The sequence below is a fragment of the Dunckerocampus dactyliophorus genome, chromosome 2 (genome assembly GCF_027744805.1).
Source record: "Dunckerocampus dactyliophorus isolate RoL2022-P2 chromosome 2, RoL_Ddac_1.1, whole genome shotgun sequence".
In the NCBI taxonomy this organism is placed as follows: Eukaryota; Metazoa; Chordata; class Actinopteri; order Syngnathiformes; family Syngnathidae; genus Dunckerocampus; species Dunckerocampus dactyliophorus.
Window position 1 is genome coordinate 41106261 of NC_072820.1, and position 262571 is coordinate 41368831.

Sequence of the window (262571 nt, forward strand, 5' to 3'; positions counted from 1 at the left end):
CAGTGGTCTAGTGGTTAGCACGTTGGCCAATACAGGAACAGCCTGGAGATCGGGAAGACATGGGTTCGATTCTCCCCTGAGCATTTCTGTGTGGAGTTTGCATGTTCTCCCCGTGTGCGTGTGGGTTTTCTCCGGGCACTCCGACTTCCTCCCACATTCCCAAAAACATGCAGGTGAGGTTAATTGGCGACTCTAAATTGCCCATAGGTATGAATGTGAGAGTGAATGGTTGTTTGTCTATATGTGCCCTGCGATTGGCTGGCGACCAGTCCAGGGTGTACCCCGCCTGCCGCCCAAAGTCAGCTGGGATAGGCTCAAGCATGCCCCCGCGACCCTAATGAGGATGAAGCAGTATAGAAAATGGATGGATGGATTAGCCTAATACAATCAAGTATTTTTCAGTCTTAGCTGTGAAAGAGCTCAGGTTTGAACTGTAAACCGGTTGATGCAATTCCATGCAGCACATGACTATGGCATCTTCTCTTCCAGTATAGCGGTGATGTCGACAAATAATTTACCATTCAATGCATGCCGCATATACAGGTATCTGTATATATATATATATATATATATATATATATATATATATATATATATATTTACAGTCAAACCTGTCTTAGCGGCCACCTGTATAGAACAGCCACCTGCCTATAGCAGCCACTGAAAAATCCCCCGCAGAAAATTTGCTTGTTATAGACCCTGTGTATAGCGGTCACCTGTCTAACGCGGCCAGCGGCCACCCATTTTTTATCCCTTGGTCAATATCTGACCGCATATGGCGGCCAAAATGCCGACTCAAGCAGAGGCTTCATGCATGAAAAAGTTTTGTTTTTTAAGCAACAAAGCCGTCGTGTGTAGACTTTAATTACTGAGTCCTAGCTCGACATAAAAAAGCCGTCTTCTTACTTTGCAATGCCGCCTTGAAAAGATTCAATGACAGCCAATACGGTAATCTTCCCACTTTGCAATGCCATGAATAGATTCTAAAATAGCCAAAACACCTGAATAAAACATCTAAAATATCACTTAATTGCCGACTAATTAGAGATTAGAAGCCCATTCAGTAAGAAAGGAGCGATGGTATTGTTAGTTTACGACGATCTTCGCACCTCCTCCGCACTCAGTTGTTCACGCACACACCCATTCATGACTGCTTCACGCGTATTCTGTACATATTATATCCTCGGGCTCGTTCACTAAAATTTTTATTTCTTGCTTTTAAAATTGTGTTTTAAAAAAAATCAAAGATGGAAATTTGTGACGTTCTGCAGGACAGGAGCGAGCGTCCCCTGTCCTGCACTCTTATTTGGCGGGCTGTGCCTTCTCCGGGGAGGAAGAGGCAGCCGCTTCATGCCTGGTGGCCGCGCAGCCGCGGTCAATTAACATTTGTGGCGGATAAAAGGCCAGCGCCGTCGAATGTGCGGCGCTGGTTCATTGTTGTTATTGATATTACAAGTTTCCTCACCGGAGCTGTTACCTAGATTTACTTACCTGCGTTTTCCCCTATGTCTCTTGGTTTTGCTCCAGTCTTTTTGTGAATACATGTTAATATGTGTGCGCACAAATTCAAAATGGCCACCAACCTGGCTATAGCGGGCACCTGTCTATAGCGGCCACTTTTGCCGTTTCCCTTCAGTGGCCACTATAGACAGGTTTGATTGTATATATATATATATATATATATATATATATATATATATATGTATATATATATTATATAAGCTAAATCTAATTCTAATGGCACTGCCTTGTTATGTTGCACAGTAATCCCTCGTTTATCGCGGTTAATTGTTTTCAGACCCGCCCGAGATAAGTGAATATCAGCGAGGCAGGATTCCTCATTTATTAATCTAATATTTTTGTAGTTATGCAATAGAAAACCTTTTTACTACCTTCTAAATATGGGTTTGCGTAAATTAGCATACTTTACTAGCTAGCATACTGTACTTTACTAGCATACTACTTAGCATACTTTTTTTGAATATATTTTTCAAAAACCGTGATAGAGTGCAGCCGCAAAATTCAAACCGCTATGTGGCGAGGAACGATTGTATATACTGTATATAACATTTATACCTCAGAAATATACAAAACAAGTACCAATACAAGTTTAAAATAAAAAACAGCAATTATTTCAACTTCTCCCCATAATGCATTATTCCCAGCAGAGCAGTTCATTGGCCAATGGCTGCCAAGTCGCCCGGCAGCCATGACTCTGGTGGTCCCTGAGCCACCAAGGATCTCATGACCTCCCTCAGCATTCTTGGCTGTCAGGCATTTTTGCCAAATTGGCGACTTTGTCGCTAAATCTGGCAACATTTCAAACCTTCTTGGCAACATATTTTCTCAAAAGCAACTAGCGACAAATCTAGCTACTTTTTCTGGCGTCGTTGGAGAGATTTCTGGTTTTGGGGACTTGAATATTGATCTGCAGATTGTGTTCTTACTGATCAGCAGCAAGTGCTCCTGAGACATCCGCCCAGCCCCCAAAGCAGTCGCAAGCCGTCATTGTCAGCTCAGTGAAGCTGTACGCATCCATGAAGCAATCGGCTCCAAAATGTGCTGCTTGTGGACTGTCATGGCGAGCGGACCCACTGCAGCCAACACACGGGGTTCAAACTTATTAAACTTTTAAACTTTGAATAGAAACAAGTCCACAAATGTTGGTCCGACTGAAGTTACAGATGTCCGCCATCTCCTGGTGTAAAATAGTAACTACATGAGGCATCATATTTGTTTTTATGGCTTGCTAAACTCAGCAATTTCTTCGACTTTGGCGCTTAAAGGGTTAAAATTATTTTATTTTGATGAAGTGGTCTAGTTTATTTGTAGTGCAAAAGATAATTAAGATGTTTTTACTCACTTTTTTGTCTCTCCTGAGAGAGCCATTGTCCACAAATGGCCAAAACATGTGACTGTGGTGAACCTTCCCGAGAGTGGGCGGCCAACCAAAATTGCCCCTACAGCGCAGTGACGACTCAACCAAGAGGTCACAAAAGACCCCACAACAACATCCCAATAACTGCAGGCCTCACTTACCTCAGTTAAGGTCAGTGTTCATGAATCCATCATAAGAAAGACACTGGGCAAAAACGGCCTACATAGCAGAGTTCCAAAACAAAAATCACTGCTGAACAAAAAGAGCATTAAGACTCGTATCAATTTTGCCATAAAACATCTTGATGATTCCCAAGACCTTTGGGAAAATACTCGGTTGTCTGATGAGACAAAAGTTGAACATTTTGGAAGGTGTGTGTCCCATTACATCTGGTGTAAAAGTCATGCCGCATTTCAGAAAAAAAACATCATACCAACAGTAAAATATGGTGGTGGTAGTGTGATGATCTGGGGCTGTTTTGCTGCTTCGGGACCTGGAAGACTTGCTGTGATAAATGGAACCATGAATTCTGCCGTCTACCAGAAAATCCTGAAGGAGAATGTCCGGCCATCTGTTTGTGACCTCAAGCTGAAACCAACTTGGGTTCAACAGCAGAACAATGATCCAAAACACACCAGCAAGTCCACCTCTGAATGGCTGAAGAAAAACAAAATGAAGACTTTGGAGTGGTCTAGTCAAAGTCCTGACCTGAATCTTATTGAGATGCTGTAGCATGAGCTTAAAAATGCGGTTTATGCTGGAAAACCCTCCAATGCGGCTGAATGACAACAATTCTGCAAAGATGAGTGGGCCAAAATTCCTCCACAGCGCTGTAAGAGACTCATTGCAAATTATCGCAAATGCTCTTTGCATTTGTAGCTGGGTGACCAAACCAGTTATTAGTTTTAAGGGGCAATCACTTTTTCACACGGGGCCATGTGGGTTTGATTTTTTTCTCACTTAATAAAATGTTTCATTTAAAAGCTGCATATTGTGTTCAGTTGTGTTGTCATTGACTAATATTTACATTTCTTTAATCATCTCAAACATTTAAGAAATCAGGAAGGGGGCAAACACTTTTTCACACCACTGTATTATATTAGATCCAACTTCATTGGTCCCTTGGGAAAATAATGTTCCCTCACTCCCTCATTTATCATTATTTAATAAGTTATTGCTTTGTCTATATTCCGTATTGATTCCTACATTATTCAATGTCAGTTTTTTGCTCTGTGCTTATTACTTTGAATAGAGTATTATTTTAATTGATTTTTAATCCCTTAATTTATTTTAAATATTTTATTTATTTTATTTTCAGCTTTCTTTTTTCTTTTTCTCTCATCACTGAATAAGCTACCATCTTTTATGACACTTTGTTTATTATTTTCTTTCCCTGTAGAAAATGGTAACGTGACCATGTTAAACACAGCGAGTGCCTCCGTAATTGTTGAGACATGGAGAAGGGGTAGGATTAAATAAGATCTTCTTCTTCCTGCTCCTTTTCTGACATGTTCAATTGTACAAGTGTAAACATGGCAAGTACATCACACCTGCCAGTGAGGCAACGCCTGGTGCCACACTGGCTTTTACCGTGAAATCCGATTCTTTCCTATAACTTTCTCCTCCTCGCTCCTTCATCATGTGACCTTATCACTGTGATTTGCCTTGTTACTCAGCAACAGGTGGCCGACTGTTGACTGACCAGAGATGATGAAGGCCATGTTATTTGGATCAGGACGCATCGCTGAGTCGAGTATTTGTCATTGTTCCTCTCCCAGTAATGCTAAAGCTTGAACAGCTTTGACAACAACTGAACTGTGGACACTAAGCACATTTGTTCCGTGGTGTATACGTCGTCTTCCATCCCGCGTGACAGAGGAAATATTTCACTGCAGATGAGCTGGTATGCTTTCATTTTTGCACTGTATAGGAAGGCCATCTTGCTGCATTGAACTGGAAATCCTCTTCTTATGATGCTTGATTAACTTAAATGTCATTGTGTGTGCTGTCACACAGGTGCCCTACTTCCTCAATGTGTGTGTGCTGCTGCAACCCTGAGAATGAAGAGCCATCTGACAGCTCTCTGCTGAAATGCATGATGGGAGAAGAGGAAAGTTTGAGTGACCTATTTGACAGCCATTGCACCATGGTGTGAACGTGACACGTGGGTTTACATAATCAGGTGTGTATGTTGTGCTCCTTATATGTGCCACACTTGTGTGGCAGTGTGTGTGTGTGGTCCTGTAGTAATTAGGTAACAGTTTGGCCCTCGGTGATCTGTTTCCTGTTAGAGAGGACAAAGAGAGACCTGCTGATGAGCCATCTGGTGTCCAGGTGGATCTTAGCCTGTCTATATGACTATGTGTCTGTCTGCATGTCTCTGTGTTTATTTATTGTTTCAGGCTTGATGTAGAAGTCCTCACAATGCACGCCTGATGGCAGCTCACATTGTCTCTTTCAAAGAAATCAGCAGGAAGGATTGAAGCTCTGTGTAGTCCAGTGACATGCTGTGAGGTTCATGGCTGGTGAGGCACTGACTCCTTTGGAAAAAGAATCATTTAAAAAAGACAGAACTGAAAAACCTTTGTGTTCTTACCTTGTATGTGTATATGAAGTACTGTACATGCACCCTATCCTTCTCAAGGAAAAGTTCTGATACTTTGGTGTAAAAGTCTGATCACCTCCTGGTGGGCTTGGGTATGTAATCCTCCATCTTGGCAGTCATATTCATTCATTGATTCATTCATTCATTCAGCAGAGCATAAAAATATCTTGCATTTGACTCCAGGTAGCTTTTCCTCTCTTTGGAAGGACAGCAATGACAAACACTTTACAGCTCACGCACGCCTCCATACTACAGAATGAAACTAGTACTGCAAGCGCCTCCCGTATGACATTTTTGTGTATTTTATTGACCGATTAGCAAGAATAATGATGTCACACTTATATTAAAGACATTACACAGCCTGTAGAATTTCATGGTGTATAATAAATGTTTCTGCAACATTATATTAGTGGCCACATGCTGACAAACACAAACTCAGTGCACTCACTGAGTGCACTCAGACGTTAGGCGGGGCTCGTGCACTAAGCCGAGGAGAGACGCTTCCGGCAGCCTCATCGTAGTCTTCTGCCCTGTATTTGATCAGGAAATGTGCAAATTCAGTAATGTTTACTTGAAAAATGTTCAGAATGGAATCATACAGGAAATACATTTATAATCCAGTTCAATGGACAAATATTAGTAATTATTTTTGTTCATTTTTGTTCAGTTTTTTGCCTCCCCTGACTGCAAGCCACTGATCAAATTTATATACGTCATTAAATATGTCGGATGCTCACAGCTCATGACCCATCACTAAAGTGCCAATTAGGCTAACGACTTCCATGTATTCTGCAGTGGATCTAAATGCAACATCAGGGTCAAATATTGTGTTGTGTAAATGTAAGGTAATTTGCATGACAATTGACTGATGACTTGACCACTTGTGCCTAGTAGGTGAGTCTTATCACATTAAGACTAAAAACAACTCCGGCTTCTATCATTATTTTCACTGTAGCCATACAGGAGGTCCTCAATTTACAACGGTTTGTGGGTATGATGCACTCCCATAATTACTGAAAAGGTTCTGCCGTGTGTGTGGCAGAAGAATACATAGTCACACAGTTCCAGTGTGCAAGTCAGCCACAGGTAAGAAATTGTTCTCTTTTTTAGTTAATTCTTGTATGTAATTTTTCATCATTTTATTGTATGCCCTTCACATATTCTGTGTACAATGTGAGTGATCTAGGAGTTAATTTAGGTATAAGTTTGGATATACAGTTGTCCTTCACCACTCAAATTTTGCGGTTTTTGTGGTTGAATATGGAGTATTATTAGTCAAAACTATGCATATTGAAGCAAATTGTATGCATTTTTGGGCTAAATTAAGCATTTTCAACCATAAAAATGGTTAAATGAACTCAAATACAATTATAAGACATTCAGAATACAGATTCAAAGACGCTGTGAATGATATGTAGTATTTTACACTGGTCGCTAGGTGTCAGTAAAGTTAATGTAATGTTCAATGACACACACAACAACCAGACTTGATCACAAGTTTTTAAGATAGGTTTTAATTTATCTCACAGTCACAATAATCCCTAATATATATCCCTAATAAAAACACAAGTAACTGTTGCAGCCATAACGCCTACCAAGCTAAAACTCAACTCTGAACCCCCAACATCACTTCCTATCCGCCCACCTCTCAGCTCCCCTGGGGAACACACTAATAGCAACACACATGAGCACGAGTATTTATGTCTTAAATGGCTTATTCACTCTTATGCCTATAATATTGGGTAATATGTATATAAAGGTTACTGTAGGTGTCACGTCTTGGCATTGTGGTGTTATGTCACGACCCCAGAATGCGGAGAGTTGTAAAATGAGTTGTAAAATTGTAAAATGCTATGTTTATTTTAATAATAATAACTGCCGTGCAGTGGAAGGGATCCAACAATGAGTATATTGACTACACAAGGGAGCACGCACCTGAACTAAATGGGATAACTAAAATTAGCAACAGGTGCGAGAGATAAATGACGAGTAAAGAAGGCAGAACACAGGACAAAGCAAAATGTAAGTGCTACAAAATAAAGGCGTGAAACAGGAACTATGCTCCAGCGGAACCAGCAGGACCCCTCTGGGGGACGGCCGGGACGGCATGCAAGTAAGAGCCAGCGGGACCCCTCCGGAGGATGGCCGGGACAGCATGCCCAGCGGAGACGGCACATGAGCTGAGCTGTGGCAGGAACTTCAGGTGGAGTATGCTGGCGTGAGCACAAGGCGTCTCGTCCACCGGACGTGACAGAGAAGAAACAGAAGAAGTGGGCTGTGCTTTCTGGCTTGCTGCAGTGTGCCCTGCGCCCTGACGAAAAGGTGAAGGACAAAGCTGTGTCATAGCCAGCAGGAGGACGAGCGGACTGTGCCTCCTGTCTGACAGAAGGAAGAGTGGGCTGTGCGTCTTGGCTAGCAGGAGAAAGAGTGAACTGTGCTTCCTTGCTTGTAGAAGGAGCCGGCTGTGCTTCTTGGCCAGCCGCAGCGACTTAAAGGCAGAGGACCCAGTTGTGCGTCTTGGCTGGCTGCAGCTAGCCCTGCATCTCGACTAGAAGGTCTAGGATGAAGCTGTGCGTTGTGGCTTGCTGGTGGAGTGAACTGTGCGTCACCAGTTGCACAGCTGCTTGTACTAGCCCCCCGTCTGAAGGCGTATTCCAGACGATGTTCACCTCCACCACCGGAACCAGGGAAGGGTGGAGTGTCACAGGTTCTTCCTGCTCTGACCCCCCGGCCCGAAGAACTGGTGGTTTGAGACGCAGTGTCGGAACGGGCTTGGAGTGTCACGGGGCGGGCACCGGAAGAGAGTGAAGGTCGAGTGGTGTGGTGTACAATCCGGTGGGGTCTGAAGTTTCTGGCAGTTTCTGGAGCAGATGAGGAGGACAGCAGGAGCTTGGAGCGTCAAGGCATGGGAATCGGAGTATAACTGACCCCCTCTTGGTGTTGCACTGGGGGAAACTCAGGAAGAGACGAGGAGGACAACAGGAGTTCGGCGTGCTGACATGAAGCAGGGACTTTAGTGGGCTGAACCTACGACCGGCGCTCAGCAACAGCATGGGGAGATTTTTGCACTTTGGCTTGACGTGGCGAGGAGGATAGGAGTAGCTTTACCTCTTGACGCTGTGAAGCCCTCGACGGCCGAGACGTCACGGTCGGGCTGGTGTGTCATTGGCGGGTCCCAGGTACACCCACGCCATGGGAACAAGCGTGCCGTCTGGCCCCCCACACCATGTCGAGAGTATCAGGCTCTCCTCCTCCATCACCAAAAGACCAGCAAGGTCCAGAAGTCCATCTCCTTGAGGTTGTCTTTATCCGGTCAGAGCTTTCTGTCACGTCTTGGCATTGTGGTGTTGTGGCAGGACCCCCAGGATGCCAAGAGAAGGACCCAAGTGCAGGTAAAATGTTTATTTTAATAATAACTGCCGTACAGTGGTAGCGGTCCAACAATGAGCAGTACATTTCCAATGTTCCGACAACCCAAGGGAGCATGCACCTGAAGTAAACAGGATAAATCAATGTAGCAACAGATGCGAGAGATAAGCAAGGAGTAAAGAAGACAGAACACTGGACAGAGCAAAACAGAAGTGGTACAAAATAAAGGCGTGAAACAGAAACTACAGCATAAAAATGAAAAATCACGCCGACACCACACAGAGAATGACAATAGGGGTGTTATTTCACCGCTAGAAGACTCTAATAATGTTTTTAAAAAGTATCTAGAAGGTTGTAAAAAGGTTTCTATGCTCTAACTTTGCTTTATAGGTAAGGAATCCTACTTTGCAGAAATTCACTAACAATGGTCAGGTGTGGAACCAATTAACCGCAATAAACGAGTGATTGCTGCACACTAAAGATCAACTTACAACACATAGTACAAATAGAACACATATGTAAACTGAAGACCTACTGTACTGTACTGAGAAACCAAGACAGGGAATGTATACCGCTTTCCCACGTTGTCAGACTCTGGCATAACAGTCTATGCCGCAAGTGTGGCACACAAATTCGGACGTCTGTGCAGAGGCCTGGCTTGGCTGTTCCTGTTTCTTTTGTTCACTCTTGCTTTCCAGCTGAAGGTTCCTCTTCTCCTCACCTCTCCTGACTCCCTCGTGCGCAGTGCGGCACCAGCAGCTGATCAGCAGCCACTAGTTCCCAACTGTTTGGGTCAATGTCTGCCAGCTTGTAACAGATTCTGGTCATTACAATATTTCATTATATGGCAGTGCCTTAGTGGTTAGCACGTTGGCCAATACAGGAACAGCCTGGAGATCGGGAAGACCTGGGTTCGATTCTCCCCTGGCATTTGTGGAGTTTGCATGTTCTCCCCGTGTGCGCGTGGGTTTTCTCCGGGCACTCCGGCTTCCTCCCACATTCCAAAAACGTTAGGTTAGGTTAGGTTAATTGGCGACTCTAAATTGTCCATAGGTATGAATGGTTGTTTGTCTATATGTGCCCTGCGATTGGCTGGCGACCAGTCCAGGGTGTACCCCGCCTGTTGCCCGAAGTCAGCTGGGATAGGCTCCAGCATGCCCCCGCAACCCTAATGAGGATGAAGCGGTACAAAATTAGATTGGGAAAAAGTTATAATATTACAATAATAAAGTCAAAATATTATGAAAATAAAGTCAAAATATTACGACAAAAAATGTACAAGGAGAAAGTTGAAATATTTGTTAAAATGCAAAAAAATATTTGCAATAATATGAAATGTAAGGACAAAAAAAGTTCATATTAATAATACGCTTTGTCACCTATAACAGAAGCGGAGATGCAGGCTTTTTTTTTTAACTTTAAATGTAAAAAAAACGTCTCAGCATAGCTACACGGGTTAGTTAGAAGTGGACACCCCTGCTATCAAGAAAAGAAATACTCAGTTGACTTGATTAAGTATATATTTGCCATTGGATGATAGTTACACACAAACTATAAAGAACATGTCACCGTAGTCCATCTTGCATGTCTTTTTGCAAGCTTAGCAATTATTAACATCATTTTGGTGTGCTGTTTTTTGTTGCAGTCTCACCACTCTGAAGTCCTACGTGATCGTCATTTTCTGTCCCACTGCACTGATAAAAATTGGGCACGAACTGAAACATCTGGACTTCAAAGAGCTGACTTCCAAATCACTACCTGAGAGGATGCGCGTGCTCATTGACAAAACCGCACATCAAATGCACCCCGCTCTTCTTCAGTCAAACACCTTGAAGGTTTAAAATGAGTGTCAAAGGACGAGCCACACAGTTATTTATTCAGGAGGAACAGTATAACCCTCTAAAGATGGCGCCTGGTGTAGTATTCCATCAGTAAGAGTGAGTCCATGGTTTGAATACTGACAAGAGAGCTGGCGAGCAAGCGAGGAATAAAAAGAGGACAAAGTCAGCATGAGTATCACCTGCTCAATCCTTTTGACAAGTCGACTCTCTGAACTTTGTGTCGGGGGGTTAAAACTCTCCCCTGCTGCTTTACATTTGATTAGTATGACTTTGGCATCTTAAATCCATGACAGCATACACCACTTGCAGTAAAAGGCAAAAAGCTGCAGAGCTGCTCATGTTCATGTGTGGTGTCTGATGGAGAAATGCCTAAAAGGGACATAAGAACTGAGGGGAAAAGGTAAAGAAGGATTATTTTTGACAAAGACATGATGCAGAACTGAAGCCATTAAATGTGATTTGGTTTAAAGGGTGCTGTAGAGTGCGAATCAGATAACCCTGCCATCAAGATTGTACAGGCATTCTATTTTCTTTCACGTCTGCCAGGGATTTTAGGTTTTTATCGCCCCATTTTTTAATTATTTTTGTTTATGGGACAAGTCGCCGCTCGCGACAATTAATTGTGATTAATTATGAGTTAACTATGAGCAAAAATGCGATTAATTGAGTGGAAGTGTCCTTCTTGGGAGGACTCAAGACATGTTTGTGAATTGGAGATACATACATGGTGCTGGAATTGCACTGCTGCAGTTCAGGTCAGAATAATACTTCAACACCCACTGTTGGATGAGTAGCCATGTTCTTGGGAACACTTGATTTAAAATAACATCAAAAGACAGTCAAACCTCGTTTTTTGTACACCCCAGATTCGGTTTTCATGGAAAATTTTGGTCCAAATTTTGCCTTGGCTTTCATACACTCGCTCAGTTTTCATACAGTTTTGCACGTTACCAACAGTGGTTACTGTCACGCCCTGTCTCTTTACCTGCGTGACTGTTTTCATATTTTCCATTTTAGTCCTCAGTTCCAGTTGTTAGGCTCTTATTTTGGTAGTTCTTCCTGTTTTGCCCTGTTCTGTGTTTACGTGCTTTACTTTTATTTTAGCACTCACACCTGTTGCAAATTTTAGTTCCTTCTACTGTATTTAATTCAGGTGCGTGCTCCTTTTGTTTGTTGGAGTGTTGTTTTTGTCATTGCTCTTACTAGTTAGATCCTTCTCCTGCACTAAGAATCATTTAAAAAAAATAATTTCACCTGCACTTGGGTCCTGCTCTCTGCATTCAACACCACCATGCGCAAATGTGACAGAATGCTCCAAACAACAGAAGACGACCTTGCGGAGAGCGATTTCTGGACCTGGCAGGTCCTAAAGGAGGAGTGCAAGCTGTTCACTCCAGAGGAGCTTTAGGACATGGTGTGGGGGCCAGATGGCAGGCTTATTCCCATGGTGTGGGTGTAGCCAGGATCCGCCGCTGACACACCAGACCGACGTGACGCACGTCTCGGCTGGCTTCGGCAAGGGCCTCACGGCGTGTTAAGGTTAAGTCATTCTCTCCCTCCTCGCCATGCCAAGCCGAGGTGCAAAAATATCCTCCTGCTGTTTCTGAGTGCCGGCCCATTGTGCGGCCCAGCACACTGAGCCCCAACTGTCCTCCTCTGTATCAACGTTGCCTCTAGTGCAACGCCAACAGGAGGTCAGTTCTCCTCCAATCCCCACACATGGACACTCCAAGCTCTAGCTGTCCTCCTCGCCCCTTTCCTCATCTCCTCCCGTGCCACGCCAAGAGGAGGTCAGCTCACCCCTGACTCCAGCACCTTGACGCTCCGAGCTGCTGCTGTCCTCCTCATCCCTGTCCACGTTTCCCCCAGTAAAACGCCAAGAGGAGGTCAGTTCTCCTTCGATCCCCGCACCTCGCCGCTCCTGCTGCCCTCCTCTTCTGTGTCCACTTTGCCCCCAATGCAACGTCAAGTGGAGGTCAGTTTTGCCCCGATTCACGCTTCGGCTCTCCAAGCTCCAGCTCCTCCTCCGTACCTCTCCTGCACCTAGGCTTCACACCCTCCCGGTGCCCGCCCCACTGCGTTTCAATACCACGACTGAGGCCCCTGCAGTTTCGGTCGGGTGGGTCAGAGCTGGTGGAACTCCTGACCCTTCTGCAGGCCTCCCTCTTCCCTTCGCTGGTTCCGGCTGTGGCGGTGAACGGCGTCTGGGATCCACCTTCGGAAGGGTGGCCTAGTACTACCAGCTACTGCAGTCCATCCCGCCAGATGGAGTGCCATCTGCTGTGCGACTGGGGAAGCACAGCCTGCTCCTTCTGCAAGCGAGGAAGCACAGTCTACTCCTCCTGAGGTAGCCGTGCGTCTTCACCTTCACGTCAAGAGGACGAGACGTTCGAGACGAGACGTTCCCTTCTCCACCCTCGCCACTTCACAGTTTGAATGTTGTGTCGCTTCATTCTATCACGGTTTTTCAAAAATATATAAATTAATGCTGTTTGGTGGTTGAATACGGCCTATTGTTATTATGCATTTTTAAACATATGCATATTTAAGCTAACGTTACATATTTTTTGCCTGAATTAAGTATTTTCAAGCATGGCTAAATGAACTAAAATACAAATATAAGGCATTCAAAAGACACATTCAGAAATGTTGACATAGTAAGTAATGTTTGCGATAAACGAGGGATTACTGTATTTGAAAACCAGGCTCTTTCCTCTGTACTGTATCGTTCAGGGAAATGGATTGCCCATACAAAGTACCCTACGCATTGCTGACTCACTGTACATTCGTTTTTTTTAATTGACTGCGACTGCTAAATATTCCGCCATGGGGCCAAAGAAGGCCACGAGTGCCAGCAATTTGGTAAAGAACGTGAGAAACACTGTTGCTTTCAAACTTGCCAGGATGTACGGGGAGTCCACATCAACAATAAGTTCCATCCATTCCAGACATTTATAATTATTTTGCATTGTTTTATGCATGTAAAACTATAATTAGTCTCTATAAAGTGCATTTTTGTTCATATTTTTGGGTATCTGGAATGGATACATTGGATTTACATCTTGAGACAAGTTGCCTCGTTTGTTTTTTTGTGGAACCTTTTGGGAAGAACTACTTACAAAAACCGAGGTACCGCTGTATGTGGTGGCGCGTGTGGTGTGTCAGATCACTCCCTGTGGACTCTTCACGTTCTTCATGTGCTTGTATGGGTTTTTCCGGGTTCTCCGATTTGGAGACTCGGAATTGTCCACAGGTGTGAATGGGAGTGTGACTGGTTGTTTGTTTATACAGTATGGGCCCTATGATTGACTGGGGGCAAGTCTAGCCCACATTCAGCTGTGATTAGCTGAACGAGGTAAGTGGTACAATGAACGGAAATAAATGCACAGGTTCAACGTCAGTATGTTCCCTCCCATCTTTTCTCAATTTAGATCTTTAATGTAGTCTAAAATACAATCAATAAAACTTGCAAATAAAAAGGAGTTACTCAGCGGAATATGTCAAGGGCGATCCAAAGCGAATGAGGAATGATACAGTACATTGCGACTGATAGGGCTGTTAGGAAGCAGAGCTCCTTTGGATGTGCAGTTCAAACAAACAGTGGTAGGAGACGACAAAGTGAGTCCCAGCGTCACTGTCAGGGTTTCCCTCTAGGCTGTACATCACTTTCTCTTCACAGATAAGAGCCTGGCTCCTCCTAGTCTGGAGCTCCGAAGGAAATGGTTCATTTTCACAAACGCTGATTTGGCGGCCCTGGGCCATGAAAATATCATGTGGTTTCTGAAAAGCCGGGTGCCATGTTCACTTTATAATTCATGTGCCGCGCTGTAAAATGTAATTCCTCAGCAATTCTGGAAATATTTATATATTTGACAAATATTGAATAATATGATTAAGTCAGAGGGAAGAGTATGACATTGATATTCACTCTTTGGCCGCTAGTGGCGTGTCCAAACCTTTTCAACCAAGGGCCACATAGTGAAAAATGAAAGGATGCAAGGGCCACTTTGATATTTTGTGGATATGCTAAGAAGTGATATATATTTAATTTTTATAAATTTATAAATTTTATAAAAAAATGCATCTCAGCTTTGTGATATAGGTGAAATGCTACTAAAATTTAATTCTTTTTCCCCATAGCGAGTTTATTCTTGTAAAATTGCTTTTTCCTCAAATGATTACGAATTTTATTCTCACAATATTTTGACTTTATTCTCGTAATATTATAACTTTTTTATTAACCCTATTTTGTTTTGTTTTTATTTACATTATTTTTTTTAAAAGAACATCTTTTTTCTTTAATATTTCAACTCTATGCTAATAAAACAGCTTTATTTTTCATCATAATATCACAATTTTATTCTCGTAAAACTTTTTTCTTATTAGAATTCTATTAAGAAAATGTTTCTCTTAATATTTTGACTTTATTCTCATAAAATTTCAGTTTTTTTTCCATTACTACAGTTGCTTTTTTTAAAAAAAAAATGTTCCAAATGTAAATTTTCTTGTTAAAGCCACCTGCTGCTGCTCCCTGTTCTCTCTCTCTTCCACAGCCGGGCGTGCAGCAGGAGCTTGGACAACTGGTCACACCTGCAGCTAATCTCCCTCCCCCCTACTTAACACCGAGTAGGGGCAGCTGTGAGATGCCGGTTCCTTCCCTGACTTCCATGACAGCGCACTTGCGCCTCAAATTGCTCAAGCCTTTCAAGATTCGGCATCTCCACAGCTGGGTGTTCCACTTGTCCCGTGACCTGTCCTTTTGCAAGTGTTTTGTGTTTAGAACCTTTTTCCCCTGGGGCTCCGCAAGCTGCGGACCCCAGCGCTTTCCGTTTACTCCTGTGATTATCTCCATGCTGAAAACCAATTAAAGAACAGTCACCTTGCCTCCGCATTCTGTGGTCCTTCGCACACGCAAGCGTAACATTTCTTCTCGTAATATTATGACTCGTGTAATATTAAACTTTCCCACAACCTAATTTAAAAAAAATTACAACTTCATTGTTAATATTATAACATAATATTCCGACTTTTTTCGTTCATATTTCAAATTTATGCTACTTTGTACGGTATGCTACGAAAATGAAATTTTTCCTCATAATATTATGACTTTTAAAAAACATCTTTAATATTTCATGTTTATGCTACTACAATTATTTTATTCTTCATAATATTACTTAATTCTCATGAAATTACAACTTTTGTCTCTTAATATTTTGACTTTATTCTTGTAAAATTACTGCAGATTTTTTCCAACTTGCTGTTTGTTTTTTTTTAAGTTTTCTTCTTTAATGATATTTTTATCATGTGCCGCGAGCCAATAAAAAAACAGCCGTGGGACGCAAATGGCCCCCAGGCCGTACTTTGGACACCCACTGGTCTAATGCCTTAATAAAGGTAGCTCAATTAGACGCACTGGTGAACAAACAGAGGTAATAATGTTCAGTGTCATTTCAACAGTGTTTTATTATTGTATATAAATGCACTGCATTACACTGAACGGGAAAACAACATTTTAAAAACATGTGCACTCAAGTTAACAGATGATCTTTAATAAGGGATGTTTGTTTGTTTGTCCTTCAACGCACCTTCTAACTTTGTCCCACGCTGCACAGTACTACTGCAGTACTACTACTACTATACTGTATTTTTACCCATTTTCTTTCACCTCACATTTGGTTCCAGACGCTGATACTGTTCGGGAATGTATAAAGGTAAGATTTTATTACCTTATTAAGCGCTAATGTGCATATTTGTTCGGTACACAAACTCTCTGAAAAGCAAAGTCCAGGCTCGTACTGCTGGATGTTGGGTTCAAAAGTAATATACAGTTTGAAATCCCCAGAGGCGATTTGTCCCATTCTGTTTGACCGTCCTTGAACGCACCTTCTCGTGTTCTCAAGCTGCACAAATAGATACTTATTCATCTCCAAGAGAAATTCAAACAGATGTACTACTATAGTGTATTTTCACCCGCTTTCTTCCACTTTATTTGCTCCCGAATGCTGATACTATGTGGGAATGCATAAAGGTAAGATTTGATGACCTTATTGAGTGCTAATGTTTGTGATACACAACCTCTTTGGAACATAAGTCCAGGCTGTATCTGGTTTCATTTCGTGCTTTTAATTTGATGTTTTTCATGTCATAGTTTTACACAATACACAGCAAAATATGGTCAGATAAATTAGATTGCTATAATGTACGTACGTTTTACTGATGTGTTGATGACTAGCTAGTGCACTGCTAATTGTAGCTAATGCTAGCGCTGCTAGGGCTGAATTGACAGAATCCCCAACATAGCTGTCCTCGGCATTGTCCCCCTGCTCTAGAGCAGTGCTTCTCAACTGGTTTGGCTGCGGGACCCACCATCACCGCTCAATGACAAAAGGCGACCCAAGTTGAGGATTTTTTTCAACTCAGAGGCATTTGCAGCTTGCTCAGAAGAAATGCTCTTTGTTTGAAAGTGATGAGCCACTTCACAACACTTTCTGTGAACGCTACACAAACAGACATGAGGTCGGTCATCAACAGAGACCGTTATCTTGTTCGCGGTGCGAACAAAATCAACACAAAAAGTCAACACAAATGGAACACACAACACAACTGCACCAGAGCGACTATGCGGGTTTGAAAATAACGCTTAGACATTAAAACGCATACAAAACTATCATCTACAACCCAAAAGGCAGGCTGGGTACACACCCTACATATGCAATTTGGGGCACATGTCATTAAGGGGTGATGGTGGGTATAGGAGCAAAAGCATTTTCCACAAACTCCCGAACAAAAGGCACCCTTTTTCTTTTCTAGGCTGTTAGTCACTGGGAGAAATAATTGTGCGTACACGAGGTACAAGCAATGGCTATTTTTGGTTATGTTGACAACCGCTTGTGTCGACGTGAGTCAGCCAGTTATGGCTTTTATTATTAAAGTATGTCTTTTTTTTCTACTTCAGAAAAACAAATTATGAGAAGAATATGAATTTTGTACTTTATTCTCATAGTATTACGTAGGTCTATATAGTCTTTTTAACATTGCATGGTCCTAATACTCCTTTGCACTGATAGTGTGTTGGAAAACTAAGAAGAGGCAGTGGCACTGCGTCTGCTGTAGGTGATAATTCCCAAAGTGGGGTACGCGTAACCACAAGGGTACGCAAATTGTCATGGGGGTACGTGAGTAAAAAAATTAAAAACAATTGGCGCCTAACACACAATGGGAACGGAGCAGCAAGGAGACAGTGTGACGTTGTCCTTTCCTCTGTGTGCATCATCTGAATAAATAAGTAAGTTTGATGATAATTTAGTGCGTTAATAGTGTTTAATCTTGAATATTTCATTTATATTGGTGTTCCAATCCCGTCACGGTGCAGCAGTGAAAACCAAGTCACTGTGATTGGGGATTTATCGTTGGTTGTGTGTATTTTTGTACTTCGGATACTGCTTTATCGTGATGGTTAAACTTTCCCCTTCAATTTGGTATTAAATTAAAATGCAGATTTAAACCACAGCCATTGTGAGTGGACAAAAAAAGTGAAGCTCAAATTCACATACTCGTTTTTGACCCGGAATTACTATAACATGAATTAAATCATTCATTATGTTCAATATTTCAAGTTAATTCAAATAAAAAGGTTTATGTTTTTTAAGTGTGCAGGAGTGGGGTGGGGGGTGGGGGGTACATGGCTTCAGGTCAAATATCTGAAGGGGTACGCCACTGTAAAAAGTTTGGGGGGGCCTCTGATGTAGGTGAAGTGTTCCACATAAAGAATCTGCATCCTGCTCAGCAAGGCAGGATAAAGCGTAAAGGGTAAAAAAAAAAACAGGTTTGCCTTATTGTGTCTGCAATTCCCTGCACTGTTTCCTTGCTGCCAAAAGTACTTTCAGAGTGTGTAATTAGGATAGACACACATTGTGCAAATGCATGCGGCCCTGAAGGCATCATTGGACAGTTAAAGGATTGCTCCTGGTGTTTTTTTTGTTTTTTTTTTAACCTTGCATGGTGCACTTCAAGGTAAATGAGTAAAACAATTTTACAACCAAAACAGTTGGTGTGATGGAGTCTAGCAGGGATGCGCTCAGTGCAGTTCAAATATAGTTCAGCTCCCTAGCTTTAGCTTTACTTGCCTGGCGCAAAGGAGCATGGGAAAGACGAGAAGACCTGCATGTTTCTTTCAAGATGTGAGATAAATAAAGATAAACATCATATATTGTACCATTTCCCCAGTGGCATGAAACATTTGGCTCGTTTTGTGCTGTAATATTGTTCTCAATGCCTTCTGTCAGGTGCTTAATCTGAATACAATACAGGAAGATTTGCAAATACAGCAGTATTTTGAGGAGAAAGAAAAAAATCAGGTCAGGAATTGACATTTGAGAGCAGGATTTAGAACTGTTGTAAATTGACTTTAGCTTGAAACATCTCTCTGTAGAGGTTTTCTGCTGGTACTCTCGCTTCCTGCCAGATCCCAAAAACGTGTGTTAACTGAACACTGAATTGGTGTGAATGCGAGTGTGAACGCTTGTTTGTTGGAGGACCAGTCCAGGATGTACCCTTAGGCTCCATCTAACCCGTGACCCTAATGAGAAAAAGCTGAAAATGGCTGGCTGGATGTCTGGTGAACATCAGCTCCTTGTTTTGAAGAAGACAGCCACTGGAATGCAAAAAGATACCCTAACTGGACACAACATTAGGTACACCTGCATAATCTCATAAGAACCAATACGAGAGTTGCATCGACAATCTTACTGAGAAAAAATCCTGTGTTGATAAAAAGAAAAAATAGAGTTACTATCATTTTTTAAAAAAAATGGCTAACTCTTGTATTGGATCTGTGAATAAGGAAGAGACAAAGTAGAAAGGCAGCAACTAACTGGAATAAAAAGAAGGAAAAGACAGCTGATTTTTACAGAAGTCTTCATTTTATTGCCACGTAAGAAAGTTGTATATAGAACAATAGTGATATATTGTCAGATGGCATATCATCAACCAAAAGATTACCCAAATAGCCCCCTCATAAAAGGAAAAAAAAATACTTCATAGCAACACTATGGTAATACACACGCTCTTGATCAAAATTTGAAGACCAGTTGAATTCAATACAATAAATAATACAATAAAGAATTTTGCACTGTTGGATCATAAGGAGATTCTAAGTAAAAGCTGCAAAATGTAAAAAGTAAAAATGGGAGTGAGACAAAATGTTTAAGACCACAGCCTTTAAAAGCCAAAATCTTGTCAAAAAATGTGGATTCAATGTGATTTTCGGTCAGGTATCCACACTGTCATGATCTCTCTGTCGTGAATGGCAAAAAAAGCTTTCTCTCTTTCAATGTGGATTGTTGAGCTGCATTATCAAGGCCTCTCTCAGCGCGCCATTGCTGCTGAGGTTGGACGCAGTAAGACAGGCATTTGAAACTTCTTCGAAGATCCTGAGTGTCATGGAACAAAATAGTCAAGTGGTATAGCCAAAATGAGCCGGTTGATCCGATTGTCTGTCTGTCAAGAAGGTTGTTACTGGCATCGAGTGCAGTCCAATAACTGTCAGCAAAAGAAGGCTTTTAAGAACAAAAAACATCTTCAAAGGCCTCGTCTCCTTCAACACCACAAAACTGACGGTTTTTAATGTGCATGAGAGCACCAAACATGGAACACAGAAAGGTGGAAGAAAGTTTTATCCTCAGATGAGAAAAAATGTCCTGATGGCTTCCAATCTTACTGGCATGACAAGGAGATCCCACCTGAGATGTTTTTCCACACGGCACAGTGGAGGGGCGCCATTATGAGCTGGGGTTCTTTTTCCTTCAATGAAACAATGGAGCTTCGGGTTGTGCAGGGGCGTCAAACGTCAGCTGGCTATGTGGAGATGTTGCAGGGGTCATCCCTCGTGACTGAAGGCCCTTGTCTGTGTGGTAATGACTGGTTTTTTTCAACAGGACAATGCCCGCCTGACAAAGGACTTCTTCCAGGGGTATGACCTCACTCTTTCAGACCATCCTGTGTGTCCCCCTGATCTAAATCCAATTGAGAACATTTGGGGATGAATGGCAAAGGAAGTTTACAAAAATGGACATCAGTTTCAGAAAGTGTATGTCCTCCGTGAAGCCATCTCCACCACCTGGAGCATTGTTACCACTAGCCTCCTGGAAACACTGGCATCAAGCATGCCCAAACCAATTTTTGAGGTGATTAAGAATAATGGTGCAGCTACTCATGACTGAGTCCTTTTTTGAACATTTTATTTTTTTATTTTAGGGAGCTTCAATATTTCTTTAGCCATCCATGTTCTTAAAGTTTTGATCATCTGATGAGCACCCTATTTCTCTTGAATGCTTGTCTGCAATAAATTGCTTACCTAAATGTTTTTTTCTTGTCACATTCCCATTTCATCTTTTTGCATTTGCTCTACTTACAACCTCCTTAAGATCCAACAGTGCAACATGTACATTTTTGCAATTTTCCAACTGGTCTTAACATTTTGATCAGGAGTGTATATTTTCGGACAAAACGTCAGCTCTATCTCTTTTTCTACCAATATTTGAAGAGTACCAAAATACATTTTTCTCATAGCTTAATTTCACAGAAAAAAAAAGTCAGTAAATGGTAAAAGGACAACGGGGCATCACGGTGCATATTATAAGCTACTGTGCAAACAATACTAGTAGTGGGAGATGGTCTTCTACCATGGAAAATATACTTTTACTAGCCACACATAAATGCAGTGTCATGGGCCATATGTATTCATATACACATACTGTATGCATAAATATCACAAACTGGTCTGGACATCAAAAATATAAATTGATTCTCCTATAGCTGTGTATGTAAGGTTAACACATGAAATGAGCCAATCAGTTAGTTGGAATATAAAAAGATTAGCTTGCTTGTGGATAGTAATCATCCCACAAATAGCTTATTGATTCTGCTGCAGTTATGGGAATTCCCTTGGCTCTGGACATTGCAGGGTTCAATAACGGGGGCTATTTTTCCACCAGTTGTCGTCCTGTTTATGCTCACAGAAATGATCTCCTAGCTTTTGATGACAATGCACGTGAAGAACATCATAGGAGTAAACACATATTACTCGACAAAAAATATTAAATAACATATTTCCTCCGTTTTTTTTTTTTAAATGCCGAAGTACAAAACTCCGGATTGGTGAAAACATTGCGCATACTGTACAGACGGATGCTATACAATCGTGTAAACATTGCTGACAAAGCCCACATTGGATGCCATGGTGGGGTAGGGATTTTTTTTTTTTTTTTTGGATCATACAGGCGGGAAAACGTCTGCAAAAAAAACAAAAACAATGGTGCTCTGCTTAACATAACTTATAGTTGTTTGAGCCCTTTGGAATTACCCCTTGTATCGTGTACTTTCTTTTTTACTTTTGCATCATGAAACCTCTGCTGCATTTTTCTACATAATACTCTTCTCCACTGTTTTCTTTTCCAAAATGTTTTCCTGTTTTAAAAAGGAAAAAAAAACCATCATTGTATGATAAGAAAGTCATAAATTACGCAAGTAAAGTCATAACTGTGCACAATAGAATATTCTAAATTATGCAAATGAAGTACCCACAAGGTTTTCAATTTATCAGAATGAATTTATAACATTACAAAGAAAGAAAGAAAGAAAAAAATAAATTTCCAAGAAAAAAACATCATAATTAAGATTTTTTATTTTTTATTTTAGAGGAATGAAGTATTTTATAAAATCTTGTATTAAATAAAAGTATACCTCTGTTAAGCAGAGGGAAGACTGTTGAGTGTTGTGGCAAGTCACCACCAAGTCCCCCAAAGACCACTTAAAGAAAAACCAAAAGATGCATTTTGATATTCTTCAACTTTTGTCCATTAAACACGCTAAAACACGCTAAAACCAACCCAGTGTACATCAAATATGCAAAGCAACATATTTAAAGATGAAAAAACAGGCTACATCTCAGCTTTTGTGTTATAAATGGCAAAACAAACAAATTATTAGTATTATTGTCATGTCTTATAATATTCAACATGACAACGTTTTCTTTTAATGTAATGATTTTAAGACTTGTGCCAATAAAAAACGAGCTAAAACCCGCAAGTGGCCAACATGCCGCACTTTGAACACCCTTTAGTATGTTTCGCCAACAATGAAATAGTCTTATGTTTTGGCACATCAACACCATCATTAGTGCAAAAAACTATACAAGCTTAAATCACTTCTTTGAGTGGCTTCGTGTATTTGTCTAATAATGTTTTAAACAAGGATTTAAGGGGATTATGTTGTGTATATACAGGGCAGTATGGCAACATTTCTTAACTGTTGTTTGCATTGACTTGTTACATTTACAATTTTATTCTTGTAAGATGATTACAGTGGAACCTGCTTATCTTGACTCAGACTCGGACTCAGACTGGCTGACTGACGTCCACATAGGCTGTTGTTGACATTGATACTAAAATCGAAGCTAACCAATGCTTGCACATTTACTGGCAACACGGGCCAGAGACATAAGGAGAATGGGCGATAATAAAGGATTTTTTAACCTATGGCAGGTTCAGTACAGCTGTACAGCTGTTTTCTTGTAAAATTCCTTTTCGGTGCATGGCCCAAATACTCCTTCTTAACTTAATTGTATGGACAATTTAAACTGCTGCATCAATACACCCTTGTGTGTGTGTGTGTGTGAGAACAGTCATGTCAGATTGCCAACTTCCCCTATTGAGCTTAGTGTCTTTGCACCACTAGCAGTACAGTATCAATTATTCAAAACTTCCTTGCAAGTCAGGTGTTGACATTGGGTCCCTTTTCAGTCTGGTGCTGCCATTGTGGAGACCCTTTTGCAGCAGGACAGCCTCCATTCAGTATTTCCTAAGGTTTTGGTAATTAAAGATCACAATGAGAGCTCCTAATCCCCCCCAGCCTCTAGTCCTCCAATATATTGAATATGCCTTGTGGATGTTCCGCAGTGTGGTTTTGTCCAGTTCTGCACAACAAAGCAAATGGGAATGCTCCTCTGTGGGCTAATAGAGATCTCCAAGAGAGAAGAAACCGGCCCACAAGAGCAGTTTTGTATTCTGCTAGAATCCATGCTAAAGGCCTACCTCTCCTGCTTGTCGATTTGTGCCACATTGTTGGTATTTGTCAGTGTGTGTGCTTCGGAAGCAAACAAAAGGTGGGCGGGTTTGCAAGGTGTTTGCCTCCTAGCTTCTCCCCAATCTTTAGCACTCATCCGCCACTCGCGCTGTTTACTTTTCCTCGTATCCTGTTATTGATTTGACACAGCGAAGAACTCGTCCCTGCTCATCATCAGTTTAGTCCAAACAACACAGACTGAATCGCCTAAATGTGTTATTATAATAATTGCTGCACTCAAAAACTGCTATCGCCAATGGTGATGGATCAATACGTTAATTTGTTGTTAATCATTCTGCAGTGACACTCCGGTTGTCAGTTGCGACTACCAGCAAAGATAATGGCATGAACTTTATTTTGGAGCCAAGTGTCAGTGCAAGTCAGTGCTTCATTTTGTTTGAGTTGAGGTGGTCAGAGAGAAGCATTCTTAATAAACTGGCACACAGCATTGCCAATCGGGGCTTGCAAAGTAGTATTTTTTAGCTGTCAACATGATGGACAGAATGATTTTTGAACGGGGAAAAAATCCCCCAAAAAAGCATTGAAACCGCTGATCATATCATAAACCATAATCATATTTTTTAAAAAGAATCATGTCTTTTAAGTAATACAGTATTGACCCGAATATAGGACAACCGTGAATGTAAGACGACCCCTCTTTTTGAAGACCCGATTTTGGAAAAATATTTTTTAAGACAAAATCATCAATGTATTTGTCATGCTTTTCAATCAGTTACATTCTATTTCATTCACACAATTTCATTAATTTGATTAGCTGCTCAACGGTTTCGTTGCTGACCATTATTCTACAAGTACCTTAACTTTTCTGTTGTCTGGTAAGGCTGCGTTCACACTTGCTGGTCTGGACCAAACATTTTTAAAAAGTTTTTCATCGGACCAAAGGCTTCACAGTAAAAATGTACGCATACATTAAGGAGATGACGGGGCAGCTTTTGCGCCTTATTATGCCTTTTCATAGCCCACCTTGTATAACTGTCTTAATTATAAGACAACCCGACTGTTTTGTTGTGAAAAAATACCGTCTTACATTCAGTTCCATCCTGTAGTAAAGAAGATGGAAGAGCTGCAGAGACCCTTGAAAATGTGCGTGAATTTTGCCATTTGTAAAAAAAAAAAAAAAAAGCATCATAAACTTCAGTCTACATGCTTATTTGAGTGCCCTGAATCCTCCTCCTGTCTGGGGTGCTGATCAAGCTTGACTATGAACCGTTACACTCGCTAATCTGGATCAGATTCACCAAATTGGGTCAATGGCTCTTCAATTAACTTCCGTTGAATCAAAGAAAAAACAGCGAACTGTATAATTATTCATTTATATCTCAATCGGTCGTCGGAAGGTGCATGTTGGAAATGCACTGCCTGAACAAAAAAAAAGGTCACACACTCATTACACATTTTGTTGGACCGCCTTTAGCTTTGATTATGGCACACATTCTTTTCCCCAAGCTTCTGCAGTGTCACAATTATTTCTGTCCAGAGTTGCATTCATTTCTTGCCAAGATCTTGTATTGATGATGGGAGATTCAGACCAGTGCTCAGTCCGTCCACTTTTTAATAACACCTTGGACCACTTTTAGTAGTTTCAGCAATCTCTTTAAATGTTTTAATTTGACATTTCTGACACAGATGACAGGTTGCTTAACAAACGAGAAGCTAGTCACTGCTTCAGCTAGAGTGAAATAACTGAATCCATCTGAAACATAATCACCCATGCAGTAATCGAGGCTCTTACTTACGTGCTGAGTTGAATCCCGGCAGTGACCTTTTTTTAGCCAGGCAAGTTTTATGATGGTGACAGTTTGAGACTGACCTGACTGGGAAAATTGTTTGAAAACCAGAAGGTTGAACAGCATCCCAGAGCTGTTTTTGCTCTACCTTTAGAAATTCCACTACATATGAACACAAAAACAAGAGATAGCCAGTGTTCTCTAGTCATGTTAACAGTAAACAACCATCTTGTATTTTCATAGCTTGCAAGTAACGGTCATACACAAACACCAGATTGCTAAGTTCCAAATGGCACTAAGCATTTTTTCTGCAAAGCCATGCGTACAAACCTGTGTTCTTTTGTGTTTTCTGTGACCTTTTTTGTCTGACTGACTGTCTGATGGCAACGTGACTGCCTCCTGAGCCAATTCATCCGTGGCCGTGACCCTATCAACCATAACTCGTCAACCAATTCCAGTTGTGCTTCTTGTTTATTTTGGGTATGGCGAGGGATGACAATTTTTTTTATTTCTTTTAAGCAATCGCTTCCACTGCTTTGCCCGCTTTACAATTATTCCAGTGGCTGCTTTTTCTTTCAGGCTGAAGCAATCACAGTTGGCAAGGGGATTTACATTTCAACTTTTCCGGCTTTCTGGATGAAGACAATTGGGCCAGACAACATCCAAAGCAAACGATGACCTTCATTTCTGTCATTTGGTCTGAAAAAGTCTGGAGTAGCAATTACCTAAAGGAGATGAAAAAAATTTGAAAATGTTTTCATACAGTTCAGTTTTCCACGAAAAGTATTGTCAAAAATATGCCTCGGTCTTGGGCAAACGGTTGGTTCTTTTAGATTTGGTATCCTATAGACAGATTCCGCTCAGGGAATCCTTTAATCACCTTTATTATGTGTGTCTGTGAGGTTAATTTTCTCATGGAATACGCACAGAACAATACCTAACTCCATATCTGTGTCCTTTCTATCTGTCTGATAAGCGCCAAGCGGTGATGAGGCATTCAAGCACACTGCGTATTTGTAATGGGCTCCACACACGGGAGGCGACAAATGGCGGTGATTGGCGAAACTCATCGTCAACGCGTACAAAACCTTGCACGCAGGAGGCAACAAGTGGCTGTGACTAGCGACACCGAGGAGCGACATGCTCACATCCAGAGTGAAGTACAAGTCTCCCACGATTTTGATTGGCTGTCAGATTTGGAGGTAATTTTGGGGTATCAAAGTAGTTTAGAGGAGAATAAGTGGCCCGTGTTGATCGAGTACTCTTGCTAGTATAAGATAAACTTACATAAATGTAAACTAATGTAAATGTACCTGATATGTCTTCTCTGGCGCCAACAAGTTCCCATGCAGCTGCTTTTTTTGTTTATATCTCTCTATTCTTATTAGGATTGTCAAATAAATCGAGGAAATCGGACACGGCAAGTATTCTTCCTCCATGTTTACTTGCAAGAGAGTACTGAATAGCATCCAGTCTGCTCATCGGTCGGTCAATGAAACTGCTGCTGACTGATCCTTGTCTGGGTGACAACAATGAAAACTCTCTGAGAATGCACGAGCACAAAATTTAACATGCACGAATTTCACGTGTCGCTAGGTAGGACGGAGACTCGATAATATCCCTGTTGCAAAGGTTCCATTGTAAATGAATGGAGCCCATAAGTGTTCTGTGTGCTTTTTCTTTTATGACGGCTGCACAAGAACCCACCATAACGCCAAATGAACGGAACCGGTTTGTAATGTAAATGTTCCTTCACTCATCGCTATGCTCACCAATAAGTCTTAAATGAAGGTAAAAGTGATGTTAAATGTTCATGTAGCCATTTCATTCGTGCATATGTATTTTGCTGTGTTTTCTGCATGTAAAACTATGATTACTCTCGATAAAATGTGTTTTGTGTTAATATTTTGGTGTGTCTCCAAGGTCCCACTGTTTTATGTATCTCGGTCTCGTAAGTCTTGTCTTCAGATTTTCTGTTTGTCTCATACTTGAAAATTGGCAGTGTGTATGTGTGACAAACATCCACTCTCCACTCACGGCACATCCTGACTGACTCTCTCTATAACAGTCTACTTCAACTATATTTTAAGTGCACATTGCATGCATGGATATTTAATTTGACTGAACACTCCAAAATGATTGAAAAAGTGATGTTTTTGAGTCAGCGTGTGATCTAATCGAGCCTAGTTTCTCTATCATTGCTGTGTATAGTGTCTGGTGAGTCATAAAACATATTTAATAAAATGATTGATCCAGTACCAGTTATTTAAAATCCCCGTTATGACAGCAGCAACAAACCCCTTTTTATTTGTTTATGTATGATTTGAATTGAGTCTAAAGAGAGTAGCTTAAACCTCAATGCATACCAGTCAACTTCTTAAAAAACTCGTATTTACATTTTCCATTGGAGATTTAATTGAATATATAACACATGTGCACAAATCACATAAGCAAACAAACCAAACAAAGCATAAAAGTATCAAGTTGGGATGACTGACATTTCTACAGTGTACGTTTCTCTGTGTTTTTTCCAATTTGGTTCCTGCATGTATATCAATATGTGCACTATGGAAGAATCATGCTGCTGCAGCAGCAGCAGCAACTGGATGCTGCGTCTCTGCCCTACCTGTCACCGTGCAGACAAGAGCTGCTTTTCAGTCACCCATCAACTGTCCTGGAGCTGAGATGGGCAACCTTGAGTTGCAAAGCTTATGAGGAGGCATCTACAAAACCCCTTATGCGTGCAGTCCAAAGCCCGAGCCCTTGTCTTTTGTCAGTTTCAACACATCAAAACATTTTGGGGGTAAGACATACTGGAATGTTAGTACTTCAACCATTTGAATCTTGCTTAGCAGACACTGGGGCTATCAATTTGACTTTGCAAGCAATGTCTGGGTGCTGGATCCCCTATATTGCTTCATGGGTTTGGTTCCCATCCATTTTCTTTGCATTTCAATGCTCATGTAGCTCTGAGACACATCTTCAACAACTTGACATTGTTAGGCTATTATGATGTTACCAATCTGACCACTGACATCAGACATCCGTGAGATGTTCAGTGGTTGATGTGATTTGATGGAATCTCTTTGTGTAAAAAAAAAAGGGATCAATCAGACATGGTGTCGCTATCGCATCACAAAGTTGTGAACATCATTTACCAGTACCGATGAGCTTCAGCTTCAAACAAACAGACCTGTGCCTATGGCCAACTCTGGTGTTGGTGTATACACTTATTTCGCCATGCATTCTTTGCCCTTCTTCTGCTTGTCTCACACAGTCACCTCTGTCTTGCTGTTGGTCACAAAGTAGGGCTGTGTGGGGAGGAAGTGTTGGCTGTGGCTATGACCTCTGGTGCCATGGAGCTGGTTAGGCTCCAGCACCGTACACTGAGGCCTCTTGTGGCCATAGGTCTTCCTCCGGCCAACTGTCTCTGTCCCATCCCATCCCCTTAGCCCCATACCTACCCCGTGCCCAGCCGCGATGGTGTTAGAACTGTACGCCAGTGGGCGCCCCATTGTTGCAAAGCTGGAGCCAATTGGGGTCTCGGCAACCCTGGAGATGCCCAAGGATGTGCCGCCTGGCATTGTACCCCCCATGTGTGCCAGGGATGTAGTTCCCAGTCCTGGCGGCTTGCTACTGTGGCTGTGAAGGTGAGTGTGGGCACTGTGAGAGCTGTAGGCAACATGGCCGTGGTTGCTTTTAGGTTTCTGACCGTTGGGCTTCAACGATCCGACTCCAGCTCCACGCCGTTCTGTCGGGAGAGTCGAGACGGAGGAGACTCTGGGCATCTCAGTAATATAAGTTGCCACCGGCTCTGGGGCCAGTGGGCCCAATGAGGTCATAGGAGTTATAGAGGCCATTGGGGTAAGGGATGTCATGGGAGTCATAGAAGTCATGGGTGTCATAGATGTCAAAGGTGTCATGGAGGGCATCTGGTTCATTGTGGGGTTCATGGAGTGTGAAGCCATGGGGTTAGAAGCAATAGGAAGGTTGGCGGTCATTGACGACATGTTAGCCATGGAGGGTCTGGAGTTGCCTATAGGCTGGAGCGGAAGACCACCTTTTGTTGGCAGCTCCACCATCAGCCTGCGCTTGTTGTAGAGTTCTCCGTTGAATTTGGCAGCTGTCAGAGGGGGGAGACAGAAAAACATGGTAATGGACATAATGGCTTGAAAATAACAGACAACACAACTCGTAAAATATCTGAAAGCTTAATTTTCAAGAGTCCTGTGTAATGAATGTACATCTTTTGTATGTACAGTTGTCCCTCGCTACATCGCAATTCCAATATTGCACCCTCGCTCTCTAAAAAATTGAAAGACAAGTCATATGTAGTATTCTGGTCACTAGACTTTAGTAATGTTGCATTGATGACACATGGATTACATTACCTTCACACTGCATGTAGTCGGCCATGGCATGTCCGACATGATCGAGTGGGGAAAAAAAAGTTCTCCTCCCATTCCACATGGAAGTGGTAAGTTTTTTGCTTCTCACTTCTTCCCCACTCCGTTTGAAACACTTTAAGTTTAGAACAAATAAATTGGAGGCTAATTGGTTAGCTAGGTAACTTACTATATGCTGTGCTCTTATGTCCTTGCAGTGACCCCGTAGTCTGCGCAATGTGGTGTAAACAAAGAATAATAGGAGTGTCAAGGTGACTATAGGGGTGTTATTGCATTTCTACAGGGCTCTAATAATGGTAAAAACATATTTAGAAAGTCAAAAACAGGTGTTCTATGCTCTAACTACAGAAATATCCAGTTTATTAATATTGAGTCCTACTTTGCGGGAATTCACTTATTGCACCAATTAACCGCGATAAACGAGGGATGACTATATTTTGTATTGTATGCTTTTATTGCACTGGTTCGGGTGTACCTCGCCTCTTACCAGAAGTCCGGTGGTTTGAACATGTTGGTTATTTTTATAATCTGCTACTTTTACCAGCTCAGACTGCACAAAAAATATACTTTTTTTTTTTTAATCGGTGTCAATAGGGTACATAATAAGCATAGCAATAATAACAATTGTATGGCTCCACATCCAGGACTACACAAAATACATTTTTCCCTTCATTTTTGAGTGAATAATGCATGAGTCTTAATGAGAAAAATCTTGGAAATGCAGGAGATGGACATGTAGAAGGCATACAGTTTGGCGCTGATTCAAATTTGGATGATGTCAGCCTTGGTGTTACCACCTGGTTTATTGCCCCACATTTCGTGCGCTCTGTCATTCACCAAGCTAGTGTGTCTTATCAGTATGAAAATCAGTATGCAATTTTCAGTCAGATCCATGTTCACCAAGCAGTCATTACTCTTGAGCCCTTGTTGCCGCTGTACCCTTGGAGATAAACGTAACACACTCAGCGAGTTTGCTCTGCTATTGTATCTATAAATCTATTTTATCGCTGTGAGAGCAGGAGAGAGACAAGCGAACGGTCCTGTGATGCAATGGAGAGGTTAGTGGGTGAGAATGAGGAAGTGGGGAGAGGGGTAAGAGTGGTGGGGAGTGGGGGGCAGCATCCCACCCATTGAGGCGCTGCTAGAATGGCTGCCTATGGGGGGATCAAACTTGCTCAGGCGACAGGTGAATCAATCCGGTGGCAGTCAGCGCAACGGTGCACACATCCAGGGGTGTACGTGACAGGAAACAGAAAATGTCGCTGTTATGCTCAGTGGGTCCGGCATGCCCCTGTCCATGAATGGCCAGCATCACTCTGAGACTCACATAATATGTAATAGGGATTACTGACAGTAATTCAAAAAATATTCCCTCTGCAAAGCGTGAGTTTTTGTTTTTGTTGCTTCATTTGTTGGTTATTTAATAATAAGTCAGCAGGATTACACAAAAATCTGATTTCCACGCAACTTTTTTAGCGGTGTGATGCTTCGGTCATTTTGTTTGGTCATCTGTTTAAAGGTGCCAATTTCAGGTAAGTAGTGGGACAGTGACCCACCACAGCCAATAGATGGCGCTATTATGAAAAACATTGTCTTTGTGTTATGCATTACTAGATGTATAGCAATACGTGTATCTGTATCGAACCGTTAAATACACATGCGTACCGAACCGTGACTGACCCGTGTATCGAACAATACGCAGTTTCATATTTATTTTATCAACTTCTAATGGAGCTGTGTGCTGAAATCTGCAGTCAACTACACGGCTTAGATTGCATTGTCAAGCACAGAGCCACTGAGCTCCGCCTCCCCGCATTCATACTATGCTGAAAATATTGAAAAATGAGAAACATTTGAAAATTGTTGGCAATTTCATTAAAATTGAAATTAAAAAATGTATTTATTTTTTGTATCGAAATATATCGAACCGTAACACAAACATATCGAACAGAACCGAACAGAATCGTGCATTTTGTGTATCATTGCAACCCTATGCATTACTACCCCCCCATAGCAGGGGTCCCCAACCACCGGGCCACGGACCGTTACCGGGCCACAGGAAACTTTCAGGTGCAATGATAAAAAAAAAACACTTAAAAAATGCATTTCAATGCATTTAGATGCATTGAAATTATATGTATATGCATTATATGTATATGCATATCAAATTTGGAAATATGGGCCATTATTTTATTCAAATAATAATATACAGTTTAAAAATCCCACAGTTTTTGTATGTTTATGTTTTGTTTCATTCTATTTTGGCAAGCAACGACCCGTCCCACTTTGTCTGACAGTCCTTGAAGGCACCATAGTTTTGTGCGTGTGCTAACTTTCTTACTAACTCTGCTACACAATAGACTACTATACTGTCTTTTTTTCATTTTTCTTTCACCTTATATTTGGTCCCAAATGCGGATACTAGGTGGGAATGTATCCAGGTAAGATTTGATAACGTCATTGAGTGCTAATGTACATATTTGTTCAGCGCGCAACCTGAAGTTAATTCATGCTAGCACACTGCCTATTGCCACACACACATCAAACAGCGAAATTATAATCTTCTTTCTGAAAAACAAACTCCAGGCTCGTACTGGTGGATGGTGGGCCTGTATTCATTTTGTGCTTTTAATTTGATGTTGTTCCTGCCTTAGTTTTACAAAATATATAATAAATACCGTAAAGCACCGTGTATAAACCGCACCCGTGTATTAACTGCACCCCCATTTTCAGGCTCACAGCGGGGGAAAAAAAAAATTTTGTTCATAAATGCTTGCCAAGACTTTCATTTCAAATCAACATGCGTAAAGGTACTAAGCAATTTCAAAAAGAAGAAAGGAGAAATCTGCCGTCCATCAATTCATCTGCAATGGAATTCATGTAAGAAAAGTTTGTCGTCAACTTGCCGATGATGTTCGCTCTAAAAACGCCGGATGACTGACTCGTCCACACCGTGCTGCCGTCCTGCTGCCCGGTTCCCAAACTCTTCTGCATACCGGCAGACGGAGAGTTTGAACGCTGCGATGAAAGATCGTCGTGGCATTTTGAGAGGGTACAGGCCCGGTCACACCGCCCAAACTTTGCTGTAGCGTCTCTTGAACGGTAGGAAGAGGGGGCCGAATTTCGACAACGCTCGTCACAAAATGGGAAAAAAAAACAGAAAACACGGGTGTTGTCCTAGCGGTGCACTGCTGAAGCCAGCGTTGCTTTAGCCTTGATTTAACGGTAGCGAATGTTGGTTTAGCTGTGATAGAGCGGCGTTCTGCGCATGCGAATCAGTTATCCATGTACTGTACATAACACAGCATTGCTTCAGTGTGAATTTGAATAAACGTTGTATTGTATTTTACATTTGCAATGTTTTAATGGAAGCTTAGGTTAGCTTCAGTGTATATAGAGATGGTTTCACTGTGTGAAAATACAGACAGCCGTCAGATAAGTTAGTTGCATACACTAGCATTTTCAGCAACTGTACAGCAGAGGGCGCTGAAGTCAAAGCAACTGTCTGACCCACAGACGGCTATTCTAAAATGGACTTGTAGTCAATTTCTGCGTCTGGTCACAGACCTGTCATCGTGTATAAACCGCACCCCGACTTTTTGCTTCTTACCAGTGGAAAAAAAGTGCAGTTTATACACGGTGCTTTACGGTATGGTAAATTAGTAATTAATATTACCAATCGTGATTTAACAGAACATAAAGTAATCCCTTGTTTATCGCGGGTAATTGGTCCCAGACCCGACCGTGATAAGTGAATTTCTGCAAAGTAAGATTCCTTACTCCTTCCTGAACCACCACCTTATTGTGGTGGAGGAGTTTGTGTGTCCCAATGATCCTAGGACCTCAGTTGTCGGGGGCTTTCGTGCCCCTGGTAGGGTCACCCATGACAAACAGTTTGTAGGGGAGGGACCAGACAAAGAGTGGCTCATCAGACTCTAATGAAGAAAAATAACATTGGACCTAGATTCCCTTCACCTGGTCGCGGGTCACCAGGGCCCCCCTCTGGAGCCAGGCTTGGAGGTGGAGCACGATGGCAAGCGTCTGGTGGCTGGGCCTGGGGCCCTGTCGTGCATAGCCTGAAGAGGTAACATGGGTGGTTCCTCCTCCCATGAGCTCACCACTCGTGGGAGGGGCCAAAGGCGTGCAGAGCGAGCTGGGTGGCGGCCGAAGGCGGAAACCTTGGTAGTCCGATTCTCGGCTGCAGAAGCTAGCTCTTGGCACTTGGAATGTGACCTCTCTTGCAGGAAGGAACCTCAGTTGGTGCGCTACGTGGAGAGGTTCTGGCTAGATATAGTCGGACTCACCTTGTTGCACAGCAAGGGTTCTGGAACCAGTCCTCTCGAGAGAGGATGAACTTTATTCCATTCTGGCGTTGCCAGCAGTGAGAGGTGAGGCACAGGCGTGACAGTTCTTGTTGCCCCCTGGCTCAAGGCCTGTATGTTGGAGTTTAACCCAGTGAACAGTAGGGTAATTTCCCTTCGGCCGGTTCCTGACTGTTGTTTGCGCTTAGCAAAACAGCATTTCAGAATACCCGCCCTTTTTGGAGTCCTTAGTGGGAGTACCGGAGAGCTCTGTTTCGGGGGATTCCTTTGTTCTGCTGGGGAACTTCAATGCTCATATTGGCAGCGACAGTGAGACCTCGAAAGCCATGATTGGGAGGAACGGCCCTCCTGTAATTGGTCTTCTGTGCTTGTTACAGATTGTCCATAACGAACACCATTTTCAAGCATAAGGGTGCACTTGGCACCAGGACAACCTGGGCCGCAGTTTGATGATTGACTTTGTAGTCATGTCATCGCACTTGCAGCCACATGTTTAGGAAACTCAGGTGAAGGGCGGAGCGGTCAACTGATCACCACCTGGTGATGAGTTGGCTCCGATAGTGGGGGAGGATGCTGGTCAGACCTGGCAGGCCCAAACGCTTTATGAGGGTTCACTGGGAATGTCTGGCAGAGTCCCCTGTCAGGAGTTTTACCTCCCACCACCGGGAGAGCCTTGACCATCCGTTCTGAGGGAGGCGGTGGACATTGAGTCCGAGCGGGCCATGTTCCGTGCCTCCATTGTCGAGGTGGCTGCTCGAAGCTGTGGCCGTAAGGTGGTTGGTGCCTGTCGTGGCGGTAATCCCAGAACCCGTTGGTGGACACCAGTGGTGAGGGATGCCATCAACCTGAAGAAGGAGTCCTATCAGGTCTTTTTGGCCCATGGGACTCCGGAAGCAGCTGACAGGTAACAGAAGCCGTCTGTGGCTGTGGCGGTCACTGAGGCAAAAACTTGGACATGGGAGGAGTTCGGAGAAGCCATGGAGAAAGACTTCCGGATGGCTTCGAAGGGATTCTGGACCACCATCTGCCCTCTGAAGAGGGGGAAGCAGTGCACAATCAACACCGTGTATAATGGTGATGGTGTGCTGCTGACCTTGACTCAAGATGTTGTGGACCAAAGGAGGGGATACTTCGAAGACTTCCTCAATCCCACCCACATGCCTTCCAATGAGGAAGCAGTGCCTCGGGACTATCTCTGGGGCAGAAGTTGCCGAGGTGATCAAAAAACTCCTTGGTGGCAGGGCCCGGTGGTGGATGAGATCCATCCGGAGTTCCTTAAGGCCTTGGGTGCTGTGGGCATGTCTTGGTTGACACGACTCCGCAGCATCGCATGGACATCGGGGGCAGTGCCTCTGGATTGGCAGATCGGGATGGCGGCCCCCCCTTTTTAAGAAGGGGGACTAATTTCCTTCTAAATAATCATGTTTTTTTAACATTATTACAGTCCTCTAGACATGAAATAACACCCATGTAGTCACCTTCATACTCGTATTACCCAATACAGTAGATATAATAAAAGTATATGTCATTTAAGACATACTGTAAATAAGACTCATGCTCGTGTGTGTTGCTATAAGTGTGTTCCCAAAGGGAGATGAGTGATGGGCTGACAGGAAGTGACGTTGGGAATTCAGAGTTGAGTTTCATCTTAGCGTGGGTTACTGCAGCAGTGTGTGTTTATTGGGGATTATTATGCCTGTGGTGAGATAATTCAAACCTCCAATAAAAGCCTGTTGTTCCTGTGATCAAGTCAGCATTTGTGTGTCTCATCAAATGTTACAGTAACATTATTGGCTCTTAGTGACCGGTGTAGAATACGACATATACTGTAATTCACAGCATCTTTAAATGCGTCTTCTGAATGCCGTGAAAGTATTTTAGTTTTATGCTTTGCTTGAAAATGGTTAATGTTTGCAAAAAATACATAAAATTTGCTTCAACATGCATATTTTTTTTACTTAAAATAGGCCATGTTCAACCATGAAACAGTATGATTTATAAATTAATACATTTTTTGAACACCATAATAGAGTGAAGGCACAAAAGTGGCGAGGGATGACTGTATCGTACAAAAAATGTATATTTTTCACAATAAAAAAAATAATACAAAAAGTCATACATTTTTGTTCTGCACAATAAAATAACTGCCGTTCACGGCTGCCACACACGGTTGCTGGTATTCACGTACATGTCCGTGGCGTTTACGCACACACAAAAGCAATCACAGGGAGGCAACCAAAAATTTACATTCATGTACTGTAAAGAAATGGATGAAAAAGGGATATGAAAACTGCATGTATAAATATGAATAAAACAAATATACAAACCTCACAAATTAAAAAAGACATTTGATGTGCATTACGTCGGCGAGCTCTCAGTCAATGGCGACTGAAGCGGTAAAGACACCCACTTTCATTCTGAAATTCACTTTTTTCTTTTCACTATGCCACTGAGCTGTAATTGTATTTCTCATCCATATGCTTGTTAACTGACATCATAAGTACTGTATAATAAGTTGTCTGATCTCTGCTGTCGGAATTGGATTTGACTGCCTCTACTGTAATTGTCCTCTTCATTATCTGTAATTGTCATTCTATAAGAACCCTAAGGTACTGCTGTTTGTACCCATGACAACCGACTTTGTACGCCATACCTCTGGTATCAGCAGTTACCTTGTAGACCTTTGCTCAATCACACCTTCACAGGGAGAAATTACATTTTGTTTTGAAGAGATTTTCCTTAGCTAAAAAAACCTCAATGTGTGTTGTAAGTAGATTTATAAAATAAATAAACGTCTTTTAATTACAGCATATTTTAAAAACAAAACTATCTGAGTTTGTGCTACAAGTTAGACTACTTGTGTCTCTTTAAGGTTTGAGGAAGCTGTTATATCAGGCATGTGAGATTTCAACATAATTGGTCATTTGTACTTACAGGGAGACAACATACTCCTCCGGTCTGAGCTGCAAGTCTGCATCCAGGGACCTTTTATTAGTTCGTTTTTGCCTCTCCGGATGCTGTTAAGGATTCAATGAAGTGACCTTATTTAGATGCACAGGGGATGGCTATTGATTGACACAAGTGTGGCTTATCAGCTGCACAATTGGGGAAGTGGCAGAGGCAATTAAAGAAAAAGAGCTGGTTTGTAGTGTTGAGGGAAAAGTGTTGATCTTAGACTTTGATTTATTTCTCACGGAGGGAACATGCAGTAACAACACTAATGTCTATTCATTTTGCTCAAGATTAGCCCAACAGCTGACATTTGGTTTGTGTTTGTTCTATTTATCCCCCTTTTCTCCCTTCGTGTTCCTCCTAGGCCAGGGGTGTCCAAGGTGCGGCTCGAGGCACATTCTAAAAATATAATTGAACAAAAAAACTAAAAACCAAACAACAGTAAAAACTGAAAAATCAGTTGTACTATTATTTAGTAACACAAGCTTGATATATTAAAGAAAAAGGTCCTTATTTTTTTAAGTTGTAATATTCTGAGAAACAAAACAACAAATTGTTTTAAATAAAAAAAAAATTAAAATTATGTTGCGGAAAATGTTATAATGTTGCAAGAATAAAGTGAAAACATTATGGGAATAAAGTCATATTTACAAGAAGAACATTTCTGAAGATTATTTAAGAAAAAAGTTTAAATATTTGAAAATAATAATACATAAAAAAAAAACAGCAAGTATGGGAAAGAAGACCGAAGTTTATATTAATACTAGAAAATATCAAGTGGCCCTTACATCCTTTAATTTTTCACCATATGGCCCACGGTGGAAAAAATTTGGACACCCCATTCCTAGGCTATATATCAGAGGCCTGTCATGAGAATCAATAAATCAATTAATCACACGATAAATAAAAATGAAGTTGTTCATTTTGCTGGCCTTGATATACTGACGTGTGTTTGTTTTCCTCTTTTCTTTCGACCTAACAGGATGGATGATAAGAGGTTTCACTCTGCATCTGTCTCAACAACTGGGCCCGTTTGTTCTACAGTGGAATGAAAGAGTGACTGAACCCTCCTGTCAGTCATTCAGTCTGTTTGTGTCAGTGGGGAGAGGCGAGGCGCTGGTAAGTGCTCACTGGCTAGCTGTGCGTGTCGCCTGCTACACGATCGAATACTTGTGAACACGATCTGATGTCAATTTCAGCCCGTTTGCACGCTGTCATTTTGTGACATTAAATGTTTGTGACAATGAAGTAAATAATACAAAACGGTGAAACACATTTCACGTATAACACCTCATTTTGTACCAAGGCACTTTGCTGCATCCAAAACATGTACTATGACCAAACGGCAAAACATTACACCCCATTCAACATCAACAGCGTATTCCACATACAATGTTGCTAAAAGTCAATCAAGGAAGTGTATATTCTAGGGGTGTAACGGTTCACATGGATGTATTGAACCTTTTCAGTTCGGCCTGTTCGGTTCAGTCCACTTGCGTACTGTTTCGGTTCTATTTTATGCTATTTTTTTTATTACTAGAGTGATCTAAAAGCTTCACGCGGAACTAATTTCTTGGCTAGTTTCTGCACGGATGCCTTTGAGTGTCGGACACGACTGACTGAGGGAGAGGGATTGAGGGGGAGTAGCTCGCAGGCGTGACAAATGGCATCAGGGCAAATGCAAGCAAGAAGCCTGAGCTGGAAGACCCTCCAATCTCACTAGAGTCTCCTGTTTGGGAACACCTTGGCTTCCCTGTTAAAATTACGGATGGATAAAGGCGAGTGGATAAATCCAAAGTTGTGTGTCGACATTGTTCCATGGATATCGGGTATGCTGCAGGAAACACATCTAACATGTTAGCGCACTTAAAGCGGCATCATCCTGCAATGAATGTTACATCTACAAGAAAGAAAAGCAGCTTAGTGCGAACACCAATAACTTCAGCATATAAACAACCTCTAGCAAGCAACTCTGACCGGGCCAAAGCAGTAACACAGGGGATTGGAGTTTTTAGAGCCACAAGCTTACGTCCATATTCAGCTGTTGAGCGCGCTGGTTTATATCACCTCTTAAATTCAACTCTTATGAGCTATATTTATTATCATTATTATATTTGTCCAAACAAATGTACCTTTAGTTGTATCAGGCATTAAAATGGATCAATAAACTGAAGAAACAAGGGTGGTCTAATCATTTTTTCCACGACTGTATCTGATTAAAGTTCTTAAACCTTGCTATGAAATACCATCACGCCCTCGCTTTAGCCAGGATGTTATACCAGCACTTTATGAAAAAGCTAAAAGTGATGTCGCAAACGAGCTATCACGTGTCCGCTATTTCATTTACGACAGATGGTTGGACTTCACGCGCAACAGAGAGCTATTTAAGCTATTTAACTAACTGTCCACGACATTTCACCACAATGTTTAAACAATCGTTAAATACAACATTTTATTTTATTATTATTTTTCTATTAAAAAAAACCCTCAAAATCTAATTTATTTGAAATATCACCCAAATGGGTCGCTTTTATTTATTTAAAAAAAGTTCTGTTTGCATTTATTTTTTATAAAAGCATGTAAAGTCATTTTTTGTGCCTTTTTTGAAGAAACTGAACTGAACCGAAATAACATTTTTGTGTACTGTTACACCTCTGGTATATGCAAATGAGCTGACATCTCCATTGACACACAATGTGAGCTTCAGAGTATTTCCGGGTTATTTCCTGATTCAAAATCAGAAATATTGTGATTGATTGCGATGGTTATCTAAGTGCAATTTTTGCTAAAAGAGTCCATTTTATTTTCAGTGGGGTTTTACTGTCTTTTATTTGTTTGTTTAATTTATTATGTTGTTTGTTTATTTAATTTATTTTATTTAAAAGCTCTTGATATTGTAGTTATTCTAGACTAGACAATTATTCTAGACAATTATTGTCCAGCAAAATTTGTTATCGTGACAGGCCTAATCAGGGGTGTCCAAAGTGTGGCCCGGGGGCCATGTTCGATTTCAACAAGAAAACTGTAAAAAAAAAAAAAAAAAAAAACTGTAAAAAAAAGAGAGCAGTAACTAAAAGACTAAAGATGGAATTTTAAGAGATTAAAGTTTTTTTAATTTATATATATTATATATAGATTTTTTTTTCTTATATACTGCATGAAGTTGAAAAATTAAAGAAAATACTGTCATAACACGAGAAACAAACAAAACACAGAATTATGTTGCAATTTTTGAAAAATTAGGTTGGGGAAAAGTTCTAATATTAATATAATAAAGTCAAAATACTATGAGAATAAAGTCAAAATATTACATGAAAAAAATGTACCAGAAGAAAGTTTAAATATTTGTAAAAAAAAAAAAAAAAAGTGCAATGTAAGGCAAAAATGTTGTCGATGCAAGCTGTTTTTTTTTCCTTTAAATATAAAAAAAAACACCTCAGCATATCTACATTGATTGGTTTCAAAAAATGTAAAAGTGGCCCCCCTATCCTTTGATTTGTCAGTATGTGGCCCTCAGTGGAAAAAGTTTGGACATCCCAGGCCTAGGTTGTGTATATATATGACACTTTTCCTTGTGGAATCCCTGTCACCTCTTTGAATTCCACTTGTAGCATGGAAATCTGTCATTGTAACCCAGGTGCATGGGAAGGTTCCCCACTATGATTGCAGGAGTAGATAAGAGTCCACTATAAGCGGGGAAGGATGGCGATGGGCCGCCAGATGATTCTTCAAGGAGTCACAGGGATTGTGATGGATGGAGGGGGGATCAGCGTGGACTGGCGATGAAGATGTAGGTGGCAGAGATGAAAAGCACAGTGAGAGAAGAGCTAGGTGGAGACGGTGTCATGCAGATGATGAAGGCAATATGAAAGGGAAGAAGAAATGGGGGGAGGGAAATGAAAGTGTGGTGCCAAGTACGGTGGGGGGAGGGGCTAGATTTTGGCAAGGTTTAACATGCAGCAGGTGTGGTACAGTGCAAAACATGCTAACACAGTTGTGTGTGGTTCAACACAAACATTTATGCACATTTATGTGTAAAAATGTCTGCATGCCTGGGTCGCACCACAACATCACCAAGCCAAGAAGTGACCGTTTATTAATTTAAGTTTTGCATTTCGTTATGTCTCCCAAGCGTAAGGCAGGCTCTTCTGGTGGTAATGCGCTCAGGAAAACAAAAAAACATCACCGTGGAAGCACTTTTGCTATTAAGCGTTTGACTATCACAGTCATCATTAAGGATAAATACTGTATCCTTCAGCGTGTTAAAGAATCTGCTCCTATGAAAGCGACAGTCATAATTGATTTATTTGTTCTCCCGCCTCTTCTTCTTCCTCCCCCCAAGGAGTTGCTCTCCTTTTTTATTACTGTGAATTTACCATAATTTCCAGTGTATAAGCCAGTTTTATCTCACACTTTGAACCCTGCGGCTTATACGGTGTTGTAGCTGATTGTGGTCACGTTCTGGTCACGCGATATCTGGTGTGCTTCGGGGCATTTTGCTTCTTGCGCACGCCCTCATCATTAAAGATGTACAATAGGCAGGTTTGGTTTCCCATTCAATACTGAATAAAATTCAGGCTGGTATTGGCATTACCGATACGATAACATAGCTCATAAATAAAAGAATATAAGACATCAAAGGTTTCAATCTTTTAGTTACTTTTAAATGTGTTCCTGTTAATGATATACTGTACATTACCTCAAGTTATTGAATTATCAAGTATTGATATTTTCATTTGAGGATCGGTTTTAGAGCCTAAAGATCTGGTATCGATGGTATTGATATTTCAGTACCGCCACATCACAGCTCATTATGGAGAACGCGTGGAGAGGTGCATGTGATGTGAGGCTTTCAGGTTGAAGGTGATCGATCTGGTGGCTTTTGCTCGGGTCTGCCGGTGGATCCTGGTAGCGTGGAGCCGTGTTGAGGGTCCACTGTCGCCTGCGTGTTTCGGGGGGCTGGACTGCTGTGTGATGGCGTGGACAGCACCAGCTCGGGAGCTGATTTGCCTCAGGGTGGGGATGGCGCTGGGAGCGACAACGAAAGACGGACAGAGACTGGCGGCGTGTGTGGCGAGGGAATTGTGGGGCTGTTCGGTTCCAACACTGGAAGAGTACGACTTTAGTGGTTTTAGTTCCCAGGAGGAGGATGAGGACCGCGATGAATGACTTTCTGGTAGGCTACTGTTTAACTAGCCGTATCACACCACCCCATTTTTTTTTTTTTTACAATCTCTTATCATCAAAACCAATCACTATTCAACAACGTCAACAACTAAGCGAGTATTAAATCTGAGGCCAGGTGGTTATTTGAATCCAGTCGTAGCTAAATCCAACCAATTCTACAGTAGCAATGTCACATGGCGAGCCATGGTGGCAAACTCATTTGGGGCAGCTGTATATGACCATTTTAAAATATGACAGTCCAGAATTACAAAAGAACACCGTAATCCCTTGTTTATCGCAGTTAATTGTTCCCAGACCCGACTGTGATAAGTGAATATCCACAAAGTAGATTCCTTATTTGTAAATGGAATATTTTTGTAGTTATGGCATATCAAACCTGTTTACGATCTTCTAAATATGTTTTTTTTAACTTTATTAGAGCCCTCTAGACATGAGATAACACCCTTATGGTCACCCTGACATTTGTATTAAGCAATATAGTATATATAATCAGATAATATAAGACATTTAAGACATAAATAAGGATCTTGCTATAGTGTGTGTTGCAGTAAATGCGTTCTAGTGCTTGCAGGGGAGCAGAATGGGTGGTGGACAGGAAGTGACGTCGGGGGTTCGGAGTTGAGTTTTAGCTTGTCTTGGGTTATAAATGCAACAGTAGCCTGTGTTATTATTATTATTATGTTATTATTATTGTGCCTGTTGTGAGATAATGTAAACCTGCAATAAAAGCCTGTTGTTCGGCCGGTCAAGTCTGGTGTTTTAACAATTACGAACAATTACTGACACCTAGTGACCGATGCAGAATACTGCATTCACAATTTGAATTGTACTCTTAATAGCTTATATTTGTTTTATAGTTCGTTTTGCCATTTTCATGCTTGAAAATGCTTAATTTAGACATAAAATTTGTCCAATTTGCTTAAATATGCTTTTTTTTTTTTACAAATAAGTGGTATTCAACCATGAAACAGCATGATTTAGGAATTAATATATATAAATATAGATTTAAAAATATATAAAACATATAAATATATATATAAAAGCATGTATAAACCATGATAAAGTCAAGCCATGAAATTTGAACCACAATGCACAGTTGAAAAAAAAAAATCAACATCTAATTGTGAATTAGTCTGGAGTTTAGGAAACGTAGGAAATAATTCATAGACACACATCAGTCATACTATATTATTGTCAGCACGTAATCTACCTATTACCCCACCATTTGTTTTTGCATAGAAAGCCCTGAGAAACGGTGTTTTCAGCGAGTCTTCACTTTGATATGTTGTCTATACTGGAATCTGCCTCAATGATAGCTTGCCGCTCTTTGATATTGACTTTTAGAAAAGACTCATTTTGAGAGCCTGACACTGTATCATTGATAGCTTAGAGAGCTTTGCAATTTTCTCTAATCAAACACTGTTGAAGCCATGCCAATACATGCGCACATGGCCCGATGGTCGACTATTAAACTGCAAATATACTCAACCATTTCGAGTATGGCCTGGGGTGATGTTGTAAATGAAGCCTATTGGTGGCCTAAAAACAAAATAATCCAATCAATACTCAATTATTGCTTAGAGATTTTTTCACTCTCGTTGAGGGCACACATCATAGTCAGCTGGGTTGCAACCATGTGACCAACAGGCAGTCTGCATCGCTTACAGTGTTCGGATGGGGGAACAAACATTTCAATATGGCCACATGCAAATTCATTATGTTTGCACAATGTCTGGCAGATTAAAGCGAATAACGGTGCATGCCGTTGAAATTATTTGCTCCAATTGTAGTCGTCATGTGTGCATGGTGTGTTGCATAAAGACATGAAACAAGGCGATCAAACAGCAGTGAAAGCTTATCTTCCGCATCAGACGTAATGAATTTAGCAGACGAAAATAGCGCTTCTAACATGTCTATCAGCCTTCTTACACCAAGTCAGTCAGCATGAATACATTCCTGTATGTGTCCGTCATTGTTGAGCTGCGTTGTTATTCCATGGGGGTGTAGCATATAAACCTGCAGTAGCCTGCAGTTGACATGGGGCGGGTTTGAATACAGCTGGTGCAGACTTGTTACCCTCTTTTGTGTTACTTTACTTTTAAATGTTTATTTTATTTTCTTGCAACATTGCAAGAAAATAAAATAACTTTGGTGGTATTAATGGTGTTATTGAATGATTGGGCACTTATACAGTTGGAGCATTTAGATCAGGGGTGTCCAAACCTTTCCCATTGAGGGCCGCATACGGTAGAATCAAAAGATACGGGGGCCACTTTGGTATTTGACATTTTGAAAACAGCCCAGGGTTTCCGCTACATGTAATGGGTCGTGGCGGGGCATCAGGGCTCATTAAAAGCCGCCACACCTTGGAAATTATTATTTTTATTTACGTGAAAACAATGTTAAGTAATACAGTGTATGAATGGACATACAGTCATGGAAAAAATTATTAGGTCACCCTTGTTTCTTCTATTTCGTGTTCATTTTAATGCCCGATACAACTAAAGGTACCTTTGTTTGGACAAATATAACAATGACAACAAAAATAGCTCATAAGAGTTACATTTTTTGGCAGTGCAATGCTATAGCTATTCATGTAAGAACTTCAGTGATTGTGGTTATTATCAAGAAAACCATGGAAGTTGCTAGATATCAGCTCTTCAGTTCAACTCTTATGAGCTATATTTGTTATCATCATTATATTTGTCCAAACAAATGTACCTTTCGTTGTACCAGGCATTAAAATGATGTGGCATTTTCGCTCTGACTTCACTTGACGTCTAGCTTCGAGTATGCTTGTTTGATGTCAAACAATGTGACGTCATGTGCAACCCAGCCATAATCCATCTCTTTTCTTCCGCTTATCTGGCTCCTTGTTATGGCGGTAGCAGTCTCAGTAAAGACGCCAAGATGTCCGCGTCTCACACTGTGATATAAAATATCTGATCTATTTAAGATGAATAAAGTGGGGCCAGTGTGGCAAGCATTGTCCAATAGAAGAGCTATCAAACACCAATATATGAGGTTGGGATGTAGCGGAGCCTCAGCCAATAGCATACGGGCTCGGCAAACGGCATTCAGATCAGCTACATTGGTATGCGAGCACTGAAGTTGGTGGCATGTGTGAGGCCGTTACACAGCTTGATAAACAGCCACTTTCTGTTTTACAGCGTGTCAGTTTTGGTGCCACGATCAATAACATCTGTCAAATCTGTGTACAAATCTGCTACATCTTGTGCACGTTGTTCCCGCGCACACTCCCCTGACCGGCAAGAGGCATATTTGAATCTAGATTGGAACAGTAATATAAGACAAGCAATTTGTGGTTAAAACACAACATCTGTTCTCTGTTTCAGAAAGAATAACTGACAACTACGAATGCATGTGGCAGCGCTGCCCTGCCACACAACAGCTGGCATAACACTACACCAAGGATGCTGTCCAATCTCAAAACCAACCGTGGAAAACATCCATGTTTCCTTATTTAAACATGGAGTTGTAAGGATGATTGACACTCACCCACAGCCTTCAGGGAGGCGTACTTGTTGAGATCCTTGTTTTGATGCTGCTGCTGCTGCTGTTGTTGCTGCTGCTGCTGCTGCTGCTGCTGCTGCTGCTGCTGCTGCTGCTGCTGTTGTTGTTGTTGTTGTTGTTGATGTTCATACACATGAGCCAGCTGACCGAGAGCAGGATAAGGGTGCTGTTGGACCATGTTTGATGCCTGTCCCACGTTGTTGTTGATCTGACCGCCCTCTGTGGACACGATAATAAACATTAGGTGGGAGGACCTTTTCAGCAAGCAAGAGGCAAAAGCAGAACATAAAATGTGAGTGTTTGTGTATTCAGTAAAAACACATGCTTGCGTTGGACGCTTCATTAGGTACACCTGCACACATTCTAATGACATCCACCACAAGAAGGGGAAGCTTAATGCCCCTGAGGTTATGCAATTCATAGTCTGAATATTCTGACCAATATTCTGGGGGAAAATCTATTAAAATTTCCAAAATTTGGATGCCCCTCCATCTCTTCAAGATGTGTACATGTGGGTTTATTTTTAAGACATCATAATACGTGTCACTTGCTGACAAAGTTGTTTTTGTTTTTATGTTTTACACTAGTTAACTTCTTCAGGTTTGTCATTCACTCTTTTTTCCCGCCTTCGCCATTTTAACAGCTTTAAAAAAAAAAAAAAAAATCAGGTTCTGTGTGAAAGTTGCTCAAGTGCCAAGAACGTCTCGAACATTCACCAGCTCTGCTGTGCTAAAAGTACGGATGGGTGGATCAATCAAAAAATCTATATTATCGATATCAGGGTAGTGTTGGCATCGGATTGATACTTGCCAATATGGTTATTTTCACAAATATCGGTGTGTTTTTTGTTGTGCTGTTCCATTATATTGTATATATTGTTATATTGTACGCTTGAGGGCATCTGAATAATTTTTGCTTTTATTTACTGATTTTGCGTGATTCAGTTCAATCAAGGAGATACCTTCATTTGCATGATTCTATTCCCGATCAACAAATTACAGGCAAAAATCACAAAATTACTCAATGGTATAAAAGTATCAGTATCCGCGACTCTGGTCCTATATTTGTTTGGTATCTGATTGATACCAAAATGTGTAGTATTGCCCGCCTCTAGTAAAAAGTAAAGTAAATGTCAACCGTAAAGGATTTTAAATCCTATTTTAAGGATAACCTCAAACAGAAACCTGACCATCTGACTTTCAAGGAACCTACACTGCAAAGTATCTGCTATTGAATTCCCACAGCCCAGACTATTTACTGCAATGTGGTAGTCTAGCACTAGAAATTAGGTTTGAATCCTGAAAACTACTTTGTGGCAAAATATGTCTTCAATTCTGGGTCATAGCATGCATTCCCAGATAGCATGTGAATAACTAAATTGACTTCCAATCATAAATGGCGATTGTATTTATTACCATTTATGCATTTTTTTTTCACCTTAACATCCCATTAGTGTGATTACTGGACTTCAGACTTCAGGTTATTAGTTAGATAGACTTTATTGCATCCTATACAAACCTTAATTAAGTGCTATGGCTTTTAAATGCTGCTTAACTGCAATAACTGAGTAAACCACACAGTTTGCAGTAAGAAGGTTTCATGTTGTGATTGTAGTGAGTGCTCTGTACTCCAGCACATTGTTATAAGTAGCTGTTCCCTAACCATGCTCATAATTGATCCGCCTTCCTCCACACTTGAGTTATGCAATAGTGCTAAAAAGCCGAGCGTCTTCTCGATGATGCAAAAACCAGTTGGTAAAGATAACACATTGAGCAAAGTTACAGATATTCACAAGTGCACTCTTTGAGAGAGGCAGGGACGGGAAATCCTGCAAAGCACAGCCAAATGTCACTTTAAATGTGGGAATATTTCACTTCGGCTGTGTTCCGCTGCCTGAAAGCCTGACAGATAATTGTAAAGTCCTGTTACTGCTGCTGCAAGTATCCTTGCTGAGGACATTGTGTTAAAAGCAGTCTGACAGTGCCACTTGATGATAATAAAGAAGCAAGGTAAAGATGCTTGTCAGTAAAAATGGAGAATGAAAAAGTAAAGTCATAAAAGATGAAGATGAAATCGTAGAGGTAATCTTTTCAAATACAGACTGCTGTTGTGTGGCTGCAACCCATCAATATCGATCATCTCCTCTTCTGTTTGGTCAAGAAAAGGCATTGTTCAGACATGACAGGAGGCCTTAAACCTGGGGGTGTTTTGCTTTTTTTTAATGCACACCCATTGAGCCAAAAGATATTTATGAGGTTAATTATGTGACTGAAAATTCCAAATTGGATTGTGTTGATGTTATCAAACATTCCGCCACAGGCTCATCTTAAGAACATGTGCTAATGAAGGCGACAAATGAGGAAAAGGACGCTCTTTCTCCAGGCATTTCATTGAATCTTTTCATATGTCAACATTCACTGCAGTCTTGATGGGATCAAGCAACAGCTTTACTTTATTATATGTAAGGCCAAAATGGACAATGGCGGGGACAACCAATTTTCTTAGCACATAATGGATTTTATCTGGTTGAAGAGCACCATACTAAAATTCAATATCCTATCAAAGCACAAGTGCACCTCCTTGCACGTCCTTATTTTCAGGCACTCTGCCATCAACTGATTTGAATCCGTGAACATAAATGGGAACGGTGGCACAGAATTGCAAAGCCTTTCTAAACTCAATTATAAAGAAATGGGACTGATACTAAATTGTCCATGAATATGGAAATGTGGTGTGATTAAGTTTGAATAGTCACAGCCTAATAAATTGAACTGGTGTTTTTGCTGGAAGGGTGCATGTGACAACTGTTAAATTATAAAAAAAATAAAATATATTACCTCAATGAGTCTAATATAAACATGTGGTTACAACTTGGTGTGTTTTAGGATTGGACATTCCTGTCACTGCATTACACTTTAATGATTCAATTTGGAACCTGTGCACCTTTTTGGACCAACAGTATCACACAAAATTAAAAAGCCCCATCACGTCTCCGTTTAGAGTGGTCAGCTTACAGCTTGTATGGCGGTATAGACTTACTATTCAACACACAGCCATTATTCTCTAAACCAGGCGTCACCAACCCGTCAATAGCGAGCCACCTGTCGATCTTTGAGACTTTGGTGGTCGCTCGTGAGAATATTAGAAAAAAAATGTTTTATTATATCAGTGCCCTCCCGTACGCCTTGCCTGCTCACACATAAGTAATGATTGCATGTTCCTGTGGCTCAAAACCTGCCTTTGCTACCTCAAAATGAAAGCAGAAATATAACTCCATAGATGTGCACCTCCAAAAAACGCGGCTTGTTTACTGTTGTAACGCAGCTCGTCTCCCCTCAACCACCATCATCCCCTCCCTTGTGCAACAGGTTTTTCATGATAACAAGCTAAAAAGCGTCTATCGACTGTCGATCCATATATCCGAGGTCAGGTCACGGGGGCAGCAGCCTAAGACGAGAGTCTCAGACTTTCCTCTCCCCATCTAATTCGTCCAGCTCATCCCGGCGGATCCCGAGTTGCGAGACATAGTCTCCCCAGCGTGTCCTGGGTCTTCGCCGAGGCCTCCTACTGGTCGGCTGTGCCCTGAACACCTCCCCAGGGAGGCATCCATCCTGACCAGATACCCGAGCCACCTCATCTGGCTCCTCTTGATATGGATGACAGTGCGTCTCACCTTATCGCTACGGGAGAGCCCAGTCACCCTACGGAGAAAACTAATTTCGCTGCTTGTACCCACGATCTTGTTCTTTCGGTCACTGCCCAAAGTTCATGACCATAGATGAGTGTAGGAACGTAGATTAATCTGTAAATTGAGAGCTTTGCCTTTCGGCTCAGCTTCCTCTTCACTGCACTGAGTCCACATCACTGCAGACGTGACACCAATCCGCCTGTCGATCTTGTGTTCCATCCAACATTATTATGAAATATATTGATGATACATTAGAATAAGGAATAAGGCTGAATGCAGAAGGACATGATGACAGGCTTCTGTTGAACCTTGCTCGCTTTTGGGGTTCAAATCCCACTCAGACCTAGCACCGTTTTTGTGTTATATAAATGTCCAAAATTAAAAAAAAAATATCATCAGATGGCTACCATCATCTTGTAATGCATGCTAGTTTTGAACTGTGCCTTGTGGCGGTGGACTCATTTGCATAGCGTCCAGAGCAAGCCACCATTAAGCAGGTCACACAGTTCATTGTGGTCTAGATAGCCTTATATCCACCATGAATAATGTGCTCAGAATCATCACACAAAGCAGCCTAATAATCCAGCGTTATATTTGGAACCATGTTATTACACAATGTCTTGTTGGATATCTCATTTGAGTCTTTTGACCTTTTGCCTTTACGATACCAGTGAATTTAAATTATGGGTGAACACTCACAAAAGGTCTTCCAACACTCCAATTTTGGTAGTAAGAAATCCTAGTGGATTAAAAAAAAAAAAGTCACGTTCGTCGTGTTCACTTTTTATTTGTGATAATTTTTTTTTCTTTTTGGTGAGGCCCATGAGGCTAATGATGTCTGTTAAGGCAGCACAGGAAAAAAAACAAAGACAATGAAGCCATCTGCAAGAGTCCTGTGCCTATTAAATCGTATAATTTAACACGGGTCCAAATTTGGATTATTTTGCCTTGCAGGAGGTCGACACTGAGTGCAAGTCTAGCTTGTGTCACAGCTTTTTACCCAGTGTGTCATAAAACAGCTTTTGGGCTAAATGCAGTTGAGGTGGCATACGTCTACTTAATACAGGGATAGTATCCAACGACATTCCACACATACCATGCTGAATAAGTGTTTAATTACTAGTATCCCAGTTATGTTTAATGTCGCCAATTAGCATCACGGTTATCCTGTTTATATCTGTTTATAGATGGGTCATTCTGTTGAAAGGGGTACTTGACATAGCAAGCAAAAATTAAAGTTATTTTCTACTCAGTTTGCATATTAAAATAAAGTATCACTTGTTCTGCTTCAGTTTATGAAGAAAAACTTGCAAGAAATCATCACATTTTGGTATATTTTATGACAGCAGGGCACCAACGTTTTTTCTTGCGAGAGCTACTTTTAGAAAATGAAAATTTTTGTAGAAATGATTTTCATACCTTATTTCAACCCAAACAAATCAAATATGCTTGTTTTACCAAAACATTCACAAATGCTGGTATCCACAATTCACATTTTATGTTTCAGAATACTTTTCTTTGTAGTGTTCTCACATTATTAACTGAAAACCTGAATGAAAAGCAGGCCTGCGGGCGCCTCCTGTGGTCGTGGGGGGCTACCTGGTGCCCGCGGGCACTGTGTTGGTGACCCCTGGTTTACGGGAATGTCATTTTTTTTCTCTATTTTTTTGATGGATGCTCAATCTGCCCTTTCTACGAGTAAATAAATTTTTTTTAAGTTAAATGTTTTGAAAAAAACAACAATTTTGACTAGGGATGTTCGATAATATCGACCCACCGATATTATCGGCCCGATATTGCCATAACAATGTAAATACAGTTGATATCGGTATTGGGTTTTTCCCTATAATGAGAACTGAAAAGAAAATGCTGTATATAGGCCTATGGCCTCTTGTACTTGCCGTCATCGATGCATCCAGTGGCGCCAATATGTGGAAATACTTCACGTCCTGTGTTTTTCCTCGCAATCACAACTGGGCTTGATATGTTGAAACCACGGGCGTCTGTGTGCTGCAGATAGCGTCGACATTAGCTAACTCGTTAGCTTGTAGCGGTGCCGGTTCGGTCTCATTGTCTATGTTGTCAGTCGACAGTTTTACTCACGTTGAGGGTCACCAGATGTGGAGATGTGATTTACAACGAGACAGGAGTCGAGGTCGGTGGCACCAGTCAGTTTACTTTCCACTCAACAACAAGCAACAACTCTTTAGTAATGGCTAAGTGACTACAACAACTTCCTGACCCAGAAACAGACGTATACTTGGTAGATAGATAGATAGATACTTTATTAATCTCCAAGAGAAATGTCTAAAACGATATTTGGGTTACCACAATGTGTTAATTCCATGGCATATGTGATGTTACACATATCGGTATCGGTTGATATCGGAATCAGAAATTGAGAGTTGAGCATCGGTTATCTGCAAAAAAGCTAATATCGGACATCCCTAATTTTGACATTTATGTTTATACTAGTATCTATTGTATGTGATGTAATCAAATTCAAATCTCAGTATCTGCTTGACAGCAAAAAATAAATATATTTTATGACGTAATTGTAAATACATTTAGGCGGTAAGGGGTTACACTTGGTACACAGGTACCAAGGGCAGGGCTTCAGGAGGGCTGGGAGGGCGGCACACCCTCTGCCTCTTTCCGTCACCGTTGCAACCTCTGAGTGCTCATTCTCCAAGTTAAAACTTATTGAAAGCTGCTTGAGGAGCACAGTGGGACAGGAGAGACTGAGTGGACTTGCCATGTTGTCCATAGAGAATGAGAGAGCAAAGAAAATGGAGCATCATGGACAAATTCTTGGCACGCAAGGCTTGTCGTATGCCCTTGAAATAGTGGTGAGTAGGCCTATATGGCTTCATACTGAAATTGTGTTTGTGAACATGTGGGCCGCTGTGCCAGTTTTACTAAACTTTGTAGCTACTGGTACAGGCTCTGAGTTGAAATAGTTCCAGTGGGTGTCAAAATGATGTGGTCGCTATCCTTGGTGCTGAACTGCTTTGAATGTGTTGTTTTATTATTAGTGGCCATGTAGCCTTATGGTTTTGTAGTTCTCTTGGTTTGTTATACTTCATGTCCTGTTTGATTGACTTCAGAATGACATAGTCGCTCTCCGTGGCACAGAACCTTGGAAGCCTCGCTGTTGCAGGCATGTGTATGGCGTGTTGTAAAATCATGTTATCATGAGTTTATGCATGGTTTTGTACCGTACTCCGTATCTTTCTTTCTTTTTGCCATCTTCTTCATCAACAGGGTTTGCTCTGCAGAACTAGCTAGCTGACTATTTGATCAACGGAGGGAAGTTTACTTCTTGACCTCTCAATGACCCGTGTAGGCTACTGTATTTTCCAAAAATAATCGAGCTTTGGTGTCTGACCCAGAAAATATGGGAAGGACAGCTGGCATTCGCTCTGGCCACGTGTATTGCGGTAGAAAATGGATGGATAGATTAAAATTCACACACAATCCTAATTTTTACAGTTGTATGACAGTCAGGGATGTTAAATGGTTACAAATGGTTTCATGATGCAAACCAATTTCCATTATTTTATATGTTGAAATTGTTTGCAAGGCAGAACAATTTGGAGGTGGACCAGCTTCCCTATACCACTGTGTTCTGTTGAGGACATGGGATAGACAACACAACAACACATTTTTGTTGTGTCTGTAGTTAAAATAAATAAAGGAGAGAGAAAAACATTGGTGCAGAGACATCAAGGGCTAGCATGAACACATATACAGTATATGTAGGAGGGCTTGGCTTGGTTCCATTGCTACAGGCTGTACAGTGTAATTCCTCCTCTTTTTTGGATTCTGCACTGAAAATTGCAAGCAGCTGACTCATCTATTATTCCCTCTTTTTCCCTCACTCTGCAAACGCGTAAACCCTCTTCTTTTCTTCATCTGCAAAACTGCTTCTCTGTCATTACTCCAGCCTCTTCATCTCTTGGCTCCTCTCTTTTGTCATGGCAACAATATTTTTTCTCGTGTAGTAGTTCGCATTGTCGTGCAGTCACCCACGCCCACATATCAACAGGCAGTACAGGCCAGCCTGCCTGCGCTGAGAAAGTCATTGTTACGCAACCTATGCTTGTTGGGTTGCATGGTGCTCTGTCAGTTTGTCTGTTCATCTCCCCTCGAGCTCGACTTTCCATATCCACATTCTACCGCTGAGCCTCTTCTCTGTCCAATTTTGACAGTTTTGTCCAGAAAAACAAGGTTTATTGATCACCTGCTCTTGTTTGTGGAGACAATACACCTTATAAGTCATCTTGACATAACACCTGTGTAAATAGCACCTTGAAATGAAATATGCTTTTGTCAGTTGTCCTAATATGCTGCTTGTGTTGAAACGCAGCATAAAAGGTCATCTTGTCTACCCTAATTGTTTTGCCTTCCTGGCATAAAGGCTTCAACTCGTCCACCTCATGTCACAGGGTGCACAGTGTACGTCCTGGTGTACGTGTGGTCCCTTCACAAGCATCTTTAGTCACACTGAAATGGTAAGCAGGTTATGTGTAAGCCTGCAAGAGACAGGGAAGTCAAGAGCTGCCTATTTATTTGGCCTGCTGTGTGTTTATCTTTTCACCACATAAGTAGTGTTGCATCTTTCTGTCTACTGCTCTGCTGCTCGACATCCTTTTGGTCCATATCTCCTCTCTGCAGCATGAGGACATTTATGATCACAGAGGGAAAGAGAGGCATAATTGCGAGACCCTCACATGAGGCTTTCCATGAGTGGATAGTGGATCCATGCACTGGTAAGGTGAGGGAGTTCTTAACTCCTGTGTGACTTAGTCCCGGGGAGCAGAAATGACTCTGATTCGCTCTGATAAAGAAATAATATAGATGCTGAAATGGTGTGTATCTGGCTCACAGCTTCATAAACAGGCGCTCGCATCCTGTGGGGATTCAGTGCGGGAGCTTGCGGGGACCGCGGCCAGGAATGGCACGATGCGGACAATCATTTGCGGTGGTGCCATGTGCCAAAGTCACCAGGCAAAGAGAAGAGAGCGACTTTTCAGCTGTTATTTACACAAAACCATACGGGGGGGATTGTGTAAACACCAATGTCAGCTACAGTGTCGGCTGCCAAAATGCAATTTTCGGCAGAAGTAGACGCTGCAGTAGAGGATCATGGGTAATGAAGTATCAACAAGACAGGATCAAGGGCGACTCTCCTGGTTGCAGCCAAGTACTGCACTCCATTTTCCCTCAGTTACTTAAGCACATGATCAATTCCACATAATCCACCAGATCTGTAGTTTAACTCATTCAATCCCAGCCATTTTTCAAAAGACAACCCCTTCAGTACTGGCCATTTTAGATGATTTATGGCTTCAGGAACTATAGTACCCATGATGCTTAGAGGGCAGCTTCTGGAAGTAGTAGTGAATTGGACGAGTGAAGTGGACGTAATATCTCGTTTTGAAGTCTTAGGTAGCGATCGTGTTTTGCTATGACAAATCTGAAGTAAGTTTGATCAAGTGTAGAATAACTACAGCTTCTGCTTGGATCGCGGAAAAAAAGATGAAAAAGGCGTAATTGGAGCTGACGAGTGTTACTGGGAATATTGAGTGGTAGAATTGCAAGGTTTATCGTGTGTCAAAAAAATCCATTATCGAAAAGTTGGACTACTGCATGATGAAGAGGACGGCTCAAGCTAAACAGCTAACTTGCTTCGAGACAAAAGTGACACTGAGAGCGACAACGAAAGGGAGAGAGAGATACTGGCAAAGTGTGTGACAAAGGAATCATGAAGCTGTTCAATTCTGATGCTGAAGAAGACGACTTTAGTGGTTGTAGTTTCCAGGAGGAGGATGAAGATGGCGATTAATTACTTTTCTGGTAGGTTATATTATGTTTAACTAGCCATGTTACACACTGGAAAAAAACATTTATTTATTCAAAAGTAAAAAAATCTTTGTGGAACATCTTTCTGTGTCCTAAATATTCCCATATTACGACGTGGACACCTGCGGCATATAGTCCGGTGCGGCCGAAATATGTACAAAGCTTCTCTTTAAACATAGTGCGGGCGGCTTATACACTGGTGCACTCTATAGTCTGGAAATTACACTACATATTATCCGATACCAGTGCCAAGTCTACACTTTTGAAACTGGGCCGAACCGGCACTTTTTAAACAATGGAAAAAATACAAATACTGTCTAAAAACAATGCCTTATTATTTGTGCAGAATAGTGTGACTTGCAAGTTGAATAGAATACTCATTTAAATTCTTAAATCATATAAAGAAAATGATAACTAAGTAATAAATTCACCAATGCAAACTAAAAAGTCATCATAATTATCACAGCGAAACCAGCATTAATACAGAACACAGGGAATATGCAAAAAATGTGCAATATTTTACAGTATTTTAAGTGCATATATTCAAGCAGAAACGGATAATTGTGGCAATGTTAGACTACCGTTAAGGCATGAACGGTAGTCCTACATGCAAGAGTTGTGTATCAATTGAGCTAAATGAAGTGCAGTAATGTTGATGTTCAGAACTGTGGGGTTTGTGAATGCACCTCACCGTGACCGTGATTGGTGGATAATGAGGAAGTGTTGCGTGTTAGTGTGGAGAGCGACGGAGACGTTACCTGCACAACTGCATCACCTTCGGTCTGCATTAATTTAGTACGGAAATAAGACACTGATAGCTTCAGTCGTCCCTCGTTTATTGCGGTTAATTGGTTCCAAACCCGGCCGTGATAAGTGAATTCACGCGAAGTAGGATTCAATATTAATAAACGGAATATTTTTGTTGTTAGAGCATAGAAAACCTTTATGTGACTTTCTAAATATGTTTTTTTTTACCATTAGAACCCTGTAGATATGAAATAACACCCCTATAGTCACCTTTACACGCCTATTATTCTTTGTTTACACCACTTTGCGTAACACTAATGCGCATGCTACAGGATCACTGCAGGGACATAAGAGACAGCCGCCACTCATAGCATATACCAAGCTACCGAGCGAAACGGGAGAACTTTTTTTCACTCCTGTGTCCTGTCGGACATGCCATGGCTGACTCCATGCACTGTTAAGGTAATGTAATTTAAGGTAATGTCTCATCAATCTAACATTACTGACACCTAGTGACCAGCATACTACATATCACCTGCCATTCAATATTTTTGTTACTAATAATAGGTCATAGTCAACCAGGAAACAGTGATCATTTATTAATTAATACATTTTTGAAGAACCGAGATAGAGCGAGAGCGCGTTGTTGGAACCGCCATATAGCAAGGAACGACTATTTAATTTTTCAGTGCGGTTACTACCGTTCACATCGACACCGGTCGCACCATTACGATAGCAAGTTTTGATACCCCTCACTGCGCATAACTGCACCTGGATTCACATTTCAGACTCTGGTGCTTACTATGAGCTAATTTCCTCGATGAAATCCCCTACTGAGACAACAGAGATTCTAGTAAAACATTGCCTTTAGAAATCTAAAACCAAAGTTAACATTCAAAATGATCTTCTTATAGCTGTGTCATTGGCACCCGCTTTCATTTGCCCAGAAACAGCGCCTTGAGATGAGCTACAGGGCCCTGAATAATACATGTCATACAGCTTAGCGGCCTACAGGCTGCTCTTCTTAAATTCATTGGACAACACTGTCTGTTCCACAGAAACATGCCAGATTCTGCACGTTATATACCGACTTGTTTTTCAAACATCTCATTATCATCACCATATGTTACTTGCATTGGCTTCACTCATTAGCGTGCTGCTCTACTCCCATTTAGGGAATGCATAAGTGAAACATTCAATCGCACTATCATGTCTCTGACGGATCCTCCGGAGTCTCCCATTAAAACATAGGAGTGAGATGCATAGAAATAGTAGTGCTGGAAAGACCGTCATGGGAAATGGATGTGGGCGAGAAAACAGTTCTGAACTAATTGTTCCTTCTTGAGCATTTCAAAGCACAATGACCTCGGGTGCATCCTTTTGCAATTGAAGCCTGAAGTCATACCAGTCTCATTTCTAAATGCTATTGATTTCTATTGTCACCAACCCTATTGTCTCTATTTTCTTCCCGCAAACGAATGCATTGGCTTCAGTCTCACAGGACATTGTTAAACCGAGCAGCAGAATCAACATTAAGAAAACTCCATGACCTGAAAGCCGTGTGAAGAAAAAAACCATCACTAATAGACATGAAAAACGTTGGTATAAGAACTTTTAGTGTCCTGTGAGACACTTAAGCGTAAATTCTTGAGTTTTCCTTGCATGCTGCCTCTATCATCCAGCACAATGTGTTGCCCTTGTATTTTTTAATCTGTATTCACCACGCAAGCCTCGACAGATGTGGGCGACCACTTGTAACGGCGTTATGATGTGTCATTTCGACTCATTTCGCAGTCATGTTAAATGCAAAAATGAATCTAAATCTTGACATGTATCGTGTTATCGCTTCAGTGGTTAGGAATAACTTATATGCAAACGCCGCGTAGCAATTGGAACAGGCTACTGAAAAGACACGGCGCAGCCGTGATTTTGTCTCCAAATGACATCAACTTTGTCAAATTGTACAGAATTAATCACTAATTAAATGAGCTTGAACTAATAAATAGGCAGTGTGATGGGTAAGCAACTACAAATGCAAATCTAGACATTTTTTCGACTTTGAATACGTCATTTATGACGTATATAAGACTCGTTCAAGGGCTGGGGACGCTATTATAATTACAGGTCTAAAATTTGTTAATTTGAAATATCTTTATTAAGAAGAATAGAAAATAAACTCTCTATTAATAGAACATGATGAAAGTGGAACATATGTATTTAAAATGAATGACAAAAAATAGCTGCAGTAAAATGCAGTTGTTAATGAAGTCTATGATGGCTAATCCTTCCATTCATGTCACGAGACCATAAATATTTTCTTACTAAAAAAAAAAAATACAAAGAAAAATGCAAATAAATGCAATCACTGGCTTAATCGGTGGCTTAAAAAAGGTCACAACATAAATCATTTTTAAAAACTCGTAATGTTGTGTTGTGATTTCATATTGTGGTGAATGTCACAACTTGTCCACCATTTTTTTTTGGAATTGTTGGATTGTGTATTTGTGTAGTTTTTATTAATTTGCTTGCGTCACCAAGTTTCACGTCCATTTCCGGGTCATGTAATTGTTGTTAGCAACTGTTGCTAAGCGGTTGTTGCTTGTTGTTCAGTGGAATGTGAAGGGTTTCTACCACTTATCCTCGGCTCCTGTCTCGTTCTGAATGACATCTCCACATTTGATGACCCTTGTCGCCCGACAGCGGTGACAACCAGTGTTGCCAACTTGGTGACTTTGTTGCTACATCTGGCGACATTCCAAACCCTCTTGGTGACATATTTTCTCAATAGCAACTAGCGACAAAGCTAGCGATTTTTTTTTATGGCGTTGTTGAAAAGTTTTGTGGTATTTGGGGACTTAAAAGTGAAAGCACGTATTGATCTGCAGTTTCTGTTCTCACTGGGCAGCAGCGGGTGGTACTGACAGGTCCGCCCCGCCCCAAGCAGTCACAAGCGGCCAGTGCAGTCAGCTGCCGCCGCACACTGAGGGCATAGTGGAGATGTACGCATCCATGAATCATACATGCAGGAGGCACGATGCCGCTGGGGAGGATCTCGCTGTTTTACAGAGCGGGATCTAAAACGTAAATGTTTCTTCATTAAATTACTACTCATTCCAGTCAAGCCTCCTGCACTCGGTCACTTTTCTGTCAGTGTGTCGGAACGTGGAAGACTGTTGTGTGATAAGTAGTCCTAAAAGGTGCAGGCTGGAGGCGACTCCGGATGTAATTATTACGCTGGCTAGACTTTGAGAGGCACTGGCCAAGATAAAATATTAAAATTATTTTATTTTGATGAAGTGATGGCCAATTTTAAATTAACAACCAAATAATCAAGTTTATTTGTAGTTCTACATGTAATTAATGTGTTTTTGTCACTTTTTTGTCTCTCCTATGAGGTTATGCTTTTTTCCCTTCAGCAGTTGTTACAACATCAAATGCAAAAGTATTCCAAATTAGCCGGTGATGTCATCTAGCGACTTCTGGCGACAGCCAATAGCTACTTTTCTTACTGAGCTGTTGGCAACAGTGGCGACAGCAGCGTGGCAGTACCGGTGGAATGCCGACACGTGTGCATGCATCGAGTCTGCCAGCTGGCACTACTGCACATGCGTTTTACAAGGAAATGTAGTACATGGAGTAATGGAGTAAATCTTCTAAATGTGCATCCATTTTGCAGGAATCTTTCATGTGAGTGCAATGATTTCAATAAATAGTGCAATATTACTACTGTATATGGTTTAAGCTGCAGCGTATCGTGGAAATACGTGTTTGTTTACACTACAAGCGATGACACAATGAAAGTTATGACATTCGCGTTAATTATTCACATTAAAACATGTCAAAAATGACCTTAAATAGTGTTATGTGCTTACTACATGTTAGTTGGATAGCTGCAAAGCCATGTGAAATACACACACACTAAATCCACACGCTAAGGGATGCAAAACTCGACGAGGTCACACGTCTTGTCACACCGGCGCCGCTTGACGCTAAGGCAGCTAATGTGACTGCTAGCTATGCAGCGGTGGTTAAGTTGCCGACTTTTGACAACGCATTTCATGCCTGTGGTTTCAATACATCGAAGCCCGGTTCCAACTGCAAGGAACAGCACAAGACATGACAAAGTATATCCACATAGACCTCCGCCTTCTCTCGTACCGTAGGACGGGATGACGGACTCTTTCACGGTCAGGGTTAGATTGCGGTTCGATCAGTTCCAGTCCCGATATCTGTCTCTCTTCAGTCGTAACGAAAAAAGCTTCTAAGCTTAATAGTCCACCACTGTCAAAGTTGATCACTGAGAAAACACCGGCACTCACATATTCGACTCAAATGTTTGGGATGTTTTTTTAAAAATGTATTTCATAGTTTCAACGTCATTTAAATTGTTGGCCTAAAATTTGTTGACCTAATTATTGGTATTTGATCATGCTGTGGAACAACCTTAACGATATATACTGTATGGATCAGGGGTGTCCAAAGTGCACATCAGTGACGGTAAAAGTAACCTTAAATGTTCATTTATCTCCGTCATTCGTCATTTACATGCATTTAGAATTGTTTTATGCATGTAAAACTATAATTGTAAAACTACAGAAGCATGTTTTGTGTGAACATTTTTGAGAGTCAACCGCTGATGACATAAACGGGCAATGCAGCCGGCTTCCGGTTTCTGTTTCCATGCAGTAGCAAGCTGGTAGGATGCTAACAAGGACGTCTTGTGATAGAAAATACATCACGAATACATCTGGACTCATGCAGTGTATCAAGAACACAACAAGACATGTGTCATATTGTACGCTAACCGGGAAATCCATGTAATGCGAGGCGAAATTGCGGCCTGAATTTTTGACGATAACTGAAAAACACGCGGACGCTAACCTCGGATCCAGCAACAAAACATTCCGCAACAATTTCAAATGAAAATTTGCAAGACTAAAATAAAAAGCAGCATCCATTTTTGCTAGTCTTTTTTCACTCTGGCATTCAGAAACACAAAGTGCCTCAGCTTTTGTTTCCTGCTGCTCATTTTCCTCACCTGTCCAGCTTGCTTGTGTGTGTCACCTCTCCCTCCACCTTCTGCTTGCTGTTGACACATACCGCACCAAACATTTTGACCAAATACAGGCTTTAACAGAAAGAAAGATGAGAGAAAAAAATATATATGGTTCCTCCACTTCAAAGAATCGGCTCTAAGGCTCTACCCACATGGGAACGTTCTTGGGATTTTTTTTTTTTAGTGGTTTGAAAAAAAGTCGCGTACAGACTGTACCGGATTAGTATATACTTGCATCCAGATGGGATCACGTCGTTTTCCACATTGGAGCTGGTTCTCAGAGCTTTGCTTTTCCATTGTCATGGTTCCACAATTGGTTCGACCTGAAGCTGTTTTTTTTTTTATTCAACTCTGGCTTCAAAAGCTTACTGAGCCGAGTGAGCGAACTGTTTGCATAATGAGGTAGCCGCAGTTACCTAAAAAAAACAAAGTCTGGAAATTACCTTCATCTTTATTACATTGCATTGCAACTCTAACAATGGAAAACACTCCGAAAACATGGACACCAGAGGAAACCCGCTGTCTCTTGTCCATTTGGACATCCGAAGAACTGCAGAAGAAATTTGAAACGGCGACAAGAACCCAGCCAATACTGGACCAAGGACAATGGAAAATGAAACTGGTGTCGGTGTCGGAGTCACTTTGTAGGTAACACGGTTCCACCCCGGCCTCGAACTTAATCCAGCTCCAACGCTGAAGTTCGCTACAGTGGAAAAGGGGTATGAGTGAAAACGATGTAATGCACAAGGCACACCTACGTGTGGCGCTGTGAACAGGCACGCAGAAGGAACAACGTCACACTCCAAATCATAGAGGAAGAAAGAACAAATGCGCATACGTAAGTCTGTCATCTTCCGCTTACGAGAAGTGGAATTACTTCTGCGAGTCATCACGGAGTATAAGACAATAACATATCAGGAGAATGTCGACTGAAGTGAGTCATGTCCGTCAAATTATTCAGATATTATGTTGGCTTGTCGTCAAACCTCACTTCTGGTCACATGACGACGACGAGGCGGCGGTGCGGCGGTGACGTCATCGTTCTCGTATTGCCTGTCTACATGAAAACGACAAGCTGGCGTTTTCAGATTTTCCCACTCTGGAAGCCGTTTTCAAAAACTACCGTTGCAGGTCACCCAGGACGCCGTTCCCGTGTGGACGAGAGGCTGAAACGATAAAACACCTAAGCCCCTAAAACGTTGCTAGAATGATGATCCCTGCGCGATACAGTGTGGTCATGTACGCTCGGGCAGTTCTTAAAAGTGTGGATCTTGCTATGGCCACTCACATGAACTAATTTAGTGCTCTATAATATTGGTGGAGCAGCACACATACAGGAGATAGTTTATAATATGATGACGTTTAAATATGATGGATACAATTCATTTCAAACCAAAATAGTAGCTGCAATAGAGCCTTTCAAGGGGCTGCTAAAATGCCAAATGTTGCAGTTATTATTATAAGGAGATAGTGTGGAAAAAACACTCCACATTCTAATCTCATCATTAAAGTTTGTCACAGAGAGGGACGCACAAACAGAATCTAACATAGAAATGCATACCTGCTCCAGTAACGCACATGACTGACAGTAAGGCTCCCTTATTCATCATGATGATGGAGCACTGCTCAATGAAAGTGAGCAGTCGCAGTAACATCATCTAGGCCTATCGGGTGTCTCAATGATCTTCTGTCACAGAAGACATAATTATCTTTGAAATATTGCATGCTATTCATAAAGTTAAAAGAAACTCTTTTCTAGGCTTTTCTATTTGTTACTGCTAGTACATATGAGTTTTTCCACAAGGTCCCTGAATGACAGGATGCTAACGCCGCAGCATCCAGCAGTCAGTGGTACCTTCACACAACGGGCCGTTTGGACTCTCCCAACCCCCTGCGTACCCGATCCAGTGTTATGAGTCAGCAGTGAGAGTGGTACTGCTGCTCCGTTAACTGAGGGTGACTTCCTGCTCGAGACAAAGCGACACAGACAAAGAGTGGCAGGTAGGAAGGAAGGCAGTGGAAGATGGCCATGATAAGGATGTGTGTCTCCACAGGCGGCTGACACCTCTGACAAGGCGTCAGCAGTTCTGACCCACTTACCACCGTAGGACAGGGCTTCCTGGTGAAGTCTTGTGACAGGCACTTATGTTATTAATAGTATGAGAAATACAGCAAAATATGTGATGGAACCTACTTTGCTGAAATAGTTTTGTGCTAATATGAGAGAAGGAAAACATCTACAGCACAAAATACTAACTAAACTAAAACAAGCCGAAGAAATCCAGAAAACTGATGACCTTATTTGGGGCAGCTGTATATGATTATGTTAAATATGACAGCGGGGCACAGTACAGTATATTACAAGACAATAATTTGCCCAGAATTACAAAAGAATTCAGTAATCACGGTTAATTGGTTCCAGACCTGACTGTGATAAGTGAATTATTTATATCCAAAGTAGGATTCCTTATTTATAAATGGAATCGTTGCATAGTAACAGAATAGAAAACCTGTTTACGACCTTCTAAATGCAGTTTTAACATTACAGCCCTGTCGACATGAAATAACACCCCTATAGTCACCTTTACACTCATATTATGCAATATAGTAAACATAATAAGAGTAAGTAAGCAAGTAAGTAAAAGTGATCGGATTCGTCGGACTGCCTAGGGGTCCGGCTGGAGCGCGATCAAGCTGATCTCGCATCCTAATTCTTCTTAAAGAAGGCGCCTGATCCTCTAAGTTTCACCAGTGATTTTGAAAAAAAATATGTTTTTGTTTAAATCTTGTGGTTCCCCTTTCATATCACATAGCCCAGGGGTCACAAACGTGGTGCCCGTGGGCACGAAGGGAGACCCCCACAACCACATGAGGCGCCTGCAAGCCTGCTTTTCATTCAGGTTTTCAGTTAATAATGTGAGAACACTAGAAAGAAATGCATTCTGAAATACAAAATGTGAGTTGTGGATACCAGCATTTTGTTCATGTTCCGCTAAAGCATTGTTTGGGTTGAAGTAAGCTATGAAAATAAATGTTGCAAAATTGGCCATTTTAATTTTGTAAAACTAGCTCTCACAAGAAAAAATGTTGGTGATCCCTGATATACGGTAGACAATCGGAAGTTTAAAAAATTACACTTAAGCTATGTGATCGGTATCGGTATTGGCCGATTTCACTCATGGATGATCGGCAGCATAAAACCCTGACCGGAGCATCCCTAGTTGATATATATACAGGCTGTATGTGTTTCCTAGCGGAGCTGAGTGTCTGACAGACAGGAAGTGACGTCGGGGCTTCAATGTTGAGTTTTATCTTGGTGTGGGTTACTGCAGCAACAGTATCCCATGGTATTTTTCGAGATTATTGTGCCTGTTGTGAGATAATTCAAACCTGCAATAAAAGCCTGTTGTTCCAGTGATCAAGTCTGATGTTTGTGTCTCACCGAATGTGACAGTAACATTACTGACACCTAGTGACTAGTGTAGAAAACTACATATCATTCAGAGTCTTTGAATGTGTCTTCTGAATGCTGTATAAATGTATTTAAGTCTATTTAGCCACTTTTATGCTTGAAAATGCTGAATTTAGGCAAAAAAAAAACCCTTCAACTACACTTTTTCCTAATAATAGGCCATATTTGACCACAAAACTGCATTAATTATTATTTAATATATTTTTCAAAAAACGTGATAGAGTGAAGCTGCAAAATCCTAACCGCAAAGTGGCGAGGGACAATTGTATTAGGGATAAACTCAAAAGAAAAAAGCTAAAAAGACAAGGAAAAAAGTCAAAGTAATGGGAATAAAGCTGTAGGAAAACTATTGTCCAATTATGAAAATAAAGTTGTAATATTATGAGAAGTCTGCAATACAGTATATGTCTAAACGGAAAGCCTCTTATCCTCAGTAGGGTTTCTGGAGCCTATCCCAGCTGACTCCGGGCGACCCCGGACTGGTCGCCACCCAATCGCATAAAAAAAGTTGAATATTATGAGAAATGATCTTATTTCCATTGGTTGGAAGTCACACTATCACGTCTCGTTTGAAGGCGTGACCCAGTATGCAGAGAAGAGGCGATGGTGAAGTTTATAATGCTTTGTTTGACCGACAAATGTCCATGATGTTAAAAGAGATCAGCTCAGAGGGCTGCAGAGGTGCTGAGCGAAGCCACGAGACCAAGAGGGAAAACACAAAGCGAGCATAAACAAAATGCTAACTACATACAAAAACATACAAATACTCCAAAATGGGTTTGTAGGATAAAGACAGGAGAAAGTTGGAAAGGTGAGTAACAAACTGACAACTGCAAACTGAGTCTAAGCGCTGTGGTGGTTAAGTAAGTGACTGCAGGTGTGTCCTGTGGCTCCGCCCAGGACCGTGCATTTAAGGAACTGAAACAAAGAAGAACAACAGAAGTCAGCAAAAACAACAAAACAGACATAAGGAGCATGGAATGTGACACATGCGTTGTTTTAATAAAGTCGTAAGCTCAAGAGAACAAAGGACAGTCGTCTACTATGGTATGATGTTATGTCTCGTCAATGTTTTGTGTCATTACTGACACCAAGTGACCAGAATACTACATACTGTATGCCTTGTCTTTCAATATTTTTTGACTAATAATAGTCCGTAGTCAACCACGAAACAGCGATCATGTATAAATGAATTCATTTTTGAAAAAACACAATAGAGTGAGGAAGCGATGTTCAAACCACGAAGTAGTGAGGGACGAGTGCATGAGCTATTATTGGTCGACATTCCACATTACATTGGTCACTAGGTGTCAGTAAGTGTTTGGTGAGACAAGCACCAGACTTGATCTCCACAACAACAGGCTTTCATTGCAGGTTCCAATTAACTCACAATAATAATGATAATAACATGGGCTACTGTTGCGGCCTTAGCCCACAACAAGCTAAAACTCAACTCTGAAGCTCCAGCGTCACTTCCTGTACCAACCATTCTGCTCTCCTACAAGGTAAACAGTCTTAAATGACTTATTTTCTCTGATTATATATACTTTATTGGGTAATACCAAAGGAAAGGTGGTAATATGGGTGTTATTTCATGCCATAACTACTTTTATCATGGTCGGGTCTGGAGCCAATTAACCGTGATAAACAAGGGAGTACTGTCATTTTAATACCAGAAGTAAATACCAAAATCAACACAAACCTAAGAGCTACATCTGAGACCAGCTGCCACTGTCTTTCCAAACTATTCTTCTCGTAGCTTCTCGTAAGATGTTTATCTGGCCCCAGTCTTCCTTCATATGGAATAGCCAGCATTGCTATACACCAATAATGAAATTCATACATATTTAATATTATTCATATATCAAAAAAGCCAAACTAATGAGGAAAATGCATAGATTTATTTCACTCTAGTGTATTAGTAACATTATCATACTTGTTGTGTATTTTGGTAAACTCTGTTAAGAAGAAGAAGTTTACATAGAGTTAGACGTTACAGAGTCAAACCACTCATTACTGGTGATAGCGGTCACTTTGCCCTGCAGTTGAGTTGTGTCAGCTTAGTAAACTGTGACTGTACTGGCTTCTACTGACAGGCATTCCTATTTTTTTGGTCATATCATTGTTATGGCTCCCATCTGTCTTTGTTTGGTGATTGTGTGTTGCAGATCTTTGAATGGATGGCACACAGACAGCAGCCCGGTGTTCCAAGCCTTTTGCATTGTTCCATTTAGCAAGGACCATATACTGTACGCGTGCCACATTTGTTTGAGCATTCCCACTTTGTGTTTTGGTTCCCACATATAGTACTAGGACTAGTATTAGGCGCAACATACAATTGACGCGCAAACAAGTAAAAATTTAAATGAAACCTTGTGGTGAACACATGAACATCTGGTGTGGATTTGTTTTGTTCACTGTGTCATAACAGTAACAGTATTGTGGAACAGGATCAAAATTTAGCTATTGGAACTTGGCTTCCCCCCTTTAATAGTTTACACATATTTGTCCACCTCTGTCTTAGGATCTGACCAGACTTTGGACAGGGGTGTCCAAACATTTTCCACTTAGGGCGGCATACTGAAAAATCAAAGGATACAGGGGTCACTTTGATATTTTTATATAGTTTAAAATTTAGTAAAAAGGCTAAAAAATGTATCAAGACAAAGCTGTTGTTATCAGTATCAATATTTCAGCTTTTATATCAGTGGTGTGTAGTCAGGGCCAGCAGAGCCTTTTCAGCTGGCCTCACCACTACCAGAAGCACTGACCTACATTTCAAACTTAAATTCTAGTATTTGTTCCATTAAATTAAATTAATTTATTCCCAACAGTCTATTATCTTCAGTGTATCCTCAATTTGTTTGTCCAATCGGCTTTCAGCTTCTGTGTGTTGCCATATCAATGTACAGTCGTCCCTCGCTATATTGCGGTTCAGATATTGAAATATCACAATATTGCAGTTTTCAAAAAATAATTAATAAATGATCACTGACTATGGCCTATTATTAGCCAACATATTGAACGACAAGTCTAGTATTGTGGTCACTAGGCATCAGTAATGTTGTGAGACATGACGTTAGATTACATTACCTTTCACACTGCATGGAGACTGGCGACAGCAGAGCCGAGCCGACATGTCATGGCTGAGATCGAGTGAAAAAAGGTTCTCCTCCCATTCTGTGTGGAAGTGGTAGGTTTTTGTTTTCTTACTTTATCCTTCTTCCCCACTCCATTTGAAACATTTTCTTAAGTTTAGAACATATAAATTGGAGGCTAACTACTTATTTCGGCAGCTTACTATATACTATGGGCGATGGCTGTCTCTTATATCCCTGCAGTGATCTCATAGCCTGTGCAATGTGGTGTTAACAAAGAATAATAGGAGTGTAAAGGTGACTAGAGGGGTGTTATATCATGTCTACAGGGCTCTAATAATGGTAAAACCAGTATCTAGAAAGTTCTAAACAGGTTTTCTATGCTTTAACTATGAAAACAAATTTTGAAAGACAAGTTATATGTATTATTCTGGTCACTAGGCATCAGTAATGTTGTGAGACATGACGTTAGATTGCATTACCTTTCACACTGCATGGAGACTGGCGACTGAGCCAGCAGAGCCGAGCCGACATGTCATGGCTGAGATTGAGTGAAAAAAAGTTCTTCTCCCATTTCGTGTGGAAGTGGTAAGTTTTTGCCTTCTTAAGTAATCCTTCTTCCCCACTCCGTTTGAAACAGCTAGAGCGGTGTTATTTCATGTCTATATAGAGCACCAAAACAATAACAACCATTGAAAACTATTGTCAAGCATCACAAGCATTGATGCCATTCTAATTTGAAAGTTATTATATTTATTATATTACATTTCCTCATTATGAAACATACTGTACTTTTACTGTAAGTTACCAAATACAGTTCCATAAAGGCCTTGCCTTATTCGCACACATAAATGAATCATTTAGTTAGCACAGTTACTCAATTAAAATTCATGACTTACATTCCGAGAGAAACTGCCGCCATATCTAGGAGCGGTTTATTTTTTATATGAGCTGAACTGATATATTTGTCCGTTCTTCATATTTAATCCTGCTCCCTGTGCAGTAACAAAACAGACAGACTGAAGGCAGAATGCTGATAGTATTTAATTACATGCAGGCATCCCACTGCAGTATTTTATAATCTGCTCCTCTGGCTCTGCTGAAGTTGCGCTGGCGATGTCTGAAAGCTTGTGTCCGCTGCACCTGGTCTTCATGCTGAATGCCTGGCAGGTGTGTGTGTGTTTTGGAACACAGCTGTGAGGAGCTTTTCCCAGCTTTTTCGAAGACAAACACGGGGCAAGAGCCCGATTTCGCCGTGTCAACCCCCGACAACAGCATGCCTGGCCAAAACAGCAGCAGTGGCAGGTGGATCCAGGATCCACTGTAGTCATTGCTGAATTTAGGCGAAGCTAGGATGCAAACAATTGTGTGCCATTCACACAAAAGATTCAGTCAATCAAGTTAATCCCTAACAGCGCCATGCGGCAGAAGATGGCAATGAAAACCAAAACAATTTGTGGTTTTTGGTTTGTCTGTTGGTTAGCATGCTAATTTGGACCATTCCACTATGACTCGAACAAGGACAGAGGGAAATAAATTCCTCTACATCAGTGTGAGCCCCTCAAAGAATATAATAAGTTTACCTTGTTTACTCTTTCCTCATAGGAAATAAAATCATTTTGCCTTTGACATGACTGAAGTTAGCTTAGCAGGTTTGAAAAATGTGTCTTTACTTTTGTCCCCTGAAATCCTCTGGTGCTTTCCAATTAAACAATTCAAAATGTTGGAATGTGTGGAATCTCTGTCCCGTTCCAACATACATTTTATACCCCTTAGGTTCTCTGTATGGGGTTAGGTGTCAGACTTTGGGCCATTACTGTATATGGACTTCCAGTTTGTAAGGCTCTACAGAAAATTGTGCCCAGGTCAAATTTCACTGATTTCATCAGGTCCTGCCGATTAGAGGTGAGAGTGACGTGTCAATAGACAGACACGACGGCAAGCGAGCGGAAGCTGTTCCTTGTATCCTACCTGGGAAACCTGCCTGGTGCATAGATTACATTCATAGTCATCTGTCCATGTTGTGGAGTTTACTGTTTGATTTTAGCTTAAAACAAACACATTTGAAATTCATAAATAATCATAGAATACCCTGAAATTTAGATTGTGGTCATTTACTGTACAACCATTAACTTTGAAGTTATAAATGGAGTCAAATGGGACGAATGGACCCTACATCCTATCCTTAATTGGATTATTACAATGTGAAAACACTTGCGGTTGATGGCCTCTGTGATGATTATTGTACACTAAGGGTGTCACAGGATCTCATGTCACAAGAGCTCGCAAAATTAAAACTTGACAAGATTTTTTCTTCAGAAAAAAATAAAAGTCTTGTGGGCACTAGGCCTGGGACGACTATAAATAATAAAATTAATCATATATTCAATAAAAATGAACTTGATCATTTTGCTGGTCTCTATATATTGCCATTTGCATGTGTGTCTGTTTTCCTCGCCTCTCGTCTCCAAACAGGCAGGGAGAAGATTCGCTCTGTGCATTGGTTTCAGCACCTTGGCGTGTTTGTTCCATAGAACAACGGCATCAACAGAGTGAGCTCTTTTGTCAGTCATACAGTCTCTTTGTCTCAGTGGGTGAAGGCGGGGCTGGTAGCATACACACAGACTGCAGAAGAGTGTAAAGTAGTAGAAATTAAGTTAGTAGACAGTTCCAAATTAGTATTTTGTCATACATTATTTTAATTGTAATTTTCTTAAAAGTAATGTTAAAATCTTGTCTCGTCTCTTTCACGTAGACGCAGTGTCATGTATCGTCTCGTCTCGTGAACTGCGTGTCACATGACACCCCTATAATTTATTAAAATATCTGTGCAGCCCGGTCAGAATTTATGGAGCACAACCAGCTAGCGTGCTGTTCGCTCGTCGTGGTGTGTGACAGCGGAGAAAACTTAACAAAAGCCCACAGCAAAGCCAAACTACAATCCATCCATCCATCCATCCATTTTCTATACCGCTTCTTCCTCATTAGGGTCGCGGGGGCATGCTGGAGCCTATCCAAACTACAATAGAGATAGATATTACATATTCACAGTAGAGAGGTTTCTGGTGCTTTTAGTTATGTAAAAATGTGAAAGGGCTGTGAATAAGTCGATATACTTCGCAAGTAATTTCGAGCGTCTGATTTTCCTTCACGTCTTGTACGTTTTTGCCAGTATGGATGTGAATTGGATCATAAATTATGTTCATTAAAGTCTTAAATTTGACTTGTTGAAACTTGCACAGACCCTGAGTGAATACCACCTTGAATGAGAGTTGCGTAATATCTTGACCTAAACAGGACAGTTTTACATAACCTCCTGACCGCTAGTCTAGTTATTTAATATTCCATGACAGTATCTTGTCTACATAACAGCACATGGCATCATATTGAGACCTTAAATGTATGATTTTTACGTCCATCAGGCACCACGGTGGAAAGGTATTGTTTTGATTCTTAGCAGGATTGGACACAAACTACACAACAGATTGCAGAGTATGGTATATGGCGTCAAATTAGTGGCAAAATTCACGCCCGTAAAAAACATAATCAGCGCACATGAAGACCACTCTCCTCGCGAGTTTTGAATAACCGCTTGCTGCTGCTCCTGTTTTGGCGCTCTCGGGGCCGGCAATGGTTGGGTTTATTTCAAATAAGCATAAAGGCCCGGTCACACCGCCTGAACTTTGCTGTAGCGTTCCTGGAGCGCTGAAAAAAATTAATCACCGCTCGTAACCGCGCACATAATAGGAAAAAAATCGAAAACACTGTCGTTGTCCTAGTGGTGCACCGCTGCAGCCAGCGTTGGTTTAACGGTAGCGAACGTTGGTTTAGCGGTGACGTGAGCGTTGATAGAGCGGCGTTCTGCGCTCGCGGGCTGGTGGCATCCTCATGAAGTGCTGGAAGGCTCGTGGATCCTCATTCCTCAGCTCCACCATCAGCTTGTCATACAGTCCATGTTCAGGCTAGTGCACCAATCATAGCAAGTCCCTCAGCATCCATGGTAGTACAGTTTTACTATAACTTTGAATTCGATATAACTGAGGTCTGCACTCAACGGCTATTCCAAATGGGCTCCCGGTCCATTTCTCCCCGTATTTATAGCCAAATTCTGGTCCCCCTCCGATACCTCTATACCAACGCCAAACCAAAGTCCATCACCGCAATGGATCGCTGCTTCAACGCCTGACACCGTTCCAGCAATCCCGTGTCCGCTCGTAAAACGCTTACAACCGCTCCACCAAAGTTTGTGCAACGTTTAATCACCGCCTGGGCAAAGCTGGCGAAGCAGCAGTGGTCCAGCGTTCAAGATTTCTGTGTTGCCGTAGCGGACCCAAGCGGCCACGAACTTTGACTGGACGTTGTTGGAGCGGTGATGAACTTTGCCGTGGCGGAAAATTGCCCGCTCCTCATCGCTCGCAATATTTTGTGCAGCTCAAAACGGAGCGGTAGTAGGGACCATCAGCAGTGGCCGAGCGTATACGGCGTTGCCTTAATGGTGGCCAACTTCTGTTAAACGGTGGTGAACGGTTACGAGCGGTGATGAATTTTTTTCACCGCTCCAGGAATGCTACAGCAAAGTTCGGGCCGTGTGACCGGGCCTTAACAAGGCAACTTTTACAGTTACACGATTTAACACGCATTTGGTGCAAAAATGTATTACCTTCTAATGTTGCTGTTTGATTTAAAATAGAAAACTTATGATATTGGGTCCCAGTGGTGCACTATAGGATTACAACAGTACAACATTTTAAACATACACATTATGTCTGAGAAGTTGTAAATGTAGGATACGGCCCCCGTTAATGAGTTAGGTTTGTTATTTATGTTGACTTATGTTGCGATGAGATTACAATGTTTTATGCTGCATCAGGAGTTAACTGACTGTTAGGAGGACTGAGCTCCAGAGGCCATTTGAAGGTGATTGGCTGAAGCCTGGTATTTGGCATGATCACCAGTTATGCATTCCTGCCATATGCTTTCCTAACATCAGCACCTGCCCTTATTTACAGTATATGCTTATTGGTTTGTGCACCGCTTTATCTTTGCCCTTTCCTCTCCACTACCCCGGTGCTCAACTCCTTTAGTAAATCGCCATCCGTTAGAATTTATCCGCCTGTATGGCTGCATTCTTGTCTAGCTCTTAAAGGAAGGTCAGCGCACTTTCACTGCTTATCGGATACCTTTCCTCTGCTTCTCTCAGCTCATGAATGATGTAGAATTTGGAGAAACTGAATATTATTTCAACAACCTCAGAGAGGCCCCAAGGGACTCCTCCTCACTAAGATACAGATTAGCCCTGTAGTGAATGCCATACCTCACTGCGCACCTGTCTGTTTATCTGTAAACACAACTCTGTGACTCTCTATTATTAGCCATGTAAACTAAACATGGCATGTATTGATGTACCCAGCAAGTCATCTATACTCCCTCAGAGAGAGGAGGATACAATAGAGATGGGAGAAGGAAAAACAAGGTTACTGAAGTAAGGAAGACTTCCTCGCTCCATTTGTGGGCAGGAGAACACAAACACTGAAAGCGTACAGTGTGTGAATGTGTCTTTGTGGAAAAGACCGTGACTGAAGTATCAACAATACAAGCAGTAGCACCTTTTGTTTCGTGTCTACTTTGCTGCAGTCATGAATGTTTTTTGTGTGGGTTAGTATATTTGTGCAACAGCCCAGTGTGGCTTTGTGTGTGAATACCCCTGCTTTTCCAATACGCCTTGACTGAATGCTATGTTGCATCAAATCTTGCAAGGCAATGGTCGTGTGAAACCACATTTTTACCAAATGTTACAGTTGACTGCGGTTTAGAATGAGCATACCAGATTTGGCTCAGGGTTTCCACCATGAAGATAGCCATATCATTTACATACTGTACTGTATAACACACTAGAAGTAAAACGTAAAGCAGTACAGTGAAAGGGCAACAACTTGCCTTGATGTGTGATTGAGTGCTCGCACACAAGACAACGTCAAGCTATGGCATTAAAAAAAAATGTTCTCATTCCATTGCCATTACACAGAAGTAACACTTCTCTCTACCCTTTAGGTGCCATGACAACAGGGTGGTCAAAATTGGTATACAGTAATCCCTCGTTTATTGCTTTCAAATGGTTCCAGTCCAGCAAAGTGTGATTCATTATTTATAAATGGAATATTTTCGTCGTTAGAGTATAGAAAAACTGTTTCCGACCTCCTAAATATGTTTTTTAACATTATTAGAGCCCTCAAGACACAAAGAAACTTTCGCTTATAGTCATCTTTACACTCTTATTACCCAATACAGTCGTCCCTCGCTACATCGCGGTTCGAACATTCAAGATTCAAGAGATTCAAAAGAGTTTTATTATCATATGCATGGTAAAACAGGCAGTTATAATATGCAATGAAAATCTTATTCTGTTCATTCTCCCAAGAAAAGAAAGAAAAAACAAGAAAGAATAAGAACATAAGAAACATACACATGTGTACCAATAAATTAAGCAACAACAACAGAAGAGACATTAATACAAATAAATAATACAAATAAATAAATAAATAATAAAGTGCTATGAGTGTGTGCGTGTGTTGCGTGCGGCGTGTGTGAGTGCTTCGTTGAGAAGCCTGATGGCCTGTGGGTAAAAGCTGTTTGCCAGTCTTGTGGTCCTGGACTTCAAACTCCTGTAGCGTCTGCCTGACGGTAGGAGTGTGAATAATGAGTGTTGTGGATGTGTGCTGTCCTTGATGAGGTTGTGTGTTCTTCGTAGGACTCTAGTTTTATAAATGTCTTGCAGTGAGGGGAGGGCTGCCCCAACAATGTTCTGTGAGGTCTTGATCACGCGCTGGAGTGCCTTCCTATCACGTGTTGTACAGTTACCGTACCAAACAGTGATGGAGGCGGTAAGGACACTTTCCATAGTGCATCTGTAGAAGCAACTCAGGATTGTGGTGGACATGCCAAATTTCCTCAGTCTCCTCAGGAAGTACAGTCTCCTTTGGGACTTCTTCATAATTTGTTGGGTGTTGTGAGACCAGGTGAGGTCCTCGCTGATGTGTGTGCCAAGGAACTTGAAGGTTTTCACCCTCTCCACCTCAGTCTCATCAATAAACAGGGGTCTATGCGGCTCCTTTTCCCTTGTTCTTGGGTCGATGATCATCTCTTTAGTCTTATCTGTATAGAGAAGGAGATTTTTATCATGACACCAAGCTATGAGGTCTGCCACCTCTCTTCTGTATGATGTTTCAACACCACCAGTGATCAGTCCGATGACTGTAGTGTCATCAGCAAATTTAATGATGCTGGTGTTGTTCTGGGAGGCCACGCAATCGTAGGTGAAGAGCGTGTAGAGGAGCGGACTCAGCACGCACCCCTGTGGGGTCCCAGTGCTCACAATTCTTGAGCTGGATGTGCGATTGTGGACTCTGACTGACTGGGGCCTGCCTGTTAGAAAGTTAAACACCCAGTTACAGAGGGAGGGTGACAGGCCAAGTGTGAGGAGCTTATTTGTGAGTTTGTGGGGGCTGACTGTATTAAAAGCAGAGCTATAGTCTATAAATAGCATTCTGACGTATGTGTCCTGGCCCTGTAGGTGAGAAAGGACTGTCTGGATGGCAGTGTTGACTGCATCATCTGTGGACCGGTTCTGGCGATATGCAAACTGTAGAGGGTCCACAGTTGCCGGGATGCTCTTTTTGATGTGGGTCATGACTATTCTTTCAAAGCACTTCATTACAATAGGAGTGAGTGCTATAGGGCGATAGTCATCACTCCCTCATGCTATCATGTTTTTTCAAAAACTAATTAATAAAATAATAAATAAATAAAATGAATAATAAATGATCGCTGTTTTGTTTGAAACACTTTCTTAAGTTTAGAATACGTAAATTGGAGAGCCTAGCTAGCGACAGGCGTCTCTTATGTCCCTGCAGTGATCTCGTAGTCTCCACAATGCGGTGTAAACATAGAATAACAGGAGTGTAAAGGTGACTATAGGGCTCTTATTTGATGTCTCCGGGGCTCTAATAATGGTCAAAAAAAAATTATATTTAGAAAGGTTTTCTATGCTCTAACTACAAAAATATAAAATTTATTAATATTGAATCCTACTTCGGAATGGCTGTATAGTAGACAGAATAAATAAGCCATGTAAGACATAAATAAGACTCCTGCTCATGTGTTTTGCTGTACATGTCTTCCCTAGGCAAGACGAGTGAGTGGCGGACAGGAAGTGACGTCGGGGGTTCAGAGTTGAGTTTCATCTTGCCGTGGGTTACAGCCGTAGCCTGTGATTTTATTAGGGATTATTGTGCTTGTTGTGAGATAATTCAAACCTGCGATAATAGCTTGTTATTCCAGTTATCATGTATGGTAATTGTGTGTCTCACCGAACGTCACAGTAACATTACTGACACCTAGTGACTAGTGTAGAATACTACAACGTCTTTGAATGCATCTTTTGAATGCCTTATAATTTACTTCATTTAGTTTTATGCTTGAAAATGCTTAACCCGTTAACGCCTACCGTCACAGGCAAAAAACACGTAACATTAGCTTAAATATGTATATGCATGACTACTAGTAGGCCGCCTGCAACCACAAAACAGCATGATTTATTAATATATTTCTGAAAAACCATGATAGAGAGAAGCAGCGGAATTTGAACCGCGACGTGGCGAAGGACGACTGTATAACACGTTGGTCCCCTTTGCATCTTTTGACATTTGAAATTTGATAGTGTACCACTACAGTTTGGACTGGTAAGTCATATGGAAAAAAAAATGATTCTTTTTGTATACTTTACAAAAGTTGGTATCTTGACGCACATGGGTACGACTGCAGTTGGCACCCTAATGATACGGTTCCAAAAAGATGTGGTATGGATTTCTTATTTTGGTACCCTTCACATCATTTGACATGTGAAACAAAAAACGTATACCAACCACTGCAGTCAAAAAGTGAGGGGTCCCCTTCACAACTTTGAAACATCTCCAAAGAATGTGTGCCATTCCACTGCAGTAGTAGGCATAAGGGATACAGAGGGGAGTTGATGTTTGAATGTGGTACAGTTGATGTTTGAACCACACCCCCAAAAATGTGTCATAGAAAAGAAAGTCACTGCTTTTGACAATTGGAAACACTTTGAAATACTTTACAGCCCTGCTGTTGCAATCCAAAATAAGGGATGACAGTTATTTTAGTGTCTTTCAGAACTTTACCTTAGAGAAGGATGCCAAAATATAAACAGATATGTTTTTATATATGATACAGTGGAACCTCAGTTTTTGTACGACCCGGTTTTTGGAGGATTCTGTTTTCGCCAGAAGTGATTGCCACAAATATGTCTCGGTTATTGTACGGCCAAACAGTGCGCCTTACAAACTAGATGAGTGCCCAAACAAAGCATCCACGCGTTGCTTACTCAGTCTCTGTGAAAAATGGATAGTGTTTATTTCAGAGGTGGGACACTACAGACAGATTCCAGCCAGCGACTCATTTAATTGTCTTTATTATGTGTGTCTGTGTGTGGTTTATTTGCTCATAGAACACACACAGCATGATAAACAACTCTGTATTTGTCTTCTTCCTTCCTCCTTTCAAGCACTGCACCATGAGCTGAGGAGGTGTTCAAGCGCACTGCGTATTTCTGAGTGTTAGCGGAATCTGTGTTTTTTTAGGACAAAAACGCTGCAAGTGCCAGAAGTTTGATAAGAAAGCGAGAAACGGTATTGAATTCATGACAGAACTCATAGCAAAGTATGAAAGTAATAATATGTATTATCTACATCTACTGTAGTCCAATAGGACTGTGATGTAAAGGTTCCTTAGTGAACACATGTTGCAGCAGGAACGGTTTAACGGAGACACGGAACAGATAGTGAATATTTTTGGGTGTCTGAAACGGATTATTTAGATTTACATTTTTTCTTAAGGGAAAAATTACTTGGTTTTCGTCTAACAATTAGGAACGGATTAATGAGGAAAACCGAGTTTCCACTGTATTTAGTGCAAACCCATATAAATTGCATGCCCTAACAAAAAACACTGTACTGTTTGCAGCAAACTGCACCAGTCTGTGTCTTGGCAACAAGGAGAGTGAGTAGACAAAGATGCCCCCCTCTGCTTGATGAATGCTGCAGTGCAGAGAAGCAGACAGGCAGGAGATGGCTCCTCTGCAATAACATGGGGGTAAGAAGTGGGTCACTAGGAAATCCCATATGGGTATCCCCAAACCCACCATTCCATCTCTTCATTGCCACAGGGCCTGAATTCATTGCCAAAAGCCATCTAAAACTAACCCAGAGCCGTGAGCGAGAGAAGCCGAGGGAATCTTTAGACACAGTTATAAAGAACCACAAATGGTGTTGTCAAGAAAGTTCTGTGTCACAGAATCACGTGTTTGAACTGGCCAAATGTACTACATCTTTGCTTCTGAACGTGCCACACTTGCTGGTGGTCGCCCTGCTAGCTGTAGCCACAACACAGGGAAACAAACATCTTGTTAAATATTTGCTTTGAGTATGCGTTGATGTTGGTCTGCAACAAAACCTCACTCCTCCTCAATTTACCGGTCGAACTATGTTCCCACCCTCACCTATGGTCATGAGCTTTGGGTCGTGACCGAAACAACGAGATTGTGCATCGAAGCGACTGAAATGTGTTTCCTCCATAGGGTGGCTGGACTCACCCTAAGAGATAGGGTGAGGAGTTCGGTCATCCGGGAGAAGCTCAGAGTAGAGCCGCTGCTCCTTCACATCGAGAGGAGCCAGTTGAGGTGGCTCGTCCGGATGCCTCCCGAACGCCTCCCTAGTGAGGTGTTCTGGGCATGGCCAGCCGGGAGAAGGCAGCGGGACAGACCCAGGACACACTGGAGGGATTACGCAAGTCTGGACTTCCCTACTGAGACTGCTGCCCCCATAACCCAGACCCAGATAAGTGGAAGAAAATGGATGGATGGATGGATGGATGCTGTGAGCACATGCACACATACTGTATAATATGCTCACTGTGCACCCACATATGTCTTCTCCAAAACGAATTACATCTAAAGTGGTTAATTATGGGAATCATTTGTGTTAACACCTTTTGGGTAATAAATGCGAACAGCTGCCTTCCGGGAAGAAAATTATGCCTAAAAAGTTTGTCTTGTTTGGCTCCTTTCTCTCTCTCCACCACACCAGTTGTACGTCTTCTAAATACTGCAGGTTGTAATATTATACTAACAATAGAAGTGCCTTTTGAGTTGAAAAGTTGAAAGGTTACTAGGACTGCTGTTAAACACATAAAGTGTGATGCGACTTGAATACTTCCTTGGACTGACCTTACTAAGACAAATAATGGCATGTTTCATGCACCTTTGCTAATGACAGTGTTGCAAAAGATATTTTTTTTTAATCTAACATCAATGCAATAGCCAATATGTCACTATAAGATGTGCAAGAGACTACTCTTTGCAACTGTAGAAGTAAAAAAAAATCTTATTTTCAGTGAGAAGGGAATGGGAATGTCTGCAAATCGTTTTTCTTAATGATAAATTGAATTCATATAACACATCTGATCAGTTACATAGGTTCGCCATATACGTTAATCATTATCAGTCTGACTATATTTCTGTCTACAACATGATTACCAAACATGACACGTATTCAAAATATTTTCTCCATTTTCTGATATAAAGTGGTACATACCCTAATTGTTTGTAAGACATTCGTTCAAAAGCTGCTACGTTCATGGAGAAACCAAAAAAAAGTTCTGAAAACCGTAAGGCATGAGAAACATTTCCTTCTCCTTGATTACAGCACCCACAATTAGGTGATTCTTTTAGGCCCAGACGAAACAGTCTCACAGGGGTCCAGTAATAACGATGCAACATTTTAAGTTGGATGAGGCTTACCCTGGCATCTGGTGAGAAATTGTGGTTATCAAAGTGGAGGACACTTATTGCGGTAGTACATTTCTTAAAGGGGCACTACCCTGATTATTGGAGCCCACAGGGGCACTAGTAAGTTTCTGTTAATAAAATACCGGGCAAATCTGCATTCTTCTCCTCTTGGCCGACATGCTCTGATTATGCCGCCTCCTCCCTGACCACACGCACTCTCTTGCGATTGGTCAGAAGTCGAGAGTCGGGCCCTTCCTCCCACCTCCACCATTCACTACCACTCAGAGCCGCATGAAGACATGCCCCCCTCAACTTGTTACGCACTATCCGCAAACAGTAAAGAAGAATTGGATGATATAATTGGATGAATATGAAGCAGTGGAGCAGTGACTACGAGGTAGGGCTTTAGCTCCCCAGAAAAAGAAACAAATATTCCCATTGCTGATGATTACCGATGGAGACAAAGCAATACATGGACTTCCTAAAGTTGTGAGTGAGGGAAGAAGGGACACAGACGCTGTTTCATTCTTGTCTGTTACAAACTTAACTTAAAAGAGTGGACAGTTAGAGCTGTGTACTTGCTCACTTGAACTTTATCGTAAACCTCGGCAGCAGCAGGTACAATCATCAGTACACACACTGGCTCACTGTCTGTTATGTGTCTCCATTAAACCATTCCCCCTGCAACCCGTGTTAACTAAGGAGCCCCGCCGTGACATCCCTATCGTAACAGCTACGACTTATTTCTTGAATTCAACAGTGTTCTGGGACTTGCAACTTCTTTTGCAGCAACCCTAAATAAACAAAGCTGCGTTCTGTAACAGCAGTGCGTTTGAACGCCTCATCAGCTTATGGCGCAGTGCTTGAAAGGAGGAAATAAGGCATTCTGTGTGCTATGAGCTGATAAACCACCCGCACACACATAATAAAGATGATTAAAGGAATCCTAGGCAGGAATCTGTCTCTAGGGTCCCAACTCTCAAAGAACCACATTCTTCACAGAGAATGAGTCACTAATTCGAGGATGCTTCGTTCGGGCACTCAAGTAGGCGCACTGTTTGGCCGTACAAAAGCCGAGACAGTGTACGAAAATCAAGACATATTTGTGGCAATCATTTTTGTCGAAAAGTAAATCCTACAAAAACCAGGGTGTACAGAAACTGCGGTGTAGGATCGGGTCCCTTTAATAATGTTATTGTTTGTTTTGATGGTTATCAAGAAATGTCTACGATGCAAATTTATGTCAATTATGTTAACATCCAGGACTAGCTTATTCTCTGCAAAAATATGAACTAGCATGTATGTTGGTTGTTGGGGGTCTGTTTGAAAGCAATGTGATCAGGATTTTTTTTTTGCTAATTGAGCACACACGCATGCACACATGCACGCACACAACCACCATGTTCAGGGCCATGTGCTTTCATTTTTTTGTTTTTAAATCACACTGTTTTTTATTATTATTATTATTATTATCATTATTATTAGTCCTCGCTGTCTTGTTCTGCTTTAAAGAAACTTCCAATGGTCTTTCCGCCCTTCTTCACGGGAAGTCCGTTGACAGTTGAAGAAATAAATAGAAAAATTGAAAAACAAAATAATCCATCTAGTCAACAAAAATGGAATTTGCGCTCACTCTACAATATATTCACGCACGTAATAAAGACAAGTCCAAAGAAAATTAATGTGATCATGAATGATGAATGATGATGAGCGGACGGACCCAACTCGTCCTGGCCGGTGAGGCTCACTGCGGGGTGAGAAGAGCGAGAAGGAAGCGTTGACGTCATGCTAGCAACAGTGCAGCATTGTGTAAAATGGCAGAGTTTGTACGTGAAGTGGCTCGTTAAGTCATTTTTTTTGGACATAGGAGATTGCATTTTAGTGCGAATCCAGCTTTTTTTTTGGTGCGGCCCTAGTTTGAAATTAGTTGAAATGACACTTTCCATTTTTTTCCTCTCATGAGAATGAGGGAACAGGCTTGTTTTCACAATCGGAACAGAACCTGGAGTGGCATGAGATGCATTTAAATTTAGGCACCAGGAGATAGATATTGTGGGTCAGAGGAGGCAGTCATACATAAATCAAATCTGTTGCGCTGTTGGCAGTGCAGCGTGGAATGAATTATGTATCATTTATAGCTTTTAACTGTTGATCTTAGGACAGAGCGGAGCTGCTGGAACTATTTACATGGATGGGATGACAAAGACAAGAGAAAATATTTGAATTGCACAGAAGAAATCGCTGATTGCTTGGATGTATTGGAGATTAAAATCGATACAAACATGCAGCCAGACTAAATGACTCGGGTGCAGCCAAATAAAATCCAATTTGTTGCTGTTATAACATGCGAGGCAGACAAGGGAAGGCGTTCATCTTTGGGTGTACTGTTTGCTCTCATATGTACAGCACTCACATTCACCTCTTAACTGAATTTTATGTACATTCTCTCTAATTTGCAAGTCATATTAACACTGATATGTTACACTGATAATGGTTTCCACCGTATCACATTGTCACATACATGCAGCAACCCAAAGCAGTACAGGGTTGCGTATTGATTTAGAGATTATTATGAAAAAGCTATGAGCATATTGGGACAAGATAATGCTGTGCAGACTGAGAGGGTAATTTTCAAACAAAAGCCCGGTTCTCAAGAGGTTAAAAACCATTTTCCCCATAGGGAATACAGTCTTCTCTCACCACGTTGCCGTTCAAATTTCCCTGCTTCACTCTAACACGACTTTTCAAGAATATATATTATATATTATTATATATATATATATTATATTCATGTGGTTTTGTGGTTGAATACGGGATGTTGGCCCAATAATAATACAATTCCCTCACTAACCTTGCGCCCTCACTCCATTGCGGTTATTCAAAAATGTATTAATTAACAAATGATAGCTGTTATTGCTTGAATATGGTCTATTATTAGGAAAAAATGCACATTTAAGCAAATTGTACATAGTTGTGGCCTAAATTAAGCATTTTCAAGCATAAAAATGGCTAAATGAACAACAATACAAACATAAGGTATTCAAAAGACATGATATGAAGTGTAATACACTATCTGTGACTTGTGTGTGTGCCTTTAAGAAGCGAGGCCCGGGAATGACGTGTGATGTCGGCTGGCTAGAGTTGACTGTTAGCTGAGTGCTAGCAGCATGTTAGCAGTGTTGAGAGTGCCTGACAGCAGCTCCTGTGTGAATGTTCGCTGCATGTGTTCTCTGCTTGTTATTAAAGTGATTGAAGTGTATTGTGAGTCTCTCCTTAACCATAAACAGCGGCGGTAGAGCAGTATTCTACACTGGTCTCGAGGTGTCAATAACGTTACATTGATGAGACAATAACCACCTGCAAGTACGCTGTTAATGCTAACTTGTCTTATTTCATTTATGTCTAAGATGGCTTATTTTGTTTTATCATGTCTACTCTATTGGGTAATGAGTGTAAAGGTGACTATAGGGGTGTTACTTAATGTCTACAGGGCTTTTATCCATTTTCTTATCTGGGTCCGGGTCGCGGGGGCAGCAGTCTCAGAAGGGAAGTCCAGACTTCCCGGTCTCCAGCCACCTCTTCCAGGTCCACCAGGAGGACACCAAGCTGTTCCCAGGCAAGCTGTGAGACACAATCCGTCCAGTGTGTCCGAGATCTGCCCCGGTGCCTTCTCCCAGCTGGGCATGCCCGGAACACCTCACCAGGGAGGCATCCGGACTAGATGCCCGAGCCACATCGACCACATCGTCTGCAAATATCCCCCAAACTGGACTCCCTTGACGCTTTGGCTGCGCCGACAAATTCTGTCCATGAAAATTATGAACAGAATCTTTGACAAAGAGCAGCCTTGGCGGCCGCCAACGTTCATCAGAAACAGGCTCAACTTACTGCTGGCAATGCGAACCAGGTCGCTGCGCCGGGCTCTAATAATGGTAAAAACTTTAACTTTAACTATTTATTAACACTACTACTTTGTGGAAATTCATTTATCTGGAGGCAAATAACTGCCATCAACGAGGGGCGACTTTATTAACGAGGTTATTCTGTCCTTTACTATTGTTGACTTCGCCTTGTTGTATTGCAAAATGCACTTTGATGTACACAGGTTCCTTGATGGTGGTTTGACTTCTGGATCTTTTTGTACTTATAAATCCATGGTGGTTGAATTCCAAATTGTTTGACCTCAGGAGCATTTGTCTTCGGAGGTTCCACACTACGTACTCAGTAATAGGCATGATAATATTGGTCACCCGATATTATTTCCCCATCTCTTTGGTTTGGAAATGTTGCTTTTGAAATGTAACTGGTGCACCCGCTCGCTATCATGCTTTACAGTACAACAATAGTGAGTAAGTAGACTGGTAGAAGCGGTGGTGGGGAGGTGGGGGGGTGTCAGATAATCACTCCATTCATTTCCCAAGATTCCTGGGGGACTGTGATTCAATCGCACGCCGCTGCTGGAGTTGACAGTGACATCTAAGGGTGCCTCTCCCTAGTGATGCCTCCAGAATTGTGCCGTTGAACGGATGTTTATTGTGTTTTATTCAACTCATGTGATCTTAGCTGATCCCTTCAGACTGTAGGCATCTGCATGTGGGAGTATTACTCATGATAATAGTGAGAATGCAGAGACCGCTGCAAAATGCCCTGTGTGCTATTTACTCACCTGACCCTATTCGACGCACCTTTACATTCTGATTAAATCAGTGCAGGAGTTACATCTTTATTTTCCTTTGGTCAGTTTTGATTGACATGATCAGATTATATCAACGTTTTTGGTATTGTGGTTATAGTTGATGGCGGTATAAATAATGCAGTTGAGTTCTAAACCAATAACCAACATAATGCTAAATTCCTGCCTCTCATACAGTGTCAATTATGTAAATCAAATGTTTAGCGCTTGAATAGGATTTCATTTCATTGGACTGTGCAGGTGTACTTAATGCCGTGGCCGATGAGTGTATGCTGTATTTCTGTGCTGCAACACTACACAGACCTTAGTTCAAAGTTGTTCAATATATCGACAAAAGTATTGGAACACTTGGCTGTTACACCTACGGGAACTAAAAATGGAACCCTTGTACACTTGCCACAGTAAATGCTACTTTTGCTATACATGTAAATTTGTTTACTTAGTATTGGGTAGTAAATGTTGTATATTGTTTTTGTTATTCACATTTGAATAATGATACTTCAATAACATTTACTTAAGTAGGATCAGTCTGTTCAAATGGTGACACAGGCACTCAAGAGCGAGCGCCCTCTGGTGGCCCGCCAGGCATGGCTGCTGGGCACTCATGGCTGCCGTTGGCCAATTAAATGCTTTGCTGGGAGTGATTCATGCTGGGTAAAAGGTAAAATAGCTGTTATTTTAAACTCATATTTGGTACTTGTCTTGTAGACTATATTATTATTATTATGCATTAATATTATTTGAGTGTTAATCTGCTATGTGATGATTTTAGTGTTCTTTGTAAGGTAAGATGACACCGTGAGTCAGACTGTTATATTGAGTAATGACCTGCCATTTAAGATGGCTTGACAGGCTCCTTGAAAGCTCCCTTATAACTTGTGATTGGCTTCTGCTAAATAATGAGCTACTGACTTGCAAGCAGGACAGTATTTAAACAATTACTAGTAGTTTTGAAGTATTGGAGATGTCACGACATTAGATATGGTCATAAATTAGCTACACCGCTAGGTCGAAAGTTAAAAAAAAAATATGCTGGATATTATGGTTTATGTTGATGAAGAAATTATTTGAAAGAATATAAATAACCATAGTCTAAGTACAAATAACTATGCATTTTTAAGTGAAGTTTTATTATGTTAAGCAGTATTCTAGTAAATTATACTTCAGATGTTTTTTTTATTCTTCTTAAACTACCTAGACTGTCTATGTGGAAAAGTTACTGAGCCTTTTTTAAGTAAATGTTACTCCAGATTTTTTTCAGTGTAGGTGCTACAATGTTCATACTGTTACTCCATTAGTTCAATCAGCCCCAATGTTGAGTTATTGCAATTAAATTGAAACTAAGTCCAGATTGCCAAAAGTCAGCTGGGATAGGCTCCAGCTCACCCATGACCCTAATGAGGAGAAGTGGCATAGAAAATGGATGGATGGATTAAGGTGGTCAAGTGGTTAGCATGTTGGCCACACAGTCAGGAGATCGGGAAGACCTGTGTTCGAATCTCCTTTGGAGATTCTGTGTGGAGTTTGCATGTTCTCCCCGTGAGTGTGTGGGTTTTCTCCGGGTACTCCGGTTGGCGACTCTAAATTGCCCATAGGTATGAATGTGAGTGTGAATGGTTGTTTGTCTATATGTGCCCTTTGATTGGCTGGCGACCAGTCCAGGGTGTACCCCGCCTCTCGCCCAAAGTCAGCTGGGATAGGCTCCAGCATACCTCCGCGACCCTAATTAGGATAAGCGGCATAGAAAATTGATGGATGGATTAAGTGCACAAAAGTACTGGCTTTCATACCTTCAAAAAGTACAGAAAGTATGGAGTATATCCTCCCTTTGCAGTTTACTGAGAAGACTTTCTGTAATATTTTGGTGTGAATTCATCTAGAAGAACATTTGGGAAGGCAGAGGCCACAGATGACTTACCTTTCTGGCTCACAATATCTGTTCTGGATCAGCTCAAAGGTGTTTGGTGGGTTTCTTCCGCACCAAGCCCATCCTAGATTGCCTATATGGGCCTTGCTTTGTGCGTGAAGGTAAAGTCATGCTAAAAAAGAAAAGTGCCTTCCCCAAAGTCGAGGTTTCAGGCTAAGAGGCCTAGTCAAGTTATTAGTCAATTGTTTAAGAGGCCTGTCACAGCTGTCTATGAAAATCTGCATGGGAGACAGGAGATGGAGGGTTTGAATCGCCTGTGCGTGTGCGGGTTTTCTATGGCACTCCAGTTTCCTCCCACATCCCCAAAAAATGGAAGTTAGGTTAGTTGGAGATTCTAAATTGTCCATAGGTGTGAAAGTGAATGTTAATGGTTGTTTGTCGATGTGTGCACTATGACTGGCTGACGACCAGACCAGAGTGTACCCTGCCTCTCGCCTGAAGTGAGCTGGGATTGGCTCCACCTGAGCAGTGTCCAAAGAGGACAGATGGATGGATGATGAGTTATCTGTACCTTGGTCTACATTCCTTTCTTTTTCTTATTTTAGAACTTATCATAGCCATTCGTGTTTTGATTTACCCTTCCATATAAATGGTGACATTTGCTTTGCTTTCTGTGGATTGTTCCTCTGTGGTGTAGACTGGAACTCTGACTACGTATTCAGTCTGCGTGGTTTTCCCTGGCCTGTCGTTCATGATATAGAGGTGGTTCTGGCTGTGTGATGATAACAGGTGGACAAAACAAAGTGCAACATGTGACCTTTAGTGAAAGCAAGGCTCCTGAAACAGACTATTGAATCTCCTGGTGTAAATCCTCCTAAAACAAATTGATTTTCGTATCAGCTTTTTGTTGTATTCACAGCTTTGACTACATACAAACCTGAACAGTTTATCAAAGTATTCTAAGCTTGTTACAAAGGTACTCATTATGTGCATCTCTCAGTGGATTTGGAGACATTCCATCAAGAAACAATAACCACAGATAAGAAGCCCAACAAATTATCTTGGGAGCAGTACATTTGTAGAAAAAAACAACAAAAGACAGTGGTTAAAAGCCAAAGGGGAGCTGCAATCAGAGCAGTGAAAAACAAAACTCTGCTGCTTTTGTGAGGCGTTCCAGGCTGGTAATCTGCAGACAGGCACAAGATCTGTCAAAGCAAAAAAGCCCAGCATTGTGATGCATTTTGACCAGCCACATGTCCCCTAGGCACGGGCCAGCACCCGGCAGGGTTGGGGGTGGCGACTCCGGTGTCAGTGCGTGTCCATATGTAAGCATGAGGACAGGAGGGTGAGCGGCAGGAAGGGAGCCAGTGGAGCCCTTCCTTGTTAGGGCAGGGCAATGTACCCAGGCCATACTGACGCCTGTGGGCAAGAGGGAGGCGCATGGAGTCAACCCTCCAAAAACTGGGATATGACATGCGGATTCGGGGAACGGTTCACAAATGCGCCCGCAGCGTGAGCTTTCCCAGCCGGTGAGTTTTACATTGCTGGTGGCATCAAACAGCTAGCCAAGCAAATCTGCTGCCTGGCCACAGGCTGCAGGCCGGAACGGAATAAGTGTGTGTATTGATCCACATGCATGTGTGCGTATTAGAGATAGAAAGTAAAAAAGAGCTTTTGGAACTGTTGTTCATCCAAAAGTGGTTGTTGCAAAGCCAAGACTTACAATTGAGAGCAGTCGTCCCTCGCTAGATCACGGTTCGAACATCGCTCACTCACTCTATTGCAATTTTTCAAAAACTGATTAATTAATAAATGATTGCTTTTTCGTGGTTGATTATGGCCCATTATTAGTAAAAATATGTTTTATTGAAAGATAAGTTATATGTAGTCTTCTAGTATTCAGAAATGACACAAAACATTGATGAAGCATGACATTGTATTACATTACCTTAACACTGCATGTCACCAGCTGTGGCATGTCCGGCATGATAGAGTGAAAAATAGTTCTCCCATTCCGTGTGGAAGTGGTAAGTTTTTGCCTTCTTACTTTGTCCTTCTTCCTTCTAGCTCGCTTGTAGCTCTTGTAGCCTGTGCATTAGCAATGTGGTGTAAACAAAGAATAATAGGTGTGTAAAGGTGACTATAGGGGTGTTATTTCATGTCTACAGGGCTCTAATAATCGTAAAAATAATGTATTTTAAAAGTCATAAACATGTTTTCTATGCTCTAACTGTGAAAATATTTCATTTAATAATATTGAATGCTTCACGGAAATTCACTTATTGCAGTCGGGTCTGGAACCAATTAACCACGATAAACGAGAGACGACTATAATGCTTTTCAAAACTACCCCAATTACATTATGTTTATGTTTTATTTATTTTATTTTTTAATTATATTACCGTAATTATCACATTTTGCTGTAACACAGTAATGCAAGGTGTTACTGTTAAAATGTTGGTAATATTTTATGCAAACAGTCCACTTTTTGGGACCCTGCGCTGGAATTATAAACTCATGCAACATTCCTCAATTGGAATTATTCCGATGCTGTGTGTGACTTCACTGGCTCGGGTTTCTGTTTGGCTATGGTAGTAATATTGATGATTTGAGGTATTATAATAACTGTGCAATAACAGAGCCAGATTACACAGGATTTCGCACGCATAAAACAAGCATGTTAGAGTGCCTACGTGGACTAACACTGCCAGTGAAATTGGCATGTATGTTTAGCAGTCAGCAGTATTATTCACAGGAACTGGAGCTGCAGCTTGAAGAATAAAGATGCATGCATTCAACCGCGTAAACACACCCAAGCATTACAAGTACACTAAAAGCCTTGAAACGAAACCCTGCTTTCAACCACTGTTGTGTCTTGCTTAATAATTAGTTTTGTGCGTGACTTCCTGTGACAGAAAATTGTCTAAATATTTGCAAAAAGGCTCAACTTGCTTATTATAGCGGACGACTAAAAAGAGTCAGTGTAGCAGTTAATTAGAAACCACTGGTGATACCCACCTGTTTAAATATACAGCTGGGAGCTCTTTCAGCTGATTCTGTGACAGGGGCTGGCAGCGGCTGCACACATTATAGGCCTATATGTAAATGAGCGCGGAATAGATAAGGATAGATGGATGCAATTTAGCCTGGTGCACTCAAGATTTGACTGAAGTGCACCACAGGTCACGTGGCTGATATTTGCATACACATAAGGAGTGCTAAACACATACTTGGACACATACACACATGGGCTGACTGCCATACATAATTGCCTGTCAAATGCAATGCAAAATGTGACTTCCTCAGAGTATATTAAGTGATTAATATTCGTAGTGTGGGCAAAAAGGAGGGGAGTGGTTGTCAAGACATAGATTCCACCATGACCTTAAAAATAATAACCTGTTATGTCAACACCCCTCGGACTGGATGACTAACGTCGACATAAGTGGTTGTCGTCATAACCGAAAGCGAAACCGAAACTAGCCGTTGCTTGCACATCTGCTTGTGACTTTCACCAGACACATAAGGAGAACTGGAGTTAATAAATGATTTTTGAACCTACAGCGGTTTGTTGACATCGTTTTCCTCCATCTGTGCTTATTTTTATTTTGATTCTTCTGTTTTTAGGATATTTTATACTTTTATCTTACAGGGTTGCTGCAGTAATTCCATTGCATATCTTGACTGCAATCACAGTAAAGTTTTCATGAACAAAGAGTGGTACCAAAACAATCTCCAAAAACAACTTCTCCAGAAACAGTTTAGTGACGAACAAAGAGTGACAACTAAGTGGCTTGGGAACAACATAGTAACAGAGTAACATCTGACAAAAACATCTAAAAACACTGAAGCAGCCACCTTTGTGAAAACCCACACTTGTGTCATTCTCAAAGCTTTTGGCCATGACTGTACAAATACTATTCACAAAATGTGGGTAATATTCAGCTTTAGGGTGGAACTTCACTATAACCTGTACAGGTGAACTTAATTTGACCTTCTGTACTCTTTTGACTGCACATTTGTTCAACGATTCAATACTTTTTGATCAACTTGCTCTTCTCTATCAAGGAGCTGAATGGCAAAATTCACAACAGGTACACAAAGACTGGAAGAGTCATAGAAAGGCATAAAGTATGCTTTAACCAGAAACAATTGTTTCTGGTCATCACACACACAAGCAGCACACTAGACTGGTTCTTAGGCTGACCTGAGGCCTTTCTGAGTGAATAAAGAAAAAACCTTCTTTTATCTTTTCTTTATAGTCCTGACTAAAGCTATACTTCTAATCTCACAGTGTCCCCGTTATAGTCTTTTGTGTTGACAGCATCCTGTCCACGCTCCTTCCGTGTCTAAATTGAGTGGAATTCTGTCATGGAGTTGATGCTGGCTGTGTGGCGCCTAGGTCCTCATAAACAAACGTCTAATGGGATCTCTGGGTTGCTGAGGGGCCTCACATTAAGATAATTAGGCAGGGAGAGGGTTCAGTAATGAGACCCTGGAGAGAGGAAGAGGCACTGTGAAGCCTGTGACTTACTGCCCTGTTGTCTTGGTGCTTGCCCTTTATTTTTTGTCTTTCTTTCCAAGTGTAATGCAACTAATAACAAAGGATACAGCATAATCTCATGCCCATGCAGCTCCAACCATCCTTCCCATAAACATTAGGATGCCATTCCAACAATAAATACCCGTAGCTGTCTTTCTGATTGCAGCATGGCAACATCTGCATTAATAACAGTAATAAGTAGGTGTGCAACATATATGTACACTAATCTCTGGTTTAGTAATTTGCTCCAGACCCGACCGTGATAACTGCGTTTCCGCGAAGTAGGATTCCTTATTTATAATATTTTTATTGTTAGAGCTTATAAAACCTGTTTATGACCTTCTAAATATGGTTTGCAACATTATTAGAGACCTCTAGACATGACCTAACACCCCTATAGTCACCTTAACACTCGTATTACCCAATACAGTAGACACGATAAGAGAATTTAAGCCGTTTAAGACATAATGGCCCTGTCACACCTTGACAATTTAGCCAGCGCATGCCAGACGTGATCATTTTGATGGCATACGTTGAACTGTCAACGTTTTTTTCAATTTTGGGCGTATACGTGGCATATTTATAACGAGTTGGACGTATACATGACGTATTAGTAACTTATATAGAATGTTTCTATAACTTATAGACAACTTATATCAACGAATGCGCAGCGTGTTGCCGGCGTTCACAACTTATGCCCAACGCCAGTCTAACTTATGCAAATCGCACGGCAACGTATGGCGACGACCACATGCTGTAGCCTATAAAAAGGCTGCCACTTGATGACTCAAATCATAACATCACTAGACATCGCAGTGTCAACATCACCATCATGCCAAAGAAAATTTTGATGACCTCTGCCAAGAAGTATCATGGCAGTGACGGAGGGATCCATCACCACCCACAGCCTCCGCCTCCCACTCTCACTCTGATGGAGATGACGCAGGTTCTAACGCCTCTCAGGCATCATCAATGGTATCGGAAGCTGCTTCCCCAGTGGCCTCCATCTCCTCTCAGCCAATCCTTGCCAAGAAGACACAGTTTTGTCTCAATGTCCAAGGGGAGCAGCTTATGTGTGATTTCCTTTGTGAGAACACCATCCGCTGGGACATCAAGAAGACTGACTACCGGAGAGTGGACAAGAAGGCAAAGGCACGCTTGATATTATCTTGACGTATTACGACTTGTGCGTAACTTACAAATAACGTGTGTGAACGGCCGTCAACGATCGCATAACTTATTAACCGCGTATGCGGGACGTATGAATCATACGTTGACATACGTCGAAAAGTTTTGTGCATGCACCTAGACGTACTACAACGTATGCCGGCGTGCTTCAGCGTGCTCTTAACTTATACAAAACTTACCCATAACTTATTCGACGTACGCCAGCGTACTGGCCAAATTTTTCATACGTTGGCGTAAGCTGGCTAAATCGTCAAGGTGTGACAGGGCCATAAGACTCAGGCTCATAGCAGAGTGAGGTGCGGACAGGAAGTGACGTCAGTGGTTCAGAGTTGAGTTTCAGCTTGTTATGGGTGATAACCTCAACTGTAACCTGTGTTTTTATTTAGGATTATTGTGCCTGTTGTGAGATAATTCAAACCTGCAATAAAAGCCGGTTGTTCTGTGTGGCTGGCAGCAGACGGCGTCTCAAGCTTCATGTAAAGCTACATTTTTCATCTTTATTATTCAAATTTCGGATAAATAACTCAGCAGTAAGGTGCATATAGATATAATAAAAGTCCTCATTGCATTTGTAGCAGCGAGTCCCATGCAAAACCTTAATAAAAGTAAATTGCGCCGTGCGTGCCATAAACTCCATTGCCGAAATGTGTTTGTCTACACTTAGTGGATATTCATGCTTTTATTTTGTGATGGAGTAAAACAGGTTTTTATGTGTTGCCTAGACATCCTCTGTATTGTCATGTCGATAATTATTGTGTCATTGCTGCCAAATGCTTAGTTTGAATTAAAACCACATTAAACTATGTTTCATTCTACTGCTTCTGCTTTGGGATACACTTAGAAACGTGTATTTACATTAAATTGAAATTTGAGCGATGTAAGCAGGTTAAATAGGATGTTAAATAGGATTTCCCTTGTTATAGTTATATTACTATAATGCTGCTAAAAACACAATCTGGATCAGATCTGGAGTAAACTTAGTCTGACAGTGCAGTTTCTGATTAAATGCATGTGCCACAATGCCACATTCAAAATGCTTATTGTTCAAATTACATCAGATTTGAGATGTTATTTTATAATTTGTCCATTCTAAACAACTGAATAGTGACCATTCTCCAAAAAATGTATGGTGATACATCAAAATATGTAGGCAGGAAGTTGCACATGAACCTGAAGACATGTAAGAGTTAACTCGTTTGATTTGTTGAGCAGAATTGATCGTTCGTGTTAATATGGAATTAAAGATTTGCCAGGTTTTCTCGCAAAGAGGTAGTGCTTCAAGCTGACACAGTACAGTGCAGACACGTCACAGATAGTTTGGTTTTCTCACAGCCTCTCTTGCCGATGTTTGCTCAGCCTGCGCTGTGAGTTGGCTCTCTAACTGAGGCTCTCGCTTCCGCTCTGACAATCTGCAATCAGATGTGAAACAGTGAAGGCTCCAGTGACAGCAGGGACAGAAGGGTCACAACACCATAGGAGGATACCCACACTGCTTTTTTTGACAGGTCTGCACTGTGCATTAATACAAACGTAGGACACACACACACACACACACAAACACACACACAGAAATATTCAATGCACAGCTGGACTATTTTGCAGACAAGGCCTTTTCTCTATGCCTGTGCAATCTCACAAGCAATTACCTATTAAAATTTTATCTTTCCCATCTCTGAATGTTTAGGAAAAGATTATAACTGCTGGGGGAAGATAATTAAGCTTGCAAATGGGGAATTGTATTGTGAATACAGAGCACTCTGTGTACATGCAGCTATGTCTTATTAAAGCTAACAGTGCACCTGAAGCTCTAATGGGAGACCCCAGATGACAGCTACATCACTGTCAATATTGATTAAAGTACGAGCCATCACAGCAATAATTCATGCTGTAACTACTATTTTACAATTAACCTAGTAATTCAATCCCACTAGGAATCCGAACCACCGCCATGCATGACGTCAGACACAAAAGAGCAAGAACCTCAGTGTGTCTCACAAGGCCTCGGTTCTGCACATTATTCTTTTCAAAGACGAAGAGAATAAACACCAGAAGTGGCATGAAGTAAGCAGATTTGGATTTAAAGCAATTAGACTCCAACCGACTTAACCAGTGTCCTGAATTAATTGTGCTTGACTTTAGGGGTTCCACCCAGTCTTAGAGGAGGTCCTCGGTTCACGACGTTTTATGAAGTGCTCCCATGAATTGGTTATAAACTTAGTTTGAACTCAAGTGGATTGGTTCGTAAATATGACACTCGCTGGAGAATTAGTTACATACGTACGGCAGAAAAATATATAGTCGCATACGTAACTGGGGGAGGACAATGTCGCCCCCACTCTCGTTCTCGCCCTTCATCATGTCTCCCGAGCTCAAGGCACACTCCCCCAATGGCAGTGTGCTGAAAAAATGAAATCCACTACCATGGAAGTGAAACTAGACATCGTAAAAATGCTCACAGAGAAACAGTAATCAGCATTGGCCGCTAGACCACCGCAATGACAGTAAAGATAATAAACAGTGCATCCCTAAACATGTGAAAGAATCTGCTCCTATGATTTCGACAGTGATAACTTGCTTTTTTTTTTTACTGTTTTAATTAATTCTTGGAATTAATCTTTTTATTACTGTATTGTTATATGTCCATCTGTTCTGTGTCTAGTGTGAGTGACTTACAGTACTGTAGTTGGAGCAGAGAAACCTGTTTACAACTGTCTAACTACGAGTTTTAACAATATTAGACCCCAGTAGACATGAAATAACAGCCATATAGTCACCTTTACACTCACATTACCCAATATAGTAGACGTAATCAAAGGAAATAAGCCATTTAAGATATAAATAAAACTGTGTGTTGCAATAAATGTGTTCCGGATGTGTGGACAGGAAGTGACGTTGGGGGTTCAGAGTGGAGTTTCAGCTGGATTACAGCCGCAACAATATCCCGTGTTATTGTTACAATTCATATTAGAATGATTATAGTGTTATAATTATTGTGCTTGTTGTGAGATAATTCAAAACTGCAATAAAAAGATGGTGTTCCGGTGATCAAGTCTGTATGTTTCACCTACTGACACCTAGTGATCAGTGTAGAATACTGCATATTGAATGCATCTTCTTAATGTCATATATTGTATTTAGATTTTAATTCATCCATCCATCCATTTTCTATCCCGCTTCATCCTCATTAGGGTCGCGGGGGCATGCTGGAGTCTATCCCAGCTGACTTCGGGCGACAGGTGGGGTACACCCTGGACTGGTCGCCAGCCAAATATAGACAAACAACCATTCACACCTATGGACAATTTAGAGTCGCCAATTAACTGCATGTTTTTTGGGAATGTGGGAGGAAGCCGGAGTGCCCGGAGAAAACCCATGCGCACACGGGGAGAACATGCAAACTCCACACAGAAATGCCCAGGGATCGAACCCAGGTCTTCCCGATCTCCAGGCTGTTCCTCTATTGGCCAACGTGCTAACCACTAGACCACTGTGCGGCCCAGATTTTAATTCAATTAGCAATATTTATGCTTGAAAATGCTTACTTGGGCAAAAATATATAAGATTTGCTTAAATATGTATACTTGTTTTTACTAGTAGGCCATATTCAACCATGAATCAGCATGATTTATCAATTAATATTTATGAAAAACACGTGGCTGACAAGTGTGTTTTGTTTTCCAGGTGTGTCCTATTACATTCAGTCAATAAACGGTATCGAATGTCTATGCTCAGTTTCAGAATGGGTAGGATAGGTTTTGCCTGTGTATGCTGCATTTAGAAGTGAAAATAACATGAAAACCAGAGAGCCATCTATGAGTGAAAAACAAGCAATTGTGAATCTGAGATAAGATGGAAGAAAAATCAGTCAGAACCATTGCACAACCATTGGTCATAGCCAGATGAAAGAAACCGCTGCTGTACTAAGTGACAGAAGTGGAATAGGAAAAAACATCAGTAGGGGATGACAGAAACAATGTGAGGGCTGTAAAGAAAAACCCTCAAACATCTGTTAGTGACATCAGCAACAACCTCCTAAGGGCAGGAGTGAAGGTATCACTATCTACAGTTCACAAAAAACTTCATGAACAAATTACAACGTCTATACCGGAAGATGCAAAACACTCATTGACGAGAAGAATAGGAAGGTCAAGGTGGAATTTGCCAAAAAGTACAGAGGTGAGCCTCAAAAATTCATCAGTCCATAAAACTTTTGTCTGAGAATTGATCTCACTGTTCCAATACATCTGGAGGGCACTGTAGGTGTAAAGTTCAACATAATTACATTAAAACTGACTTACATAGCATTGTTCGTAAACCGAGGACCTTTCAACCGACATGTAACATTACAGTTGGAAAGTTACCCTGAATTAAATTGCTCAAGGGTTTTTCATTGCAATCCACACAATGTAGTCCTCAGTGGCAAAAAGAAGGCTTTCAGAGCTTCAGAGATGGCTGCTGCCATCAGTGTGGGTGTTGCCACTAAGATCTTTTTTAACTCCACACATTATGCTGTTCCCTCTCCTTCCCCATTCTCACGTCCCCTCTTTTTCTCTGAGCCTCCCTTTTTTTGTCTCTTCAGCTCTTTGACGCTGAAAGTGAAGCGCTGCAAGATTTTCAGCCTTTGAGGTTTCAAACCAACACTATTGGGCATTGAGACAATGTGAAAGTCAGCCAGCCGGGCCATCTTTGGGGGATATAGTGGAATGGCTGGCTGTGGATCATAAAGCAACCAAAGTGTCATATTTTTATTTTGACTGTGGAGCACCGGCCTCCTTTCCTGACAAATGCACAAGAGTCCCCAACATTCCAAACAAATACCTCAGGCCATTGTATTATTAATGAATATTGTGTGTCTCCCTCTTGTTGTGAGCATATGATAGCAGTTAAAAACAATCACAGACACAGCAAAGTCTGATTGCCTGCAGTTGCAACTACTTGAGTGATTTTTCTTCAAATGGGACCACATAATAAGACAAAATAGCAGCCATCATCCGTGATTTATTTACAGAGAAATTGCTTCCTTTGATTGACAGTCCCAAAAGACCCAAAGGAATTCTCGCCCGCTATAAGGGCCATGAAGACATGCCAGGCCAGGTTCATTAATGCCAGAAATGAGGTAATCACGCTATAAGTTGTAATCAATATGCAGTTTGCACTAAGAATAGATTTTACAGCACAAACCTGTGCCATGTACGCAAATTACCTTTGTGCACCACAAATGTGTGGCCCATTTAGCTCGAGCGCTTGTCTTTACGTTGCAATTACCACCCTTCAATTGTCCTGTTGCCTTCTCTTCGCAGTCACACTGAGACTCCTTGTGCTGTTTCTATGTGTCATCTGTTAATCATTTAGCATGTCTATATTCTGTGAATCCATCGCTAAGAAAAGATAATTGCCAACTGGACCTGTGATAAATCGTCTCCCATGCCAGCGTAAGTAGCCCACAACCAATCAGGCGGCTATCTTGGATGCTCCTTTTTCCTGATCTCAGAGGTTAATAACATTCCACATCACTACCCACAAGCTCACGGATTAGATGGTTCAGGGAGAGTGGATTGCACATTGCAAAATAATAATCACCATTTCACAGCAGCGTCCACTCAGGTGATAGGGCACCACACTATCTCTCCTCTCCCACTGTGGAGCAAGAAAAATAAGATACCCACTCATAAAGACCGGAGGTGTTATTTTTCTCTTTTCATTGTAGCACTTTTTGACACTCTGCTGGGTCCCAACCAGTTTTCAAAAATTGCAACCTATGTTTTTTTGGTGCTTCACATGCAACACACCGTTATCAAGAGGTTATTGGTGTTTGGCACCATTGCATACTGGGATTCTCATAATGCAAGGATGCAAAAGCACAAAATGTGACTGCCATCTTTCCTGAGAATCTGCAACATTAAACGCACCAAAGAAAAGGAAAGTATACTATATTAGACACGCCGATTCCATATTTATTAATTGGAATGTCCGATAATATCAGTCAACCGATGTCATTGGCGGATATCGGCATACAAATTAGATATCGGTGAACTTTCAGGCAGGGAGGACTTCCAATATTAGGGCAGACCTGCCAACATGTACAAATGTATCGTACTCAGCATGCAATTTGACTCTTGAATACGCTTGTATGATTCACTGCTCTCCATTTTGTTACATTTCGCTGGTTTCAGTTTCGAGTTCAGTCTGAACAGTACAGATAAACACAGATGTTTCTCAATAATATTTCAAATCGGGGGGCCGTGAAAACATTACTCTCCCCCAGTGGAGTCGTGACAGAAAATAACTGAGAACCACTGGTTGAGCTGCTGCCGATATCGGTATCGGCAACAAAGTGCTGGACAGTATCAGTACATAGGATTATCGGTAAAGTCATCAACCAAACGTGCAAAAAATGTGTTTGTTGTTGCTTTGAAGTGGTTGGAATGCAGCCTACTAATAGTGAGTGTTCATGGTTGTGTGTGGGGGTGTGTGTGCATGTGTGTGTGTGTGCGTGTGTGTGTGTGTGTGCTTTTGTTGTTTGATCTTAGATGTTAAAACACAATGAGGCTTGATAGTATTGCAACCCACGGGACGCATCAGAAATAGATGACACTCATATGCTCTCTATATTCTACCCCATACACCACCCTTGAAACTCCCAGCTGGCACACACCCCTCCCACACACATACGCACGCACACACGTGTTTGTCTTGTGTGGAACAGCCAAAATGTCGCTACAAGACAAATTTCAGTCAAGGTGGGATATCAAGAGTTTTGCCATGTAAAGACAGAAAGACTTCAGCACACATTCCTTCCTCTGACACACACAAGCAACAATGTAAGTTAAAGGTGCTGAAATGGATAAGTCAAAAAGCTAAATGGATCGCAGCCGATGGAATATGGCGTAGTTGAAGACATTTGGGTTTGGAAAAGATGCTCAGCCTTACATCACTCCAAATAAAGGACTATAAATTCACTCTGCATTATAAACTAACACCTTTTTCCCCGTGACACAAAGACACATTGCCAGTGCAGAACACAACAACCAGTTAAAAAAAAAAAAAAAACTTACGGAGGTTCGTCGCCCTGGAAACATAGTGCTTAGAATGCATGCCTAGGGCCTCCTCTCCCCGGTACTGCTCACTTGGACACCCGCCCTGCAGCACGCTGGCCACGGCCCTGTTGTCACACATTGGGGGAAGACAGGAAAAGGTTGATGAATGAAGGGATGTCATTTTACTAGGGTTACTTTTTATTATCTTGTGCAGTTGGATTCATGCTCATGTGTTGACTGTCTTACTTGCAGTGTGTGTGTGTGAGTGAGTGTGTGTGTGTGTGTGTTTCCACAATTAAGTAGCACGTGCATAATGTGCGCAATTTGATTATTCAGTTGAACTGCACTACTACGCGGCATTCTTTTTTCCACACTATTGGTTGCAGTTGACTGGGATAACATGTAAGAGTCACACAAGGAAAAAAAAAAACGACTTAGTTCAATTTGCAGTGTTTCTGATCATTGTACAGCTACAGTTGAGGCTCCAATGAGAGCATTTGCACAAATGGAGAGCAAGGCCGCCTTTACTCTGGTGGAAAAAAAACGCCCCCGCCTGTTGAGGAGAGCCTGGCTCACATAATGTTATGCCATACCACAGTGGATACTAGGTGTGGGCCACACTGCATGTGCTGGTATCAATCTGATACCAAGTAAATACAGGGCCAGTATTGCAGATACCAGTACTTTTTACTTGACATTTTTGAAGATCATTAAATTATTTAGTCATTTTGCCTTTATATTGTGGATTTGAATCAGATAAAACACAAGACAATTTTTTTTTTTTTGCTTGGTCTTTTCACAACTGGGCTGTCACCACAGCACGTCAATCACATGAGTGACTTCGCTGAGTTTATTTATTTATTTATTTATTTATTTATTAATTAACAGTGATGCAACCCTCCCATTTGCACAAGCTGAAGACCAGCACTGGACATTTCAGTTCAATAGTTGGGTATGGGCCCCTGCCTGGGAAATTCATCTGCATTATCAGCATGAAAGTTGTTTTTTTTAGTTGGCCCTCAGCATATATTGTATAATAAGACATAGCAGTGGTGTCCAAAGTGTAGCCCGGGGGTCATTTGCGGCCGGAGACTTATTTATTATTGGCCCGCAGCATATTGTAGAAATCAAATTAAAGACTAAAAAGCAAAAAGGCACAATGTAAACTAATAATTAATAAGACAAAGCTTTGGCTTTAAATATATGTAGTTTTGTTTTTTGTTTTTAATAAAATTATCTCTCTATTTATATGTATATATATATAACGCAAAGTTTTGGCATTAAAAAAATGTGTGTGTGTGTGTGGGGGGGGGGTTCAAAAAAGTTTGGATGCCCCTGCCATATTCACTTTTATTATGTTTTGTATTTGTATTTGTTTCAGCTAAATAAAGTAAAAATACCTAAACTAATGCAAAAACCACTGACTATCATTCAAATCATTTTGGCTTATTTTCCCCCAAAGGACATATTCCCTGAGTTTGTAAACAATATAATATCAAATATCGATTCCATCACGCTAGTATCGAGTCGATATTGACATCGACACTCGATATTTGGATCCCACACGTAGTGGGAACATAGCGTGTTCGTTAGGAGTTTAGGTTCACATTTATGCAAACAAGAGTGTTTTTGTATAGGCTGTTGGTACGTTTATGTACAAGAGGAGCTTTTACAAAAATAAACAAGCACTATGAGAAGCATTCAACATGCGGTAATTACCTGGACATGTTCTCTCTCTGAGGACGGTGCGCCTTTTCCAGTCCCAATTTAGTGAAAATCCCCACAAGGGCCATAATGGCCACAACTCCACATATAATGTAAACAATTAAGTTGGTCTTGTCTTTGGTGCTGTCGTGCATCTTGTTTCTGTTTTTCTTGTAAGGCGTCTGTCCGGTCTTCATCCACAATGGGGTGTCATAATTTTTACAGGTGCTCTGATCCAGGCGAGAGTGCTTGTAAGAGCAGCAGAAGCGGAAGCCACAGGTGCCGCAGCAATACAAATAATTACCCGTTTTGCACACGAACGAAGGGTCCCATTGGCCCATCACGTCGTAGTAACCCCAACATTTGTCTTCGATGTGCGGGGTCTCCTCAGACACGCTCTCCTCCTCTCTGGAGCCGTTGGAGGTGGCGATCATCACGAAGCCCCCGAGCAAGCCCGGCTCCCCGTCAGCCGTGCACAGCAGAGCGGTAACTTTGAGCAGCAGGAAGCCGAGGAGAAAGGATGTCCCCCTCATTGTGCTTCCTCCTCCGTTGAACTTCACGCAAAAACGCTCGGAGAGGAGCGGCGGTCATGCCATGCTGGAAAGTCCAGAAACATGCACCCAAACAGCAACGCGCCTTCATCAGAGCTGATGAACATCTTTACTAACATCATCTAAAGCACTAGCTGCTCTGTATGCTTTCTCTTAGGTGGTTTGGGTGTTTTGGGTTGTTGTTGTTTTTGCAAGCGTGCTGCACTTTACGCATCTATCGCGCGCTCTTACGCACAAGAGTACGCAGAGACGCATGCAGCACGGAGGAGGAGAGCGCAGTGAGAGATGTGATGGGAGAGGCAGAGGAAGAAAACATGCGCAGGGAGAGAGAGAGAGAGAGAAAAAGAGAGAGAGAGAGCGAGAGGGAGAGAGAGAGGAAGGTTCCGAACTGACATCCTGGATTATGAAATTTTCTGATGAGAAAACAGACATGGACTATATGCAATATACTATCATATTGTAACTGTCAAGAAAATGGAAAATGAGGGGCTGTTTGACCCTTTTTGGATCTGCTATTGCTGTTATGTTTGCATCTATCATTTTGGCAAAGTCTGGAACACTGAGATAGAGCTAGACCAGTGGTTCTCAACTGGTTGGTCGGGACCCAAAAATGTGTGGCAGAGCTGTTTTCAGTCTTTGCATGGGAAAATAATAATAATAATGTAATGACCTAATATCTGTGGATGTACCTCACGTTCTTGTCTACGCTAATCGCTTGCTACGCCACCAAGAGGTGCATGCCATGTTTCTGGCTGACTGTCAAGCTTCAGTGGGAGAGGAAGGACAGAGTGGAGATTTAACATGCTGTCTGCCCAACACACAGTTGCAGATACAGTGGTGTGGAAAAGTATTTGCCCCCTTCCCGACTTTTTTGCATGTTTGTCACACTGAAATGTTTTTCAGATCATCAAATCTGATTAGTCAATGACAACACAACTGAAACCAAAATGAAGTGTTTAAATGAAACTTTTTATTGTGATAAAGTGTGTGATAAAGTGATTGCCCTCTAAACCTAATAACTGGTTGGGCCACCCTTAGCAGCAACAACTGCGATCAAGCGTTTGTGATAACTTGCAATGAGTCTCTTACAGCGCTGTGGAGGAATTTTGGCCCACTCATCTTTGCAGAATTGTTGTAATTCAGTCACAATGGAGGGTTTTCCAGCATGAATCACCTTTTTAAGGTCAGGCCACAGCATCTCAATAGGATTCAGGTCAGGACTTTGACTAGGCCACTCCAAAGTCTTCGTTTTGTTTTTCTTCAGCCATTCAGAGGTGGACTTGCTGGTGTGTTTTGGATCATTGTCCTGCTACAAAACCCAAGTTTGTTTCAGCTTGAGGTCATTCTACTTCAATATTTTTTGGTAGACAGCAGAATTCATGGTTCCATTTTTCATAGCCTTCCAGATTTTTCACAAGTCTTCCAGATCCTGAAGCAGCAAAACAGCCCCAGACAATCACACTACCACCACTATATGTTACTGTTGGTATGATGTTCTTTTTCTGAAATGTGGCATTACTTTTACACCAGATGTAATGGGACACACACCTTCCAAAAAGTTCAACTTTTGTCTCGTCAGACCACAGAGTTTTTTTTTATTTTTTTATACTGTTTTGATACTTGCTGCCTGTTAAATAAAATCCTTAGTGACTTGGTTTAATGCAGCTGAACCTAATTTAAAAACTGAAGGCAGACATGCACTGACAGCTGAACCTGCCAAACAACTGCTGTAGGCTGACTTCACTCACCAATAGGGACTGAGGGGGTGATGTCCCTTTTCCAAGTATTACACATTGGTTCTTCCCAGCTACGTCCACAGTCCAAAAGCAGTATGTTACTCACTTGAATATGGTAATTGTTCCTATAGGCTTTTGTCAGCCCCAAAATTGACAGGTGATCAGGCCCCATGTCAGCTTGGACCCCTAGACAAGATAAGCAATAAACACAATGAATAGCTGGGTTGGCCCTCTCCATGGTCCTAAAAAACACCAACCTCTGTCCAAGGTTCTACTTGCTTCATCATGCTTAACCTGTGACTTGATTTGAACGATATGGTATCTACAGTGTGTGCTTTACAAACCTAAACATTCAATGTACAATCAGTTCACAGAAAGTTAAAGAAATCCCAGATAACTTCTCACAAGGTCTAATCTAAGTGACCTAATTAATGACCCTTGGTTAGGGTCATTAATTCGTTCCAGAAGGTCTGACTTGAACCGAAACAGACGTTAACCAAATCAATTTTTCCCCTAAGAAATAATGTAAATCCAATTAATCTGTTCCATGCTTTTAAACATGTTTTATAATTTAGCAATTATAGTTTTACATGCGTAAAATTATTCAAAATTAATGTACAGGAAATACATATAAGTGATGAATGAATAATGAATGAAATAAATTAACATTTAAGGTTACTTTTACCTTCAATGAAGGCGTGATACTTGACTGTTCTCAAAGACATGATGTGGTAGTGACATGTGGTATCAACATGAACACCACCTTCCTGTTTTGCCATGAGTTATTTCTTCACTTCAGTACTGTAACCCAAAATGGTGCCGAAGAAAGCATTTGATATATGTGTGTGTGTGTATAGATATACAGTATATATGTATATACTGTATACAATTTACAATATATACAATAATTACAATAATTACAATATATACAATTTACAATATATATATATACAATCAATACAATTAGTTTTGTTAAAGGAAACATTCATTAACACGTAACGGCGCTAATTTTTTTGACAGGCGATTAACGTGCGCACTTTGCTGATCAGCTACGCCCCCATCCAGCTACTCCCCCTATCCAGCCTATAGTGACTGTCTTCCCGCTCACTTTTCCTTCACAAAGCCAAAATAATCATGTCTGCCATGTGGGACTTCCTGTCGTTGTGGGAGTGATATAAGTTTTGCATCCTGCAAAACCTGCCACGAAGAAATATCTGGCACCTTAAAAAGCTTTAGTTTGGTGTGGCATTTGGGGGGTGTGCACTTGACAGGGTGTGGTGAGTTTTCGCGGCTCACGATGTGATCATCAGTCAGGCGACGGCTATTTAGCCAAAACGCAGGACACTCGCCCGTGTGTGCATGGCAGTCGGGGGTCTAAGCCGGATAACCTGAAAAGTGGTTGGATTGTCGGACTGGATGGCCGGCCGTCGGAGGCGGTGGAGGACACCGGGTTTGCCGACTGCCTGGGGTCCTCCTGGAGCGCCATCAAGCTGCTCTCACATATTAAAGAAGGCGCCTGATCCTCTAAGTTTTACCAGTGATTTTGAAAAAGTAAGTCAAATATGTTTCCGTCAAAATTGTATGCTTCACCTTTCATAACATATAGCCCAGGGGTCACCAGCGTGGTGCCCGCGGGCACCAGGGAGAACCCCACTGCCACAGGAGGCGCCTGCAAGCCTGATTTTCATTCAGGGTTTCTGTTAATAATGTGAGAACACTAGAAAGAAATGCATTCTGAAACACAAAAGGTGAGTTGTGGATACCAGCATTTTGTTCATGTCTTGGTAAAACAAGCATATACGCTTTCTTGGGGTTGAAATAAGCTATGAGAATAAATGTTACAAAAATGAGAAGCCCTTGGCCATTCTCATTTAGTAAAAGTAGCTCTCACAAGAAACAACGTTGGTGACCCCTGATATAGACAATTGTAAGATCAAAAATTTACACTGAAGCTATGCGATCGGTATCGGACAATTTCTTTCATGGTATATATACCGGTATATATACATTCCTGATCAAAATCTTAAGACCAGTTGAAAAATTGCGAGAATTTGTATTTTGGACATTTGCATCTCAATGAGGTTTTAAGTAGAGATACAATATGCAAAAACAAGAAGGGGGAGTGAGACAAAAAGCACTTAAATCCATCCATTTTCTATGCCGCTTCTCATCAGGGTCGCGGGTGTATGCTGGAGCCTATCCCAGCTGACCTCGGGCGACAGGAGGGGCACACCCTGGACTGGTCGCCAGCCAATCACAAAAAGCACTTTTAAAAAAGTAATTTATTGAAAACAACAATTAAACTGTTTATCAGCTGATCAAAAGTTTAAGACCATCGCTCAAAAAATAACAAAAAACTCTCCAAACCAGAACAAAACATTTTCTCAGTAGGACTCAGTAATGAGTAGCTCCACCGTTCTTGTTAATCACTTCAAAAATTGGTTTGGGCATGCTTGATGTGAGTGTTTCCAGGAGGCTAGTGGGAACATTGCTCCAAGTGGTGAAGATGGCTTCACCAAGGGCATCAACTGTCTGGAATTGATGGCCATTTTTATAAACTTCCCTTGCCATCCATCCATCTTGCCACCTTTCAATGTCCCATGTTTGATGCTGCCTGACAAAGTCTAAACAGGCAGTTTTGTGGTGTTGAAGGACACAAGGTCTTTGAATTAGTTTTTTAGTTTTTATTTTTTTCAACCCTTTTCCCGCAGATGCTGTCTGATGGTTATTGCGATGCAGTCGGCACCAGCAAGGGCCTTCATTTGGGTGGAAGACTGCCCTGTGTCTTGATGGACAGCCAATCGGATCCTCCGGCTTAGCACAGGTGGGATTTTTTTGGGTCTACTACTTGACGTTTTTGTTCCATAATGCTCAGGATCTTTCAAAACATGTAGAATGACTCTCTTACTGCAGCCAACCTCAGCAGCTTATGCAGCTCCACAATCCGACCACATTCAAAAAGAGAAAGCTTCTTAGCTTTAGCCATCAGGAGGGCATGACAATGTGAATGCCTGACAGAAAATGACAAGTTTGAGCAGATTTTGGCTTTTATAGCCTGTGGCGTCTTCCTATGAGGAAGCAGAGCCTGGGGACTCCACGGTGGGCTCTCCTATCTCTGGGGCTGAGGTTGCTGAGGTTGTCAAAAAGCTCCTCGGTAGCAGGGCCCCGGGGGTGGATGAGATCCGCCCGGAGTTCCTTAAGGCCATGGACGCTGTAGGCATGTCTTGGTTGACACGACTCTGCAGCATCGCGCCAGCATCGGGGGCAGTGCCTCTGGATTGGTAGACCGGGGTGGTGGTTTCCCTTTTTAAGAAGGGGGATCGGAGGGTGTGTTCCAACTATCGTGGAATCACACTCCTCAGCCTCCCTGGTAAGGTCTATTCAGGGGTTCTGCAGAGGAGGATCCGCCGGATAGTTGAATCTCGGATTCAGGAGGAGCAGTGTGGTTTTCGTCCTGGTCATGGAACTGTGGACCAGCTCTACACTCTCAGCAGGGTCCTTGAGGGTGCATGGGAGTTTGCCCAACCAGTCTACATGTGTTTTGTGGACTTGGAGAAGGCATTCGACCGTGTTCCTCGAGGAATTTTGTGGGGAGTACTCCGGGAGTATGGGGTATCGGACCAGCTAATTCAAGCTGTTCGTTCCCTGTATGACCGGTGTCAGAGTTTGGTTCGCATTGCTGGCAATAAGTCGGACCTGTTTCCAGTGAAGGTGGGACTCCGCCAGGGCTGCCCTTTGTCACCAATTCTGTTCATTATTTTTATGGACAGAATTTCTAGGCGCAGCCAGGGCGTTGAGGGGTTCCGGTTTGGTGGCTGCAGGATTGAGTCTCTGCTTTTTGCAGATGTGGTCCTGCTGGCTTCATCAAGCCGTGAACTTCAACTTTCATTGGATCGGTTCGCAGCCGAGTGCGAAGCGGCCGGGATGAGAATCAGCACCTCCAAGTCCGAGTCCATGGTTCTCGCCCGCAAAAGGGTGGAATGCCATCTCCAGGTCGGGGATGAGATCCTGCCCCAAGTGGAGGAGTTTAGGTGCCTTGGGGTCTTATTCACGAGTGAGGGAAGGATGGAACGCGAGATCGATAAGCGAATTGGTGCGGCGTCTGCAGTGATGCAGACTCTACATCGGTCTGTTGTGGTGAAGAGAGAGCTAAGCCAAAAGGCAAAGCTCTCAATTTACTGGTCGATCTACGTTCCTACCCTCACCTATGGTCATGAGCTTTGGGTAATGACCGAAAGGACGGGATCGCGGGTACAAGCGGCCGAAATGAGTTTTCTCCGTAGGGTGGCTGGGCTCTCCCTTAGAGATAGGGTGAGAAGCACTGTCATCTGGGAGAGACTCGGAGTAGAACCGCTGCTCCTCCGCATTGAGAGGAGCCAGATGAGGTGGCTTGGGCATCTGGTCAGGATGCCTCCTGGACGCCTCCCTGGGGAGGTGTTCAGGGCAAGTCCGACCGGTAAAATGCCTCGGGGAAGACCCAGGACACGTTGAGGAGACTGTGTTTCCCAACTGGCCTGGGAACGCCTCGGGATCCGCCGGGAGGAGCTGGACGAAGTGGCCGGGGAGAGGAAAATCTGGGCCTCCCTGCTTAGGCTGTTGCCCCCGCGACCCGATCTCGGATAAGCGGTAGAAGATGGATGGATGGATGGATAGCCTGTGGTCTTAAACTTTTGATCAGGTAATAAACAACCTATTTCAGTTTAATTGTCGTTTTCAATAAATTACTTTTTTAAAGTGCTTTTTGTGTCACTCCACCTTCTTGCTTTTTCATATTGTAGCTCCACTTAAAACCTCATTAAGATCCAAATGTGCAAATTGCAAATTCTAGCAATTTTTCAAGAGGTCTTAAGATTTTGATCAGGTCTATGTGTGTGTATTCATTATTCACCATTATTATTCACTGTATATTATTCGCTATTCTTAAAGCGCAAGGATACAACATAGCAACTAACTGCTTACTGCAGGCGTCTCCAAAGTGCGGTCCACGGTTTCTTAATCCACATTGTGTAACAGAGCCCAGCTGGTGTGGCTGTGCGAAAGGTATAACTGGTATAACTTCCACTCCCTGGCTCCTTAAAGAGACATGCTGGACGGCGAGTTGACAGCTCGAGCTTTTAGCTCATCGGTTAGTGCTGCTTAACTCTACTTTAGTGGGGATTGGTGAACCTGCGTCGGCCGGATTGTGCGGTTGACCAATGTTAGAATTGTAGAAATAAAAGCCAAAATAGGAAAAAATAGAGCAAAAGGCCCAATGTAAAGAGAAAATGCTGAAATGTTGACACTAATAACTAATAATAACACAAAGCTTTGTCTTTAAATATGTATAACTTTTTTAGCCTTTTTACAAAATTAAAACAATATGTAAAAATATTAAAGAGGCTCTCTGCTTTGATTTTTCAGTATGCGGCCCTTGGTGAAAGGTTTGAACACCCCTGGCTTACTGCTATTACAACATTGTTTTTTGTGCTGTGTTTAATACAATATTTATTATTTTTGAAGAAGATTTTTGTGATGTAGAAAAAAAAAGATTTACACTGTGTTGAAATTACTACTACACTTTCAGTGACCCTTGAACTTCCATTGAGCACACTGTAGTTAACAAATCACTGCCAGACTGAAGCAATGTATAATTTATTCTTTAAGCTAATATTAGATCAATGTATATGTGTCTATAAATCACAGCTGATCGGGGAAAAAATGTAAAGTGGAAATAAAAAGAGGAAAAAATGTCCCCGCAAAGCTGCAAGGGTGCTTTCTAGGTGCGCTGCAGAGCAACCCACTCACTGTCAAACACACAGGCATTGGAATCGATCACCGATTCCATCGGCACTGGGTTAGCTTTAGTAGCTTGCCAAGAGCTCAAGACACCCGTGACAGCAGGCTGTCTCTCGGCCGAGTGGCTAACACCAGAGAAGTGGAACTATTCTCGAACCTGTGAATCATGGCTCAGGCAGAGGATATCTTTCTCAGGGCTAAACATCGAACGTTTCGTGGACTTACTGAAGGTAGTCGCGTTCTGTTAGCTGTTTTTGCACCGGTTATGAAACTTGGAGGCTAACATTAGCGCTACAGCCAAAACAAGTTGAAGTCTCTCTGTCTTAAACTACAGCACTGACTAGTCCTTTAGTTTGATTAGTATTGTTTGTTACCGCTCCAGTCATGGGAGTTAGTTTGCTGGCTTTACTTGAATGCTTACCAGAGTTAGTTCTGTTCAGTACTGGTCCAGTATTAACGGTCAGTAATGATATCATGTATTTTTTGTGTTGCTTCTGTGTCGTTGTCGCATATAGTTTTGAACTGAAACTTGCAACGTGCTGATTTGTTTTTCTTTTTTTGCAAAAGTTCAACTTATAGTATGTTGTGCAGTGAACGTGGCCGACCTGGCAACGTCCAAGCGCTTTCAACGCGTTAGATACATACGAAACAGGAAAATGCTTCAAATTAAAAAGGCTGCAATCACACAAACGCTAAGGGATCAAACAGAAATGCAAACGATGCACACAACACCCACCCCAACCCAACCCCCTCAAGAAAAAACAAAAACAAATCCTAAATTGGCCAGGGTACCAGGGGCGCCAGACCAGGCAGAGGGATATGCATCTTTAAAGACTCATGACGTAATATGCTGCTCGCAAAAATAAAGGGAACACTAAATTAACATCATAGATCTGAATGAATGAAATATTCTTATTAAATACTTTCTTCTTTACGTAGTTGAATGTGCTGACATAAAAATATCAATGGAAATCAAATATATTATTATAATTATGGGGGTGTCTTGCTGTCAGCCTGTTCCTATTCCATTTGCACAACCGCAAGTGAAATTGTCAATCTGTGTTGCTTCCTAAGTGGACAATTTGATTTCACAGAAGTTCAATTGACATTGTGATTCATTATGAAGTTTTTTTTTTTATCTCAACAACTTTCTTCTTAGTAGTTATGGTTAAACTTTTTATTTCTCTAGTGGAAATTAAATACAGTGGAACCTCGGTAAGGGTCATTAATTCGTTCCAGAAGGGCCGACTCCAACTGAAATAGACGCTAACCGAATCAATTCCCCCCCCCCAAAAATCATGTAAATCCAAATAATCTGTCCCAGAAAGCCAAAAATGTTAACACAAAACACTTTTTTTATAGTTTTACATGTATATTTGGACATGCAGAAAGCAATTCGAAATGCTTTATAAATACATATAAATGATGAATGAAAGCGCAAAATGAACATGTAAGGTGACGTTCATTTACCTTGACCTTCATTGAAGATGTGATTCTTGACGTGAGTTAGTTCTGTTGTTAAATCCAATAGTGTTTCTCACCGCAATACTGTAACCCAAAATGAAGCCAAAGAAAGTTGCAAGTGCCAGAATTTTGATAAAGGTGATAAACATTATTGAATTCAAGACATAAATCATGACAAAACAGGAAGATGGTGTCCGTGTTGTGTCTCGCTGCCACATCGTATCTTTGGGAACAGTCATGTTTGCAGTGAAGGTAGAAATAACCTAAAATGTTGATTTATCTCTTTCATTTGTCAATTGTATACATTTGGAATTATTTAATGCATGTAAAACTATAATTGTGAAACAATAAAAATGTGTTTCTTGTAAACATTTTTGAGTCAACTGCTGATGACATCATACACAGGCAACATAGCACACTTTCAAAACAGGTGTGTGATCCAAGAATGGATCAATACATTTCCTGTTTCAAATAGAAGTGAGCCCTCCTCATCATGCTGTTTACCTTCATGACATCATGAGACCAAGGCGACACCGAACAATGCAGGCATACTGGATGTGTGGAAATGTGTTGATTGATTCATGAACTACACACTTGTTGTGAATTTTGCCGTTCAGCCCCTTGTTAAAGAACAGCAAATGTGTAAAAAGTACTGAAACATAACTGAGACTGCTGGTAGAGGGAAATGCAAAAGAATCAACATTTGCAGTATTTTTTTTTCCAACTGCAAAAAAAGCAAAACTTTAGTTCTTTCATCTTCAAATGAAGATTGTCTGGAGTTCAACATCTGCCACCCGGGACATTCTACAATTTGTGTTTGAAGATATGTTCAGCCTGTCAGGGGAGCTTTCCTGGCGCTTCCAAGTCCTTGTGTTGTGCTTTTTATCTTCTTCTTGGTCTGTAAAATAGTTCATATGTCCGACTACAGAGAGACAAAGACATTGTTTTGTAAATTACAAAACACAATGACTAATATCATTACTATAAATTCCGGTGTGTAAGATGCTACTTTTTTCTTAAACGTTGAACCCTGCGGCTTATACTTCTAACTTCTAATCTTGTGACATCTCCGTTACTTCAGAACTACTAATTGTTTAAATACTGTACCGCTCACGAGTCAGTGAGGAAATGGTAGTACTTTCTTTGGTAGGATCCAAGCTTATCAACCCATTGGAAATTGCAGGAGGTCATTATATATAACAGTATAACAATATAACAGTCTGACTCACGGTGTCATCTTACAAAGAACACGCAAACAAATCACACAGCAACTTAACACTCAAAAGAGATACCTGACAAATATAAAAACATACCAATACACGTTTAAAAAAACTCAACTCTGAACTTCCTGTCTGCCCCACACTCAGCTCCCCTACAGATAACGTTTAGAGCGACACACAAGCATCAGTCTTATTTACGTCTAAAATTACTATTTTACGCTTATTATGTTTACTATACTGTATTGGTTAATATGAGTGTAAAGGTGACAATACAGTAGGAGTGTTATTTCATGTCTAGAGTGCTCTAATAATGTTACAAACTGATTTTTTTAAATTTATTAACCTTTATTTAACCTGATAAAAAACCCGCTGAGATCAGGATCTCTTTCACAAGGGTGACCTGGCCAAGAGGTCAGCAGCACACACCACATGTGATAATTGTACAAATCTAAGTGTTGACAATATACAATGGATATGAATACACATACTTTGTAAAGTGCAGGTGTTTTGTGCTAAATACATAAAAGCTATTTAAAAACAAAGGCAATGTTCTGTGGTCTCACGCTCTTTGTCCAACAGCAAGGACAACAGCCTGTAAAAAATTCCACTCTGTGGGGGCTGCAAAGCTGAACGCTCTCTTCCCCATTTCAGTTCTGACATGAGGAACAGAGAGATGGAGGATGTCACAAGACCGCAAGGCATAGTGACTTTCAGTTCTCTGAAGTAAAGTACTTAAATATGTTGGAACTAAGCCAAGCAGAGCCTTATAAATCAGGATCAGCCAATGCGTATACCTGTGCGCACTGAAAGAGGGTGGTCCTGATTTCACAGATATAGAAAATTTTGAAGGTTATAGACAGTTTTTTTTTTTAATGCTCTAACTATGAAAATATTGCATTTATAAATAAGGAATCCTACATCACGGAAGTTCACTGTCATGATCTGGCCTGGAACCATCCATCCATTTTCTATGCCACTTCTCCTCATTAGGGTCGCGGGGTAGCCTATCCCAGCTGACTTCGAGCGACAGGCAGGGTACACCCTGGACTGGTCGCTAATTGCGGGGCACATATAAACAAACAACCATTCACACTCACATTCATACCTATGGACAATTTAGAGTCTCCAATTAACCTAACATGCATGTTTTTGGAATGTGGGAGGAAACCGGAGTACCCGGAGAAAACCCACACACCTGAAGAACATGCAAACTCCACACAGAAATGCCCAACGGAGATTCGAATCCAGGTCTTCCCAATCTCCTGACTGTGACTGTGTGGCCAACATGCTAACCACTAGAACACCGTGCTGGAACCAGTTAACCACCATAAAAGAGGGATTACTATATTCTGTCTTTTTAACACCCATTGTTGAGGCTGGTCCTTCTTTTGGTCGCAGAAGTGTTGCAAAAACAAGATACTAAAAGAAAAAAAAAAACGCATATAGTCCTTTGATGCTCGCTGTATGTAACATAATGTGACCTACAAACTTAGTGATTTTTTATTTTTTTTTACTTAGAAAGGCTGTCAAATTTTGAGGTTCCACTGTAATATGTGTTATACATTGAAAACATTTCACCTCTTCCTTATTAAAAATGTCAGTTTAAAAAAAAAAAAAGCCAATCAGACTTTTGTGGCTTTTTCTTGTTCTATCAAGTTTCGCTTGAGGACACAATTATCACAGTCTCGTTTGGGAGAGAGGTACTGTACATGGAGAGCATGTTAAACACAGAGGATGCTAAGCAGTTTAGGGTCCCTGGTGAGGTAGGGGATCTGTGTAGCATGCAGATGCTCCACAGACATAGCAGCCTGTAACTACATTACTGCTTCTTATTCCTCAGGAAACTAAATGAGTGGAGAAGAAAGCAGTTGTCTCTCAGGAGCTTCCCATTTGCATTAAACAAGGAGGACTGTATTTGCCTTCATTATTTTAGGCCATTCTGTGTCCATCATGACATCATAAGCTGTAATTACCACGGGTAACTTGAGTGCTCTTCCGGTCTTTTTACAGAAAGACATCACAATTTGCTCATTTAATTAATATTGAGAGTGATTACATTGTAGGGTACTCCTGTTATGTGATGTTTGGATTATGAAAACTACTCATCTTTACCATTCAGTCTCCAACATGGAGATGTTTGGTAATTATTTGGCTGTGGTTACTGGGTGCGAATGTGAAGCGAACCATCAAAAGGCTGTACGTCACAGTCCCCATAGATGTTTAATCCCCACTTCTAAATCCTGATCAAGCAGTCCAAGAAGGAGTACTTCCACATGAAGCTTTCACAGCAGGCCTTATATTGCAACATGAATAATGCTGTGGTGATACCTAATCCCGAAAGCTTTTGTGTGTCTGCATGCTGGGATGTACAATTCTGTGTAAGCGGCCGTTGACCTAAGTGTATTCGTTAATGTCTAATGGGAGAATCTTTTACATGTCGAAGTTTAAATTACAAATCACCGCAGGTCTACCATTCATATGTTTGTGTCTTTTTTTTTTCCCCCTACCGCAGATATCGAGCATGAGTGGACGGGTTCCTTCTTCTTCATTCAGGCTGCAGACCCCCAGCTTGGCCTGATGAAGGCCTGGAGGGAGGGTGACTGCCATGGCGGGGGAGATGAATGGCGAGAGGAAGTTGAGCTCACCAAACAAGCGGTGGAGGCCATGAACCAGCTCCGACCTCCCCCGAGGTTTATGGTGCTGTGTGGTGACCTGGTGCATGCCATGCCAGGTAAGAAGAGCATCTGTCAGATAGCATGTAAACTGAGAGATGTTTACCCCCTTACAATGACATGGATAGTTACATTTTTTGGTCAATTCAGTTAAACAGAGAGAGACAGAATGTTAAAACAAAAGCATTTTACAGGGTACAGGTTAGAAGTGAATTTGTATTTGAGTGAATTGTTTGTTTGATCATCGAGCTAAAGGCACAGTGCATAAAGGTCAGATATTTCCTGTGGTTGTGCTCATCTCAGGAGGGATTTTGGTCCACTCCTCCTTACAGATATTCTCTCCATACTGAAGGTTTCCAGGCTGTCACTTGGTAACTCGGATGTTTCATCTCTTACCACAGGCTTTCTATGGGATTAAGGTTGGAAGGGTGGCTCGGCCACGCCACAATATTGAAGGAAAAGTACACTTTTTTGCGAATTTTCCCCATCATCCACAATCCTTATGTGCTACATGAACACATGTTCACTCTTTTCTGTGCGTCCTAAATAGCCAAAACTGCTGCACGAGGCAGCTAACAATGCACGTAATGGGATTCACCTAGTCCGCCTATACAGTAGAGCCCACTATTAAAAGTTTCATCATTTGATATACATCTGTGACCATGTAGTAACAGGCACACTCATGATAGCATGTAATACTTACAGTATTTTACCATATTTTGGGCATTTTAAGCATTGCCGGAACTTCCTTCCTGGGCGCATTGATTTCACAGAGCCCATAGCAACGAACGCTACTTCCGTCAACAACAGCAACATAGATGTAGCATTTACTATCACTAATCATGGCAGACTTCATGAGAGCCGAGTATGACGACTACATTTCACTTTTACTCCCTCCAGGCAGAGAATAATGTTGCTGGGTGCTAGGCAGATCCAGCTATAGTGAAATACTAAGCCATTCTCATAGCGTTAGTATGTAGCAGTATGCTAAAAGTTTAATTGACAAAATAAAACCATAATGAAACAGTCACTTACAATGTTTTGTGTCACTGGGATGCCGACTGATGGGATGGCTGTATCTTTCAGCACAAGACTTGTGCTCCCCATTCAGCTGGTAAATTTAATCCAAACTCACAGGTGATGCAGCAACTCAATTAGCTTACCTTACACCCTCGGTAGTGAAGCAAGGTGTTGTGAGTGAGGCGCTGTGAGCGAGGCGCTGTGTCACTATGCCAGTAAAGTAGTTCTTCGGTGTTAGCTCCTATAATAAAAATGTCGCTGTAGCTTGGTTAATATGCAGGTCACGTTATGGAAATGGAACATTTTGGTGTTTTTGGAGGTTTTTTTATAGGGCTCTACAGTCGAAATAGGTGTTACGTGCATTGTTAGCTGCCTCATGTTAGCTGTTTCTCTCGAGAACGCACAGAAAAGGGAAGGACATGTGTGTTCATGTTTCATATAAGGATTGTGGATGATGGGCAGATGATAGCCAGTCATTGTCATTGCCTCAGAGTGGTGAAGTCTTCCCCCTGTACTCTTAGCAGAAATGCAGCCCTAAAGCAGAATGTTTCCACCTCCACATTTGACAGTGGAGATGGGGTTCTTGGGGTCTTATTCAGCATTATTCTGTCTCTAAACACTGCAAGTTGAGTTAATGCCAAAGAGCTTAGTTTTGGTTTCATCTGACCACATCACATCTTCCAAGCCTTGTCTGAATTATTCAGTGTTACAATGACAAACTTTAAACGGGCCTGTACATGTGCTTTCTTGACAGTGACGTGCGGTCAGGGGAGGCAGGTAAGGCAGAGCCGAAAAAACTGAACGATAATGACATAAAATAAATATTAATATTTGTCCATCGAACTGTAATGTAAATGTATTTTCTGCATGATTCCCATCGGGTTTTAACATTTTCTTAAGTAAAAATTGCTGAATTTGCAGACTTCATGATAAAATACAGGCAAGAAACTTAAGGTAGGGCCACCGAGAGTGTGGATTCTCGGCTTAGTGCGCAAGCCCAGCCTACCGTCTGAGTGCACACTGACTTGGATCATGGCACCTGCCAGTTTCTGTTTGTCAGCATGTGGCCATTAATATAATGTTGCAGAAACATTTATTATACACCATGACTTTCTACAGCCTGTGTCATGTCTTTAATGTAAAGTGTGACGTCATTACTCTTGCTGATCGGACAATAAAATACACAGAAAGGTCATGCATGAGCAAGAAGGTGCTTGTCACTGACATCCTTGGCTTCCACTGAGGAAAAGAGGGGAAGACAGAAGTTATCATCCTTAATAATAATGACCCCCACTTGGACTTGGGTCCCATGAAAAACCATGTCAGTCCCACAGCCACCAGCCTTGGCGTCATCATTGATAGTGATTTTAAACTTAACAAACAAATCAATGCCGTTGTAAAATCTTGTTTTTATCATCTTCGGCTTTTATCAAAAGTCAAATCATTTTTATCATTACAACATTTCGAACAAGCCATGCACGCTTTTATCTCGTCACGTCTGGACTACTGTAATGCCCTTTACTCTGGAATAAGCCATAAATTACTTTCTCGCTTACAGTTAGTCCAGAACTCTGCAGCACGACTTTTAACAGCAACCAAAAAGAGGGAGCATATTACCCCAATTTTAGCTTCCCTGCACTGGTTGCCTGTGCGTTTTAGAATTGATTTTAAGATTTTATTGTTTGTTTTTAAGGCTTTGAATGGGCTGGCCCCTCAGTACATCTCGGACCTCATCCAAATTTACACTCCAGCGCGCACTTTGAGGTCCGAAGGCCAGCTCCAACTGGTGGTGCCGAAGACCAGACTTAAGACCAGGGGAGACCGGGCCTTTTCTGTTGTCGGCCCAAAGCTGTGGAACACTCTCCCCCCTCATGTAAAAACGGCCCCCACAATTGAAAGCTTTAAGTCTCGTCTTAAAACCCACTTTTATTCTCTGGCTTTTAACTCGGCGTGAGTCGTGTGGTCCTCTGTGTCTTTTATTATTTTTTAAAAGTTTTTATTGGTTCTATTTATTTTAGTTTTTTAAATTAAATTTACTTATTATTTTTTACCTACTTCTTGGACTTTTGGCTTTTATTGTTTCGATTTCTTGTTTTAAATATTTTATTGTAGTACGTTTCTTTGTTTCTACTTGATCTTTTAGTTTTTATTGTTGTAATTTTTACTTATTATTTACACTCACATTCCTTTCTTTCTTATTATTTATGGTTTTGCTAGTCTGTGCAGCACTTTGGAAGCAGTGTTTATAAAATGTGCTATATAAATAAAGTGGATTGGATTGGATTGGAAAAGCTACCGTATTTGTTTTTGTCTTCGCTAGCAGAAAATCAGCTGCATTCACTATATTTTATGCTCTACTGAGTAAATGAATGATTTTGACTGTCAAGATGGAGGATTATACACCCAAACTCACCAGAAAGTGATCAGACTTTTACAACAAAGTGTCAGAACTTTTCCAGGGAAAGGAAAGGCTGCATGTACTTCATATCCAAATATAAATAAAAATAATAGGTAAGAACACAAATGTTTTTCAGTTAATAAATGGGTCTAAGAAATATATGAAAACATTTTTACCCAAAGTTAACTATTAACAGCCAAGTGCGTTACTAATGGTTTTCATGCCGACTGTGGTCCCAACCCCCCTGAGATCATTAACCAGTCCCTGGCGTGAAATTCTGGGCTGGTCCTTCGCCTTGCTCAGAATCGTCCTTGCCTCACAAGGTGAAATTTTGCATGGCGCTCCAGAGCAGGTGATTGACTTATCTCGTATTTCTTCCATTTTTGAATTATTGCATGTCTTTCTCACCAACTTTTTTTGCTGAAGGGGCAGGACTAATTTGTGTGACTCATGGACACACATAACCAGTCTGGGGGGGGTCAGAGTTCTTGCTGGCTGGTGGGAGATCAAATGTAATACATCGATCAAATACAAATTTATTTGCAAGCTGGATTGAATGTTTTTTTTTGTCAAGGGATGAAATAAAAGTTTCTCCCGGTGTATAACTTAGTTCAAAAGAAATATTGTGATTGGCATAGATTTCTTTGTGTGCACTTCTTATCTACTGTTTTTGATATATCAACCTGGATTACTTTGTATGGTGGGTATGATGGGTTCTGCCAAGGATGCTATCAGATGTGGGTGACAATCCATACAGAGATTACATTATAAAAAGCTAGGAGGTTATTATAAAGGCAAAGACTTCTGCCAAGGTGGAAAGATTGTTGTCTGCGTAGCAACACAAAGGATTCCTGGCAGAGAACAGTTTTTGACGGTTGGTTCATGATTCCATTGAGAGAAAAAGGCAATGAGATAAAACTAATTTCTCTATCCAAACTGTTGTATCGATGTGCGCCAAAATTTAATTGGTTCCATCTGTGCCACCTATCCACAAAGTTTAATGGTTAAGTTAGTTGTGTAGTTTTTCAAGCTCAATCCAGCGAGTGTCAAAGTGTGAACTATGAGTGCGTGGTTTGCATATTCTTTGGCATGATGTAACATTTTTGTGACACATATTCAAAAAGGTTGAGGGAAATGAATAAAAAATATACCCCGTAACCTACATGAGGTAATCGGACTCGCATATTCAAAGGCATACGTTTTGTTTTTCTGTCAGTCATTCAACGGTCATTCAGTTAATTTTACACTTGAGCGTCGATTAAGAATGTTACAAAGTGAGCTGCACCTCACCCATCCGCAGCACAAAATTACTTTCTATTGCGTCTTTCACTTGTACAGTTAAATATGTTAAGTGTTTTATTAGGGGTGTTTTTCACTTCTGATACAATACCAATATTGCAACCTTGAATATCGTCCGATACTGATATTGATCTGATATCAACACGAATCATTCATACTTTTGCTATTTATTTTGTAGTGTGGAATGTTACAAAAGGCATAATCAAGTAATATTACTCAAACAGAGAACAATAGTCCACAACAGTAAGTTTGAGGAAAAAGTCGCCCATCTACTTCTTTATGCATTTGGGATATACAGTACAGGCCAAACGTTTGGACACACACACAACACAACCCCATGGTGCCAACCCTTATTAGTAAGGCAAGAAATTCCACTCAGTAACCTTGAAGTGAAACCCTTTTAAGGTGACTACCTCTTGAAGCTCATTGAAAGAACACCATGGTATTTGCTGCGCTATCAAGAAAGCTACTTTAAGGAATCTAAAACATAAGACATATTTAGAGTTATTTCACACTATTTTGTTAAGTACATTTCACGTGTTCATTCATAGTTTTGAGAATCTACAATGTAATGAAAATAAAAAACAACACATTGAATGTGAAGGTGTGTCCAAAATTTTGGGCTGTACTGTAGTTTTATCCACAATGTAATGATGGCTAGGCATAATATAGCGAGGTTCGAGGTGCTCAGTGAAGTGTTTAAACCCAACATTACTCACCACCGAAAGAGGCTCAGCCTTTTCTGTTATACTGTAGCTAATGACTTTTTGCTGTCCCATGGGGGTTCCCGTGTGATGCCGCTTCATATACGTGATGAGGTGCGCCGTATTAAACTTCTCCAGTTCTGTGCCACCACGGGAAACTTGTGCATGACAAGTTTTGTGCTCAGCTGCAATGTCTTTTTACTGCCACACGGCTGACATCTGTCCTGTTCCTTGCTGCTTTGTTAGCACGCTAGCAAGCACTGTTGTGGTGATTACATGGGCTTTATGTGGTTGCTGCTGGACAGACGTGCTGAGGCGCAGTCTGGAATCAACTGCTTGTATCGGCGTGCAAGTTTTGGAGATTTGATATGCATGCCGATATAATCTGATATTGGGTTTTTTGCTGATATCAGCCCGATATCCATATCTGATTGGGACGTCCCTATGTTTTATTAATTTTACATCTTCAATGTGACAGTGGTGAACTTCTTTTCACACTTGTTTGACAGTTAGGAATCTTGAAATGTTAATTATAATATAGTTAATACATTTTTTTAATAACTGAAACTATTGTTATAATTACTATAGTTTACTATAGTATTTCCAATGAGCAAAATTATTGACCTGCAGCCTGGAATGAGACTGGAGTTGTTTGACATCTCCACACTAGTGGACTGTGTCACACCTTATGATACTAACAAATTTTGCTCAGTGTATCAGTGTAGAGTACAGGTATAATCTGGATCTGATTGTAATTGTTTAGGTCCTTTTAGCTATTGGATGCTAGCAGTCTGTTCTTTTGAGCGCTCTTGTTTTATGACCTTGAATCAGGACATGCTTTATAATTATGGAGCACAGTGGTTCTCAATTATTTTCTGTCATGCCCACCATAGGGGCATATATAATATAACGCGATTAAAGTGGAACATGTGTATTTTGAAGAAATTAAAAAAACACAACTGAATTATTTCTAAATAAATAATAAATAAAATGCAATCTAATGAATGCAGTGTACTGTGGCTAGTCGTACAACTCAAGTCACAAAACAATGGGAAAAAAAAACAAAGCAAAATGCAAATAAATCATGTGGCCCAAGGAGGTTACAACATATATATACTGCTCAAAAAAATTAAAGGAACACTTCGAAAACACATCAGATCTAAACTGGGGGAAAAAGGATCTTGAATATCTTTCCTGATAATAAGTGGGTGATGTATTAGTAACAAAATGATGCCACATAATTTGATAGAAATGAAAATGATCACCCTATAGAGGGGGGAAATCAAAGACACCCCAAAAATGAACGTGAAAAAATGATGCAGCAGACTGGTCCATTTGGCTAAAATGTCATTGTAGCAACTCAAAATGATTCTCAGTAGTTTGTGTGGCCTCCACGTGCTTGTACGTATGCCTGACAACGTCGGGGCATGCTCCTAATTCCAGGAGACAGGTAGTTACTCCAGGAGAGCTGGACAAGGCCGTAGAAGGTCCTTCAACCCTCAGCAGGATTGATACCTGCTCTTTTGTGCAAGGAGGAACGGGATGAGCACTGCAAGAGCCCTACAAAATGACCTCCAGTAGGCCACTGGTGTGAATGTTTCTGACCAAACAATCAGAAACAGGCTCCATGAGGGTGGCCTGAGGGCCCGACGTCCTGTAGTGGGCCCTGTGCTCACTGCCCAGCACCGTAGAGCTCGATTGGCATTTGCCATAGACCACCAGAATTGGCAACTACACCACTGGTGCTCTGTGCTCTTCGCTGATGAGAGCAAGTTCAACCCTGAGCACATGCGACAGACGTGAAAGGGTGTGGAGATGCCGTAGAGAACATTATGCTGCCTGCAACATCATTCAGCATGACCGGTTTGGTGGTGGGTCAGTGATGGTGTGGGGAGGCATATCCCTGGAAGGATGCACAGACCTCTACAGGTTAGATAATGGCACCCTGACTGCTATTAGGTATCGGGATGAAATCCTTGGACCCATTGTCAGAACCTACGCTGGTGCAGTGGGACCTGGGTTCCTCCTGGTTCACGACAATGCCCGACCTCATGTGGTAGTGTATGCAGGTAGTTCCTGGAAGATGAAGGAATTGATTCCATTGACTGGCCCCCACGTTCCCCTGACCTAAACCCAATAGAACACCCCTGGGACATTATGTTTAGGTCCATCCGGCGCCGCCAGGTTGCTCCTCAGACTGTCCAGGAGGTCAGTGATGCCCTGGTCCAGATCTGGGAGGAGATCCCCCAGGACACCATCTGTAGTCTCATTAAGAGCATGCCCCAACGTTGTCAGGCATGCGTACAAGCAGGTGGGGGCCACACAAACTACTGAGAATCATTTTGAGTTGCTACAATGACATTTTAGCCAAATGGACCAGTGTGCTGCATCATTTTTTCACTTTCATTTTTGGGGTGTCTTTGATTTCCCCCCTCTATAGGGTGATCATTTTCATTTCTATCAAATTATGTGGCATCATTTTGTTACTAATACATGACCCACTTATTATCAGGAAAGATATTCAAGATCATTTTCCCCCAGTTTAGATCTGATGTGTTTTCGAAGTGTTCCTTTAATTTTTTTGAGCAGTATATATATGTATATATTTTTTTTTCCTTTTTAAACTTGTAATGTTACATAATTATTTCATAGTGGCAGGTGACACTTTTCCACAAACGTCCGTTTCCGGTTCATGTGATCACAAGATGGCGCCCTCCGTGGCAGATGTCTCTGTTTCACTCTCCGTTTTTTTTCTATTTATTGTTATTTTATTGTTAATATTGGACATTCAATGCACTCATGCTGTAAATTACAGCAGAGAGACACTTTTGAACATTGGCAGTGTTCACCATGAACTTTCATTCAGCCTCTCTCAGACTTTGGCTTTCTTCTACGTCGGGAGGTCGCAGCAGCCAGCAGGTCTGGTGCCCTGAATACCCGGCAAGCAAAGCAGCCGAGGCGGAAAGGAGGCAAGAGTGGCGGCCTGCATGCTAGGCTAAAAGCTAGAGCTACTAGGCCACCGCTACCAAGCCTGCTGCGAGCCAACGTCCGCTCTCTTGAAAACAAGATGGACGAACTAAGAGCAAGGATTACAACTCAACGTAAGATCAGAGATTGCTATGTGCTCACCTTCACAGAAACCTGGCTGATGGAGGATAGACCGGACTCGGCGATCCACTTGGAAACATTTGCTGCTTACCAGGGAGATCAGACATCGGCATTTGGGTAAACACAGAGGTGGTGCACAGATGTACAGACGATCGAAAAACACTGCTCACCGGACATTGAGCTGCTGATGGTGAAATGCAGACCTTTTTATTTGCCTCGTGAGTTCAGCGTTGTGTTTTTAACAGCTGTCTACATTCCACCACGAGCTAACAGTGCTAGCGCACTGGGCCACCTGTATGACATCATTGATAAACACGAGACCAAACACCCGGACGCTGTATTCATCATATCTGGCGATTTCAACCACTGCAACCTCAGGACTGTTCTCCCCAAATATTACCAGCATGTCAGCTTTCCCACGGGGGAAAATAGCATCCTGGATCAAGTCTACAGCAACATGAAAGGTGCTTTGAAGGCTGTTCCAAGACCCCACTTTGGAAAGGCTGACCACATCTTCATATTCCTTTATCCAACATACAGACAACTTCTCAAGCAAGCTCCCCCTGTAAGTACAGCAGTTATAGTGTAGAATGAAGAAACTGATGAAGTACTTCAGGACTGCTTTGGCTGCACAAACTGGGATGTGTTTAAAACTGCAGCGGGGAGGGAAGATTGTACTGTTGATTTGGATGAATATGCTTCTGCTGTTACTGGCTACATTAGCACATGCATAGAGACTGTTACCACCACCAAGTATTACAGAAAATACCCTAATCAAAAATCTTGGATGAACTGTGATGTAAGGGCTAAGCTACGTGCTCGTTCGACTGCATTTGTCATGGGCACCGTTGAGGACTACAAAAAGGCCAGATATGACCTGAGGAGAGCCATAAGAGAGGCCAAAAGACAGTACAGACAGAAGCTGGAGGGCTACTATTCCACCTCAGACCCTTGGCGCATGTGGGCGGGGCTCCAGCACATCACAGTGGAGTAGCGTAGCCACATCCAGCCAAACCACACTTCCAGACGAGCTGAACGAGTTCTACGCCCGCTTTGAAACCCAAACTCCTGATCAGCAGAGAGGGTGGCTTGGCTTGAGCACACAGGACTCGCCTCTCATGTTGACATCAGCAGATGTGCGCAGGGTTCTGAACAAAACAAACCCACGAAAATCAGCAGGCTCAGACAACATCTCAGGCCGTGCACTTCGGCTTTGCTCATCAGAGCTGGTTGACATATTTAACCTGTCGCTCGCACAAGCATCTGTACCGACCTGCTTTAAGTCCACCACCATAGTGCCTGTACCCAAGAAGAACAACGTGACCTGCTTAAATGACTATCGCCTTATAGCACTCACTCCTATTGTAATGAAGTGCTTTGAAAGGATAGTCATGACCCACATCAAAAAGAGCATCCCGGACACTGTGGACCCTCTACAGTTTGCATACCACCGGAACCAGTCCACTGATGATGCAGTCAACACTGCCATCCACACAGCCCTTTCTCACCTACAGGGCCAGGACACATATGTCAGAATGCTATTTATAGACTATAGCTCTGCATTTAATACAGTCAGCCCCCACAAACTCACAGATAAGCTCCTCACACTTGCCTGTCACCCTCCCTCTGAAACTGGGTGTTTAACTTTCTAACAGGCAGGCCCCAATCAGTCAGAGTCCACAATCACACATGCAGCTCAAGAATTATGAGCACTGGGACCCCACAAGGTTGTGTGCTGAGTCCGCTCCTCTGCACGTCTTCACCTATGATTGCGTGGCCTCCCAGAACAACACCAACATCATTAAATTTGCGGTTGACACTACTGTCATTGGCCTAATCACTGGTGGGTTAAGAACAAAGAGACGATCATTGACCCAAGAACAAGGGAAAAGGAGCCGCATAAACCCCTGTTTATTGATGAGACTGAGGTGGAGAGGGTGAAAACCTTCAAGTTCCTTGGCACATATCTCAGCGAGGACCTCACCTGGTCTCAAAATACCCAACAAATAATCAAGAAGTCCTAAAAGAGACTGTACTTCCTGAGAAGACTGAGGAAATTTGGCACGTCAACCAAAATCCTCAGTTGCTTCTATAGATGCAGATTGAAAGTGTCCTTACCGCCTCTATCATTGTTTGGTACGGTAACTGCGCAACACGAGATAGGAAGGCACTCCAGCAGGTGATCAAGAACTCACAGCACAATGTTGGGGCAGTCCTCCCCTCACTGTAAGACATTTATAAAACTAGAGTCCTACGAAGAACAAACAACCTCATCAAGGACGCTAGGAGTTTGAAGTCCAGGACCACAAGGCTGGCAAACAGCTTTTACCTACAGGCCATCACCGTACCGGTGCCGGTCAATGCCTGTGCTATCTTTGCCAAACGTATGACAACACAGCACACGCCTGCAGTTTTAACCCAACCTGTCCCAGCCCAGTTTCAACTACAAGGAATAACACAGAACATGACAAACTATTTCCACGTATGTGGCCACGCTTGACCTCCACTTTCTCTCATATCATAGAAACGGTATGACGAAAAATGTATGTGGTTTTGAAACCGTGACTTTTTCATACCATGGTCTACATTGAAACGGGTAACCGGCCCATGCCTAGTAGTCGTATATAGTATAGTGCCCTCTGCCTCTCGCGACCCTTCGACACCTCACCCCCCACTATTTGAGAAGCACTGATGTAGCATGTTGTGAAGATGCTTAAGAAAGGCTAACAGCTCAGACTCTCGACTAATAAGCCACATAGGCAAAAAAAGCTTCCCAGTGGAAATGCAGGGCATGGACGGTAAAAACAATATAGTTGCCAATTATCGTCCTCATGTTGGAGGACTTTATGTCAACTCACAGACGCCAGCTGCACGAGTTTAAGCTCGGTGTAGACCTTATGTCTGACCAAATGACAGAAATGCCCCCTCGAGCATCGTAAGGCGCATCAGGCAGTCTCGTAAAATGCTGCACCTATTTCATCGTGACTGAAATGACTCTCCCAAATTGCAGATAACTGTTAACTATTTAGAAACACAAGCTGTACTTTCACTACTCCATTTTGACAATCAACTTGTTGTATGGTTTTTTGTCTCATCTGCATGGTGGCATGTTGACTGTGTTTTCCACCTGCTTCAATTCCAATAAGCTTATGAACAAAAATAATGAAAAGGTAGTCAGAAAATTCAGGGAAAAGGTCAGCCTGTTAATTTTGGTTATGCACAGGCTTATGAGTGCATGTACTGCATCTGTTTTTCATAGTCATAGTTATCAGCATGTTTCTAGGAGAGATGGGTGTGTGTGATGTCTGTTGACAGTGTAAGCAATGCTGTCTGATTAAAAAATATTCATAAATAACATGTGTGCACTGTGTATGGAAAGGGATTCTTTTATTGCGAGCTTCCCTCACTCACATTGTTCTGATCAAATTAAGCGATTTGTGTTTAGATGATGGGAAGTAATGCAGCTATATACTGTAGATATTCCGTGCAGAGGAAGGTTCGAGGCTGAGCCTGCTCTGTTTCCCGGCCAGTCTGTAAACAACATCCTCCCTTATGACAGCAGCTGATATTTATCTATGAAAAAGCACAGCCCTCCTGGCTATTCTCTGGAAGCTTTAGCTTCTGTTCTGAAGATTTCGTCTTTTGATCAGGCCAGCTTAGCTGTGCTTTTTGTTTTGGTTACTGCTGGGAAGCAAAAAGAGAAATGTTAGTTCCCTGCCCTGCTTGTTTTTTCATTTCATAGTCTCAGACGGTAGTGTGAAATGCATGGATGTGGACAATTACAATGTATGCCACCGGGCATTGAATGAACCAATGGATGCTCACACTACCACAGCAACTGTAACTTGCAACATCTAGCCACAATATTCGGCACACCTCATCAGTGTAGCTATTTCGAATATTGCTTCATGCAGCTGAATGAAAAACTCAAAATATTAGAAAGAGCTATTAATGAGAATAGTGTAGTTTCACACTACTAACAGAACTAGGGGGCAAAAATGTCGTAACTTAATGAAATTGAAGAATTAGACTCCACTTTGTTGTTGTTTGGTAGAGAGAGGAGAGGAAAACAAACACACATGCACATGTCAATATACTGTATCGAGTCCTGCAAAAATATCGACTTCATTTTTATTTATCGTGCAATTAATTGATTTATTGATTATCGTGACAGGCCTAGCCCTATCTAACACATGGAGTCAATCAACTGTGAACCCTGGTGCTATCTTTTATGCCCTTTATGTCTGTTAAAGTGACTTGCTCGTTCAGCCATCAAGTAAATATTGGAAAAGTCATGGGTATTTACGGGTGAAAATATTTATGAACTCTGTGTTCAACAAAAAAAGAGCCCAAAGCTTTAAACCACTGCAAACTACCTTTGCATGATAATGAGGGAGCTCGGATGAGGTGCCTGTCTGGCCTTGAGGAATGGGCACAGAGGAAGTGAAGAGTCTAAAGGCAAGGCTGTCTGTCTCTCACTCTTTGCATGTGCTTCTCATTACTTAGTATCATTAAAGTATACCCACGTTTGATCATAATCTGGAAAATTAGGTGCAATATTAACATTTTTAATGCACGTATGTCAAATGTCAAATACAAGTGTCATTGTATTATAGCTACATATTATAGCAGGAGATTCTCTCTGCTGTTGCCTGCCTGACATTTCCCTTGAAACTGTTTACATTACAGAATGAATGGGTGGTGGCCAGGGGAAGCTAGCTGTCAACTGCCATTGTCAACACTACTGCCTGTTGGCGACAGGAAATTGGCAACTGTATTTCTGTTCACACAGATTTCCCTTTATATGTTCCCTCTGCCTCTGCCACTCCTTACTTCTTTCCTCAATCTTTAGTAAACAGCTGCTGTTTGGTATCTCACACCTTATTTTGACACCTGCCATTTGACACAAACACACTCTTGCAATCCTGCTTAGAATCTAAAAGCATCCAGAGGAATGAAATTGATTGAATGATACAGCATAGCATGTTAAAGGAAAATAAAAGGGACAATTATAAGTATTTATTTTCATCCTATTGCTGCCTATCTCATCCCACCCAGGTAAAACTAGATTCCTGCTCAGTAGAGAACAAACCTCAGAACTGTTCAGGTGTATTGAATTTGCCACATCTTGGCAAGTGGCAATTTTGCAATAAGGAGTTGTGCGCTCCTGATGAACAAGGTGCTACATGCAGGGTTTTGCCTTAGGATTTTTGAAGCTGTGGTGGTGGGCTGCATGGGAGGGCGGACTCCCGCCCGTGTCGTGCTACTGCTGTGTCATGCCACTGCTGCATCTGCGATTGTTTTTGTAGGACATACAGCAATTTTTAATTACTTATTTATTTCTTAACTTATGTATTTAACTTTTTTCAACAACTAGCAGAACATGAACCGAGAACATTGCAAAACTGTTAATTTAATGGCAAAGTTGCTGAGAGCACTGCCAACATTTAAACTGCACTTTATTGACAAAGCACATCTGCACTCAATGTGCTCATTTGTCATTAAATGGAGGTGTCATGTTTGAATAGAACACTAAAAAATACTAAGAGGTGAAGCAAATATTCTTTGGTGAACACACAGAGTGCAGAAGAGTGTAAATTAGTAGATTGTAATATATTGTCACATTTTAAAAAAATATTTTTTCCAATTTAGTTTTCTCAAAAGTAATGTTAAAATCTCGTTGTGTCTCATTCTCGTAGACCCAATCTCATGACACCCCTAATTTACACCGTTGCTCCTTTTGTTTTGGCTGGCTTTTTGACACTTTTGCAGAAGGGGAAAAAACGGAAATGATATGCAGTCGTCCCTCGCTATATTGCGGTTGGAATATTACTCCATCACTATATCGGGTTTTTTAAAAAAATAATTAATAAATGACCACTGTTTCGTGGTTGACTATGGCCTATTATTAGTCAAAAAATATTGAAATACAAGTTATATGTAGTATTCTGGTTTCTAGGCATCAGTAATGTTGCAAGGCATGACGTTAGATTACATTACTTTTCACACTGCATTGAGACTGGCTACTGAGGAGAGTCTAACTAGTAAGCTTAGTAACGTGCTGCGCTACTGGCAGCCGTCACCCATGTGCAGGGTTTGCTGCGCATCGGCGATGAGTTTTTGCCAATTGTAGTTGTTTGTCGCTTCTCGTGCGTGGTGCCCATTACACACATCACCATAAACTGTCCGGACAACGCTTCCACCTTCTGTCTTTTTGTTCCGTTTTGTTTGTTCCGTCAGCATCGACATTTATTGACTTGTGTGGTCTGGAACCAATTAACCGCGATAAACAAGGGATTACTGTGATATATAAAAAAAGCCGACCAATCACAGCTCTGCTGTGCGTGTCATTGTTGTTAGTTTGATTTTTTTTTTTTTTTTGGAGGAGCACGTCAAGCTTTGTCGCAGAGTTTTAAGGGGGAGGAGCTGCTGCGGCATAATTAAGGCCTAACACAGGAAAAAAGGCAGAAAAAGGCCATTTTTTGAAAGTATGTGTGCAAGGGGCTTATGTCGCACCTTGCAAATACTGGCCTGTATTGGCTTCCACAGCAGCGTGTCATCCAGTCAAAATTTCCTGAGTTTTTTTTAATCCTCTACAATCTTTATCCTCGAAGCCTCTTCTATGCAGAGATCAACATGGGCTTGTTTACACACACACACACACATCAGTGCTGGCAAAATGAGTTCATATACAGTAGCTGTCACCAAGTTCCCTAACAAAGGTCTTTTAAATGAGCTTTTGTTACGGCCGTCCCACAATGATGTTTTTTCTATGCCTACCATCTCTGTGAGGTTGACACAGAGCAACACAACCTGTTCCTGGTTTTTTATGTAAAAGAGTCATAAAGACCTTATGACCTCTACTTTTTGCCTCTGACTCACCCGTTTGCACCTTCCGGAGTCTCTGTTTCACTTATTTTCAAAGCTGACAAATGAAGAGGATAAAGAGTAGGGGATGGGAGGGAGTCGGAGGTGGTGGGGGTTAGAGATGGTGAGCTGATTGAATTAGAGAAACATGCTGGACTTAACAGCCTCCTAATGAGCACTACAAAGGATTCAAGTGATGTCCCTGGGGATGCACAAGGCATCTTCCTCATGGTACAGTGAGAAAAACATCAATGCCTGTGTTCCGCGCATGTGTGTAAAGCTCATGAAGATGAAGTACAGATTACCTTGGGGCATTAGTCGTCTCCCTAAAACAGAGGAATTGTTGAGCATAATTGCAGATAAAACAAACAGCACATAAAGGTATCAAGACACAAACCACTGTTATATCCCATCGGAATAGAATGGATTTTTAACCCGATGTTTTTTGCATAACACAAGTCGCAGTGTTTATCACAAACCTCAATATGAGCCAAAGGTGTATTTCAGATGGTTACAGCAGCTATACTTTGATCATACTTGGACCAATGTGTTTATTTAAAAATATTTAGTAAATTACGGTGTACAAGCCGCTACTTCTTTGTTAAACTTTGAACCCTTCGGCTTATACAGCGATGCTGGTAATTTATGGCTAAATTCTAATCTTGTGACATCTCCTTTACTGCAGAACTTCTACTAATTGCTTAAATACTGTGCCGCTCACGAGTCAGTGAAGAAATGATAGCTCTTTCTTTGACAGGAGCCAATCACAACCGATCAGTGCACTCACGCGAGCTTGTCAACCCATTGGAATATGCGGGAGGTCATTATGTATACCAGTGTAGCAACATAACAGTCTGACTCACAGTGTCATCTTTCAAAGGACACTTTACTTCATCACACAGCAATTTAACACTCAAGGCGTACATGACAAATATACAAACATGTCCCAATACCAGTTTAAAATGAAAAAAAAAACACAACATTTTTAAGTTTTCCCATAAGGCATTGAATCTGAGCAATCCATTTATTGTGGCACTCGTCAACATCCCTCTGGGCTTTGGGCTCCAGGTTCTCTGGCTTCTTCTGGTGGACAAAGGCAGCATTGCATATACAGTGGTACCTCTACTTACGAATGTCTCTACACATGAATGTTTCAGGTTACGAAGTACCTGAACGGGAAAATATTGCCTCTAGTTACGAAGGCGTTTCAGGATACGAAGTCAAAAATACAGTACAGTACGCGCTGCTATTCGCCGCTTCCAGAGTTTCCCGAACGTAAACAAACTTGTAGCTGCTCTGCTATTGGCTATCGCCTAAAATCTGCCTGGCAACCTGGTGCATATGCGTGTATCCCAGCATGCTCTTCGTGTCCCCATCCCGCTCTGTAAACAGTCTATGGTACCACTACAAAGAGCTGTCATTCACAATGGACCCCAAGAAAGACATGCAGAAAAGTGGACAAGGAGAAAAGAAGAGGAAGAGACTTTTTCTGGCCATAGAAACAAAGCAAGAGATAATAGAAAGGTATGAAAAGGGGATGCGTTTGAGTGATCTCGCAAAAGAATATGGCTGTAATATATCTACGATCGGCACTATAATAAAACAAAAGGAAGCCCTACAAGCTACGGCTCCTTCCAAAGGCTTTTCTGTCATTTCCAAGAGGAGGTCGGCAGTGAACGATGAGATGGAGAGGTTGTTACTCGTGTGGATAAAGGAGAAAGAGATTGCTGGTGACACAGTGACAGAGGCCATAATTTGCACAAAGGCAATCGCCATTTTCACTGTGAAGGAGGATACAGGCGAGGGAAATTCGGCGCAAGGACCACACCAGGAAGGAGTATTAGGCATCGCGTGGGTGGTTTGAGAAGTTTAAAAGGAGGACTGGACTTCACTCTGTTATTCGCCATGGCGAGGCATGGAGCGCCGACCACGAAGCGGCCAGGGAATTTGTACAAAAATTCAAACAATTGATGATCGATGAAGGCTACGTTGCACAGCAAGTTTTTAATTGTGATGAGATAGGCCTTTTTTGGAAAAAGATGCCGCGCCGCACCTTCATTACAATAGAGGAGAAGAAAATGCCAGGCCACAAGCCCATGTAGGACCGCCTTACAATTGCCCTTTGCGCCAATGCCAGCGGGGACTGCAAAATCAAGCCCCTGCTGGTGTACCACTCCGAAAATACCAGAGCATTCAAGACTCACAAAATATTAAAAGAAAAACTTAAGGTGCTATGGAGGGCAAATGCCAAGGCCTGGCTCACCCGACAATTTTTTGTTGAGTGGGTTAATTTGGTTTTTGGCCCTGCTGTTAAGGGGTACCTGGAGGAGAACAATCTCCCCTACAAGTGCCTCCTCATTCTCGATAATGCCCCTGCCCACCCTCCCAGCCTCGAAGATGATATCCTGGAGGAGTTTTTGTTTATTAAGGTGCTGTACCTCCCACCTAACATCACCTCTATCCTCCAGCCCATGGACCAACAACTCATTGCAAACTTTAAAAAAGTCTACACAAAACACCTGTTCAGGAGATGTTTTGACATCACTGAAAACACCCAGCTTACCCTTCGTGAGCTTTGGAAGGAGCACTTCAACGTTGTTGTTTGCCTCAAGATGATCGACATGGCCTGGCAGGAGGTGACCAGATGTAGCCTTAATGCAGCTTGGAAAAAGCTGTGGCCTGATGCTGTTGCCCCACGAGAAACTGAGGAGTTCGAGGTGGAGAGTGAAGTTGACAAAATTATTTCACTGCGAAAGGGCATGGGTCTTGAGGTGGATGACGAGGACATTAATGAGCTGATTCAGGAGCACAACGAGGAGCTTTTTCGACGAAGGAACTGCAGGAATTGGAGGCGATGCAACACACCGCCGTGCAGGAGGAGTTCAGAGACGAGGAGGAGGAGGACGCAGCCATCATTTCATCAGCCCAAATTAAAGACATTTTAGCAAAATTCCATGAAGTCTCGGAATTTGTGGAAAGGAATCACCCGGAAAAAGTGTTGACAAGTCGGGCTATCGCTCATTATGATGATGTCTGCCTCGCGCATTTCCGACGGATTGTAAAAAGCCGGCAAAAGTAGACGTCATTGGATCAGTTTTTCAAGAAAAAAACACTGCTGAGCACCAGTAAACAAAGAGGCCAAAAAGTGACAGTTAAAAGGTAAATGAATATTTTTATTCTTTCCTTTATTCTTTGTTTTTTTACATTATGTGCCGCTCGTTTTATGTTTATTGTGCGGTAATCTAATTTTAACATGTATTTGTTTCATGTTCTGTTGCTCTTTTATGATTTATTTAAAAAAAATCATACTTTTGCGGGGCTTGGAACGGATTAGCGCATTTACATTCAAAAGGCGTCTCTACTTAGGAAGGTTTTAGGTTAGAAGCTACTCCCAGAACGAATTAAATTCGTAAGTAGAGGTACCACTGTATCCATAACAGAAGTTATCTGTTCACTTGTAGCGGCTAGTTATGTTGAAAAAAAAAAGTGTATCGTTTAATGGCTTTGCTTCGTGTCATGAACTCCATTACAGATATCAGTATTTTCTACACGTCCGCTTCTTAAATTATTATTTCATGATGAAATGGAAAATGTGCCCATTGCTGAAACCTTTTTAATATGTTGCCGTGACTTTCGCTACATTGTCTTTTGCATAATCATTTTCAATTTTTGTATATCGGTCATGTTTGATAGCAAATGCTAACTGGAGGTAGTACATGAAGTGTGTCTGCTAATGAACGTTACGTAGATATTTTGACGGACATGTTACCAGTACTCAGGTTATGTACACAACTATTGAGGAATTATGTGTAATCATCTTTACTGCCATATCCAATATAATTATGACATCAGCTACTTTAATTACCTGTAAACTTTGAAAATGTGAATGGGAAATACTTATCATTAATATTTACAATAGTATTTTAAAGTTTACCAGTTAGATTTTATATACATGTTTTATAGAAAGAGGTACATCATTTTAACATGTATCTTGCATGCGGAAAAAGTGTGTGCACCCCTGATTTACCTGTATAAAGTACATAAATACATACAATTTTTAATTACATATAGTAAATACAGTATATATGTATATTTTCTATATTTATAGTAGGAGGTAGATCTTTGGGACTTGCTCACAGGCTGAAAAAGTGTGAGCACCCCTGCTTTTTACGCTCCTCCAATAAAATAGTTTTCTCAAACAAAGTGCATTATGGGAAAACTTTTTTTCATATTAAACTCGTATTGGCACGTTTTTATATTTTTGAGGTATCACATTTGAGTGTTAAGTTGTTATGTGATGACTGTTACATTGAGTAATGACCTCCTGCAATTTCCAGTGGGTTGATATGCTCGTCGAGACTTTTTTCAAAGCTCATGATTGGCTTCTGTCAGATAATGAGCACCACAATATGCCATTTTATGACATGGACATGTACGACTTATACACCGGCACAGCTTATATATGTACAAATCTGTTTTTTCCTGAAATTTAGTGGGTGCGGCTTATACACCGATGCGACTTATACACGGGAATTTATGTTACTTAAGATGGTATTGGTTGGTAATGGTAATTACCAATTTAATTTTATGTGAGCATGTACGCATGTACAAGTTACAATGAAATACATCACACAGTACAATTTGCAGTTCCACGTGTCCACAAGGAGTAGGAAGAAGCAAAGCATATTTAATCCTACCTCCCATCCGTTTTTCAGCGATTGCTGCATAAGACTTAAAAACATGATATTAGCTTCCACTTCACTCGCCCACATCACTGCTTCCTGAAGCTGCACTCTCAGCATCACGGGAAATGTAGTTTTTAGCCACAATTTTTTAGCCACAATTAGCCACATCACTGTACAAACCGCAGTCTTCAAAGTATGGGAAAAAGGTAGCAGCTTATACAGTGGAAATTACTGCAGTTTGTTTATCCAAAAATTTCGGACACTTCCAAACAGCCCCTTGTATCCGTCCTTTTTAGTTTATCTTGCTCGAAACACCCCAACTAAACCTTTTGTCTTCGACCAAACTGTGAAGGAAACTCACTCTGACTGCTTGTACTGTATCTGTGACTTGACTTATTTTCAGTCTTCAAAGCATGCTGGGTGAAGATGGGAATGTTGATCGACTACTAGATCAAAAGCTTCACCTACAGGCTTAGATCTGTCTTCATCCCAATAGCCCAGTACAGCCTTTGCATTACTGCTGATATCACAGAAGGTTGATCCAGCTCTCTCGACTCTATTTCACTGATCAATTCTACACCACTTGTAAAAACACACAAAAGGAAACATCTCTTTTGCAGTCACAGCGTATACAGTACTTAATTGTAGGAGATAAAATTCATATACAGTCGGCCCTCGTTTATCGTGGTTAATTGGTTCCAGACCCGGCCATGTTAAGATAATCTTCTTGAAGTAGAATTCCTTATTTATAAATGGCATATTTTGGTAGTTAGTGCATAGAAAACCTGTTTACGACCTTATAAATAAAATGTTTAACATTAGTGGAGCCATCTAGACATGAAATAACAACGCCATAGTCTCATTTACACTTGTAATATCCAATATAGTAGACCGAACAAGAGTAAATAAGCCATTTAAAGCATACATAGACCTACAGTAAATAGCCCGTGTTGTTATTAGGGATTATTGTGCCTGTTGTGAAATAATTCAAACTTGCAATTAAAGCTAAAGCTTTTCCAGTGATCAAGTCTGGTGATTGTGAGTCTCATCAAACATTACAGTAACATAACTGACACCCGCTGACCAGTGTCGAATACAACATAGCATTCACAGCTTCTTTTTGAATGCCTCATATATGTGTTTTAGTTTAGCCATTTTTGTGCTTATTTCAGGAATACGCACCATTTGCTTAAATATGCATATTTTCTAACAGTAGCCCGTATAAAACCACAAAACAGCATGGTACACCCTGGACAGGTCGCCAGCCAATCACAGGGCAAACTCGTTCGTTAATTAATACAGTATATTTTTGAAAAACTGTAATAGAGTGAAGCTGTGGCAAGGCACAACTGTACAGGTATCACACATGACTGGTGTTAATTAGAAAGATGAAGAACTACGATTGGCTGGCGACCAGTCCAGGGTGTACCCCGCCTCGCGCCAGAAGTCAGCTGGATATAGGCTCCACCATACCCCTGTGACCCTAGTGAGGATAAGCGGCATAGAAAATGGATTGATGAAGACTAATATAATTTTCTATGTCGTTATGCTTTACTATTAATAGTGGCTCATGTAGCCGTTTACACTGACATGACCCTTAAGAAAACAGGTGTGAAAGTCAAGGGCAAGGGGCCAGATCTGGCCTGCCACATCATTTTATGTGGGCCATGAAAGGCAGGGAAAAAATGCATGAATAAGTAATCGTTCTTCCATGATGTATTTGTTCTTTCAGTTCTTTCAGTTTTTACATAATAATTATAATATAAGTTATACATTTATATTCATATACAGTATATTCACTGTTACAAGCAGCCCTCTGAGTTTAGTCATAACTGTGGTGTGGCCCTTAACGAAAATGAGTTTGACACCTCTGCTTATGAATGTAATAATGTTTGGGAAAATTATTTTTTGTGAACTAGATATGACCAAAGTTACATGTAGAGGTTTTACTGTATTAAATTTATTTTATTTGCTGGTCAATTTTATCATCTCACGTAGCATATCATTGGCATTAAGTTACTGTAGTGTTAATGTTATTATACATTTTACCCATTTTATTGTTTATTTATAGTGATATGTTAAAGCATGCTGAAGTTCTGAGCCACTGCTCCGATCGCCAAAGCTATGGCTCTTCCTCTTGCTCTGTCTACTGAGAAGTCAGCAGTTAAAGAAACATTTTGAAGTGTGGTCAAAATACAAGACCGAACTAGCCCTTCAACTCATAATCATAAACCTGTTTCCTTAAAAAATTCCCACTTTTGTTAACCTCAGAGTGTCTTTTTGTCTTTGCTCATTTTTACTGCCAGGTGAATCAAGTACAGTCAGACTTGTCTATAGCGGGCACTAGAGGGAGACTGCAAAAGTGGACGCTATAGACAGGTGGCCTCTATAGACAGGTTGGCGGCCATTTTGATTGTTGACCAGTAGAGGGAAAAAAAAGAAAAAAAGGGGGGGGAAATGAATGTTGACCAGTAGAGGGCACTGTGGGACTGCGGATAAAAGTTGTACAGCACTACTAGGCTTGTTATTATCCACCACCCACAGAACAAAGCTGTGCTAGTAATGTCTTACGCTTGTTTTTAATATTTTACTTTTTATATGGCAAAGTGTCATTACAGCTTTAGTTCATCAGGAAGTGACGGGAAGTGACGGTGGGCGTCCCGAGCAGGAGAGCTAGGCTCAGTGCTAGCTGTGAGTTTCGAAAGAGTTGGGAAGTGTGTGGATGTTGGCGTGAATGTAAAGTCCTGCAGTGTTCTCCGCTGTTAATAAAGCGATTAAAGTGCATCGGCGACGTGAGTCTCTCCTTCCCCACAACAAGCGGCATTACTGTATTGTGCACGTTGTCTCACACCAGGAAATAAACTGTGTCACTTGTTACAGGCATTGCCTGGACAGCTATGTAGTGGGGCTTGTTTAACCTTTGCCTTGTGGGCAAGCAGGAAGGAGAGACGAGACTGGATGTGTGTGTGTTCTGAGCTGCTGTCTGGTGGCCGCATTCATTAAATAAAGTTGGCAGAAGCAACAGGAGAAGTTTCCTTCTTTGCTGGAGTCAGGTCACCCTTACTACGGTTCGGAGCTGAATAACACTGACAAGTTAACATATTGTAGTAGCGAGCGCCAAAGAAGACGGCTTTTTTTGTGTTGAATACAGAAGATGAGGACTTTGATGGATTTGTGGATGAGGATTGATCAAAAATAACGTGAGTACATTCTAAAATACTTCAATTATGTACAACCGAACTCAGTTCAACATACGATAGCATGCATGCTAGCGTATGTTTTTTTTATTGTAGCGTGTTTAGCGTGCATGGAGTATTGTATTGTATTGTAGCGTCGCTGGGAGCACGTCCTGTTCCCAGCCTACTTTGCGGCAATGTTTTGGTGCAAATGCTCTTAAAGTTACATATTTGACCAGGAAATAGCAAGCTCAAAAGAAGACGGCTTTTTTATGTGGAACAACTGACAGTTTGTGTGGATCTTGTGAATGATTGTGACTGAGCTAGGACTCAGTAATTAAAGTCTACACACGACGGCTTCATTGATTGAAAAACAAAATTTTTCGTGCATGAAGCTTCTACTTGAGTCGGTAATTTGGCCGCTATATGCGGTCAGATATTGACCAAGGGAGACAAAATGGGTGGCCGCTGGCCGCGTTGGACAGGTGACTGCTATACACAGATCTATAACATGTAAATTTGCGGCGGTGGATTTTTCAGTGGCCGCTAAGACAGGTTTGACTGTATATGTTAATGTTAATATTAAAATGGATGAAACCAGAGTTATCAGAATACCTTTTTGCATGCTATACTTTCTGATCTGGCAGTGATTACCGCTGTTGCATGCTTATCAAAAGAAAGCGCAGTGAAACATTTTATTGATATTTTTAAATAGTTTCCAAACTAATTGTGGTCAATATGTCTGTACATAATAAGCTATATATATACTGTATCTATAAAGCATACATATCTATATACACTCAACAAAAATATAAACGCAACACTTTTGTTTTTGCTCCCATTTTTTATGAGATGAACTCAAAAATCTAAAACTTTTTCCACATACACAGTATCACCCTTTCTCTTAAATATTATTATAACACCTCACAGGTGTGTCATATCAAAATGCTGATTAGACACCATGATCTGGAGGAGGGGCACGATGGCGAGCGTCTGGTGGCCGGGCCTACGCCCATGGGGCCCGGCCGGGCACAGCCCGAAGAGACAACATGGGTCCCCCCTCCAATGAGCTCACCACTCATGGGAGGGGCCAAAGGGGTCGGGTGCAGAGTGAGCTGGGTGACAGCCGAAGGCGGGGACCTTGGCGGTCCAATCCTCAGCTACAGAAACTAGCTCTAGGGACATGGAATGTCACCTCTCTGGTAGGGAAAGAGCCTGAGCTGGTGAATGAGGTTGAGAAGTTCTGGCTAGATATAGTCGGACTCACCTCAACGCACAGCAAGGGCTCTGGAACCAGTCCTCTTGAGAGGGGTTGGACCTTGTTCCACTCTGGCGTTGCCAGCAGTGAGAGGCGACGGGCAGGGGTGGCAATTCTTGTTGCGCCCCGGCTTGTGGCCGGCATGTTGGAGTTTAACCCGGTGAACGAGAGGGTAGTTTCCCTCCGCCTTCAAGTTGGGGGACGGGTCCTGACTGTTGTTTGTGCTTATGCGCCAAACAGCAGTTCAGAATACCCACCTTTTTTGGAGTCTCTAGAGGAAGTACTGGAGAGTGCTCCCTCGGGCGATTCCCTTGTTCTGCTGGGGGACTTCAATGCTCACGTTGGCAGCGACAGTGAGACCTGGAGAGGCGTGTTTGGGAGGAACGGCCCCCCTGATCTGAACCCAAGCGGTGCTTTGTTATTGGACTTCTGTGCTCGTCACAGATTGTCGATAACAAACACAATGTTCAAGCATAAGGGTGTCCACATGTGCACTTGGCACCAGGACACCCTAGGCCGCACTTCCATGATTGACTTTGTGGTTGTATCATCGGCCATATGTTTTGGACACTGGGGTGAAGAGAGGGGCGGAGCTGTCAACTGATCACCACCTGGTGGTAAGTTAGCTCCGATGGTGGGGGAGGATGCCGGTCAGACCTGGCAGGCCCAAACGTATTGTGAGGGTCTGCTGGGAACGACTGGCAGAGTCCCCTGTCAGAAGGGGTTTCAACTCCCACCTCCGGGAGAGCTTCGACCATGTTCCGAGGAAGGTGGCGGACATTGAGTCTGAATGGGCCATGTTCCGTGCCTCTATTGTCGAGGCAGCTGATCGGAGCTGTGGCCGTAAGGTGGTTGGTGCCTGTCGTGGCGGTAATCCCAGAACCGGTTGGTGGACACCAATGGTGAGGGATGCCGTCAAGATGAAGAAGGAGTCCTATCGGGCCTTTTTGGCTCATGGGACTCCGGAAGCAGCTGACAGGTATCGGCAGGCCAAGCGGTCTGCGGCTCTGGCAGTCGCTGAGGCAAAAACTCGGACATGGGAGGAGTTCGGAGAAGCCATGGAGAACGACTTCCGGACGGCTTCAAAGAGATTCTGGACCACCATCCGGCGTCTCAGGAGGGGGAAGCAGTGCACAGTCAACACCGTGTATGGTGGGGATGGTGTGCTGCTGACCTCAACTCGGGATGTTGTGGATCGGTGGAAAGAATACTTTGAAGACCTCCTCAATCCCACCGACACGTCTTCCTATAAGGAAGCAGAGCCTGGGGACTCCACGGTGGGCTCTCCTATCTCTGGGGCTGAGGTTGCTGAGGTTGTCAAAAAGCTCCTCGGTGGCAGGGCCCCGGGGGTGGATGAGATCTGCCCGGAGTTCCTTAAGGCCATGGATGCTGTAGGCATGTCTTGGTTGACACGACTCTGCAGCATCGCGTGGACATCGGGGGCAGTGCCTCTGGATTGGCAGACCGGGGTGGTGGTTCCCCTTTTTAAGAAGGGGGACCGGAGGGTGTGTTCCAACTATCGTGGAATCACACTCCTCAGCCTCCCTGGTAAGGTCTATTCAGGGGTTCTGCAGAGGAGGATCCGCCGGATAGTTGAATCTCGGATTCAGGAGGAGCAGTGTGGTTTTCGTCCTGGTCGTGGAACTGTGAACCAGCTCTACACTCTCAGCAGGGTCCTTGAGGGTGCATGGGAGTTTGCCCAACCAATCTACATGTGTTTTGTGGACTTGGAGAAGGCATTCGACCGTTTTCCTCGAGGAATTTTGTGGGGAGTACTCCGGGAGTATGGGGTATCGGACCAGCTAATTCAAGCTGTTCGTTCCCTGTATGACCAGTGTCAGAGTTTGGTTCGCATTGCCGGCAGTAAGTCGGACTTGTTTCCAGTGAAGGTTGGACTCCGCCAGGGCTGCCCTTTGTCACCAATTCTGTTCATTATTTTTATGGACAGAATTTCTAGGCGCAGCCAGGGCGTTGAGGGGTTCCGGTTTGGTGGCTGCAGGATTGAGTCTCTGCTTTTTGCAGATGATGTGGTCCTGCTGGCTTCATCAAGCCGTGAACTTCAACTTTCATTGGATCGGTTCGCAGCCGAGTGCGAAGTGGCCGGGATGAGAATCAGCACCTCCGAGTCCGAGTCCATGGTTCTCGCCCGGAAAAGGGTGGAATGCCATCTCCAGGTCGGGGATGAGATCCTGCCCCAAGTGGAGGAGTTTAGGTACCTTGGGGTCTTATTCACGAGTGAGGGAAGGATAGAACGCGAGATCGATAAGCGAATTGGTGCGGCGTCTGCAGTGATGCAGACTCTACATCGGTCTGTTGTGGTGAAGAGAGAGCTAAGCCAAAAGGCAAAGCTCTCAATTTACTGGTCGATCTACGTTCCTACCCTCACCTATGGTCATGAGCTTTGGGTAATGACCGAAAGGACAAGATCGCGGATACAAGCGGCCGAAATGAGTTTTCTCCGTAGGGTGGCTGGGCTCTCCCTTAGAGATAGGGTGAGAAGCACTGTCATCCGGGAGAGACTCGGAGTAGAACCGCTGCTCCTCCGCATTGAGAGGAGCCAGATGAGGTGGCTTGGGCATCTGGTCAGGATGCCTCCCGGACGCCTCCCTGGGTAGGTGTTCAGGGCAAGTTCGACCGGTAAAAGGCCTCGGGGAAGACCCAGGACACGTTGGAGAGACTATGTTTCCCAACTGGCCTGGGAAAGCCTCGGGATCCGCCGGGAGGAGCTGGACGAAGTGGCCGGGGAGAGGAAAATCTGGGCCTCCCTGCTTAGGCTGTTGCCCCCGCGACCCGATCTCGGATAAGCGGTAGAAGATGGATGGACACCATGATTACTGCACAGGTGTGCCTTAGACTGCCTCCAATAAAAGGCCACTCTGAAATGTGTAGTTTTATCACACAGCACAATGCCACAGATGTCATGATGTCTAATCAGCATCTTGATATGGCACATGGTGAGATGGATTATCTCAGCAAAGGAGAAGTGCTCACTATCACAGATTTGTGAACAATATTTGACAGAAATGGTGATTTTGCGTATCTGGAAAAAGTTTTAGATCTTTGAGTTTATCTCATAAAAAAATGGGAGCAAAAACAAAAGTGTTGGGTTTATATTTTTGTTGGAAAAATATTTTCCCCCTCTGCTTCAGCATGTTACACTGATGCTCAGTGAATATGCTCAGTCGCTCTATTTAAAATCTGAATATGTGTAACAGCCGGGTTATTACAGCCTTCCCAGTTGCAACACTTGCCTCAGCATTCCAAGTGACACCTGCGCATGCTACCTTATCTTCCATTCCAGCTTCATTAGTTTGACAGCTTGTGTTGCACGGATTCAATTGGCCCAATAGTGAGATTGTGGAATATTGAATCCACATATACAGTATATGGCTGATATTGGTTTACAGTTATCCAACAAACAGCCAAGAAGATATGTTACCACGAGCGCCTATCTTGGCGTCCATGTGAAATAGGTTTGTGACAAAATCTTGATATGCTGTATGTCACGGGGAGAAGAAAAAACAAACAACTCAGCGCCAAGACAGACTCGGGATAAATGGATGTTACCAGCATAGTTGAAATCAAAAGTCACTTTGGCTTTTATTGCGTGGATAGTTAGCTGGTTAAGAACTTTGCAGTATGTAAGACGTGTCTCACGAAAATATGAAACGACAGACATGCACAGCCACCTCGTTCGTCACCGCACTTGCGGAGCAAATTGTGCCTAGTAAGAGAAATGTTGACTTTTCTGTTCACATGCTACATGTTGTGTTGTTCAATGAAGATACATGTGTTTAGTTTACTTCTTTTATTGTCAACATTGTCCTCATGCTGCTCAACCTTATCTGGTTCATTCTCTGTCTCTACTACTATACTACACTAAACATTTATTTTTGTGATGCTTCGACTTAATAGATTTGATCTACTTGAGAGACATGAGATGCTGTGTTTTCTGAATGAGTTTAAAATAGTGTCACTGTTTGTCAGACACCAATATCCTGTTTGCATTTATACAGTGTTCCCTCGTTTATCGGGGGGATATGTTCCCACAATAGCTCCCAATAAGTGAAATCCGCAAAGTGGCCAACCAAATTTGTTTACAATTGTTATATATGTTTTAAGGCTGTAAAACCCCTCACAACACACTTTATACACTTTTCTCTGACAGGCATTAACATTTTCGTACATTTTTCTCTTGTTCAAACACTCTTAAGTTCAAATTTCATTCGAATTTTAATGATCAATCTACTAAGTTGGCCACAAGAAATGAAGTAACTCATGCACATTCACTCCTCTGACCATGCCTTGTCCTGGCGCCGTTCGGCTGTAGCGTTTTTGTATCCTTGTTAAAACATATACGCCATGCCGTTGTCGTCCTCCTCGTCCTACTCCTTGAACCGAAGATTCATATAGCCAGTTAGCTTCTTCTTCTTCTTCTTCTATTGTTCATTGGCTGTTAGCAAGCAGCTCACACAGTTAGCGAGTTTTGTTAGCGACTATTGACCACAACAGGAAATGGCATGAAGGAGATTAATTGACGATGTTCTACAGACAATCAGGACAAAGAACACAATGGGCGGGTTCTCCCGTAGCCAATAAGGACTGTTGTGGCTCTGTATTTAGCCAGCTATTGTCTGCTGTGGGTTCCTAGTATGCTCGTACAGGCAGGCGAACACATACTGAGAGTAGGTGGAGCCGCACACGTCTTCAACTGTCACATGAGTATACAACACCCTTTACTGGTAGCAGTAGTAGATATAATAACAGACACATACAACAGAGCACCGATGTAATGTACCATAAGGACGCAGAACACAATGCACGTTCACACACTGTTAAAAAACAAAAAGAAAAATTGCACTGTAAAAATCCGCCAGACAGCGAATCTGTGAAAGGTGAACCGTGATGTAGCGAGGCAACACTGTATTGCACTTAAACTAAAACGCACAAAAAAATGTAGGTGCTTCTGATTGTGGTTTGTCCAGAAGGGAAGGCTTTGCTGACCCTGACTGCACACCATTGCTCATTAAACAGTTACAGTTGCAAAAGTAGTTGAAATTTCCTGGTCCACATCCAACCAGTTTACTATCATCATCTGTAATCTGTCCATTTAGGTCTCAGTGGACAAATGATCGTCTGCAAAAAGCAAATCTCTCCTCAGCTCCCTTATTGAAAATCCTACAGTGCTTCATTTTGTAGACTTAATATAAATTACCCTCTCCACTTCGGTTCCCTCCCACATTCCAAAAATATGTTAGGTTAATTGGCAACTTTAAATTGTCCATAGGTATGAATGTGAGTGTGAATGGTTGTTTGTCTGTATGTGCCCTGCGATTGGCTGGCGACCAGTCCAGGGTGTACCCCGCGTCTTGCCTGAAGTCAGCTGGGATAGGCACCAGCATACCTTCGTGAGAATAAGTAGCATAGGAAATGGATGGATGGATGGATACATTACCTACAGGTACATGGAGCACTGTGGCTCTGTCTTGAGTGTGTCTTTAACATACATTTACAGGCATTTTAATTACAGTTTTGAATAGAGCTTTGCAAGCATGTTTACACCAATTACCTACTTGTCACATATTATGCTGTGATTAAAAAACATATTACTAAATATTAAGTACTTCAGCCATCCCTTAAAACTGGATACAAATACAACAGACAAAAGGGAGGGACTTTCATTACTTTCTTAAAGCCTTCTCTCTTCTATTTTGTAGGATACTTTGTCTTGGTACACACAGGTTTTAACAAAGTGTCTGAATAAAATGGCAGCACTTAGTTTAAGGGGCTGTCACGCTACAGCAGACAACCATAGGATTCTTTAACAGTTTAACACAGAACTCTGTCTCCACTCATTTTGGGAAACTAGTATGGACCTCAGCCCTACAACTGACTTTCCATTTGAATGAATGTGAATATGAATATTGAAGTTAATGCAGAGATTCAATCTAATAGGGTTAGGCAGGCTCACAGAGACTTAGACTTGGGCACATTAAGTTGGGGTGTGGGTGTCATACATGCAAAGAGTTACCAACACATTTCAGCGCAATAGGGGTGTAACTACATTTACTCAGTAATTAGATAGAAGCAGTCACAAAAGGCGAAGTATTCATCACAAGAGTGGAAATCCATGCATGCACGGCACCTTGACAAGCCTGGGGAGTGTGCATTACCACCGCTGTGAATGGCGAGGTGTGGAAGCGTGCAAACAACTCCACAAGTGCACAGCCTAGCCTTTGAATCTTTGAATAGCGGGAGTCATGACAAGTGACAAGTGCGAAGAAGACAAAGCCTGGGGAGACTCCTTCGAAAACACATGGAATATGTAAACCAGACCAGACTTTTGGTGACCGTGGCTTGTTATTTATTGTAAGGCCCGTGGAACATTGTTACACCCCTAAACACAACCAAGACTTCTTCCACTAGAATGCTATACATCAGTGGTCACCAACCATTTTGGGCCTATGGACCGGTTTGTGTTCCCACAAGCCACAAGGGAGGGGGGAACCATTAGAGTGACGTAATGCAATTTATTTATTATATGCTGTATTGTGTATAAAACAAATGTAACCTACCTGGTCCATCCCTGTACACGGCCAGGGATTGAAACAGGGTCCACCACATGAGAGCCGAGAGCGCGAGCCATCAAGCTAAAAGCTCGAGATGTCAACTTGATGTCTACCAGGACAGGCCCTTTTTGCCCAGTGTCTTTCTTATGGTGGAGTCATGAACACTGACCTTAACTGAGGCAAGTGAGGCCTGCAGTTCTTTGGATTTTGTTGTGGGGTTTTTTGTGACCCCTTGGTGAGTCGTCACTGCGCACTGGAAATTTTCCTGGGAAGGTTCACCAATGTTTTCGGCCATTTGTGGATAATAGCCGAATAGCTCTCGCTATGGTTCGATGGAGTCCCAAAGCTTTAGAAATGGCTTCATAAGCTTTTCCAGACTGATAGATCTCAATTAATCTCTGTTGTTGTTGTTGTTGTTGTTGTTGTTGTTTTTCGTGTAAGTTTGAATTTTTTTTTCTTCCTTATTAATAATACGTTTAATTTAAAAACTGCATTTTGTTTTCAGTTGTGTTGTCATTGACTAATATTTAAATTTCTTTGATGATCTGAATCATTAGGTGTGACAAATAAATCGGGTAGTGGGCAAACACGTTTTCACACCACTGTAGCTCCCTTCCCTCTTTCTTCACAACTCTTGTATCCTTCACGTTCTACTGTGTCATTTTAAACATTTCTTTGAATTCATGTTACTCTCTCCAATTTATTGTATACTGTCTAAGTTGGGCAAATCAAGAATGAACTTCCATTATTTTATGCTCTATACCACACGGACATACAGTGTTTGTGTCCTTGATATGAATTTAATAAAAATTGTAATTTTTTTCTGTGCAGGCACCCCTTTTAGAAATGAACAGGAGCGAGACCTAAAGAATGCATTGAGGGGAGCAGACCCTTCCATTCCACTAGTGTTTGTCAGTGGCAATCATGACCTTGGAAACACCCCTACCCCAAGAACAGTGGAGCAGTACTGCACTGAATGGGGAGATGACTATTTCAGCTTTTGGGTAAGCAAACACCTCATGTGTTATCATCAGTTGGTGAGGTTCCTTAGACACTTTTCAGTTTGGTTCTATTGTAGTATGACCCGTGAAGTCTTAAGTATTGTTTCATTCACTGTCCAGAACAAAAACTAATGCACTTAGTGTAGTTTAGCAGATTTATGTGACATCATGGACACGGTCTGTTGGAGATGATTGATCAAGGAACTAAACAGCATTGATCTTTGCTTGTGGGAAGGCTACATTGCTTGTGGCATCCAAGCAACTGTCACTTTCTAGTTTGATTATCATTTGTGATAGCTTTGAAACTTTTGGGGTTAATTTAGCCTTAGACGTACTGGCGCATATTGGGGATTATTAATTGCCCTTGCACTGTCACGTAGTGAGTTGTTTTCACTTTTAACTCCTCTCCACTACCTGTGCCGTCTACCAAAATGCAGATTTGCTGATGTCATCAGCCTGACTTTTAAATGCAAATCCCTCGCTACATTGCAGTTCAAACATTGCTCCCACACTCTATTGCGTTTTTTAAAAAATTGATTAATAAATGATCGCTGTTTCATGTTTGACTATGGACTCCTTTTAGTTAAAATACATGTTATATGTAGTACATGTTCTATGTAGTATTCTGGTCACTAGACATCAGTAATGTCACATTGATTAGGCATTACAGTACCTTAGGTACAACAGTGCATGGAGTCAGCCACGGCATGTCCGACATGATAGGAAAAAAACGTTTTCCCATTTTGTGTGGAAGTGGTAATTTTTTTGCCTTCTTACTTTGCCCTTTTTTCCCCACGCCATTTGAATAAATAAATTGGATGCTAACTAATTAACTTGTTAGCATGCTATGTTTAAATCGGTGGCCGTATCTTATCCTTATTCCTGCAGTGATCCTGTAGCCTACGCATTACAGCTGAGCAATGTGTTGTAAACAAATAATAGGAATGTAAAGGTGACTGTAGGGTTGTTATTACATGTCTACTGGGCTCTAATAATGGTAACAATCATATTTAGAAAGTCATAAACAGGTTTTCTATGCTCAATCTACTAGGCGTGGGAATCTCTGGCCACCTCACGATTTGATGTGATTACGACTCAGAGGCCTGTGATGCAACAATAAAACGATTATCGATGCATCTTTTTTAGTGATCAATAGTTTGTCAATTTTTTTATGCATATTTCTTTCTATATATAACTTATTTTTACTCGCTGTGTGCTACTAAAACAAAGCACATTTGTCTTGATCCACAATTAAAATAAAAATGCAACCGATGAATTTACTTACTTTATCTTTTAATTATTGGAAGGTTACATATTTCACATTGCACAGAACCAGCAGGAAAAGTAAAGTGCGCCAGTAGCAGCCTGCATAAAACTTCAAACTGCATATTCTGAATAACCAACATAAAAAATCTGCCATTATTCACAAATAAATAATAGAATATCTGACAAAAATAATATTTTTGCTATATAGCAAAGTCAATAACAGCTTTTATACAAAATATAGATTTCTGTACCAACAGCTCTCATACAAGAATATTGCTTGCAGACGTCAGTATATTATAAATAAAAAAAAAGGCTGCCCTTATTCAGAAATAATAAAAAAATACAAATGAATAGGCCACAAGAAATCAACATGCCTCTACAACATTATTGAACAGCTCAGCCATATTCTCACCAGTGAGGCTCTCATTCATTCATTGTAGCACAAGACGCTAGCTTCCAGTCATCAGTAATGAAGTGCGCTGTTACGGTGACATAAGCCCTGGTTCTCAAACAACCAAATACGACCGCAAATCCTTTGCAATAAAAGTTGCGATTGACTTTGTGATTTGTTTTACCTTTTCCGAGTTGGGTCGAAAATTAGTGATCACCTGTTTGATCGTTCTCTGGTTGGCAGCAACCTCAGCTGGCTATTTTTCCTCCTGGTTCGAATGGAAACCTGCTATGTGGTTTCTCATATATGTCGTGTTGTCTGGCTCTTACCCATCTCATTCTTACATTCAACAATGTGAAAGCCAAAGTCTTTCCAGACGCTCGCTATAAATCCAGCGGGTGCGGGTCGGAGTTTACGCTCAGCCATTCTGGTAGCATCTTACGCTTAGGTGCGCCACCATAAACTGCCCGGGCGGCACTTCCACGTTCCGACTTTTTGTTCCATCAGCATCGATTATTGACATTTATGAATTGATTAATAATCGTCAATGCATGTAAGAATTGATTATTTCCCCCAACACTAGTATCTATAAAAAATATTCAATTTATTGATATTGAATCTTACTTGGTGGAAATTCACTTATCGCGGTCGGGTCTGGAACCACTTAACTGCGATAAACGAGGGGCAACTGAACATCCATGTAGACCTTTCCATTCTATTCAAAACTGGCGTGGATACAAGAGTTCTCTCATCCCATTAAAAGCAGATTTAGAAAAATCCTGTTGTTTAAAGACATGCATGAATGGGGGTTTGCCATAAACATCAGCTAAACACTTTTGCTGTGTCTATCATCTCAGGTGGGTGGAGTCCTCTTCCTGGTTCTAAACTCTCAATTGTTCTATGATGCTTCGGCCTGCCCTCAGTTGAAGGAGGCCCAGGAAACGTGGCTCGAAGAGCAGCTGAGCAAAGTCTCATATTCCTCTTGTACGGTACGTAGTCTGCATTGCTTTATCAAAATGTTCCAGCAAGATAACATGATTTTTAGTGTGATAACTGATTACTTTACTATGGAATCCTCATTAGTATAACTTTATCCAGGCACCGAAACACATCATTGTGTTTCAGCACATTCCTCTGTATCTAAAGAACCATGATGAGGAAGATGACTACTTCAACTTGCAGAGGGAAGTCAGACAAAAACTGATTGACCGATTTAAGAGCGCTGGTAAGCAAACTCTTAAATGTATCTGGTTTTTTTTTGTAACCGTGTCTCATACAGTACCAACAAATGTAATAGTTTATGATAGTTTTAGGCTTCTGTAAAGTGGTTTAAAATATCTTGTCTTAATACTTCTTATCTTCTTAGCTTTCTGTCAGACCTGTTTATTGCCAGCATATTTAACTGTAGCACTCTTAAGCTCCTCACCAAGAGGAATGATAGGAAATTATCGCACACACGCGAGACAGCCACAATTGAATTAAATAATGCATTAGCTGCCTAAGAGGAGAATCATTTTTTTCTTCAGAGTACATTATTGTGGACTTACAACAGTGTGGTACAGAACACTCACAAGGACAGCAATTCTTTACTTACACACACTTGCCTGGCCCACTATCGGACCAATTCTGCACAACTGATTGACAGGGCATCTTGTATGGACACGCACACTCCATCATTCATCAAGGTGACTGTCGATGTGTCGTATTAATTTGATTATCCAGCCATCATGCCTGCATGTATTTAACCATGTTGGTCCGTTTTGCTCCGATAACCTCACATTCATAATTGATTCCTCCTTCAAGGTTACAGTAGTTAAAGATTAAAAGGGCACAGTCGTTGGTATACAAAAACACAGGGTATTACTGCATGTGCCATGGAGAAGAACATGTTTTATACAAGTATGTCCTTCCTCATCCACACAGAACCTGACAGTAGCCACTATATCCCTGTACATACATACAAGGCATCTGTTGTTGGACATACTGTACATGTGCACATGGTACACATGGCCATAAATTATGGATGGCATGCATGCTGCTGTAAAGCAGTAAAGCAGCACGCTACTTTCAATCAAAAATGGGAAAAGGGTTTTTGTACTGCATATGAATGGTAGGGCTAATGAATACGCTGATCCCCTGATTGCTTTCTTTAGTGCCAACGCTAGTTTACTTACGAGAAAAAACATTTTATTGTGCGAATGCCTTCAAAGGCATTCACAATTATATTATATTATATTCTGCACCACTTTCTTCTTTTTATTCTGTCTCGTTTTTCGGCCGCTTCCACAGGCCACATTTTTATTTATTTATTCCAAATATTTCAACACAAAAAAGTTCCACTTATTCACGCAACATATGCACTCTTTTCTCCATGTTTTTCCACAATTTCCACAAAATGTTCCCATTGAAAATGAATGGGCCATTTTTCAAACACCCACAGCTCCTACATTTTTCAACGAATTCAAAACATTCCAATTATGAAAACATTCCACGAACAAAGCACTTCAAAGTGCACTATTTTAGACATTCAAAAATGTTCACTTTTTCCCAAATGTTCCAATTTTCCAGAACCCAAATTTGTCATCTCTTTTTTAGAATCTTGAATCTTGAATCTTGTCTTCTTCTAAGAAAAGTTTCACGGTCCACATTTCTCAACCGGTTCAAACCATTGCAACATCAAGCTGTTCAACACGTTGAGGACATTAATTATATCCATTTTTCAAATCAAAACATTTTGAAAATTTTGCAAAATTCTCGTTTTTTCTAACCCATTTATGAAGATGGTACTATTTCCACATTTCTCATCCGATTCACCTCATTCCAACATCAAACCATTCAACAAAGTCAGGGCAATCATGCTATGAGCCACAATACGAAAAATTCAACATTTTTGCAAAAAAATTTTTTTTTTTTCTAATGCTGCTTTGTTTCAATGGGCTTCTTCCAATGGACAACCGATTCAGTTTCTCAACCGAATCGAGCCATTCCAACATCAATCTGTTCAACACGTTTAACACGACATTCAGACTCGCAATATTTATACTGAACAAAAATTCTAAATTTTTCCCAAAATTCATACTTTTCACAAAAATCTCCACATTTTTCCTCGGGAACGCAAAATGCCTTTGATCTAAAGACTCCTAAATACTTCCACATTTCTCAACCCATTCAAAGCGTTACATCAAACCAATCAACTAATTCAGGACATTATTGCTAAAATAGGCTCATTCTATTAAACAAAAATTCAAAATTTTCCCCCAAATTCCACTTTTCTGTAAAAACTAGTTATCTGCTACTACCTCCACATTTCTTAACCGATTCACCTCATTCCAGATCAACTTATTCAGCAAAGTCAGGACAGTCATGCTATTAGCCACAGCACAACTTAAAATGCCTTTGGACTAAAGAGTTCTAAGTGCTTCCACATTTCTCACCCAATTTAAATCGTTCCAACATCAAAGTATTCAACTAATTTAAGGACAATCATGCCATTTCCACATCACAAGAATTCCCACTTTTTTTGACGTTCCCATTTTTCGGAATGCAAAATGCCTTTGATTTAAAGACTTCTAACTACATCCACATTTCTGAACCGATTCAGGCCGTTCCAAAGTCAAACTTCTAAACTCATTCGGCACATTTAGTCGCCCCGGTATATTGCGCTGTCATGCTAGGTGTTAGCATGTTAATGCTAGCATGTTAGCATTGCTAGCATGTTAACATTAGCATAGTAGCATTTTTCACTATTTTCAGGGGTACATACTGTACCTATGTAAACACTTAGCACTATCATGCTAAGTGTTAGCATGTTAACGTTAGCATTACTAGCACGCTAACAGCATAGTAGCATTTTTAGCCATTTTCATAGGTAGACACATATATAAACACATAGCACTGTCATGCTAGGTGTTAGCATGTTAATGTTAGCATTGCTAGCATGTTAACATTAGTATAGTAGCATTTTTAGCCATGTCTTACGTACATATGTATAAAAAAACACTTAGCACTACCGTGGTAATTGTTAGCATGCTAGCATTTTTTGCTATTTTCATGGGTAGACACATATAGAAACACTTAGCACTGTCATGTTAGGTGTTAGCATACTAATGTTAGCATGCTACTAATGTTAGCATGCTAACATTAGCATATTTATTTATTTATATTAGCATTTTTAGCCATTTTTATAGGTAGACACAGATATTAACATGTAGCATTATCATGCTAGGTGTTAGCATGCTAACATTGGTATGTTAGCATTGCAAACTCTACATATGAGAAACTCTACATAGAGATGCTTGAACACAGATTCAAAACAGGTATATGGAAGAAGCATAATGCTAAAGACCACAGTGTCTGATATCATTTAACCTCGGTGCATTAATTTGTTTTTGTTATAAGGTATTATCCGTAGTATGTATTTATTAGTGCTGTCAATCGATTAAAACCTTTTATAAAGTTAATCACATGTCTACTCTGTGATTAATCACAATCATGACTTTATGTTTGTTTCTTATGAGTGGCTGCCTTTCAAGCAGCTATCCATCTAATCACACGTTTACCTTGGGCTTAATTAAGTATACTTGAAGTACTACAGTTGGCTTGAATTTTGTTTAGAGATAAAAGTATGGTTGATTACTTAGGGCTCTATGAAATCCATTAAATTTTTTCCCAAATTCCGTTTTATTTTTTCCTAAATTATGCTTTTTTGTTTTAAAAAATGGCAACCTGGTAAATGTGAAACGCAGGAGCTGAATAAACTATCGGTAATTGCTGAGACTCAGACAAGAGGCAGGACCGAATAAACTCTGCTTCTACCGACTCTTTTTTGGACCAGTTGAGTTGTGCAAGTGTTAACATGTGTTGTACTTTAGTGTAACACCATTAAGAATGTTTGCAGTAAACTTAATCATAACTACAAGCCCTGCACTATACAGTGTGTGCACAGTTGTTAGGCAAGTCAGTATTGTGGTCAGATTCTCATTTTTATACATATTTCCCAACCCCAAGCTGAATGAGCTCAATGCCTATTGGGTTTAAGCATACCAGGTGATGTGCATGTGTGTACTGAGGGAGGATGTGGCCTTAGGAGATCAACACCCTTTATTAGGTGTGCACAATTATTAGGCAGCTTCTTCTCCTCTTGCAAAATGGGCCAGAAAAGAGATTTAACAGACTCTGAAAAGTCAAAAACTGTAAAACATCTTTCATGGGGATGCAGCACTCTTGAAATTGCTGAAATTGCCAAGATATTAGGACGTGACCACAGAACAATGAAATATTTTGTTGCAAGTGCACAAAAGGGTCTCAATAAAGGTTCTGAGAGAAAAAACATGCAAATTAACTGTCAAATATTTGAGAAAAATCAAACGCGAAGCTTCCAGGAACCCATTATCCTCCAGTGCTGTCATATTCCAGAACTGTAATCTGCCTGGAGTGGCCAGGAGTACGGTACATGGTGTTCAGTGCTCAGAGGTAGCCAAGGTAAGAAAGGCGGAAACCCGACCACCACTGAACAAGACATACAAGTTGGACCGAGTGCGTGAATGAGGAACCGATCAACTCCTCTGTGGCTCCATCCTGCACAGTGTGTCTCGGGAGGGGCGGTCGCTGTGTGACTGGCCAATCACAGAGCGTGAAGAGTGAATACATAACGAGGATTTTCTTTCATCACAATTACAGATGATGACGAGATGTACCCGTTTCATGCTCATATTTGGCAAAAATCTGCATCCGTAACAGATACTCGTTTATAACACACGGCTTTCTCTTTTTTGTGCGTTGTAAATATATAAAAACAGCTCAAATGAGGCAGCTAATTACTGCACATAATGGGACACACCTATGCCGCCTACAAAGCCCGCTACTAAAACACCTCAACAAGGTTTGATGGTTTTCTATACATGCTGTAACCATGTAGTAACTGGTACATTCATGGTAACATGTAATACTTACAGTATTTTGATAAATTTTGGTCGTTTTAAGCATTACCGGAACTTCCTTCCTGGGCACATTGATTTCACATAGAAACACAGAAACCTACCTTTTGGTAGCGGCCTGAGGCATTGAGAGCGTGGTGCTGACACACTGTGGGCGAGTCTGTGGTGAAGCTGGTCGCTAGCCGGCTAGTAGCTAGCCGGTGTGGTGTGGCAAGGTGTCAATACGCCAGTAACGTACTTCGATCAGCGTAACAATGTTAATAATAATAATAACAATGTCGGTGTAGCTTGGTTAACACGCACGTCTCATTATATGTAAATGGAGCATTGTTTGTGGTTTTTCTTAGCAGTGTATTTTTATCTGTTTTTATAACTTTAGAATGCACATAAAAGAGAGACGTGTTCATGTCTCACATAAGGATTGTGGATGACGGGAAAAATAAAACAAAGTGCACTTTTCCTTTAAATAGTACCTAACTGCTTTATTGTAAAACTTGAGTGGAACTTACACATACTGTATGTAGTATCGTAAACAAATTGTGGATGCCCAGTGGTGCACTTTGTACTCTCATTTGTTTTGTTTTTTGTTTTACATTGCAGCCCCATATCACCAAATTAAGCACATGCAGGCATCCCTCGTGTTACACACTCCCCTAAATGATTAATGTACAAAAAGAAAAAGAGAAGTAGTTACCCACACGTGCCTGAAGAATACATAGTTGCGCGTTGCTACACAGAAGAAGGACAGCAGACTTCGTGAAGGTCAGCGGAGCACAGCGGTGTCGCAAGGTCTTATGACACGAGATTAAAACTGACATTATTTCTCTTTTAGAGAAGAGCTGTTTCGTGAGAACATGGCAGCCAGAAGCCAATCAGACTACTGTGAATAATAATACATGTACAAGTAATATGGAAGTGGCAGTCTTTGTTAATAACGTATACTTTTATTTTCTTATTTCCTTTCTGTTTTGCAGCACCCTGTTCTGGCACTATTTCACTCTGGTATTTCAAACTGATGCCACATTTACGGTATATACGTATTTACTTTTGTCTAAATAAAAAAATCTCAACCAAAAAAACGACCAACAGGATCTCATCAATGGCTGGACAGTGTTCATTGCTGTGTTGTTACCGCGTGTTGTTGCCTGTCACTCACAGAGCTGCGTTGCGAAATGGTACAGAATAAATTATGTGTTTATGTTGTTTACAGTTCAGGGTGAATTTTATTTTGTTGCACTGCAAAGATTTGCTGTGCGCTGAGAACACAAGATCAGTGCGCGATTACAATGCCGCATCTCTCTCCCTCCCTTGCAACGTCCCTTCCAGTGTGCAAGACAACCACAGGGATAAAAGTAAGGAGTTGATCTTTTTTTTTTATTATTCCTGTTGTATTCCCCTTGTATTTAAACTTGTTATTACTCTATATGTCCTTCATGGCTGTCTTCGACTAAAGATTTTCATATTTGAATCTGATTTGTTAGATTTTGTCCATAGTTGACCATCGTTTTTTTAAGAGCACCGCCAATGGCGATCCTGACAAATTCATCAGCCCGCAGTGTGTGGCGGTCAGCTACTCAATGGTGTTGTCCAGTACTCGGCTGATGAGTCATGTTTCGATGAAAATTGTGACGTTGCAGTCCAAAAGTCTTTACTGTGTGTGATGTGGAGTCATAACTCGTCCATTTTTAGCACTAAAGACCACACATTAGCAAGGAAAATGCTCAATAAGGAGAGTCTGTGAGGTGTTAGCTTCAGTTTAGCTTGCATCCTTCCACGATTTTCTCGCCTTTGTTTATGTTCCGAACGCAACTTGTGAGCACTTCTGCCCGACTGGGTTGTGTGTGTGTAGACTTCGGTACTCTGGAGATCTCCGGCACAAGTCGAAGATCAGTGAACGCTGGCACTGCGAAAGCCAATACCAACAGCTCTTGTCTAGCTCGTCGAGAAACCAGACCCAATATGAGCAAAATAATAATGACAAAACCGCAATCTGGATGAGATGCTGGGCTTTGCTGTGTTTATGTGGTATCATCTTGAGTAAGTATAGGTCTTCTGTTAAAAACTTGTTTATTAATACAAATTAGGCTGAATTTGTATCGAAATAGGCTATTTCTAACAAAAACAAAGACTTTCTGTGTAAAAATGTATGCTCAGCAGCAGCCGTGGCCACCCACATGTAGTCAGAATGGTACAATCTTAATCACATGACATTTTCATATGATTCGACAGCGAGATTTATAGTTGAATTAGATTCCTCCGAATCAAATCGTTGACTATTCTAGACACTCCTAATGTCCTTGATGTGTTCTGTGTACAGTGTGACTGACTTAGATGTTAACTTAAATTCCGATGCACACAAAATTTTAACCAGTACCTATACAGTATGTACCTGGAAGGGATTGAGCATTTTTTGCACATTCTTTGTTAGCGACACGGAAAATGAGCATATTTTCTAATATCCGTTTTAGCCTGCAGTTTATTAAAAAGAGAACAATTCTAGAAATAAGAATGACAAAATGTGCATATTGAAGGAAAAACCCTGGTTAATCTTGTTGTTGTCTTTTGGTCTGTGTGGCAAGGGACTGTTTCCTCTCATCCAAGCTAAATCATGTCTCTTCTGGACATACAGTATAATGGTTATGGTAATTTACCCACTTCACCCCCCTTGCGGTGAGATGTTCACGCATCATTGCCCTCCCCTGTGTGTCTGTCCTCACTGCTGCACCCTCTGATCTGAATCCTCCAGATGTGCTTTTGTACTCTGGTGATCACTACTGTCATTACAGTAAAGGGCATCATCATTAACCGGCAGTGTGCACGCATGTGAACTCGCGCACACACACGCACCTTTAGCCACTCGGGAGGATTCAACTACAGTGTGGAACAATCCAGCATCAGATCAAGCATGGCTGTGACATCAGATATCAGATACGACATTGTAGTGAACTCTGCATTTTCAACTTTGACCTGCATGCATCAGTCTGTCTGACATCGAAATCGAAATTCAACATTGGTTGTTGAAGTTCTCCAATCCAATGATGTGTAGGAGCAAAATACAGATAATAGTTCCTGCTGACAGAATACAAAATGCATCTAATTGATTTATCCTTGCTGATATATTTTTCATTTGTCACTCCATTTTTTTTCTCATAAGATATGTCCATGCGATCAGTTTTTTTGTGTGTGCCACATGTGTTTGTCATGTGAATGCATAAATAGATGTGCAGTGGTGCATTTTTCCATGCATGATAAATTTGTCTGCGAGAATCTATATTTTATCTCAGCACCACAGCTGCACATCGGCACTGCGTTGCCAATTAGTCTTTGTCTGGCTCGTCAGAGTGAGCAGTTTACACCACGGGACTGTTGACGGCATTCCAGCTCATATTAATGATACACTGTCTCTGCGTTATGACCCCCAGTTGGGCTAGTAAAGCATCACAGAGTCCCTTTTTTAATTGCGCAGGCAATTACGGTGGGTTGGGATGCGACAGTAATTTGTTTGATATTAAATGTTGCCTTCCTTTTTGTAAAACTTCATGTCTGTGTTGTGTTTTATATCGTTTTAAAGGTAGAACCAAGCTGTTCTGATTCAACAGCCAAGACAAAAAAACTAACGTTAGTTTGCGGTTACATTTGATGGCATCATTCCCACATGGATCTAATGACCCTGAAGGAAGTTCTCCATTGTTCCTGAGGGTCGTCTGTGCTGCTTCATCACTATCATACCTGTAATCATTGTAAATAGGGCTCCCTTAGGCTTTACGGCTGTTACACTTTACTTCTCAGTGCTCTGTGTGCACTTTATTGAACATTCTCCAGAGGGAGTAAGACATGCACAAAGTTTAGTGTCATATTTGTTCAGTAAGTTTGATGCACATCAAGCATCTCTTTCATGAATGCTGAAGCTCATGGCAGGGGACCCGTGTGTCCTATACCAGAGGCAATTGGAGTAGCAGAAGTCCCAGTAGTGCTCTCAGCACTCTCCTCTCACCATACAGTAGATGGAGGTAATTGGTATCTGTAATTAGATTCCTATATGCCTCCAACTCTTCACTTCCATCTATGAGGGGTTTCCGTTCCTCTCTGAGAATACTTTCAGCACATACAGTATGCGGAGACACGTTGGTTTATGTACAGGAAGACTGATACAGAACTCCATGTAAGTAAAAAAACAAAACGAAACAAAGGTGCAGTCGAGACGGCCATCCAATTCACAATATAGCTAATGGCTGTAGATTTGTACATGCATTAGTTAATTAGCAGCCAAGATATGGCATGTTCTGCTTTGCCGAGTCTCCATTTTTCTTCCTTTGTCGTTCATCCTCTTCCCGCTGGGCGTCTTTATCAGCAAGGGTCTTACTCTGCTCAAAGGGAAGGCACATTTATCACTCACCAGGGATTTGATAAGAGGCCACAGCTAAGCGTTTAACCCCATTGTTTTAATGATGAGGTTGAATAACGCCTTTTATATCTCACAATCTCCCTTAGTGGAGAGTATCCCTTGTGTCTTTATGATTCAGCCAAAAGTGACATTTGTGATGATGATGATGTATGGAGCTTATACACATTTTTTTTATTTGCTGTTTTAAAGGCTGTTTTAACTGAAAAAAACTGAAAACAATTTTAAATTTCCCCAGCCCTCTTTTGTTGTCTATGTGAGTGTTTGTGAGGACATAGGAAAGGGATGCTACATGATGACTGATGGGTCATATTGATTTATAGAAGGCTGTGGCTGCAGGATGCTTCAGCATACTAGATAATTTTGCTTCTCTATGTCATGCAAATTACCATGATTCACTTTTTCAGATTCATAATTATTTCCCTGTACGTTGATGACAATGGCTCTTCTTGACAAGCACACACTTTGCATAGGAGAGAAGGAGGAAAGCAACAAAGGTAGTGTAAATGGCTTCTCCATGTAATAACCCACAAAGGGGTTGTTCAGACGCAGGACAGAAATTCAACATGCAATTAGCAAATCTCATCATGTTGCTGGGAAATCGGTGACCAACAGATGAAAGGGGCTTGACAGAGTGTGAATTAAAAAAGCCACAACGAAGAAAGGTTTGCAGGTATCAAGAGATAATTAGACAGGCTTGAACATTTTTTACATTCCTTTCATCTTTCCTGTCTTTTGGTAGTCTCTGTCGGCAGATGCAGCAATTGCATAAAACATGCTGTTTATAGCAGTCATGGAAATACATGTTTATATACGAGGTACTCCACTCCTTGTTTCTGTGCATTTTCTGTCAACTGTACCAGTATTCAATTTCACTCCATGTAATTTCCACCCTTCACATTTTGTATGTTTTCATTACTCCGTCTGCTTACCCTGAATTTTTTTTCCCTCAATGTTCTAACACCTCAGCCCCCCTCCCCTCTTCCACAATCACTCCCCTACTTCTTGCTAGTCAAAGCAAAGGCCAGTCCCCAGATGGGAGTGTTTATCAAAAAGAAAGCACGAAAGAAGCGGAACTGTTTCCGCGCTTACAGGTAAATAGGATTTCCATAGCGACCCAGACAAGGCGAGGAATTATCACCCCAGTGTGTACATGTTTTCATTCAGCTAGCTACCCACTCAGCGAGAAAAGTGTTCTGGAGACACACACTTGCATCCCCCTGTAGCAAGAACCTTACACGTAGTATGGTTATATACCGCATTTCACAGGGCTTAATTGTTTTTGCATGGTGTCATCAGTAAATGAGAACAATTTTTATCCTTCAACTTGGCTGACTGCAGCCTCGAAATCCCGGAGGGCTACCCACACTAACTGCACTGCAAGGCACTTTGATAACAATGTACACAAAGTGATGTATGCCCCTTTCATTTTGTGTCTATGTAAAATCACAACTATTTTCCCAGAAGAGTGCCAGCTGTCATTAACCTAGAGGCGGAGGTAACCTACAGCAATGCATCTAAGGCCACCCGCTGTGAGGCTTTCAGTCCTGCAGAGAATTACAGCAGCTGTCTTCTGTCTCCAAACTGAGAAGTTCGCCTTTGTAGCTTTTCATTAGACTGTTTGCACATTCCAAACATCTCATCAACCCAATGATTAAAAAGAAGAATGGAAGAAGGTTTGGTCAGAAAACAAACATTCGGTAGAGCACAGACAGTGACTGTGACAGAGAAAGCCTAATTTGATCAGAACCAAATTATATAATTTATTTATTAGGGGTGTAACGGTTCCGTTTCGGTTCGGTCCACTTGCGTACCGTTTCGGTTATATTTTATGCTATTTTTCTCATTAAATGTATTACTAGACTGATCTAAGCGCTGCACGAGGAACTAAAGCTCTGGGCGAGTTTCCGCACGGACACCTCTGAGTGTCGGGCACTACTGACTGAGGGGGAGTAGCTTGCAAGCGTGACAAATGGCATCAGGGCAAATGCAAGTGAGAAGCTTAGATGGAAGACCCTCCCGTCTCACTATGGCCTCCTGTTTGGGAACACTTTGGCTTCCCTGTTAAAATTACGGATAGACAAACGCAAGTGGATAAATCCGAAGTTGTGTGTCGACCTTGTTCCGCGGATATCGGGTATGCTGCAGGAAACACCTCTAACATGTTAGCGCACTTAAAGCAGCATCATTCGTCAATCAATGTTACATCTACAAGTGCAAACACCGATAACTTCAGCATATAAACAACCTCTAGCAAGCAACTTTGACCGGGCCAAAGCAGTAACACATGGGATTGGAGTTTTTAGATCCACGAGCTTACGTCCATATTCAGTTGTTGAGAACGCTGGCTTTAAGCACAGTAATGGAAAAATGATTAACCACCGTTATTTCTTCAATTTTTTCTTCATTTTAATTCCTGATACAACTAAAGGAACATTTGTTTGGACAAATAGAACAATGACAACAAAAATAGCTCATAAGAGTTACATTTTTTGGCAGTACAATGCTATAGCTATTCCATGTAAGCACTTAAGCGGTTATTGGTTATTATCAGGAAAACCATGGAAGTTGCTAGATATCATCTCTTAAATTCAACTCTTATGAGCTGTATTTATTATCATCATTATATTTGTCCAAACAAATGTACCTTTAGTTGTACCAGGCATTAAAATGGATCAATAAACTGTAGAAACAATCTAATCATTTTTTCCATGACCATATATGATTAAAGTTCTTGAACCTCGCTACGAAATACCATCACGTCCTCACTTTAGCCAGAGATTTACACCAGCACTTTATGAAAAAGCTAAGTGATGTTGTCAACGAGCTCTCACGTGTCCGCTATTTCACTTACGACAGACAGTAGAGCCTTGAATACAATTCTTGCTGCACTCAGGATTTTTTTTGTATCAATAAATGATCAGTTCCAGGATCATTAATAAAGGTAATTTGTAAAGGTAACATTTTACATTCTTGACTTGACTTCTTCCTAGTGTCAAAAGAATTGAACCACTGTAAAATATAAAAACAACATGGCACAGCGCTGGGAAGGAATTTTGGCCCACTCGTTTTGCAGAATTATTGTAATTCAGCCACATTGGAGCATGAAGCGTCTTTTTAAGGTCATGCAACAGCATATCAATAGGATTCTGGTCAGGACTTTGAGTAGGCCACTCCAAAGTCTTCATTTTGTTTTTCTTCAGCCATTCAGAGGTGGCAAGTGCAATCAATGCCTTTCAATGCCGATCACAATGCCGATGTTATTTGTTTTGGATCATTGTCCTGTTGCAGAAACCTAGTTGGTTTCAGCTTGACGTCACCAACAGATGGCCGGACATTCTCCTTCAGGATTTTTTGGTAGACAGCAGGATTCATGGTTCCATTTATCACAGCAAGTCTTCCAGGTCCTGAAGTTCTAAATTGTCCATAGGTATGAATGTGAGTGTGAATGTTTGTTTTGGGTATATGTGCCCTGCCATTGGCTGGCGACCAGTCCAGGGTGTACCCCGCCTCTCGCCCGAAGTCAACTGGGATAGGCTCCAGCATAACCGCGACCCTAGTGAGGATAAGTGGCATAGAAAATGGATGGATGGATGGGTGGATGGATAGATCTCGGTTAATCTCAGTTAAATTGTGTTTTAACGGGGGGCAAATCACTTTTTAACACAGGGCCATGTAGGCTTTGATATTTTTCCTCCCTTTAATATTAAAAGTTTCATTTAAAAACTGAATTTTGTGTTCAGTTGTGTTGTCATTGACTAATTTAATTTGTGTAATTTAACATTTAAGTGTGACAAACATGCAAAAAAAATAAAATCAGGGAGGGGGGGCACATTTTTTCAGACCACTGTATAGGCCACACCTGTCTGTAGGGTGCAGGTGTCCGTGTTATAACATAGGATATTTAGTTCACAGAAAGATGTTACAGAGAAAGATTTTCTAAAACTTTTAAATAAATGTTTTTTTTCCCAAACAATGCGTGGTTAAACAGTAGTCTACCAGAAAAGACATTCATCGCTGTCTTCATCTTCCTCCTGCGTCTTCTTCAGTGTCAGAATTGAACATTCATTCCCTTTCTTTGTCGCTCTTTGCCACTTTGGCCTTGAGGCTAATTAGCCCTCGGGCTTGTGCTGTCCTCTTTATCAAGCAGTAGTCCAACCTTTTCGAAAGCTGTTGTTGATATTGGATTTTTTGACACTGCTCCACGCTGTCAGCATCCACTGGCAGACTTAAGCAAAAGTTGCTTGATCAATTGCCTTTAACTTAAAAATTGCATCATATGCATTTGATTGTGTGTTTTACATGATGAGGTTGTGTACAGCAGTGGTCCCCAACCTTTTTTGACCCACGGACCGGCTTGTGTTCCCACAAATCTCCCACGGACCGGGGGTGACGGGGTGTCGTACATTATAGCGATCTAATTTATCTTATTTATTATGTATTGTGTAAAACTAAGACATGAATAACATCAAATTAAAAGCACAAAATGAATGCCGACCCACCATCTACCAGTTCAAGTTCCATCCAAGTTTTTCCAGAGAGATTATTACATCCTGTTTGACGTGTGTGGTAAAGGCAGTGTGCTAGCATGAATTAACTTGTAATGCAGTGCGTGAGTCCAACTGTGTTTGTGACGTATTTTTATCACAAAATGCCCCTGTTAACATCGTGTTAGCATGGAAACCGAAAATCAATGTCAGTGCCCCCCACCTCCGTTTATGACATTATCAGCGGTTGACTCTGTAGTTCTTGGTAAACGAACACAGTTCACCACAAGTCTCTGCTTTTCTTATTGATCACGGCTACAAAATAACCCAAAATGGAGGTAAAGAAAGTTGCAAGTGCCAGCATTTAGATAAAGAAGGTGAGAAATACTATTGAATTCAAGTAATAACTTGTAGCAAAGTATGAAGTACCGATGATGTCATCGGTGTGAATATATCCTCTCCTTCACTGCTCGTCATCGCCGTTTTTGTCAGCCAAGGTCTTCAATCAATGTATCCCTTTCATTTGTCATTTAAATGAATTTATATGCACTTAAATTTGTTTCTGATGTAAAAGTATAATTTTAAAATATTAAAAAGTGTTTTGTGCTAACATTTTAGGCTGTCCGGGGCGAAATAATTGGATTTGCATTATTCCTTATGGGGAAAATGCATGCAATCAGAGTATGTTTTGGTTTGAGTCGGACCTTAAGGAACGGATTAATAACGTTACACTGTACAATGAATCTGTAATCTCCAGCCCCTAGCACTATTACCATGACAGGACCTGCGCATTTTTTTGTCAGATGTTTTATATTTATCAGCAAATTTATTCTCAACAGCATTTAAATGTGTATGCTTAGTGGTTCTGTCACATACAAGAGTATGTCTATAGGGACAACTTTTGTCTACATGCCGACCACACTCGCTCATGTTTTAACCCGACGAGGACACAGGTGAAAATGTTCCGCATGTCATGCATGTGCAATGATGTGACTGAGAGGGGACATGGTCTATTGAATTCAGGTCAGCTTACCCATACCATAGCTGGGCCTGTTCTGTGCCATGTTTTTATGAATGTGCCAGCATAGCGCTAATGTTTTCCCAACAACATTCAAATTGTCTGTTGATCCAGTCCAATTCACTTGTGAGCTGTACCTTGAGAGGATGCTTGTAGATCTCATTCTGCTTGATGGACAATTAGACAGGTTAGTCAGGCACAGCTTTCCCAGCACTGTTGTGAGAAACTTATTGAAGAATCGCTTATAAGACAGAGTGAAATCAATTATCATACGGTGCATCAGTGGTTCCCAAATTTTTCACAGGCACGTACCCCTTCAGACATTTGTCCTGAAGTCATGTAACCCCTACTCCTACACACTTAAAACGTAAACCATGATAAGCACACAATAAACCTTAATTACCCCACTTTGGGAACCTAAACTGTACATCATCTGTATTACGAATTCTGGCTCTCTAAACATAGCGCCCCTAGCTTTTGTCCAAATGCATTATTCTGTCAGTGCGCTTCAATAAGTATACAATGTACTAGTGATGCACCGATTGGCCACCATTCAGTATTGGCCAATTTCAGTGGAAAGGTACAATCAATGCCTTTCAATGCCGATCACAATGCCGATGTCCTGCTCTAATGACTTGGCTAGTGTCCCCCTCCCCTTTTTCATCTCAATGTGCAGGGGTACGGTGGCAAACCCAAACAAACATGTCTGCTCTGTGGAACTTATATGCAATTTGTGAGAGTGTTGTAAAGTTTGCATCATGCAACATATTCCATGAAAAACTTCTCATGGTAGTAGCACGTTAAATAGCTTTAATTCGAGTGAGTGACTGAGTTTTCAAGGCTCACAGGGCAGCATCAGCGGCAGGTATCCCAGCCAAAGCTGGGCAATACAGTACTTGCTTGTATTTGTGTGACAGTCAGAAGGCTAAAGCGAATAACCCCCAAAAATATTTGAATTCATCGGGCAAGATGACCAACCTTTCTGTATACTGCATTAATCCGATTACTGTCCCATTAATCCCATTACTGTTCTTATTCGGTCCTTTTTCCTTGTAGCCAAGATGGCGATGATTGAAGGTAATTGAAATGCAGCATCTGGGTAGTAATGGCACACTGCATTTTGCTGTACGTCTCGGTGTGAACACACTGAAACGCACTGAAAATGAAAAGAGAAAGTATGGGATTGCGTGAATTGAGAGACAGCCTTAGTTTTGTGCGCAAATATTGTAAATTATGTTACCTTTTGCAGGTGTTAAGTTTTTTAAACACATCACTTAATAATGGCAAAAAAAAGTATTAAACTTACCAACGTTGGTCACATGTGAATGTGTATCAGGAGCTACCTATTTAGCTTAGCCAATAGACTGAAAGAATGGACTATCCTGGTTTGATGTATTTGTGTTGTTTCCTTCTCCCTTCAAAGCAAAACATTGTAAATTTTAGTTTGTTTAGTTCTTCTAGGAAACCATGGCTTTGTGCTTAATAGACAGTGTTACTTAACTGACAAATAAACATTTACCCCATTATGCCAAACTCCTACTCTGTGTTAGATCTAAAATCACAACAAAGAACAACTCACTACACGGCTGCGTCACATGTATGTTGTGTACATATGGGGGAGTCTTGCTACTGCTGTGTGTGTGTGTCCGTGTGGGACGTGGATTTTCCAAGGATATCGGCAGACACGTGTACATACACACACTTAAACACTCACACATGCTTCATTTGGTGCCGTGATTAATCAAAGCATCTTTGGGAGTTTCACAGGAGGTTCAGTAGCACATCAATAACAGTTCTACACTCCTGAATTTTAAGACCAGTTGAAAAATTGCAACGATTTACATCTGATCAATTTACATTTGAGTTTAAGTGCAAATTTGCTTTCTCAAATTGCTTTTTGTCTCAGTCCCATTTCTTCTTTTTGCATTGTGAAGCTCTACTTAGATCCTCCTTAAGATCCAAAAGTGCAAAATGTAAATTCTTGCAATTTTTCAACTGGTCTTAACCCTTTGAGCGCCAAAGTCGCAAAAATTGCGGCAAGCATCCATCCATCCATTTTCTGTGCCGCTTATCCTCACTAGGGTCGTGGCGGTATGCTGGAGCCTATCCCAACTGACTTCTGGTGAGAGGGGCAACATTGCAACAAGCCATAGAGACAAATATGATGCCTCATGTAGTTACTGTTTTACACCAGGAGATGGTGGACATCTGTAACTTCAATCTGAGCAACATTTGTGAGCGCGTTTCAATGCGAAGTATAGGAGTTTAATGAGTTTGAACTCCTGTGTGCTGGCGGCAGCGAGTCCGCTTTCCATGACAGTCCACAAGCAGCACATTTTGGAGCCGATGCTTTGCTTCACCAAGTTTACCGTGTTCGGGATGGCAGGAGAGGAAAATGTTACTGCTCAAAGCTTTTACAGCTCAGAAGACACATTTCGGATTCTCATCACAGCCTCATTTTAGTTTCCATTTTGTCTAAAAAATATTTCTCCTAAAATGTGTTTCTCCTAAAATGCACTAGGATAAATATGTGAGACGTACGTGCGTGTAGTACGGGTGGTCAAAACACTGCTAATGGTGAGGTGGGGTAGCAGGAATGTATAAAACCGCGGAAATGGTGGCAATGGCGGTAGATTCCGCGGGAGAAAATACACTACTAATAGCGGAGCAGGCAGCTGTGGTGTTCAAGATCCCGCTGTAAATAAAAGGTTGGAGCGTGAGGTTGATAGGCGGCTTGGCGCAGCGTCTGCAGTAATGCAGTAATGCCGGAGCCTATCCCAGCTGACTTCAGGCGCGAGGCGGGGTACACCCTGGACTGCTCTCCAGTCAATCGCAGGGCAACAATATACAGTATCTAATGGTGTCCTAAGATTTGACCAGTACTGTATATGGACAAAAGTACAGTAAGTGAAAGCAGAAGGAATCGCTACAGGGTTCTGATTACTCGCTAAATATAGCAACAGTCGCTGAATTTGCAACTGTTGTTGAAAGTCCTGTATACAATTGTCTTGGTAATAAAATATTTAAGATCTAAAGATAACTAAGGTGTCTTATTACAAATCATCATCGATGAAATAATTGATTGGAATGCATTCCATGAGTTTTCAACAAATAGTGAATGCCCATGCCCAGACATACTCCAAACTGCAGACACTTAAGTGTGAGCAAAAAACAGCAGGGAAGCCGGAGCAGTGAGCGAGGCATTGCTCAGGAAGGCATACAGCTGAATCACACTGCAAAAACGGCACAAAAAAACAGGAGGTCAAAAAGAGTGACAAAAGATGTGATGAAACGATCTTACTTGAATTTCCACAACTTCAAAGAGTGCTGGTGGTTACCACTAGAGAGTTGACAACAATCTGGCGATGGGTCCACATCAGAGCAGGCCTTTTAAGGAAGAGCCATCAAAAGAATGAAAGACAGTGACGATGAATCCACATCAGGGTGGAACCTTTTATGATTCCACAGCAGAGTGGACCTTTAGAGAGCTGCAGTCGAGGGAATGAAAGACAGACGAGAGAAGGAGTTATCCTGACATACAGTATATACAGTATTATTTTGAGCCTCGTCATTGGTGTTGTTTCGCAAAGTAAAAGGTACACGATGGAGCGCCACGGCCGAGCGATTTGTGAGGTGTGATTTTTTTCAACGAGGGATTTTTATGTTGCAAATGTATTACTCTTTTGAACACATATTGTTCTGAGAAGGCAAAATCTTTACAACTAAGGGGAACTAGGTTTCTCGGCACAGAAATCTGACCAAAGCTGGACTCGTGGGACCAAGTAGGGGGGTAAATCACTGTTGATATACTACACTGCTGATGGGGATGTCATACAACTTCATGTCAAAAAATCAGAACTATCCCTTTAAGAAAGTGTTTCAAACAAAGTGGGGAAGAAGGTCAAAGAAAGAAGCATACCACTTCCACACGGACTGAGAGAATAACTTTTTTTCACTCTATCACGTAGGACGGGGGTCACCAACCTGGTGCCCGCGGGCAGGTTATATACCAGGTTATTCCTAGCTGCATTGTGGATCATGAAACTACACATGCATAAAGACGTAAATGGGTGAGGTTGTTGGAACTGTACTGCATAAATTAACCAGCAATATAATTATCACTCATATATCTTAGCAGTGATGATGTGGGCTTGCCCTTTAGAAATGCTTGTTTTAGGAATGCTGCTGTGACCCCACAACAGAGAAGGTGGCGACTCAAGGCGCCACTGTGTCTGCAGGCTGCAGTGGCAGTCCTTCAAGGCTATGCTGAAATGTGCTTCATACCACACATGTATTACTGATAATCACCCCAGAGACTGCACACACATAGACAAAACAAAGACAGCTGCTTGCTTACCCCCACCCTTAGAGTTCCCCTGTAGATAGGGAATACCCAAATAAAAAAGAGGAAACTCGGAGAGCGTATTCAGAGCGGTGTGGGAAGGTAACTCTGGTACGTTCCTCCGTTCTCCTCGCGAGTAAAAACATATGCTTGTTGTCTTGTCTCTTCTGTAATTTTGCTGTGTTTTCCACATACATACTGCTGTGGACTATTGTTCTGTTTGAGTAATATCACTTGATCAAGCCTTTTCCAACATTCCACACTACAAAATAGGTAATAAAAGTATGTATGATTTGTGTTTATATTGGCTCAATGTCTGTATCATCCGATATTCAAGGGTACAATATCAGTATCGTATTAGAAGTGAAAAAGGTTGCATCAAGACACCCTTAGTTAAAGCTGACGTTTTTTTTAATGGCATGTGATCAACCAACACTACTTTTGCGATCGACCGGTCGCTCGCAATCAATGTATTGGGCACGCGTGCTCTAGGTAATAAGGTTCCTTTTATATAGACTCATACAGCGGTAACTGTTGGTAAGTTGTAGCGGATTCATTATTTAATGGTCCACTGTGAGCACAGTGTTCTCTCATGGAAATAGTCATATAAATTAGGTCACCTTTGGTCGTCTGGGTGCTGTTTGATTATGCAGAGTGGTGGACATGATGATTCAGGGCAATTTCACGATCAGTGTCAGCTAGTATCAGCAGTAGTTTTTTAGCATCTTTTTTGGGGAGAGGGGCTGAAAATACATGTTTTTTATTTTTTTTTCATCAGTACCGTGTCATTTTGTAATAACTTTTCATCCTGACTACATATGTCTTGACTGCATTTACTGAAAGCAAATCACAGCTCTCCGTAATTACTTCCTGTCCTTAAAGCACTTAACACATCATCCCCTTATTACTTTTGCTCCATTCAATGCACATCATTTTAATATTAATAAAAGAAGGAACCAGCTTGTTCCCTCTGAGAAAGGTGGGAAAGAATTTCACAGATAAACAAATCATTTTTCAGTCCTGGTTCGAAGTAAAGTTTGTTCCAAACATAATTTCAAGTGGTCAATGATTACATGGCAGTGACACAGCGTTGCTGCTGCAGGGCCGAGCCAAAACTGCGTCTCAATCATGAGAATTCCGTTTGTAATTGAAAATAAATTGAAACCCGTTGCTCCCTAATGCATGTCACTGTATTTTTTAAGAAGTGGAAGGCTCTGTCAATCTGTCTTTCTTTTTCTCCTACTGTGATTTTTCTAACAAAATAGTGCTTTACTATTAATAGTACAAGTGAGCATTAGGTAAATAACACCAACATAAGAAGTAAAGCAGCACGATGTCGTTTTAAACACACTCCGTACTTTTAAGTGAGCTATTTTAAACCACATCGACTCTGTGTTGGCCTATTTTGGTCATCTGATCTTTGAGGTGTTAATCATTTCATTGTTATTTGGGTGGCTAAAGGACAGTAAGGTCGGACGTGGTGTGAATCAAATGGCATCATGCCTATTTATAGTAATATTTCCCCACAGATGTGGAACATAAGCACACACTAATTAATCCCCCCTGAAATTTTTTAAACTTTTTTCATACCTGTTTGGCCTTGTCTCACTGCAGGGGTAAAGGCGGTCTTCTCTGGCCACTATCACCGAAATGCGGGCGGCTACCACGACGGCCTCGACATGGTCGTGAGCTCGGCCATCGGCTGCCAGCTGGGTGAGGACACCCACGGCGTCAGGGTGGTGGTCGTGACGGCTGATCAGGTGATCCATCGTTACCACAGCTTGGAGCAGATGCAAAGACGAGGGATGGACGAGGACCTCAGGAAGCTCCTGCAAGCCTGATAGTCAATGAAGTCTTTTTTTTAAGTTTTTTTTATAAAGAATGTGAACTTTTCAAAATATTTTGGGGTCTCTTAAAACCTTGCCAGATTAAAAACACATTTACATTATATGACAGTGGAACCTCTCAGGTCAAACACAATCTATTCCACGATGCTTGTTCAGATTTTTATTGTTTGTTTCAGTTCTATTTGTCTCATAGAAAATGGGAGTACAAATATTCAGTTATTGGGTCAAACTGTACCCATCATAAAACCTATGAACTGAAAATGCAAAGTTATAATAATATAACAATAATATAATAAAGCTAGATTACCGTAAATTCCCTATAAGCCGCACGTAGCAAATGGGAAAACAGAAAAAAAAAGTTCATATATATATAGGCCGCACTTATAAGCCGCAGGTGTCCGCATTGTGACATGGGATATTTACACAGTAAGACACACTATAAACCTTGCAAATCTACCTACACTTGGTGGTCCTAGTGTCACTCATTAGCTCCAGTGAGATGTGACACGCTTTTTTTCCAGAGTTCAACAGCTGCCGTGGGCCAATCAGAGGCTGTAGTAATTCTACTCTTGATCAAACTTCAAAACACGATTGCTGAATAGGACTTCAAAACATGTGATAGAGCTTCTATTGTGGAAATGCTACTTTTTGTTTCGGCACTCAAAGCATCATGGGAACTGTAGTTCTTTTAGCCATAAATTAGCCGCATCATGGTTTGAGCCTCAGAGTTGAAGCATGTGAAAAAAGTAGCATCTTGTAGTCCAGAAATTAAGATAGATTAAAGTACTCACGCTTTGATGACGTAGCAAAGTGCAGTTTCCTTTAAGTCATACACGTACAACCTTCTGTGGTGAAATCACAAAAAACACAAAAAAACACTTATGGAGCTCAGCCTTCATATGCTTACTGAGCTGAAGTCTCACAGAATTTGATGAAATCTCACACGATACACTGATAACTTGGGTGATGTCACCAATCATGTTTTTTTTTTCCATATTGTAAGTATGAACTTTGGTCTTTCGGATTGTTTGAATTTTGAGGGTCCACTGTACTGTGCTAAGAATTATTTTTGGAAGAAGTAGTACTCATCCATCATGTTATCGCAGCATTGCGACGAGAACAAATGTATCTTTCACAGTTCCAAGTGTGTTCGCTTGTCATATCCGTTACTGCTATTTGCTTTTGTCACAGTCATATTTGTGGTCCATGAAGTCATCCTATGCAAAATACAGGTGCTTTTTATGTCATGATGTTTTAGTGCAGCTACACATTTTACACTTTGGCAGCCCTGTAAGCAATGGTGTTGATGTCTGTCTCCCCCTAGTGGAATTCACGGGAAAACACTGTAGCTACATGGATGCACTTGCAACTCTTCTTTCTCCTTTGCTGTGTGACAACGGCATTATGCACAATTGTTTTGATGCGAGTGAAAAATGTGGATGTAGCTTTGTAATATTGGTTAATAAGTCCAGGGCCGCCCCACCATCCATGATTAAAATATTAGCATTCAACATTTCATCACAGCCACACCCGACCATGATAAATAAATTTCCACGATATAGGGTTCATTGTTAATAAATGGAATATTTTCATAGTTAGAGCTCAGAAAACCTGTTTAGGACTTTCTAATGACTGGTTTTCAACATTATTAGAGCCCTGTAGACATGAAATAACACCCCAATAGTCACCTTTACACTCCTGTTATTCTCTGTTTACAACACATTGCTCAACTCTTATGCTGCAGGGATTTGAGACGGCTGCTAGCTAGCAAGCTAGTGAGCTAGCATGCTAACCAGTTAGCCCCGATGTATTTCTTGTAAAGACAAAAACTTACCACTTCCACACGGAATGGGAGGATAACTTTTTTTCACTCTATCATGTCGGACATGCCATGGCTGACTTCATACAGTGTTAAGGTAATGTCTCAATGTTTTGTGTCTTTACTACCGCCCAGTGACCAGAATACTACATATCACTTGTATCTTGATGTTTTAACTAATAATAGACCATACTCTACCACAAAACAGCGGTCATTTAATTTCTGGAAAAACGCAATATAGTGAGGGAGCGATAATCGAACCCCGATATTGCGAAGGATGACTTTAGTGCGACTGCTTGACTCAGCATTCATACCATAAGCAAAAGCAGCAGCAGGAAATGTACACCAGCTTTAGTGTGCTCATTTTTAATACCTTTGCATGAATTAAAGCACACTAATATAAAATGTCTCATTTAAATCAAATGACTATTAAGGATTATAATTGTGTTTCAATACTCAATAATCTTTCACATGTAGGTCCTACCACAAAAATGCATGAGTACGGAATCCATTAGAGGATTACATTATTTTTACATTTAGGATTTGAGAGTCATATATAGTATGGTTGTCGCCTCTGATTGGATTTGTGGTGTTTATCTTGCAAGGCTTCAAATCTCTTCTCTCCACTTTGCAGAATAACATTAAGTGTGATCATGTTATTAAACGCTTAATGAAATAGCTGATTTCAGGCTCTAAACACATTTGGTAGTTGTGTGTAATTTATGTCATTTAGAGCAGTATCAAACCAAAGTCACTCTTTCCCAGCCTGAATACGCTGAACGTGTACAAATGTCGCTTTCTTTGAGAGTCCCAAAGGTCTCAATTCAATTACGCACACACAGAGACTCTCACAATCACCCAGACGTACTTGGAAATAGTTGTCATGGCAACCCTTTAGCAACACATCTGTGTGTCTTGGCAAGACTGCCAGAGAGCGTGTACTGTACATGCGTGTGTGTTCGTGTCCATCCGTAGTCCGCTTAGTGTCACAAACGATTTCCCATTAGCATCACTATCACTGACCTCATTTTACACACACACTTTGTCACATCCCTTCCCAAAACAAAAGGCAGTAGGTGATGGAGGGAGAAGGTTTGGTGTATTTGAGAAGAATGGCTAATGAGCGTAATGTGTGGAAAACCGTCACTTTCACTTCCTGCCTGAGAAAACCTTACATCGTCATGCATGTTTGTATTGATATCATATCCAAGCTCAAATCACTTGATGTGACCGACCAGGTTAACCTGTGTAATAGGTGTCAAATTGGATTAAATGGTCCTATAGAACAGTGGTCCCCAACCCCCGGGCCGCAGCCATTTAGATTATTTCATTTTTGGTGTTTTATTTTGAAAAGTGGCCGGATTCTCTGTTATATCCGTCTCACTTGACGCATGTCCATTGTGCGTGTGCTAACTTTTTTCTCATGCCGCACAGATAGACTACTACTGTATTTTTACAATTTTTCTTTCTCCTCATATTTGGTCTCAAATGCTGATACTATGTGGGAATGCATAAAGGTAAGTTTTGATGACTTATTGAGTGCTAATGTGCACATTTGTCTCAAGTTAATTCATGCTAGCGCACTGCCTTTACCACACACGTCAAACAGGATGTAATAATCTCTCTGGAAAAACTTGTCTGGAACTTGAACTGGTGGATGGTGGGTCGGCATTCATTTTCTGCTTTTAATTTGATGTTATTCATGTCTTAGTTTTATACAATACATAATAAATAACATAAATTAGATCGCTATAATGTACGACCACCCCCCACCCCGTGGATCAAAAAAGGTTGGGGACCACTGCTATAGAACACCTGTGTGACCTGATTGGTTGTATTTTTATAATAAACGTTGATTTTATCAGATTGCTGCTGCACATTGTCATGTTTACAAAATGGCGTTTTATAAATATTGTCTCACGAAAAAGGGGATTTCAGGGTAGGCCATAGGTTTCCATACAGAGGAAAATGTATATTTTTTTCTGTTTCAGATCAGATCCCCAGATCTCTCCCCTCTTGATTTCTGTCTTCTGGGCACTAGAAGGCCATGGTGTATCAGGTGAAGATAAGAGACATAAATCTTCTCAAGGAATGAATCACCAACACCATTACAAGCATAACTTGTGCCAATGCAAGTTCATCAGCTGTGGAAAGCACGTACAGTATGTGTTTTTGAACCAATGGTTGTCATATAGAGCACATTACATACAGTAAATAAAAACAGTTGTCCAACATGAATGAGTATTTTTCCCATATATGGAAACTTATGGCCCACCTTGTATATCCCACTCGGTGGCACAGTAGAATCATAGTATCCATCCTCCCGTAACATCTGCTGCTGTAAATATTGTTTTCATTGAAGTCATGTTAAAATGGAATTGTTGCAATACTGGAGATCTTGACGTAGGCCAAAAATGGTATCTTATTCATTAGTTGTTTTGAAGTGAAAAGCATATTGTCCTCATAGAATTGAGATTGTCAGAAATCTGCCACTACAAAGTTTGAACTTTTGTCATGCTACACGTCAGGCGAGATCTTTGGTATCCATCGCTGCTCGTCAAAACAAAGGGTGAGTAGACTTCTTTTTTTTTTTCAGTTTTTTCCCCAATAGCAGATTTATGGTTATTGTATTTGTACTTTATTTATCCCACAGCAGGGATATTCACTTGTTACAGCAGCAAGCAAGATACGCAAGTAAAGAATACAGTGTAAAGAATACATATTGACTACAACATGGTTCAGGTGGTGCAGGTGTTGTAGAGCCTGACAGCGGTCGGTATGAAGGACCTGCGGAACCTCTCCTTCTTACACCGTGGGTGTAACAGTCTGCTGCTGAGAGCTGCTAAGGGAACCCACAGTGTCATGTAGCGGGTGAGAGGTGTTGTCCATGATGGATGTCAGCTTAGCCAACATCCTTCTCTCCCTCACTTCCTCCACGGAGTCCAGAGGACTGTCCAGGACAGAGCTCGCTCTCCTGATCAGCCTATTGATCCTGCTCCTGTCCCTGTCCGTGCTGCCCCCTCTCCGGCAGCCCACAGCATAGAAGATGGCTGAGGCCACCACAGAGTCATAAAAGGTCCGTAAAAGAGTCCTGCACACACCAAAGGACCTCAGTCTCCTCAGCAGGTGGAGGCGACTCTGGCCCTTCTTGTAGAGGGCGTGGGTGTTGACGGACCAGTCCAGTCTGTTGTTAAGGAGAACACCCAGGAATTTGTAGCTGTCTACCAACTCTTATGTCCGCTACCTGGATGTTCACCGGTGTGAAGTGAGATGTTTTCCTCTGGAAGTTAATGATCATCTCCTTTGTCTTGCTGGTGTTGAGTTGCAGCTGGTTAAGCTCACTCCAGCTGACAAAGTCCAGGATGACCGTCCTGTATTCCAGATCATTCCCCTCTGAAACACAACCAATGGCTGTGTCATCGGAGAACTTCTGGATGTGACACTGTGTGGAGTTGTGTGTGAAGTCCGAGGTGTAGAGGGTGAAGAGGAAAGGGGAGAGCACCGTACCCCGAGGGGCACCTGTGCTGCAGAGTACCATGTCAGACACACAGTGACGGAGCCTCACATACTGTGGTCTGTTGGTGAGGTAGTCTATAACCCATGCAGTCAGGTGTTGGTCTACTCCCACACTCTCCATCTTCACTCTGAGCAGTGACGGCTGGATGGTGTTAAAGGCACTGGAGAAGTCAAAAAACATGACCCTCACAGCGCTCCTGCTGTCCTCCAGGTGTAGCAGTGATCTATGCAGCAGGTAGATCACTGCGTCGTCCACTCCGATCCGAGGCCGGTAAGCAAACTGCAGGGGGTCCAGCTGAGTGCCCACCATGGGTCGTAGGTGCTGCAGGATAATTCTCTCCATGGTCTTCATCAGGTGAGAGGTCAAGGCAACAGGCCTGAAGTGGTTAGGCTCCTTGGGACGCGGTGTCTTTGGTATCGGGACCACACAGGAGGTCTTCCACAGGGCCGGGACTTTCTCCAGGCTCAGGCTGAGATTGAACAAGTGCCTGAGAACTCCACAGAGCTGGTCAGCACAGTCCTTGAGGATTCTAAGGCTGATGCTGTCCGGTCCCGGGGCCTTCCTTGCCTTGATCTTCTTCAGCTGACGTCTCACCTGATCATCAGTTATAGAGAGGGGGGTAGAGGATGGCTGGGATGGGGATGTGGGGGTGAAGAGTGGTGAGTTGGTAGGGGAGGGAGGGGGGGCAGACTCAAATCTGTTGAAAAACAGATTGAGTTCATCTGCCCAGATCTTGTCCCCACTGGCTTGGTTTCTCCCCACTCCTTTACCATGGCCTGTGATGGTCTGCAGGCCTCTCCAGACTTCCCTGGCATTATTCTCATCCAGCCGCTTCTCCAGTTTCCTCCTGTAGCAGTCCTTCCCCTTCCTGATCTTATGCCGGAGTTCCCTCTGGACTCTGCACAGCTCCTCCTTGTCCCCCGAGTTGAAGACCCTCTTCTTCTTATTCAGCAGGGCCTTAATCTCAGAGGTCACCCAGGGTTTGTTGTTGGGAAAACACCACACCAACTTGGAGGGCACAGTGTTCTCCACACAGAAGTTTATATAGTCTATGATGCAGTGCGTCATGCTGTCAACGTCACTGCCATGGGGACTACAGAGCGCTTCCCAGTCTGTTGTCTGGAAGCAGTTAACTTGTTTTTACACTTTTATGATACTAAAGAAGTGTGTGGTACATAAAGTTTTATGACAGAAATGTTAAATTGTGAGTTAAAACCTTGCCTGAACAGTTAAAAAGTTTTGTGATTCAACAGTTTGACCGTGGATTGGATAAATTCAGGGGTGTCGCCAAACTTTTTCCAGCGAGGGCCACATAGGGAAAAATGAAAGGATGCAAGGACCACTTTGATATTTTGTCAAGCATTGCAATGTAGATATGCTAAGAAGTTATATTTCAAGAAAAAACGTTTTTTCAGCCTTGTGACAGACATGAAAAAGCATATTAGTATGAACTTCGGTCTTTTGGGTTTTTTTTCCCATTTTTGCTGAGTTTTTTTCCCCCAAAATATTTCAACTTTCTTCTTAAATAATCTTTGTAAATTTTCTGTTCATAATATTATGATTTATTCCCATAATATTTTAACTTTATTCCCATACTATTATTTTTCCCCCACCTAATTTAAAAAAAAATTACAACTTCATTTTGTTTTTTGTTTCATATTTCAATCCATCCATAATATTACAAAGTTTAAAAAATACAGTGTTTTTTTTCTTTAATTTCAACTCTGCTACTAAAATTACATAAATTTTCCTCATTTTCTTCATATTATGAGTAAAATTGAGACTTTTTTCTCATTAGAATAAAACGTTTTTGCTTAATGTTTTGACGTTGTAAAATTACACCTCTTTTTTCCAATTCCACTGTATTTTCCAACTATTTAAACTTTCTTTATTTAAATTTTCTTTTCATAATTATAACTTTATTCCCACATTTTGACTTTATTCCTGTCACAGAACTTTTTACACAGCTTCATTTGACAAATATTACAACTTTGTTGTTTGTTTTCTTGATATTAGGACTTTAAAAAAAACTTAATGCTACTAAAAAGACATTATTTTTCCTCATATTACCATGCTATTCATTCAAAATTGTGTTAGATTGCAACTTTTTTCTCTTAATATTTTGACTTTATGTACTGCAAATGTTTCCATTTTTGCCTCATTTTTTTTCCCAAAGTTTTCTTGTTAAATAGTATTTTGAGAATGTGCCACAGGCCGCAAAGGGCCACAATTTGGACACCTGAACAAATCAGAGGTTGACCACCATTCTAAAATAGATGACTTTCACAAGAGTTTTCACTCTATCACTCTCATTTTGTTCTTTTCACTCTCTGTCCCAGATGGGGATCTATTACTTTGGTAATTATTCTTTTCATTTAGTATTAGCATTGTAATGTCAGCCATAACACCATTGCCAAGTTTGGTGGATGATTACACATCTGCCTGAAATGCATCCCGACTGTTGAGAAAGTGTTCCTGCCAGAAATAATGAACAAAATGCCATGCACGCATATTATGTTGTATACAGGCAAAGGGATGCTGAACCACACTGAAAATGTATTTTAATCCAATATTGTACTTTTACTAACCTAATTTTCCAAAAATTGCAACTTTATTTTTTGTGTTCTTTGTTTATGAAAATATTATGACTGAAAATAAAATCCCTTTTCTTTAATATTTAAACTTTATGCTTTTAAAAATATTTTTTTCCCTCCAAATAGTCTTTAGACTTTATTCCCCTAAAATTCAGACTTTTTTCTCGTAAAATTCTCGAGAACTGTTTTTTCCCTCTGTTTTTCTACTTTTTTAAGTATTCTTGTTTAATTTTATTTTTAGAATGTGATGTGAACCAATAACAAAACCGTTGGACATCTGGCCAGAGACGTGATGCAGATTCTTAACCCTCCACACTCTTACCCAAATATTGCTTCCAGCGTTGAGGGAAAGAAATCAACCTAACATGGGCCAGATTTGACGTTTAAATGATCAACAAGCATCCGGCCCTGCAGTCTCTTTATGATGCACAGACAACAGTGTTGCTTCCTGTCACTGTGTGTTTTAGAATTCACGTGACAGTTTGTGACCTTTTCAGAATGTACAAACATGGATGCTCAACCCCCGAAAAAACCTTTTCCTCTTTTCTGTTTGTGAAATGATGATAAATCCGACGTGCATCCGCTATTGCAATGCTTTTTGGGTTTGTTTTTTTTTTCTCCAGACAGATGACACAAAAATCTGTTAGGAACAGATGCATCACACTTTATGTAGCACAAACAGCAAATTATAAATAATGCAAAATGCATCATGATTTGGTATTTAACAGAGGAATATTGGCATCTTTAATCAGCTGTAATCTGCACCCATAAACCAAAACAAACGGAGACATATATTTTAATGAATTAATCAATGGAGTAATCTTCATTTTGTTGTCATACCAAGACACCAGTACAATGTTATGCTTCCAAATAGTAGCATTGTTAAGTGACATATTGTAACAATATGTAATATGTGACAATATGTAATAGGCTAACCATTTTTGTTTTGGCTCACCACACCAAATCCCTGGTAGCACCCCCGAGAAAAAGTATAAACGCTTAAAAATGCCAAAGAAAGCACAAACAACACTAAATACATGAACTGTTTAAGTCTCCGTTTGTCTTGTCCCCGTTTTTAACATAGTTTTGGTCAAACGGACGATTTTCCCAATTTGCTTGAAACTTTGAAGTCAAATTCCAAGTACAATTTCAACAGTTTGAATCATGAAAGTCAGCTGTACAGTGGAACCTCTAAGTGAAATGCTACTGGAGATGTGTAATTTGGAATTTGACACAAATTCCCAGGAAAAATGTGCCTCCAATGGCAATACAGATCAAACTATCCTCTCTCAAGACTTCAGCTTAGCGAGCATCTGTGGAATGTAACTCCAAAAGTGTGTTTTGCTTGATAATGAACCGAAGATTTATGTTGCGGCAAAGGCAAGTGGTCCAGGCAAATAATTCATTATAAAGGAGAATGGGTTGGTTGAGTCGCAACATGTCATCACACTTAAGGGTGAGTACACAGTGGATTGTTTTCATGTTTTAATGTACTGTGGTTCACTTCTTTGTCCACTTCTATGACGGTTAGGAAGGTAAAAATGAGCCGAGCGTCCACTTCCTTCAAAACAATAAGACTGAAAGTGTCATAGCTAAGGGTGAGTATGTTATTTACTTCCCTTAAAAATGACCTGTTAATAAAGTTAGTCACAGTTCCTCAACCTAAAAGAGAAATTGTTTCTAAATCTAAACAAATTAGATGTTTACCAGCATCCCAAAATGGATTGTTTTTGTCTTCTGATGTTCAATAAGAGAGTAGCAGTCTAGTCCACAGATGTCAAACTCAAGGCCTGGGAGCCCGCAAAAGCCTGGGAATGTGTATCGTGCACTTCACCTTGTTCCTTCTAAATGTATTTATTCTTTCATTGTGACAGCAAAATTGCACTGCATGCAGTTCTTCTGATATTTAATATAATCTATTCCTGCAACAAGATATTCCAAGCATTCAAAAATAAATACTTGAATTGACACCTTGAGAATTCTAACTCAATTCTCATAATTTAGCCATCAATTTGTTTGGAGAAATATGATAATGAAATGCATGGGCAATTGTCTAATAATGTCATGGTGTGATTATACATTTATATTCATATACCGTATATTGGCAGTTACTGAGGGCAGCCCCTGGTCTAGTTGAACTAACAGCTTTTATGGACTCAATACTGTATGAGACAGCTGCACAGCAGCGGTGTCCAAAGTTTGAATGCCCTGTGGCATATTCAAAAATACAATAAAACAAAACTGTAAAAAAAAAAAAAACCCTGAAGAAATTGGAAAAAAAAAGCTAAAGGCGTAATTTTACAAGAAAAAGTTTATGGTAGTACTACTACTAACAATAATCCATCCATCTTCTATGCCACTTATCCTCACTTGGGTCACGGGTATGCTAGAGCCTATCCCAGCTGACTTTGGCCACCAGCCAATGGCAGGGCACATATAGACAAACAACCATTCACACTCACATTCATACCTATGGACAATTTAGAGTCGCCAATTAACCTAACGTGCATGTTTTTGGAATGTGGGAGGAAACCGGAGTACCCGGAGAAGATTCGATATTCCAGATCTTCCAGATCTCCTGACTGTGTGGCCAACATGCTAACCACTTGGCCACCGTGCGGCCCTAATAATAATAATAATTATTATTATATAATATTATAATATTATTATAATGTAACTATAATAATAAATAAAATAATAATAATACTTTTTGGCATATCTACTTTTTAGGTTTTAGTAATTTTTATTTTTATTTTTTTACAAAATTTGCGGCCTGTGGCTCATTTTTTATTGGCCTGCATCACAGTGCAAAATTGCAAAATAAAATTGGAATTGCAAAAAAATTGAAAAAAAAAGAGCAGAACGGTGCAATATACTGCTAAAAAGTTGATTTTTTTTTAATACTATGAGACTAACAATAATAAGCTTCCTCACCTACAACGTAAAACTGACAAAGTTTAATCTTTAAATATATACAATCGTCCCTCTCTGCATTGAGATTGAAACATCGCGCCCTCATTCTATCACGGTTTTTCAAAAACTAATTCATAAATGATCACTGGTTTGTGGGGGATGATGGACTATTATTCGTCAAGAAATATTAAAAGACAAGTTATACTGTATGTAGTATTCTGGTCACTTGTCATCAGTAATGTTACACTAATGAGACATTACAGTACCTTAGATACAACACTGCATGTTGTATGCCATGGCATGTCTGACATGGTAGAGTGAAAAAAAGTTCTCCCATTTTGTGTGGAAGTGGTCCGTTTTTGGCTTTTTACTTTGTCCTTCTTCCCCACTTCGTTTCAAACACTTTCTTAAGTATGGAACAAATAAATTGGAGGCTAATTAGTTAGCTTGGTAGGGTGCTCTATGCTTTGGCATAAGCCGTCTCTTATGTCCCTACAGTGATCCCGTAGCCTGCGCGTCAGTGTTAGAATAATAGGAGTGTAAAGGTGATTATAGGGGTGTTATTTGACATCTACAGGGATCTAATAATGGTAAAAAAAAAAAAAAAAAAAAAAAACATGTTTAGAAGGTGATAAACAGGTTTTCTATGCTCTATGAAAATATTCAGTTTAATAATATTGAATCCTAACTCTCGGAAAGTCACTTATCACGGTCTTTTGTTTTTTACAAAATCAAAATGGCCCCCACATGCTTTTATTTTTTATTTTTGTAAACCATTTGGCCTTCTGTGACGCTTATTTTAATACTCCAAAATGATGATGCTGCTGTAAAATAGCCATTCCTTTAAAGTTGTTCAAAAGAACATGAAGGCTAAATTACAATATTCAGTAAGGGTGTCGCAAGATCTCGTGTGACAGCATTTCTCATTTGCAGAAAAGCTGTATCGCGGGAACAGGGCAGCCAGAAGCCAATCAAGACTGAACTATGACATCACTACTATGAATGATAACACAGTAATATGGAAGTGGCAGTGTGCAAGCCATGATTGGAAGCTCACATTAAGCACTTTAGGCACACCTTGCAATCCAACCTACCTTGTTCAAATCGTCAGCAAGTGACATGCAGCTGTTTTTTCCATTGGAGTTAAACAGCTGCTTGCTACTTCTTGATGTTCAAGCAAAAGCTTTAGTAAGTCTATATTTGATCAACTTTACATAAAGATTTGTCGGGTCAACCCACGTACATGTTCAGACTTGTCCGCACCCTTAATCACTTCAATCGCTTCATTTGACGCTCACCGCATTTTACTCAGCGCCAACTTTGAAGTACCGGCAACCACCGATTCCGTTTCATAACACACTTTATACATAGAAGAGATCCTTGTTGACAATTTAACAACATGGTCGCTATATTTAGCGTGTAAGGGTGTGCATATAAATGTTTCTTGCATCATGCATTTACTGTATTCGGTACTGAAATACAGGGTCAGGCAAAATGATCTGACACATTTGTAGGTTAAATAAAAGGCAAATAAAGTAAAGAAACAAAACAGTGTTTTTATTTTCGAAAAGTACATATAATGTCATTCTGTTTCATTATGTTTTAAAAATGAAATCGGTCAAATGGGATCCATTATTGTCCACACTCTCAATGCAGATCCAGTAGCTCTGAAGTTGGTATCCCATAACAAGATGGTGTTTCAAGCTGGTACGGGATCATGTCTGCCAAGATTGAAGTGCAAACAGAACGCTCGTTGTGTTGCAGTTACAGATTCGTTTGTTTTGATAAACGTTTCCACAATGAAAGCGCGATGCTCACCAGTCCAATTCATGGCAGCAACTGAAAAAGAAATGAAAAACAATGGCATTATAAAGAAACAAAGCAAAATGGCATTATATGTACTTTTCGAAAATAAAAACACTTTTTTGTTTCTTTACTTTATTTGCCTTTTATTTAACCTACAAATGTGTCAGATCATTTTGCCTGACCCTGTACAAGCGAGCGGACGTGCACTCCATCTCCGTAATGCCGCGCAATGCACATCTGAATGCTGTAAAAAACCCTCCACAATGCAACCCAGCGCCTGACCAACAGAGCCAAGAAGGTAGAGATTGGACACAATGACAATTCTCCGTCGCCTTGCTGTACCATGCCTTCCTGACAAAACAAGTGTGGTGCAGAAATAAACAAAAACCCAGCAAAAAGTGGGAAATAGAGCAGCAAGGCATAATGTAATGAGAAAAAGGTGATAATACTAATAACTAATAAAAACACAAAGATTTATATTTAAATGTATATGTATGAATAATGTATGGCTATGTACTGTATATGTTGTTTTTTTATTATAAATATCAAATCAAGCTGGACAGCCCTGACATAAATAGACAAAGACAAGTAGATAAGAGAAAAAGTCAGTTGTATTATTATTATTATATGTTAGGTTAATTGGCAATACAAAATTGACCATAGGTATGAATGTACGTATGAATGGTTGTTTGTCTATACAGTATGTCTATATGCCCTGCGATTGACTGGCGACCAGTCCAGGTTGTACCCTGCCTAGTGCCCAAAGTCAGCTGGGATAGGCTCCAGCTTACCCCAGCGACGCTAATGAGGATTAAGCAGCATAGAAAATGAATGAGTGATTATTATCCAGTATATTATTATAACAGTGGTTTACTTGGTCTCAAAAAATGTTGACAATAATATCTTTGCACGTTAATTTGTGCGCCGATAAACATTTCAAAAAGCACCTGCATTGTTTTGTGACTCAGTTAAATAAAAGAGTCTGTTTGTCCAGTCATGTTTTTTCATTTTATGTTTCTTAAAATGAATGTTAAAATCTCATCTTGTCTTGTCTTGCTCTCGTGGACCCAGTCTCGGGCATTGTCTTGTCTCGTGAGTTTTTGGATTAAACGGTAGCAGTTTTGGAGACGTGCGACATGGCCTTTGCTTCCTGCTCTGGTAACCATTGGGAGATTTCTTCTGCTGTGTCTGTTGAGAGCTCGGAGCTGTTTATTGATCGTTAAGCCATGTTGCCTGCTGATCAAACACATAGATGTACATGCAATACACACTGTACACATTCATCTGCACTTCACTCAAGGGCACGACACAGAGGCACTTTTACCTGCTGCCGCGTACACAACTGTGGTGTTTTTCCCTTCACAAATCAAGTGGAGGTGGTGAACTCCGAGTTAAAGGACACTTCCTTTTTCAAAGTGCATGCAGGCTGGAGCCAGCCCTCCCTAATCATCAGGGGAAATGCACAAAAAGGCCTGAATGTTTGGGCTCCTTAATGGACACTGCTTATAAAGTGGTGAGCACGTACTGGTTGCCAGATCTTCTTGGCTCCATGTGGCTGATCTAACCTTGTGGGGCACTCGTATGAAGGTTCAGCTTGAAAGACATGGCAGAACAGGCCCTGCTTGAATGGTCCATAACACAGCTTTTGCTGCAATAGAGAAGCTACCTTCTCCTGAATAATGGATAAAGACTTAAAATCCCATTAAATGACTAGGATGACTCGCACTTGAGGGCTTGTGTCGAAAATAGTCGTTATTCCTGAACACCTTCCTACTTAAATCTTTGTTCTTATCGTGTAATTCCTCATGATTCTCTATATGATTGTCAATTGAAGTGTTTGCTTGGATTCAAAAAACAACTGAAACTAGGCTAGTTTTATAATAATAAATGATAAATATACAGGAGGCGCCGCCTTTCACGCTGAGATTATACAATGACCCTGATATTATTTTATTCCGCTTTCCTTGGTTACACTAAACAGCATTGCAGAGTTGGCTCATACGATTAATAGTGATTAACAGAAAAAAGTCATAATAATTCACCAATACAACGTTCATTGGACATCTTTTTAGTTTTCTTAGGGGTTTATAATCATAAAATTGAAGCTGTGGTATTAGTGTTGGATAATACCTGTCATGTTCTATACTGCTGCTCTGCTGCCGCCTATCTGTGCTTTGTTGCAGAACACTACCTACGGCCTGGGAGGAGTCACCTGGTCACACCTGCAGCCAATTATCTCGGGACTACATTAGCTGTGCCATTGCGTGAACTCATTGCCTGATTGTTCCCTGCTTCAGACCTGACTCCCGCTATTCCTCGCTCCGTTTCTGTACCTTACGTTCTGGTCTACCCCTTTGTCACCGTGAGTACTTTATTCCCCGGCTTGACTTCTCCAGCAGTGGTGATTTTGTGTCGTTTAGCCCACGTTCCTGCTCGGTTTTCAGCAGTGTCTTTTTATTCTACTATCTCGTTTTCCCAGCTCTGTTGTGAATTTTTGTTAGTTGTGTGTTTGCCTGCTCGCCTCTGCAGTGCTTTTGTACCCTTTTTTTCTGCTATCCCCGTGTCTAGAAGCCTCCTTAGTTTTTTGTATTTTTCCCCGTGGCTCGGCCCGGTGTTTTTTTTGTTGTACTTTGTATTTTTGTGTTTTGAATTTTTTGCTCCTCGTGAGTCTCCTTTTGTTAATAACATTTTGTTACACGGACTGACTTGCCTCTGCATTCTGGGATCCGGTACATTGGCCGTGGCCAACCAAGACAAAACCTTTATTATGGGAGTATTGCTCCAAAATGTGTATTTTATATAGGGTAACCCACAAACAAAAACACTCAGATGTAGCTAAAAAATGTACAAGTGTTAATAGCACTCTTAATAAAAACGTATATCATTCTATAACATGAAAGTGTGAGGATGATCCGTTTACAACTACAGTGTAGCCTTGGTTAGCATCATTAATTCGTAAACGCAAACAAACACCAATTGAATCAATTTTTCCCATATGAAATAATGTCATTACAATGAATCCGTTCCGGAAAGCAAAAAATGTTAACACAAAACACGTTTTTATAGTTTTACATGCAGAAAACAATTGAAAATGCATATAAATACATATAAATGATGAATGAAAGGGATAAATGAACATTTAAGGTTACTTTTACCTTCATTGAAGATGTAATTCTTGACGTGACTGAAAACAGGATTGCGTTGGTGGTTGATCTTGCTGCCACATCGTGTCTTTGGGAACAGTCACGTCTTCCGTGAAGGTGAAAGTAGCTTCAAATGTTCATTTATCCCCTTCGTTTGTCATTTATATGCATTTTGAATTGTTTTTTTGCATATAAAACTATAAAAACGTGTTTTTTGTCAACATTTTTTGATGACAACGTAAATGGCCGACATAACTTCCGGTTCCAGTTGCCATTTTGTTGAGCTAGCTAATAGGATGGTAACACTGAAGGACATTTTGTGATAATAATGGAATTTCCATTTTACCTACAGCCAACAATTTCAAAATACACATAGAATAGAAGATCCTTGTAAAGATCTCTACAAGTCCAGAGATTCTGTCGTATCGTATGATTGGAATAGTGATAAAAAACATAGTTTTCAGTTTTAAGAAGGTGATTCAAACTTTACGAGAGAATATTAGGGTCACACTGAACTGTTTTTTTCCAAGATGAAATGATTATACAACATACTTTACGTTTTCAATTGTCTTTTAAACACAGAATTGGGTGACTAGGATCAAAATTATACATACGGGTTCAAATGTACACATGGATTCACCTAAATCTTGTTATAAGCAGACCTGAAGGCTCTAGAGTGTCTTAACTTGACAAGGCCAAGCCCCATTAACTTTTAGTGATCATGCTTGACTTCAGCTGATAGTTGCCAGCATAAAAGATTGTTCGACAGAACAATCAATCTGATCTACTACTACAGACGTCCCTCGCCACATCGCCGTTCGAATTTAATGGCTTCACTCTATCTCTATCACCTTTTTTTCAAAAATAGATTAATTAATAAATCATGCTGTTTTGTTGTTGAATACGTATGGAAGAAGGTGGCACGTGCAGTTTGTATTTGATAATTTCGACCTTTTTACCTCACAATTCTCAGTTTTTATCTCATAATTTGGACTTTTATCTCATAATTATGACTTTCCTATCTCGAAATATTGACTATTTATCTCATAAGTTAAGACTTTCCTATCTCATAATTATGACATTTTAATTTCATAATTTTTTATTTTTATCTTATAATTATGACTCCTATCTCGTAATTTTGGCTTTTTTATCTCATAATTATGACTTATTTCAATATTTTGATGTATTATTTCATCATTTCAACTTTTTAATCTCATACTCATGATTTAGCATTGGATTTAGCATTTCGCTGTTTTTTTTTTCTTTGAGTGGAGGAAACAGGCTTCCATAAATACGGCCTATTATTCATCCAAAAATACACATATTTAAGCAAATGCAACATTTTTTGCCTAGATTTTGCTACACTTTCAAGCATAAAAATTGCAAAATTAACTACAGACAAACAGAGGCATTCAAAGACATTGATGTAATGTTCTACAACAGTCACTAGATGTCAGTAGTATTAGTAGTATTAGTCTGTAGTAGACACTAGGATCAGACTTTGTCGCCGAAACAACAGGCTTTTATTGCAGGTTTGAATTATCTCACAACAGGCACAATATCCATCCATACAGGTGGGATACACCCTGGACTGGTCGCCAGCCAATCGCATATAGACAAACAACCATTCACACTCGCATTCATACCTAAGGACAATTTAGAGTCGCCAGTTAACCTAACATGCATGTTTTTGGAATGTGGGAGGAAACCGGAGTACCCGGAGAAAACCCATACCCGGACGGGGAGAACATGCAAGCTGCACAGGGAGATGCCCAAGCGGAGATTCAAACCCAGGTCTTCCCGATCTCCTGACTGTGTGGCCAACATGTGGCAACAGGCACAATAATCCCTTATAAAAATCCCTAAAACTCACGTGCTACCTCTGCGGCAGTAAGGTTGAAACTCAACTCTGAACCCCCGATGTCGATTCTTTTCCGCCTGTCTTTCACATTTATAGTAACACACGAACACAAGTCTTTAGGTCTTAAATGTTTTATTTACAGAGTATGTCTACTATATTGGGTAACACAAGTGTAAAGGTGACTATAGGGGTGTTATTTCACATCGAGAGGGTTCTAATCATGTTCAAAAACATATTTAGGAGGTAGTAAACAGGTTTTCTTTGCTCTTAACTATCCATGTATAGCCAATAGTCCATGTATAAAGAAGGAATCTTACTTTTGCGGAGCTTCACTCATCACAATCGGAAACAATTAACCACAATGAACAAGGAATTACTGTACTTCCCTAATACTCGGTAGAAAACTGAGACTGGTGGGACCAAAAATGGAAATCAGAAGCATGAAATTGTCCAAAATGTCTTGGTAAGTTTGACAAAACAGGATTCAAGGAGTGATCAAAGCCAGCTTGATGATTGAAAAATCAATCACTTCTTTAGTCCATACAGTGTAGTTGTCAAAGAGAGCGCAAGACAAGCATGGGCTCACAAACACACACTCGGCTGGCTCATAGTACCACCGCCCCATCATTTACCCATGTAGTCCACAGGTGTTGGAGGGGATGAGTGGGAGTTGGCACATCCAAATGGTCAGGGTTGCCACCCCTGCTGGCACTGAGCCTACTGACAGATCGAGCCATCTGGGCAGCAGACAGTCAGTGACAGGCCCGTTCATCCATTGCTGCATCCTGCAGCCAGCTGGACAGACTTTGAGAGCTGGTGGCGGCTCATCTCCTAAGTGGCTCGCCACGCTACAGCGTGTTTTGGTGATTCTGGGATTCACTGGGGTCAACAATGTGCATTATCACAGCATTTGATGCAGCTGCTCGTCACATGTGTAATGTATTGTGTAATTCATCATATAATAACTGCTTGTGTGTGCCAGTTTATATAAAATAGTAGTGATCTTGTTTGAATTCTGAACGCATTCATCTTTAATCAGAATCATTTCAAAAAATGTAGACATAGGTAGTGTGTTAACAAGAATGCAATACCAGTTTTCAGAATCTTTTAGGGGTTTTTTTCATTCACTTAGTCAGATATGGAACAGAAGGCACGTTGACATTTACCCACAATACTGTTCTTCACACCACCGCCGACTGGACTCCCACTCTTTCCAAGTGGAGATGGAAAGATAGTTTCACCACTTTGTTTTGGACCCAGGACTCACGCTTCCCAACAACAAGCCACCTGTTGACTAAAAATTGCTCAGTACTGTTTTTGACCAGGAAGTGGCCCACCAGATGGTGACATTATTCCTTCTCATGTATTTTTAGATTTAATACAGAACAATGATTCATTTGCAAAATGAATGCGTAGAACTGAACTAGCGTCATGCGACGTCTAGTGTTGTTTTGGAGTCATTTTCTTCGTGTGTCTGACTTCCAATTCCTGTCCGCTCTATGTTTAGGGGAACAGCGTGATCACCCCCTGTGCTTTTTTTTTTTCATTGGCCTATGGAATGGAATAGATGGACAGGTGCCTAGCAGGTGACCTGCCTGCTTCATCTATTACACAAAGGAACAGTATATATTAGGGCTGTCAATTGATTAAAATATTTAATTGTGATTAATTGCATGTTGTCCACAGTTGTATTTAATCAGAATTAATCGCAGCTAGAAAGAAGTTTTTTATCTATATACCTTTGAAAGATCATTTTAAAGTTTTTAATACGCCCATCAACATGACTGGATAATATGTTTGCTTTGTGCAATTTTTTAAACAGCTCAACACAAAATGGACCTTAATGTATAAAAAACAAACAGAATGTACAACAAGTAGACATTGGTAAGGTAAACTGTCCATCACTCCAATATCATTCTCTTAAAATTAATATTGACAACATACAAAAAAATAAAGTGCTCACGAACAGTCAGCAATTTAGAGAACTTCAGTCAGGCTGTAGCTTATACTTCACTTCGAAACACTCTTTCACAGAGACATACACACAAAAACCCTCGTACACACACTTTAGCACACTTTTTTTGGTGTGGCGACTTCAACGGCATGGAAGTATGACACCGCGGGTCTTTCAACTGTGCAACTTTTATTGACAAACAAAGCAGATAAAGCACAAACACTAATAAATCCTGAATAAATAATAATATCACTAATAAATTGCTTTGCAAGTTTTTACTGCTATCTCATTGAGCGCTGTGTGTGCTCGCTCACTTCGACCTTTGTCACATTGACACAAGACGAGGATGTATCTAAAACAAAAACAAGGTACCACTGTATAAATGACAATTAAAAATATCTGCACGTATGGAGCTCTCCAGCTGAGTCCAGCAAGTGCCATTGAAGACTCGACGTACTTTGTGACAACTCAACTCACAGCGACAGCAGACACAAATAACTTTGGTCTTGTCAAGACAGCCATCTGAAGCGCAACATATCATTTAAAATACCATTTTCTTTGTCCATTTCTGCTCATTTCCGCTTGTTGCTCAACATCAACTGCCACACTGCTGCGTTTTCTCAAACTACGGTGTGGGCCGAGCGTCAAATAGGTAGTGCGCACATTTAGCGCACAAAAAATAGTGGCGTTAAAGGGAATTTCTGCTAACTCGTTATTAATGCGTTAACTTTGACAGCTCTAGTAGATATTTATATTGAGTTAGCTATTTATACAAATAAACAATAGGGCGACAAGTACTGTAATTTCTAAGCGTCTAAAGCCACTCTTTGACAAGACAAAAACTCACAAACTTGTACTCTTTTGAAGCGGACATGCTGGCTCGGTTTTTTTCAAAATGTGAGCACAACAACAGTCACTTTTATATAACGTCATCCGTGCACCCCACTTTCCAGGCATGACCAATCAACCTACGGCAAATCAAACCATTACAAACAGAAGCTGCCGTAATTCTACACTTGATCAAACTTACTGAAGATTTGTCAGATCAAAACACAATCGCTGCATAAGACTTCAAAACGAGATATTAGCAACCACTTCACTACTTCTTGAAGCTGCATTCTAAGCATCATCGTCATAAATTAGCCGCATCACTGTACGAGCCACAGGGTTCAAGGCGTGAAAAAAAGTAGCAGCTTATACGCCAGAAATTGTGGGATGCATAAAGATTGGGATTTTTTTTAAACAAAAAATATGACTTTATTACCTTATCATTATATATTTTCTTGTAATATTATGACGTTATTTATAACATTGGATCAATTGGAATTAAATAAGCACATGAGAATAAAATAGAACACTGTATCTTTCCTGGTAGCATAATACATACAGTAATTGGTTACATAATACATCATTGGTTAGTGCCCCATAAAACCAAAAACAGCACAGGGTGACTTATAGACAAGTGGATCATTACAACACTGTTTGCGTGTGTGTGCGTGTGTGTGAGATGTACTTTCACTGCCATTTATATAAACTGATGGTTTACCAGACGACAACCACAATAATATTGTTGAATTAACACTTTACTGACATTGTCAATCAAAACTGTGCATAATTACTTCTACCAAAGACATAGCGTGATGCAGGATGTTCTTCATTGAGCGCTGTTATTTCCTCTGGTGTTCAGTTAGTTAGTGAGATTAGGTAAAAAATTGTATTCCGGTTATCATTTCTGTGTGTGTGTGTGTGTGTGTGTGTGTTGGGGGTGGGGTGCATGTATTTTTATGTGGAATGGTGACCATATTGCATCTTATCTACATTGAAAGCCGCTTGAGTGCACTCATCTAGTTCTTGGAAATTAGTCAGCTCTCATTTGCTAATTATCACGTTCAGTTTGATGTGTGTAGAATACTGATTGCGCAGTTGGAAATTTTGCCTGGCATTCATTAAATTAAAATCATTTCATAATGCACCTATTGTGTGTGTGTGTGTGTGTGGGAGAGAGAGAGAGTTGTTGCCTTCTTTCTGCTGCTGTCAGGTGAAATGTGTGCATTCCCAAGTAGTCAGAAAGCCCTCTTGAGTCATAAAAGTTCCTGCTGGCTTGAGTTTCTTTTAGGCAGCTGATCAATTTCCGCAATGGCAGTGCAGCAATTCCCACTGTCATCACAGCACTCTCCCTTCAATGCTGCATTGACCCTCAAGGAGGTGCACAGGGTGACAGCTGAGTGGAAATGTAGGCTTTTCAAACCACCTGCTTTACCCGAGGGAGGCACACACACGCACATATTGTCTTTGTGCATATACACCCAATAACACTGTGATATCACACAAAGTTTGCATAGCTCACACTTGCACACATCCACAGGCAAACATAAAGATGTTGGCAAATATTTCAAACACACCCATGCAGATATTTTTATCACATGCCTGTCAGTCAACACAGCAGGACAGGAAGGCACATCTGCATGCCATCACTATGGCCATCCATACACTAATGGGGCCATTTCGCCAAGTAATAAACGGAGTGGAACATCATCACGGGAGATGCAGGCTAATGATACACTAAACTGTCAGGTGTCAGGTGCCGCGCATGGCTGAAAGTGCCTGCGGGGCAAGGCTACAATCACTCGTCACAATTTTAATATTCCTTCTCGAGGAAGGATGGAAAGATTGCCCCAGCTTAGTGATCATACTGTATGTTCCTCAGTTAATCCGCTTTAAGGAGACGCGTAAAAACATAAGGACATCTAGTCGTGTCTCTGTCAGCTTTGAGTAATGACAATTCACTACGTTCACTGTGTTGATTACCTCTGCCTTTGGTCACATATGTTTGTTCCCGGAGCTGCACGGTGGTCTAGTGGTTAACATGTTGGCCAACACAGTCACAGTCTGGAGATCAGGAAGACCTGGGTTCGATTCTCCATTGGAGTTTCTGTGTGGAGTCTCCGGGTACTCCGGTTTCCTCCCACATTCCCAAAACATGCATGTTAGGTTAATTGGAGACTCTAAATTGTCCATAGGTATGAATGTGAGTGTGAATGGTTGTTTGTCTATATGTGCCCTGCCATTGGTTGGCGACCAGTCCAGGGTGTACCCCGCCTCTCGCCTGAAGTCAGCTGGGATAGGCTCCAGCATGCCCCCGCGACCCTAAAGAGGAGAAGCGGCATAGAAAAAAAAAGGTTATTTTGGGAACAAACATCCATCCATCCACGTTTGCTGCTGTCACAAGATGCATGTTATTATTATTATTATTATTATTATCATTATTATTATTATAAGAGGGTTTGATGAATGAAAATTTGAACTACAGTAGTCCCTCATTTATTGCAGTAAATTTGTTCCAGACCCGACTGTGATAAGTGAATTTCCACGAAGATTCCTTATTTATATATGGAATATTTTTGTAGTTAGAGCATAGAAAACTTGTCTACAACCTTTTGTATTATTAGAGGCCTCTAGACATGAACTAACACTTTTACACAGATATTACCCAATATAGTAGACATAATAAGAGTAAATCATCCATTTACGACATAAATAAGACTCATACCCGTGTGTGTTGCTATAAATGTGTTCTCTAGGGAGCTTAGTGCCGAGTGGACAGGAATGTTAAGAGTTGAGTTTTAGGTCGGGTAGATTACTACCACAACAGTGGCCCGTGTTTTTGTGTGTGTTTTTATTGGGGATTTTTATTACAGATTATTGTGCCTGATGTGGGATAATTCAAACCTGCAATAAAAGCCTGTAGTTTCAGCGATCAAGTCTCCGAACATTACAGTGACATTACTGACATCTAGTGACCAGTATAGAATGCTACATATTATTTACAGCGTCTTTTCAATGCCTTATATTTGTATCTTACTTCATTTAACCATTTTTATGCTTGAAAATACTTAAGTCGGGCAAAAAGTATGTACAATTTGCATAAATATGCATATTTTGACTAATAATATAACTTATTTAATCACTAAACAGCATGATTTATTAATATACAGTGGTGTGAAAAAGTGTTTACCTCCTACCTGATTTCTTTTTTTTTGGCATTTTTGGCACGCTTAAATGTTCCAGACCATCAAACAAATTTAAATATTAGTCAATGAAAACACAAGAAAAAAATCCAAACCTACATGGCCCTGTTTGAAAAAGTGATTGCCCCCTAAACCTAATAACAAGTTGGGCCATCCTTAGCAGCAACAACTGCAATCAAGCGTTTGTGATAACTTGCAATGAGTCTCTTACAGCGCTGTGGAGGAATTTTTTCCCACTCATCTTTGCAGAATTGTTGTAATTCAGCCACATTGGGCGGTTTTCCAGCATGAAGCGGCTTTTTAAGATTCAAGATTCAAGAGTTTTATTGTCATATGCATAGTAAAACAGGCAGTTATACTATGCAATGAAATTCTTATTCTGTTTATTCTCCCAAGAAAGGAAAGAAAACACAAAGAATAAGAACATGAGAAACATATTTAGACATTTTAAGGTCAGGCCACAGCATCTCAATAGGATTCAGGTCAGGACTTTGACTAGGCCACTCCAAAGTCTTCATTTGTTTTTCTTCAGCCATTCAGAGGTGGACCGGCTGGTGTGTTTTGGATCATTGTCCTGCTGCAGAACCCAAGTTGGTTTCAGCTTGAGGTCACAAACAAATGGCCGGACATTCTCCATCAGGATTTTTTGGTAGACAACAGAAATCTTTTATCTCGTCAGACCACAGAGTATTTTCCTAAAGGTCTTGGGGATCGTCAAGATGTTTTCTGGCAAAATTGAGACGAGCTCTAATGTTGTTTTTGTTCAGCAATGTTTTATGTCTTGGAACTCTACCATGCAGGTCTTTTTTGCCAAGAGTCTTTCTTATGGTGGAGTCATGAACACAGACCTTAACTGAGGCAAGTGCGGCCTGCAGTTGTTTGGATGTTGTTGTGGGGTCTTTTGTGACCTCTTGGATGAGTTGTCGCCACGCTCTTGGGGTAATTTTGGTTGGGCGCCCACTCCTGGGAAGGTTCACCACTGTTACGAGTTTTCGGCATTTGTGGATAATAGCTCTCACTGTGGTTTGCTGGAGTCCCAAAGCTTTATAACCTATCCCAAACTGATCTCAATTAAACTCACTTAAGTTATGTTTTAACAAGTGGGGCAATCACTTTTTTCCCACAGGGCCATGTACGTTTGGATTTTTTTTCTCCCTTAATAATAAAAAGTTTCATTTAAAAGCTGCATTTTGTGTTCAGGTGTGTTGTCACTGACTAATATTTACATGTGTTTGATGATTTGAAACATTTAAGGGTGACAAACATGGAAAAAAATAAGAAATCAGGAAAGGGGCAAACACTTTTTCACCCCACTGTATTTTTGAAAACCATGATTGGGTGAAGCCACAAAATCTCTTGTCTTTAACTACACTGCCATACAAGGAAAAAGACACTGGTTCATGTAAAAGGGTGCCTCTGTGTGTTTATGGCTATAATTGCATTCCTGTAATATGTTGACATTCAAATCACTAATCTGTTTTTGTAATTAGCCAGGCAGCACAAAAATAGAGGCAGAGTGATTAAAAGAGGAAAATCCAACCAAACAGGCTTTTTCTGACACATACACTGATGAAGTAGAGGCTCAGCACACAGAAACAATTACCCTTTCACACACACCGTCAAGTACACAAACACACACACGTATACTGTACATACGCTGCCATCACAATGCTAATTAATCCACATATCTTTTCCCACACAGGATATCTTTGGCTTTCATCCCTCCCTCAATTAGACTGAACTTCCAAGTGCTCTGTTAGTATTTGGATTAGGCAGAATTTGTGAGGGAATTCTAGTGTTTGAAATCGTGCTTTGCCTTTGACTTGCCGCATTAAGTGCTTGACGGCGACGTGGTTTAAGAGAGAGAAGTGTGTGTTCCGGCACTCCTGTGAACTTTTGTGTACATACAGTATATGGCATATGTGTGTCGGCTAAACCATCCTTACATGTTGAGTGAGTGAGTATGTGCAATCATGACCTTGCATCATTAACTCGTCTTCTTTTTCTACTCCACTGAGCTGAGATGGGTCAAAGCGAGAGCAAACGGTTCTTCCGTCGTGATCTTTGACCCCGCCTCTTAGCGCCTTTGAAACCCTTGACAGGAAAGAGCTTGAGTGTGAATAATCCCACAGAGCACTGAGGTTTTTCTCCTCAAAATCACCCGACTCTCTGATCTATCAATGTATATGCAACTGCTAATTAGGAATAGTCTTGAAATAAACTATTTTTTTACAGCTCATAATGCAGCCAACTAAGCACACAGCCTTTCCATCCATCTACGTTCAGACCAGGGGTCTCATTCGTAAAAGTGCGTATATGCACCAAAATATCCAGGTAAACATGAATATGGACTTTAACGTATGGGCTATCTCGACGCACCTCAAACTGGCTGACTGAAGTCGACATAAGCAGTTGTCGACAAAACCAAAATTGAAACCAAAGCTCGCCATTGCTTTACAGGCGTCCCTCGCCACATCACGGTTTGAATATTGCGGCTTCACTCTAGCACAGTTTTTCTGAAATATATTCATTAATAGATCATGTTGACATTATTCATTGTAGATGGAAAGATACAATTCCACATTGGTCTGGTCTGTAAAAAACCCATGAAGACATGAAATTGGCATCTTGAGTCCGATCATTGACAAATGATTCCTGTTTTTTTATCTTTTATTATTGTTTCATTTATCCGTACATGACTTATTGTAATACTGTTTGGGCAGCAACCTGTCCCACTTATCTAACTATCTATATAACAAGATTTTTCTCATTCAAAAGAAATTTTTAAAAATGATCAGTTTTTCTAAGAGACTGGGCTCATCTGCTCCACTTTCCAAAAAAATTCTAACTTCTCTCAGTTTTTGATGTGAGTATTTACCACACCTGTGTCTCCATGTACAGATATGTTCATTTAACTCATGTCCTTCCTAAAGGAAAAGGCTTCTTGAGACGTCATCTGTACTTCTGTGAAGAAGGTGTCGGACGTTTCGCTCCTCATCCGAAGAGCTTCGTCAGCGAACTAATAAGTGTTGGTAGCCTAGGCCTTAAATACAGTAAGAGTGGGCGGAATTGGTGTGCCAACACCCTCCTCCTATTGGTTCCTTACACTAAGGCTGGGCGGAGTAGTGGTATAATCCTATCCTGCTATTAACACCTCCGATAAAAGGGAAGTGTCGCTCCCTGAGTTGGGTATGAACGACTCTGATACTGGCTCGTTAGCATCTATTGTTCTGGCTCGGCCCTGGCTTCACCTCATTTGCAAGACTAAGAGCTGTGGGCTCTTACTTTACTTCCTAAAGTTTTCCAGAACTTCTTTATGTTGTCTTCTGTTATCCACAATTATCCTACACGATATTCACGTCGATTTTATCGTCCTTATTGTTGAACTTCTGTCCATCAGTATTCGCTAAAATATCGTGGACCTCATTTTTAGAGTAATTCACATCCTGAACTTTAATCAACATCGTCTTTATCTTTATATAAAAAGCATCTGAAAAGGACTCAAATTAATGGAAAAATATAAGGCTGTATATCATTTGTTTTTTTTATTTGATGAATTGTAATTTGATTTGTATTTTTAATGTTTTACTTTAGATTATTATGTCGGTTATATTGCAATAAAAAAATGACTCTTTTTTTCCCCCCCTGTGTACTTTTGGGGAGGTATTCACATATAACTCTTTTGGCTTCCATCCTCTCCTGCATAATGATTTTATCTGTTTATCAATTGTGTTGTTTCCTTTTTTTACGCTGTTTATGATGTGCAAATAAATATAAATAAATGTTGTTCCGTGTCGGAATACGGCCTATTATTAGTCAAAAAATATGCATATTTCAGCAAATGCTACAGATTTTTTTTTACTAAATTAAATGGCTAAATGAACTAAAATACATATACAGGGCATTGACAAGACGCATTCAACGAGGCTGTGAATGAAATGTAGCATTTTGCATTGGTCACTAGGTGTCAGTATTAATTAGTGGCCGACTAAACCCCTGGTTTAGGTCATATAAATCCCAGCTTCAGGTTAAGATGCAGCAGAGAAATGTCAATGCACGCTCAGCCCTCTCACGCTGACCCACCCCGTCCTCCTCGTAGCCAACCAAACACTCCACAAAACATTTCTGGTATTTGGTGTCAAATGCTGATATTATGTGGGATTGCATAAAGGTGACTGATGACTTATTGAATGCTATTGTGCACATTTGTCTCAAGTTAATTCATGCTAGTTTTACACAGAACATAACAAATAAGATAAATTAGATCGCTATAATGTACGATGGTGATTCATGCAAACATCCAGTGATGGCAAACAGTGAAATAATCTGCCAGCCTTGTTCACTGTAGTTTTCTCAAAAGCGAAGTTTTCCAACTGACTTCCTATCACCAGCCAATTTAGAAGCAAGCAGACGAAAAAAAAAAAAAAAAACACTGGCAGTGACTGATGCAACAGCTCTGTCTTGTCAAATGTACCGTGTATATAACAAAACAAGTTTACCAAGAGGCGGTCGCTGTGTATAAACTGGCCAGTCACAGAGGGTGAAGAGCATAGGTAGTTACCCAATGAGGATTTTCCTTCATCATGATTGACAAGCTGTACTCGTTTCATGCTCGTACTCAGCAAACATGTATTTTCTCATCCCTAATAGTTAACTGCATACAAAACAGAGAATAGAGAATAGAACATTTTACTAAATAGTTTTTAAACTAAAATTTCAATGAATTCATATGTTCCCTATTATCCAAATATTATATAAATATTATGGGGGGGGGTTCTGGATAAAGTCACAAATAATAGTAGAAGATTGAGTACATTTATTTCAGTTTTCTAACATGTAAAACAATTCCTCACCGACTTACGATAGTACAAAAAGATCATTTCTGGCTAATGTAACTTTTTCTGCTTGTCAATTAAAGGTAATAAAGACAACTATAATTGGAGATGTTTTTAAGTTGTTAAAGTTGCAGTTTTATTTAAATTAATGTTGCCTATACGAATTGAGGCAAATACTGTTTGTATAGAAAACAACTTTTTAAAACAATTGTTCCAGTGTGGCCCTAATCGTCCTTTGTATTGCTCTGATGCAGGCTGTTTTTAATGTTTTCTTTATTATATGCGGAGGGTGAACAAAAAATGAGCTGCAGGCCACAAATGGACCCCGAGCCAGGCTTTGAACACCTCAGCTGTGTGCAACATCCATAAAAACTACCCGCTTCCCGGGATGATGTTGCTCATGAGAGACACCAAATGCGATGACAATGGAGCATGCGAGTCCCTAAGCAGTGTGTTCGATTCTCTCCAATATTCTGAAGCCTCACACGCTGATCAACCGTCTCCTCTAACGTGTCATGGGCGGCCACTTCGGCCTGCAAAAACTTGCCTCTGCTGTCACATACTGACTCCAACCCTCCAGTCTGTCTTGAATTATTCATCTAATAGAAGCCCAATTCTCCAAGCCGCTACTTCAACAAACATTACAGGTATGAAATGTGTTTGTCTCTCTTGTCCCTTCAGCTCCTTGCCATGCATTTGTCCCTATTTTTTGCACATTACCATCTTTTATAAAAGCCATTCTTTTGTTTTGTCATCGATAATGTATGCAAATTACAGCCCAGGAAGCGCTGAGGGCTCTTTACTTTTGGTAATCAACTCCCAGCTTTACATAAACAAAGAAATGACTTGTCTGTGTGATGGAGCATTATATCCACTGGTCTGGCTGCTGCTGCTTGACCCAGCACTGAGTAGCAAAAAAATTTGCTACTTTTCAACAAACAAACTGAAATGGTGAGGTAATAATCCCAATTTGTGCAACAAGCAGCAACAACATTGCCTATTTTCCATTTTACGCAATAATCTTTCCGTTAAGGTGCCAGAGTAACAAAGGTCCGACGGAAATGGAACACATGTACTGCCTGCAGCAGCTGCAACAAGCGTTTGTGGGGCATCGGAGTACAAATTGTATATTTCTACACATTCCTGATTTAACACTAAAAGGCTACCAGTGAGTGACAATGGCTGATACAAGCTATTGAAATGATAGTTGGTCTGAAGGAAGACTGGTGTGGTATACGACTTTTATGTATTAAGTATGGGTTGGGGCCGCACGGTGGCCTAGTGGTTAGCATCTTGGCCACATAGTCAGGAGACCGGGAAGATCTGGTTTCGAATCTCCATCGGGCATCTCTGTGTGGAGTTTGCATGTTCTCCCCGTGTGTGCGTACGTTTTCTGCGGGTACTCCGGTTTCCTCCCACATTCCAAAAACATGCATGTTAGGTTAACTGGCGACTCTAAATTGTCCAAATGTGAGTGTACACTAAGAACGCAGTTGGACTCACGCAGCGTATTATCAACACAACAAGAAACGCCCCATATTGTACGCTATCCAGCGATCTGAGTAAACAAAATGGCCGATTCAAAACTCACAACTTTATGACTTGACACCTAACCACAATTAACGCAACCATCTGAGGGTACCAAATACACGAAATAAAGGAAGTCACATTTAAATTTGAGGGGCAGAACAACGACCTTCTAAATACAGTTTTTAACATTATTAAAGCCCTCTAGACATGAAATAACACCCTATAGTCACTTTGACAGTCATATTACCCAATATAGTAGACATAATAATCGAAAATAAGACATCTTAGACATAAATGAGACATAACAGACTCACACGTTAGCATTGGCAGAGTTCCTTGTTTTTTTCCGGACAGCGTGTGGTGGCTATTGTCTCATCAATGTAACGTTACGGACACCTAGCGACCAGTAAAGAATGCTATTGTCATGCTCCTGTTAGTGGTTAAGGAGAGTCACACATATGCAGTGAACATTCACACGGGAGCTGCTGTCGGCCACAACTCACGTCAGTCACTCACACTCTCTACAATGCTAAAGGTCAGCTAAACACAGTCCACCCTTGCTAGCTGACATCAGACGCGTCACTTCCCAGGCCCCGCCCCTTAAAGGCACACGCTTTTATGCTTGGAAATGCTTAATTTAGGCCAAGAATACGTACAATTTGATTAAATAGGCATGCTTTTAGTCAACCATAGTCAACCACGAAACAGCGATCATTTATTAATTTATTTTGAAACACCATGTTAGATAAATTGGAACAGCAGAGTGGTGAGGAACAACTCCACTGCCAATACTGTTTACTTGAAATGTTTCAATATCTTTGAATGAGTTTGTGATTTTTCAATTTGTTGAACAAGATTAAAATCTGAATAAAACACAGGACAAAGATTGCGGGCAAAACAATATTTCCATCAACAAAGTTATTTGTGAACAATTTAACAATATATACATGTAACAATGTAAGACAATGTAACAATATCACAAAACACATTTATTTTATTATTCACAATTCAATCAGCACCTCCGAGTCAGAGTCCATGGTTCTCTCCCGGAAAAGTGTGGAGTGCCATCTCTGAGTCAGGGATGAGAGCCTGCCCCAAGAGGAGGAGTTTAAGTACCTCGGGGTCTTGTTCACGAGTGAGGGAAGGATGGAATGCGAGATCGACAGGCAGATTGGTGCGGCGTCTGCAGCGATGCGGACTCTGCATTGGTCTGTTGTGGTGAGGAGAGAGCTGACCCGAAAGTCAAAGCTCTCAATTGACTGGTCGATCTACGTTCCTACCCTCACCGGCAGTCATGAACTTTGGGCAGTGACCAAAAGGACAAGATTGAGGGTACAAGCTGCCGAAATTACGTACGAGGTGGAGGTAGGAGGCCTCGGGGAAGACCCAGGAAATGGAGAGACCGTGCCTCTCAACTGGCCTGGGAATGCCTCGGGATCCGCCGGGAGGAGCTGGACCGGGGAGAGGGAAGTCTGGGCTTTCCTGCATAGACTGCTGCCCCCGCCATCCAATCTCTGATAAGTGCAAGAAGATGGAATAACAATTGTTTGAGCAAAATAGTCAGCAGTGCAAAATAACTAAACAAAAGCAAAAACCTATATTGGCTGCCATTCAAATTCTTTGGGCTTTTTTGCCCCCAAAGTCCTCTTGTGTCCAAGGACTTATTCCCTGGCTTTGTAAACAATACAACATTATATAAATACTTAGAACCTATTTGAACAATACAACAAAAATCCCACCGATATTTGCCAAAATAAACTGAAAATCAGTATTGATCCGATACTACCCTTGTAATCAATATGAATTAGATTTCCAAAGCGCTCCACAGTGAAGTGAAACCATTATTTATTCATTCCTCAGTCACACAGTCACGCACTGGTGGTGGTAAGTTACATCTGTATCCACAGCTGCCCTGAGGTTGACTGACGGAAACACGGCTGCCAAGTCACGCCTACTGTATTAGCATCCTAGACATGCTCAGTGGGAGACATGTCCGGTGAGTGTGCTGGCCATGCAAGAACTGGGATGTTTTCAACTTCCGGGAATTGTGTACAGATCCTTGCAACACGGGGCCGTGCATTATCACGCTGCATCATGAGGTGATGGTTGTGAATGAATGACACAACAATGGGCCTCAGCATCTCATTCAAAACGCGATAAATGCACCTGTGTTGTCCATACCATAACCCCACTGCCACCATGGGCCACTCGACCCGCAACAAAGGCCTTTTATTGTGGCCAACCTAAGGCACACATGTGCAATAATCATGCTGTCTAATCAGCATTTTGATATGCCATACCTGTGAGGTGGGTGAATTATGTATGCTCACTAAGACCATTTTACATCTTACAGTTCAGCTCATGAAAATGGGAGCAAAACCAAAAGTGTTGATGTTTGTGTTCGATCCACCCATCCCTACTGTTCAGATAGGTTAGCTCGTTTCCAAACTGGGTTAAGTTTCTGTGCTGAGCTCAGCTAACTCGTCAAACCTAAGTCAGCAAGGAGGAAGGGGATACGCCTATTCCGATGTCTTCGAAGAGGGAATAAGGGTGCGTTCCCTTCCCGAGGCTACGCGTTTGCCCTTCCAGTCCTGTTGACTTTGTGGCTTCGCAGCCCACTTACAAGACAAAGCATGCCGCCTCTCTTTTCCTAACGAGAGCTGCAAGCGGCCTTCAGCTGTGTTCCCATCCAGCCCATCTTTCCCATGCTTTCCCTCCCTAAGCTGCAATGGTGGATATCTCATTTCATCATATCCTCTGGCACGGCATCAATTTCAAGCTGTTATGCTGTCATTTACAGTGGTGCCTGATGCACACTTTTATTCTCAAGGCACACACAAGGCACATGAAGGATCTCAAAAGTGCCAACAAAAAAACTATCCATTCCTCCTAGCACATTTATGGACCATTTTCTTTGTTTTCATGTAATGTAAAACTGTAGAAATGCTTTTCTTTCCTTGTCGCTGCCCATCTTTCTTGTTATGTTTCATTTCATTATTTCATTTCATTATTTCTTCCTCTCCGACATCAAACTACCACTGGTCAGCGTCCAGAGAACACACACAAACACTCACATGATTCCAGTTTGCAACTCAAAGTGCTCCACTGCTCCCTGTAGGCTTGACGTGGAAAGTACATGACTTGAATCTACTTTTTGTTTTAACGTGCATCCTTCTTGGGCTGGCATGCTTAACTACGGGTGTAAAAGTGGTGGCAAAGCGATAGAAAGATTGCTGGTTCAAGTCCCGATTCCATCTTTTGAAGTATCCCCTAGTTGCTCCTTAAGATGGGTCATGAATGGGAATGAATCCCCACTGTGGTACGTTCATATGTTCTTACTTTCTTATTTTATTTTATGTACATTTTTATGATCTATATTTAAGGTTATGGACAAAGATTTGCATGGAAAACATACATAATATTATGTTTAATATCTTGAAATGATCTTGTTATGATCTTGGCCTCTGCTCTAATAGACGTGGTGCTGCAATTAGTCACTGGATGCCTCATCTGCTTGAATTCAATTAGCTGTGGGTGATTATCTTTTCTGGTATCACCATGTGTCCAGCGCCATGCGGTGGGGTTCATGGCTGGTGAGGCACTACGGAGTTCTTGTTTTTTTTTTAATGTTTATACATGTTGCTCATTAAGAGGATAACAAGATAATCTTTCACTTTTGTTAAAAACTTTGTTTTGAAATACTGTGGTGCCTTGGTTAGCGTCATTGATCCCTTCCAGGAGGTCCGACTCAAACCAAAACAGACTCTAACCAAGGCAAGTTTTCCCATAGAAAATAATGTAAATCCAATCAATCCGTTCCAGACACCTAAAAAATTTGACACAAAACACATTTTATAGACAATGATTATAGTTTAAATGCAGAAAATGATGCAAAAGTAATTACAAATGACAAATGAAGGGACAACTGAACATACTTACCTAGCCTTGCAAAAAGGGAGGGGGAGGAGAGGAGATTATACTTGGAGGGCAATCCTGGTTTTGTTTTTTAAACTGTTGTTGCACTCATGTGGCACAAAACATCTATGCAGAGAGGTCTGATAAGGATTTTTTAACATGTACATTTTTACATTCAAAAAACAATGCTATAAACATGACATATGAAATGGAGAAATAAACATTTAACATCAATTTACCTGTAGTGGACACACAACAACCAAAAAGGGGAGGGATGGAGGAGTTTGGAGGCACGTTTGTCATTTCGCCATGCCTAACAACTCTGTGTATGCCTGGTCTTTTTTTTTTAAATTTACAACCAGCCTCTGCTTGCTTTAAATTCGTCAACAGACTCACTCGTTGCAGGTGTTTTCTTTGTCAGATCCGCACACCTCAGCCTGGCCTCTGAAACAGTGTCTCCCGCTGGCTCCCGCGAGCCATTGATCCACACCAACAACAATTTGTGAACATCTTCGATGGTTTGTGGTCTCTGTTTTGTTAACATCGTTACTCCTTTCGCAACATTAGCTCACTTGATGACGTTGTTATTCTTCAGGATGGTACTTGATGTTGATAAGGGCTTCCCGTACAATACATCCTGGTGAGATTGATAACACGGACGCTGTCTTCGGACTTTGCGATGACTTCTTCCTTGAATTCAGTGGTGGTCCTCACACTCTTTGGAATGTTACTGTCACTCGCAACCTTCCTTTGACTCATGACGGCTTATTTAGAGTTCGTCGCATTGCATGGACAAGAGTTATCAACACCGAGGGTCCATGTGCCTTACAGGCTGCTCTAGTAAACTGTGAACTAAGTATCGCGAGATTTCGTCTTGGGTGCGTGATCCAAGATGGCTGCGTAAACAAACCAAGCACTGATACAACAGTTTGTTAAGCGTGCCATATTGCACACTAACCAGGTGGGCGAATGCAAACCAAGGCAAAATTTTTGCGTAAATTTTGGACTCTAACCGGGGCAGATGTTAACCAAGGTACCACTGTACTTCTTAGTCTCATTTAAATATATTTTGCAAACATGTGTGCTTTTACTTTTTATTTGCGCCCTACTCTTCTCCAGGAAAACTTCTGCTACTTTTTTGTAAAAGTCTGATCACCTTCTGTTGAGCTTGGATATAAAATCCGCCATCTTGACAGTCAAATTCATTTGGGAGAGCATAAAAATATCTTTCATCCATGTGACTCGTTGCGTGGTATAACTCTAGCTGGGGATGCTGTCAAAAAAGTACCAAGCACTGGCTTTTTCTCTCTATGGAAGGACTTGTAAGAATGAGCACCTTCCAGCTCACACACGCCCCCGCTCCTTCAAGGGGAGGTGGGGTACTATAGCACCGACTGTGTATGATATCTCTTTTATTGTGCAATTAGCCAGAATATTAATGTCACAAATTAGTGTAATATCTAATATGTATCTAATTATTGATGAATTTATTTAATTGCCTGAATAAGGGCAATAAAAAATGAGCTGTAGGCCAAAAATGGCTCCAAGGACACACTTTGGACACCTTCTGGACTTCACAATGTAACCATACTTTATGCAGTAATTTGAAATCATAATGACCTCCAGACATAAATCATCTATGGGATTAAAGTCACTCTAAACGTCTGGTTATAGGAAAGGTCAGATATTGTAATTATAGCAGCTGTAATGTATATTTTGTGATCATTTATCAAAGGACGATGTCAAAGACTCAGTGGAACTTGAACAAAACGCACATTTATGGTGGCAACTTTTTAGTGTTTAAACACTTTGTAGAGTTTCAGCAATGAACACACACACAGTTTGCTTTGACCTTTCAAGGGCAAGTTGATAAAACAGAAAAGTAAGATAGCGTTAATGGAACACAACGAGGAGACTGCCTTTTTCTATTGTCACCCCGTGTGTTGTCTGTACCATCAAGTTGGCGAGAAGGTGGGCTGACACCGCAGAGATCCACATTTTCAGACATTCTCATGCAAGTCAATTACAGCGCCGTCATTGTCAGCGCCTAAGAGGGATAATCCACCCAAAGATATGTCTGTGTTGTCACTGAAACCACATGCCGGAGCTCACTCTGCTTTTGTGGAGTAGATTTACACTTTTCACACAATTCAACTGCTTTTCATTTTCTCCACGCTTTTTTGCTAGTGCTTCGACTGGGAGAATCAATTAGCAAATCCGTCCATCCATCCATCTTCTATACCGCTTCTCCTCATTAGGGTCGCGGGGGCATGCTGGAGCCTATCCCAGCTGACTTCGGGCGACAGGCGGGGTACACCCTGGACTGGTCGCCAGCCAATGGCAGGGCACATATAGACAAACAACCATTCACACTCACATTCATACCTATGGGCAATTTAGAGTCTCCAATTAACCTAACATGCATGTTTTTGGAATGTGGGAGGAAACCGGAGTACCCGGAGAAAACCCACGCACACACGGGGAGCAATTAGCGAATCGAGAACAAAAATACTGAGTTTACACACACACACAAGTTCTCTCAGATCAGCTAATCAACTGCTCCTGAAGGTCCCGAAAACCACATAAACCAAGGGTGTCCAAAGTGGGCCCGGGGGCCATTTGCACATTCTAAAAATATAATGAAACATGAAAACTAAAAACAAACAACAGCAAAAACGGGAAAAAAAATCACCAGTAATTTTACAAGAACAAAGTCAAAATAATAAGAGGGTAAAGTTGTAATCTAAAGAGAAAAAGTCTTAATTTTATGAGAATAATGTCGTAATATTCAGATTTAAAATGACATAATTTTAGTTGCACAAAGTTGAAATATTAAAGAAAAAAGTTATTTTTTAAGTCATAATAATATTAAAAACAAACAAAAAAACATATCAAGTTGTAAGTTTTGAAAAATTAGGTTGCAGAAAAAGTTACAAGAGTCAAAATATTATGGGGAATAATGTCATATTTACGAGAAGAACGTTTACAAGTTTAAATAAAAAAAAAACAACAGCAGAAATGAAAAAAAAACAGCTGTAATTTTATAAAAAATAAAGTCAAAATATGAAGAAAGAACTGAAATATTCTAACGAGAAAAGTCACAATTTTACAAGAATAAATTTGCAATATTATGAGAAAAAATGATATAATTTTGCAGCAGAGTTGAAAGAGTAAAGAATTTTTTTTATGTTTAAAGTCGCAATATTATGAGAAATGAGCAAATTAATTTCAATTTTTTGAAAATTAGGTTGCGGAAAAAGTTACAATATTATGAAAATAATGTCAAAATATTATAGGAATAAAGTCATCTGAGAAGAAATTTAAAAAAAACAACAACAACAACAGCAGAAATGAAAAAAAACAGCTGTTCGTCACAATTTTATGACCAAAATCTCGTAATATTAATTAGGAAAAATAATTTCATTTCAGTAGCATAAAATTGAAATATTAAAGATAAATATGTTCTTTTTAAAAGTCGTACTGTGAGAAATGAAATATATATATAACTTCTTCGCATACCTACATGCGTTGATTTACAAAATATGGAACACTGTGCTTTTGCTGTTGCAACTCCCAGTATTCTGGAATGATCTGCCGCTGCACATTAAGCATGGCACATTTTAAAATGTTTCTTAAAGGGAAAAAAATGAAAAAAATCTTTTACAATAAAAAACACCTTATTTATTCTACATTTTTGTATATATTTTACATGTCTCTACTTGTATGTACTTTGTTTTATGTATTTTATTATTCTTCATTTTGATGTTATTATTATTTCATATACAGTACTTTGGTACAGATCAAAACTTTCGTTCACATTCACGTTCACGTCTGAGCTCCCGAGTTCACTTGTCAGTGGACCAAGACCCATCTTTCAAGCGGTCTCAGTCCGCTTGTTTGCCGTATGCCAAGGTTCAGAGTGATGGCATTCAAACTTGACCAAAAAAACCCTCACAAGCAGAGCAAGCTCATAAGAATTAGTTTTAACCTTACGAAACATGACACACAGTGAACGCACCCCTGAAGACGACAGGCTTCATCTAAACCCTGACCTGATATAAGGATTCCTTATCTATTTATTTATTTTAATTTGGCTATGAAATTAACAACGTTTTTAGTGACACATTACAGCATTTGTCATTGTGCATCATCATATTGGAAGAACTGTAGCCTCTGCTTATATATTTTACACCAGTAGATGGCGTGCTGACGTTTTTTCAACCTCTTACTTGTTGGCCTTTTAGTGTCACGTGACCGGAAGGGCCTCGTCAAAACATGAAATAACAAGCGCCATCTTACCGGTGATAGTAGGTAGTTTTTGTTATGTTTTGTACTGCTTTTAGCTGACATTTTGCTTGGTAGGGAAATTCGTGTCTCTGCTTCCACCATGGCGGGTGCTCTGCTGGAATTTGAGACCGAAATGTTCCTGAGTTTGCTGGGCTGTGACGGACTGCTGGTAGTGGCGGAAGGGATGGGAATAGACCGCATCCTGCTGCAGTTCATGCGGGTGTACTCGGAGCAGGGCAGCCTGGTTCTCCTGCTCAACACAACCACACCTGAACAGGTCGGCAACAGGCTCATTAACAGCAAGTCATACTTTAAATAGCGCTAACTGACCCGCGTTTTCTCCGTTAGGAGTACTTCACGGAGCAGTTGCGAATAGAGGGAGTGAGCCACTTGCCCAGGACGGTGACTAGCGAAGTCCAAGGTAGCGAACGATACAACGTCTACACCGACGGAGGCGTGCTGTTTGTCACCAGTAGAATCCTGGTGGTCGACTTCCTGACAGACCGTATCCCAGCCCATCTTATATCAGGTAAGCGTGCGTGCAGCACGGCAAATAGAGGTGTGCGGATCGAACCAAATATGGACATTATCGATACTAACGTGATGAGATCGATAGTTTTCTGTTCTATCCAGTCTTTATAACTATAACAACAATAACTGAGTTTGTGTCAGAATAGTACTGGTGTCATTCATACATCTAGCTTGTCCTCCTAGGGTCACAGGTGGGTGCACCCTGGACTGGCCAGCCAATCACAGGACACATAGACAAACAACCACTCACACCGACATTTACAACTATGGACAATAGAGTGTCCAATTAGCATATCTTTCATGTTTTTGGAGTAACGGAGGAAGTGAGAAAACCCATGCAATCACAGGGAGAATATGCAAACTCACTGTCAATTTACCTGTGTCAATCTACCTGTGTCTGTGTCTACCTTAGCAGCAGAGAGTAACTGACAGAAGCAATTTCTTACATTTACCTTTGAAATCAAATGCACATATCTTTTGCGTTCTCTCCACTTCCTGTCAAGGCATCCTGGTGTACCGCGCTCACAAAATCATTGAGTCGTGTCAGGAAGCGTTCATCCTGCGCCTGTTCCGACAGAAGAACAAGACAGGATTCATCAAAGCCTTCACTGACAAAGCCATTGCCTTTTCCTCGGGGTTCTGCCAGGTGGAGCGTGTGATGAGGAACCTCTTTGTCAAAAAGCTCTACCTCTGGCCCAGGTATATACACCCCCAAGAGGGTCAACTTTGTTTGATTTTATTTTCTATGTGGCGGCAAACCTGCTGTGTATTGTGCATGAAACGACTGATTAACTAAATTGCATTATTTTGGAGTCTTTCTATGGCTTTTTGTTAGGAAAGGTGGTGGTATTCAAATGTAACTGTCAGGGAGTGAACACAATGTAGTCTGTTTGTGTGGTTGTGAAAAATATCAAAGAGATATCCTGAACCCAAGAAAAGGGAAAACTGAATAAAGTGCCTCGGCATCAGCAGATCTCCGTCCTCTCTCTTGGACACCAAGTAGTTTTTTTTTGCATTTTCTTACGCTTTGTCGTGTCTTTGTACCACTTCACATAACTTAAGATAAAAAAGGAACTTATTGCCAAAATTCACGCACTTTCATGACAATTAACAAGGGTAACGTGTTTCTTGTATGGTGACAAAAGTGCTTTCATTTCTATTATTTATTATTGGAAACTCGAATAAGCTTCCGAACAATTGGAAGGTGCAACAACTTCCTCGTGAGGGTCCTTTTTAAAAGGGAGTGGCAAAGGTATACTGTAGGATGTATGTGTTCAAGTTAAAGAACATTGCTGCTTGTCTTCTGCTTGTGTGGATTTATTAGGATGACGGGATCTTAATTCTTGACTGCAAGCATCTGTGAAACATTAAGAAAGGATACAGATGCAAACATTGTGGGCTTTCCAACAGGTCCCACTGTATGTCTTTCAGCTTTCACACTATTTTGACCCCCTCTCATCCCTCTTTCACTCTTCTATTCTACATTCAACAGGTTTCAAGCTTCAGTAAACACATCACTCGACAGACACAAGCCAGATGTGGTGGAGCTCCATGTGTCACTGACGCCAGCGATGAGGGCCATCCAGAGCTCCATCCTGGACATAATGAGCGCTTGTCTGAAGGAGCTGAAACGCTATAATCCCACCCTGGAGGCTGAGGATCTCTCCTTGGAGAACACGCTTAGCAATGCCTTTGACAAGGTAGCTACAATCCTAGTTAAATCTGTCAATGTGAGAATATTTTTAGTTTCATGAGACCTGTCACGATAACAAATTTCTGCTAGACAATAATTGTCCTACAAATTATTGTTGATAATTGATATTATTGGCTATGTTTTTTGAGACAATTTTTTCATTAATTATATGGCATAATAATGAGAGTACATCGTATCAAAAGCAATAAACTTTAATTTCTGAAGAGTATTTAACATTGGAATTGGAATGTCAAGAGCTTTTAAATAAATTGAACAAACAACATAATAAACAAACAAAAACAACTCAGTGAAAATAAACTGGACTGTCAATCTCTTCTGGGAAAAATTCCGCTTAAATAAAAATCACAACCATAACCAAAAAACAACAAATAGACTGTTAAGAAAGAAAAACACTCCAATAAAAAACACACACATGCAGTTTTGTGGTGTATTGTTAAACTAATGTGGGGGGTCATATTTGAGCTGGACCACACATCTGTGGTGGCAGAAATGTTTCCGATGTTCTTCAACACATCTTCTTTCACTTAGTTATATAGTAGGAATAGGAATTGTTGTCTGTGACATGTATGTTCACATTTCTAACATTTCCTGAAATGTTGTCTTTTCAAACGTACCGTACTGGGGGGTTGCATTTCTTTTGTAAGGTAGTGAGCGACACTGTCTGTGAGCGCGCACCATTTTGCGCTATTTTGTTTATATGTACTTTGCCGACCAAACACCTCAGTAAGTGTTGGCTGTCGGTACAAAGGCTCTGCTGCACCTCCAGCGATATTTTTTCCACAGTTGGGAAAACTAAAAGGATGTTTGTGTTTCAGGTGTGCATACAAGTTGGTCGTGTTCCCCTTCTTCATCGTCACTACTTTGGAACAAATGCGACATCAGTTCATCCATATTCTTGCGCCTTGTTCATTCTGTTTAAAACCAAAATATTCGCACACTGGGGCTGTGGCATTCACCTAAAAAAAAACATCGCTTCTGTGCCTTCATTCATGTTAGCGTATGCTGGCTAACTTATTTTCACACCTTGTCATTATGCAGACCATCCGCCATTACTTGGACCCCTTGTGGCACCAGCTGGGATCAAAGACTAAAGCACTGGTTCAGGACCTGAAAGTACTCAGGGTTCTGCTGCTCTACCTCACCCAGTACGATTGTGTCACGTTCCTCAATCTTCTCGAGTCCCTCCGCTCCAGTCAAAAGAACTTTGGCTCCAACTCAGGTAGTTTAAAGCAGTGGTCCCTAACCTTTTTGGACTCACGGCCCAGGTTCCCACAAATCTGGGGGCGGTGGGAGTCGTACATTATAGCGATCTAATTTATCTCATTTAATAACAAAGTGGAACACTCGCAACAAACAACATAAACATGCAAAAACTTCTAACTATATTACTTTTTTAAATAAAATAATGGCCCATATTTCCAAAATTGATATGCATTTACCTCCTCCCTGAGCTACCACCTTATCGTGGTGGAGGAGTTTGCGTGTCCCGATGATCCTAGGAGCTAAGTTGTCAGGGGTTTCTATGCCCCTGGTAGGGTCACCCACGACAAACAGGTCCTAGGTGAGGGACCAGACAAAGAGTAGCTCAATAGACCTCTATGATGACAAAAAACATTGGACCACATTTTCCCTTACCCGGACGCGGGTCACCGGGGCCCCTCTCTGGAGCCAGGCCTGGAGGAGGGGCACGATGGCGAGCGTCTGGTGGCCGGGCCTACGCCCAAGAGACAACATGGGTCCCCCCTCCAATGAGCTCACCACTCATGGGAGGGGCCAAAGGGGTTGGGTGCAGAGTGAGCTGGGTGACAGCTGAAGGTGGGGACCTTGGCGGTCTAATCCTCAGCTACAGAAACTAGCTCTAGGGACATGGAATGTCACCTCTCTGGTAGGGAAAGAGCCTGAGCTGGTGCATGAGGTTGATAAGTTCCGGCTAGATATAGTCGGACTCACCTCAATGCACAGCAAGGGCTCTGGAACCAGTCCTCTTGAGAGGGGTTGGACCTTGTTCCACTCTGGCGTTGCCAGCAGTGAGAGGCGACGGGCAGGGGTGGCAATTCTTGTTGCGCCCCGGCTTGTGGCCGGCATGTTGGAGTTTAACCCGGTGAACGAGAGGGTAGTTTCCCTCCGCCTTCGAGTGGGGGGACGGGTCCTGACTTGTTGTTTGTGCTTATGCGCCAAACAGCAGTTCAGAATACCCACCTTTTTTGGAGTCTGTAGAGGAAGTACTGGAGAGTGCTCCCTCGGGCGATTCCCTTGTTCTGCTGGGGGACTTCAATGCTCACGTTGGCAGCGACAGTGAGACCTGGAGAGGCATGATTGGGAGGAACGGCCCCCCTGATCTGAACCCGAGCGGTGCTTTGTTATTGGACTTCTGTGCTCGTCACAGATTGTCGATAACAAACACAATGTTCAAGCATAAGGGTGTCCACATGTGCACTTGGCACCAGGACACCCTAGGCCGCACTTCCATGATTGACTTTGTGGTCGTATCATCGGACTTGCGGCCATATGTTTTGGACACTCGGGTGAAGAGGGGGTGGAGCTGTCAACTGATCACCACCTGGTGGTAAGTTGGCTCCGATGGTGGGGGAGGATGCCGGTCAGACCTGGCAGGCCCAAACGTATTGTGAGGGTCTGCTGGGAACGACTGGCAGAGTCCCCGGTCAGAAGGAGTTTCAACTCCCACCTCCGGGAGAGCTTCGACCGTGTTCCGAGGGAGGTGGCGGACATTGAGTCTGAATGGGCCATGTTCCGTGCCTCTATTGTCGAGGCAGCTGATTGGAGCTGTGGCCGTAAGGTGGTTGGTGCCTGTCGTGGCGGTAATCCCAGAACCCGTTGGTGGACACCAGTGGTGAGGGATGCCGTCAAGATGAAGAAGGAGTCCTATCGGGCCTTTTTGGCTCATGGGACTCCGGAAGCAGCTGACAGGTATCGGCAGGCCAAGCGGTCTGCGGCTCTGGCAGTCGCTGAGGCAAAAACTCGGACATGGGAGGAGTTCGGAGAAGCCATGGAGAACGACTTCCGGACGGCTTCGAAGAGATTCTGGACCACCATTCGGCGTCTCAGGAGGGGGAAGCAGTGCACAGTCAACACCGTGTATGGTGGGGATGGTGTGCTGCTGACCTCAACTCGGGATGTTGTGGATCGGTGGAAAGAATACTTCGAAGACCTCCTCAATCCCACCGGCACGTCTTCCTATGAGGAAGCAGAGCCTGGGGACTCCACGGTGGGCTCTCCTATCTCTGGGGCTGAGGTTGCTGAGGTTGTCAAAAAGCTCCTCGGTGGCAGGGCCCCGGGGGTGGATGAGATCCGCCCGGAGTTCCTTAAGGCCATGGATGCTGTATGCATGTCTTAATTGACACGACTCTGCAGCATCGCGTGGACATCGGGGGCCTCTGGATTGGCAGACCGGGGTGGTGGTTCCCCTTTTTAAGAAGGGGGACCGGAGGGTGTGTTCCAACTATCGTGGAATCACACTCCTCAGCCTCCCTGGTAAGGTCTATTCAGGGGTTCTGCAGAGGAGGATCCGCCGGATAGTTGAATCTCGGATTCAGGAGGAGCAGTGTGGTTTTCGTCCTGGTCGTGGAACTGTGGACCAGCTCTACACTCTCAGCAGGGTCCTTGAGGGTGCATGGGAGTTTGCCCAACCAGTCTACATGTGTTTTGTAGACTTGGAGAAGGCATTAGACCGTGTTCCTCGAGGAATTTTGTGGGGAGTACTCCGGGAGTATGGGGTATCGGACCAGCTAATTCAAGCTGTTCGTTCCCTGTATGACCGGTGTCAGAGTTTGGTTCGCATCCGGCAGTAAGTCCGACCCGTTTCCAGTGAAGGTTGGACTCCGCCAGGGCTGCCCTTTGTCACCAATTCTGTTCATTATTTTTATGGACAGAATTTCTAGGCGCAGCCAGGGCGTTGAGGGGTTCCGGTTTGGTGGCTGCAGGATTGAGTCTCTGCTTTTTGCAGATGATGTGGTCCTGCTGGCTTCATCAAGCCGTGAACGTCAATTTTCACTGGATTGGTTCGCAGCCGAGTGCGAAGCGGCCGGCATGAGAATCAGCACCTCCAAGTCCGAGTCCATGGTTCTCGCCCGGAAAAGGGTGGAATGCCATCTCCAGGTCGGGGATGAGATCCTGCCCCAAGTGGAGGAGTTTAGGTACCTTGGGGTCTTATTCACGAGTGAGGGAAGGATGGAACGCGAGATCGATAAGCGAATTGGTGCGGCGTCTGCAGTGATGCAGACTCTACATCGGTCTGTTGTGGTGAAGAGAGAGCTAAGCCAAAAGGCAAAGCTCTCAATTTACTGGTCGATCTACGTTCCTACCCTCACCTATGATCATGAGCTTTGGGTAATGACTGAAAGGACAAGATCGCGGGTACAAGCGGCCGAAATGAGTTTTCTCCGTAGGGTGGCTGGGCTCTCCCTTAGAGATAGGGTGAGAAGCAGTGTCATCCGGGAGAGACTCGGAGTAGAACCGCTCCTCCTCCGCATTGAGAGGAGCCAGATGAGGTGGCTTGGGCATCTGGTCAGGATGCCTCCCGGACGCCTCCCTGGGGAGGTGTTCAGGGCAAGTCCGACCGGTAAAAGGCCTCGGGGAAGACCCAGGACACGTTGGAGAGACTGTGTTTCCCAACTGGCCTAGGAATGCCTCGGGATCCGCCGGGAGGAGCTGGACGAAGTGGCCGGGGAGAGGAAAATCTGGGCCTCCCTGCTTAGGCTGTTGCCCCCGCGACCCGATCTCGGATAAGCGGTAGAAGATGGATGGATGGATATGCATTTACGTAAAATTGTATTTCGTTATTTTTTCGTTATTTTTTATTTTTTTTTTTTTTTTATCATTGCGCCTGAAAGGTTTCCTCGGCCCAGTTCAGCCCCACCCACGGCCCGGTGGTTGGAAACACCTGATTTAAAGGGTGGTGTGTGTGTGTGTGTGTGTGTGTGTAGGTTAGCATCATTAATTTGTTCCAGGTTTGACTCTAACCAAAACAGCCGCAAAGCGAATCCATTTTTCCCGAAAGAAATTATGTAAATCCAATGATTCCGTTCCAGAAAGCCAAAAATGTTAACACAAAACGCGTTTTTATACTTTTAACAATTATAGTTTGATATGCGGAAAACAATTCCAATTGCACATAAATACATACAAATAAATAATGAATGAATGGGATAAATGAGCATTTAGGGCTACTTTTACCTTCATTGAAGACATGAAAATGGAGCCAAAGAAAGTTTCAAGCATTTTGATGAAGGTGAAAAACACTACTGAATTGAATTGAATGGAATTCAAGAAATAACTTGCGACAAAACAGGAAGGTAGTGTTCGTGTTGTATCTTGCTACCACATTGTGTCTTTGGGGACACTCGCACCAAGAATCATGTCTTCAAGAAAGGTAAAAGTGATAAATGTTCTTTTATCCGATTCTTATGCATTTAGAATTGTATTATGCAGATAAAATTATAGAAACAATGTTTTGTGTTAACATTTTTGAGAGTCAAACGCTGATGACATCAGAGACAGGCTATGTAGCTAACTTTCGGTTCCGGTTGCCATTTTGTTAGCAAGCTAAGGATGTTTTGTGATTAAAAATACATTTAGAACACAGCTGGACTCACATAGTGTATTGATAACACAAGATATGTGTGTATATATATCAATTCCATTATTATTATTATTTGATTATTATATTTATTATGATTTTTTTTATGCATTTTTTGCATTCTTTTATGCATTCAATTCCAACTTTAAATATGTATCTCAAATCAATGGTTTAATGATTGGCCAATTTACCGCGCTGAAACATTCTTTTATCTTCTTAGGGTGGCTCTTCCTCGACTCCAGTACCTCCATGTTTATGAACGCCAGGAGCCGAGTTTACCGCATCCCAGAGAACAAGAAGAAACTTAAAGTAGATGCTGGAGCAGAGAAAACTCTGCCATCCTCCACCTCAGGTGACACTGAAGAGACCCTAGAAATATTTCCTCAGAAGGCATTTGAATCATAATAATGAGATTGCTAATAGAGCGTGTGTTTCAGAGGTGAAGCGGGAGCTGGTGCTTGAGAAGAGTCCCAAGTGGGATGCTCTGACTGAGGTCCTGCAGGAGATTGAGACGGAGAATAAGAGCTCTCAGTTTGAACAAGGTTAGAGGGTGTGTTGGTACATTGGTTTGTACTGCCATTTTAGCACATTTAATAATGCTAATCATTATTCCCTGACATGAGAGGGCCATCATTTCATTTTTATGATAGATAGGATTATTTGCACAGAGAATATCAACAAAAAACAGTGTAACAAATCACTTTTAGGTCGTGTGCTGATCTGCGCTAGTGATGACAGGACTTGTGCCCAACTGCAGCAGTACATCAGGCATGGCGCTGAACGGCTCCTGAACAGACTGTACATCCGCACCATCGCTAAGCGAGATCCATCAGCTCCCTCTGGTTTTGATCTGGCAACGCACAAAAAAGGCAATGGCTGCCTCAAATGCGGGTCCAAGGGGAAGGACCAAGGGTCATCCAAAGGCAAGGAGCCTTTGCGGAAAAAAAAGGCCACCAAGACCAGGCCATCCCTGACCTTGACACAGATGATTGGGAAAGAGCAGACGGATGAACCAGTAGTGATGGGCAGCAGTGAGGATGACATGCCTGGAGAAGAAGAAGCAGCATCAGAAGAAGAGGCTCTGAAGCAAGATTTATCATCTGATGCTTACTACGCTGTACTGAAGGAGCCCCTGATGGTCATTCACCCCCTGAAGGGCTGCACCGACCCCCACAGCCTTACTCGGGTGCTACATGAAGTGGAGCCCACTTTTGTGGTGCTTTATGATGCTGAAGTCAGCTTTGTGCGCCAGCTGGAGATCTACAAAGCCTGTCGGCCTGGAAAACCACTCAGGTATGTGAGTAGCAGGTCATTTCGAAGGTTATTACCTCCGCCAAGGAGTTTTATCAATACAGTGCTTTGCCTCCATATCGTGATATTAGGCCTGTCACGATAACAAATTTTGCCGGACTAATAATTGTCCTCCAAATTATTGCAGATAAACGATAACAATAACATTCAGTCAACATTACTGTATTTTGAAACCATTTTTTGGGTAATGCAATGGTAATGTATGGAATAATAACATAAGTACGCAGTATCATAAGCAATTGACTTTAATTTCTGAAGTGTATTTAACATTGTAATTGGAATTTTAAGCACTTTTAAATAAAATAAACAAACCCATCCATCCATTTTCTATGCTGCTTATCCTCACTAGGGTCACTAGGGTCATGCTGGAGCCTAGACTGGTCGCCAGTCAATCGCAAGGCACATAGTCGCCAAGTAAGCTAACATGCATGTTTTTGGAATGTGGGAGGAAACCGGAGTACCCGGAGAAAACCCACGCACAAACGGGGAGAACACCTCTTGCCATCCAGCCTGTTTTGTAGAGCAAGAGGAGGAAAACAAACATGCATGCACATGTCAATATATCAAGGCCAGCAAAATTATCAAGTTTGTTTTTATTTATTGTGAGGTTAATTGCTTTATTGATTATTGTGACAGGCCTACTTGAGATACATCTTCATATATTATAGTTAGCATTTGCTTCCTAGGGTGTATTTCCTCATCTATGGGGGTTCGACGGAAGAACAGAAGTACCTGACTGTGCTGTCCAAGGAGAAGAAAGCCTTTGAACACCTAATTAGGTCAGAGTCATGTCACTCTTGTCTGGTGTCACAGTTAATTTGTGTTCATGTTGGTGTCAGCATCTACTAACTAATGGGTGTCCAAACTTTTCCACACTTTGGAGACCCCTGATCTAATTGGATCACTTTCGATTTTGCAGAGAAAAAGCGAATATGGTCATTCCAGAGGAGAGGGAAGGCCGAGAAGATACCAATTTGGACCTTGCCAGGAATTTAGAGCCTGCCAATGCCACCACCAACACTCGCAAAGCAGGCAAGTCTTTTTATATGCGTATAATCTCAGGGTTTTTTGGCTGTTGTCTTGATGGGTATTTGTGTTTATCCAGGAGGTCAGGACCAGCCCAAAGAGCCCTCACGGGTCATCGTAGACATGCGTGAGTTCCGTAGTGAACTACCCTCCCTACTTCACCGCAGGGGCCTGGACATCGACCCTGTCACTTTAGAAGTAGGTGACTACATCTTGACGCCGGACGTATGCGTGGAGCGCAAGAGCGTCAGTGATCTCATCGGCTCGCTGCAGAGTGGTCGCCTGTATACCCAGTGCCTCTCCATGAGCCGCTATTACAGAAAACCAGTGCTGCTCATCGAGTTTGACCCAGCAAAACCCTTTTCCTTAATGGCCCGGTCCGATTTCCGCCACGAGATATCGTCTAATGACGTTTCCTCCAAACTCACCTTACTCACGTTGCATTTCCCACGCCTTCGCATTCTCTGGTGTCCCTCCCCGCATGCCACGGCTGAGCTCTTTCTGGAGCTGAAGCAAGGTCGCTTAGAACCAGACGCCGCTGCAGCTCAAGCGGTCACGGCCGAATCGGACACGGTGTCTGAATCGGCAGAGCTCTACAACGCCGGACCTTATGACTTCCTGCTCAAGATGCCAGGGGTAAGCACGAAAAACCTTCGAGCTCTTATGAAAAGCGCTGACAGCCTGGCTGATCTAGCCAGACTCAGTCAGGATAAGCTAGCAGAAATACTTGGGAATGCAAACAATGCTAAATTACTCTATGAGTTCCTGCATAATGTTGCAGGTGTTCAAGCTCCAGCACACAGGATGAAATAAACTCCACTCCATTTTATATCACGGGCTGATTTTACATCTTATATATTAAGTCTAAAGATTTTTTTTTGTCCAATGGGAGTGTACTGATCAAACCGAAGTAATTATAAATAAATATTGCAATTGTGGATTAATTTTATGAGAAAATGTATTTTTTCAAAATAAATGTCCTTTTTTTTACATTTGCAGTGTTGTCTCCAGTTAAGTGTACAGTAATTACCTATTTTATGCCCTAAAAAAGTGTCTGACATGAATAAATTTGATGTAAAATTTTGTTAGGAAGAATGCTATGAATGCAGAGGTATGTCAAATTTAATGAACAATATATAGTCAACTATTTTGGCTTTGAAATGAATATTTTGCACAAGAGTTGTATTGTTTTTAAATAATTGCAGATAATTTAACATTTTATGCACAACTTACTGCAAAAATATTTAACTCTACTGCACTATGATACATTTTGTACATCAACGATCCTAAAGTCAATCCATTGTATGTATCCAATATATGCTATCTGAACAAAGCAACTACATCTTTGCTTTGGGTTATAAGTAACCAAACAAAGAAGTGTAATATCTAATAATATAATAAGTAAATAAGAATACTGTGCTTTTTTCTTTTTTTTTTACAATAGTACTGATAGGCCAATACTTTGGACAACCCTGATTTATTGGAAAATATGATAAATACAATTATATGTATATAGTCTAGAATATATACTGCTCAAAAAATTAGAGGAACACTTCAAAAACACATCCGATCTAAACTGGGGGAAAAATGATCTTGAATATCTTTCCTGACAATAAGTGGGTGATGTATTAGTAACAAAATGATGCCACATAATTTTGTAGAAATGAAAATGATCACCCTATAGAAGGGGGAAATCAAAGACACCCCAAAAATGAAAGTGAAAAAATGATGCAGCACACTGGTCCATTTAGCTAAAATGTCATTGTAGCAACTCAAAATGATTCTCAGTAGTTTGTGTGGCCCCCACGTGCTTGTATGCATGCCTGACAACGTCGGGGCATGCTCCTAATGAGACTACGGATGGTGTCTGGGGGATCTCCTCCCAGATCTGCGTACAAGCACGTGGGGGCCACACAAACTACTGAGAATCATTTTGAGTTGCTACAATGACATTTTAGCCAAATGGACCAGTGTGCTGCATCATTTTTTCACTTTCATTTTTGGGGTGTCTTTGATTTCCCCCCTCTATAGGGTGATCATTTTCATTTCTATCAAATGATGTGGCATCATTTTGTTACTAATACATCACCCACTTATTATCAGGAAAGATATTCAAGATCATTTTTCCCCAAGTTTAGATCTGATGTGTTTTCGAAGTGTTCCTTTAATTTTTTTGAGCAGTGTAGAATTATAGTAACGTATATTTACAGATTTTTTTTAATTCATTCATGAAAATTAAAAAAATATATCCACAAAACATCCATGGTGAGTACTAGAAATGCGCAAACAACTCCAGGTATTGTCTTAACTGAACAAAATTTTTATATTATTATTATTATTATTATTATTATTACACCTTCTACTGAAGAAAACGACACTTGAGTTAGTCCCTCCTCTTCTGCTACGTAGCCAAGATGGCGATTAATGAGGGTGGTTAGTGTCCTTAGCTGCACACTTAAACATTTTGGGCGTCATCCGTGTACTGGCGACGCACTGTATTTTACTTCTCTGTACTTCTCAGTGAGAACGCACTTACACACTCACAATGCAAAGTGGAAGTGAGGAAGTGCACTCTCACGCCACCACGCCCCCAAACACCCTTCCTGTCCGGCTACGGCATGACGTCACTCTGCATCAGAACCCACAGAGCAGTCGCAGCCATTTTACTCCGCCAAATAAACTTCAATCTCATTGCTGGAGGAAACAAAATCACACAGGACGACGTTGTTGTCATTATGGATAAATCGCAATGAACGTCATCTCGGACGTCCGGGGATTTCCGGGGTTACCTTGGTAAGTTGTGGGAGCCATGGCGCCGTTGTCTTGTTTTAAACATGTTAGCTTGTTAATGCGAACACAAGCTAACTAGCCAAAAATGAGAGGCGTCTTAATTGTACATAGGTAAAACTACAAGACTCTGCATAGTCTGCGTATAGAGCAAGTATTATTTGTTTTTAACTCATAGAAACGAGCTGCTCGTATTTAGTGCTTAATGACACTGTACAAGTCACTCACCTGTCAGATTTCTGTCAGATTTCAAGTGTCGCACGCCCACCGGCCTTATCATTTGCAATAAAGCATACGTTGCCGACTTCCATGAAACTATAGTAGTACCTCAAAATATTACGTAATTATACTGTTCAGAAGAATTCATATTATTTTTGTTGAAACTGTGGAATAGTTAATTATTTGTGCTTATGCTGGCTCAACGTCCAGCATACAAGCTTGACTCTCTCGTGTATTTATGTTATGTAATATTAAATTACGGGCCACAACATTGGGAGCACCTACACGGTACAATTCACTACCAAATGCACGCTTGTCATTGATGGGACAGGTGTAGAACTGCATTACGTCATTGCGAAGTTCTAATATTTGGCTCCTCTTGTGCAGTTCCACCCCACTGCAGGCTATACTCTTTGGTATCAGTTCTATCTAATGTTGTGGCTGGTAGTGATGGGTCGTTCGCGAAAGATCCAGCTCCTCCAGCCGGCTCTGAAGTAAACGATCAGGTCGGTTTTTTTCCCGTCTATTTTTCCCTGTTAAAGCCACACGTGCTTGCTCAAAATGTGTGGTGCCAAGTATGTCCGCACTGGTGAGATATTAAATGTGCAATGATGTGCACATTATCTTACTTACATGTAGTAAGTATGTTTTGTTTTGTAGTCTGTCCTTTTCGGTAGTTTAATCACGCAGTATGGGTGCACCTAAAGTTAGCACATTTTAATTAATATTTTGTTGTGCAATGTTTTGTTGATGTTGTGTTGTTTGGCTTTAAATAGTTGGAAATTTACAAATAATACAGTCTTTTTTTTGTATTTTTTTATAGCAATCGGCTCCATGTTGATCATATGAAGGCATATTTAATAAATAAACATTTACAAATTAATTTGACACATATTTTACACATATTTTGGTCATAAATCAATTTAAGCAACGAACAAATCTGAGCAGCCATTTGGGAGCCAAAAGAGCCGGCACCTTTTAAGGAGCTGACCTGAATCGACTCCCTTCAAGAATCAGAATCTCAATTCTAAGGAACAACATTGTGATTCACATATTTTTTGCATAATCATGCAGCCCTAATGCACATCCACGCTCGCAACATAGCTGAGTCATAGAATGACTGTCGCAAGATAATGATTAATGATAACCATTTCATAATAGAAATAATTGCAAAGTGACGTCCCACATCACGCGCTCACCCGTGACTAGATTTGTATGCAAAATACGTGTCTTGAATGCAGTCACTCCTCTCGCAAGTAATTTAATGACAGCCGCAATCTTGCGTAAAAGAAATAATCAGAGCGACTCAAAATAAGACTGGAAATAATCCATAATGTCAGGGAAATTGCAGCAAAACAGAAGTGATGGGACAAAAAAACGGGCCAAAGCATGAATGCTCAGCAGGAAGTCCAGCAGGAATGGCCTAGTGTGAGTCGCCTTCCAATTGATGCCGTGAAAGAAAATGAAGTGGTGCCTCAGCAATTCCAGTCAGGTCTGCTTGAGTCATACACCCAGCTAGGATGTGGCAGCCACATGCTGAGAAGTGTACATTAACATAAACATTATGCATATGGGTGGATGGTAAAGTCATCATCCTTGCCTCCCTGTGTTTTTCTTATGTCAGCCTCCTCATACAGCATTCCGAAGATCTGTTCTTTCCACGTATTAAGTCACATCAGACAGTTAATTACAATGTTTCCCTTCCCATTATATTAGGGTGATATATTATTATTATTGCTAATAATTATTATCAACATTGTCAATACATCAACATGCCACAAATAGTCATATATTTTCTTAAACTAGAGTGGAACCTTGTATTTCTTTGGAGTTTGCAAACTTTTTTCACATCGGAAAAAATGGAAATAATAAATAATAAATCCCAGGGTAATCAAAACATGATGTACTGTAAGCTGTAACAAACACTTTCTTGGAACAGTCAGTGCTGTTGTTTTTTTTTTTGTTTGTTTGTTTTTAACAAAAGGCCAACAAAGTGTTTCTTTCCCTGTTTGGAAAATAGGCATCTGCACCTTTCTAGTGTTTAGTCAATAACACCGTGATGGAGTGCAAGTAAACACTTCCTGCTCACCAAAATATAACACTTCTCACTTTTCCAAAATGAAACACTTCTCTCCACCCACGAATATGTGACAATATGCTAAACATAGCCATAATAAATAAACATTAAGGCTTCCTGGCACACCACCTAATATTTTGCGTGAATTTTAGTCTACATAGATCAAGTTAGAAAATTAGTCCAACGCACATGGTCTCATTTTCTATGACCTTAGGGTTTGACATAGGATATCCCACTATACTTTAATGACAAACACAAAAGCAGCTCATAGACATGCATCACTTTGAGTGTCAATCCAGTTACGCCTAACTTCATTTTTTCATGCTGTATCATCCCATGAAAGGTGGCATCTGGTCATGTTTTTTGCCCTTTGTCCATTCTTTAGCCACTGTTTTTAGTGCACAAAGGCAGCCAGGAAGGAAGCACGTGTGTGTGAGTCTGTGAGAAGAGAGCAGACCTCTGCCTGTGCTCAGTGAGACCAAGCGATGACATCACCGCTGTCTTATCTCTGGATAAAAGCAGACATTTTTCTTCGACCATATCTGGTCTATTTAGCGCCCTAAACTGCAGACTCAAATGGAATCTTGGCGCAAAGGGATTTTCATGCATGTGCTTTTGTGCGGTGTGTGTGCGTACAGATATTATATTTTGTGCGTTTTTCCCCAGGCACTCTGGCTTCCTCCCACATCGCCATAAAAAAGATGCATGTTAGGCTGATTGGAGATTCTAAATGAACTCCAGCTCACCCATGAGGACAAGTGGTATATAAAATGTATGGCTGGATGGATGGCTGTACTGTACTATTATAGTAGCTAGCACTGTCATTTTTAACATCAACATCATTCTGTTTGCAGTCTTTTTTTTTTTAATAATCTTTTAACAAGAACCAGACCACCGTAATGCTTACTGCTGAAATAGCCTTTAAACTAAGACTGCTGTTAACACTTAACTTCTGTCACTTGAGGATGTGTGCTCACAAGCATAGGCACTTGTGTTTTTAGGTACTTTATCAGTGGAAGTCTTCACCGCTATTGCTATTTGTAAAACTGACCCTTTGCCCTCTTCTTGTTATTGCACCAAGACTGGGGGACACTGAATGTTCTATTTGTTTGGTTTGTTCGAAGTAGATAAGAATGTGAAGTATTTTGTTGTTTATTGTCTATAACCTTGCCACATACAAGATGGTGTTGTTGTTATTAGGCATGGAAAATGTATAAGTCATTTATGACAAAAAATTCCCACTTATCACTCCAATATGAAACTGATTTCTGTGTCTAAAGTCATGTTTTCTGGCGATGGGCACAATCATTGATTAATTGCCTGCTAAGAATTGCGGTGATTGTGTGGAATGTGTTTTTGATCAAATGGGTCCTGGAGGTCTTGAAACTATTCAGGCAAAATACAGTGCACTATTTGCTTTGGTTTGGTTGATACAGTCTCATGTAGTTTGCAGTCTAAAGAAGCACTACATGATGTCATCTATGGGAAGTTGTTCAGCATCCACAGTATAGCAACTTGTCAGGGCAGCACAGGACCTCCAGAGAGCGATTCTTCCACCCCAATTGGAAGTGGTAATGCTTTAACGTTATTATGATTAAAATGACAATAAGCAACATTATATTGTTATACTTGTACAATTGAACATGCCCGAACAAGGTTAGGAAGAATTACAACACCCCTTGGGCATCTCTGTGTGGAGTTTGCATGTTCTCCCTGTGCGTATGTGGGTTTTGTCCGGGTACTCCGGTTTCCTCCCACATTCCAAAAACATGCATTTTAGGTTAATTAGCGACTCTAAATTGTCCATAGGTATGAATGTTAGTGTGAATGGTTGTTTGTCTATATGTGCCCTGCGACCCTAATGAGGAGAAAATGGATCAATGTATGATTCATGTTGATGTCAGATCAGTATCGTATCGTACGAATTAATCGATTACCAAAATAGTTGTCGATTAATTGATAATTGATTAATCATCAATTCATCGTTGCAGCTCTATTTGTCATTCCACCTCCGTACAGTAGATGGCATCGCAACTGTGCCTCTTTGCCAGAGAATAAGAAGATGTAGCAGGAGGGATCAGAATTTGTAATTTGTCACTAGATTTTAGCCTCTAGATCCTGTTTTTCAAAAAAGCGACTAGTGACAACTCTAGAGACATGAAAAGCACGTCACGCTCTACTCAACGAGCCCAACCCACAACCACAAAAAGAACATAAAAAAGGTAATTTGGATTTCTAAACATATTTGTTTTACTTTTGATGTTTTTTTTTTTGCTGACTTTGTGTCCCCCAGTGTCCACAAGTAACATTCACATGCGTCTTGGCTCAATACGCAAATTATGCCATGATGTCATCTGACAGACAGATCGAGGCAAGAACTTCTAACAAAGTACTTTCATTGGATCTTATTGTTAGATAAGCCCAATGCCTTTCTAATGAAGTATCCATCCTGTGTGTCAAATGCTGGTCGGTATCAGGTTAACACAGCTGTCCTTAAATCACATGGTTAACCAGGAACAACTGTCCAAATGTTTCCTGCATGTTTTCCTAGCCTATATTCTTCCATTTGCACTTTGCCCTCAAACGTGCCATTTGTCATTGAAGTTGTGTTGGTATCACCAAGTGAAACCAAACATTGCAGTTGCCGTACGTTTCCGTTGCCAACATGACGCAGTGGTCAGTAGGATGTCCTACATGAAACATCTGTTTTACAATAACATGAAACAGCCCAGAGTGCCAGTAAATGGATTTATCAATCCAAAATAAAAAATCCAGTTATGCATTATATAATCTTGGCACATTTGCTGAAGAGCCCTTCAGTTGTGTGTGCGTGTATGTGTGCAGATGATTGATTTTGTGTTCTGAGAGTCTCCCCTCAGACGGCAGTGTGGCCGCAACAGCTCTCTAGTATTCAATCAGTACCATTGATCTACTTCCTTTGTTACAGAGCTGCCAAGCAACCTGCAAACATTCCTTTTTCCATTCCTTGTATCCTTGAGCGTTGGTGAGCTTCATTCAGGCACGTTGAAGTGGCACTCATCCTCCGTTCTGTTCTCTCTTCACTTCAAACATGCGCTTGTGTTTTCATTCCTTTTTTTTTGTCTTGTTAATGCAGTCACATTGATTGTTCAGTGTGTACATCCTCCAGCAGAAAATAAGAAAAAAAGGAACAGTTTTTATAAATCATAGCTCATCATCAAGGTAGGGAATAATATTGATTTATTTTCCTCCGGCATTATGGCCATATTTCCCTGTCGCCTACACTCTGAACAGAGAGCTTTCATTCTAAATCTTGAGATGGTCTATGCTATTTAGGTTTTACGATACACCAATATGTTTGTTGACTAGATATTGACGAGACAATACCGATCATACCCGAATAAGTTGGTGTTGCAAACACTGAATTTGTTTTTCCTGGAAAGCTGTGCGGGGGTGTCTCAGTCTACTTCCTTTTGCTCTCCTTCACACTCTCCTTACATCGTCATTCAGCTGAAAAGTAGCAGGGCGTCACTTTTGGGCCAGTACAACAACAACAAAAATGAAAACTGACACAGGCAAAAACATAAGACGTACAAATACAGTACATGTTTGACTTGTTAGCCACAAATAGAAAAACAACCCTAGTCCCCCCAAGGGTAAATTCAATATACACGCTGTTATATTGGGCATGTTACACTAAAAATACAGAAATAAATCATAAGCGCACATGATCTGAGTGAGTGGGTTGTACAGACAGTGACTGATGCCAACATTTACATAGATTTGAAGTAGCTACAGCTTACAAGCAGAAGCACTTTCACAATCCTGTCACCCGAAATTCCACAATTAGCTGTTTGCTAGTGTAGTGTTTTCTTAGTGTGTAATAATTGTTGAGGTGGGAGGAGTGACAAAAAGCGACTCTGGGTCGTAGTCCAAGTTTGGATCTCTTGTACTGATCATCAGATTAAACTCTCATTGCAAAATGATCCATGTTTGTCCCACATTTTCCTGTGTGCTTTCCAAAGTCTCGATCTTGACTGAATTAGTAATTTTAGCTAGACTGTGTCCTTAAATTTTTCTTTTAGTTTTGCTGGCCAAATATCAGAAACACTGAGCTACATTTACAACTTAAAACTTCCATCCATTCATCCATTTTCTATGCCGCTATTCTATTCTATGTGTTGCCATGTCAGTGTAATCTACACAGGGCCTTCAGAATCAGTAGTGCTGGCCCATGTCATGTAAACACTGTTAGCAATGAGGCTGTTTCTTTAACCAATCATATTTCAGATTCACACAAAGCCAGCTAGCTGGACCACAACCAGTGTTCCCTCTAAGCTGCGCGCCTGCGCAATCGCACACTGTTCCAGCATTCTCAGTGCACAGCAAACCTATGCAGCACACTAAATAAAATCCAACATGGATTGTAAATAAAATAAACACATAATTTATTCTGTACGATTTTGCAATGCAACTCAGTGACAGGCGACAACAAGCGGTAACAACATATAACACAGTGACGAACACAGTCTAGCCAATGATAAGATCCTGTTTGCATGTATTTACTTACGCAGCCAATCAATTCATTAACAGCGCGTTTTGCAGTACAGTACGTGCAGCCGTTTTGCAGGTTAGCGTATAGCCACTGGTGCAGCAGAGTTAAGAGAGCAAAATGCTGCTTGCTAACCCAGTGTTATGGCAAAAGTTCAAGTTCTCAGGTTTTGGACAGGTGTGATACTACAGTGTACACGTCTGACAGTGCTCACAGAGGTCCAAGGAATGCTCAAGTTGTTTGTGTGTATGCTCAGACACTTGAAAAAAGTTACCATTGTGCTTTGAATGCATCATCACACAAACAGGCAGCACTGATCCTGTTCCGACACAAAGAAAGGACACAGACATGATGTTGTTCATCATTCTGTGTGCGTTATATGAAGAAATAAGTGACTTTATATAAATATGTCAGCTTGCGAAACGGTTTGTTTGCCATTTCCACTGGAAGTCTTCCGGACCAATACTGAGGAGTGCGTGGTGAGTGTCATGTATTTAATCTCTTTTATGTTTTTGTCATGTTACAAATATTGATCCTGAACTGCTTGATGTAGTGTAGAGAGGTTGGTAGGTTGTTGTTGTTAAGAGACAATGTATTCGAAGTGTTAACTGGTTTCTTACTTTAGTAATAAGGGTATTCATCCCCAATTCTGTAATGCCATGCATTATTATATTGCGTTTTTGGATGGCAACAAGTAGCTTTAATTTGCTTACTGGGTTTAATTTGTGGTTGCTTTGTTGTGCATGTTGCATATTTGGATTTTGTAAGGTACTGGAAATAGTTTCAGACAATTCACAGTTGCGCAGAGCATGATGAAAACCTTTATCACCACTCCAAGCTGAATGTGGCGGCCATTTGACTACAGTGAAACATCTGAAGACAGCAATTTTTCGGCTGCCATATCTAAGACGACACTGTACAGTACTTGTATATGTAGCGTATTTGTGTATATCATTTTTTCCAGCAGGGAAAAAGAATGGGTTTGGGTTCTACGGAGGTATGAGCTTTAGGGTTTATGGCGTCTGAATGTATTACTCAGCACTATAGGCTTCAACCAGAATGAACCCATACTGTGTATGTGTTGTAACCACATATTTTAATTTGTATCCTGTAGTCTGCTACATGTAATGTCTCTGGCGCTTATGGGCCTACAGGGAGAAATGACAGGGGCCGTGTGAACATAGCCAACAGCAACATCAGGATGGCGAGCAAGAGGTCTCAGGTCCTGGAAAGGATAGCTGCTGGAGAGCGATAAATAGCATTCATGTTTCAACCAAGCAGACTGTCATCTACTTATTAAGTGCCCGTTGGGAAGCTTAAATAGTTTGTTTTGCTCCCCGAAATGTTTCCGTTCCCTCTGTTCGAAACCACCACGGCGACGTCATATTGCAGATTGTGAAGCCTGTTGGAACAGAGAGACATTTATGTGCAAACTGAAGTTGTTTCCCATGGGCAGCGGTTATTCAGTGCAATGGCCATGCTGGCTCCTTTTAATGAGTAATTTGGTCTTGGATTGAGCTCTTCCAGATGGCTGAAATGAAATGCCACCCTTAGCATTTTGCCAGTTTGGCGAAGTAGTCACGCCAACAGGATGATGATGATGATGATGATGATAATGATTCTGAAGAGCTCATGAAGAGCCCACAAAATACCTTACTTCTTTGCAAGCTCTTCTTTGAGAGACACTTTTTTAAAGAATTTAATTTAGTTCCCTTTTTCCTTGCGTCTTCCGCAGGTAGCAACCTCACTCAACCTAAAGGACTGCGACCTACGTACCTGCCGCTTCCTTGGGACATCTTCGTTATCCCCAATTTTCTCCTGAAGCAGGATGGAGTCCCAGTCTTCCCTGGGGCACCTCGTGTCAGAAGGGATGTGTCTGCTGGTTCCCAGTCCCCAGAGTGAAGCAGTGACCCATGACATGGAGGAGTTGTCACTGCAGCCCAACCAGGGCCTGCTGCCGCTCAACGAACGCAAAAACGGTGAGGCTGCTAACCTATGTTTGCATGCTTGAGCAGATGATCCGTGAAGCAGGCCATTGTGTTGAAAGACTGCAGGGAGAATCAGAGTCATGCTCAATAATTTACTTGTCACATCTTGCTCGCAAATGGAGAATTCAGTTAGTGATTTGAGACTTGTCATGCACACCAGCTTCCCCCCCCCCCACTGTGATATCCAAACATGCTTTGTCCTATTCTCAAACTGCACACGGGGCTTGTCTTCTAGTTCTGGAAAGTGTTATTATGAATTGCATAGCTGGTAATGCTTGCTGCTACAATCTGGAAAGATATGTCCTGTAGAAATAGAGGAAGAATAATACATTGTTGCTAATATTTAATCTCAATCAATACACACAAATCTACTTCATCGGGTGAATGCAGACAAATGTGAGATATTAGGATAGAATCCAGTGCTGTGCATGGTTGCTGCAGAGGTTCGCAGGAGAGTGCAGTGAAACATCTTGGTGGTGGAAATTTTCTGTGGAATGTCAACTGTAGTAGCACCCACTCATCATCTGGGCTTTTGTCATTTCCCCTCCAGCGAGAACACACACACACACACACATACACGCACACACACACACCCTCACACCATCCACCATAGCACTTGGAAAACCGCAGAGCCCCATCTCCCGTATTGACTTCAACGGGCAGCTGTTAATCTGTCTGCCGTCATCTCACTGTCTGAGACCTGGATGCCGAGCGAGAGCTGGAGCGCTGCTTTGTCAGCGGAGTAGTAAAACGTTCCTGGGAAGTTGCTGTAGCAGAAAATAGGGCCAGGGTTACGTCAGTGTAAAGTCACACAAAGAAGTATCGTTTGACGCATGAACATTGGCAAATATTGGCTGTAATGGCTTTTCATCAGGAATTTGAAGTGTTTTGTTTAACATTTGATGACATATTCACAGAGACAGTCATTAGAAATAGTTTTAAAAAGCTCTTAACTCACAACTAGAGATGCACCAACTTACCGGCCACCGATCAATATCGGACGATTTCTGTAAAAACACGCCTTTCAAAGCCGATCACAAAAACCAATCAGCGTGCGGAGGCAAATCCTGCATGTCCGCTGTGTCACGTAGGGTTGCCAACAAAATGACGCGTCTCATGTTGAGCTTGACACAGGCTACATCAATCGATGCCCGCGTGTTTGATCACTCCCTTACCAAACCTATCTCTGTTCGACTATTCTTCCATCTTTGTTTACACGCTTTGCCTAGCTGTCACTGGCTGTTCTTTCCATTGGCGACAGCTAGCTCGCTGGCTAGCTAGAGTTATCCGCCTGGCTTCTGGTCTTAGGATTCCAAATGTGACTTTTTACCACAGTGAGATTTTGGTTTTAAAACAAAGAAAGCAGTGCGGTTAGTTCAGAACTCAGGGAACGTTCAGAACGTTCATGGGGTACGTACTAACGTTTTCAAGTGTCACTGAACAACTTTATTATCTTGTCGTTGTACTAAATATGTCTTGTACTCAAATCAATATTTGTGTGTGGATGCTTAATGAATATAAACACATAGTGTGTACAGCCTTATGATGTTGATACTCTCACAGGGCTCTCCTATCTCACAGGGTGATTTTGAGAAGCTCACCAAAGGGTCAAAGAATATTTGCTACAACTCTAAGTTGTTTTTATTATAACTGTTGAATTCAGACTTTATGTCTTTATATAATGACAAAAGAACACAAAATAGCATAAAGACGATGGCCACACTGTTTGAGCAGAGATCTGCTTGGTAAATAAAGTAGTGTACAATTTAAATGTTGCCAGTCATAAGTAAACCACAAATAGTTGACAAATCTAATAGGGATGGATGATCGATATTGGAATCGCCAGCATAAAGCACTGATTGGACCATCCCTACTCACCCATTATCCTGCTGCTCATAGCACTTGTAATCTGTGCATGTCTTGCATGCACGCCAAGGAACCAAGCTTGCCATTCATCATAGCATTTTTTTACCAGAGTTGAAAGTGGTGAAAGTGAAAGCTCACACCACCAAATCCTACTCTACACAGTAGAAATGTTAGCTGTAGGAGTGAAAGTTGCAGTTGCTGGGCAAACTTTACATAAGGTTACAACATTCCTATGTGGGGCAGGTTAGTCAAGGTGACGCGAGCATTGGCAAAGTGGGTAGGACACCCAACGGCTTGATTCCGCTGGTCCCACTCTGGCTGCGGCACACCCTTGAGAGCTGATCAAAGTCGCACTTTTCTATTCTGCTAAAAATACATGCCTATTTTTGGCCAAGGACTCATTAAACTGCACAGAGTACAGCAAATCAAGCTGGGCAGGAAGTCTTCCATTCAAAAGAAGACAATTCCTTGCATTTAATCATTTATTTTACCTTGAACACCCTTGCTTGCAACAAAAACAATATAAGTCATTTTAGTCTGGAATTCACAAGCACACAAACAACAGTTGGCATGCCAAAGACTAATTCCATTCCCTTAGAAAAATGGTTCTCATACTTGTTACACCACCACCTCAAAATGTAGCTGTGGAAGTACCATCATTTTTGATACCTGCATGATTTACCTTAGAATATGTGGCTCATACTCACAGGTAATTGTGGTGTACGAGGTGAGTTAAGCATTAAAATTTCAGTACAGGAAAATTGAATTAGCATTTACTGAGAATCTTTGCTTAATAATTGATTATTTGTACGTGTACAACTATGTCATTTGCATACATCTGTAATATACTGTATAATTTTTTTTTACACAAAAAAAATAGTGCCACCAGTTTGACAAATAATGCTCTAGAAAAACAAGGCACTTTTGTTATTTTCTCAATTATACAGTGTTGTCGTTGATAACATGCATACACCAAAATACACATATAATATCATATTTTGCAGGTGAGTAACATACAGAGAATCATTGTTACGATACAATTTTAGTAGAGAGCATCAAATATCAATATTGTTCCAGCATGACAAAGCAAGGTCCCTGATGGCATGGTTAGATGAATTTGGTGTGGAAAAAGGTGGTCATCAGAGCTGCCGTAATATGATTTACCAATGTAGTGTATATCAACTTCTTATGTTTTTGTTTCAGTGCTTTTACATGTTTAATGTTTTTACAGATTGTCATCTCTTATCTTTCTTTTCAGTTCTGCAGCTGAGACTTCAGCAAAGACGAACTCGTGAGCAGTTGGTGGATCAGGGCATCATGCCACGTGAGTAACAGCGTTTGCCAGCTATACATCATTCACGGTCGTGTGTGTGGGGGATGAGCTTACCTAATAATGACAAGTCTGATGATTGGGTTACATTGTTTGGGCAAAGTTGCACCAAAATGTGTGCATTGAATATGCTGATATGTGTGTTTTGCTGCAGCCCTCAAGAGTCCGGCTGCATTCCATGGGCAGATTCGCAGCTTGGAGAGAGCCAGGGTATGGTGTACATGCTATGTACTGTGAAAAAGACTTAGGCCACCTTTGGTTTTTTTAGCAATAGTCAAATGGCCATATAAAACTAGAATGTTGCTCAATAGAGTGTGGCCCTTTGCCAAGGCTGTTAATTGTTAACAAAGTTGACAAACAAGTATATTTGTATCCGTTAGTGTAACAGGCTATTTCCTGGTGCATGGAGAATGACAAACAGGGGCATTTTGTTTTTTTTAAACCGATACCAATACAAAGCACATCTCCCCTCAGTGTGCTCATTGGTCATTAAATACAGGTGTCATGTTGAAAAGAACACTTATTAAAATACTAAGCGCTGAAGCAAATATAATTTGGTGAATTACTAAACATCAGCTGGTGAGCTACCTGTTGGAGACCCCTGTGATAGCATCACTGTCTAAAGATGAACACACGTGTTTCTGTTGCACAACTTCCACACATAACTAGTGTTTTGAAGACAAGTCAAGATTGTCAAGTGACACTTTCAAAAAGTAAGTTGTGATGATGATCATAGCTCGTAGCTCGACAAAAACGAGCTAGCTACCGCCATGATCAATTACATGTAGCGGAAACCCTGTCCTGCTTCTCAAGACCAATACCGTTAACGTCTTATATTAATCATTTTTAAATTTGGATTCAACTGTAGTTTGTGCACACCTGGAGGTAAGAACGACTCAAACTACGTGGGATTTGACAAATAGTATCAGTAGATTTGTCCATAACAAATATCGTGACATCACTACTATTAACAAAACATAAAAAAATAGCGGCGTCTCTGAAGTACAAATCGTGGCACAGCTTGGTTTGCTGGCTGACGGGGGCCAGTGTCTTCGCAAAGGTGAAGGACGCCGCGGCGATGGGAGCGGGCCCCGGGCCTTTTTATGCGGTTGGCTTTAGGGTAGCTTCTTTGGTGGCGCGGGCGTTTTTGTGGGATTTCGGGGTGCCTTCGTGGTGAAGCTTCCGTTTTGGGTGGCTAGTGGGGTCTGATGGGTTCAGGGTCGATGTTTTTTTTTTCCTCACTGAGAAGTGTTTGCGGAACGTTTGGTGCGACCAGCACGCCTGGTGTCTGAGGCAGTCGGGAGGTCCCGCATGATAAATGCCATGCTTGTTTACAACATGTTTACAGTACGTCACACATAGGAGAAAGGTAGAGCTTGATTTGCTCAGCCTAACCCACCTACAGCATAGTTTTTTTTAGTTTGTAAAGTGATCAAATTTATCAGTATGTCATACTTCCTCATATTTGTCATGCACCCCTAAAAACAATAAAACTAGTGGTGGTCTAAAACCTTTGCACATTGTATCAAATCAAAAAACAGATTTGACCCTTGTGTGACTCTCCTCAGACGGAGAATTTTCTTAAACACAAGATCCGCAGTCGTCCAGAGAGAGCAGAACTGGTCAGGATGCACATCTTGCAAGGTAACTGGAGTCCCCATGTCCTTATGCTAAAATGACCTGTATATAAACTAATTCTTGGTCCGAGTTATGTGAAAGATGTTTATGATGATTTTTCTTACATCTTGCACCTCAGATATCTTAACATGACTCAACAGCATAAGCCAAACATTGAAGCATGCTGTTATGTATACTCAAGGTAAGATGTTTGGCTTGCTTTCAGAGACTGGAGCTGAGCCGTCACTACAGGCCACCCAGATGAAGCTAAAGAGGGCCCGATTGGCTGACAACTTGAATGAGAAAATTGCCCAGAGACCTGGTCCCATGGAGCTTGTAGAGAAGAACATCATACCTGTGGATTCCAACCTTAAACAGGTCATAATAGGTGAGAGAAGGAATAGTAACAAAAGGCTATCCTGTTCGGCAACATGGAAAAGATCTAATATTTGCACGACAGTCTGGCAGTATGCTGAAACTATTTCTCAGTGTGACATTTGTTTTTTATTACTATTAATAGGACAGGTGAATTATCACAAAGTCTTGGATGAGGACAGTAGTGATGCCCTGTCCCCAGAGCAGCCCGCCAGCCAAGAATCTCAGAGCTCTATCCCCTCACCTGTGGAGGGCAAAGGCCCAGAACCCCCATCTCCAGCTCCACTTCCTCCTAGTATCCTGAAGGTCAGATAGTGGACAACATAATACTGTTGTGTCTGCTTGAACAGTTTATAGTTTAAAAAGGTTTTTGCATTGTGTTTGAAATTTCTTAGTCCCACCCAGCTGCTATACAATCCACTACCGACAAGATCAAGGTAATTGCTACTAATGAGCAGCCTGCAAGCCGCCCAGCCATTTCTCCGGCTCAACCAGTCACTCCAGTCACTCCCTCCAAGCCGGGCCCAACACTGGTGAAAGTAAGTGACCAATTTACTCTACCGCTTTGTCTTTTTATCAAATAGATAACACAATAAACAGCTAGGTCTCCTCCCACTACAGCAAAGCCAGCAGAAGCTGCCTTCTGAGAAGAGCCGCAGTAAAAAAGGCAAGGAGGCCAAGCCCAGAGTGAAAAAGCTCAAGTACCACCAGTATGTTCCACCAGACCAGAAGCAGGAGGCCTGTGAGTCCCAGATGGACTCCTCCTATGCCAGACTTCTACAGCAACAGCAGTTGTTCCTCCAACTGCAGATCCTCAGCCAGCAACAGCAGCACTACAACTATCAGACTATTTTACCGGCCCCACTCAAGTATGTTCACGAAATATGCTAAACACAAGCAATAACTTATATTACACAGGCACAGGCCACAACTAGACCTAACAATGTTATAGTCTAAAAACTACAGGAACCTTTTAGCTCCTTTTTGATGTGAGTTAATCCTGAGTAATTAAAGATGTGCAATGATTGGTTGAATGCATGACATGGACTACTGCTGGCAGCCGTGATGTATACAACTGTAAAATGATAGCCACACAGCTGTCTTTAGCATTAGTGCCTAAAAATAGAACAATAGATAACACAACAAACACCACTTCCCTGTATATACATCACCACTTTTCTGTCTCTCATCTCATGTCAATGCTGTAAAAGGATACAGTTTGACCATATAACAAATTATGCTGTTACTCCTCATAGACCCGTAACAGAGGGCCAGAGCGGCAGTCCTAACGCCCTACCGACCTCCATCGTTGTTTCTTTGCCCACTGCACCTCCGCCGCCCCCAATGCCTCTGGCACGGCAGAACAACTCATTATTGAACCGCAAGCCCGGAGTCCTGCCTGCCAACCTGGAGGAGATGAAGGTATTTGTATACCGTTTCAACTGAATGTACTGTCTGCAGGCAAGTATGCCAGGAACTTTTGAAGTCATGGTGTCACTGAACAAGGCAAGAGTGCTTTGCATTAAAGCAAGCTATATAAAGATATGAAGCCATTGAGTACGCGCTACTACAGTAACCTACCACAACATGAGGTACACATGCACAACTTATCCAATGAAGGCCAAACAAAGAGCTGTATTAAAAATAATGTATCTATACATGCTGCAGCTTCCAATATTGTAACCCTCATAAAAGGAAAATAAAGTAACCAAAATATTAGAAGTGCCTCTCAGTATGATACAGTGTGATACCCAGTATTATTCAAGTGTGAAGAAAGGGGTTATGTGTTGATCAGTCAGTAGGATTTTAAAAAAATAATAGGGCTGTCAATTAATTAAAATATTTAATCATGATTAATCGCATGTTGTCCATAGTTAACCTGTAATTAATTGCAGATAGATGTTTTTATCTATAATAAGTGTCCTCTTAATGCACCGATCAACATGAGACTGGATATGTTTACTTTATGCAAGTGTTTGTTTATTAAAAATTCATTTTCTTTTTTTTAAACAGCTCAACACAAAATGGACCTCAGTGTATAAAAACAAACAAAATGTACAACAAGTAGACATTATTAAGGTAAACTGTCCGTCAAGCCAATATCTTTCTCTTTAAGCAATTAATCTCACAAAATAGACACGCCCCTCCAAAAGTTTGGGAACACGTATGGCAAACACCTGCAGGTGCAACTTTTGGAGGGGAATGTAATTGCGACAAAGTGAACCCACCAACAAAGTGAAATGACAACAGGGTGTTCGAAAAATAAATATTGACATCTTACAAAACATAAAGTGCTCAAGAACAGTCAGTAGTTTACAGAACTAGGACTCCGCCCATCTAGCTTATACTTTACTCCCAGACTCTTTTACAGAGACACACACACACACACACACACACACACACACACACAAACCCTCCTTTTATACCTGTCATCTTTGTCAAACACAGCAGTTTGAGCACAAATGCTAATGCTAAGAAATTCCCTCGTGAGCCTTTACTGCCATCTAATGGAGCGCTGTGTGTCACATTAACATAAGCCCCCCAAATAGCTGTTCTCGGCAATGCCTGCCGGTAACTAGCAGCTCGTAACCCAAATTGTACCTTGCATTTTAAAGCAAAAAATCAGCAAAGAGACTGGTCGCATCTAAAAAACACTCGTTAGTGGGACACTCGTATGCTAAGGTACCACAGTATAAATGACATAAAAAATACCCGCAGGGCGCCAGGACCTTCTCTCTTCTGTCTGGCATTTGAGAGGTGACGTACTCTGACAACTCAACTCACAGTGACAGTAGATACAAATAACTTTGGTCTTGTTGTCAATTTTTGTTAACTCTTTATTAAGGCGTTAACTTTGACAGCCCTGAAAACTACATAAAATACCATTTGGATAATGATATGTGCAAGTTGGCAAAGAATACCAGAAAAAAATAGAAAACAATTCGTCAATCAATTGGGAACATATAATCAATACTACTTCATAATGGAAATGTTTCTTTTCTAGGTGGCTGAGCTTAAGCTGGAGCTAAAGCTGCGTGGCCTCCCGGTGTCAGGAACTAAAACTGATCTGATAGAAAGACTGAAGCCTTTCCAGGATAGTCCCAGTTCCTCTGCTTCGGCCACTATTCCCTCACCTGCCACAACCACTCTCACCGCCGTCCCCATGGAGATCATCACCACCACTACCAGTCCTGCCGTTGCCCATCCACCCCAGCAGCTGGCCTCTGAGATCATAAGCTCGACACCTCCAGTCTCCCCCACTCCGAGTGATCCCTTCACCTTCCAGCAGGATGTAGGCATGTCAGAGGCTAATTGTGAGCCACAGTTGTTATGCCCAGCAGGACCAGGGACCACGCCTCTCCCTTCCTTCCCTGTCCCAGAGAAGGACAGGAGGCTCCATGAGAAGGAGCGACAGATTGAAGAGTTAATGAGGAAGCTTGAGCAGGAGCAGAAGTTGGTGGAGGAGCTGAAGATGCAGCTGGAGGTAGAGAAGAGGAGTCAGAGCAGCTGTACAACAGACTCACAATCTTTTGCCTCCAACCTCACCACAGTTTCATGTTCTCTAAATCCTGTTAAACTGGAGAAACCAGTCGTGTCAAACTGCTCTCCAGCTTCCTTTCCTAACTCTATCTTGGGCTCCCAGACTCTCACAAACCCGCTGCAAACTGTGGTAAAGTTGGAGGACGTGACTGTTTGTTCTGGCAAACCCATCCAGCTGCAGCCTCAAACTCAGCTTATCACACATAGCCAGGCCCAAGTAACCACCAGCCCACAGCCTGTCCACCAGTCCCAGAGAAGCCCCAAACTCAAAACCCAGCCGCAATCCAAACCCACCGCCCCCAGCCTGCAGCAGTTCTTTGTCAGCCACCCTGGTGGGGTGTCGCAGGTGCTCGGTCAACCCCAGACCTTGCTAACGACATCTGGTCAACCCCAGACTCTACTGACCACAACTGGCCAGACTGGAACTCAGATTCTGCTCCCTGTGTCACTGGCCAACAACACAACCACCATCCAGCTGCCGAGCACGACTGTCAGCCTGCAGGTATGGGGGGAGTGCAAGGGCTTTGTTACCACCATGCAGTACATTTCTGCCTTAAATGATGTGGCATTGTATCAGTGTAAAAAACAAATATAGGCAAGTGTCTTTCCCGTTCCCTGTGCTGTGCATGGTGGCTGCTCCTCATTTTTAGGTACCAGGTAATGCAAGGTTGCTAAAGCGTGGTTCTGTACCAAATCATAGTGCTTGGTGGGAATGGGGCTATAACCTGCTTTGGTAGCTTGTTAATTCAACTTTCATTACAGCGATCAACTCTTTGTGTTTCCTTTTTTTCTTCATCTCAGCCTCTCCTTCAGGCAACTGTCTCAAATCCAGGCCTCGTCCAGGCCTCCATTCCGCAGCTGCAGACAACCAAGATGGAGACATCCCCCAGTCAGCAGTTAGCCAACCACAACTCATTGCTGCAGGTTAGCCATGCCACACAAGATGCCATGATGATAGACTACAGTAACGTCCTCCAGTGTTTCTTGTCTATTCTTTATAATGTAATTGGTATTTCAGTTGTAATGCTCTTGATTTTAATCCTTCCAGACTTTAACAATGTCCAATAATATGATTGACCTGGAGAACCACACAAGGCCTGAGATAAATCCCCAGTGTTTCTTGAGGAACTCACCAGAGAGCAGGGCCTCTCCTCGGGCCTCGCCCAATCACATCTCTAATGGGCCACTCAACAAGGTACCAGCAGTTATTTTACTTTTACTGTAGTTATCCTCCTGGCTCACCCTTTGTTTATATTTGAATAGATATACAGTATGTACTGTATCAAGCCTGTTCGGGAGCTTCATGACAACCATACCATTATGACATTGATTCTTCATTCTGTCCCCCAAGTCACCTTTGGTTTCACGAAAGGCACATTATAAATCTTTAAAATATAACATATTATTATTTTATGCTTAAGTTTGTGCTTGTTTTTTCTCTGTCAAGTCTTCCCCTGCATCCCAGCCGACCTTGATCCTGCAGCCTGCATCTTTGCTTTCTCAGCTTCCCAAGACAAGAGAGCCTCCTCGCTATGAAGAGGCCGTCAAACAGAGCCGCAACATGCACATAAACAGTGTTTCACAGGTTAGATCCCGACACAAACACACACATGCGTCCGCACACGATGCACACCATGTTGGAGGGATTGTAAACCTGTCTCTCAATAAAAGATGATGTCTTTGCAGGCTCCCACGGCAACCAGTCAGCAGATGGATGACCTGTTTGACATTCTCATACAGAGTGGAGGTAAGGAGGCACTCAGTGAATTTGCATGCAACTAAAATGAGTTTCTCATGATGGACCGTCCTCACATTGCCTGGTGTTATTAGCTTATCTTATATGACCTTATTCAGTATAAAGGTTGTTTAAATGTAGGAAAACATCTGTTTTGCAATGAACAAAGATGCAAGACAATGCCTTCACTCTCTCTATTGTGCCAAGGAGTCCTCATTAATGAGCTGTTTAATTCCTCATTTGACCCCACTTCAGAAATTACTCCATTTATCCAGCATGAGCCTCCAATGTCTCTCACTAAGAGCCACCCAGTCACAGCCAACATCACCACCCTTCCAGTCAACACCGCCCTCTCCAGGCACCCTCCACAGATCCAGGTGGCCCCTCCTCCCACGCTGAGTCCCGCCATCGACCCCAGCCTGCCCAACCTCTCCTCGCTGGCCACTGACAATCAGCTGGAGGCCTTCCTGGAGAGGACGCTGACCGACACGCCGTCTGCATCGGACCCGCGCACCCAAGGCCTGGTGGAGGAGCTGCAGGCACAGCTAATGGACCAGCAGCCCTACTCGCCCATGGACACATCCGACCTGTCCTTCTGCGACTCCTCTCCCCCCTCCTCACTCAACATGGGCCTATCTGACCCAGTGCTGGACAACATGGAGTGGTTGGACCTCACCATGCCCCCAGGTCCAGGTGCTCTCACGCCCCTTGGGATCCCTACGGACTTCCTGGACTCGCATGACCTGCAGTTGCACTGGGATTGATGCATGAGTGCAAGAAGCTGGAGAAGAGAAGCTGAGTAGAGGTAGAGAAGAAAGAAACCCAAAGCATCAGTAATATTCCCACTACACCACAGTAAGAGCCTCTGTACAGGCAGTGCACTGATTTACTTCAAGCAGGAGTTTGCACAGCTTTAAATGATGTCATCACTTAGGTGGTTGCGATAACGTGTAGGATTGCGATTGGGTAAAAAAGGGTTTGAAATATGGATCTGACTGTTTTAGAGGCTGATGTCATGATTGTTTAAAATGCCAGGAAGAGGCGGAGCCAGATGAGTTTTGGTAGCATGGACTATATCCTGGCTCATATCCATCACTAAAATCATCAGTGGTCACTGCTATGTAATGTCAGGTCACTGTAACACCGTGACAGTGGGGCCTGTGAAAGTAATAAACCATCAGGCGATATTGACCCCTTCCAGACTCGATCACTGAAGCTCTGGAGAGATTAGGCCTAATCCATCCTATCGTGCATGTTTTGCTGACTAATCTGATATGCTCTATCAGATGTGACTTGTTACAGCTGTCACCACGCTGGTGAACCAATGACTACATCACGAACAAAAGACTACAAGCGTAGGGCGAGGGAGGACGCTCTGATGACGTGAGAGCTATGCACTAAAGAGGTCTGGCGTGGCTGCGCTCACCTCAGAACTGGGTAATGTGAACTCTGCATATCACAAGTTGCTACGAAACGATTGATTGCGGTCACCGCCACACGGGATCACAAGGCGGATCGTCTTCAGAGTTTTGTCGCCGAGTGTCTTTTATTTTTTGAATGTATTCTGCAAAGATGACAAAAAAATCTGATTTTACTCGTAATAGCGGCAGCTTTTGTAACAGTGGAAAGGGAACACATTCATACATAACATTTTAAGTGTGGATTAAACAAGGCACATCAATCCATAGCTTAACTGTACTGCAGTATCCCCGCACTGTGTGTGTGCGTGTGTGTGTGTGTGTGTGGGTCCACCATCAAGTCATGTGACCAAGCATCATTTGCAGGAATGACAATACAGTGGAACCTCTAAGGTTGAAAACAATGGTACAATAATCCCTCGTTTATCGCAGTTAATCGGTTCCAGACCCAACCGTGATAAGTGAATTTCTGCCATGTAAGTACTTCTACTTTAAATGGAATATTTCCGTAGTTATGGCATATAAAACCTGTTTACGGCCTTCTAAATACAGGTTTTAACATGATTAGAGCTCTCTAGACATGAAATTACATCACTATAATCATCTTTACACTCATAATAATCATTATAGTAGATATAATCTATATTGCTTTTTATGAGCCATTTTAGACATAAATAATGTATAAAATATATAAATAACTCGTGTTCGTTGCAATAAATGTGTTTTGTATGTGTGGACAGGAAGTGACGACGAGGGTTCAGAGTTGAGTTTTAGCAGGATTATGGTCACAATATTGAATATCGCTCCCTCACTCTTGCTGTTATTCAAAAATGCTGTTTTGTGGTTGATTATGGCCCCTTAGTTCTATGTAGTATTCTGGCCACGAGGTGTCAGTAACACAACATTGATGAGACATGACATTACATCACATTACCATCACACTGCATGTGGTCAGCCATGGCCACGTGATACAGTGTCCAACATGAGAGAGTGAAAAGAAGTTCTCCTCCCTTCCCGTGTGGAAGTGGTAGGTTTTTGGCTTCTTACTTTGTCTTGTCCCCACTCCGTTTGAAACCCTTTCTTAAGTTTAGAATAAGTAAATTGGAGGCTAACTAGCAAGCTCGCTAGTGTGCCATGCAGCCGTGGATGTCTATTGTGTCCCTGCAGTGTACATTAGAAATGTGGTGTAAACAAAGAATAACAGGAGTGTAAAGGTGACACAGGGGTGTTATTTCATATGTACATGGTGCTAATAATGGTTAAAAAAAATGTTATTAATATTGAATCCTACTTTGTGGAAATCCAGTTCACGAGGGACGACTGTATATTCAAACCTGCAATAAAAGCCTGTTGTTCTGGCGATCAAGTCTGGTGCTGGTATGTTTCACCCAGTGACCAGTGTAGAATACTGCATATCACAATTTAAAGGCATCTTCTTAATGCCTTATATTTGTTTTTTGTGCCTGAAAATGCTTAATTGAGGCAAAAAAAAAAATACATAACTTGTGCTTAAATATGCATATTTTTTGTTTTCCTAATAGGCTATATTCAACCACAAAACAGCATGATTTATTCATGTATTTCTAACCATGATAGAGTGAAGCCATGAAATTAGAAATTTGTCATGTGGTGAGGGACGACTGTAAACGATGTAGGCGTAGCGTTTGTGGAAGCGCACCTTCATGCATCGTACTGTTTAGCGTTGTCTGTCAGGTGTAAAAAGAAGTTCATGGCTGTTTAGTAGAATTTACAAAGGCTACCCCACTTTGTTGCCTGTCTGGAAGCTATTGGACTAAGTGGCGTGCACTACTTGCCTGCAACCAGTAGAGGCGCTGTTGATTCAGGCTCAATTAGTTTGCTGTCTAAAGAACAATAGCATGACATTATTTGCATTTTTAATTTGGAGGTTCCACTGTAGTCTAAAATGAGAATGGCTGGCGAAGTCATCTAATTGTTGTCAAATTCAGCTGGTGTGGCCGCGCGAGAGAGTTGCATGAGCTTTGTGCCGTCTTCCCGTCTTTGTGCGTTTGCGTCGTCGTCTTCTTGTGCACGGCTGTTCACACGTTACGGTGTTCCACCCCTGCCTCAGCCTACTTGTGTGTGCTCGTACCATCCAATCCTTCGTTACCGAGGGAGGACATATCGACTGTTCTCTCGGCTGTTGTGTGGTCCAAACACAAAGAAGAGGGCTTAAAATGATTGTCTGCATCATATCTAAACATTGAGCTTTTCTTCTGTATCTTGTTGCATACATTCAGTTGAGTCGTCTTACCTGAGTCATACAAATCACGTCTTCTGTTCTTACGTCCATCACCACAAGAGGGCGTCGCCACTCACTGCTTTAGGTTTCCACATGAAGACATGATGACGCTTAGAGGCTTTTGTCAGTGCTGTATGCTCCTAACAGTCACACACACACACACGCTGTGCACAAAAGCACCCCGCCGGAAAAAGTTGAGCCAACCCCAGCATTGGATCTTACTCATGAGTTGATATTCTTGTTTGTTTGTTTGTAAGGGTGTCAAATTGAATGCTCTGTGGCCAAAAAACGGCATTGGAATATATTATCGCTTTTTAATTTCTATTTATCACTTATTTTCAGGTTGACAAAAACACATAATTGTGTTTTTTTTTGTGTGTCTGTTTTTATTAAAATGACTTTGGTTTGCGTTTTCTTTGTTCTAATGATAATGTATATTTTGTTTGTGATATCGGCCCTCTCGGCTGCAGTGGTGCTGGTGGTGGGAGCCTCACTGGCCAGTTAAGGACAGCTCATACTCATACTTTACTGTAGTGATAACAGCTGCGCCTTTTTATGTACTGTACTTTAATACATAGTAAATACATTCAAAAGAACTACATAGTTGCTCTTACCTTCCCCATACTCACTGCACAGTTTATCGCCATGGTCATTTTGCAATATGGATTCCGACTATTCTGGGATGTAAAATGAAGCACAGGCGCTCCTCCTCCACACACCCCCACCCCATTGCCTCTTGTTTGTATGCCATACGTTTTGCACATTGTGTACATATTTCTATAGATGTAATGCATATTTTTATACATGTGTAGAATTCATGGGCTCTCTATTTTGTAAATACTACAAAAGCTGTAATGCCTTTTATGTGACAATAAAAACAAAATGGGTGTACCGTACTATGAACGGGCTTGGTGTGCTTTTCAAAGTGTCTGATTCAGAGTTGCACTCAAAATACAAGAGCTGTTTGTGGCGTGTGTTGCTTTTTTACAACACCCATTCAAAAAAGTATGACTTTCCATTTAATCTTCACAACAATGTTACTTTTCCACAAATTATTATCTTTTTTTTAGTACTAGATCCTACTAGGAAGGCTATATATATATAAAATACAGTATATGTATTGACTTTTCAAGTTAACGCCCCAAAAATGCCACTTCTTCAAATTACAGTGCAATTTTGTATGAAATTCTACAAAATTGCCACCTTGCATGCTACTTACCTACTAATTATGTTATTTTTGGAATAAATACTACTAAATTCTTGGAGTACCCTGTGCTGGTTTGCTCTGCTAAAATGCTGTAATTTAGATGTAAAGGCCTAAATTAAAAAAACAACAAACTTATTTTTAATGTTACCATTCTACTAAATATAGTGCTAAATATTTTTCTACTAAATAATACTGCATTATTAAATTATTGCACATAATCCAGGGGTGCCCAAACTGTTTTTTCTTTATATTTTTAAAGAAATTTTACATTTTCTTTATATTTAAAAATAAAGCAGCCTCCATATGAAGCTTTGTGTTATAGGTGACAAAGCGTATGATTAAGATGAACTTTTCTCACAATCCACTTTTTTGCTCATTTTTGCATTATTTTTTTTTTTGTTAAAAATATTTTAACTTTATTCTCACAAATCTTTTTTTCTTGTAATTTTGATTACAATTCCAAATTTTACCTTTATTCTCATATTATACCATTTTCCCCCAAACAGAAATAGATCCCCAAGATAAATTCACATTTCCAGCAGCTCTGCAAACATATCATGAACTTAATCACAAAATAAAACAACCAAGGCAAGACATGAGAGAGAAATTAAATAGAATAGGAAGAAATAAATAAATGTGGAACCTATCACGTCAATTTGTAGTGCAATAGTAAATAATAAGGTGCATCTGGGTGTTAAACTGGACTGGACTGCCAACATAGATGCTCTGTGCAGAAAAGGGCAGAGCCGTCTGTACTTCCTCAGAAGGTTGGCGCCCTGCAATGTATGCAAGAAGCTGCTACAGATCTTTTACCAGACTTTGGTAGCTAGTGTCTTCCTCTGTGCAGTAGTGTGCTGGGGGAGCAGCCTCAAGTAGAAGGACGCCACACGCCTGGACAAACTGGTGAGGAAGGCAGGCTCTGTCCTTCGCACTGAGCAGGACAGTCCTACAGAGCAAAGGACACTGAGGAGGCTCCTTTCCATCATGGACAACCAGCATCATCCAATGCACAGCATCATCTCCCAACAGAAGAGCAGTTTCAGTGGCAGATTACTATCACTACCCTGCTCCACTGATAGACTGAGCAGATCATTCCTCCCCCACGGCATGCGGCTTTTCAATACAACAGAGGGGTAGCGATAAAAACATACACAGGCCTGGACGTATTAAATGTTTATGTATTACTATTATCATGTATTATTACTTTTATTATGTATTGTTATTCATGATGTGTGATATTGCACTACAAATTTGATGTGATTTGTTCTATATTTATTTATTTATTCTTACTTTATTTCTTCTTTTTCTTGTCTCCCAAGTCTTGCCTGGATTGTTTCATTTAATTTTGTGATTTAAATGATCTCCAGACGTGCTAAAATAAAAAAAAACAATATTTTGGCATTAATGTGCTAAATGTATGAATTCTAGTCATAATTTTTAATTACAGCATTTTTGTACAAAATTGGATGACATTTTGTGACAGCAACACACAAGAACTACACTGATGTTTAGCTTTTGTGTCATTAAAAAAAAGAAAGAAAACATTGCAAGCTACCGTCCTACTAATTACAATATTTTTGTACTGAATTCTCAAGACTAATGTTTTGCTTTGATTTTTATTTTTTTTTACATAACACCCATAACTAATCCCTGTAAATTCTCGGCTAATAGCAATGTTGGCTTTTGCACGACAACAAATTCCAACCAGGGCAAATGTGCTCAAATAAAAACATGAACACAAAGATAAGTTCTTAAGTAACCCCTGAAATTCTGCAAATTCCAATGTTTTTTATGCAAATATCTCGACAAATTCTCCTGAGAACACGGCTAACGTGTTGTTGCAGGTTGCACATGCTGGGTTGGCACTGCTAGGTGTAACATCTAGGCTATGTTGCGTCTGTTTCGTCAAATTCATCGCCAGACTGATAATCATCCCCGAAACAAGACCGTGACTTCATTCCAAAACATCCTGCGGAAGTCTTAAAACATCTGTCGTCCTTCAAACTCTGTCATTTGGCACATGAACTTCACCATCTGCATGTCTTTCCTATAATTTGGGAACAACTTCCGAGAGACCGCAATGACCTCCAGTCGGATCTTGGTCACGATGACCTCATGCCATGTTTTCCAAAGAAACTCTCTCTGCTTTCCCTGAGTTCTTTTTATGCTCGCGGCTTTAAAATGATGTGATCGTCTTTGGAAGGAGTTCAGGTCTTTTAGTGATGTCTTTATCTGCAGGGCAAACACGCCACTGGCATCATGGTTTCAAAGGAATCTGCCTCTAAAACCACCCGGTAATACTTTATTTATCCCCTTCCGCCCCAAATAATTGAATAAACTCATCCTTAAATCATGTAAAATAGAAATACTGTATTTCTTTAGTTTTGTAATGTATTTAATGATTAAAAATGCGTTTGTAACAAAAAAATAAACTCCTTACCCCTAATAGGCACACATAAAGAGAGGCACATTTGCTCAAGGGCACGGTGTGAGCAGCCATCTCTTCAGTAATTACCACCAATTTTTAGGTTTTGGGGTTTTAAACGGTCCATCCTTGTAACTAAAAACCGCCCAGACCGGACCACACACAGCTATCTTTACAATGCATACAGAATATTCAACATTCCCCTTCCTTTGACCTCAACCCTCTCATATCTAATTAGTAATAAAAACAATAAAACTGCTGAAAAACAGAGAAATTGGTTGTAATTTTGTCTCACGGCAAAAGACATGATGTGATATATTATTTTTATTCATCTAAAAGTCAGCTTGCCTTGTCATTATGGAAGAGCATGACTCAATTGGGCATATTTTCTGAACTATATCTCAGATATTGTTTAATATAATGTATTGTTTGTATTTATTAAAAACAATTAAAGGTGAATAGGAGGTGGGTGTTCTTCCTACATGCTGAATTGAGCAGGTGTACACATGTAAGTTGGTAATACACCTCTAATAGTATGAGAAAATATGATAAATGCACGTTTGTTATATGTAGCTGGTGGATAAAAGCATTTCTCTGCCTCACGGTGCGAGCTTTTAGGGCCTATAAATTAGGGAGTTTGATAGATAGGAATGTTCTGGAAGACACTGAAGAAAATTAGAATTGTCCTGCATCCCCAGCACAGAAACAGGGATGCTGCCTTTGATGGTGTGATGCTTTTTTATGGCTATTGGAGGCAAGTAGACGCTATTAAATGAAAGGATTGTGTTGAGGCCGCATTACACGCTTATCCGACTGCGAATATGGCCACCATTGTAGCGTCAATAAACTCCACAGCAATTTTTATAGCATGAGCGGGGCTGGATGACGCTGACCTACATTCATTGGCACATGTCGCATAAAGCTCACCACACCATAGTTGCACGCGCACGCCTCATGAAGCCTTATCTTGTGACCTCGTCGGTCGTTCTTTGTCTTTTAACGGCACGTTGCGCTTTGTTGGTGACATCATCAAAGCTTTGTTTGCCATGTTCGTATGGTGCTTGCAGTCACTATCATCAAGTTGATGTCATGACCTAAAGAGACTGTAGTTTGGATTTATTTGGAAGAAAAAGTCCATAGTGTGTGTTTCTGTGCTTGCTGAACACTAGATGTCAGGATGGCACACTAAAAGTGCAGCAAGAGGCCTTCCGTGTCCTCACTTCACATGGATGACATCACCAATCCTGCAGGGGAAGTGCATCCATCCATCCCTCAGTGCATGTATGTATACGAGCAATCCTTTTCTTCTATGCAGAGTCGGTTGTTAGAGTGTGAAATATGTGCTGAGATCAAATAACAAAGAAGCATGCATGTGGACCACCTGTCAGGGAGACCTAGACACAGGCTGCCATGCCTAATGACTTTCATTATTCAGCAGCAAATGTTCTCCCCAGGCTTGTGTTGGCTTGGAGCATTTACGCCACTGTCAGCCTCTTGACCGAAATCACGTCAAAGCAAAGGATTCAGGCGTTCCATGGTGACTTTTAAGTATGTCATGTATCAGAAACGACACCTTCACAAAGATAATTTGCACTTTTGATATGCATCAATATGTGTGTTATTGTGGTTAGGGCTGCAAATAACGACTATTGTCATAACCGATTAATCTGTCGATGAATCGGATAAATAAAACAACACATTTGAACAAGATTTGAACTGAACAAACACCAGGCTGCCGCTTGAATATTCTGCAAAAATAATGTTAAATAAGAGCTTCAGTATAACAATAAATGTCCACAAAAACACAATCATGATCATTTTCTTAGTCTGTTCATCTGAAGCTTGTTGTTTCCATTAATGGAGTGATCGGTTAGGCCATAGATGGACCAAATTAACATGAAGTAAACACCTACAGTTAGTGGTCGGGTCCGGAATATATCAGAAAAGAGGCAAAAATGCCCATCTTGTTTTCCAAAGTCAAAGCTGGTATATGTGCATATCTTGTTTTGGCTAAAACACAAATAGGTCTGCTTTCATGGATGACAAAGGAAACCAAAAAATACTCACATTTGAGAGGCTGGAGTCAGAGAATACTTACATCCATCCATTCTTTTTCTATGCCACTTATCCTTATTAAGGTCGTGGTATGCTGGAGCCTATCCCAGATGACTTCGAGCGACAGGCCAATGGCAGGGCACATATAGACAAACAACCATTCACACTCACATTCATACCTATGGACAATTTAGAGTCGCCAATTAACCTAGCATGCATGTTTTTGGAATGTGGGAGGAAACCGGAGTACCCGGAGAAAACCCACGCATGCACGGGAAGAACATGCAAACTCCACACAATGATGCCCAACGGAGATTCGAACCCCATCTCCTGACTGTGACTATGTGGCCAACATGCTAACCACTAGACCACCGTGCGGCCCGGATATTTACATATTCCAATCAAAAAACAATTAATCGATTACCAAAATAGTTGTCGATTAATTGGGTAATGTATTAACCATCGATTAATTGGTGCCGGTCTAATTGTGGTTGTAATTTGCAACATGTTCTAGTGCTATGGAATTACTATTAGTAATTTTTAAGAGATAAAAATATGTTTGTACTACACTCAGCAATGAATATGTGCATATGATTTCCTCAAATGGTGGTGCTTGTACCATTTTTTAAAAGAGGCGTCTATTTGAGGAAGGCTATTTGTACAAATGTTTGCAGACAGTAATAATGTCACTAGCTCTTTTTCGCATATCCTTTTATCCTAAGTTAGTTTTTCTATATGCAGCGCAACGTAGGTCTGTTCAGGTCTACACTTGCCACAAGTCACATGTTTGAAAGATGTTTCAGTAGAAAGAAAAAGCGCCCCGCCGCTGCTATGATGTCACACTGCATAGCTCATGCAGCAACTTTGATCAGCTTCATCTTTTCTTTACTAAACATGTTCAAATTAGGATATGCAGTATGTTTAACTCTCGTTCATCTAGTTGTTAGTGTAATGCAGGGGTGTCCAAAATGTAGACAGGGACCATTTTTGGCCCGCAGCTTGTTTTTAATTGGACCTCGGCGTATTCTAAAAATAAAATAAATTATTAACGATTTTCACGATAAAAATGATGCCATTCTGTTTTTTTCTGTGAGACTATGCAAATCACCAATGGAGGGGGGTGCCACATATATAGGGCGCCACTTTGGGTAGGACCAGCTCTGCCTATACCAAGGGTGTCCAAAGTGCGGCCCGGGTGCCATCCCGTGTCTGTTATTTTATTGGTCCAAGCCACTTTCTAAAAATACAATTAAACAAGAAAACAGCAGCAAAAATGGAAAAAAACACCAGTAATTTTATGAAAATGAAGTCATAATAAGAATTGTCATCTTAAGGGGAAAAAGTCCTAATTTTGGGAGAATAAAGTCCTGATATTATTAGGAAAAGCATGTAATTTTCAGAAGAATAAAGTTTAAATATTACAAAAAAGATGCTATTTTCTGAAGTTGTAAAGAGACAAAAAAACTAAATTTTAGTGATAACTTATGTCATAAAAAATTAAGTCAAAATATGACAGGAATAAAGTCATAACATTGCAAGAAAAAGAAGTTGTAATGTTGAAATATTTGAAAAACAAAAATGCTTTTTCACCTGTGTCACACAACTTCTAAACATAGCGACATGGGTTGCTTTACAAAATGGGAAATATCAACGTGGCACGTCCATCCTTTGGTTTTTAGTATACAGCCTGCAATGTGAAAAGGCGCCATTACTGTATAGGTGATACATCATGTACTTCACACAAGGACAAGCAAAGCAATATTAACATGAACAGACAATACATTCAGTTTTATGCAAATAGAATGTGCATATTTTGCTTGCATCTGTAAATTAAATCTTATTTTCTTGATCATAATTTTGTATTGCATGTCGGTATATTCTACAGGCGCCTACTGCTACAATATAGATAGCATCAATCAGCAGAAGAAATATTTAGAGGGAAGCAGTAAACTCGTGAAGTCCTAGTCGCCATGACAACAGATAAGCAGACAGGTAATTACCATTTGCTCACTGGGATGCTAGCGAGACGCTGTTACATAACTTCCGTCCTATCAATGAAGCGCCTGCTTGAGCGTCACGGCATCGTAAATGCACTTGATGTAGGTCAATCTGTGATTAGCAGACCGTACAGTAGAAGAAGAGTAGCAGAGGATTATTTCAACACACTCTTGCTGTCCACTGCGTCCAATTAGACAGCAAACCCCCCGCAGGGCCCCCCTCACTCATGATGATGATATTCGGGTGCACCATGCCTGGATTAGTGTGTGTTTGTGTGCTGGAAACCATGACATCATCCCTTGATGCTTTCACAACACAACATCTCTATTTGGTGATGTCATTCTTTCTAATTGGTCAGTGGGTTGGCAGGTACATGAGGACAACGGGGAGCATTGTGGGCCCTCAACACACAACAATGTGAGTGTGTGTGTGTTCATGTTTGAAGCAAAGCATTGTTACGGCCACTTCCTGCGCAGCAGCTGGACACGAGTAATGAGATCTCTGATCTCTTCACATGCTTGAGGAAGCAATGATGTCATCAAAGTGGGACTGTTGTTTTGTCTTTTTGGACGGATAGACTGCTCTCAAAGAGGAGGAGGAGGAGGGAAAAGGAAAAAACAGGAGTGAGGATGTTGGGCACGGTGCCAGCGTGCAGGATAAGCTAGATGAAAAGACCACATGTGCAGCTGCAGTGTTACATTTGCATGGCACTCATGCACACAGTACTGCAGTGGCTCTTGTTTGACGTGCCCCTCCCCCTTGGAGACAGAAATGTTTACACACCCCCTTGATTTGAAATACTACGAAAAACCTGTTGTAGTGATTTATGTATTTATCTGTACAAACCACCGTATGATTTGCTGGCACTTGGCGTTTTAGAGCATGAATAAAGACACTAACAGATCTACCAACCTTGAAGAAATTTCATGCTCTCCGACACTTCACTGTGCTCCCCCCAAAGGGGTCCGCCCCACTGCAGCGGAATCTCTGTAAGCATCCGCCCCAGTTAGCGTGTATTTTGGTTAACGTCAGAAATTGACATCACAATTTAGCCTCGGTTTGCGTGCATTCTACGGTTGGCGTGCAAAATGGCGCATGTCTTGTCATGTTGTGTTATTGGTCCAACTGTGTTCTTAATCCTAGTAGCATCCTATTAGCTAGATAAACAATGGGAACCGGAAGTTTTGTCGCCCGTCTGTGATGTCATCAGCGGTTGACTAATAATTTTAAAAAGGATAAATGAACTCTAGGGTTACTTTTACCTTCACTGAAGACGTGACTGTTCTCTCCACCACACGTGTATAAGTAAATTGTAATATGATGACTTTATTCCCGCATTTTGACTTTATTCCCGTAATTGTAACTTTTTCCCCAACCAAATTTTCCAAAAATTACAACTTTATTTTGTTTTGATTGTTTATCATAATGACTTTCAGAAAATATGATTTTTTCTTTAATATTTCAACGCTTTGCTACTAGAATAACATTATTTTTCCTTATTCTCATGAAACTGGGACATTTTTTCTCGTTAGAATACGACTTTTTTTCTCTTAATATTTTGACTTTATACTGGTAAAATTACAGCTGAATTTTCTATTTGTCCTGGGGTTTTTTTTTTTATCAACTATTGCAACTTCTTGTAAATTTTCTTCTTGTAATTATGGCTTTATTTCCATAATATTTTTACTTTACTCTCTTAATATTATAATTTTTTTTTCTCTACCTAATTTCCCCAAAATTAAAATTACAACTTCATACGCTGTTACTATACAGTATACTATGACTTTAAAAAAATAAATAATTTATTCTTTAATACAGAATTTCAACTTTATGCTACTAAAATTATTATTTTTCCTCATAATATTATTATGTTCTTCTCATAAAATTGACATTTTCTTTTTAATTACAACTTTTTTCCCCATAATATTTACACAAAATATTACAAAATGATTTTTTTTGCTGGGGTGCAGCGGGCCGCACTTTGGACACCCCTGCTCTAGCGCCTCATGTACATCACTAAAGTAAAACAGGGCATGATATTGTGTTATAGATGTTTTTCTACATTTACAGTACATATTGGTGTAAGTCAGTGGTGTCCAAAGTGCGACCTTTTCTGGTCCGCTGTTGGGGTTTTTTGGCCGGCGGCACGTTCTAAAAATATAATTTAACAAAACTACAAAAAAATCGGAAAACTCAGCAGTAATTTAAGAATAAAGTCAAAATATTAAGAGAAAAATGTAATCTAATGAGAATAATTTTAGAATAACGTAATGAGGAAAAATAACATCCTTTGAGTAGCATAAACTTTTAAAAAAATCGAATCCAAAATAAAATAGTAATAGTAAAAGGACACTTGTTAAAAGTTGTAATATGAGAAACAAACAACAGTGAATAAAGTTGTAATTTTGTTGCGATTGCAGAAAAACTTACAATGTTACGTCAATAAAGGTGAAATGTTATGGGAATAAGGTCATAACTACGAGAAGAAAATTTGCAAGAAGAAAGTTGAAATAGTTGGAAAAAAACAACAGCAGAAATGGAAAAAAACAGCTTTAATTTGAGGAGAATAAAGTCAAAATATTAAGAGAAAAAAGTATTTTTCTAACGAGAAAAAAATTGCCAATTTTACAAGAATAAACTTGAACTATAACGGCGGAAAATAAGAAAATAATGTAATCTTTTTTTAACAAACAATGAAATAAAGTTTTAATTTTTGGAAAATTTGGTTGGGGAAAAATGTATATAATATGTGAATAAAGTCAAAATATTATGGGAATAAAGTCATAATATTATGAGAAGAAAGTTTCCAAAGATTATTTAAGAAATTATTTGGAAAAGAAACAACAGCAAAAACGGGGCTCCTACTAGTAATAGTCTTTTTCAGTTACATCATATTTTGTGAAATATACAGTATATAACTTCTTAGAATATGTACAAAATATCCAAGTGGTCCATAGCATCCTTCCATTTTTCACTTTGTGGCCCGCACTGTAAAAACCTCGGACACCTCTGGTGTAAGTGTTGGTTCATTTGGTGTTTGTGTAGGTTCATTTGGTGTTTGTGTACACCCAAGTATTGTGTGTGTCCTTGCTCTCAAATGGCTCAATTCCCCCCACAGGGATGATGAATGTTTGATCACGGCTGCAAGCACAGATCTGCCTCACAGGCAAAGACATCAGTGCAGAAAAATGTCTTTGAAACAAAGCAGACACTTGAGTCATGTGTACAGTAAGTCATATTTTGGGAAAACGGGCCATTGTATTCGGGTCCAAAAGCCCAGCTGCCTTGTGTAAACAAGTTAACTGCCACATTCCCGCTCTGTGTGCATGTGCATGTGCACATGTTAATATTTGTGGCGGCGACGCCTGCAGTGTAACAAGCTGCTCATTCACCTGTAAAAGTGTTTTATTGGACACTTTTGCTTGGCTCGTCTTTTGAAAATCTCCGCCGCCGCATTCCGAGGACTGCCCAGCGGAGCGAGGGAGATACTTTGGGGAGGATGTGTGTATGTTAGTTTCCCTAAATCTATTTGCAGTGTATGCACATTGAATAAAACCCATCATGGCGGTACGTCAGTGGTGTAGCCCATTTTTAAGAGAAAATTTCAGCTAATCCGATAGCCTTTCCAACACAAACAAGCATGGATTATGCTTCTGTGTGGTCACGATGCCGTCTTGATCCTTTTAGATCGCTTCGTCAGGGTTGAGCGTGTGACCAGCAATTTGGTGTCAATTCAGTGAACAGCTTTGTTCTTCGCAAGTTATCATATACACACAGGAAGTAATGTAAATACGCTGACCGATACCAGCCTTTACGGTTTTATTTTTGTTGGAGGTGCAAGTGAGGCTGTGTGTTTGGGGGGAGCCGACGTGGCGTATACTGGTGCTTCGACGCAGTAGCATAACCCAGGCTTTACAGCCGGGGTGTCCAAATGTTTTCCAGCGAAGGCTACATACTGAAAAGTGAAAGGATGCAAGGGATATTGTGTAAAGCAACACATGTAGATATAGCATATTTCAAGAAAAAACAGCATCTCAGATTTGGGAAATAAGTAAAAAAGCATTTTATTAGTCTGAACTTGGGTCTTTGCTCTTTTTGCCCCCGATTTTTATGCCAAATATTTGAACTTTCTTCTTAAATATTCTTCGTACATTGTATTCTTTTATTTTATTCTTTTATTCCTGTAATATTTTTACTTTATTCCCAGAACATCATAGCTTTTTCCCCAACCTAATTTTCCAAAAATTACATCCTTATTTTGTTTTGTTTGTTTGTCATATTACTGACTTTAAACAAATAACATTATTATATTTTAACTCTATACTAATAAAACTACATTATTTTTCCTCACATCAGTTTATTCTTGTAAACTTGTGACTTTTTTTTCTCGTTAGAATGAGATTTTTTTCTGTTAATATTTTTGACTTTATCGTAAAATTACAGCTTTTTCCCATTTCTGCAGTTTTTTAATTTCCATTTCAACGTTCTTCTTGTAAATGTCCTTCTAATTTTGACTTTACTCCCATAATATGTTTTACTTTATTCTTGTAATATTAACTTTTTCCACAGCCTAATTTTCATTAGGCAAATTGCAACTTTATTTGTTGTTTTGTTTCTCATAACAAAATAACACCTTTTTGCAACTAAATTAATGTCATATTCCCTCATAATATTACAATACTCTTGTAAAATTGCAACTTTTTCTTGTTAGATTACTTTAGAACTAGAACTTTCTTTCTTTTAATATTCTGACTTTAATTTTGTAGAATTAATGCAGATTTTTTCATTTTTGTTTTGTTTTCTTTCTTTTTTTACCTTGTTTTAGTTATTAGGCTGTGCCACGGGCCAATAAAAAAACAGCGTCAGGCCGCAAATGGACCCCGAGCCGCACTTTGGACACCCCTGCTTTACAGGGTTGTAGGCATTTTAAAGCACCGACAAATTGTGGACACTTGGCTGATCTTGCTCTGAGTCGCACCAAGGGTGCGTACAAAATTTGTAGGTAATTGAGTGAAAATGTAAAAAAGGAGTTCAGAAATCTGTGTAAATTAGCATTAGCAATCCTCCTTTACAATTCTCTGCTCTCTGTATCGTGCATATTGTATGACACATGTATTTGAGCAAGCGTGCCGTGGGGTTTGACTGGATTATTTTGGGATTTTTTAAAAACATGACTGACATCCATCTGGTAAAGAATTGGTAAAAAGTATTTGAATAAACATTTTGTTTGTCATATCCATTAGATGCGAATCAGAAAAAATCTTTTCAAGCAAGTAAGGCCTAAATCTAGTTCTGATAAAAGTGCTGCTATGGCAACGTCTATGCTCATCCTTGGCTTTCAACACCATGAAGCCACACCCACAGCTTTTTCCTCAAGGGATGCTGATTGGTCTGCTCATATTTTAACCCTAATTGTCTCAATTTGATGAATTAGTTAGACTTCATCCTTTTACTTTCACCAATCCAGCTGCTTTGCAAGTGAAAGTGGGAATGTGACTTCCCCCAAGTACACAGTTGAATGTGTGTGGTGTGTGTTTGCTGAGGCTGCTGCTAATGCATGCAGCCAGGCAGCACTGATACAACAGTGAAAGCCGAAATAAAGCCCGCTTTGTGTTCAACTCAGGATCTTGGACACAAGAGTGGCTGGAATGGCACACAGCCATTGTCGCAGGTTCATTGCGGTCACACACACGCGCACGCACACGCACACATACATACAGGGGCAGAAAGTTCAGTTGTGTTGTCATAATCCTTGGCTGACTTCTAGTGCCATAAACAAAGACAAGCAGCATGCAGACTGGTGTTGTGTTTAATATTGTGTCATTTGACAGGACACATGCCGGATTGCAACACATAACAGAATGTTCTTTCATAATTGATTCCTTTTTTCCCTCCTCACCATGCGTACTGACACCGCACTCCACGTTATTGTCGGCATATTTGCGCACTGTAGCACAAGCCAGTTGCACAACAATACCAGTAGAACGAAATATATGTTAATGCAATAATAAATCACCCTTTGTGACACTCAGCATTGACTGCTGCTGCATTTCAAGAGTTTTACGTAAAAAGTGGATGTGTGCCACAGGGAAAATAGGTCATGACTACGTCACCAATTAAGGTCAACACAAGAGTGGAATGCTTCAGAACATAAGTTCACTGTCCATTGTGTTTTTATTCCCACGGTTTTACTTTTTTTTCACTTCTTTATTAGAATAATCACGTGACATTATGGGTACTCTGTATTATCTCATACAGTTTAGTGGGACTTGACTTAGACAGAAGCTTTGACTCGTGGTCATGTGGACAATACTAATCTAAAGCCACAATGTATATTCATGTTTATTATTTTTTTTAATTTCGAGTCTAATACTTTTTACCTATAAGGCCACAATGTATTTTATTTTTTGTTTCTTGTTTTAATATTTATTTTTATTCATAATGTTGCTTTTTACAATCCAAAAAATGGATTTGTATTATATTTTTATATATTTTTTACCCATATCAGAATGTATGTTTTTTAATCCATAAAGTTACAAAGCACATTCCTTTTTAAATTGTTTAAATTTTTTTGAATAGTTAATTTTATTATTTCAGCATTTTTTAAATCCATAATGTCACAATGTATTTAATTTTTTTTTATTAAAATTGCAAATATATTTTTTTATATTTTATTTTCTTGCATAACTTTATTTTATTTTATTTTGTTTTATATTTCTTTTATTTTTAGATTTTAATTTAATTAATTTGGGTTTTTTGTTGTTTTTTTTTTTAGACACACATTGTTCACACAACGTATATTCTGCTCAACAGCTCACCTCCCGAAACAACACGTGACTGAAGCTAAGGTTCTCAAGGACAGTGAGGAGACGAGGTCACAGAGTATCTTCTGCTCAGTAGCTGCCAACTGGTAAGTCTGACCTCCACTATACAGTCAAAAGCAAATTGCCAGAATTTAGCCATTGGGTAATTTATTAGGGCTGAAGAGCACCACGACCGCCTTTTATTTCACCCCACCCCACCCCACAAACACTGTAGGTCCTCTATGTTGGCTGACTAAATGCTATAGTGCCTCCCGTTGGATTGGAGGAGTAGTGCAGCTCAGTTTCTTCGCACTGATTTACATACGTGTTCCAGGGATCTTGGGAGTCTATGCACACACAATTCTAACATTCTGTTCCAAGAACTAAAGCACCAACCAGTAAAATGTTCTGGTAGTTGTGGTATAAATGTGGCTATTATATAGTTCCGCTCCAGTCCTGTAGGTGGCAGTAATGTGCTTTACAAAGAGGGTACAAACATTTTTAAACAAGCTAAAGCCAACCCATGTATAAATGCAAATATGTTATGTTAGACATTTTAAATAGTTGAAATAGTTTTGTAATCCAGGGGTGTCCAAACTTTTTCCAGGAAGGGCCACATACTGAAAAATGAAAAGATACAAGGGTCACTTTGATATTTTGTAAAGCAACACATGCAGATAAGTTCTATAGATTTCAAGAAGCTTTGTGATATAGGTGAAAGAGCGCATTACATGAACTTCGCTCTTCGCTCTTTTTTTCCCCATTTTTGCTGTTTTTTTCCCAAATCGTTACATTTTCTTAAATAATCTTTGTACATTTTCTTATGAGATTTTACTTTATTCACATATTTTGACTTTATTACTAAACAAATATATTAAAAATATAATTCCTCAACCTGATTTAATTTAAAGAAATTTTATTTCGTATTGTTCGTTTCTCATAATATAACTTAAAAAAAAAAAAACTTTTCCTTTATTTCAACTTCATGCTACTAAAATGACATTATTTCTCTTAACATTTTGAGTTTATTCTTGTATACTTGGGACTTTTTTCTTGTGAGAATACTAAAGTTTTCTCTTAATATTTTGACTTTATTCTTGCAAAATTACAGCTGCTTTTTGCATTTCTGCTGTTTTTTTTCTTCTCACAATTAAGATTTTCCTCCAATAAAATTTTGACTTCATTCTCGTCACATTAGAACTTTTTCCCGCAATTTAATTTTCCAAAAAATTACAACTTTGTTAATTCCTTATGACTTCATCCTTGCAAAAATGACTATTATTTTGTAATTCGAAATCCATTTTTGCTGTTGTTGTTGTTTTTTTAGTTTACTTGCCACGGGCCGCACTTTGGAGACCCCTGGTGTAATCTAATTATCTTACACATGTAACACCTCACCTCACTTGGCAGACGTCATAATGATCGGGAAAGCATTTCTTTTGGGTTTCCTTATTTACCTGCAAGATACGGACAAAATATTAGAAACAGCTCAGTGTGATGCTGTGCAGTTAAGAAAACAATAATTTAAAAAAATGCATATCATTTGCATTGGGTGCGATTCAGTTGTGCAGATGCACCAAATGATTTCGACTGTGTGGAGAGTAAAGTGAAAGAATGCTGTGACTTGGACATGAACACAAGAAGGTGAAATATCGCATACGACGTGTCCTCAGGAGCCTTCCTTGTGTTTCTGGGTTGTTATTGAATACTCCCTGCCAAAACGTGGTCATTAAGGCTGTTGTTGTGCGTTCACTTTGACCCACGTCAAGTAGAACATTGACAAATTGGATGTCACTCTCATGTGAACATCTCCTGCAAAAGTAGAAGTCAGTTAAGGACATAAAGCACTCATTTTGCTGTGCTGCTGTGTTGGATGGTTGTGGACAGCTGGTGTTTGAGACAGTGTTTGGCTACGCAGTTGTACTTTCAAAAGCAACTATCTCACCCCGCTTTTTTTGGCTTTTGCGGTCCTTCTATCTTTCGGAGTGAGGCATCACCCAGATTGCTTAGTGAAGACTGAACCGGGGTGGAAAAAAGCTTTAAAAAATACCCTGTACATGCTTGAACTTGCGTCCTTTGACGAGCACTAGTCGTTCCTCTAATAGCGGCTTCTGCTCAAATAGACGTAGTGCTTCAATTACCGTAACATGTTGTACAGTGGCCATCGGGGGCTGTTTTTTTTCTGTGTTGGCAGCATTGTCCTGTTTTATGGTGTTTTTTGATTTTGGATGTTTTCTCTGTCGGGAGCAGCCACCGTAGTCCTGATTTTTTCCAGAGAAAAGTGTGAAAAAGATTGGTTGTCAATACAGTAGTACACTTAAACCAAGGGTGTCTTTTTCCACTGAAAAATGAAAGGATACCAGGTCCCCCTTTACCTTTTTTAAACCAACCCACGTGGATATGCTGAGATGTTTTTTTGATATTCAAAGAAAAACATCCTGCATCTTCCGCGAATTCTTAGTATGGGCCTTCTCGCACATTTTTGCTTGTTTTTTCTTACAAATATTTCGGCTTTCTTCCAGTATATTTTTTCTTGTAAGTCTTTATTCTCATACTATTTTGACACAACCAAATTTTCCTAAAATTGCAACTTGTATCTTTTTGTTTTTTTTCTCATATTACGACTGTGAAAGAATTTGCTTTAATTAAGAGCTATATTCGTGAAGGTTTTGTTATGAAAATGTACTAAACACTCACACATTTTCCCGTGTGAGAGGAACAGAGGACCAGTCTTGTGTGACTCAGAGAAGTGGGGGAGAGCACAAGGCCAGGCTGCTCTTCTGCTCCTGTTCATATCCTGTGATGTTAGAAAAGTGTACGATAACAACTCACACACACACACACACACACACACACATAGATAGAGACACAGAGTCCAGCTGTAGTAGGCCCCTTCCTTGAGAAGCTGAACTCTCCTGTAACTAGGGAACGCCCAACAGAAAATAAAGAGGTTTTCGGAGAGCGTATGCAGAGCGGTGTGGGAAGGTAACTCTGGTACGTTCCTCCGTTCTCCTCGCGAGTAAAAAGACAATCTTGGCGTAGTTGAGTCTGTTTCTTTGAGTAGTTATACAGTCCAGTACTTGTCTTGGTTATCTGCAAGGATTTCCCTGACGACTTTTAGTTTTTTAAATATTTTACCTCCTTCACACTATTTTTTTCTCTCAATATTCTATATTCTTGGTTTTTTTTGTATTTTTGCTGTTGTATTAGTTTTCTTGTTTCATTGTTTTTTTTTATGACAGCCAATAAGAAAAGGACTCGCGGGCTGTAATTGGCCCCAGGGCCGCACTTCGGACAGTTGGTACCGCACAATTACGTTTACTATGACTGCTACAAGCGTAGCAACACACATGGTATCTTTAAAGCTGAAATATGCATTCAGGAGCAGAATTATTAGCATTATAATGATTCATTCATTCAGCCATCCATCTTCTATGCCGCTTAATCCTCACTAGGGTCACGGGGGTATGCTGGAGCCTATCCCAGATGACTTGGGGCGAAAGGTGGTGATACAACCAATCACAGGGCACATATATACATAAAACACACAACCATTCACACTCACATTCATGCCTATGGACAATTTTAGAGCCGCCAATTAACCTAATGTGCATGTTTTTGGAATGTGGGAGGAAACCAGAGTACGCACACACAGAGAGAACATGCAAACTCCACACACTGCCCAACACAGATTCGAACCCAGATCTTTCAGGTCTCCTGACTGTGTGGCTAACATGCTAGCCGCTAGCCACCATTATAATTATATAATAATACAGTATATAATGACACTTTGTGCCCTAATTATAGCTGGGTTTGTGATGTTTATTAGATGTTTATTTACCTAAGCTGCAAAGAGGGTGGGGTGTTAATTACAAGTGGGTGATAACTGGATAGAGGCTGCCATTTCAGGAATTTTAAAACAAATTATGTATGATATTTGGGTGCATAAAGAAAATGCAGCTCTCTTTGACCACATTCATGAACAA

At 41.1% G+C, this 262571-nt stretch overlaps 4 protein-coding genes and 1 long non-coding RNA gene across 9 annotated transcripts; 4 read left to right on the forward strand and 1 right to left on the reverse strand.

Annotated features, from left to right (window-relative positions):
* Positions 1–16577: 16577 nt before the first annotated feature.
* LOC129171742 (uncharacterized) lies at positions 16578–48996 on the forward strand. The gene is made up of 3 exons (XR_008566826.1): positions 16578–16721; positions 38226–38362; positions 45787–48996. It is a non-coding gene; the product is annotated as an uncharacterized LOC129171742 (long non-coding RNA).
* shisa9a (shisa family member 9a) lies at positions 19504–101602 on the reverse strand. The gene is made up of 4 exons (XM_054760694.1): positions 100798–101602; positions 99097–99203; positions 45950–46183; positions 19504–29686 (listed from the first exon to the last, which is right to left on the reverse strand). Exons 1-4 carry the CDS (start codon positions 101313–101315, stop codon positions 28833–28835), a joined length of 1713 nt encoding a protein of 570 aa, XP_054616669.1. The 5' UTR covers positions 101316–101602; the 3' UTR covers positions 19504–28832.
* A 7288-nt stretch (positions 101603–108890) lies between these two features.
* Positions 108891–175903, forward strand: cpped1 (calcineurin-like phosphoesterase domain containing 1). Of its 2 annotated transcripts, XR_008569605.1 has the most exons (7): positions 108891–109074; positions 114041–114259; positions 146116–146288; positions 148800–148931; positions 149041–149167; positions 169742–173310; positions 173785–175903. XR_008569605.1 is itself a non-coding variant. In XM_054768191.1 (6 exons), exons 1-6 carry the CDS (start codon positions 109011–109013, stop codon positions 169966–169968), a joined length of 942 nt encoding a protein of 313 aa, XP_054624166.1. In that variant the 5' UTR covers positions 108891–109010; the 3' UTR covers positions 169969–173720. The 2 variants fall into 2 exon arrangements, 1 of the variants encoding a protein (XP_054624166.1); XM_054768191.1 differs by lacking the exon at positions 173785–175903 and having other exon boundaries at positions 169742–173720.
* Positions 175904–208159: 32256 nt separating this feature from the next.
* ercc4 (excision repair cross-complementation group 4) lies at positions 208160–219420 on the forward strand. 2 transcript variants are annotated; one of them, XM_054769039.1, is made up of 11 exons: positions 208160–208453; positions 208525–208705; positions 209211–209406; positions 210200–210407; positions 211460–211640; positions 216238–216369; positions 216455–216559; positions 216725–217310; positions 218015–218107; positions 218248–218360; positions 218434–219417. In XM_054769039.1, exons 1-11 carry the CDS (start codon positions 208277–208279, stop codon positions 219165–219167), a joined length of 2706 nt encoding a protein of 901 aa, XP_054625014.1. In that variant the 5' UTR covers positions 208160–208276; the 3' UTR covers positions 219168–219417. The 2 variants fall into 2 exon arrangements, with proteins under 2 accessions (XP_054625014.1, XP_054625015.1); XM_054769040.1 differs by lacking the exons at positions 208160–208453; positions 208525–208705; positions 209211–209406 and adding an exon at positions 210016–210125 and having other exon boundaries at positions 218434–219420.
* Positions 219421–220994: 1574 nt separating this feature from the next.
* mrtfba (myocardin related transcription factor Ba) lies at positions 220995–245128 on the forward strand. Of its 3 annotated transcripts, XM_054768150.1 has the most exons (17): positions 220995–221147; positions 221748–221866; positions 229704–229947; positions 233081–233146; positions 233307–233362; positions 234721–234796; positions 234996–235157; positions 235290–235450; positions 235540–235683; positions 235766–236013; positions 236401–236566; positions 238149–239186; positions 239486–239608; positions 239733–239879; positions 240132–240269; positions 240371–240431; positions 240675–245128. In XM_054768150.1, exons 3-17 carry the CDS (start codon positions 229797–229799, stop codon positions 241181–241183), a joined length of 3246 nt encoding a protein of 1081 aa, XP_054624125.1. In that variant the 5' UTR covers positions 220995–221147; positions 221748–221866; positions 229704–229796; the 3' UTR covers positions 241184–245128. The 3 variants fall into 3 exon arrangements, with proteins under 3 accessions (XP_054624125.1, XP_054624126.1, XP_054624124.1); XM_054768151.1 differs by lacking the exon at positions 221748–221866 and having other exon boundaries at positions 240189–240269; XM_054768149.1 differs by lacking the exon at positions 221748–221866 and having other exon boundaries at positions 240675–245127.
* Positions 245129–262571: the final 17443 nt, after the last annotated feature.

Bases quoted from the DNA above. Each gene is read 5' to 3' on its own strand.
- shisa9a (XM_054760694.1), bottom strand. From the start codon at position 101,315: ATGAGGGGGACATCCTTTCTCCTCGGCTTCCTGCTGCTCAAAGTTACC. The intron at 99,204-100,797 runs GTAATTACCGCA...GTGTGACAACAG, and splicing joins CAGAGAGAGAACATGTCCAG to GGCCGTGGCCAGCGTGCTGC. The intron at 29,687-45,949 runs GTGAGTGTCAAT...CCCCTCTGACAG, and splicing joins CGCCTCCCTGAAGGCTGTGG to CTGCCAAATTCAACGGAGAA.
- mrtfba (XM_054768150.1), top strand. From the start codon at position 229,797: ATGGAGTCCCAGTCTTCCCTGGGGCACCTCGTGTCAGAAGGGATGTGT. The intron at 233,147-233,306 runs GTGAGTAACAGC...GTTTTGCTGCAG, and splicing joins GGATCAGGGCATCATGCCAC to CCCTCAAGAGTCCGGCTGCA. The intron at 239,187-239,485 runs GTATGGGGGGAG...TCTTCATCTCAG, and splicing joins GCACGACTGTCAGCCTGCAG to CCTCTCCTTCAGGCAACTGT.
- ercc4 (XM_054769039.1), top strand. From the start codon at position 208,277: ATGGCGGGTGCTCTGCTGGAATTTGAGACCGAAATGTTCCTGAGTTTG. The intron at 216,560-216,724 runs GTTAGAGGGTGT...AATCACTTTTAG, and splicing joins GAGCTCTCAGTTTGAACAAG to GTCGTGTGCTGATCTGCGCT. The intron at 218,108-218,247 runs GTCAGAGTCATG...TCGATTTTGCAG, and splicing joins GCCTTTGAACACCTAATTAG to AGAAAAAGCGAATATGGTCA.
- cpped1 (XM_054768191.1), top strand. From the start codon at position 109,011: ATGGCTCAGGCAGAGGATATCTTTCTCAGGGCTAAACATCGAACGTTT. The intron at 109,075-114,040 runs GTAGTCGCGTTC...CCCCTACCGCAG, and splicing joins GTTTCGTGGACTTACTGAAG to ATATCGAGCATGAGTGGACG. The intron at 146,289-148,799 runs GTAAGCAAACAC...CTATCATCTCAG, and splicing joins ATGACTATTTCAGCTTTTGG to GTGGGTGGAGTCCTCTTCCT.